A 288,358-nucleotide genomic window follows, 5' to 3' on the forward strand; every position below is an offset into this window, starting at 1 on the left:
AATTTCTGTTATATTAAAAAAAGTAAGAAAATGAAAATTACTTCGTTAAGATCTTTAAATAATAAAAAATTATATTTTAAACTTATTTTTCTTTTACAGTTAGCATATTGAAGTACTGCATGACAAAAAAAACGGCGTCCAGTTGGCTTGGAAATGAACATTGATGACATATTCCCTATACAGCCATCGCTGACGCGATCATACGGTATAAGTTTGAACCAAAAAAGGACATTTTATATATATTTTTTTCTATTTTTTTTATTTTAAGAAGAATATAATTATATTCTTCTTAAATATTATAGGTACACTTTATACATATAGCTCTGTATGAGACTCATATACGTATAGGGAGAAATCATAAGATTAAATATGTTAAAGTTGATTTCAAAAGTTTTTCTTTTTTTTTTTGATTTTCGGATAATAAAATATTTTCTACTGGCTAGATGTGTATCTTAAAATACCCAGAACGTAAGGGTTATTAATCTTCGTTAAAGACGATTTAAAGAAGAGATGTTCCACGATAACCACGTTGTATAATAGAATAATAAGCATTGGAAATATGACCACGCTTTCTAAAAATATTTAAAACAAAAAATTCTGTGATTTATTGTTTCTAATCTTAGTGTTCTTAACCTCCTTAATATATTTTGGTTAAGAAGTCGTGTAATACTATAGTTTAGTACTTTTTGAAATCGGTTTTTGAAATATATAAATAGAAATTGAGTCGTAAACTATACATACAGTAATTTAAACACCGGTTAAATGTTATTAGTGCGGCTTTCCATGAATGTAAACTGTTTATTGCATCTTAAACGACATATTAGTTACAAACGGTTCTTAGAATAACATAAAGCGATTATTTTAGCACGCATTAAAGAAAAAAAGTATGTGTAAAAATGCAAATAATTCAAACAATCTTCCAATTTAAGAATTGATATCTACAGGGTGTCCCACTTAAGATGGATATACCTATCGAGAAATGCGATAGGTATCGCATTTCTTACCCTGGGCAAAATGTACGTCTTATAGCCGTACAGCCTCCTGCCAAAAATGAAAAAGATCACTCAACAAACAATCAAGATATTGGCTTGTATCCATCTTAAGTGGGACACCCTGTATAAGAATGTTAGAGATGTAGATTTTAAGGTGTACCTTATTTCCCATTTAAACAAGATTAGCGTACAAAAGGGAGTTAAAAAAACAAACAGAAAAACCTATTTCCTTTTTGGATTGAGTAGTTGTTAAGAGACGAAAAAAGACGGTGGTGGATTTAAAACACCTGGACCATAATCTGTAAGCACGGGGCGGTATTTTGAAAGAAGATCGTGTGTGATTTCGTTGTAATCCCTAATGTTGTTTTAAGTAAGTTTGGTTTTGTCGGTAAACGTCTTAGGGAATTCGAGAAAATGTCTCTTGTTGTTTTGGCATCGGCTGACAGGAAAGATGGAAAACTAAATTAGACATGGCTTAGCTTGCCTTAAAACACTCTTGTATTGAATTTCTGCCTAGTATATATATTATCTTAAAAAGAAGAAAAAAGAGAAAAAGTAAATCATTATAAAAAAGCAACGAAAAATTTTATTCTGGGTTTATATATTAAAATTTATATTATATACAGGGTGTCCCAGATATAAGTGCAAATATTTTAACCCCAGAAACACGCTTATGAGTTTTTTTTCGCGAAATTTTTTTTTTCAAAATTCGGAATTTTTTGAAAATTTTTTTGGAAATTTTTTTAGTTTTTAGTTAAAAAAACATAATTTCTTGATAATATGGCAACATAGGTAGTAGATTAAATTTACAAGAAAGAAGATCCAGAAAAGATCCAGTAGTTCTCAAAATTTTTGCAAAATCATTTTTTTTGGAAATTTTCAAAGTAAAATAACTCCGCTATTTTGGACTTATGTGAAAAACGATAGAGAGAAAATATGTTTCTTTTATCGAGATCTATGTACCACCCCTTAAAATATTTGCACTTATTTCTGGGACACCCTGTATAATCGATTGGAAGCTGATGCTGATGAATGCGATATCCCCCAATTGATTATATAGAATGCAGAGAAAAAACATATATTAATATTATTTAAATTTAATAATTTTTTAAAGCTTAAAACATCATCAAGTATACAGAGGCCAAAATCAACGCACTAGCATGAAGTAAAGAAGGAAAAGGGCAGAAAACAAAACTCTATTCATATTCATGATGGGCTTTAACATCGTCCTTGTGGTTTCTCTTCATAAAGGGAAAGTTATTTATATTATTTTTTAGGGCTAACTTTTGAATATATAACCTCGACAATATTTTCCTGTTTATTCAGCATCTGTCAAAATAAATCACGTTTTTACTCCAACTATTAATATAAGGCACAATAAAACATAGTTTCCTCGCTCACAACACACACAAAAAAAATATACATTATATACAAGTTTTTCCTTTTATGAAAAATGTCAAGCCGGAAACTGGACAAAAAATTGTCTTGTTTTTTAGTCTTCTTTTGGACCATTTCAATATTCAAATCTTATTTTGCTCTATATACTACTATAAATAAACATAAAGGTAGCCATACACATACAGTCTTTTCTTAAGGTTTGAATTGTGCAGTCCAAGCCTTGAGATACTCCTCAACGTGTACGAGGGTTGTCTTTTAAGTTTTGCATATAGAAACATATCAAATGTCAAAATAAACGCCTGTTAATATATATCAAATGTCAAATAAGTCCTAACAACTCTTTTACCTTTCCAAAAATTAAGAATGTTTTCATCAAGAACCAAAGGTTTCAATCACCAGAAGATACACTAACCGCCTTCAAAAACGCAATTTTGAAGATACCAACAACAAACAAGCTTCCAACGAATGCAAAAATGCCTTTCTCTTCGTGGATAATACTTCGAAAAACACTAGTATTTAAAAGTTCTATCACTATATGCAACATTTAAAAGACACAATATACAAAATAAAAAATTCCCAAAAAAATTTGCAGGCTAAGGAAAGCCTCTTGGACATATATTATGACACAAAACAATGCAAATATTATAAGAGTTCTAAAAATAAAGCTCAAGATTTGTTTTTAATTAAAACGATACTTATTTGAAAGCAAGAAATTTGAAAGAACCAAAAACTTATTGATAATAAACTGCTGTAAAATGTAGAGAAGTTAAATTTTCACCGCTTACTATTAATGTAAATTTACGGAAACTGATATGTGCCCATTCCTTGGCTTGAGGAAAGAAAGTTTAAACTTTCCAAATAAAGTTTCCTTTGTTCTAAAGGGCCTTTTCCATTTATATTCAAGATCCCAAAGGTATATTATATTACATGAATAAAATTACTACCTTTTTTAATTCCATTCGGATAAATATTTTGTCTGTTTTGATACTATTTTTTTAAATAAAGCATCCCTGTGTCCTGTCCCATGCTCAAGGTAATGGTTAAAGTTTGGTATTAGAATTTAGAGCTAATAAATCAGCAAACCCTTTTGCTATCATAGTAAAACAGGGTGCCATCCTTCTTTACCTAGCTTGTAATTTATAGTTTTCCTTTCTGTATAGTCAACAGGTATAAAGAACAATAAGTAAGTATTTATTAATGATAAAAGCTTATTAAATACGCTGTAAGTATAATACGAAAGTTGTCTTTTATATTTTGCATATAGAAACATAAAATTAAAAAAAATCTTTAGATAAGTTAACGCCAAAGATTTAGACTGCTTCTGTTAAACCTGTACTTAAACTGAATGTTCTCGAAGTGTTTCCAAAAAGCTGGTGGCGACATATGTTTCAATGGCGGGTCAGGTAGCAACAATTCCTCTGCAAGATCAAAGAACTGTTACTGCTGATTGATACATATCTATTTGTTTGCCGGAACTAATTGCTAAGTTTCGAAAAAACAACCCTCAACGACAAATACTCCTCCACTAAGACAACGCAAGTTCCCACACAGCTCGAAAAACAATCGAGTTATTAATACAAGAAAACATTGAATTGTTGGACCGTCCTCCATACAGTCCCGATCTAAGTCCTAACGACTTTTTTACTTTTCCAGAAATTAAGAATGAACTGCGTGGTCATGGAAACCTCAGAATTGGTTCCAACCGATGCAAAAATGTATTTCTATTCGTCGAGAATACTTCTAAATAAAAAATAGTGTTTAAAATATATCTACTGTTTTTATCTACCTCTATATGCAAAAACATAATTAAAATAGATACGAAGTGCATTTAACTATTATTACCTTTATTATTAAGCAAAGTTTACTGTTAATCATAGCCCACTAAGACGCAGGGATAAGGGAAGAGACTTATAACTAAAGCAGCGTAAACAAGACTGTGTACTTAGGTGCGCCTTCCCAGAATTTTCCGAGGCTATTAATTCGCGGACAAAGAAAATTGCCTCGGCTGGCAAAAAACAACAAAATACTGAGAATAAAAACCGCACGGTAATTTATTTTTAATTCGTCTTTGAATTAATACAAGACCAATAGATAATATTCGTGAAAAAATCGAACATTGCTAATATTTTCGAGCTTTCCGAGCTGGCAAAGTATTTTAAAGTGAGTTAGTGGAAAAGTTTTTACGTAGCTCGTAAAATATAACATCCATAAGGTTTTTAACCTAATTATTTTTACCCCACACCTCATTATGCGGGAATAATCCCTCAACTTTACATGTAAATGAGCGCGGGAGTTTTAGTATTTTTATGATTAGTCCAGAAAGCTCGTAGCTAGACCGTTTTTATCACCCAATTACGAGAATTATAAAACAGTTTTATGTTGAAGTAACGACGCTAAATTCAATGAAATTGTAAAAATTTTTGGATTGTAGTTTTCGTAAATACAAACTTTTTTAAGCCTCGACTATATACAACGTTTTACCTGCCAGGCTTACCTGTTCAGACAAAACGTATAAAATAAATCCTTGAGTCTAAGTAAATTTACAAAAAAATTATTGATATACTGACTGTCTTTTATATTTTGCATATAGAGGTAGAAAAAAAAACAGTAGATAACTTTTAAACAATATTGTTTTTAGAAGTATTCTCCACGAAAAATAAATGCATTTTCGCATCCGTTGGAACCAATTCTGAAAGCAGTTATTCCACACGCTTGTTGGTACCTTTAAAATTGCCTTTTTGAAGGCGCCGAAACTTTGAGCACGCAGTTCATTCTTAATTTTTGAAAAAGTAAAAAAGTCGTTAGGTCTTAGGTCCAGACTGTATCGTAAAAAATTCCGTGTAGGTATAGGCTTTAAAAAGTGGTTTAAAACTTTGGCGTTAAGTTAACCAAACATGACAATTAATTATGACATTTTATATAAGTTGACAGGCGCCTACTATGTTTCTATATGCAATATATAAAAGACAACCCTCGTACTTTGTTTCTTTCTTTTGCTGATCCTAAACCTTTTTGAGAGAAGAAAATAAAACATAAATAAATAAAAATAAAATGCCGGGGATTAAATCCGAACATAAATACATTGCTTCTACACTAACACCCTCATATAAACCGGGCAAATTGGCTTAGCAGAAGCATGGGACAAAATTCTATCAGAGAGTTGAATCTCCAGAGTCCGTTTTTCCAGTTAAATTGGAAAAGTAAGGTCAGCAGGTCCAATATTCACCGAAAATTACCATATTTTATAAATCTTATAGTAGTTTTATTACTTTTACATACCCTATGAACATAATTATATTTCCAGAAAATCTTGCACGGAGTTTTAAAAATGGGATCTTATTAACTGTCTGGATAACGTAGTTATGCCGGAGAATTCTCGAAAATAATGGCGTGTCTTTGGGATTAGACTCGAAATGTGGATTGGAACGAATTAAAAACAGGGTTGGACTTCCGGAAATCCAATTTCTGACAAAACCAAAACACTTTAATTTGATAAATCATTATATATTCTAAATCTACATAAAATCTGCTATAAATACTGAAATTTTCATAATTTTATGACCATGTTTACTATTTTTCTAAAAGCCTTGGAAGAAAAAAGTCCTGAAAGGAGATTTTTGTCATGTCACCGATTTTATTAAAACTGCTGTGATTTAATATATAGGAATACGAAAATACCCCCAGAATACGAAAATATAGGCCATTGTAGTCTTATCAGAACAGTAATATATATGTAAGAAACGTTTTAACCATCATCAAAAAATAGCTCAAAACATGGATCCAAAAAATTAGTTTTCCCACAAAACCAAGATAAATAAGCCTTTAAAGGTGTATATGTCCTGAATAATTGTAATCTGTCCTCAAATCAAAGGTCCAAAAAATTAATTTTCTCTCAAAACCAAGGTATCTAAGCCTTTAAAGGTGTATATATTCTGAATCTACATAAAATTTCCTACAAATACTGAAATTTTCATGTGGTACAGGTGAATATAAACTTTTTTTATATACCTTTTTAATAGATCTTTTCAAGAGACGCTGCATAGTAAAACGAAATATAAAAAGGCAGTTTCAACCGAACTTTTTACACCGAATTCGTTATAATTGAGTATTTGTTTCTTACAGTTCTGTTATTTTTCCTGCTGGTAACAAGAATTCTATCCTCTTTTGTCTCGACCGATCTCTGTGTTTGTTCTTGGCGAGTAACTCAATTATTACTCGCTGCTAAGGTCTCACCTTTCTAGACGATACGACAAAACGCCTTGTTAGCGGTGAATATAGTTGGATGAAAACTTTTTCCCCTTTTTGCGGAAACTACGAAACATTTTTACCGTTATTAAATGAATTTTGGAAAAATACACCATCAAGAGTTTCATTTTCTTTGCTGCAATAATGCGGAGCAAAGTTCTTTTTTGGTGATTCGATTAAAAACAACGTTCTTATTTAGAAAAACAGAACATTCAGCGTTATTTCAACGATTTAGGCGTTTTATGCAAATCAGGATTCAGTTCAAGCAAATTGTGTTTATTCGCGTAATGAAGAAAATAAAGGAAAAAAAATGTATGTATACACAAACGTGAAAAAGTGGGGTTGTTTAGGACGAAAAAGTGACTTAATTGCGCTGTGGTGCTGTCAGTACCCGCTTTCCATCTCCATGCAGCGGGAAAGCTCAGACGAAATCGGGAAAGCGCGAGGAGAGGACCGAAGGAAATCTCTCTGTGCCGTGTAGCCGGATTCTGCGTGGCGCGTAGTTTCACTGTCATGTACACAGTTTCCGCATTTCCACTATGACATTTTCCTTGGCTTGTCTCGTGGTCACCTGTAGTTATTTCGGATTTCAAACTATCGTCGACGCGCAAGTGTATCAACGTCCAGATAATTTTGGTAAAACCATTTTCATTTAGTTTCACTTATTCAAACTGTCTAATAACTATTACCAAAACTTCCAAACGTCACTATTTCAAATGTATAACAATCTAGAAATAGCCTAATAAATATTTGTTTATTCATTAAACTCTTAAAGCACTCCGGCTTAAAAATTAAGGTAAACTCGAATTCAATCTTGCCTGATTTATTATTTTCCAGATAGTTCTAACAATAGACTAGGTATCTGGGCATAACGGCAGAAAAATATGATCTATCGCAAACCTGAAAGCTTTTAAAAATATATTAAGGGCTTCGAAAAGCCAGAAGCGGGAAATATTTTTAACAAAAACGAGCAAAAATCAACGTATGAATAATTTTGGAACCTCCTTTCTCTATTAAAAAGCCATTTCTGCAATAAATCTGACATTATATCAGAATTTGAAATATTTTTAAAATCATTTCATATATTTAATTCAATACTATATGTTTTATTTATTTTTCCTTTCATTACAGACTTGTATTTTATTAAATATAGCTTGTTTATTTTCCAAGTTTACATTAAATAAATACGTTCAAGCTTTAAATGTTTTATTGGAAATAACTACTGGTATAACTTTTAATATAGCAGAAGTGTAATAAAATATATATACGTATATAAACTTTTATTGACATTTTTTAAATATATTTTTTATAACATTAACAATAGGAAATATATATCTCAAATTTAGTTCTTTCTAACTCAGAAAATGACCCTAGATATTACGTAACGAGAATGATAGAGTAATAAGAGGGAAATACTTACTACAATCTGACATCAGAAGTAGGATAGACCTACTAAAAGTACCACAAAAGCTTTAAAAAGTGTCAATATACCATGATGTGGGTGAATAAAATAAATGATAGTACCTATATCTATAGAAGAATTTGTAAATTGGGCCTATTACGTAAAAATAATACACCTTCTACTTCAAAAATGGAAAAATTTACGGCTGTTATGATATGCAAAATGCAAAGTACAGCCATATTTGCTAAAATAGGTCGTTTTAGTGGCCATGTGGATGTAAAAACTAAAGCAGTGAGAAAGTAAAATTTCGGAGGTTAATTTTAAATAAGTAATCAAATAAAAATATAAGGTTGAGATCAATTAATGATAATGACATCATTATAGGATAGCCTGGTATTACATAATATCTATGGTCATTTTCTAAATTATAAAACTGTAAATCTCACATTTTTAATTATGTACTGTTATTTCGGTAGAATATTAAAACCCTTTCAAAATGTCAAAGAAATCAACTGTTCCTAAGAAGAAAATTGGAAGACTTTTTAAAAATTAAGGAAATATAACGTAATATTTAGTTATTTGCACTGTTATATTTTCAGAATTCTGAAGGAAAAAGAATGTGACGCTTTTATTTGAAACTTTAAACGAACTTTTCTTTTTTGATGTTGACTAGTTAGAATTTATAGCTGTTCCCTGTAAGATATTTTATTCAGCCTGAATGACAAATAGTGACAAAGAGGTGAATTATGTCGCGGTTTGATGATATTATTACTATTGAAGAAAGTATTTCAATAAAATTATTTGATAAAAAATATACAATACACGTGATCTATTCGGCTGACTAAATATTCTATAAAGAAATTTCAATATACATATGTACATATTGAGGAGAGGACCAAAAAAGGAAATTCGAATATTGGATTAGGTGCTTGAATATTTTAATAAAGACACAATATTGCCTTAGAAATTTCAATAAATAAGGTAGTATGTGAAAAAAATATTTAATAAACAAATGGCACCATTTTTAGAAACTTTACATTGTGTATTTTTAGATTAGAGATTAATAATAAAGATATAAGTATATTATATTAAAAAAAGAAGATTTAGTAAAACTTTTTCTTCTAAATTAAGCTTCTAAATTCAGTTAATTCATTTGACAGTCCATCTTGATATATCATTTCAGTTAATAGTTTCAGTTCATCTTCCCCCCCTGAAAGTATCACTACTATATATCAGTTTTCTTTTTTTTGTAAAAAAACTCTATTTGTCTTACTAACAAGTAATTATAATGAATCAAAAGGATATACAGGGTCCGGCAACAGTGCGTCGGGCATCTGTAGCTCCTAAAATAACAATCTTAGGAATTTTGTTTAAGTACATACCTAAAGTATGTAAATCAAGAAAAAATTTAACCTCTATAGGAGGGCTCAAAAAAGGGTGAGTGGATCGGGGATGATTTTTTTTTAAATGGTACACCCTGTATATTATTGCATTTTTGGTTTCCTTTCTGATCGCTTCATATAATCCTAAGATATTTTTAAATATGTTTTGATAGTTTCAGAGATATTAATAAATAAATAAAAAACATATCTTTTTCGGCCTTTTTAAAAAATTATTTAAAAACAAAAGAACCATTGTTTTTAAATGGAACACCCTATATATTATTTTTTTAATAGATGGAGAATTTTTTGTATTTAGAGCATTTTTTTAACAGGTTTGCATAAATTTTAACAGGTTTGCAATTAACAGCAAAATTTTTAAGTTTGCACATACTCGCGGTATTATTTCATATGGCTCTTTCAATGGTAAAATACGAGAGAAAAATCACTGGGTGGCTTTGACAGAAGTTTACCATGGAAAATGCTATATGAGATATAAAATCGCGAATATCTGCGAAACCGTTTTTGAAATACTCAGTATAAAAAATGTTCATTTTTTAATTATCCATCTAATAAAAAATAATATACAGGGTGTTTATAGGGGGTTTAAATAATACATAAAAGTTTGGCGTAGAATTTTGAACATCCTCAATTACTTAAGATTACAATATTTATAGCAAAGTAAGTACAGACTATCCAAAGTAAATTACTAATATAGTTCTGATTTCAAGACAGTTCTTGTATTTTTAATATATTTTTTAAGAAAGAATAAAAAAAATATATATTTTATATTTATTCCCTAATATCTCTGAAACTATCGAAATATATTTACTCATATCTTAAAATTACGTAAATTGGCCAATTTAAAAAAAAAATCATCCCAGTTCACTCACACTGTTCTGAGTCACCCTGTATAAGTTAAAATACTTTCCTGAAATACATCCTAGTACGTACTTAAATTCACAAGATTTTTAAGGAAATTAATTTTCCAGTGTCTTTTTTTTTCAAGAATTTTTTTTTTAAGAAATCAACATAAATTCATTATAAAATGACTTGACGCTGAATAATAATTATATTAGAAGAAAATATTTTAGAGGTTTCCAAAAGATTCCTGACAGTTAGAAATTGTTCGATTAAGGTAAAAAGTATGGCAAAAAATTAAGGGTGTTGAAAATTGGTACAAAATCAAAAAACCTTTTCGATAAAAGTGTATAAGAATTAATTCTTGAAGACTTGGGGGGCAGCAATGGTAGACCTATATGAAATAGGAAAATACTATTAAGTACCTGGCGAAGCAACATTAATCATTCTGTCGATTATGCTTTCTTCTGGCCCCTTCTAAGGGATATCTCGCCTTGCTGAATGAATTAGGTATAGAATATTAGTGGATTCATTATTCAAAAGCATCGTTTCATTGTAAAAAGTATAAAAGAATGTATTATTAACCAGTTAATATAAATGTTTTGAACTAATTGAAACTTTTTGCTGGAGAAATTGTACCGTCTTACGGTTCTGAACGTGACGTATAAATTTATTTTATATCCCTTTCTTACAGTCTCCTCTACTAATTTTCCTAATTCATAGGAGGGAATAGTCGTAAAAATGAACATTTCTCATCCATTTTTTTGTATTTTCTGGAAGCGAGACATTTAGTGCGAGAGATAGCATAATTCAAAAAATACAGTCGCAGATCTTTTACCAAAAAAAAAGAACTATTGTGCGATGCATGAGAATGGGAGCGAGAAAGCTCGAAAAAAGATCCCAGACTTTGGAAAAGACACTAATTAAAGTTCTTAATCTGAAGCCAGTGTCGAATCGATACCTCGTTGACTCCTTGCGAACAAAATAGATCGAAAAACTCCATAAATAATAAAACCTTGGCATATTCCGAACATCAAAAGCCGAAATAAATCAAAGGATTTTATTTAAATTGCAATTAAAATTAAATGAATATATAGTACTACGTTTTCTTGGCCTTTTTCCAAACTGATGTAATTAAAAATAATATATATGTGTGTTTTCCGAACTAACATTCGGAACTTGAAAACCTATTATTTTATATCTGCCTGTGCTCCCTCCGACCAAAACAATTTCATTTGTGTAAAGTAATTACAGTCTTTGTTTTAACTCCGGATTTAAATCATCGCTGGCGTTGGAAAAGTCCACGCGACATTTAGCTAATAAAGTAGATAATTAGGGAGTTATAAAGTTTAAATCCAGACAATTTGATGAACGGTCCCGAACGTTTATTGGCAAAGCACTAGACCGGCTGGGATATTCCAAAAGGCAACAAAAGACTTCAAACGACGCGTCAAAAAACCAAAACAGTCTTCAGCACGTCGTTAGTATTCTTGTACAAGCAAAGGTCAACGTTACAGCTCAAATAAACCTTGCTTTTTATTAAATTTTCTATTACGAGGGTTGTCTTTTAAATTTTTCATACAGAAACATTGTAAAGGTCAACATATATCAAAGGTCAAAATTAACTGTTATCTTTAGCTAAATTTCTCAGAACTTACGACCGACAAAAATCAAATGTTTTCCTTGATTTGAGTAAAAACAATTTTCGAATTGTCACGGTGTTTCTAACAGGACACTGTCTCCTCAACGAACACCTCAGTAAGCTGAAGCTGAGAAACAACGGCGAATGCAGATTCTGTGGGGAAAATGGGGAAACACCAGAATACCTTATCACTGAGTGCGTCGAGACGACGACCATTCGTGTCATGAACTTTGGTACGGTTGATGTCGAGGATGGAGCGCTGGCCTCTGTGGAGCCGTCTCAGATACTGGCTTTTGTTAAAGCCCTGAGACTGTATGATGTGTATGTGTATAACTCGTTATAACTCAAGAAAGGGGAACACACAATAGATCTGTAAGGTTGCGCTGATTAACTATCCCCTCCTAAACATTCTACATTCTAGCTAACTTTACGCCAAAATTTTAGACTGTTAGCTTTTTTCGTTTTCCTGTTATTGCCGATTCTGAACCGTCCTAGAACTGTGATGCGAATGCGCAGAAGGAAATATGAAGACATTATTTCATTTGCGCATGCGCTGCAGAGTTCTAGGACGGTTCAGAATCGGTAATAACAGGAAAACGAAAAAAGCTGTTGTCTCAACAAGCATGCCTTGCCTAGTTGGTTTTTGTTTTCGACAATGAAGTACCACATCAACCAAAAATTTCTTGTTGGTATGGAGAAATTAAACGTGGACGGATTTGTCTTAGGGACGCCGACCATTCGGCTGGAACAGGACAGCAACAACGGCAGTTATCCAGGAAATCTTCGATGATGTATGTAAGCTCAGTTAAAAATATTTTACATGAAGAATTATCTGCAATTTTGAAAGTACCGTAAAATGGGGTGAATAGAAACATAGGGGTGAATAGAAACAAAATTTCTGAAAAAAATCAAATCACGATTAAAAATATTCAAAGTAAAAAGAGTCGACATATCTAATTTTTCTATCATTGGTAATACACAATAAAATGTAAAAACTATATTTTTATCTGTGGCAGCACTGTTTCTGTCAATCAGCTGATCAATAAATGTGAGATCGATTTATCACCTATTTTGTATGGCGCGAAAACTTTATAAATAAAATATTTATTTTAAAGTAATACTTAAGCTGGTACATGTAAGTTGTTATATTATATGTATTGTTAATTATTGCTAAACCTACTTAAATATGTAATAATTATCTGTTTCTAATCACCTTGTTGGAAATAGAACAGATAAAAACCTTAACGTCAATGTGTGTTTCTATTCTCCCGAATAGCAGGTGAATAGAAACACAAAAGTTATTTTTATTTAATATTTATATGCATATTTTTCAAAAATCAAACTATATGTATACGCAAAGAACAAACAAAGACCCATGTTTTAAAATATTCGGGAAAATAATACCACATTTTTATCAACCGGTATATCGCTAATAGCCTACGAAACTGTTTCTATTCACCCCATTTTACGGTACCAACAAGCGGGTGGAAAAACTGCTTTCAGAATTGGTTTCAACGAATGCAAAAATGCATTTCTCTTTGTGAAGAATTCTTCGAAAAACAATAGTGGTTAAAAGTTATCTACTGTTTTTTTTTTCTATCTCTATATAATATATATAAAAGACAACCTTCGCATAATAATATATTCTTCAACTACCTACTTTATATTTTTTACAAGAAACTCTTTATAAAAAAAGGGATATAATATAAATTATCTACTTAAAAAAGGTCAGAAACATAAGCACGCTTAATGTTATGTTTCTTAAATTGAAGATCTTAATAAGGGTTTAACCAGCTCCAAAGATATTAAGCCAAACAATTTGAATAAAGTTAATTTAATTACCTTACTTAAGAACGGCTGAAAAGAATGACCGGGAGAAAAATAAGATCGTGAAATGTCTGGATATAATAGAGTATTATAGAGCGATGTCGCTATTTTCTGGAAAATCATTGAACAGAGTTCGAAAAGATGTCGCCTGGAAAATTTATCATTCGAAATTACCTTAACCGGAAGAAAAATGCGTTTTGTAAATTTCTAGTCTTGCTTTTAAAGTTTTTGTGACGTGTGTGCAATTTGTGGAACTGCCGGAAAATTCACTGGCGCAAACAACATATTTTTCTTTGTTCGTTTTCAATATACTTAGTTGAAATTAGTTTTATTGTGACTGAAAATGGATCCAGATTAATCTAATTTTAAGTCCCCTCTACACATAATGTTTGACCTGACCGGTGAAAACGTTATGTGTAGACAAGGCTTAACAGTTAAAAGTAAAATCAAAAAAGCGTTATGATCAAACAAAAATATAATGTTATTTCTCATAGTAATTGTGTATCTATTGCAATATAAAGCATAGTTTACCATAACTCTTTTTAACTATATTGTATTTCATTAAATAAATTTAAAATCTCGGAAAAAAGTTAGTAAATTAACCTAGCGAACTAATAGAGGGTTTAAAATAAAAATATAATTAATATAGTTTTAAAATAATATACTTACAAGATTAGATAAGTGTCTCCTAGGTATTATATCATACATTATTGCAAACTAGTAAATGAATTTATATGAAATTATAAATTAGGAGATTGGTATAATTCTTCCCTACAACCTTTTTCTATTTATTTTGTTTCATTTGTATTTGCTTATTTCTACCATTCGCCTTGTATGTTTCATGCTAGTGTAAGCCTGGAAGAAAAAAAAAATATCAACTATTCATAAAAAACTTACTTCTTCTTTTGTAATATGATGCTTCGTAGTTACCCTACATCTTCAAATTCTTGCAATAAGGGTATATCGTAGTACATCTGTAATAAAAAAATTAAATAGAAAATGATATTATTTACGAAAGACTGAATATCACTTACCTTGTATATTCTTAGGAAAACTAATAAATGATAACTGCTACTAGCTTCTCCAATAAATATCTTTTTAAAATCTTTATATATTTAATTTTTTTCTTGTGAACAATCCTGACTTGGTGGCATATTTTCAATGAATATCAATTAAAGCAATATTAGGAATCTATTTCAAGTGGTCTCTTTACAGTACGGTCTCTCAGGAGTACTAATCTACAGACATTAGATGTCCAAAATTGTATTTAAACTGATTATGAGTACTATAAAAAATAACCGTGGTTAAGATTGATTGCATTGAACAGAGAGCATTCTTGGCCTAAAAAAAATAAAATAAATTATTAAAACATGACGTAGGATCATTGTTCATTCCCTACCATTCTTACAATATATTTTACTTTTAATAGTCACTGGTTCTTGGGATCTCTTCTAGGAGCCCCCATCACTTCACTCCCGAAAATTCAACAAATAATTTTAATACAATTAGAAATTACCTTAGATAGCTTCATCTTCTTCATGAAGTTAGGAGGAGATGAATAGACATTGCAAAATTTTAAATAAATTTATAATCATTTAGAGAGGTCCTTTGGAATTGAATAATACTATAATCGTTTGGTAAATGTAATACCAGTGATATATTCTGTTTAAATTTAAAAATAAGACTTATTAGTTTTGATTAATTAGTTATTCATTTTATAATAGTTACATTAGAAAATGGCAAGAATATTGGATTTCAAAAAATAAAAATCGTGACTCAAGACATTTAATAAAAAGGTTTATGCCTACTGGTGAAAAATTATAGAAACTGAGAATTTAGGAAAAATTGTTAATGGTGATTATATTCTTACTTCCTTATTGTAATCTCAAAAAATTATAAAATTAAAAAACCCGTACAATTAAAAAAATTGCATTTCAAGTATCTGGTCAATTCACCCCCCCCCCCTCCATTGCTTCCTAGCTTCGTGGGGACTCACCAGGAGGACATTAGCCCCTTTAGAAGTGAAGTACACCTCTCGATTCGAAATCCTAACAAAACGACATCTTCCCTAAAAAACTTTCTAATAATCGCACAGCTTCAATACTATCTCCTATAGATGCCATCCCGGCAAATCTTGCTTTAATATCTATAAAATTCAACACGATCCTAACAAGATGACATTTCTCTAAAAATCTCCCTAATAATCGCGCAATTGCAATATTACCTCCTATAGAAGCCATCCCGGCAAATCTTGCCTAAATATTTATAAAATTTGCAAAGACCCTAACAAGATCATGTTGATATATCGGATATTGGCAAATTTTGCTTTAAAGATAACATTCAAAACGATCCTAAAAAGATGACATCTTCTCTAACAACCTTCCTAATGATCGCGCAGTTGCAATATTACCTCCTATAGAAGCCATCCCGACAAATCTTGCCTAAATATTTATAAAATTTGAAAAAATCCTAACAAGATGTTAGGATCATATTGATATATCGGATATTGGCAAATTTTGCTTTAAAGATAACATTCAAAACGATCCTAACAAGATGACATCTTCTCTAACAACCTTCCTAATAATCGCGCAGTTGCAATACTACCTCCTATAGAAGCCATCCCGGCAAATCTTGCCTAAATATCTATAAAATTTAAAAAGATCCTAACAAGATATTAGGATCATGATGCTATATCGGCAAATCTTGCCTTAAAGATAAAATTCAAAACGATCCTAACAAGATGACATCTTCTCTTAAAACCTTCCTAATAATCGCGCAGTTGCATTACTACCTCCTATAGCCATCCCGGCAAATCTTGCCTTAATATCTATAGAATTTAAAATGATCCTAAAAGATGTTAGGATCATGATGATATATTGGCAAATCTTGCCTTAAAGATAGAATTCAAAACGATCCTAACAAGATGGCATATTCTCTAAAAACCTTCCTAATAATCGCGCAGTTGCAATATTATTTCCTATAGACGGCACCCCGGTAAATCTTGCCTTAATATCTATAAAATTCGAACCGATCCTAACAAAAGAACATCTTCCCCTAACAATAGTCCCCTTAGAGCTCAATTACACCTCTTCCTTGCTTCCTGTACTCATAAGGGGGACATTAGCCTCCTTAGAGATCAGCTACACATTCTTTGCTTCAGTGAGGACTCATAAGGGGAACGTTAGTCCCCTTAAAGTTCGTCTCACACCTAGGGATAACTGAAAAATTAATAATGTATATAATAACCACCGGAAGAAATCATTCTTTAGTTTTGCGGATTGATTAAAGCGTTTAAAAGGGGGCTCCATATAGTTACCATCACTCGCGAAGACGGACTAAATCTAAGCTAGGCCTAGCACTAACCTGAAACAATAGAGAAAAGCCGTTAGTTGGAAATTAAAGAAATGAGGTAACCGTATAACATACCTGGTTAAATCTCGTTCAGGACCTCAATCCTGATGGCTAGTGTTTCCAAGATCTTCGTTCTAGGGCTGCATCAGTTGTAAAACCTCATTAGGAACCGCTTCAAGGCCTTTGAGCAAATGTTACTGAAAATAAATACAAAGAAAACTTAAATATCAATTATATTTTAGAAAAAAAAATGGAGGTGACATTATTGTGATAAAAATTAACTGATTGAAAAAATTAATTTTTCAACAAAATCTTGAAAAATGAGCACTGGGAGCACTGTCCTAAATAAATTAAAAAGTGAAAAACTCTAACATAGTAGATACCCTATGATTAAAAAGTGTTATGAACAAGAGAGTTAATATACAGGGTGTTTCAAAACAAATGCGAAAAACTTCAGGGAGTGATTCCTTGTCAAAATAAAGGGTAGTTTGCTTCATAAACGTTGGGTCAAAAGTCAACCATTAGGGAGATATCGCGGTACAAAGTTGGCGGAAAAATAATGTTTTTATTTTTTATCTTGAAAACGAAAAGAGATAGACTAATAAAATTTTATGGAAGCATTACTGTTATGAAAACACACTTTCTGGTAATTTTTTCACTTTTTTAAAACGAGTGGAAGGGGTTGAAATAAACTACCCCTATCATTCTTGTTAACGAAATTTAAAGAAAAATCTTATCAAACACAGCAAATGTCGTTTATTTGATAGTTTGTTTTCTTAGTCTTTTTTTTTCCTCTCGTGTTTTGAAAAAATGATTGAATTAAAAAATGTAGCATTACATGTCAGGACAAAACATATCCTGATAAAGAATCTAGTGGGCTGCTGTAATTTTTTAGGAAAAAATGACATTACTTACTGCAATACGTTATTATCTAGATGATTATTATTATCGTTATTATCACTCAGATTCTTAATCTAAAAATGTTTTTTGTCCTGACATGTAATGCTTTACATTTTATTTTTTAATTCCAATCGGTGAGTTTTTTCAAAAAACACAAGAGGTAAAAAGTTTCTAAACAAACTAAACTATCCAAATTAAAGCATTTGCATGTGTTTGATAAGATTTTCTTTAAATTTCGTTAACAAGAATGATAGGGGTAGTTTATTTCAACCCCTTCCACTCATTTTAAAAGTAAAAAATTACCTGAAAGTGTGTTTTCATAACAGTAATGCTTCCATAAAATCTCATTAGTCTATCTCTTTCGTTTTCAAGATAAAAAAATAAAAACATTATTTTTCCGCCATCTTGGTACCGCGATATCTCCCTAATGGTTGACTTTTGACCCAACGTTTATAAAGCAAACTACCCTTTATTTTGAAAAAGGAATCACCCCCTAAAGTTATTCGCATTTGTTTTGAAACACCCTGTATAAAAATTCATAGAAAAAATTACATCAGAGGGGTCGGATTAAGGGTCGGACTTTAAAACAGGCTCTTTCATAAACCTTTTTAACCATAAAATATATGTTATCAAGTTCACTTACATTTCAAACTAAGAGCTAAAAACACGTCCTATCCATATATTCCATGATTTTACTTCAGCCCGAATATGAGAAACGAATTTGCCATCACTCGCGACCAGATACACAGAATCTGCCAGGATGAATCGACCGCGTCCACATGAAGATCTCGAAAGACATCGACTTGGCTAGCACAGCTCAGGGTGTATATTCTTAGGTTATGATGAACTCATCCAAATACAACATGACCGAAAGAGCATGATGAATTCTTGATAAATACAACATAACTGGAAGGCCTTACCCTACCGTCCATCCTGGCCGCGACGCGTCCGCGTATATAGCGATACTCGAAATTCTGTGTATTACAAAAATGTCTAATAATTAACTGAAGCTTCTCAATCGAATTTATAATACTGCAATCGAAACTGAATGGTTCACGAATTAAAATCGACGCCTGCATATATATCCGAAACAGCATCAAGGCTTCACATGTGGCTCCAGCAGTCCTAAAAAATACTTGAATATTAAAACATGAAAAATAAAGAAAGAAATGCGTGTCAGACTTACCTCACTAAGATTTATATTGGAATAAGGCGTGCTGTCTCTTCAATTCAACATTACTAAGACCAAGGAACCAAAAGAAGCATTGTTAGTCTGAAAAATATAAAATATACATATTAGAAAGATAAATTAATAAAGGAAATTTTCTGGTTTACCCCATTTTTACAATTATCTAAATTTTCTGCAGTAGCATTTGTTCTTCTGACCTCTCTCCTTCTAGGCACCTCCATGGTTTCACTCATTCTACCTAATCGCGAAGTGTAATAATGTCCTTCTCCTTAATTAAGAATTCCATCATAGATTGAGTGGTGTGTTTGCTTCTATATATTGGCTTGATATATATCAACTTCTTCACTGACAGAGTGTTTTTCATCTGTAACCATGGAAGAACTAAATATATATAATATAAAAATATTACTTAGAAATTCACAAAAGATCATGATGAATTAATTAATTTTGAAGTACTGAAGATTTAAATTTACTTAATGTCGATTTATATTTAAAACACTGTACTATTTCTTTAATTATTATTATTAATATAATAAAAATAAAAAAGGGATTCTAAAAACAACAAACAAAAGACCTGAACTTTTTTACTATTTTTTTATTTTCTATTATTTTTTATATAATTATTAAAATAATTAAATATTTTTTATGAATTTTATGACAAAATCTTGCAAATTTTAAATAGGATTTACCATACAAAATAAATTTGAAAAAGAATAATCTAGGTATATGAACAACTTTATGATCCCTGTACTCTTTTGATCAACTTTTTTTTAATGAAATATACAGTGTGATCAAATAAAAAATATATGTAAAGGTGGTTTTGGATGGTCGCAGTTCAAGAAATTATTAAGTAACTTCTCATAAAAATTATTTATCTGTAATCATGCAAAGCTTCTTCGCAAATTTCTCATTATAGTATATTATAAACTATATATAAAAACAATAAATAAACATCACAAAATAATTCACAGTCCCTTAAGCTGTATACAAAGTTTAGTATAGTGTCAAGATTCTCCATATGATCAAAAAAGTTGATGATCGTTTGCAGTTAAACAAGTTAACTATCTATTATTGTCTAAATTCTGCTTGATCATAAACATTTTAGTCGCATTTTATAAGTTTATATTAACTTTTTCCTACCTTAATTATTAAATTCACATGAGCGCCATCTGCAATCCATCATGGCACATTCATATCCACCTACATTACACTCTTTTGGGGTTATATTACCCCCCAAAAAAAGCTTCTAACTTACTATAGGCTTTGCTATCGGTATAAAAAAACGACATTAAATTACTTTGAATTACTTTTTCATAGCGTCCTTTACAATAAACTACCGTTTTAAGCTAAAATCGCGAATATCGCGATGCGCCGCGCGACAAGCAGGGATCACTGATCTCCCCCCTAATAAGACAATACCTAGATTATGCTTGTTAGTAGCGAAACTCTGGATATTATTATAATAAATTACTCTATAATCATTGAAAAACCTGGTCCCTACCTTTATCTCTCGAAATCGCACTCCCGCACTACTCTCAATGAAAACGGTTTGGCTACGATTTGAATTTACGTCTACGTAACGGAAATATAGTTTAGAACAGTTTAGGCAGCTTTATATGTTTGGGTTAGATAAAATACAGTTAATATATTAAAAAAGAAATTTCCCAAACCGTATCGACGCTATGAAAAAGTAAAAGTAAAAGGGACGCTTTCAAAAAACAAAAGAAAATCAAAAATTCAATGGCGTCGTTATTGACATTTAGTGAATTTTATATTAGGCAACTCAATATACACAAATATAGATATTTATTTTTATAATTTGAAACTATTTGGAAAAATTAATGAAAATAAATCACACAATGTGAATACAAAATACCTAAAAATTAATAAGAATAATACAGGTTATATTGGATGCTAATAGTTTTAAAAGAGGAGTCATTAATACTAGTCAGAAAAATAGAGAAATTATATAAAATTTTATAAATCTTCAGAATGTTTTCATGTCTGATTTGTGGTCTTAATAGTTTTGTGGCAGAGGGTAGATTTAGGAACTATGAACCTAGTATTATCCAGCCAGATCTATGAACGACTTTTTGGAAATTAAGAATACACCTAAAATTTCTAAAAATTTTTTACAGTGCTATACATGTCTGGAAAGTATATAAAATTCTATACATTTTCTGTAAAATTCAGTTCTTTCGTACCGATATTAATATTTTTAACAGTAAATAGACAAACTCGAACAGTTCCTTTAACTTCAGACAAAATCTCCAGGAATAGGGTTGCTTCTCCCGGGTATTTCCTTAAAAATACTAACATTTGAGATCAAACTGAGACATATATTAAAAGAATATCAAATTTTACACACGACAAAGACAGTTTCACATGTTTGAGATGTTCAAGTTATTAATATTTAATATTTTTAACTTAAAAAAAAACGACGAAGAATTTATAAGACGCATTTTTCTTGGCTTGTGATGAGGCGTTCTGAAATATTTTAATAATAGTTGATAAAATATTATTAAATTTGATATTTCCAGTGAGGTGTTTTATAAGGAATAATAAAAATCGTTTTATACACATGTTGCTTTTAACAATGAAAACTATTTCTGAAAATGTAGGTGGTATATTAAATTTTCGAGCCACTGGAGCTATATTTGAAGTTCTTTATGAAATACATTTGATCGGTAAATCTAAAATGCAATTTCCCGTCGTTATAAATATAAATTTCAAGATTCCTGGCTTCCAACACTGTAGATTTGATATTTTTTTTGAATTCCAAGATTTCGATATAAAAGAAGAGATAACATTTTTTCTCCGTCACACTGTATTTTTGCCATTAAATGGATCTTTCATAATGTCACATTAATATACCATGCTTGTAAATATTTTAACGGTATAAAGCGGAGGACAAAGTTGCGACATTTTGTCATTTTAAAACATTTAAATTTCATACGTCCTCATAACTTGCGCGCTTTTATTGCAAAGTTAGTTAATGGCATTAGTTTTTGATCAAATATTAATTTAGTTTCAACCAAAATAACGAACACATTTTAGCTTAATGTGAGCTTTCTCTCTACCGCACTCCGGACATTCAAAAATCTGTTTAATTTGTTGCCTCTTTTCTTTTTGGTTTTTCTTTTTTCTCCATTGAGTTCTATTGTGCGTTGCTCCCTTCCACTCATTCTAAATGCTTATTCCCTTTAAGTTTTCATGGAAAATATTCTTGTACCTTTTGAGTTGTCCACCCGGTTTCCTCTTACCCGGTTAGCTCTCCGCAAAAAAGAGATTTCGGTAGGCGGTTTCCTTGCATCCGGCATCTTAAGCAAGATTTAATAATCATGACTGCAGCGCTCACGCAGCTAGTTTTTTCAAGGACCGATACGTTTGAGACATGGTGGTATAGTCTATAAAATGAATAACTTTGAATTTTGACCGTTATTTTTTACCAACATGGCAAATATAAAATCCCTCTGTCAAAAAAGTTACTGAAATTCTTTAAATTGAGTGCCTGAACGGATCAGATAGGTAACTCTTTTTACTTTCGTGGAATAGAAAAGGAAAATAATAAAACAAGTGACAGTTTTTCCTCTTCTTACAAAAATCAACACGAAATGTCATAATTGTCAAAAGTAAAATGTCATCAGCTTTTGACATTTATAAATATCAGACCAATGCCGTCTCTAATAGAACAGCCTCGGAGTGAGATTTATGACGTCACACTAGTTAGATACTACGGATTAAAAAATATGTTCTAGAATACATTGAAAACATAATTCTCCCTCGTATTTTTGGTTTGTATTTTAAAAATGATATAGTTTACATGAAATATACATAATATACAGTTAATAAATACAATGTATACACCTATTTATAGTAATAAATACTTTGGCAAATAAACTATAAACCATACAAATGCAGCAAATGTTTTACAATATACAAATAATGAATAGGTACATAGGATAATGGGTAAAATGTAAAATATATTTTAAATTTTGGGGTTTGAAAATCGATCTAATTTAACAAAAAACATTCAATATCTACTAATAGTGATATATTATTATTTGCATTCACAAAATTTATATGTATATTTTGCAAGTATCAATGTTCAAAAAATTATATTTGCAAATAATACAATATCATAGAAAAAAGGCTATGAAATAAATAATGATCGCTGTCATTTTATAATATGTAAAATTACTCTAAAATTTTTGATTTTCTTGGGATTTCGGGAAAAACGCTGAGTAAGTTTTCATTTGGTTTTTCATTATTTAAATTTGGTTTAAAAAAAACCTTTCGGCTAACATTATAGCCTTCATCAGTGTTGTGTCATATGAAAAAAATAGTGTCGAATATAATCCAAAGAATGACATATAAAATATTCAGACTACACACCACATAATGTTTACTGCAATTAATAAACTAATATAAACTTGTCAAAAGATAACCACATATTTTTTAAAATTATTATTCTTAACACTAAAACTATCTACATTGACTATGGAGTACGATTTCAGCAATAGTCAATGTACCTATTCATTATTTGTATATTGTAAAACATTTGCTGCATTTGTATGGTTCATAATTTATTTGCCAAAATATTTATTACTATAAATAGGTATATATATTGTATTTATTAACTGTATATTAAGTATATTTCATGTAAACTATATCATTTTTAAAATACAAACCAAAAATGCGGGGAATAATTATCTTTTCCATGTATTCTACAACATATTTATTAATCAGTAGTATCTAACTAGCGTGACGTAATAAATCTCGCTCCGAGGCTGTTCTATTAGAGACGGCATTGCGTCAGCATGGCCGCAAGTTGCTAACCTAATAAAATTAACACTCGAAAAGCCCGCGGAACTGTCAAATTCAAAGTTATTCGTTTCACAGACTATACCATTTGATTCTTTACAGTTGTCTAACAGCGCTTTCACATGCGACGGACCGTCCGCGACGGAGCGTCCGTGACCTCGAGTAAGTACCATGAGTTTATATGAACAATTTCACATGGGCATGTATGCTCCGTCCGACGGAGTTTCTTCGACGGCTATCTTGAAAAAACACGACGGACGGTCCGTCGCGGACGGTCCGTCGCATGTGAGAACGCTGTTGTGGTGCGTCCAGACCTGAGGAGTCGAGTGCGAGACGAGAGCAAGATAAGAGCGAGACAAGAGCGAGGCAAGAGCAAGACGAGTGCGAGACGAGAGCAAGACATTTTCTATCCATTTTTTGACGCAAGCCTGCCGCGAGACAAGCGAGTTGGATCATAGTGAAAGGTGACCGGTTTGTGTAAACATGCCAGATGAAAAATATTCAGCAAATAATAACGCATAAGTAATAAATTTTTGTATCTTTAACATGATATTTGGTTCGTCTTATTTTATTCATCGTCGATTTTTCCCCTTTTACCCTTCATTTGTTTCGAGACACACGGCGACTTTTACAAAATCCGTTTTTTAGAACAAAATATTAAATAGAAAAGTTATACGAAAGGTTGGGAAGCACATTTGAAAATTACTGTAGAGTATACAGGGTACTTCAAAAACTGTTACGGATATACCGGGTGCGTCTCAAAAATGGCTCACCCCTATAACTTTTTTATTTTTTCAGATAAAAAAACGAGATTTGGTATGCTAGTATATGACATAAATTAGGATTGATTGACATATTCAATTGTTTTTGGCCTCTTCCGGTGTCACCGGAAATGACTACAACATGTGATTTTTAAATGGCACCCTCTGTATTTTCTTACTTTATTCGAGAAAAAATAACACTCTGGCTCTCTCACACGCGGTATGTTTTAATGGGAATACCCTATTTTTTATTTTATTATTAGATTCTACGTACAATTCGGTAACTTTTTTTGCCTATCATAATATTATATATCTAATATAATCGATTTTGTAATAATTCAATTTGTTTAAAGAAATATTAGATTTCGGTACGGTAAGAAGTGTCAGTGACGCAAAATTTGTAAATTCTATTAATAGAATTTACAAATTCTATTTTAAATAGTCGAAATTCATAAATATATGTTGAACACGCTGTAGCATCTAACTCAAATATCTTTACCTATATCTTTTTCTTCGTCCCTATAAAACTATCCTAACAAATTTTAGCACTCGAACTTCAGAAACAATAGCATTAATGACAATTTTTTACGACTCTGAAATCTAACATTTTTTGTTTAACCAAATTGAAATATTACAAAAACTATTAGTTTTAGGTATATAACATTATACCTCGCATTATACATAAAAAAATTATAAAATTTTACACATTACATTTAGAAAACTATGTTATATCCGTAACACTATTTTGAACCACCCTGTATACTCTATACTAATTTTAAAATGTGTATCTTAACCTTCTCTACAGTTTTTCTATTTTTTTAATAATTCTAAAACACTTTAAATAATTCTCAAAACAAATAAAATAATGAACTTTATCGTTGGCTCACCCTGTATATTTAATTTACTAGGTAACAAGATTCAATAATAATTAATCTTCCTATAATAATCTCCTTCCTGTATGTTGCCAGTAGAGAAATATTTTTTTTTACATTTTTCCCAAGTTTTTTTCGCGTCTCTACTCACTCATCGTGTTTTTTTTTAATATTCTTTATCTTTTGGATTGCATAATATTGGTTTTTCTTTATATAAATTTATTAATTTCAGCTGATCTTCTTCCTGAAAGTCTCCATTTCCCCCCCAATATGCACTATAATAAGGTAGTTTTTTTTTCACCAATTAACCTAATAACCTTGCATTACGTTCAATAACCTATAGCCGGATATTTTTTAAAAAATCGTACTTGTTTAAAACAACTAACAATTAAATATTAGCTGTTTGAATCGTAAATTTCGAAGAAGCGAACGGCACGGATCTTCCCGATATTACGACCATAACGGGAGATCCCGCTCCCGCTCCCAAAACGAAAATATATGACATCAAATGTCAAATTAAATCAGGCATCAGGCGAACCACTGATGATAATAATCAAAACATCGGCCGAATGGCCCTGTCAAATCAGGGCCATAAAGCAAAGAAATGCTAATACTATAGACTACTACTAGCCACCAGCTAGCTGGGTGGATACAAACCTAACTTCAAATAGATTCTCTAAATTCTATATTTAAATTTTAACCGACTTTAACGGATTTCAACGGTTCTTCAAAAAGTTTTCCATGGATTTCGCCTAACGGGAATCCGCTCCCGCTCCCAAAACGAAAATATATGACATCAAATGTCGATTAAATCAGGCATCAGGCGAACCCACAGTGATAATAATCAAAACAACGGCCGAATGGCCCTGTCGGAGTCAGGGCCATAAACCGAAAGTACTAATACCATAGACTACTACTAGCCACCAGCTGGCCAAGTGATACAAACCTAACTTCAAATAGATTCTCTAAAATTCTATATTTAGAAGTTTTAACCGACTTTAACAGTTTTCAACCTTCAAAAGTTTCCATGGTTCGCCCCAGTTTCACCCACGTTTCACCGTAAATATATTTCATTTGTAGTTTGAAGTCTCTCTTGAAGCTTAGATTAAGAATACAAAATTGAAGTTCATCATAGAAGTTCAAGTAATGAATGAAGATAATCTCTCATTATTTATTCATTCAGTCTCCTTATTTTTCTTTTGGTCTATTTTTCTTGTGGTCTATTTTTCTCCGTATTTAATTAAAATAACTTGGTTGTAGATTGTAGAACTTGTGAGTTGTGTGGTTTATTTGAACGTTAAGTAATTACTAGTTTTAATATCATATCCATGTCTACTCAAAAAAGTGAGGTTAGCATTTTTTATTTAAATTCATTTTTGTACATATACATACTTTACATTTGCTGGGGAATCTCTATTTAATCATGCGATTTAACTAAGTTTATTATCTAAATTTGAAGTAGACGTATGGAGTGTAGAGGACACAATTAGATTTTATTACTAAATATTTAGTTTTGCTAGGTTAGGTTATTTGAATAACCGGTTATTTTGTGTCGGTTAATTTTGTCAAGTTATTATTTTTTAAAGATAATTCCGGTTAACCTATAACCGGTTTTTTACCAATAACCGCCCATCTCTAGTCTCTCTCTCTCTCGGCCGTTGAAAAACCGACAGGGAACGGATAGCAATGAGGCTCCGTAGGTTGTCTCGCGAGACGGTCGCGAGGCTCTTGCGAGACCCCTCCATCCTTTGAAAAACACCTCAAATTTGGAATGTCTCGCGCTCGTCTCGCACTCGACTCCTCAGGTCTGGACGCACCATTAACAATGGCGGGGATTATTTACAGCTCTTTCAGATGGAGCGGAGCGTCCGCGTGTTTTTTCAAGAAAGCCATCGGACGAATCATCCGGACGGAGCATACGTGACCCATGTGAAATTATTCATATAAACTCATGGTACTTGCTCGAAGTCGCGGACGGTCCGCTCCATCTGAAAACGCTTAAGCCGCGTATAAATATGCCGAGGCAAGTACGAGACAAACCCGAAACGAGTATGAAACGAGGCTATAGCAAATTCTTTACAAAAGGCGTACTAATATGCCGAGACGAGGACGAGACGAGTCAACCTCAAGCGGAATTCGTCATATTATAGCCTCGAGCCGAGCGATTTAGCCTCGAGCAGAGGCCCTGCCCAGTCGAACGGCGTTGTCTCGCGGCTATCCATTTTCAGTGGAGCCTTTGGCGAACCCACAAAATTCTTCATAGGGCTATGCGATACTGAGGCAGTATCGATATTTTGGTATCGGTTGTATTGAATATAAAGTATCGACACTTTAAAATATTGATAAATATATTAAAGTATTATTCGATACCATTCAATATTTTAAAAAAATAATTAATAAATTTAAGTATACTGTGTTTTTTAATTGGACTAGGATCGAAAAAAATCAACAGAAGTCCTTTGTTTTAAATTTGTCGACAGTTTCAAAATTTATTTGCATCTTCAAGACGCAACTTTGAAAATAAAAAATGGGGGCGAGAGGATAAAGAGGCACAGGCGAAACCTTTTGAAACGTCGTCGCTCAAATGTCGAGAATTTACCAAAAGTTATATAAACGGTATGCCATAAATATTTAAAACAAACAAAAAATATTTATACTCAAAACATATTAAAATAAAGCAAATCATTATCAACAAAACTTTTTTTCAAGACATAAACTAACAGTAAGTAAACATAAAATTGCATAAAAGACACAGATTAACAATTCTTTAAAGCATTGTGGCGATAAACGAATATTTTTTATATTTTGAAGTTGGTATGCAACAAAGTTTTCAATACGTGAGAGAAAAGAGGACAATCAGATCAAAAAGAGGACTGTTTCTGGAATAGATGACGGTTGGGAACCCTATTTTAACCCCCTGTAGCTACGAATCAAAGCAGAATTGGATTGGTTGATATAAAAAATGAATTTTATTTTTACGTGAGGAACTTCCCCACGAGAGATGGAACATGTTTTTTGAAACACCCTGTATATGTTTGTTTAATTTCAAAATAGGTAAAAAAAAAACAAGCCAGATAAATTAAAAGACTGTTTACATTAAAAAAACTGGAGAACGCCGACTGAGATACCTGGAGATAACGGCACGGCAGCGGCGGCGGCGGAGCCTTCTGCCAGTACCGTTTTTTTTTGAGTCTTTAATTATTTTATTCAATAATATATTTTGTATGTGGTTTGTATATCTATAAAAATTTTAAATAGAGCAACAGCGCTTTCAGATGGAGCGGACCGTACGCGCAGAGCATCCGCACGGATGTTTTTTTCAAGATTGCTCATCCGGACGGAGCATACGCGAGCCAGGTGAAATTGTTCATATAAGCTCATGGTACTTGCTCGAAGTCGCGGACGCTCCGTTCCATCTGAAAGCGCTGTAAGATAAGACCTAATTCGACTTTATTTATTTAAAAAATTTGAAATTTAAGTAATTAAGATTTAAATTATTAATTTAAATCTACATTTAAATGCCAATAACTAACCTGAAACATATATTGTAAATAATATATCTGCATTTCTTCATTTCTAAAGTTGTATATTTTTTCAAGGTATTCAATTCGCCACATTATTATTCTATGGCTTTCCATCATTGCAGCACGCTTATTAATAATTTTTAAATTATTAATATATATATAATTTTAAATCTAATTCCCAGTTTTTTAAACCTTCGCCGTAATGTGCTTTCTGAACAGGGTTTTTTTTAAACTCGGAGAGTTTTTTTTTAATTATTTGTATGGCGGGAACTTTATTATTTTCATATTTGCCATAAATTAAGTTTCTTAGTAGTCTGGATAGTTCAAATTTCTGGATTTTTCTATATCGAATCGTTCCTTTCTTTGTGGATTCCCTTTATTTATGAGAGTACCGTAAGAAACTTCTGAGAGCATGGCCACCTTTTTCAACAGACTCGATTTGCCTCTCTTATCTTCGATGTATCCTATATGTAAAGAAGCTTGTTTTACATCTTTAATTCCGTTCAGCAGAAATAGCGCATAATTTACGTTTGAGCCGTTAATAACTCGACGAAAAGTTCATTACGTTTATTCATTTTTCATAAAATTTTCATGTTTTTATAAAGGAAATCACTAATAAATCTTTGTATATGAGATTTACCTACTTTGGCGAACTTACCTATACTATTTTAGAGAAGACAAAATTGCATCTTTCTAGCTAGGATGCATTATTAACATTATTACAAATAAAGGAAAGAATATTTATTTTTATATAAAAATGGGATGTGGAAAGTGGAATCCGTGCCCCTTGAGACTCGAAGCAATTGTTCCGCGGAGCCGCGGTGTATACGCCACTGGTTAAATAGACGCCCCAATCCTTTTGATGGTTCGCCAAAGGCTCCGGAAAAACGGAGACAACGCCGTCCGGCTGGGCATAGGCTCGGCTCGAAGCTCAGACCCCGTCCCAATATGACGAGTCAACCTCAAATCCGCTTGAGGTTGACTCGTCTCGGGTGTCTCTCGCACTCGTCTCGACATATTTATACGCAGCTTTATATTGCTCGGTGTACTGCAAGTTTCGTTTTTGTGCTCAAGTCATGATTATAGAAAACCCTGTCTTTAATTTCCAGAATGCCCTTGAGGCGCTGCTAATTCTGTGCTTAATTTCAGAGTCGAATCAAACTGCCGAGAAAGTTGAATTCCGCTACATATTCCAATAGTTTTTCTTTGATTTTTATAGCTCTGTTATGATTTTCCGGGGAAGTGCACTTGATTTTATTTTTATCGATGTTCAACTTAAAGCTTCGTATTCCCAGATATATGTGTTCAGCATTTCTTGTTATTATTGTTGTAAAGTTTTTACAACTATAGCGCAGTCATCAGCGTATTGAAGTTCTGTATTGAATTCTAAACCCGTTTTTGCCCTGAGTCTTTTTATATTGAACAGACCGCCGCACAGTAGTTCACTCCCTTATAAAAATTTGGCCAAAACTCAATATATCGAAAAAAATTATTTTGATCATATATGATCAAATATTTTATAATATATATTTAAAAACATGAAAGGTTTGTTATAAAAATATATTTTGGAAAATCATGTACTTTAGAGCACTTATGTGATAACATTTTATATGCAATAAGAATTAGAATATATATAATAAATAGAACTTAGTGTTTTCAAAATAATATTAAATAGTGCATTTTATAATTAGACCATACTGCACGTATACTTTCCTCATATAATATCAGTTTTTGACAGATAAAATGAAAAAAAATAGTACTAACCATTTGAAAATATCAAAATTATATTGTACCTGTAAATATATTTTATATACATAACTAAATCAAGGATATCGCAGCTGAACTAAGTGATTGTTTTTAACTTAAAATGAAACTTCATAATGTCTTTTTTGAGAACCATGTCAAATTAGCTGCTAATATCTGCTATTCAGCATAAATTGTCTTGTAAACAAACACGTCTTATATAAATGTTGCATGGTTTATAAATGTGCATTTAAAAATTGAAATAGAGCATTTTAAATATTTCATTGTTAGCCACGCCATAAAAATGACCGGTATAAGATATGTGAGTTTCTCTTCACAAATTTATTCTATTTTCTTTTGGTGTTAAGAAAATATTGGTTTAAAAGTACAGGGTATTAACATAGTATAGCATTAGATATTAACAAATATAAATTAACCTCAGATTTTAACCAATTTTCGGATATACCTACTATTATTAACGAAAATTTTAATAAATAAGAAATAGCATGGCAACACCGCATAGTTTTTTCAAATAAAAATAGTATCCCTATATGCACAATTTTATGCTGAATCAAATTATGTACAGAAAAGGGAGTTATGATTTAAAAAGCCCAGGACTTTATCATTACTTTGGGACACCCTTTATACAACAAAATATTTTTAGTATATGCACCTTAATAAAACATGCAAATACCGTATGATCGAGAAAAAACGGCGTCAACGATGGCTATGAAATGAAGATCGCTGTCATTTTATATGTAAATTTGTATGGGAAATATCATCGATCGTCATTTCCCAGCCAACTGGACGCCGTTTTTTTTTCGATCATACTGTATTTATATAATACTTTTTTCATATTTTCGTCTACGCAACGACGATATTAAACTTTCTCACACTTATGGGCCACCCTGTATCTTTATTAGCTTATCAACCATTTACCGCATATCTTCTAACCGTTGTTCATTCTGTTTGTTGTTTTTTAATTTTTCCTAAATATCTTTATAAAGTAATACTTATTAATATTGGTAAATAAATTGCGCTTTTAAATTCTAATGAACCATCGTTACTTTACCTGTATAATTGAAAACGTCTAACGATAAAGAACTTTTTTTATAGGTTTGGCAACTCCAAACGCCTAAATTATTTATAGATTTGTTAAAAAAATTAATTGATACAGTAATTTTCCTCGATATAATAATATACAGGTTTTGGCCACGTACGTCCATAAGAGCGAACCAGTGTGCGCCGTCGTATCTGTATCTAATGCCCATTCCTCTTTTCTGCACTGCGCTGTCCACTATAATAGAGAGCGCTGCCATGAATATGTTGAATAGGAGAGGCGCTAAGACACACCCCTGCCTAACTCCTATTACTAAGATTGAGGAAAAAGTAATTACAAAGACATTTCTTTTGTTCGAGGTAAAAGTACGTAAAAAAGTGAGATGCTGGACGGCATAAAATGAGCAGTGTGATCATTTTAGTCACGAAAGATCCCTTATTTTATAGCTGATATATACTGCGCAGAATAATATTTTCCGCAGCTTAAATATAAATAGACACATCAAGAAAATTGTAAACCTAGTTTTATTTACACACCTTGACGTGCTGGTACAATCACGTATTATGTCCCCTCTGGAACGTGTTTGGTTTTGGAATAGATTGGCCTCTCCTTTATATCCTTCTTAGTAGATTGTTGCATCGAACATTGCTGCGACTCAAATATATGTGAATAAAACAGGAGCCGAGCCATCGCAAAGCAAAAGGCCCCAAGCTTTTAAATTTTGCGAGACACCTTTTCCATATAAAACTTAGCTGAAATTTTAATCTTACAAAGAGGGCTGTAATGATGATAAGTGTTATGCTAAATCCCAGCGTAAAGTTATAATATGTTTTATAGTTGTAGTCGTAAAAGGTGCTAAAAGTATACTGCAACCTGTGTGGAAGTGACCCAAGTACATTAAATTATTCAATTAAAAAAGGCACCTAAAATGAGATTTTGGGATTTTTTTATGTCTGCGGTTTAATTGTAACCTTGAGATATATGTTCGGCTCTGTATATGCTCGTAGAAAAATGGAAATGAGCTCCTAAAAGGGCAAATTCCTTTAGGGACCACTACCCAATCGCATATTCATATCTCATATATATCCCTCGTATTAAGTGGTACGTTATAAAAGAAATTCCTTAAATCTTTTTTTGTATACGTTTCCCGACAATATCTTTTTATATTTTTTATGTTAGTTTACAAATTTTTTTAGCTAATATCACTTTTATTAAAAGCCGATAATATGACCAAAATAACAATTTCATGATTATTTGAATGGAAAAATATTGAAAAATCCACGATTTTTTATAATTTTTTTGACCAACCTCAGAAGTAAACTTTGGTATAAAATTATGAATTTCATTAGTATTATTGTAGGAACTTTAATCCAGTTTTTAAGAATATAAATGAATTTTAAGCAGGACGAACAGGTTTTTCTAAAAACTTAATTTTTGAAGTGTTGTTTGGTTTGAGAGAAATACTAAACATAGGGATAAAATCATGAATTTCATAAATTTTGTAGCAAATTTTATGTAGTTTTTTATCATTTAAAAGCATAGATGTTTTGCTTTTATAAATAAATAAATTTATTGAAAACCTCGCAAAATCGGAGCGTATCGCACTTAAAACAATGATTTTTTCTAGAAACTAACTATGTTTCCTTTCAAGTCAGCCTTGTACAATACCTTAAATATGAACTACATAGGGTTATAATTTTCGAGACAACAGACTGCATTTTCCAGGTGATATAAAACAACATTTGCTGCTATTAAGCGCTAACCGTTGGAAATTAATAGTTCTAGTAGTTTCAGGACTAAAATATTACACCCCGTGATATACATTTAAGCAACAGAGAAAGCATTTATGAGGTCTGACATTAAGTTGATTTTCAAATAATGTTTCTCGACCTTTCGCAGTTTGTAGTTGAATCTGCAAAGTTTTAATATACGGAATTTATTAAAATGTTTAGTAATCAAGCGAATTCTGACCGAAGTTTATAAGAGGAGGAAAGAAATATTACAGTATAAAATATCAAAATTCCAAAAATAAAATGATTTCAACTCGTGGAGAAGCCCTATTAAAGTTCAATCTTTGGCTTAAGGTTTTCTTTCTTGTCGTGAACTTATTAATATGTATAGCAACAAGCAATTGAAACGAGAGATTTTAGAACAGTTATAAAAAATATAATAAACCTTTCATAAAATTTACTGAAACTAAGAGAATTTCACACTTCTATTTTCCATACTTATTTTGGACTAACACAAAGTTTCGTTCAGAAGGATCACTGACCGTTATCAAGTGTAAACTGAACTAATTCCTAAAATTACTGAGCTTTTACGAATATACTACAACCAGGCATTCACGCGTGAAGAAGTTAGAATGCCTGCATTGGTGCGTACTAGGATTGCTAAAAATGTTTGTTATTGTTTGCAACCTTTAAATTTACGCTTTTTCCAATGAAGTTCCCCGTGGACAACCCGAACTTCTAACCACTTTATATTGTGCAGTTTTGATCAAACTTGGTCCGCAATACCTCCTCACTTCATTGTTTCACCTTTTTGTACATGTTTTTTGTCCAAAGTCGTACATTTTGAGAACGTTTAAGTCGGAACTCCATTAGGCCACAAGCCATGCCACGCCATGCCATGCCACCCCAAGTCATTAAGATCTGTGCGTATGTTCTTCCATTTAATTACCTGTGTTGCGTACACACTAGGGCTCACGCCACTCCACGCCACCCCACGCCACCCCACCCAAGCTATCACACGTGTGATGGGCGATTCGTCTGTCCCAGATCTCATGTGTACACTCTTTCCCACGTCGCAACACTTGGGCTTACGTGGGATAGCGTGGCGTGCCGTGTGGCCTAATGGGGTTCTGACTCGCCGCCTTCACAAGGTACCTGGTAGATACGTACACTCTTTCTCTTGTTCCAATGACTCCGGTGTTGTCTTTGTTAGGATACTTCTTAAAGTCATTCCAGATTTAAAGACAGTTTTAATTTTATACTTTTTGGCTATTCTTCTGACCGAAATGTTGTGTTAACCAAAAATAAATAAAGATAAGTCCGAAATTCTTAGTAAAACAACAAGTCAAAGTAACGTTGATAAAATTTTATCGTTGATATTTTTTTAATTGTTTTAAAATTTAGTTAAAGATAATGAAATTATCCCGTAAATGTAGAAATTTTAATTGCTGGCATATTATTTTATTCATTATACGATTAAAAATAATTTCCTCGTACTAAAATATGCTGTGTACCAAATTGTTCGTTTAGTAAATAACATGCAGTTACCTCTGTGATTGATTTTATATTATTTTTCATAAATATTCGACCAAAAATATATATTTGCAAATGGCTTAATGCAACATGAGCGAACTTCACATATTTTAAACAGGAAAATCCTGCAGTTTTAAACAAATAGGAATAAAATGTATATTAATGCAACGTCGAAATAAAACTTGATTGTACCAATAAAGAAAAAAAAAACAAGTTATTTTACGAAGTCCTGTAATCAATTTTTAATTTTCTAAAGGAGGTTTGATTGGCCGTTTCATCAGCATTTTACGCGACTTTTATAGTTGGCATCTTAGTAACTTTTCAGCTTCTCTTTAAACTTTATCGAAAATGCTGTTTGAAAGTTCTGATGAGTTTGTAAGCGACGCAAATACGTATGTCTTCTTTAATTATACGGTTTTACACAGTCATCCAGGAAATATTAATATTCTTAGTGCATCATTTGGTCGTTTAGACGGCGAGAAAATAAAAGACCGCATTTTCAATCAGATTAGTACAGAGAAAAAAAAACGTAAAAATATTTTTTACATTAGTAATGATTAATGTTTTTCAAATAAAGGAGATGTAGCAAGAAGAGTTCTAAAGAATTACCTGATAAGGTTTCTGCCAATGGCAAAGAGAAGAAAAAATATTTGTTTTAGATTTAGTGCGGACCTACGGAGCAAGGTCTCTAAGGGTCGAATATCCAGAAAATGCAGATACTTTAATTCCCCTTTTTAAGTGATCCCACGAGGACGAAAGGATAATATAAGGATTCCTCCAAGGTTTCATTCAAACAAAATTTACAAATTCTTCCTACGCTTCTTTTTTATACGGATTAATTAATTTTTGGGCGATAAAAATTTCCTTTTTACACAAGGACACGAGTCAATAACAACGGTCTGGTTGTATAGAAAGAAACGGAGAAAAAACTAAGAGAAGATGATGTAATAGTTTAGATAGACTTAATGATGTTTTGGGGAAGATTCAACCCCTCGCTAAACTAGGGTGAGTTAATTCCGTAAGGCTTTGGTTTGAGAGCGTTTTCCCCCTTACACTGAAAAAGAGAATTTGATCGTCTTGACGTAATTATTGACGTTTTGTGTATATAGTATTGGCAGCTTGCTGATCTCATTTTAGGTAGAGATAATCATTTTCGACGTATACATTATGTTATTGGACTGATAATTGGTTTTACTTGTGCAGGTTTTTTTAAAAGAAATCACAAACGTGATTTCTTTTAAAGAGTACAGATACTAATATTGTCGATATAATTCGTTTATTTCATTAAAAAATAAAAAAACTGTTTAAATATTTGTTAAAGAGGACCAATTAATATGATTCCAGTATTCAAACTACATTAACTGACTGCGTTGATTAATAATAATTGCTCCAAATACTAAAAAACCGAATTTTGTATGGGCATTAGACAGTGTGATAAAAAGTAACACCTTAAAAATGATATTTCATTTTTTAATAAATGCTTATTTATAACAACAAAGGCTTTAATTTGATAACTTACTATTATATTGATTTCTGACTCAAAAATCCACATTTATTTATAATAATTTATTAACGAACACAATTAAGTATGTCATTAATTAGTATATGGGCGGAAATAATGGTGTTATATTTAATTAATGGTATACTCTTTTATAAAGATTTAAATAGTTTTCTTTTTGCATACAAATGGGCTAGTAATATTATCGTTTTACTAAAAACGATAATATTACTAGTCTGTACATTTTGTACATTTGTTGCTTTAAAAACATCTAAAATGTCAGTATTCCATGGGTATATTGATAAATGATGTCTAAATTATAAGAAAATGCATTTTCTACGAAAACTTGAAGGGATAGGTAAAAAATATAGGTATAATACAACTTGATAGACAATTTGATTGTGCATCTGATTCTCGTAAAATATACAGGGCATTCCATTTAAATTAAAGAAGTTATTGCCGTTTGAAGCTAATAATTATTTAAGATAAATTTTTAGGCACTCTGTATAAAGTAGTATTATTTTTATTATTGCAACACAATAACTGATCAATAAATAAACTTCATTAAATATTTAGTATTAAAAACATTGATACCCTTGGAGAAATGAAGATTTAAAATTTTTACTGCAATTTCACAAAATTGAAAATATTTCAAAAACGGTAAGGTTTAAGTATAATAAACCTTATCAAATTTACCTTTATTTTAATCGTAGAAACTAAAAATGTAATAAAAATACAACTTTGATATTTTTTATTTATTTGGGACACTCTGTATCTTGTAAAAATATTTTTAAATTGTAGCTCTAATAGTCCTTCAACGAACCCCAAACTTACAATTTGTAAAAATCTCATCGTTTAGCTACAATACTCCGTGTCGTATGTGGTGAAGACGTAAAAAGTGTTTTACAGTTCACAATATGTATACTCACTGGCACGAAAAACTTATTTTTAAATTCTTGGTTTTGTTATCGTACTCCACAGGGTGTTTCAAACTTTTACCAAAATATCAACGTTTTGTTTTTCCTCGTATAATTGACAAATGACAACTATCATTTTTAATTTAGACAGAGATATTAAAAAGCCAAATAATTTAGCTACAAATTGCTTAAAAGTTCATCAAAATCGCTCCTCTAGAACACAATATATAAAATTTTAAAATAATTGAAAATTTTAATCTGCCCGTTTTTCGTGCTGGTGAGTATATTTCTAACTTTATGTCGTTCTTTTAATATCAATAAACCTGATTTAATAATGTGATGCGTTAATTTATTGGAGAACAGTATTTTGTCTAATTTTTAATTATCTTTGTTAGACATTCTTAAAAATGTGACTGAAATAAAATTTTGTAGTAAAATTTATAGTCTCCTTTTATGTGAATTTAATAAAGAAACAGTGGGAGAATTTAAAGGTATGGAAGCTTAATAATGGGCACTTTGCAAAATTACCAATATCGATAGGCTTTGGATTTTAATATTTTCCTTTCATTAGTTATGAAAATTGGCTCGTAATTCTTGCTAAAGCTTAATAACTGGTAATTTACTACACGGAGCACAAGTTTATTAAGTATTTTTGAATAAAACAAAGCCCCTTGCTGTTCAAATAATTATCATTCTATTCTTTTTGTTGTTTATTAAAGGATTTTGGTGGGTCAAACTGAAAATATTGAGCAATCTATGTGGTATTTGGCTTTAAAGGCAAATTTGAATAATGTATTCAGTTCTTAGAAATTGGATATAAAAAAAACGGCTAAGATTAATGGTGGCAAAATATTGATTTTGCATCTGCTATGCTGATTTCCATTCATTTTGTCACAACTATTTAACATTATTTGAGACAGATAACATTAATAACTCGGAAACCTAATAAGATTTTGCCATTGGGCGAAAGAAGTTTTTTCCAACCCGCTATGCTAATTTTCTAATTAAAATGAAAATTTTCGGCTAAGTATTTTTTTCTTACAGATAAAACTTGCCCGAGCAAAATAAAACCATTTCGAAATAAAAGGGGATATATTTTTGTGTTTTTGTTCTATAAATTTCGAAAAACACTGCTTAATCGTGTACTTTTAACTTTTTCACAGCAAATTTATCGGATTTTATTAATTGAATCTGCTACGCCCAATTAAACTGGTTATTTTTGGGCTGGGTTATAAATACTTAACCCTATAAAATGTTATCAATTTTCTTTATGTCTTTAAACACTTGGCCAGTCAGGATTAATGTTTTATACATAATTTAGTCAGAAGGGCCTATAAAAAAGGGACATATACATGATGACCAAACTACAAGATTCTCAAATTATTCTATGATGAAGTATAACTAAAAATTCTTCCTCTAGGAGATGCGAGACCTTGTTGTTGTTGGGGAGGCTCCTAGTCAGGTGCTAGGGAGAATTCCCTCTAGCAAGGGGTGAAGGGTACGGAGTTTTAATAAAGGTATCCCCTCTAGTGGAGGGCACGGAGGGCTAAACCTCAACTGTGGAAGGGTGTATAACCTCGTAGGAGGTAGACGTCCATATCTCGAGGGATGAACAGTTGTTGTCACAGGAGGATGGGAAATACCCTATTCTCCCTACAACAGGGAGATCCCCATGTAGAAATAAACAACACTTCCACTCATTCTATATTCTACAAAACTAAAAATTAAATGGACTGCCCCTTTCAATCTAGTAATTCTAGTTCAGACATAGGGAGATTAGACTTTTATACAAGTACTATAAATTTGATTTTTATTTAAATTAAAAAGGCATACATAAATATGAGAGAATTCCATATATTAATACATATTTTATTGTGCCCATTCAATTTTAAGGCATAAGAAAATAACAAGGGTGACAAAGAAGGCCTTGGAAAACAACAAATAAAAAATTAAAATCTTTTCTTTGCGAAAATCCTTTTATAACAGACAAAGCTTCGATTTCTTAAAATTTCATTCAAAAAATAATAATTTGCGCAGCACACCATGAAAAGAAAAATTCGCAAATATACTTTCTATAAAAGATTCCATTTTTTTTCATATAACTGAAATAAATTGAATACAAAAAAACCTGCGAGATTGTACTATGTTCTCGCTCTTTAAAGCTTGATATCCGACAAGTTATTTTATACTCAAAGCAAGACTGGCCTTAAGGGCTTAGAGCTATAATCCTTATTCAAAACAATATGACACAGTTATAATACGAAATTCGCAAGCATCTGTAGTTACAGACTGTCTTCACTTTAAACAGAATATCGCGCTTACGTGTATATCACTTTCAAGCAGGTTCGTTACGTTGAAAACTTTCAAGATATTTATTTCGCAACTGGAGAGAAAAAAGATCTCAGAAATCGTTAATCGATCAATCCTTTCACCTTTTTTTATAACCTAAACTCAATCGTGTCTCGAAGTTTCCCCCCACATTTATCTCGCATTTATACTGTTTATCATAACAATAGAGGGTAGAGATACATTCTTCAGATTGATATATCATATTTTATCCTTTAAAAGAATATCCACTTTTTTCGTCTCTTTTCCACTTTCTTTTCGAATTACTTCGTCTATTCAAAAAAGAGTTAAATATCAAAACACTAACAGATCTCACTTTAGTTCCATATTTGATCCAGTATCAGCTCCTTAATAAGTTTTTTACTTATTACTTACTTACTTACTTACTTACTTACTTACTTACTTACTTACTTACTTACTTACTTACTTACTTACTTACTTACTTACTTACTTACTTACTTACTTACTTACTTACTTACTTACTTACTTACTTACTCACTTCACCTACTTACCACTCACCCACTTCCCACCTCACCCCACCCACCTCACCCACTCCACCACCCACCTCACTCCACTCCACCTCACCACCCACCCCACTCCACCCACCCCACTCACCCTCACCCACCCACTCCACTCACCACCCACCCACCTCACCCCACCTCACCCACCCACCTCCACCCACCCACCCTCCACCCCACCCCACCCACCTCACCCACCCCACCACCCACCCACCCCACCCCACTCCACTCCACCCCACCCCACCACACCCCACCCCCACTCCACCTCCACCCCACCCCACCCACCCCACCCACCCCACCCCACCTCACCCACCTCCACCCACCCACCTCCACCCACCCACCCCACCCCACCTCACCTCACCCACCCACCCACTCACCTCCACCCACCTCACCCACCTCACCCACCCACCCCACCTCCACCCACTCCACTCACTCCACACCTCACCCCACCCACCCTCACCCCACCTCACTCACCCACCCCACCCACTCCACTCACCCACCTCACCTCACCCACCCCACCCACCCCACCCACTCCCCACTCCACCTCACCTACCCACCCACCCACCCACTCACACTCACCTCACCTCACCCACCCCACTCCACCTCACCCACCCACCCACCTTACTTACTTACTTACTTACTTACTTACTTACTTACTTACTTACTTACTTACTTACTTACTTACTTACTTACTTACTTACTTACTTACTTACTTACTTACTTACTTACTTACTTACTTACTTACTAATGCGTTCATGTACGGCATACAGGTTTCACTTCCATATATCATGGTGGGGATTATTATTGCTCGGTATACTGCAAATTTTGTTTTTGGTCTCAAGTCATGATTATAGAAAATCCTGGGTTTTAATTTCCAGAATGCTCTTAAGATGCTGCTAGTTATGTGCTGAATTTCAGAGTCGACATTGGCCTTTTCCGAAATCAAACTGCCGAGAGATCCAGAGATTTTTTGTCTATAATACCAAACTTTTTCTTTGTCTATGAGACCAGTTAAAGTACTTTTATTGAATTATAATTATATAGAAAGCTGAACTGAACAAGATATTAATGTTAGATCCTTCAAACTAAATGCATCAGAGACTATTGAATTTACTGAATGAATAAATGAATATATATTTACTGTTTTTCCCCTGATTTGTATGAGACGTCCGGGAATCGTATCGCTTTTTCCATTGTAGGTAACTTTATAGCAATTCAATGGTCGGTGCATTTGAAAGAGACCAAATAAAGAACAGGTTTTATGGAGTGCTAAAGCTTAAAGTCCCTTTTGTCAGGCTCGAAAATAAAATAGGGTTTTGCAAAAGATTTAGGCGTGTTATCTATTAAATTTCGCGCGAGCCCGGGAAGTCTACGAGTCTGAATTATCTGGCGTAATTGATGAAAAGTCATATTTTAATTAAGGAATATTAAATTAAACGAGGGAAGGTATTGTAAAATAAAATGCAAGCTCGTAAATCATGGCCGCAAACAATTTTCTTTCCAATTTATATACGTAGCCACTCCATAACAAAATTTCATTTACAATTTCCCCTGCAAATAACACTTCTTAGTTTCTTTTTTTTTAGAATAAATATGTAGATGTATGAACTGTGTAGAGATGTTATATTTGATCGAGGAAAAATAAAGAAAAAAAAGTTTCTGTTGTAATAAAATTTGATGCTGGAGGTCCAAAAATTACGAGTGTTTGAGAACGACTAGTATGGGATCATCTTGTAAATCAGTGGAACAATAAAATAGGGTAATCTTACAAAAGTGCCGACGTATTGTTATATCAGTAAACTTGATGGCTTTCTTGTCTTATTTTCCGTTTTATTGCTGTCGCAATTAATTGGAAAACGTACAAATTGCTATTTGTTAAAGAAAACGCCGAACTGAAAAAGTTTTTCGATGACCTAAATCATATTTATAAGGAGATTACTTCAAAATCCCATTCATCGCTTCTTTTAGTTACAACAGCACTTAAGATTATTCTTTTTTACTTTATTCCACTATTCGCTCCACTTAGAATTTTAAAAGTTATTAAAACGGTCTTAAACTTGAGTTTACATAGAAAGAAATCTGTTGTAGTTTGCCGCTTCTAGGAAAATAGCCACTAAAAACACTTAAAAATCAAACGTCTATGTATTTAATTAAATTGAAAATGTCTCTCAAATTTAATTTTGGGGCAAACGCAAAATCGACTGGAATTAGTGGAATTTCTTTGTAACAGAATAATTTCACAAATTTTATTAATAATCTAAATAAATTTTCGAGTAGATTTGACCTAGCTAGAGGCGGTTAAACCACAGTCGTAAATTTAGAAATTTGTATTAATCGTGATTTATATATTAGAGCTTCGATTTAATTTTACAACCAATTTAATCAAACATTTCTCAGGTTAGAAAGTTAAACCGCCCAAAGAAGGAAACTCGTAAAATACCTTACACGTTCCTGCTGGTTCTTAAAAATATTAAAGTAGCCAATAAATCAATCAATTTGTCCGGCTGTTCGCTAGAAAAGGCCATATTTAAAGGGTTTCGTTTTGTTCGCAGTTAAAACAAACATGGGGGATTTAACTAAAACCGAGCAAAGCAAATCCCATAAATTCCATCAAGGGTAGAGGATACATGTATCCAAGCCAAGCACAGAGAGTTAGAATATATTACACTATTTGACGGCGACTGTACACACACTGACAAATATCACCGAAAAGTACGAATAACGTGAATAATATCGTTTTGAAACCGTGTCCAAGGATGCTCTGGATATTTCCTTGCTTAAGAATATCAGTTTTTGAAACTAAAAGAATTTCGAACCATTTGCTTCCACAACGTTTCGGTCAGAAGTAGAGAGGCTTTTGAGATGATGTCTGCATAATTCTTATTTTCAAGTTAAAGATAAGTTTTATGCTGAAAAGTATGCGGTTTGGAATGGTTTGGAACGGTTTGAGGCCAATGCCATTAGTACCGGAATCGTCAAACCCAAAATCTGACTTCGATATGTTGACGATACTTTTATAATCTGGAATGGAATCGATAGACAGTGGGATTGGCAATCATCTGAATTCACGAAGTAACTCAATCAGATTCACGATTGAGAAAGGGAAAACTTCCTTCTACCGTTTTTGAATGTTCTTGTCAGTAAAAGCGATGGATCCATTGTCGCTCCTGTATATAGAAAAGCCACACTTAAGGGACAATATTTAAATTCTCAGCCAAACTGATCAGAATGCTGAAGCAACCAAAGAAGGTATAGTTGAAACATTATGTCATCGAGCAATCACTATATGCAGTGACCAAGAATCTCTGGGTTCTGAACTAAGTAATATTAAAACCGATTTGCTTCTGAATGGTAACTCAGCAAAATTTCTCGACAATAAATTGCAAGTCTCACTCATTGGTGTGCCAGCCTGAAGAGGCTGCTTCCTCCCTCTTGACGATTTCATAATATATAAAAGAACATCGGAGATCAGACGAATAGCACAACTGTTTTTAAGCTTGGGACTACTCTAAGAAGTGTCCTAAGAAAAACAAAACCGGTGCGAGTGAATTGTATATTGGAAAGACAAAACGTCCTTAACATGAAAAAAATACGCAAAGAGATGAAACAATGAAGTTGGACATTGTAGATCATTTGTAGTCCAAGCACCACAACATATAATGGTCCGAAGTCCGGATTGTTCACGAAGACACGCATTGGAAAAAACGCAAATTTAAAGAGGCCGTATTCATGTCTAGCAATAATGAAATATTTAGCAATCCAAGTATGGAAATTTCAACAATATGGCAACCACTCATGAAACGCTCCAATGGAGGTATTCTCAGTGAACAACCTCATACTTGACTGCACCCAACTTTTAACGAGTGAATGCTCGGATTTAGTATATTAAGCTCAGTAGTTCTAGGATTTACATTAGTTCACACTTGATAACGCTCAGTGATACTTCTAACAGAAACGTTGTGTAAGCAAAATAAATAAAGACAATGTATGTCCGAAATTCTTTTAGTTTCATAGTAAGAATATCAGTTTTTAGTGAGGAAAGTGTTATTTTTTATTCATTGAAGATTTTGAAAGAGTAACTATCTAAAGTTTTGTTGTTTTTAGCTCTCCTTTCAGCGACGTTACGAACATATCAAACTGCCGGATGCGATAACGATATCGTTACTTTAAAATGTCCAGCCGGCACGAGCATCTCGGTGCAGATTGCCCAGTATGGAAAATCCTCATCTCACGGATTATGCAGTTCCAAACAAATGCCATCAAGTTTGGTGCCAGATGTTCCACAGCAAACTGTTTGTCTCTTACCTAACACCATACAGGTTAGTGTTTTCTAATTCACTTAATACAGTAAAAGATAACTTATTTATGTACAGTCATGTCATCAAAATACAATATATTTTTTTATGTTTGTCTATACGTTAGTTCGATTCTGTCTAGGTCCTAAGACATCTCCCTTTCCACTTGGAGAAAAATAAGAAGAAAGTTAAAAAAACGTAGAAAGTAAAACTTTGTTTACATTCATTCAATTTCAACGTTTTTGCTTTGACAAAAAGGAAAAGTATTTACTTAACTAAATTACTTTTACTTGTGCTTTCAAGTTTATACATTTTATCCAGGAAAGGATGATGTTAAATATTTAAATTTAATAAGGTCTCAGTTCAGGGATAAATTTGGAACTGAGACCCTATTAATTTCGCAAATTCTTCTGATAGTTTAACGCTTGTTTATATCGAGACTTCAGCAAAATAATACAAAATAATGGACTTATCCTTTAAACCTTGTAATAAATTTTCACGCATATTTTAAGTCACCAGATGACCGTTTAGAAAAAATATAAAATTTTTGGGTGATTTGACAATTTCAGTATTTTTTACCTGTCAGTTAAAACTCTTACCATTAGAGATCAAACTAAGACATATCCTAAAAGAATATAAAATTCTACGATAAGGGTAGTTTCACTTGTTTCAGACCTTTAGTAATATTTTTTTTTTAAAACGGTAGATATCGGAAATTTTATTAGCTTCTCTGAATCTATGAAAGAAATAAAACAGTAGACCGTCTATAATTTTACTTGCTATGTTTTGACAGAACAGGTAAAACTTTATGTGTGGACGGGACTTAATAGTATTTATTTATTTACTTCTATTATCTAAACAGCTCATGTTATAAAACGCTATGTATTTTCTGTACTTTTCAGAAAGAAAAATATATTTTTGCAGTTCAGATGCATTATTAAATGCGCTTGTCCTTTTGTGACTTAAATTTTCAAAGAAAAGTATGTTAGTACAGTTTAAATTAAAAAGTGAAATATTTATAGGGGGCCTGAAGGGGCGTTCACAATAAACCGTCGAATTCTTGAAAAACTTTCACACAGGATTACGTAGATATAAAGTTTTATCAATTTTTAAAATGTCTCCCAAGGGGCAAATGCTTTTTTCACGCACTCCTACAAGCCACTTGCCGTGTTAAAATTTTATGAAATCATACGGAGAATCCCGAACAGTTATACCCAAGACATGATGAGAAAGTTGCAAACAGATTCAATCCCATGCGGAATATGTTCTTCAGATAAATCGATATAAATATTTGCCTGAAAAATTGAAAAAACAAGGGGTTTTCGGATTTCCTGAGAAGCCAAACTTTATTTTATGTCGCTCTTTGAGGCAATGTAAGCCCGCTGTCATAATTGTCGTTTGTAATCGGTTAATTCCAAGTTTAATTCATCACACGGTGATGAAAGTCAACTTGCTAATCGCTCAATTTGAACGGGAGATGTGAAATTTTACGCCATCTTAAGTTATTTAATGTTTCTTGCAGAATATTCCGCAGACATTTAAATAAAATTTAAATGGTTCAAATTAGGCGACGAGTTTCTTTGCTCCCATGGCGGGTATTACCGCTCCGTTTTAGAACAATACCTATGCCCTAATTTACTTTGTTCTGACCTAGTTAATCCTAGTTAAGTAAGTTAGAGCGATATATTTTTAATGGGAATTAAGAATATATATTTAACGCGGACCGAAACGTTATTTATTCGACAGCCGGACAAATTCTGCGCATTCAAAATGGAATGTATTGCTTTAATTTAAGATTGAGTGGAAAGAGAAAAATAAACAAACAGTACATCAACAAGGCGATAAAAATAAATTAACGTTTTATCCACCGTTAGTAATATTATTAACAGTAAACAAAGAAACTTGAACTGACCTCTCTTAAAAGAATATAAAATTCTACACACGATAAGGATAGTTTCACTTGTTTCAGACCTTTACTAATATCCTTTAATATCTTTTAAAACGGTAGATATAAAAAAAATATTAGCCAACCTGAATCTACGAAAGGAATTTAGAAAATTAAAACTACACTTAATAATTCAAATATTTTCTTACAGTGTTATAGATATTCTAAAAGTTTATAAAATTCTATATATTTCCTGTAAAATTCAGTTGTTTCTTACTGATATTAATATTTTAATACACATAAATAACAGTAATAATAACATAACAGTAATATGGGTAACATAATAATAACAGTAAACAAAGAAACTTGAACTCTTTCTTCACCTTTAGACAAAATTGCTGAAAATAGAGGGTTGTCTCTCCCGGGCACTCCTTTCAAACTATTATCATTAGAGATCAAACTTAGATATATCCTAAAAGAATATAAAATTCTATACACGATAAGGATAGTTTCACTTGTTTCAGATTTTTACTAATATTTTTAAAACGGTCGATATCGAAAATTTTATTAGCCAGCCTGAATCTATGAAAGGAATTTTGAAAATTAAAACTACACTTATAAAATTTCAAGTATTTTCTTACAGTGCTATAGATATTCTAAAAGTTTATATAATTCCCTGCATTTCCTGTAAAATCGTACTGATATTAATATTTTTAACAATAAACAAAGAAACTTGAACTGTTTCTTTAACTTTAGACAAAAATGCTGGAAATAGGAGTTGTCTCTCCCGGGCACTACCTTAAAACTATTAGCATTAAAGATCAACCTAAGACATATCCTGAAAGAATATAAAATTCTACACACGATAAGGATAGTTTCACTTGTTTCAGACCTTTACTAATATTTTTAAAACGGTAGATATCGGAAATTTTATTTAACTTATATAATTTACAAAATATGAACATTATTCTCAATTAACTCACTACAAAATATTCCATAGGGTAAATACGTGTAGCCGCCTCAAATATTTTATCCGTATTATTGTATATTTGTATTCTATTCCTTTCTTAGCCCCCTACGAGTTAGAATATGTAAATATCCTAAAAAATGACGCGGAAAACAAATGCCGACTACCCCATAAAATTTACAGGATCCGCCTTTAAAAAGAAAAGCTTTATGTAATACCAGCGAAAGAAAAAAATAAATGCTGAGATACAAAAATACAGGTGTTACGTACAAATCAATATCTTCTTTAGGGATTTTACTTTATAATATTTAAAAATTATTTTTAAATACATTTTCGATTTTTTCGTTGTCAACCATATTTTGCTAGTCTTAGGCCACTCTATATATTTTTTACGTACTTCATCTTGCTCGACTGTTCAAATTACACCTCTTTAGGTCCCTTCTTATACTTAATTTATCTGGTATAGTTTTTTAACAGTCTCTATAGAACTACCCTTCGGGAAACCCTGATGGGGCAGAAAGTTACATTTTTTTGGGGGACATTAGGGAGTTTTAGGGTTAATACATTGATGGTTTTACAGAAAGGGAAAGCTAGAAACCCGAAAAGGATGAGGGTATTGTAACCATGTCAACTCGGGAAAAAAATAAAATACAGGGCTGGGTGTAATCTCGGATATTCTTCAGTTTTATCTTAACTCCAACAAAGTTCTTGTAGGATTATTTTTAAACTGTAATTTATTAAATATACAGGGTGGGGCTATTTTACTGACAGCACGTAGTACTCTTTGTTACAGACTGTCGTGGAAGCTTGTCAGCAAAAGCGCCAATGCAAATTTCAAACTTCCCCTACCACTTTCGGAGGAGATCCTTGCCCTGGATTACCCAAATATGTCGAAGTAGCGTACAAATGTCGCCCTGGTAAGATTACAGTCGATTATTAATTTTATTAAGTACCTGTAGGCGGTGGTGGCGCGCAGTTTAAAACTTTGAGGGTGCACAAAAATTGTGTATAATTGTTTAATAAAAGACTATTAAAAAAATATTGGGTTTGGATTGGTTTTTCATTCTTTCTTTGCCGTTAAAAACTTCCGGCAAAGTACTCCGTAAAGTACTTCCGGCTCTTTGCAAAATTACCAATATCCCTGATGTCTTCTGCTTCTTCCTCTAGTCCCTCCAAAAAGCCGCGCCCTAAAGTTTTAAAGCGTCGGTTTTCCACTGCCAGACAATGGCACAGCAGGTGTTTTATGGTTTCTTCTTCCTCTCTACATTCTCTGCAGTAATCGTCGCTGGAAATCTTATCCATATCACGAGGTTTACCCCCGTGTGCCAGTTTCCAGTGACGACACCTACAATTATGCGTACTAGGTTCCTCACGGTGTTGCCACGTCCCTTGCTGCTTGGCCTTGATGGTAGTTCCTATTCCTATAGCTTCCTTCAGTGTGTTGATCAGGTGGATGACACTTCTTATGGAAGAACTGGCAATGGTTGAAAACTTGACTACAAGCGATTTTCTAGGAATCTTCCTTACCGATAAATTATTGACAAGAGTGACAGATAAAGCCTTGACGTTCTTTCAGTATTCCAGTTCATCTCTTTTCCTTTCTAAAGTGTGCGTTGAAAGGAGACAAAAACAATTTTTGGTGACCCATAATTTGTTATTCGAACACCGCTTTTCTCCTTGTCGGGTCGTTGACGTTGACTTGTCGCCATTTTATTTCTTTTGTTTACACGCTGCATTTTGCTTTGCAAATTTAATACATAAATTATTTAGGCAAATATATAGGTTTTTATTAAAACTCCTCGGACTAACGTGTAGGTAAGTGTTGATAATTTTTTTTCATCTTAACATGCTCATTGTCGTTCTCCTGATTTTAGGTGACAGGAAAGGATCATCAAATCAAATTGAATTTTATATTTTCCTTCCTATTTATCCTTCCTAAATATCAAAAGATGATCTAAAATGAAAGGGAAAATAGTACAAAATGATGATCGAAGTGATCTTTTTTCTTCCAATTTTACTATTGAAAATTATTATATACTGTATTCGTAAATCGCCATCTATGACGCCATTTTTTCCAGTTTTGTTATAATTAATTTTGTCTCTTGATCTACACTTGTAACATTATTCTTTTTAATTTAATTAATTTATTGTGGTGAAATTAATTTCTGTTGTATATTGATATTGATATTAAACATATTTTTTTTTAAAAAATGGTGTATTTTTTGTGTTTTGTGTATGTCGTAATTAAAATAAATGAAGAAATAAATTTTTTATTTTTTAAACTTCCCGCCATGCGTGACAATTTAGTCCGTAGTTCCCACAAAGCGAAATGGGGGCGCTAGTAGCAGTAGACTTGTCAACAGTGTCAAATTTAAACGTCAATTTCACTTTCCAATATTTAGCAAGGCGCTCGCACTTCTTCTTGTGTATGTGTTTTGTGGTGTTGATAGTCACAAGTGGTGGGTCATCTGCCATGGCTTCTCCCCTGGCCCTCTCTTTAGCGAGTCTGTCCGTTTCTCGCAGCCAGGAAATTGCTTCTCGGCAGTCTCACAGTTCATCACAATTTTGGATTTTACTGATTGCATGGTGATGCTTTTTGAAACACCAAGCTGTCGGAAACAATGCGGGACCTAAAGGTCTGTTGTGTTTGTTATATTTATAAATTACTTATTGAAGGAACAAAGGAACCATGGGCGCCGGACAGGGGGGCAAGAGGGGCATTTGCCCCCTGGATCACACAGAAATTTATTATTCTTACATCCATCTAGATTTATCAGAGCACTATTATGACGAACTCAGCTGTTACCTTTGAAATAATCGTCCAGTTGGCTTTAAAAAAATGATATCGAAGATTTTTCCCAAAATATATTTTACTTTTTGAAAATCGTAGATTACGAATCTTTTATTTCTTGGCCATCTAATGACGCCATTTTTTTCAGTTTTGTTAAAATTAATTTCTCATTGATCTTTTTGTAACATTTCGGCCCCATTTTATTAATTTATTGTGGTGAAATTAATTTCTGTTGTATATTTGATATTGATATTAAAACATATTTGATTGGGGATGAAAAATTTTTGTGTTTTACTGTATGTCGCAATTTTCTTAACAAATAACAAAGAAAATTTTTTATTTTTTTGGAACTTCCCGCCATTTGACATATCCGTCTTTAGTTCTCTACAAGCGAAATTGGGGGCGCTAGTACCAGTAATTTAGAACAGTGTCAAATTTATAACGTTGCCATATCTTCTATTTTTTTTCTGGGTGATTAGGCATATTAAATAAATTACCTATTATGAGATCGACAATAATTAAATATATACACCTATATCCAATAAAGTTACGTGGAAGAGTTTGATTGCATTGGTTTAACTTCTTTGCGGAGGGTTAATCTTTTTGATATAATATAACAACAAAGATTAACACCCTCCACATGGAAGATGTAAATACACTCTCGTCTATCTCGTGGGTATAAATGGTCAGATCTCGTTGGTAAAATAGCAGTTATGGGAAGGAGCCGTTCTTCTGGCGACCGTCTTTCGTAATTCAGAATGAGCGAAAAAACACACGCTAAATTTAGGTTTAGCATTGCCAACGTTGCTTTAAAATGCCAGAAACAAATAAACACTTCGGGTTTCTCTTATTACCGATTCTGAACCGTCCTAGAACTGTGATGCGTATGCGCAGAAGGAAATATGAAGACATTATTTCATTTGCTCATGGCCTGCAGAGTTCTAGGACGGTTCAAAATCGGTAATAGAACGAACAAAGGTATAACCTAACATTTTCAGATTGTTTACAAATTTATTTTAGCAAATTTTCCTCTATTATGCATAGAATTGGTTGAAAAGTAACAGAAAATAGCAAAACATAATTGATTATTGAATACCTAACAAAATATGTGCTAGAAAACCTTAAAAATATGAGAAATTAAGAAAAATTCGATATTGAAATTATTTTCCCGTTTTCTGATAAGCTGTCAGAGTATATCACGATATCCCCTATTGGTAATCTACGATATCAAAATAGGGTGTATATTATCATTTTGGTGAAAATCGGACGATTTCAAATTTCCCAATCCAAACCTGTGCCAAAAATGTGTTTTCAATTTTTAAAGGTCTGTTTGTACCTTATATTTATTTCATTACTTCCGGGAAGGAACAAGGAACCCCTGCCTGTAGGTACACTTTTCTGATAGAATGTAATCTAATAACTGGTGCAGTCATTATTTACGGTACTCATCATCACCGGATGTAAAATAATTAAAGAAATATTTCGAATTTTGCCGGAATCCAGCCTGCCAGGCTATTAATTTCCATATTCTGTTGTTTTTGAGAGGTGTAGCAATTTCCTTTTTCGCACAAAGAACTTCGCTACCATTTAATTTATCAAACGCGGAACTTTCGTGTAATATTGTAACGACGTTATCGCTAGCTTTCGATAGAAGTTGAAAATAAAATTTTCCCTCTGTATTTCATAAATCTGACAATTACTGAATTTTGTATTTTTAAAACCAGAAAAGGCTTTAACATGACCATAACCACGCTTAATACCCCATATACAAAGGAGATTAATTTTCAATCATGTCAAATAATATACCGTAGAGGATTAATAGGCAATAATGAACTCTAATTCCTTTATATTCGAATGAAAACAAAGATTAATTTTTAGTCATGTTTTTTAAAACAATTCCGGATGTAGATTGTTATTAACGTGATTTTTTTAATAAACTTCTGTGCCGTAAGTAAAATTTTACGAAAAAAACAAATATATAAATCAAGTCTCAAAATGAAAATCTTTCGTCTGTCCGGGAACATAATTTTAAAAAGATAACAAGCATTTCATTAACTTTTATTTAGACCCGCTATAAATTTTAATCAGCGCTCTGTGTTTTTTTTCGCTGTAGACTTGCCTTTACTAGAAATTAACAATCTCCAAGGCCTGACCTCATTTTTATCTTAATCTCGTCTCTGTCTTCCCGAAGTTAAAACTGACTTTATAGTTGGGACGATATAATACTAATGCCTTTATTTATAAATCATATAGGATGTAGGTTTAATCGATTGTTTTCAGATGAATTTCGCAGCAAGATGGCTTGCGAAAATGACAAGATATTGTTACGATGCAATCCCAACTCCCGGATAGCCGTTTACAGTTCCAGCTATGGGAGAACGCCATATGAAAGTATACAATGTCCGCAACCACAAGGAGTACCAGAAGAGAGTACGGACTTACTTATTTATCTAGTTTTATCACGAAAAGTGCACTTTGCAACAAACCGTTTCCAGTAGTAATCCATTTAAATTCCTTTAAAACAAATTAGGTCATTGTATTTGAACTATTCAGCAACTCGTAAATATCGCAACCTCGATGAAGCGCGAATTTAACTTTCAGTAACTTATTAAATACCCTACACTAACTCGTTGCGAATAGGCTAATTCCCTACAAACTTAATGATGCTATTTATAAACAAACTTCCAACTCATTTAATCATAATATAATTACAAAAAAAATATCACAAAACGAATTACAGGATTCCCTCGTTTTGCGCGGGAATAAGTTCCTTGAAAACACCGCGTATATTGGAACAAACTTTACAGGGTGATTCTAAAAAAACAGCACATATTTTTGGGGGTAGTACATTTTGACCAGATTTTTTATTTCATTTTTATTGCTCCAATAATTTGAGTTCTTCGGTTAGTTCAATAATATATGATTCAGATAGAATGTAGAATGTACAGGAGGGGAGTTAATCACCGCGACCTTACAGATTTATTGTTTGTTCCCCTTTCTTGAGTTATAACGAGTTATAACTCATCATACAGTCTCAGGGCGTTAACAAAAGCCAGTATCTGAGACGGCTCCACAGAGGCCAGCTCTCCGTCCTCGACTTCAGCCGTACCAAAGTTCATGGCCCGAATGGTCGTCGTCTCGGCGCACACAGTGATAAGGTGTTCTGGTGTTTCCCCATTTTCCCCACAGAATCTGCATTCGCCGTTGTTTCTCAGCTTTAGCCTACTGAGGTGTTCGTTGAGGAGACAGTGTCCTGTTAGAAACACCGTGGACAATCCGAAGATTGTTTTTACTTAAATCAAGGAAAACCTTTGATTTTTCTCGGTCGTAAGTTCTGAGGAACTTTTTCGAGTGTCTTAGACCGTTGGAGGACACCCATTCCATGTTACGGATGGAGTCTTCCAGATTCTTCAGTTCCGCTTTCAGTTGGTTCCCGCTTGGAAAACAGAACGGTTCTGGTCCAGTTAGTGGAGTGTTTTTTCATTGCCTTCTATCCCTTGGTGAGCAGGCACCCAGAGTAGGAGGACTTTATTTTCTTTGCCTAATTTGTTGAGCTTCTCTAGGCATTCTTTGACAAACTTCGAGTTAATGGTTACTGAGATGATCGTGTTTAGTGCTGCTTGACTATCGGATAGGATTAACGACTTATAACTCATCATACAGTCTCAGGGCTTTGACAAAAGCCAGTATCTGAGACGGCTCCACAGAGGCCAGCTCTCCATCTCCGGCATCAGCCAAACTATCGTTTTGGCTCACTCAGAGATGATGTGTTCTGGTGTTTCCCTATTTTCCCTAAAGAATCTGCATTCGTCTTTGTAATTCTCAGCTTCAAACTACTGAAGTGTTTATTGAGGAGACAGTGTCCTGTTAGAAACCCCGTAACAATTTGAAGATTGTTCTTACTTAATTCAAGGAAAATCTTTCATTTTTCTCGGTCGTAAGTTCTGCGATTCAAGTAAATCACTTACATCTTTATAAGTCAGCAACTTCTCTAATTTGATCTCTGATACTAAAACCTTCGCGTGCGACAGTTTCTGACCATATGTGGCCAATATCTATGTAGCCGTTTCTCATCGTATGTTACAACTTGATAAAATGCAAAAGACATATAAATACGCCGGGTAAAACGAGCGACTCTTGTACTTCTTTGCTTTCGTAAGAAAAATAAATTATTTTTCGAACATTAAGCTCAATGTTCTTTTTGTACGGTGCAAAGTTCGATCAGAAATTATATTCTGCTAGGATTATTGGGCTCTGGTATAATTTAATATCCCATTCGAGTAACATTCAAAAGTCCGAACTGTATTAAATTAATAAGTTCTGCCCGTTAGAGTAAAGCCATTGCCATTACACTTTTATTAGTAAGTTTTAAACGACCCAACAGAACTTATGTGACGATAACTAGAATTCTAAATTCAAATAAAACCATAATTTTTATAATCTACTGATCACAGATCATAGTGTTGTAATTAGAGATGGGCAAAAATTCGTAAACTGCGATTCTATCGTAGCGATTTTAACTTGCTATTGTCTGTTGTTTTTCGTGTCTTCTCCTGGCCAGTTAAAAGATGGCCAAGTCGTATTTCTAATCATATCTAATTTTAAATGGTACGAGGCAATTTCAAAAGGTTCCTTGGCATATTTAGAAAAAGAATTCTTTACGAAGGGGCGATGGGTGAGCCATCTTGCATCACTTGCAGCATATATAAAGTTTTAATACCTATAATGTGTTGCAGATGTTAAAAAAACTTAAAAACTAAACTACTGATTATTATTAACTCTTTTGAACTGTTAAGCTATAGATACACTGACACTTATACAGGGTGGTCCGAACTGTATTCCGGAAACTTCTGCAGATAAAAATAATTAAAAAAGTTTGTAGGTATAAATGTATGTCCTAAAATGCTTAGTTTTGGACATACAGGGTGTAGAAGTTTTATTTTTACTAAAAAATTTTACAAAAAAACTCCTGATGGAACGTTAATATTCGGATGAAAATTGATGCCTGGTAGTTTTTTGAAATTTTGATGTCATTATGACTCCTATTTGTACTTGAGTACCTACATGTGTTTTAACTGTTTTGAAAAGTAATAACTTTTTGTCCGTACCTGTATAGAACTATTGAGTGAAAACACATATATTTCCGTAATTTTTTACGTAAAAAATATCTCTTGGTAAAAATCGTTACGATTAACCGTTCTCGAGGTATTTAGAACGGAAATAGCCAATACATGTTATTATTGACAAAAAATAATCGTGTTGAGTAGATAGTTATTATATTTGACTGAAATGATAAATTTGGGAAATTTTTATTTCTTTAAATTAATCATAAAATTTTCTTCGAAAAAATGATGATTGATGATGATTTGACACAAAAACATTTCAAATTTATGATTTCAGTCTAATAACTATTTAGTTTAATTTATGTCAATTATGACAGGTATTGATAATTTCGATTTCAAATATCTCGAGAACTATTACTCGTAGGGATTTTTATAAAGAGACCTTTTTTACGTTAAAAACCTCGTAAATGTTTATTATTTTACTTAGTAGTTTTATACAAGTACGATCGAAAAGTTATTACTCTTCAAACCAGTTAAAAATATGTAGGTGGCGTCCTCTACAAGTAGGAGCCATATTGACATCAAAATCAATTTTCTCATGTCAAACCACTCCCACATACCAATTTTCATCCAAATATTGACGTTACTTCAGAAATTATTTGGAAAATATCGAAATAAAAATGAAACTTCTACACCCTGTATCTGCGAAACTAAGCATTTTAGGACATACATTCATAAGAACTTTTTTACTTATTTTTATCTGCAGAATATGCTGCTGAAGTTTGCGGAATACAGTTCTAATCACCCTGTATACCTAGTACAATATTTAAATATTAAAATCGCAATCGCAGGTTACAATCGCTGCGACAGTGGCTGCTCGTCAGGGTAGGCAAGAATCTTGGCCGAATTTAAGCGGTTTATTACATTACATTATTTACTATTAATGTTGCCAATACATAAAAATACTGTTAATAAACGGAAGTGTGTTGAAATAATCAATATTATTTTAATATTTGTGGTCTTGTATATTAAAATATTCACTACGGCTTGGTGTACGCTGACTGTGCCGCTGCGTTAGAAAATAGATGCAACTAAAATTTTATCGCCTACCCAGTCACACGGGTCACGAGCCGCAACTGCCTGCGATTTAAAAATCGCAATCGCAGTTTTGCTCATCTCTGTTATAATTAAAATGTGTTTTCCAGCATGTTTAGCAAGTTATGCGACGGAAACTGTGATGCATCTGTGCCATGGGAAAAGAAATTGCGATATATCGGCCGACGTAAGTACGTTTGGCAGCCCTTGCAAGCCTCAATCCAGGATGTACCTGAGGGTTGCGTACACATGCGGTAAGTAAATTGCAAATTTTCCACTGCGCTCTATAAATAATTAGTCCGTTTCCTCGTAAAATGTAAATGGAGCAACTTGTTCAATTTCACCGGTATCAGGATTACTTAATATTACATCAAATAGTCAGAACTAACGTTTAGTAAGATAGTGTTTGAATAGGACGCGGTAACAATTGTAGTTGCAAGCAGCAGGAGTTGCTCCAATTAATTTTGCTGGTAATTAATGCCTATTGAATCCGCAGAAAACATTTGTCTCGATTTATTAATCTTATTCTGAAACAAGATTAATTGTGGCGTAGTAGGTTTTTTTTAAATAACTTCCTGGACGGAAGGAAATCAGCAATGCGTGAAATGATATATGGATTAACTTATGATTATTGTAGAAATGTCTGTCGAAATAAGCAAAAATATACGTTTTAGGTCTCGTACGAAGTGTAAAAAGACTTTGATGGGTAAAAAATGTGTAAATAGTGTTGTTCGGCGGGAAAAAAGCTAAGCGATTTTGGCAGTGATAAATGGAAAGTGTGCAAAGCCGGTAAACAACAAACGACGAAAAAAAACTGTTTGCGGCCGGTTATAACATGGCATAATCTGTTATTTTTAGTGAAAAAATATGGAGGCATAAACTTTAGCCTAAGACGAACGTTTCTGTATAAAATACAAGATCCTATCGGAGGTTAATAACTTTTCCTAAATTGAAAATATTAAATTCTATAGAGAGGCGGCACTTTGCTTAGAAATTTTTAAAAAATTCAGAATATTTAATAAACACGTTTCATAGATAGTCAACTAAAATTTTAGAACGTTATATTAAATTGGGCATTATTAAAAGTCAACTTTAAAAAGCACGGAAGAAAATACTTTTAATAATGAGGATATAACGAATAATTTATTTTCGAATACATAATTCTCTCAAATCTTGTGTGAAGTATTGTCCAAATAAATTTAAACTTTTGCAAATAAAAAAAATACTAAAACTGAATATACAGAGTGAGTCTTAAATAAGTGCAAGTCTCGACCCCAAAAAAAAGTCTATGAGATTTTTTTCGCGAAAAAAAATTTTGAAAATTCGGAATTTTTTGAAAAAAATTCGATTTTTTTAAAATTTTTAGTAAAAAAACATAATATCCTCATAATATGATAACATAAGTAGTAGACTAAATTCACAAGAAAGGAAACTCAGAAATGATCCAGCGGTTCTCAAAATGTAAAATGTCTCGGTTATTTTGGACTCATTTGAAAAACGGTAAAGAGAAAATATGTTTTTTTTATAGAAATTTACCAGTCCTGAACATATTTGCAGTTATTTAGGACTCACCCTGTACAGGGTGAGTCTTACATAAGTTCAAATATTTTCATGTGTAGTACATTTCGATTCAAGAAACCCGATTACGAGTTTTTTTCTCGCGAAAAAAAAATTGAAAATTTGGAATTTTTGAGGATTTTTTTTTGTAAATTTTTTTACTTTTTACTTAAAAGACATTATTTCTTGATAATATGGCAACATAGATAGTAGCCTAAATTTGTGGTAAATAAAAGTTGTTCTCAAAAATTAAGTAAAAATAATTAATTTTTTGAAATTTTCAAAATAAAACAACTCGATTATTTTGAATTTATTTGAAAAACGGTAAAGAGAAAATATGTTTCTATTATCGAGATCTACCAGCCCTGAAAATATTTGCACTTATTGTCTTACCTTGTATATTTTTTATTTTGTATTTGATTTGTTTTTCTGTCTTTGTAGTACCAAGGAGGGTACTTAAAGATCAGTACGATGCTCCTTTAGAACCAGACGAGTCACCTGAGGACGAAAGAGATAATGACGTTTATGATATAGAAAGGGAGAATATCCGTGAGTCAGCAGTATCACCGGCTAGTCCTAACTTAGTAGAAAACAGTTCAAATGACAATACTACTAACGTCGAAGCTGGATTTCTACCAACAAATTTCTATGGTCTCCAATTTGGTAATATACGATTAAAAAAACAACAAAAAAATAAGTAAAACAACTATTTTTTTTAGAAATCCACAAAAATTACGTTATATTTTTTGTTGTGAGCGTAGTGATCGCTACTGTTTTATTGTTGAGTTTTCTGGTGGGCCGATTCTTATTCCAGAAACACCGAAACCAAAGGGAAGCGAAATTCTACACGGCCAGTATATCTGATCATACTCTTGCCAATGGATTCACCGATGACATTAGTGAGGTGCGTATGTCCTTTACGTTTGCTCTTTGACCCTAACTAATATACTGTTATGATAGCATTGTCTTTACTCTGTACTACGCTAACCAGATAACATTTGTAGAACTCTCTATCGGCTAAATATATTGCCTATTCGATTCCCCTAACCTCAGATTAACTTAATCGATTTATTGTACGTATTATTCTCAGCTTTCGAATAAGTTAAATATTTTTTTTTGTTTGATTAAAGAAAAGAAATTTTCATAAAACATATTTTTATAGTGACGACGAAAAAATTGATTCATAAAAACCCTTCCGACGGTGTTTTTCGGTTGGGGTTTATAACATGATTTTCCCTTCTTATTATTTTAACGCATGTGGTATTCATGTTCCATGTGGACGACAGAATCAGCTTCCGTTTAATAAAGTACGTAGGGAAGAAGCCTGCTCAGCAAACGAAGGCCTTTATACCTCGATGAAAAATGAATATTGAAAAGGAGGTTTATTTATGTTTAAGACATTTCTTGAATTTTAATTTCGTATTCCCCCATAGAACACGCTGAAATCTTAATTATAACACGCATCTTTAATTTATTTATACAGGGTGTTTCAAAAAACATGTGCCATCTATTATGGGGCGATTCCTTACGTAAAAATAAGATTTATTTTTCATATCAACATATGTCCGATTCTGCTTTGTTTCGTAGCTACAGGATGTTTTAATTTTTTTCGATTTTTTTTTATTTTTTTCCTTTTAAAGTAAAGTACTTTTGGCCTTTCGAATTAAATTTTGAGGGTAAAAGTTACTATAAATGCAACTTATTTTAATCTAAAAAAGTGTACATATTCACCAGGGAAAAAAAGCATGCACGCCGCTGACTTTTTTTTTCTTGTTAGCAAAATAGTGTAAGCAGTTTAATGCCGATTAAAAGTTGTCTTTTGGTATTTTGTCGATTTTGGCCTCCTTGATGATATAAACGCAATTTTATTAATTTGCCTTGATCCAAGTCTAATAGCAATACATCCTTTAAAAATTTTTAATATTATTAACTTGCCAAAGTTTTAAATAAGTACTCATTGATTCCAGTTGAGGGTTGGAACCTTTGGTGTTACACAGCAAAATAAAAACACTAAATCACCACAATACACCAAAACACTTTTACTTTTACACTGGACGCGCGTTTCGCTAACCATGTTAGCATCATCAGCAGATGATTATAAACTGCTTAAAAAAGTTTATAATCATCTGCTGATGATGCTAACATGGTTAGCGAAACGCGCGTCCAGTGTAAAAGTAAAAGTGTTTTGGTGTATTGTGGTGATTTAGTGTTTTTATTTTGCTTTCATTGATTCCACATCAAAAATTGAAAAAACGTTCCTATAAACATGGGTATGGAAATGCATAGTTTTAGAGTTACAGCATGTTAAAACTTTTTAAAATTAGGATTTTTTTAATTAGGTATCTTAAATACCATTATTTTTTTATTTGAAATTGCTTGAAATATCAAGAGATAACTTTTAATTGGCATTAAACTGCTTACACTATTTTGCTAACAAGAAGCAATTTCAGTAGCGTACATGCTTTTTTTAGAAAAATATTCTAGTGATAACCCATATGCACGTCCCTGGTGAATATGTCGACACTTTTTTAGCTTTAAAATATGTCATATTTATAGTAACTTTTACCCTCAAAATTTTATTCGAAACGCTAAAAGTACTTGGAAGAAAATTAAAATAAATCGATAAAATATTAAGACTTTAATACCCTGTAGCTACGAAACAAAGCAGAATCGGACCTATGTTGATATGAAAAATAAATCTTATTTTTACGTGAGAAATCTCCCGACGAGAGATGGCACATGGTTATTTGAAACACCTTGTATAAAGCGATTTTTTATTGACCGCTTAATTACTTTAAATTTTTTTGCAAATTTCCAGGTTGATGTTGACATAGATCTTCAAACCACGCTTCCAATGACCACACCTTCTGTAACAATCCACCCAGTACCCATGGGTACCATAGCGGAAGTGGTCAGGTACCCAGAATATCCACGCCATATGCATCCTTACTCCCAGTCCTTCCCGGCAGATCCTAACACGATTTTGGAAGGAAATATTGTGCCAGCCAAGACGATGAGGGCCCCAGGTACCAGCCAGTACTACTACGGATGACCTGGGCTGTCGAGGGGCGAAATGGTTCCTCGAAACGTTCCGGAGACAAGGGACAAACGTCACAACACGTTCGGGTGCCAAGAACAGCGCACATATTGTTTTTGAATTTGTTAAAGATAAATATAAGATTGTTGTTGTGGTTTAGGAGATCTAAGAATATCATACGATTGAAATAAAATGAATATATTAGGGGAAAATATATATATCTATTTAATAATGCATCGCTGTTATTTGGTCGTGTGATATTTCGGAAGTTTGTAAATAATAATATTTAAAAGAATCGTTTGAGGGCATGTATTGATGTTTATATTTTTTTAATAAAATCGAAGGTAAAAAAATCGTTGTTTTCTTTCATTCTTATGTCAGGTGTGAGCAACGTCTTTTTTCCCTGAGTATGGTGGTGCAGAAAACAACAAAAGGTAAGTATTCTGAAACAAAATTAAATTTTTTACTTTTTTTAATGACACAAAATCTAAAAATATTCTCGTTGTCGACGTGATATAAGCCATACGGTAATTTTGATTAAAGGTCCAATTTTCTGGCCATATAACAGAAGGTAAGTTCTGTAGGAAATCAAATCAATATCAATTAACATTATTAGGTGGAAAATTATCTACGTGGTTAATAAACGTAGCTGAAATAATTGAAAATAAATTGCTTCGACCCTTTAACAAGAACGTGCTAATGTAGTATTTGTGATGACATATGTATAGTGTTTAGAATTCAGTAAAAATTAATAGAAGCTGTTCTATCTCTAGGGTAGATAGGCACATTAATTTAAAAACGACCTATTTAAATATACAGGGTGGTCCGAACTATATTCGGGAAACTTCGGCAGCTCAAAATATATAAAATAGTTTGTATAAATTAGTAGTGGGAACTATCGAATGAATACTATCGAAACATTCGATAGTTGCAATTCATTCGAATAATTCGATAGCTAGTAAGAAAACATTCGTCGAAAACTATTCGAATAAAAATTATCGAATAGATGCGTCATCTGCCTTGAAGTATTGTATTCTAGTAATTCGGCAGCAAAAACCATTCATTTATAAAATTCATTCTTTTATCAAATTCATTTATTGGTCAGGATCGATTTTAATAAAATATAAACTGGATTTTAGTTGTCGTCCGGCGACGTAGGTTTCTTTCCTAGAAACCCGACAGCGGTCGGTGGCCATGCTATGAAAGAAGCCGGCGTCTTTGATTTTTTGCGGAGTCAAATAATGATAAGGACACATTATTTTTTTTATTGAGGTGCTAGTATTTACACAGAAAATACATTATGAAGGGCGCTGTTGCCATATATTCGTATTAGTTGGTATTAACAAAGAATATTATTCTTTAGCATTAGTTAGTTAGGGATAGTATATCTATATATGTTTTGCATTTTTTTATTAATATTCTGTTGTTACACTGCAATAATACTTTTTATTTTGGATGTAGAAAAATGATTTTTAATGTTTTTAAGCAAAGACTGGTTTTATAAATAATAATAGCAGTAAAAATTTGTTATACCTATTAACAACAAAATTTAAAATCATTTAATAATATAAACATTTTTTTAAGTAGTAGCAAAATATAAACAACAAATAGAAGTCAAAAGTATTTATATTAGATCCTATTTAAAAATAATATAGTCTCTAAATGGCAACGTTGGTTTATTAAATAATAATAATTACAGAAATAATTTGTTATATTAACAACAAATTTTAAAATCATGAAATATAAACATTTATTAATTTTCTAAGCATGCAGTGTAATGGAAGGAAAATATAAATAAAAAATTAGAAATCAAAATTATTTATACTACTTTTTATTACTTTATATTACTATTTAAAAATAATATTTACTTTTACTGGTATTTACTTTAAAAAATAAATGAAATATTTCTTCGCAAAAAACTACATGTAAGTGAATTAGCATAAACAAAATACAAACATTGTTAACTTTTTTTTAAAATTGACACGTGTAAAACTTTCAATTTAATTTTATCACCCCAAAATTTGAGTTCGATAACCTTTTACTTAACCACATTACTTAAATATGATTATTAAGTTCAACTAATTCATATTATTAAAACATTTAAAATACAAATATGTATTTTTAAAGTTCATCTCATCTCTCTTAAAAATTGCTACTTCTCAAAATTTCCCATTAAAAAAATGCAATCTAACCTAACCATAATATACCATATATAATTAAATAATTGAAAGATCGGGCTACGGAAAATCACACAAATTTTCGGAAAAATTTTGACCACTTCGCACACAATCGTCAATTAAAAAAAAACTACTATTTTAGTATTTTAAATATTTTAATAAACGCAAAAATAGCATAGTATTTACAAGGCGAAGTTACAAAAATTTGGAAAAACTAATAATGCACTGACGCACACAAAAATCAAACGAATACTAAATATTAAATTTCATTTATCAAAAGCATTCGATAGTGGCTCGTGGCGCAACGATAACCATTTAGTCGCACGGCGAGGTTGTCACATATGCTTTAGTATACAAATGAATGAATGATTTTATTCGAATAAAACTATTCGATAGTAGAAATCATTCATTCAGGAACCATTCGATAGTCTAATTCATTCGATAGTTCTCATCGCTAGTATAAATGTCCTAAAATGCTTAGTTTTGAAAATAGGTGTGGAAATTTTATTTATTTCCAAATAACTTTAGACCTAACGTAGTAAATAATTGAATGAAAATTGGTCTGGTAGTTTTTTGACATAAGAAATTTGATTTTGATATCAATATAACTGCTACTTAATATACAGGGTGGTCCGAACTGTATTCCGGAAACTTCGGCAGCTTATTCTGCAGATAAAAATAAATAAAAAAGTTCGTATAAATGTATGTCCTAAAATCCTTAGTTTCGGAGGTACAGGGTGTAGAAGTTCATTTTTATTTCGATTTTTTCCAAATAATTTCTGAAGTAATATCAATATTTAGATGAAAATTGGTGTTTGAGAGTTTTTTGCCATGACAAATTTGATTTTGATGTCAATATGATTCCTGTTTGTAGGGGGCGCCACCTAAATGTGTTTTAACTGTTTTTAAGAGTAATAACTTTTCGTCCGTGCCTGTATAAAACCACCGGATGCAAAAATATTCATTTACGTGATTTTTAACGTCAAAAATATCTCTTAAGGACCTCCCTGTATATTAAAAAAAAATGTTTCATGGAAACAAAATACCGATATTGATTTTTTGGGTTATTTACATATCAATTAATAACGTATTTTAGATTGAATCCTGGAAAACAATTACTGTAGGCTTAAGAAGATGTTGGCGGTGTACCAGGCGAACTGGAGACTCGATTATGTAATACTATGGAAAACTTTTTAGCCGATAATTTACTATCATACTCCAGCTCATTAAAACCGGCGGATTAAGCTGGAGAGAGTTGAGAGAGTATTGATTACGGGGTGTTGTAGAATGCCGACAATTTATTTTAAGGAAGCGCCAACCAAATCCAAAGAATTAATTTACGAAAGTTACATCTCCTTGACCACGAAGAAAAAATATTTACCAATGAAGTCAGTAATAATATCCAATCTACAGGGTGGGCGGAATTGTATTCCGGAAACTTCGGCAGCATATTCTGCAGATAAATATAAGTTCGTATAAATGTATGTCTTAAAATGCTATGGTATGCTACTATGGTCGATATTTGGATAAAAATTGGTGTTTGGGTATTTTTTGATATGTAAATTTGATTTCGTCAATATGACTTCTTTTTGTAGGGGGGCGCCAACTACATATTGTGTTTTAACTGCTTTAGGAGTAAAAACTTTTCGTTCGTACCTGTATAAAACTACTGAGTGAAAAAATATACATTTCCGTCATTTTTTACGTAATAAACGGCTCTTGGTAAAAATAGTAAAAATTGCTATGGGCAACCGTTCCCAAGATATTTAGAATAAAAATAGTCGATACAAATAAACATGGTTGAGATATATATATTTTTTTAAATTACTAATAAATTTTTCTTGGAAAAAATTATTATAAAACAGTTTCTGTTAAACTTTTGGCACAAAAACATTTCAAATTTATTATTTCAGTCTAATAGTTATAATTTATCTAAAATATTTAATTTTTGTCAATAATTACGGGTATTGATAATTTCGATTCCAAATATCTCGAGAACCATTACTCGTAGCTATTTTTACCAAGAACACTTTTTTGCGTAATAAACGTCGTAAATGTATATTTTTTACTCAGTAGTTTTATACAGGCACGAACAAAAAGTTATTACTCTTCAAAACAGTTAAAATATATGTAGGTGGCGCTCCCTACGAATTCGAGTCATATTGGCATCAAAATCAAATTGCTCATGTCGAAAAACTCCTAGATCAATCTTCATCCAAATATTGACGTTACTGCAGAAATTATTTGGAAAAAATCGAAATAAAAATGAAACTTCTACACCCTGTATCTCCGAAACTAAGCATATAGGACATGCATTTATAGGAACTTTTTTACTTATATTTATTTGCAGAATACGGACCATCCTGTATACTCGCAAATCTATTCTTCAAATGCGTTAGAATTAGAGTCAGTGTGGTGCTAGTACCTAAAAAACGAATAAAAATGTATGTGAAAGAATAAAATAATAAATTTTAAAATATTTCCAGGTCGTAATAAATGAGTGTTTTACCTAAAATTAAAATTTAATTTTCGCAAACCTGCTTCAATTTATAATAAAGATTTTGGATGTTTGTCTTAGACAAATGTTGTGAACATCGACAGCTTTATCCTCGAATTGGTTCGGTTTAAACAAGAATTAATCCAGCTTAAAATTTCTCCTTTTGCGAAAATTGCTTGCTGGATTAGTCTGGATATGCAAAGATTTCATTTTTCAAGTGAATGTTTACGCAGCAAAATATTACCAAATGTTTGTATAAATATTTGTTTTCCTTTCATGAAAACGAGGTTTTCTTTTAAAATATTAATTATTTTCCTACTAACTTTTACAAAATTTTCTTATTCTTAGCCTTACAGTAAACTGTTAAAGTTTGATCTATAGAATTTTCGAGACCTTGCGTTTTGGTCTGCTTTTATACAATATTTCCCCGAGCTATTACTATTAATATTCTTCATTGAGCAACAACTTTTAAAAATGTACTGAAATATTTTAAATGCAAATAGCCTTATTTCTCATAGCCGCCTGAAATAAAATTACCGCCTCACAAAGGAGCAAGCAAGAGGAAAACCACTAAAGATTTTTTCATAAAAGATTGAATATCTAATGCATTTAAAAAACACCGATTTTAGCACTGGTTTCTATTAAAAAGCTTGAGGTCAAATCACTTTTTGGCCTTTTTTGTCCGTGTATTTCTCAATTTTATTAAGAGGGAGTACAAACGAATATACACTCTAGTTTCTTGAAACTTTATTTTTCACTCAGAACCATGACTCGTGAGCATGTTGTTTTTTGTTTGATATATACACATGCCTTGGCTAATTTTTAAGAGCGAAATGAAATTACCGCCAGCAATTTGCAATATTTTCAATTATCTTTGTTTTTTGATATTTTTTGGAATATGACGAGGTGGCTTGTTTAAAAAAAATACTCACGAAATTATTGCACAGGGTGTTAAGATAAAAAAACAACTTTTGATTAACCCTGTATAATAAGCCACATACAAAAGTTTAAAAAACTGAGTTTACCAATGAAATTAGATATACCGGGTGCATCTCAAAAGTGGCTCACCCATATAACTTTTTAATTTTTGACATAAATTAGGATTGATTGACGTAATCAATTGTTTATGGTCACTTCCTGTTTCACCGGAAATTACTACAACTTTTGATTTTTAAATAGCATCCTTGGTATATTTTTACTTTATTCGATAGAAAACGACATTCTAAATAGAATGACATATCATATGTCAACTTTTGACATTTTTGCTTAAAGAAATTGTATTTTAAAATTCAATCTAGAGTGCCATGACTGTGTTAAAAACACTAATTTTTAATCAAGGAGCCTTGGAAGAATAGGTTTGATCGTCTAATATTTTTCGTGCCTTGCTTGGTCGGTCAAAAGATGCCCAAATCGTATTTATAATCATATCTCAATTTTTTCAAGAGTGGCTCATTAGCATATTTGGAAAAAACATTTTTTTTTCGAATAATTTGGTACCACACACATGGTATTTCGAATTAAATTGTCGTTATGAACCGCATGTACCGCTACAACCAAACCAAACCAAAATAAACCATATGCGAAAATGTCAAAACTTGACATGTGATATGTCATTCTATTCAGAGTGTCATTTTTTATCGAACAAAGTAAAAAAATACCGGGGATATCATTCAAAAATCAAAAGTTGTAGTCATTTCCGGTGAAACAGGAAATGACCAAAAACAAGTGAAGACGTCAATCAATACTAATTTATGTCATATACTAACATAAAAATTTCGTTTTTTTATGTAAAAAAATAAAAAAGTTGTAGAGGTGAGCCACTTTTGAGGCGCATCCGTTATTCATATACAATTTGCAAAAAAGTTTATATAAATAGAAAAACTGACTAAAAACAGAAGAACAAACACTTTAAATTTAACGAAACTTTATTCCGTTGCGTTTTTTTTTGTGATGATCTCAGTGTATATCTCACATCTGAGTGCATATCGATATAGCGATATCTCAACGTGACCCTTGTATTGTCCGTTCAATGAAGTGGTTTGAAGCATTCTCTTGGAGAGTTAAATCGTAAAACTGAAATTATTTTCGGCTAAAATTCCCCGGGTTCTGTACTTTGCGAAATCTCAGTTTGAAACAAAAGCGAAGTTGCGGTTATCGAGGTTTTCGACTAGCGCCTGCCTCACGAGAATTCGTTTTAGTTTGCACAAGTGATAACATGATAAATGTCAAGCTGCAAATTTGTTTTGCAGGCGAAATACACAGGCATGATCTTTTTTCAGTCGGAGACGCACTTATCTCCTATCTATTAGTTTAGTTATTTATAGCTGTACTTCATCGAACGAACGCAATTTTAGAGAAATCTTCTCCCCACAACATATTCGTTCGATTTTATACAGGGTGTTTCAAAAAACTTGTGCCATCTCTCATGGGGAAATTCCTCACGTAAAAATAAGATTTATTTCTCATATAACAGGTTCGATTCTGCTTTGTTTCGTATCTACAGGGTGTTAGGTTGGAGCGAATTGAGGGTAAAAGTTACTATAAGTACTACATATTTTAATGGGGTCAAGTTTCGTTTAGCCGAAATCTGTTAAAAAAGAAAAAACAATTTTTTTGTCATTTAGGTACCTTAGGCAGTATATTACTGAAAAAATTTTGCCGCGGAAACGCGTCACCATTTTTTGAATGCGGTTTAAAAGTAACGAAATGACATACATGAAAAATTAATGTTATTTCATATTTTAGACGTCTTTGTAAATACTAATACGAAAATGAAATTCCGCGGAAATGCGCTGTTGCCATTTTTTTGAATATGGTTCACAAGTAACGAAATGAGATATATAAAAAACTAATATTATTTTATATTGTAGACTTATTTTTAAGCACCGATACAAAAATGAAAATCCGCGGAAATGCCTTGTTTCACCACTATGCAGTGATCTTCTTCCCGACCTTTGACACAGATCAATGAATATTATCTATTCTTATCAACTTAATATCGCTATGGTCAACAAATGCGAAAATTTAAAAACAATTGTCAATAAAGCATAAAAACGACAACTAAACCAAACCAACTAAAACCAAACCGAAAGTATGCAAAATAGTTGAGAATACTATGGAAAACTTAATATTGAAGATTTTCCATTACACCGCCCTTATGATAGATTTCCGCGGAAATAGTTATATAGAAAAGTTATAGCAAATTATTAATCAAACAAAAATATGTAGTTTTTATCTTCCTATCACATTTCGGCACTTCTAAACCCGGAAAAATCAATGAAAATTATTGTGATAAAAATATATTTTCGAATAAAAATTGATCACATCGTTATATTAAATGTTTTTACGTCATTCTATAATGAAAAAACTATTAAAAACACCGTAAAGTTTTAAATTTTAGTTAATAATAGAAAAATTAAAAATTCGAGTTTACTCAAAAACAAAGAATTTCCGCGGCAAAAATCAAATTATGTAGTGCTAGTTTTCTTGTGTAGAATCATCCTATAAACCGATATTCTATATAACTGATTTCGGCTAAACGAAACTTGAGCCTTTTAATGGTAAACATATTCACCAGGGACGTGCATATGGGTTATAACTGGAATATTTTTCAAAAAAAAAACGTGTGCGCCACTCCCTTTTTTCTTTTGATATCAAAATTGTGTAGGCCGTTTAATGCCAATTAAAAGTTATCTCTTGATATTTTGTCGAATTCAGCGTCCTTGATGAGACACAATTTTATTAATTACAATTAATAAAATTAAAATAAAAATAGAATTAATAAGTTACATATTTAACCTAATTTATTATTAAATATTATTACTATTAGTTATTGTTACTATTAGTCCAGCCTACCAATTTCAAATAAAAAAATAATGGTATTTCAGATAATTACAAAAAACCTAATTTGAAAAATTTTAACATCCTGTAACTCTAGAACTGTACATTTCTATATCCATGTTCATAGGAACAGTTTTTCATATTTTTTGATGAGAAATCAAAAAGTACTTATTTAAAACTTTTGCAAGTTAATTATATTAAATTTTTTTAAAGGTTGCAATAGACTTGGATCAAGGCAAATTAATAAAATTGCATTTATCTCATCAAGGAGGCCGAAATCGACAAAATATCAAGAGACATTTAATCGGCATTAAACTACTTACACTATTTCGAGTATAACAAGAGAAAAAAAGTCAGGGGCGTATATGCTTTTTTTAGAAAAATATTCCAATGATAACCCATATGTACGTCCCTGGTCGACACGTTTTTAGCTTTAAAATATGTCGCATATATAGTAACTTTTACCCTCAAAATTCCATTCGAATCAATAAAATTACTTGGAAGAAAATTATAATAAATCGAAAAAATATTAAGACTTTAACACCCTGTAGCTACGAAACAAAGCAGAATCGGACCTATGTTGATATGAAAAATAAATCGTATTTTCACATGAGGAATCTCTCTACGAAAGATGGCATATGTTTTTGTAACACCCTGTATAAAACGACATTAGAATGAAACAGCACATTTAGTGATGAGGTGGTTCCCCATTTTTCCTACAGAATCTCAATAGAATACTAGGATACTTCAAAGTGGATAGCATATGTCCATCATTCACACAAAAAATATACAGGGTGAGTTTCCTACGATGTTCTCTATGGGTATCTCGGAAACTACTGGAGATAGAGAGTCGGTTAAATGGGGAAAGAATTGCAGTTTTGTGGGGTCATAAATATGCGCCTTTCAGATTTTTGAAAAAGTTCATGCCTTACTAGATATTTCGAAAAATACAAATTTCGGCTAATTTAAAAATTGTCCCTAACTCCATTATAAGCTATTTTATACAAAAAGTTTTCAGATAAAAATTGTAGATAATTACATCCTTTATGAGACTGTGCCCTCCGTTTTCTTCCAAAGCCTGTCATTTTCGACATATGACACAAACATATGTTTCTTTAAATGGAAACCATAGTTGGCCATGACTTCATAAAAAGCGCCATTTTTTAAGCTTTTCAGCGATATAAGCTATAATATGTTTTCTTCGAAAAATTACAGAGTTATAGCCAATTCTTATCATTTTTAAACAATTTCACTTAGTTAGCCATGGAAACAAGTTTAATCGTCTTTGCTCTCGGAAATGTGAAGCTGTCACATTCAAACTTTGTAAACTAAAATAAACAAAAATTGTAAATATGAATTTTTCAAATGAAGAAAAGCGTGTAGATACTCACGCATCAATAGAGTGGTTCCAACATGACTTTTATTACGACCCCCCCCTCATAATAAAAGAAATGTTAAAAATTATTTACATCATAATTATGCAAACTCAGGAATAGAAAGAGGTGGACTAATTGCATGGGCCTCCTCGATCACCTGACTTATCCATTTTAGATTTTTTTTATACGGTATGGTTAACAATAAGGTTTACAAAAGAATTTGTGAATTAAGAGAGGCACTCGAAGTGGCGGTACGAGGTTCTATGAGAATAGTTAGTAATTCAGTTTTAAAAAGATGCAACTCAAAACAATGGCAGATTTTCTAAAATAACTTAAAGTGTATGCAGTGATATTATTTTTTAAGTTTTAGTTTATGTAATGTAAATTGTAAGAAACCGTTTAGTAATATATTCTAACTTTTTATAAGTTTTATAAATCATAATAGAATAAGAATACCATGCAATCCAATTGAAATTAATCAAGAAAGATCAGAATTGGCTATAACTAAATGTAACTTTTCTAACATGTCTTGAAAGCCGTTCTCTAAAAAACGTAACATTTACCGTTTAACGTATCCTCGAAAATGTATGGTCAAGAAAAGTTGAACCAATGATCCTACACGCTTTTCTACATTTGAAAAATTAATTTTTACAATTTTTGCTTATTTTAATTTACAAAGTTTGGATGTGACAGCTTCACATTTCCGAGAGCAAAGACGATTAAACTTGTTTCCATGGCTAACTAAGTGAAATTGTTTAAAAATTATAAGAATTGGCTATAACTCAGTAATTTTTCGAAGAAAATATATTTTAGCTTATATCGCTGAAAAACTTAAAAAATGGCGCTTTTTATGAAGTCATGGCTAAGTATGGTTTCCATTTAAAAGAATATATGTTTTTGTCATATGTCAAAAATGACAGGTTTTAGAAGAAAACGGAAGGCACAGTCTCATTAGGGATGTGATTATCTACAACTTTTATCTGAAAACTTTTTGTCTAAAACAGCTTATAATGGAGTTAGGGACAATTTTTAAAATAGCCGAAATTTGTTTTTTTCGAAATATCTAGTAAGCCATGAACTTTTTCAAAAATCTGAAAGGAGCATATTTATGACCCTATAAAACTGCAATTCTTTCCCCATTTAACCGACTCTCTATCTCCAGTAGTTTCCGAGATACCCATAGAGAACATCGTAGGAAATTCACCCTGTATAAACTATCAAAACCTAACTATAACACGTACACATAGTGTAGTTTTTAAATTTTCTTATATAATATTACAGAGATTTGATAAGATGAAAATGAAATTAATCAGGTATAAAAAGGATTTAGAAGTCCACAACTCACGCATGTCAAAATATTTTATCGACTATCTCTGTCATTAATAAGGAAATTTGAAAAGTTTTTACTCTACTTTTTCGGCACCGAAAAAAAATGTGACAGTCTAACGAAAAAGCGTTCCCTGCAAAAATATTTTCTGAAACTTTTAAGCTTCAATGAGAAATGGTCTACAGCAAACGTAAATTAAGGAAAAATCATTCGGAATATTTAACTTTGCCGTTTCTTAAAATCCCCAATTTAATGCTTTATTTACGCTTCTTAATTAAACAAATGACAGATGTCTTGGACCGTAAAAAGCATTGTTGCAAGTGCTTTACGACAATAAATTAAACATGAACCTTCAACCGGGAGTGATTCATCTGGCATTATTTATCAACAATGAATCAAACTTAAATTAATTTGTTTTAGCGCAAGAGAACTTCGATTGAAGTACAAGAATTCCATGGAATACATTTTCAAAACTACAGCCGCTATATCAGGGGCGCATATACGGGAGGGGTAATGGGGGTAATTACCCCTCCCGGAAAGAAATTAATTTATTTTAATTATTACTTTCGAAAATCGACAACTATGAAACTATGAACCCTTCCCGGACACAAACGGTACATTGTGAGACAGGAAATTGTAGAGAGAAACGAGCCCTATAACATAGGATACAACATTTTAATGAACAGTGCTTTCCATAAAATCAATAACATGAATAATATACGAAATAATATACATGTACTGATTTATTTCGAAAATCGACAACTATGAAACTATGATCCCGTCACCGACACAAACGGTACATTGTGAAACAGGAAATTGTAGAGAGAAACAATCCCTATAACGTAGGATACAACATTTTAATGAACAGTTCTTTCCATAAAATCAATAAAATGAAAAATATACGAAATAATATACATGTACTGATTTCTTTCGAAAATCGACAACGATGAAACTATGATCCCTTCCCGACACAAACGGTACATTGTGAAACAGGAAATTGTAGAGAGAAACAAGCCCTATAACATAGGATACAACATTTTAATGAACAGTGCTTTCCATAAAATCAATAAAATGAAAAATATACGAAATAATATACATGTATGGATTTCTTTCGAAAATCGACAACTACGAAACTATGAACCCTTCCCGGACACAAACGGTACATTGTGAAACAGGAAATTGTAGAGAGAAACAAGCCCTATAACATAGGATACAACATTTTAATGAACAGTGCTTTCCATAAAATCAATAAAATGAAAAATATACGAAATAATACACATGTACTGATTTCTTTCGAAAATCGACAACAATGAAACTATGATCCCTTCCCCGACACAAACGGTACATTGTGAAACAGGAAATTGTAGAGAGAAACAAGCCCTATAACATAGGATACAACATTTTAATGAACAGTGCTTTCCATAAAATCAATAAAATGAAAAATATACGAAATAATATACATGTACGGATTTCTTTCGAAAATCGACAACTATGAAACTATGAACCCTTCCCGGACACAAACGGTACATTGTGAAACAGGAAATTGTAGAGAGAAACAAGCCCTATACAATTACCCCTCCCAGAAAGAAATTAATTAATAAGATAAAATTTGGTATAAAATAAAATTGTTACAAAAAAGTTAATAATACAAATTAAAACAGAATATCCAAACCAATCCAAGTCGATTTTTTCCACAGTTACAATACCTTCCAGCAAAAATTTAATTGAAATTTAGTACTTTTTTGAATATTCACACTACCCCTCCCAGACTCAATCTCTAGATGCGCCACTGCGCTATATAATTTAACTATTTCTATTCTGCGGGACATAGAAACTTTTTTAAAATACAGTCTAGAGGGAAGTTGTCATATAAAAGTCTATTAGGGCAGAAACCAAAGGAAATCTGCCCTATAGACTATCGGCTTCGAATGGCATTTTGGCGGAAATTGTTATTATATAGGGACTCACGTTTCCCAAAAATAACAGGTTTTTCCTCTCATCTAATCCTCTCTTTTTGTTATTCTATACATACTACACATTTTCCTATCCCATTTCCGACAAATAATTCACGGAAAAATACAAATAGCTTTACTACAACCTTTATTAGCAATAATATTTGTTAGAAAGAATATATTTTTTTTTCATTAGGACATTGTAGTTAGAATACTTTTTTGATAGGTAATTTATCGAATATCTATCGAGTCTGTACAAGCGGAAACGGACTTCAGATTCAATTTTGCATTGCAGATAATTGCTTTATTGTACAATGAAGGCAAATTAGTTTACAACTAGAGTTAATTAAAGGAAAACGTTCTGTTATTCTGGTTTGAAAACATCAAGATTCAGAAATAATGGAGACGTTCTGATTGGCCAGATTACCAGAAATTTAATTATATACTCGCAACACGATACATCGATACAAAACCAATAGCGTTTTCACGAGTTTATTACGGAATAATCTATACTAATATATAAAATCCTTGTGACTCACTGATTAATCACGATCCTGCTCAAACCACTCAACGTAAGAAGCTCAATTTTGGCATACAGGTTGTTTAGGGCGTAGAGGTTCGATAAGAAGGGATTTTTCAAAATTCCAGTTCCAAGGGGGTGAAACCACCCCTCAAATATTACAATATTTTTTATTTAAAAAACGGTCAAGTTTCCGAAAAAACGCTTAAACACGTATATTTTATTTTGTTTTTTTACATATTTTAAGATTTTTTAAAAATGTATACAGGGTGTTTCGAAAAATCTGGTCATTGATTAATCACGATCCTGCTTAAAGCGCTTGACGTAAAAAGCTGATTTTTGGAAAACAGATTGACTTTAGGGTGTAGAGGTTCGATAAGAAGGGATTTTTCGAAACTCGAATTCTAAGGGGGTGAAACTATCCCTCAAATATTAAAATATTTTTTATTAAAAAACCGGTGAGTTTTTCGGAAAAACTCTTAAACACTTTAAGATCTTTTATAAATTTATACAGGGTGTTTCATAAAATATGACCATTGAGTAATCACGATTCTGCTTAAACTGCTTGACGTAAAAAGCTTATTTTTGGCAAACGGATTTTTCGAAAGTCAAATTCCAACGAGATGAAACTACCCCTCAAATATTACCAAATAATATCGCCATATTGTTTTTTCTCATGCTGACATAAACCTGAGAAAATTTTATCCAGTTTGTATATTAATGGAAATGCTTGCTTTGCTTTATCATCACCATTACAGATTACAATTCGACGCGAACGAAGTCGCGGGTACACGCTAGTATATCTATATAAAGTTTGCCAAAAATAAAAGAAATGTAGCATTTTAAACTTAATTAAAAAATTTTCTGTTGCGTTTTTTTGCATCTGAGTGTATTTATAAACTTTTCGAATTAGAATGCAGTAGATATAGGATCAATAGTTAGGAATGGGAAAAATTGCATAATTTTGATGGGATATTTCCCAGAGATCTGGCTGAAATTACTTCTGTGATTATATCATTTTTATCTGCCCAAGTTCCGCTTTAATAAAACTTTTATTTCGAAACTAAACATATCCATAAACGTATTTTAAATGAGCTTGAACGACTGAAACATAATACCTAAGTTGTCTGAATGTGGCAGATTTTTGGAACGAGTTTTGTGAATGTACATATTTCAGAATTAAAGTAAGGCCATAAAAGCCACACGGCATGGTCTACTGGACATTTTCGAGCTTGAAAAACTAACAAATTTAATTTGAAAGCACTTTCATTTTTTATTCTGTGCCGTTCTTATGTCCAACGTCAGAGACTTATCACGCTGTCTTGCTTGCCACATCATTAATTAAGAAAAACAATGCATTGCTGTTAAGACCGGCATAACTATCAGCTCATTATATCATTAACAGCGTAAAAATAGTAGCACTTTCAAATTGAGTCTAAAAATATGTTGGCACCCTATGAACTTGCAAGGGGAATATAATTGATGGCCTACTAAGAATACTTTAAGTATTTTCTTAATAGTTTTAAGGGGAATCATAATGTTTTATAAAACTCCTCCGCCCATCTAATCTCCCTTATTAATTCCCGTATTTTATTAATGTCATAATGTCCAAATTAGGGAATAAATGATTATGTCTGCGACCACAGAGAACATATTAAATATGAATTATTAATAGTAGTGGGAACTATCGAATGAATACTATCGAAACATTCGATAGTTGCAATTCATTCGAATAATTCGATAGCTAGTAAGAAAACATTCGTCGAAAACTATTCGAATAAAAATTATCGAATAGATGCGTCATCTGCCTTGAAGTATTGTATTCTAGTAATTCGGCAGCAAAAACCATTCATTTATAAAATTCATTCTTTTATCAAATTCATTTATCGGTCAGGATCGATTTTAATAAAATATAAACTGGATTTTAGTTGTCGTCCGGCGACGTAGGTTTCTTTCCTAGAAACCCGACAGCGGTCGGTGGCCATGCTATGAAAGAAGCCGGCGTCTTTGATTTTTTGCGGAGTCAAATAATGATAAGGACACATTATTTTTTTTATTGAGGTGCTAGTATTTACACAGAAAATACATTATGAAGGGCGCTGTTGCCATATATTCGTATTAGTTGGTATTAACAAAGAATATTATTCTTTAGCATTAGTTAGTTAGGGATAGTATATCTATATATGTTTTGCATTTTTTTATTAATATTCTGTTGTTACACTGCAATAATACTTTTTATTTTGGATGTAGAAAAATGATTTTTAATGTTTTTAAGCAAAGACTGGTTTTATAAATAATAATAGCAGTAAAAATTTGTTATACCTATTAACAACAAAATTTAAAATCATTTAATAATATAAACATTTTTTTAAGTAGTAGCAAAATATAAACAACAAATAGAAGTCAAAAGTATTTATATTAGATCCTATTTAAAAATAATATAGTCTCTAAATGGCAACGTTGGTTTATTAAATAATAATAACAGTAATAATTTGTTATACCTATTAACAACAAATTTTAAAATCATGAAATATAAACATTTATTAATTTTCTAAGCATGCAGTGTAATGGAAGGAAAATATAAATAAAAAATTAGAAATCAAAATTATTTATACTACCTTTTTATTACTTTAAATTACTATTTAAAAATAATATTTACTTTTACTGGCATTTACTTTAAAAAATAAATGAAATATTTCTTCGCAAAAAACTACATGTAAGTGAATTAGAATAAACAAAATACAAACATTGTTAACTTTTTTTTAAAATTGGCACGTGTAAAACTTTCAATTTAATTTTATCACCCCAAAATTTGAGTTCGATAACCTTTTTTACTTAACCACATTACTTAAATATCATTATTAAGTTCAACTAATTCATATTATTAAAACATCTAAAATACAAATATGTATTTTAAAATTAATTGTAAGTTCATCTCATCTCTCTTAAAAATTGCTACTTCTCAAAATTTCCCATTAAAAAATGCAATCTAACCTAACCATAATATACCATATAAAATTAAATAATTGAAAGATCGGGCTACAGAAAATCACACAAATTTTCGGAAAAATTTTGACCACTTCGCACACAATCGTCAATTAAAAAAAACTACTATTTTAGTATTTTAAATATTTTAATAAACGCAAAAATAGCATAGTATTTACAAGACGAAGTTATAAAAATTTGGAAAAACTAATAATGCACTGACGCACACAAAAATCAAACGAATACTAAATTTCATTTATCAAAAGCATTCGATAGTCGTGGCTCGTGGCGCAACGATAACCATTTAGTCGCACGGCGAGGTTGTCACATATGCTTTAGTATACAAATGAATGAATGATTTTATTCGAATAAAACTATTCGATAGTAGAAATCATTCATTCAGGAACCATTCGATAGTCTAATTCATTCGATAGTTCTCATCGCTAATTATTAATTACTGGTGTATATTATTTTTAGATATTTCATATCGTTGTTGATCTATTTAAACTCGCTTTAATAGAAAATTTTATAAAATTACTTCAAATTTCTTGCTTGAATTTTTTATTAATACTAATTTTCAAGTCATAAATACAAAAGTTCTCTTGCAAGTGAGAAGACTTTCTGGGTCCTATTGTAAAGCCATAGACATTCTAGCTCAGACGTGGTCGGTTTCTGAAAACATGTTAAATTTTATACTGTTTCCGTAATTTTCAGATTTTTGTGATCGTTAGTAATATTATTTTTAAAGTCATAAATACAAAAGTTCTTATTTTTGGTCAGTGAGGAGACTTACCTGGGCTCTATCCTAAAACCGTTGACATTCTTGCTCAGACGTGGTCGGTTTCTGAAAACATGTTAAATTTTATATTATTTCCGTAATTCTCAGATTTTTCTGATTGTTATTAACATCATTTTTAAAGTTATGAATACAAAAGTTCCTACTTTTGGCCAGTAAGAAGACTTTTCTAGATCCTATCGTAAAGCCATCATAGTCATTCTAGCTCAGACGTGGTCGGTTTCTGAAAACATGTTAAATTCTATACTGTTTCCGTAATTTTCAGATTTTTCTGATCGCTAATAATATTAAAGTCATAAATACAAAAGTTTTTTTGGCTAGTGAGGAGACTTGCCTGGGCTCTATCCTAAAACCGTTGAAATTCTTGCTCTGACGTGGTCGGTTTCTGAAAACATGTTAAATTTTATATTATTTTCGTAATTCTCAGATTTTTATGATTGTTATTAATATCATTTTTAAAGTGATGAATACAAAAGTTTCTACTTTTAGCCAGTAAGAAGACTTTTCTGGATCCTATCGTAAAGCCATCATAGTCATTCTAGCTCAGACGTGGTCGGTTTCTGAAAACATGTTAAATTCTATACTGTTTCCGTAATTTTCAGATTTTTCTGATCGTAAATAATATTATTTTTAAAGTCATAAATACAAAAGTTCTTATTTTTGGTCAGTGAGGAGACTTACCTGGGCTCTATCCTAAAACCGTTGACATTCTTGCTCAAACGTGGTCGGTTTCTGAAAACATGTTAAATTTTATACCATTTCCGTAATTTCCAGATTTTTCTGATAGTTATTAATATCATTTTTAAAGTGATGAATACAAAAGTTCCTACTTTTGGCCAGTGAGAAGACTTTTCTGGGTCCTATCGTAAAGCCATAGGCATTCTAGCTCAGACGTGGTCGGTTTCTGAAAACATGTTAAATTTTATACTGTTTCCGTAATTTTCAGATTTTTCTGATCGTTATTAATATTATTTTTAAAGTACTAAATACAAAAGTTTTTTTGGCCAGTGAGGAGACTTACCTGGGCTCTATCCTAAAACCGTTAACATTCTTGCTCAGACGTGGTCGGTTTCTCAAAACATGTTAAATTTTATACCATTTCCGTGGTTTTAAGATTTTTCTAATAGTTATTAATATCATTTTTAAAGTGATGAATACAAAAGTTCTTGCTTTTGGCCAGTGAGAAGACTTTTCTGGGTCCTATCGTAAAGCCATAGGCATTCTAGCTCAGACGTGGTCGGTTTCTGAAAACATGTTAAATTTTATACTGTTTCCGTAATTTTCAGATTTTTCTGATCGTTATTAATATTATTTTTAAAGTCATAAATACAAAAGTTTTTTTGGCCAGTGAGGAGACTTACCTGGGCTCTGTCCTAAAACCGTTGACATTCTTGCTCAGACGTGGTCGGTTTCTGAAAATTTTATACTGTTTCCGTAATTTTCAGATTTTTGTGATCGTTATAAATATTATTTTTATAATTATAGATACAAAAGTTCTTATTTTTGGAGATATCAGAAGACTTTTCTGAGCCCCATCCTAAAACCATAGACATTCTAGCTCAGATGTGGACGGGTTCTGAAAATATGTTAAATTTTATACATTTTCCGTAATTTTCAGATTTTTCTGACCACCGTTAATATCCTTTTAAAGCGGTTAATAAATAAGTCATACTATCTATGTAACGAAATTATTACATGTGTAACAATTTAATCTCTACAATCACAGCCGAAAAGCGAATGTTAACTTGCTTAAAGATCATTTCGGTTGACAAACTGTTTCGCCCCTGTCAAAGTCGTCTTTCATGTAAAGAGTATGTAAAATTCAAACCGAAAACGCCAGTCATAAAACAGCGCATTTGAGGAGAAACATCCAAACAGAGCGTATGAAAAAGCATAAATAATTAATGTAGAAGTTCGCACATATTAAACACACACGAAACAGATGGTTTCGATTCTTTATTCCGGTATTTTTAGTGCGGTGGTTATTTTCGACTAAGAATTTTTCATTTTTAACTGGCTTCCGTAAAAAAAACACAATTTTTTTTGTGTTAATTTGGTGTTCTCGTAAGCTAATTGCTTTAGGGATTCATATTTTTGCCCTCTATTCTTTCCTTCAAAATCCTCAAACATATTTTTCTAATATTAAATTAGCAGAGTTTTTTCAACTTAATCGAATTTTATTGAACTCTACCATGTTCAATATAAACAACAATATAGTTGTTACAACCACTGGACTTAAAACCATCAACTGAGTAACTGTCAACAAACCATAATAATATGACTTTTTAATAACAGTGATCTAACAAAGCGAATATCTTTTTAAAAGCGAATATCTCCAACAAAATTAAAGATATTGAGATGAATAAAAAAACAGAATATAGAGAAAAGGTGCATTAGAATCCATACTTTGTTAAACAATTCCACAGGATGTTCCAAGTTTTTGCTAAAATAAAATCATTTTGTTTTCTCTCATATTATAATCAGATGGGGACTAAATTTTTAATTTAGAATGAGGTTAAAAAGTCAAATAATTTAGCTACAAATTACTTAAAAAATCATCAAAGTCGGCCTACTAGAACAAAATATATTTGGCTTTAAAATACATGAAAATGTCAGTTCATATTTTGTTAACTAATTTTTTGAAGACATGTTTTTTATTAATTTATTAAGAAGTGCCTTTAATGTGAATAAAGGAAAGTTGCTAAAAAGGCTTGTGGAATGGTACCTGCCATAATAAATAGCTACATAAATTATCGCTGTTTATAGCTCGCGTGGAGAGATCTATTATTGTGGTGAAGTTTAAAGTAAATATTTCCAGCAAGTTGAAGTTTTAAAGACCGAGGAGTCGAGACGTTGCTTTAAAACAGTTCCAGTGGAAAAGAAGGCGACGGAGATATCTTAAAACAACATAACTGTGTTTTCAGTCAATGTGGCCTATCAACAACTCAACCTTCTCCATTTTATGGTTACTTCAGTCGCATGAATATTTCCTTTTAATGAACATTTGTATCTTAAATCGTGAAAATTTCCTTTCGTTTTATTTGAAAGCCTCTTTGAAAGATTTAAATGGCACCGTCGGCCACTTTAGAACATTAAAAAATCATTGTTACTTTCCAATTGATATTTTTAATTCGAATAATTTATTTTTAGCCAGCTTTAGCACCTTTTTTATATTCCAACTTGACTGACACATATTAATAGAGTTCTTCAAATATAAATTTATTGAGTTAGCCGTCTAAGTAATGAATTAAAAAGATTCTGGATATCCGGAAATAAACGCTTGCAATTTAAATAAATTATCTATATTTAATGCAGTTTGCACTGCAGCGCACCAAAATGGAAAGGCATTAAAATTTAACAGGCCATACCTCTGATGGTAGAGGCTCATTCCCTTGAGAAGCTCTATAATAAATTTATTGTAAATTAGGTTACAAAGACAATAGTCTATATTATTTGAGATTTTCATTATAACCCGTTCGAGCTGGCTGTTCCTAAATTAAAAAGCTTAAATCACTCTCTCATTACTATTCTTTCATTTGCATAACCATTGAGTCATTAACAATGATGTCCCTTTTTAGTCGGGCCGAGTTTATATTATATTTTTATTTTATTTTTTGAACAAAACCTAAGATTCAAGAAGCTTAGCAATCAATATTCTTAATCCGTAATTCTTTTCAGAAATTTAACGAGGAATTGATTGTATAATAAACTAGACGAGAGAAACAGCTTGTATTATTTCAGTTTTCTATTAAACTGAACTTGGAAACGGTCCATTTAAAATTAAAACTTTTCAATTAGCCATATTTTGTCATTACTACTCTTCTTATTTATTTGGTATTGAATTCCTGAATTTTTTATAAACTTCCTCTAAAACTTTCTCAAATTGTCAAAGTAAAAATAAATTGAGAAAAGCTAAAGCTAGAATGTAGAATGTGAGAGAGAGGGATTAACCATTGTATGATGAGTTATAACGAGTTAAAACTCATTAGACAATCTCAGGGCTTTGACAAAAGTCAGTATCTGAGACGGCTGCACAGAGGCTAGTTCTCAAGGAAGATCTTTGATTTTTCTCGGTCGTAAGTTCTGAGAAATTTCTTCGAATGTCTTAGACCGGGGGCCCGAATGGAGCCTTCCAGGTTCTGGAGTTCCACTTTAAGTTGATATCCACTTGGAAAGGAAAATGGTTCTGGTCCAGTTAGTAGAGTGTTCGCTCCTTTTCTAGCTAGATCGTTTGCTTGTTCTATCCCTTGGTGAACTGGTAACCCAGAGTAGGAGGACTTCATTTTCTTTGCCTAATTTGTTCAGCTGCTCTAGGCATTCTTTGACTAACTTCGAATTATTGCTAGCTAAAGTCTAATCAATTAGATTAAGTATAAATTTTATTTGTTGAACTGTCAGCCTCAAGAGAACTAAAAGATTTGTTGATAACACTTTGCCATATTCTGAACTCTTGTAATTAGAAAAAGTCATAGCGCTTTACCTCTGAAAAGGGAGGTATGCTAAAAAAGCCCCAGTCGTTTTAAAAATATATCAGAGTCAAAAGGATTGCTATTTCCTTTAGGATAAATGTTTACAAAGGAAATAATTCTCCGCTATGCGCTTTTTATTTTGTAAGTCGACATAAAGCATCCGGAGATGTTCCGCAAACCTTCGATTGCGAAGCACGAAAATAATTTTTAATATAAATTTCATTACCTTTGCGAATGTTTTCGGTAAAATATAAAAGGGCACTTAATTAAAACTAGTTTAAATCGTCGACGAATTATGATAACCATAAAAACCTAGCGAGATGGCTCTATTTTTAATAGTGGCTTGCCTTTATTGTCTCAGGTATGAACTTTAAATTTTATGACGGGCTCTAGATTACTTTTACATGTAATCTCTTTCTATAGAGTTTATTCGTTTTAACCCCAAAACTATGCTATTAAATTGATTCGGAATAGCAAACAGGGATATAATCAGATTAAAAAAAAAGAAGACAAGAGTTGTAACCTAACCTAACCTTAAAAAACGTAATTTTGAAGGTACCAACAGGCGAGTGGAATAACTGCTAAATTTCAGAATTGTTTCGGAACGGATCCGAAACTACATTTCGAAAAACAATAGAGTCTAAAAGTTAGCTACTGTTTTTTTCTCTACCTGTATATGCAAAATATAAGAAAAAACCTCGTTTTTATTTTTGCCTATTTGTTTTTATCTCCTATATCTATCATTATAATTTATAAGCATCGCATTGATGAGAGGTGTACAGGCTGAAAAATATTTGCTCAGAAAACCGATCTTATTCGGTTTGCTTGGTGCTATGCAAAATAATTCAGGAGTGTGCCGAGAGCAGCTTTATGTAACTTTCATTGCAAAAAGATATACGGTTCCTTGGTCCTGCTAACAGCCTGTCACACATCGAAAACTCAAGTCTTCAGCAGTCTCCTAACAAGGGAATATTTTATATTTTCTGAATATAAATATGGCGTTTATTTTTTAATCTGGCGAAATGAAATGAAAATACGGCTCGCCGAATATTTGTGGTAATTTTCGATGTTATTTTTGAAACATGATAAATTAGAACACCTGAAAGTTAATCTATGAAATACGCCAGGTGGAGGGTTTTAATCCCCCGTCGTGTTATTCCAGGAGAATTTCGTTTAATTTGGTCGAATTTCCAGCTTTGGTTTTCGTGACAATCCCAGGAAAATACGCGATGGAGCGGAGGAAAAAAATCACAACTTTCACGCTTATATCTAAATTTAAAGATAGACGGAATCCAATTTTCTGGGGTCGGTTTGTTTGTCGAATACATAACTACAGATGCACCGGGTTTTTTCAGGAAAATCGGTATTTTTAATCGATTGGTAATATTATTTTTTAAATCCGTTTGAAAGAAATAGAAAGACAACTATTATCTAAAATAGCTTTAGACAAGGGTCCAAAAAATTAATTTTCTCACAAAACCAAGATATCTATGCATTTCAAGGTGTTTATATTCTGAATCTACATAAAATTATCTACAAATGCTGAAATTTTCATAATTTTGTGGCTATGATTACTATTTTTCTAAGGTCTTTGAAAATGTGAAAAAATAGCCAAAAATGTACATTTTTTCGTATTTTTTCCATACATATGTATAGTCGTGAAAATTGGCAATTTTCTTCATGTCGCCGATTTTGTTAAAACTGCCGTTATTTACTAATTAAAATGCGTATAATTAGAAAATATGGGCCATTGTAGTTCTACGAAAACAGTAATGGATGTAGGAGACGTGTTAAACCGTCATCAAAAATAGCTCAAAAATAAGGGTTTAAAAAATTAATTTTCCCACAAAACCAAAACATTTAAGCCTTTAAAGGTTTATATACTCTGATTCTACATAACATTTCCTACAAATACTGAAATTTTCGTAATTTTATGGCTACAATTACTAGTTTTCTAAGGTCTTTGAAGATATGTAAAAATAGCTATTTTTTTTCGGATTTTTCCTACACCTTTTTGTAATGTTACCGTTTTAGTTAACTCTTATTAACTCCTGTTATTTACTAACTAAAAGGTGTAGAATAAAAAAAATATAGTCCATTGTAGTCATACTAGAAAAGTACTGGATGTAGGGAGAAAAAAACAATGTCATTTATATTTTTGTGGCCTATTGACCGAAAATACCATAGGATAGGACATATATGAATAGAATAACAAAAAACACAAGATTAGAGGAAAAACTTTTCTCTGAGGAAAGGGAAACACGAGTTCCTAAATCTGTAATAAAAATTTTCGTCAAAATGTCATTGGAAACCGATAGTCTATAGGCAACGTCCTTTCGCTTTTTGTCCCTATTTCCAGGTTCGGCTTTCTACGTATTGAATAATTTTGCAGAAAACAGTATCACTTTATTGAAAATTTAGTGAATATTTTAGGTAAAATATACTTAGACAGCTCTTAATGAATTAAATCATTACGTATTACCGCGGAATGTGAAGTATTCCACTGTATAGCGTAGAGAGAGATCAGAAGAAGAGATAAGTGATGTTTGGAACACCCCAAAATAGTTGTTTGCACGTGTTTGAATTCCAAAGAAAAACCTAGCATTTAAAACGTACTTTGGGGCAATATTTCTTTTAGGCCGGCAGCAGATTTATTGGCAAGGTGATATTTTGAATGGGATTCTTTTTCGGCTGTATAAAAACACGACGTTTTATTATTGTTGAAACAATAAGTGCTACAACAGCTGGAATTGCAGTTAGTGCATTGCAAAATAAAAACACTAAATCACCACAATACACCAAAACACTTTTACTTTTACACTGGACGCGCGTTTCGCTAACCATGTTAGCATCATCAGCAGATGATTATAAACTAAAGTACAATCTACAAGTTGAGCGTTTATATACACGCTCAGTGGGCAACGAGTGGGCGTGGCAAAATCTAGCCAACCAGTCAGAGCCAACTGAGCGTAACAGTTAGATTTCCGCCAGTAGTAGAACAAAGTGAAGGAATTGAACCGTTGACTCTGTTCATACTATCTTTACATTTATTATTCTGATGCTTTTTTTCATATGCATTCCTAATTGCCTGTAATTTGAGACTTGTTTAATTAATTTTTAAATTATTAAGATCTATACAATGTTCATTATCAACAATATGTTCGGCAGCAATCAAGTTATTTATCCGGTCTACCGTATCTTATCTGAGCTAAATGTTCTTTAAATCTAGTTAATATTGATCTTCTAGTTGTCCAACATATTTCTGATTACAATCTTTACAAGAAATTTCATAAATACCCGATCTTTCCAGTGAGGTGTTTTATCTTTGGATTACCTAATAATTGATGTAATTTATTATTAGCACTATACACAAGTTTATAATTGACATTCTTAAAAATTCCTTTTAGACCACGGGATAACTCTCTATCAAACGGTATCGAAAAATATTTAGACGTATCTTTCTCCACTTGAAAAGTCGAATTTTCAGAAATCATTAACCTATACCTACGTTTTCTAATTAATTTTAAAACTTGTGTATAGTGCTAATAATAAATTACATCAATTATTAGGTAATCCAAAAGATAAAACACCTCCACTGGAAAGATCGGGTATTTATGAAATTTCTTGTAAAGATTGTAATCAGAAATATGTTGGGCAAACTAGAAGATCAATATTAACTAGATTTAAAGAACATTTAGCTCAGATAAGATACGGTAGAACCGGATAAATCTTGCGTTGCCGAACATATTGTTGATAATGAACATTGTATAGATTTTAATAATTTAAAATTAATTAAACAAGTCTCAAATTACAGGCAATTAGATGCATATGAAAGCATCAGAATTAATAAATGTAAAGATAGTATGAACAGAGTCAACGGTCCAATTCCTTCAAGTTCTTTGTTCCTACTACTCTAGTGGCGGAAATCTGAACTGTTACGCTCAGTTGGCTCTGACTCGGTTGGCTAGATTTTGCCACGCCCACTCGTTGCCCACTGAGCGTGTATATAAACGCTCAACTTGTAGATTGTACTTTAGTTTATAATCATCTGCTGATGATGCTAACATGGTTAGCGAAACGCGCGTCCAGTGTAAAAGTAAAAGTGTTTTGGTGTATTGTGGTGATTTAGTGTTTTTATTTTGCTGTGTAACACCAAAGGTTCCAACCCTCAACTGTAAGTTAGTGCATTGCTATTCATATTTGTTTAATGTCTCTCTAACAAGTTTTTGGAATCACCGAAAATTATGAATTTATTTATTCGGGGTGTCCCAGAAATAAGTGCAAGTATTTTAACTGGTAGTATAGTTAAAATGTTGAAAAATTTTCATTTTTCTTGACATTTTCCAGAACATATTAAAAAACTTTTGAGTGCCGGTTAGTGTTCGGTTTCCGGAAATTTCTTTATAGTGCTTCCAGAGAATGCAATGTTGCCACCTCCTACGTTATCGACATTCTGTATATTTATATGTTATAGGTTCTACAAAAAACTACTTAAATTAATTTTATTCACTGTAGTTTAGTAAGATTTTTTGAAAAAACTGAGATTCTGGTAAGTGCTTGGTGTTTGGAGCTGATTACAGATTCTCTCAAAAAATTCGATCGTCTCTAAATGTAGCCATTAAGATACCTGCACTTATTTCTGGGATACCCTGTATAAAGTCTGTCCAACGGTTAAGTAGATATGTGACATCGTAACGATTAAAATATTCAACAAAGTTAAGTCGTTTTTACGGTCAGATCTCCCGGACACCTTAAAAACCCGGACGTGTCCGGATAAATCCGGACGCGTGCAAACCCTACTTACAACAATATCAAGCATACAAATTTTCCTGTTCATTTATTAACAAGGCAAAAGTGTTGTAAAATATACATGCATATCTTTTACGGGACGGCAATATTTTTTACAGCGTCATATAAAGGATTTTACGCGAAAATTGACCTAAAGGGACGAAGAAAGAAGGGTATCATATTGATTGAAAGGGCGTTAATTGAGGTAGACCCTATTTTCTTATCTTGGCCTTATTAAAACCCAAGAGCATGCCTCAAATCCGTGCTTTTTAAATGCATCAGGTTTTAAATCTTTTCACGAAAAAAATATCTAGCAGCTTTCTTACTCTTGTTTTTTCTTGCCCGGCGCTTTTGTACAAAAGTAATTTAATTTAAATGAGCTGAAAGAGAAAAAAGGCGAATTGAATCATGAATATTTCGTTTAGCGTTTTGAATCTAATAAGAAATTATACCGTATAATCATAAATAAATAAAAGATGGTTAGCTCTCAACTAAATTTTATTTAATTTCAGTGATATATTTAAGCAAAACGTTAGAATATAATAGGGTTTTTTGTGTTTGCGTGCAAACTTTAGATCGATACAAACATACATTTTTGGTATTAAGTTCTGTATCACGTTAACTTTAGGTGCAGTCCAATGTACAACGAGACTCCGATGTGCCTTGCCCATTTTCCATTGGTCAGTAACCCCTACTAGTTATAATTGCAATATCATCAAGAGCATAACCGCACTATTCCTTTTTTATACCCCTCTTTTACCTGTCATAGTCTTAAACTAGTATATTTTAGTGATGATATTCTCTCAAGGAATACGCTTATATTTGTCAAGAGAAAAAAGAGAACTCAGCGAACATACTCGTCCAAAAATTTTATATATATTTGCATATATTAAAGGTTATGCCACATCAGAGTGCAAGTACCTGATATTTATCTTACGCTGATGCAGTTTGTCTACGCCACTGAACATTATTAAGCAAATTTATCTCGGTCTGCAAGAATGTATTTATCCTAGACATCAGGAAACTCTAATAGAGCGAGCACACCTACAGCCATTTACCAGTAATAATATCTTTCACTTATACTTGTTTTGACTATACTATAAGTATAATTATAGAAGTATAAGTTGTTAGGTGATAATAAATAAGCAAACAAAAAAAGGAGAAAAAAAATCTAAACAAGCTTTCTGCCGGTTAAAAATTATTGCCATAGATTTTTTTTAAAATTCGAAAGCAAAAAATTGTAATTCTTTTTATTAGAGAGATACCCTTAGAGAACATCGTAGAAAACTCACCCTGTAGATAATGTTTCTATAAAGTGATAAATGTGATCTAATGTTTTTATATCGAAATGATGAAGATGAAATGAGAGTAATTTGCATGATTCCATTTGATCTCTGCGCTCGCTCCTAATGGAGCAGCCTTCCACTAACGAGAATGCTAGAAGCCTTATCGATGAATGTACAACTATTTGATTCGAAAATTCAATTACATCTAACAAATGATCTTCGCGCTAGCCTTTGACGCTTTTGCGGCTTCGATATTCCGACTAGAATAATCCATAATTCTTCCAATTTAATCGCTAAACAGAGCTGCTTTTTTTATCCACCAGTACAGGATGTCCCATTTTCATGTCCTTTACAAGGTTTCTCGTTTATGAGTAACGGTAAAAAGATGCGGCGTTTACATTATTGTGCTACGGTATGATCGAAAAAAAAACGGCGTCAGCGATGGCTATGAAATGAAGATCGCTGTCATTTTATACGTAAATTTATCTGGAAAACGTCATCGATCGTCATTTCCCAGCCAACTGACCGCCGTTTTTTTTTCGATCATATGGTACTTCCTCATGAATCTGATAATACGGTGATTAAATACCATACAATGGGGGTGATTAAATTCCATGCAATATATATCTACAATCTCTACAATCTACATGAAGACTACAGGGGAAAAACGATCTAAGTCACATTTTCTTACTTTTGAGATAAATTATTTTGAAACTTTAAAGACTAAAGGAAAAGAAATAATAAAATGTGGCGAATCGTAAAAAGTTTTTATCAATAGTTATATGTATAGACATTAACTGATTAACAGACAAAACAAAGAAAAATAATTTGTAGCAAATTTGTTAGATAAAATAAAACTCGTATTCGCTTGGTTCAATGGAAAAGTGATCCAAGTCCATATGGAATAATTCTGTATATGGTTACTCCGAGGATTACTCGTGCTGGAATAAAGAGAAAAATATTTTTTAAATAGTTTTTATTCTCATTTTTATAATTAATATTGTTATTATATTTTCTTAATATTTCTTAATTTATTTCTTATTTTTATTATTATTTTTTTTATTAATATTATTAGCATTAGATTATATTTTACTTAGGAATGGCGATTTGTTTCTGATAAAATGAAACTACACTACTAGACAGTTCCCTTATGGTTTCACTAGAACCATTTCCAGATTTAATTTCTTTGAATTTAAAACTAGTGACACAATAGACATAATCAGATTTCTTTTCTTAGGCAGAAATAAAAGCAATATAGTTTAATTGATATTACTCACCATATCTGCATCGTTTAGATGTGCAATGTTTGACGCACAAGGCAAATTTGTGTAGTAGTCTTGCAGATATTCATCTACGAACTTTTTTAAAAATTGTAACTGCTCATACTTGAGTTTGGGCAATGGAATTAGGTCAGCATAAAGTTATTGTGGTGCTGAATATATAGCTATTTATTCGTTTTGTATGCGTTGATATGTTTACAAACATGAACTATGGACTTGGATCGGTCTTCCGTGAATTCACGTGGATTTAGATCGTTTTTCCAAAGTATTAATATTTTAATCGCCGATTTTAGTAGACTTAGATCATTATTTCAGTGTTACATTATTCCTATTTTGGAACGGACACTTGATGGGTATAAGATGGCAGTGTTTTTCCCGTGTAGTCTTCATGGATTTATCTTAGCTCTCTTAGTTTTTTTAGGTTATCTTATAACTTATCGGAAGTGTAAAAATTGCCACCATCTCTAGTTTCATGAAAAAAGTAGCATAGTAATGTGAAAATTGCTTTGTATGGCAAATTATATATAGTTTTATACAATTTCTGGAGCTGTAAACTCCATTGTGAAATGATAACTTTTGATAAAATTACAGAGAGTTGCTAATAATTTAGATAGAACAATGACAAGGTTTGGTTTGAGAGACGCCGTGAGTGTTGTGTGGTTAATTTATTAGGAATTAGACAATTAGCTTTTAATTGACGGTTAAGCGTATTAGGAAATTTAGAAGCTTATGTTACAAGACAAAGCAAGGCCCTTAGCTATACGAGACTCCTTTGGGCTCATAATACACCGAAGAGAATTGAATTTTTATCATATCTTTTATAGTATGTATTTTTATTGGAATCTATGAATAAGTATTGATATAATGGAGTATATTATTAATGATTTATTGGAATCTATGAATAATTAATAATATAATGGAGGTATTAAGGAAGGAGTGTAATTCTACCCATGTATTGGTGCATGGTAGACGGATGAGGATCTAGGGTGGGGATTCTTGACAGTCCTGTATGACGGTTCATTTGACACATTTGAAATTTTATTTGTTTATTATAATTATTTATTATTTATTCTACAGCTGGTAAGAAGGAAATTGTGTGGCAGAACTTAAATTAAACAGTGACACTATTGCGATTTATCGAAAAAGAATATAAAATAGTTGGCTTGTGTCAAACATCGAGGGAAATAATGAAACAACTTTTCACTAGTAAGTGACTATACAGGGTGAGTCTTAAATATGTGCAAATATTTTTAGGGCTAGTGTATTTCGACCCCAGAAACACGATTATGAGGATGGAGGATTTTTTTTAGATTTTAGCTAAAAAACATAATTTGTTGATAATATGGCAACATAGGTAGGTAGTAGATTAAATTTAAAAGAAGGAAAATCCAGAAAAGATCCAATGATTCTCAACATTTTAGGAAAAAATCTTTTTTTTTAATTTTCAAAGTAAAATAACTGGGTTATTTTGGATTTTTTTGAAAAACGGTAAAGAGAAAATATGTTTCTTTTATCGAGATCTACCAGCCCTGAAAATATTTGCACTTATTTAAGTCTCACCCGGTATAATATACATATGTTTAGTAAATCGTTCATTTATGAAATTCACTTAAAATGAACTAATAATTATATATTTTTTCTTGCATTTTTGCTTTTATTTACTACTTATCAAAGATTAGATGTCAAAGAATTTAGATACGTCAATTTGACTTACCTGCTTCAGTAGGGTATCGGATGTTTGTTTTAATAAATAATTCTTATAACTTATCTATTTTTATTAGAATTATATATTTTTGGGACACTTATTGACAACGTAAAATAAAACAAATTATTGAGCCTACCCTACATCATAGTTTTACAAGTTTTGAATAAAATTATAACGGCACTGATACATATATCCTTTCTAAATCTTTTTATTCAAGAGTTTCTCAAGAGTCCTAGATGTTTTTGGTTTGGGAAAACCCGCAAAAGTCGTTTGTTATATCTTTAACAATATTTCTCTTAATAGACTATAAAAGCCATTAGGAGAGTCTGAAAAATGAAATGCGCGTATAAAAAGAGATATCCCCCATTATTAATGAAATAAATTTGTTCCGTTACATAGAGTGTTCAGTGAATTTGCGGAATGCCGAATATGCCCCGTCGCCCGTAGTAATGCGCCAAAATTATTTACACGGAACATAAGTTATAAGAGAGCAGAAAATTATAATCCGGCTGTATCGACACCCAGCCACTAATTTCTTCATGCCACTGAATTGAGGATCCGCTTTAATATTTTTGTCAAAGAGGAAATTATTTATGGCTTTTTAAATTTCATTAGAGGGATGCGTCCAAATTATATTACGGCGTTAGGGCTCAAGGGGAACAGAAAGCCTCGGGCTTGATAAATTAAATATGTTTCTCCTATATTAAATTTTGGCTGGCTAAGTTCAACCTCTGCTCAGGCATTTGCTTTAAGATTAACACCGTTTCTCAACCACTGGCTTTTTCCAAATTTAACCTTTCCGTATTTTATATTTTACCAGCTTTACAGAGACAACCTGATCATAATTACATATTTTGATTCGGACTATTAATAGTCTGAGTGTAGAGGTGGAGAGTAGTGTAGGAGGTGGAGAGTATTCGGGTGTTGAAGTCATGGTTACAAAATCTCGACTAAGATAGGCTGGTCATGTATGCAGAATGCAAGAAAACTGCATACCAAATTCTCTGCTTTACGGTGAGCTTGTAGACGGTAAGAGGAGGCCAGGTGGACAACTGAAAAGGTACAAGGACATTTTCCACGAAAACTTAAAGGGGATTAACATGCAGAATGAGTGGGAAGAGGCAACTCACAATAGATAGATAGATAACTCCTAATACGTAAACACGTATCAGCTTCTCAAGAAAGGTCATCTCACACTTATCCACTCAGGAACGCGGAGCAAGATCTTTATCTACCTACCCCACGCTCAGAGTTAGTTAAAAGTTCAATGTTATACAACTCGAAAAAAATGCACAATCACCTGCCATTTGAAATCAAATCCATAACATCATTTTTTTCATTTCGCAAAGCATTGAACTCTTATTTACTAGACAAGGCTTTCCACGCCGTAAATGAATTATATTTTGAAAATCAAATTTGATCTTGTAAACACTGGTTTAATGTTTGCTATTGCTATATTTACTAATGACATCGAAATGAATTTATTTAGAGGTCATTGATATTTTACTATAAACTATAGCTAAATATTTTTGAATATTATTTTTATTTTTTTGTTCTTTCACATTATAAACATTTATAAATGTTTATTTTAACAATAAGACTGACAATATTATTTGTATAATGTTTTGTATTATCTTTTGTTTGTTTGTTTGTGTACCTTGTTTTTCTACTTTGTTTGTTAGTTTACCTTTGTCTACAAATTGAAAAATTTTTTGACAATAAAAGCATTTATTTATTTATTTATTTATTTTATTTAGAACTCGACAACCAAAAGACAACCGAAAAGAGACAACAAAGCAATGAGATTTTTGAATGTCCGGAGTGCGGTAGACAGATAACATCACGTATCGGTCTTTTCAGTTACAGAAAAGCTCATGAAAGAAAACGCCTTGTTTGAAGGCGGTCACTTCTTCTGGTGCGTGTCAAATACTCGTCAGCGAGTAATGGCAGTGTGTAGTGTAGAGGTGGAAACCTTGGGCTAGATACGCCTCGTAGTTCTAGATCCAGAGGAATAGTTTCTTGAACTAGGTTTTTAAACATTTACATTAGTTCTCGACGAATATTGTCATCTCCGTTGCTTGCTCATGGGTCTCGTTATAAGTCAGAACTATTCATAGTGTGATCTGTATAATTTGTTTTTTTTTAATGCAATATTACGAGACGTTTAATTGCGTATATTAAAAACATATAGGTAAGTTTTATTGTAGATAAAAATCGAATAACATAAAAAAATAAGTATTTTTTCTTAGAAAAAAAGTTACTAAAGGTTGAAATTTGCCAACGAGGTCAAATCGTTAGAGATAGCTCATTTTGGGGAAAAAAATTCGCAGCATCAATTTGGTCTACCACTATTTGTCACTGTACATGTCATTGTACAGGGTGTCCCATTTTCGTGTGTTTTATGGGGTTTCTCATTTATGAGTATAGATAAAAAAATTCGATTTTCACATTACTGTGTTCCTTTTTTTACAAAACTAAAGAAACTACACACATATTTCTTTTAGACATTTTAGTTCATGATATACAGAGCGAATTTGAAATTGTAGCATTTTTTGATCCCTTTTGTATCTCGATTATCTAAACCAAACTTATCGAAAAGGTAAAAGCTGTGTCACGTAGGGTTAGCTTTTATTAAAGGGATAACCTGTACATTATTTTTTTATTTTATTTGCCATGTTATGAACTTTCTAAAAATATAATACACTCTATACTTATTTGCATAAATAAGATAAAAAATGTGTTATTTAACTGTTTTATATAAATCAACCTAGTTTAAGAAAGTATTATTATTTTATTTTATTTAAACAGATAATTTTGCTTTTCATAGTGGGCACCTTAATAAACTGCACTGAAAATGAGGGTGTGCTGATTTTAGCTGCTGTCTATCAGAGATATTGATATCTTTGATGTACTTGTGTAAGCATTTTCACCCCATAAATGGGACACCCTGTACATGGGTTTGAAGTGAAAACGTGAAATAAATTTATGATTATAAATGTTTCTCGACGTAGAAAAAAATATATTTCATTTTTTTGTATGGTTTTCCGCATTCTTGTTAGAAATTTAATTAAAACGTAATCATACCAACATTTAATTACATCTACGCACGTCGCATTTCAAAATCGAACTGTTGTTTTAGCATTTATTTTTTTTATTTTTACTAAATCTGCACCAACATGTTGCCCGAGTATGTTTGTTTATATCCCCTCTATACTATTTTCAATATCTCAAATTAATTGGAAACTAAAGCTATTTTGAAATATACCAGAATTATTTCTACCCACGCAACGTCCAAATATTTGTTGTTAATTGTATAGACTTTTTTGTACTAATTTAGCTCTAAATCTATCATGGGCGCCGGACAGGGGGGGCAAGAGGGGGCATTTGCCCCCCCCCTGGATCACTGAAACAATAAAAATAAAAGCTATCTTCTTACATCCATCTGTAAAAAAAATAATCATTATTATGAAATTGTTAGGTGTTATCTATAAAATAATAAAAAATGTGGTAATTATTGGGAAAACTGGAAATCGTCCGATTTTCACCAAAATTGGTATACACACTATTTTGAGGTCGTAGATTACGAATCTATTTTTTTCTTGGCGGTCTCTTACCGTTTTTCAGAAAAACGGAAAATTATTTCAACATTGAATTTTTCTTAATTTCGGCCCTATAAAGTAATAATTCACTATATTTTCATTATATTATAGTTTATCTAAAAGCCACACTTGATTGGGGATAGAAAAGTGTCCAACATTTTACTGAAAAACACTTTTCTTAACAAAATAGCAAAGAAAATTGAGACCAGATGGAAGTTTGACATTTGATATATCCTTCTTTCTCTCTCCTATGTAATAAGAGAGACAAATATATTCTAGACCTAATCTAGAAATTTGAAAATTTACAACGTTGCCATATCTTCTATTTTTTCGGGTGATTAGGGATTTTAAATAAATTACCTATTATGAGATCGACAATAATTAAATATACACCTATATCCACAAAATTACGCGGAAGAGTTTTGATTGCATTGGTTTTAACTTCTTTGCGGAGGGGGTTAATCTTTTTTTAGTTAATCTAATAATATAACAACAAAAGATTAACACCCTCTGCATGGAAGTTGTAACCAATGCAATCAAAACTCTTTCGTGCAACTTCGTGGGTATAAATAGTCAGATCTCGTTGGTAAAATAGCAGTTATGGGAAGGAGCCGTTCTTCTGGCGACCGCCTTTCGTAATTCCAGAATGAGCGAAAAAAACACGCTAAATTTAGGTTTAGCATTGGCAACGTTGCTTTAAATGCCAGAAACACATAAACTTACTTCGGGTTTCTCTTATTACCGATTCTGAACCGTCCTAGAACTGTGATGCGTATGCGCAGAAGGAAATATGAAGACATTATTTCATTTGCGCATGCGCTGCAGAGTTCTTGGACGGTTCAGAATCGGTAATAACAAGAACCCGAACAAAGCTATAATCTAACATTTTCAGATTGTTTACAAATTTATTTTAGCAAATTTTCCTCTATTATGCATAGAATTGGTTAAAAAAGTAACAGAAAATAGCAAAAACATTATTGATTATTGAATACCTAACAAAATATGTGCTAGAAAACCTTAAAAATATCAAAAATTAAGAAAAACTCGGTATTGAAATTATTTTCCGTTTTTCTGAAAAACGGTAAGAGACCGCCAAGAAAAAAGTTCAGATTCGTAATCTACGACTTCAAAATAGGGTGTATACCAATTTTGATGAAAATCGGACGATTTCCAGTTTTCCCAATAATTACCAAAAATGTCAATTTTTTATTCATTTTTACCTTGCCCCCCCCTAAATTTCATTCTTCCGGCGCCCATGAAATCTATCAATAATGTAGTTCTACATTTTTTAATTGGTCAAACGCAAATGAAATGACCCTGTTTGCAATTTTATGTACAGCCAAAGAAGGATTTATATTGTTTTTTAAATATTCAGACTAAACAAATGGAGAGTGCCTGTTAAGAACAACGCCGAATATATTCTAAATTGTAAGTGAAGAGAGACAGCGTAAAAAAACCCATATTGAAAACGTTTGGTGGCAATAAATCCAGAGATTATATATTAAGCCACTTCTCGTCTGGAGCCTGGATTTCTCCAAGTCGAAGAATAAAAAGTGCGGCCTTATGGTTTATTTAGAATATGGTTTAGGGCCATCAGATTTATAAGAGCCAGAGATTAAAAATTCATTTATTATGTACGGTTGATTTCTAGGGTGGTTATTCGTAGGAAAATTCGTAGGAAAATAATAACTGACCTCACCACAACGCAGGTTTAACCTTTGCACTACTCTGCTTAATTATTCAAAATTTGAGCATACCCTTAATCAAGACTCTATTTAATAATTGGTTCTCATCTCTGAACGATTAAATTTCTTGCTAGAAAAATATTACGCCGACGGGCAAAAATAACCATTATTCATTATCAATATCCGACGATAAACAAGGCAATAAGGTGGTTTAAGTATTGGATTAAATAAAGTTTTATATCGTACTGAGTTTGTTGGCTTCGAATATATCGCAGAACAAAACGAAGAATCCATAAAACGGTTTACAATAATTTAATATCGTTCGACGAAAACATGAAAACAATTTTATTTGTTGAGATATGTATGTGTTTTTCTTGAAAACTCTTAATACATATAAAAACTGCGCAACGTTCTATCGTCTTAAAATAAAACCGTAACTCCGAATAGGCTTGACAGAAAATTGTGGTTGAAGATTGACACGCAGATGTTTTATGTGGCATCTCGAAAATAATAATGAAAAAAGATATGTGACACGTCAGCAAATATTCAAACTAAGGGACGAAAATAATATATTCTTTCCAGAAGTAAAGGAAGAGAAAGTTTGATCACAAAAAATCTATCTAGAATTAAAGCTCCACCTACACATAACATTTTATCTTTAAGAATTAGATGTTTAGCCAAAACCGTAAACATTGATAATATGTATATGTTTTTAGCAAAATAAAAACACTAAATCACCACAATACACCAAAACACTTTTACTTTTACACTGGACGCGCGTTTCGCTAACTATGTTAGCATCATCAGCAGATGATTATAAACTAAAGTGCAATCTACAAGTTGAGCGTTTATATACTCGCTCAGTGGGCACCGAGTGGGCGTGGCAAAATCTAGCCAACCGAGTCAGAGCCAACTGAGCGTAACAGTTAGATTTCCGCCACTAGAATAGTAGGAACAAAGAACTTGAAGGAATTGGACCGTTGACTCTGTTCATACTATCTTTACATTTATTAATTCTGATGCTTTCATATGCATCTAATATATATTTTTAGTTTCCTGCGTTAAACCGATGTAGAGTTTTTTTTATCACTAATTGACTCCAAATGCTTTCTGTTCTTCCGTCAACAGATACGGTATCCAACGAGAAACGATAATTCTTCTAAAAAAAAGATAATTCTTCATGTAAAATTTTTTGAACTGAAGTCTTTAAAATGCCCAATGATCACGATATGTGACATGGGTGACATGACTGACATGTCAATCTTCTTGGATCAGCTTACATACATCATCGATGTTTTCCTAGGTGAACATTTTTAGGTTAGTTAGGTACCTAATTATTTTTCAGACTAAAATTAGCATGCTGAAAATTTGGGATACGTTCAGCTCATTCGCTGACGCAAAGAAAGCGATTGAGGAACTTGGTGAAAATACGTACACAACATTTTGGAAAAGAGATGCCCGTACGATTGCAAGCAGTAAAATTGTGAGACCAATAGAAAGCTCTTTGATTTATTATCAACTTCTATATGCATGTAATCCCGGTGGAAAGAAGTTTAAGGGCAGTGAGAAAAAATTCGACAGTCTTGGACATTTAAAGAAGATTGCCCAGTACATGTAAGATTCAAAGCATCGTCTGATGGAAAAGCACTCGAGGTAACATCGGTTCAAATTATGCTTCAAATGAAGCACAATCATGTCACTTCGAAGGTAAGTTTACAGATTAGTTGACATATAGTATGCTTTTAGAATTCTTGCTTGAACAGTATTTTATTCATAAAAGATATATTTTGTAGGTTCTACATGCATATAACCCTAGCCAAAGAAAACTTTCCAGTAACATGAAGGAAAGCGTCAAGGATTATTTGAATATGAAGGCCAATAGAAAAATGATACAGCAAAAAGTTCAAGAAAGTACTGGTAGAATTGTTACTTTACAAGATTTAACAAATATGAAGATATCCGATCAATCAAGAAAAGAAAACTTAGATGGCTGCTTAAATATATTTAAAGCTAAATATGGTAAACTAAAATATTCTATTATCGTCTTATTAGTCCCAATAACTACTCTGTTTTCAAGTGCCAATGTAGCTGTTTTGCGAGACGAAGACAATAATTTCAGAGGACTTTTCATTCAAAGTCCAACCATGAAAAGTACAATGAAGGCTTTTCCAGAATTTCTTGCAGTAGATGCTACATATAAATTATGATGATGCAGTTGTATTTGAAAGTAAAAATCAGTCTTCTGTGGAACACTCTGAGGGTTGTGACGAGACGGACCTTCAAGACAGAAACAATATGAGTGAAGCGCTCATATTAGATAATAGAAATACATCAACTCTTGGTCAGTCACCTGTGGAAGCACCTGAGTTTTGTAACGAGCTGGTTATAGAGGAGGAAATGACACGAGATGAAGCGCATCAACTTTCTTATATTAGTGATTAAGTTTTAAATGACGTCAACAACCAGTCCCATCAAATAGTTGAAGTCAATGATTTCGCTTTGACAACAATTAAAATGCCTGTTTCAATAAAAAAACGAGGACGAAACCAAAAGGACAGGACTTAACAGTCATAGGACTACCAAAGAAAAAGAAAAGATGTACTGTAGCATTTGATAAACAATCCTATCATGAAAAACAAAATGTAATCCTGAATTGCTTCGTTAAGGATCGTAATATCGTTAGAGACATCACAAATGGGACATTTTTTGAAACTGTAGACCTTAAAATGCTCCCCGAAGTAATATCACATGCCGTTCTTGATGAGGCTGTTGATATCCACATGATTAGGTAAGCTAATAATTACCAAATTAATAACTAATAATGTAAATTACGATTTTCAGAAGTTTTTGCACCGAGAAAGCCTTTGAAAAAATAACCAATCTAGTTGAGCAGAAACGACTTCAACAAAGTTGGTTTTGTTCTGTGTGCAGTGAAGACACGCAGAAAAATCATATGTCACTTTGTTGCAGTAGATGCCTTCCTTCCTATATGCAACATTTAAAAAACAACTCTATATGTAATGCTAAGAAAATTATTTTTTCCACCCAGTTCCCTAAATTTCCGTTTTAACTGACAGTCCAAACTGTTATGTGTAGGCGGAGCTTTATTCTATCAAAATTCCGCTGTTTATTTTTGAGCTAATTTTAATTGTGATAGAAAATGATAAATGGTGTTAAAATATTCCGTTATAAAAACGTAATAATAAAGTTGTGAGTGTAATGAAAAATTACGAAAGTTGAGAAACTAAAAGTTAAAAAGCACAACTCGTAGTTTAAATACCTTTCTCGGATTATTACCGGTAAAACATACAGTGAAAAATTCAAACTACATGCCCTTTTAGAGTACATTGTTCGGGATAAAATAGCAGAGATAAAAAATGCGAAAATTGAAAAACGCGCTCGATCTTTCCAGAAAAAAAAGGAAAGTGTGCAGCTTGTCGGCACATCCGAACAAAAGATAAGGACATGTCCCTACTTGATATATCATTCCGTAGCAGGAAAGAAGAAAATAAGCCTCATTGTTAATTGCGCTGGTGCTGTGTAACAGAAACTACTCGGGCCTATCGTTCGGTAGCAGGATTCAGGCCCTCAAGCCAGACAATTTCGGGATAGCAGGGAGTACGGTCGACAGCTCCTGCAGCGCGGTTTTGCATTGACGCGCGCCTCGACTGTCATGTTCAGTGCTTTTGTGCTTTTACTATGTCATTTTTCTTGTTTTTGCCGCTAATTCTTTACAGCTGTTTTGGATTAGGAGCCAAAGCCAACCCGCACGACTATCAGCGGCTGGACATTTTCGGTAAATTAACTCTTCTCAATAAGAATAAAAAGCCTTTTTTAAACTTTTTTCCGTCGCAGCCTTTATATTTCGAGAGCAAACTTAAATATGAACTTCAAAAGGGTCGTTACATTAAAAATAAAGCCTTATCAATGCATTTCAATGTATCAACGCTTGATTTGTTTCTCACGAAACCTTTTATATATTTCTTTAGGTCAGAATAAGTATAATTAATTGTTTTAAATAAGAAAAAAAGTATTGTTCCTTAAAAGTCACGGTTTCAAATACAAAACAGGACAGTTAATAGTTGTAATGTAAAGTTCTAAAATGAAATTAGAGCTTTAGATGAATTTCCGCGTCAAGTACAAACATCTAAAGAAAGAAGTGTGTTTTGATGTTCCATCTGTCACACATGGATATCGAAGGGTCAAAAAATTCGTACTGTTTGAAAAGCCGGTGAACTCTTTTGGGCCCTGTCCTAATACTACGAAGTTTCTAGCTCAGGGGAGGACAGTTTATATATAAAACATATATAATTTTATACAATTACCGTAATTTTCAGATTTTTCTGAGCTTTATTAACATTATTTTAAAGCGTCTATTCAAAAAATGCTTACCTTTTGAAGAACTGGTGAACACTCACGGGTCCTGTCTTAAAACTACAGATATTCTGGCTCAGCTGTGGACAGTTTCTGAAAATATATAAAATTTTATACAATTTCTGTAATTTTCAAATTTTTCTCAGCTGTATTAAAATTTTTTTACAGCAGCTATTCAAAAAATTCGTACTTTTTTGAAGAGCCGGTGAACTCTACCGGGTCCTGTCCTAATACTACAAACATTCTAGCTCAGCGTTGGACAATTTACGAAAATATATAAAATTTTATACAATTTCTGTAATTTACAGATTTTTTTCAGCTTTATTAATATTAATTTAAAGCGTCTAGTCTAAAAATTCTTACCTTTTGAAGAACTGGTGAACACTCACGGGTCCTATCTTAAAACTACAGACATTCTGGCTCAGCTGTGGAGAGTTTCTGAAAATATGTAAAATTTTATACAATTTCTGTAATTTTCAAATTTTTCTCAGCTGTATTAATAGTTTTTTAAAGCTGCTATTCAAAAAATTCGTACTTTTTGAAGAACCGGTGACTACTCCTGGGTCCTATCCTAAAATTACAGATATTCTAGCTCAGCAGTGGACAGTTTTTGAAAACATATAAAATTTGATACAATTTACGTAATTCACAGACTTTTCTAAGCTTAATTAATATTTTTTTAAATTTTAAAAAAAATCGGAAACTTTTTGAAGAGCCGATGAATATATTTCTCTAGATCAGAATAAGACATGACTAAAACCAAAACTAAAACTTAATTGTTTTAAATAAGAAAAAAAGTGTTATTCTTTAAAAGTAGAATTTCAAGTACAAAACAGGAGAAGTAAAAAGTTTTAATGTAAAGTTCTAAAATAAAATTAGAGCTTTAGATGACACAGCAATTTGTTCTGAATTTCCGCGTCAAGCACAAACATCTAAAGAAAGAAGAGTAATTCATGTTCTATCTGTCACACATGGATATCGAAGGATTTTACAAATTTCGGACCGTTCTTCAGTTGAAAATAAATTCACAAATAAAGGATTTAATTTGAAGTTTATGTGCACACGGAAATATTTCAATTTTTGTTAAAAAATGTATTATGCGTCCCCACCGCCATCATGGAATGACCCAAAACGAAATAGAAGCGATAAATTTGGAAATATGTTAAGTCCAAGTTGGAGAATTGGCTTTTGTTCGCTTCAGATATAAATTGTCTTCTATTATAGCAAACCGGCGTTGCATATTGGCAGTTTGAGAGAGCTAGAAAAAAAAACAAAATCAAATTTAAAAGAGTTTAAGAGAATAATACACCTAGCGTTTCATTTCGTGGTTTTTACAATTCTATATTTGTTTTCTAGAATTTGTTAGTCAAATTAAACGAAAAAAGAGTAAAAGTACTATTTATTACCAAAAAAATTTTGGTAATAAATTACCAAAAATTATTACTTATTACCAAAAAAATTTGGTAATAAATTACACAAAAATGTTTTATAGAAATTGTAAGTTAAATTAAACCGAAAAAGAGTAAAAGTACTATTTACTACCAAAAAAATTTTTGGTAACACCAAAAAATTAATATTTATTACCAAAAAAAAATTGGTAATAAATTACCAGAAAAAAAATTGGTAATAAATTACACAAAAAATAATTACTTATCACCAAAAAAAATTTTGGTAATAAATCAAACAATCATTATTTATAACCAAAAAAAATTTTTGGTAACAAGTAGTGCAAGAAAAATTCCAATTTGCTTTGAATTGCAAATTGCAACTCTATGTGTGACGCCCTATTTGTTATTTTACATTAGTGTGATATTGGAAACGGGTTAAAATAATTTGAAACGTATTTAATATTGTAAAATTACTGTAAATAATTGCTCGGTTATATAATAGAACAAAAACAAACAGGTCGGTGGAAAATTAATTTAAAATATTTTCCTCGTTTACGTTTGAAATCGATCATCTATACATAAATTGGGCTGGTGCCTTTATTTAACAGCCAAATCATGTCGACAATTGAAGAAAAATTGTACTGCCTCACTTCTGCTTATTAATTAAAAGAAATTGCGATGGAATTTTGTTCTACTTATACCAGACTGCAATGCAAGTATACATTATCTAAGCATTTGTATTGCTAATGGATTTTATTCCCCGTAAAATACCCAGTGAGTTTAGAAAGATATTTTAAGGTTTAAGTGATATTTTTAATTGTCTTATCTTAAATTTTTCTGAGATTTATTAATATTAGTTTAAAGCGGCTATTCAAAAAAATTCATACTTTTTGAAGAGCCCGTGAAGTCTTCCGGGTCCTGTCCTAAAACTACAAATATTCTAGCTCAGCAGTGGACAGTTTCTGAAAATGTATAAAATTTTATATAACTTCTGAAATTTTCAGATTTTTCTCAGCTTTATTAATATATTTTTAAAGCGGCTATTCAAAAAATTCGTACTTTTCGAAGAGCCGGTGAACTCTCCCGAGTCCTGTCCTAAAACTACAAATATTCTAGATTAGCAGTGGACAGTTTCTGAAAATATATAAAATTTTAAACAATTTCTGAAGTTTTCAGATTTTTCTCGGCTTTATTAATGTATTTTTAAAGCGGCTATTCAAAAAATTCGTAGTTCTTGAAGAGCCGGTGAACTCTCCCGGGTCCTGTCCTAAAACTACAAATATTCTAGGTCAGCAGTGGACAGTTTCTGAAAATATATAAAATTTTATACAATTTCTGAAATTTTCAGATTTTTCTCAGCTTTATTAATATTTTTTAAAGTGGCTATTCAAAAAAATCGTACTGTTTGAAGAGCCGGTGAACTCTCCCGGGTCCTGTCCTAAAACTACGAATATTCTAGGTCAACAGTGGACAGTTTCTGAAAATATATAAAATTTTATACAATTTCTGAAATTTTCAGATTTTTCTGAGCTTTATGAATATTTTTTTAAAGCGGATATTCAAACAATTCGTACTTTTTGAAGACCCCGTGAACACTCCTAGGCCCTGCCCTAAAACTACAGACATTCTAGCTCAGCAGTGAACAGTTTCTGAAAATATATACAATTTTATACAATTTCCGCAATTTCCAAAATTTTCTCACCTTTATTTATATTAATTTTAAAGTGATAAATAGAAAAATTCAAATTTTTGATCAATTAGATGACCCTCCCGGGCTTTATCAATATTCTAGCTCTAAGGTAGACAGTTTCTGAAATTATATAACATTATATACAATCCTTATTAAAATATATTATAATTTATTAGGCTCTTTTGTTCTCAGAACTAAACTAACTACATGTTAAGCATAAATAATCAAACAATGCTACTGTGGATAAATCACTGATACTTTTGTTTATTGTTTGAAAAAAACAATGAGGTTTTGTATCGAAAAAAAGAATAATTATCGGAAAAATCCTTCCTATTAAGTCAAAATATGAAAATGATAGTTAAATGTGTTTTTGGAAAAATGAGGTGCCCGAATTATGCGTTTTACGTATTTACTGCCAGCGGAAAACGTTTACAAATGTAAATGGTATGACTGAAATACGAAGCAAATTGAATTTTACACTGGACTAATTGAGAGAGGAGCGAAAAATGTTGATGTCCCATTGTTTATTTTGCAGCATTTTTCCAAAAAAAAATCCTCGCCAGATAGCATTATTGAAAATACATTTTTGCACTAACTGCTAAGAAATGTTAAAACAGTTGGTTCATACACTGGGGGAAATATTCTGTATAAGTTCCAAACAAATAAAAAAAAGTCTTGTAAGATAAAACTAACTTTATTTGACCCATTTTATTCTTTGTTAACAACTACAGTTAAGAAAGGCATTTCTAAACTTTATTTGCTTTTTAATTTTCGGAGCAGGGAATAATTTTCATTTAGACCTCCACAAGAAATAAAAGGACATTAAATGAAGTTGTATTGTTAATTTATTTATTAAAATTACTATAAACGATGCAGTGGTTAGAATAGCTTCATTTTACAAAAAAAATTAGTCAGGTTTAAATGAAGAAATTTAAAATAAATGTAGGTATGGCAAAATGTGAATAAAATATTTCAGATTCAGTTCCAGCAACGAACAAAAAACGGGCTGGGAAACATTATGTTTTATGTGGAAAATACTGTTTTAAAATAAGCTGTTAACTCACGTACTCTTTGCTAATGTAATAATTATTTTAATATACATAATGTCTACACAATTCCATTATTTAGCACGTGTTAATCCATTTTTAGATGAAATTAAAATAACCTGTGTTATGCTTAAGCATCCATATTATTATTATAATTTAATAGAGAATTGTATTTTGTTGTCAGGGCAAATAAATAAAGAATAAAAAATATTTTTAAGCCTTTTTTATTAAATATTAAAAATGCAAGAAATGTTCTGAAATCAAAACTATACTTAGTATTTACTACAGCTGGTCTGTACTTACTTTGCTATATTTATCGTAATCTTAAACCATACAGGGTGTACATAAAATAAATTTTCTTCTTTTTTTTAATGGAACCGCTAAAAATTCTAAAATGTTTTATTACAAAAAAAATAATATACAGAGTGTTCCATTAAAAAAAAATAAAGAAAAACTATTTTATGTTTTAGAAAGTTTGGCATAGAATTTTGAACACCCTGTTTGGTTTAAGATTACGATTATTTATAGCAAAGTAAGTACAAACTAACTATAGTAAATACCTAGTATAGTTTTGATTTCAGGACATATCTTGTATTTTTAATTTTTTTTAAACTGAAAAAAATATTTTCTTTATTTATTAAAATTTCTGAAACTATCAAAACATTTTTTATAATATCTTAGGATTATGTAAAAGTGATCAGAAATAAACCCAAAAATAGAATAATATACAGAGTGTTCCATTTAACAAAAGTCATCCCTAGCCACTCACACTTTTTTGAGCTACCCTGTAGAAATTAAAATATTATCCTTAAATTCATCCCAACATATACTTTAGGTTGGCACTTCATAATTTCTAAGTTTTTTTTATTGTAGGAGCTACAGATGCACGGCGCATTGTTGCCGGACCCATATAAAGTAGCAGGAAAAACTTTGAACCGTGGCAACATCTATATGCGGCAACTTTTTGATTAAAAATGTATTCCCCTATTGATAAATATACATAAAAATTAGGTTTTATCTTAGACTATTATAAAAGGCTCCTCAAGTTATAATTTGTTTATTAATACTGCGGCTCTAGCGAATTCGTGTTTATTGACCTAGGAGAGGAAAATCATTTGTCGAAAATGAATTTTACATCGGCCTGCCTCTCATACATTGAGAGCTAAACTAATAAATACGCAATCGAATTGTGTGTTATATTGGTCTAATTAGGGTATTTAATCTAGCACCTATGCAATTATTGAATCAGAAATGGCGAATCGATTAGATTTAATGGTGGCCGTGCGTAATGGATTGGGAAAAATAAATGCTATGCGTTGGAAATAAATATTTGAAGCCGTCAGTCCAGGATCGTTTTTTTTCATTTCTGCCAACTCGAACAAAAAAAATTAAAATGGTAAATATCCGAATACTTTTCCCCCCCTTTAAGATATTTTATAATAGTTTATTAAATAAAAATCCGTAAAGAATTATTTTATTAGGTTTATTATTTAACTTTCAGGCTATTCTGACCTTTATTAATATTTTTCATATAAAAGTTAATAGAAAAATTCGTACTTTATGGCCTGTCTTAGGTATCTCCTGGGTACAGTCTTAAAACTATCAAGATTCTAGCTCAGAGATGAACAGTTTCTGAAAACATATATAATTTTCTACGTTTTCCGTAATTTTCAGAATTTTCTGAGCTTGATTAATATTTTTTTAGAGCTGCTAATAGAAAAATTCGTACTTTCTGACCTGTCAGTGGTCTCTCCCTGGACCTGTCCTAAGTATATCAATATTCTAGCTCAGAAGTGGACAGTTTCTAAAAATATATAAAATTTAATACATTTTCTGTAATTTTAAGAATTTTCTGAGCTTGATTAATATTTTTTTTAGAGCTACTAATAGAAAAATTCGTACTTTCTGACTTGCCAGAGATCTCTCCCGGCGCCTGTCTTAAAACTCTCAATATTTGAGCTCAGAAGTGGACAGTTCCTGAAAATATATAAAATTTAATACATTTTCTGTGATTTTCAAAATTTTCTGAGCTTGATTAATATTTTTTTAGAGCTGCTAATAGAAAAATTCGTACTTTCTGGCCTGTCAGTGGTCTCTCCCTGGACCTGTCCTAAAACTAATCAACATTCTAGCTCAGAAGTGGACAGTTTCTAAAAATATATAAAATTTAATACATTTTCTGTAAATTTAAGAATTTTTTGAGCTTGATTAATATTTTTTTAGAGCTACTAATACAAAAATTCGTACTTTCTGACTTGCCAGAGATCTCTCCCGGCGCCTGTCTTAAAACTCTCAATATTTGAGCTCAGAAGTGGACAGTTTCTGAAAATATATAAAATTTAATACATTTTCTGTGATTTTCAAAATTTTCTGAGCTTGATTAATATTTTTTTAGAGCTGCTAATAGAAAAATTCGTACTTTCTGGCCTGTCAGTGGTCTCTCCCTGGACCTGTCCTAAAACTATCAACATTCTAGCTCAGAAGTAGACAGTTTCTGAAAATATATAAAATTTAATACATTTTCTGTAAATTTAAGAATTTTTTGAGCTTGATTAATCTTTTTCTTAGAGCTACTATTAGAAAAATTCGTACTTTCTGGCCTGTCAGAGGTCTCTTCCAGTATCTGTCTTAAAACAATTAACATGCCAGCTCAGAGATGAACAGTTTCTGAAAATATATAAAATTTTATGGTCTTTCCAGGTGCCTGTCTTAAATCTATCAATATTTCAGCTCAGAAGTGGACAGTTTCTGAAAATATATAAAATTTAATACATTTCCTGTATTTTTAAAAAAATTTTGAGCTTGAATAATATTTTTTCTTAGTACTACTAATAGAAAAATTCGTACTTTCTGGCCTGTCAGTGGTCTCTCCCTGGACCTGTCCTAAAACTATCAAAATTCTAGCTCAGAAGTGGACAGTTTCTGAAAATATATAAAATTTAATACATTTCCTGTATTTTTAAGAATTTTCTGCTTGAATAATATTTTTTCTTAGTACTACTAATAGAAAAATTCGTACATTCTGGCCTGTCAGTGGTCCCTCCCTGGACCTGTCCTAAAACTATCAAAATTCTAGCTCAGAAGTGGACAGTTTCTGAAAATATATAAAATTTAATACATTTTCTGTGATTTTCAAAATTTTCTGAGCTTGATTAATATTTTTTTAGAGCTGCTAATAGAAAAATTCGTACTTTCTGACTTGCCAGAGGTCTCTCCCTGGACCTGTCCTAAAACTATCAACATTCTAGCTCAGAAGTGGACAGTTTCTGAAAATATATAAAATATAATACATTTTCTGTAAATTTAAGAATTTTTTGAGCTTGATTAATATTTTTCTTATAGCTACTAGTAGAAAAATTCGTACTTTCTGGCCTGTCAGAGGTCTCTTCCGGTATCTGTCTTAAAACAATTAACATGCCAGCTCAGAGATGAACAGTTTCTGAAAATATATAAAATTTTATACCTTTTCTGTAATTTTCAGAATTTTCTGAGCTTGATTAATACTTTTCTTAGAGCTGCTAATTGAAAAATTCGTACTTTCTGGTCTGTTAGAGGTCTTTCCAGGTGCCTGTCTTAAATCTATCAATATTTCAGCTCAGAAGTGGACAGTTTCTGAAAATATATAAAATTTAATACATTTCCTGTATTTTTAAAAAAATTTTGAGCTTGAATAATATTTTTTCTTAGTACTACTAATAGAAAAATTCGTACTTTCTGGCCTGTCAGTGGTCTCTCCCTGGACCTGTCCTAAAACTATCAAAATTCTAGCTCAGAAGTGGACAGTTTCTGAAAATATATAAAATTTAATACATTTTCTGTAATTTTAAGAATTTTCTGAACTTGATTAATATTTTTTTAGAGCTACTAATAGAAAAATTCGTACTTTCTGACTTGCCAGAGGTCTCTCCCGGTGCCTGTCCTAAAACTATCAACATTCTAACTCAGAAGTGGACAGTTTCTGAAAATATATAAAATTTAATACATTTTCTGTGATTTTCAAAATTTTCTGAGCTTGATTAATATTTTTTTAGAGCTGCTAATAGAAAAATTCGTACTTTCTGGCCTGTCAGTGGTCTCTCCCTGGACCTGTCCTAAAACTATCATCATTCTAACTCAGAAGTGGACAGTTTCTGAAAATATATAAAATTTAATACATTTTCTGTAATTTTAAGAATTTTCTGAGCTTGATTAATATTTTTCTTAGAGCTGCTAATTGAAAAATTCGTACTTTCTGGTCTGTTAGAGGTCTTTTCAGGTGCCTGTCTTAAATCTATCAATATTTCAGCTCAGAAGTGGACAGTTTCTGAAAATATATAAAATTTAATACATTTCCTGAATTTTTAAGAATTTTCTGAGCTTGAATAATATTTTTTCTTAGTACTACTAATAGAAAAATTCGTACTTTCTGACTTGCCAGAGGTCTCTCCCGGTGCCTGTCACAAAAGTATAAACATGCTAGCTCAGAGATGAACAATTTCTGAAAATATATAAAATTTTATACATTTTCTGTAATTTTCAGAATTTTCTGAGCTTGATTAATATTTTCCTTAGAGCTGCTAATAGAAGAATTCGTAGTTTCTTTTCTGTCAGAGGTCTCTCCCAGGACCTGTCCTGAAACTATCAATATTCTAGCTCAGAGATGAACAGTCTATGAAAATATATACAATTTTTGTACTTTCCAGATTTTTCTGGCTGTAGTTCTTTTTAAAAAGAGACCTGTAATGAACTACCTCTCTTGTCGAGATGGAAATTTAGACGGTTCTTATTTCAAAAACGTATACACCATAAAACCAAGTAAAAGATAAATCTACCGAAACGTAATTATGTTTATAATTTAAATTTTTAAATTATTGCTCTTTCTGCGATCCTATCAAGGGCCATGTATTTTCATAATATAAAGAAGGGCATGCACTCCGTGTATTTTTATCGGGTCTCGGAAATTATATAGGTAACGAAGAAGAGCGAAGTGATCTTAACGTTTTTATAGTATTTTCGGACAAGTTTACAAAATATTCCCGTCTCCAGTGGCGTAATCCAGAAATAAAATCGGGTAATTAAAAGTTCGGAAGAGTTCAGCTGGACAGAAGGATCAAAAGAAAACATCCAGTTTAGAAGTTCGGGGACAAAAGTTTTAACGTCCTTCTTCTTGGAACTTGTTCCCTTCAAATGTAGATACTTATTGGTTTCGTGTCATTTCATACAAATTGTACATCTTTTACGGGGTCATGGAAACATACAAATCTCAAAGAACCCTACTATAAAAACTTCATGACTTGTTTAAATCATACATTGTCGTGAAACAGTTTTTGTAACAAACTTCACTTAACAAAAACAGTCTTTACTTATTTTGCTTACACAACGTTTCGGTCAGATGTATCACTGACCGTTATCGAATGTTATTTATATGGAATGTTTCCATATCTATACTAACATATATATCCAAATCCTTAAGAGACTGACATACTGATTAATCACGATCCTGCTCAAACCACTCAACGTAAGAAGCTCAATTTTGGCATACAGGTTGATTCTAGGGTGTAGAGGTTCGATAAGAAGGGATTTTTCGAAATTCCAGTTCTAAGAGGGTGAAACAACCCCTCAAATATTACAATATTTTTATTTAAAAAACGGTCAAGTTTCCGAAAAAACGCTTAAACACGTATATTTTATTTTGTTTTTTTACATATTTTAAGATTTTTTAAAAATGTATACAGGGTGTTTCGAAAAATCTGGTCATTGATTAATCACGATCCTGCTTAAAGCGCTTGACGTAAAAAGCTGATTTTTGGAAAACAGATTGACTTTTGGGTGTAGAGGTTCGATAAGAAGGGATTTTTCGAAACTCGAATTCTAAAGGGGTGAAACTATCCCTCAAATATTAAAATATTTTTTATTTAAAAACCGGTGAGTTTTTCGGAAAAACTCTTAAACACGTATATTTTATTTTGTTGTTTTACATATTAAGATTTTTTATAAATTTATACAGGGTATTTCATAAAATACGACCATTGAGTAATCACGATTCTGCTTAAACTGCTTGACGTTTAAAGCTGATTTTTGGTAAACGGATTGACTGTGGGGTGTAGAGGTTCGATAAGGAGGAGTTTCTCGAATCTCAAATTCCAAGGGGGTGAAAACGCCCCTCAAGTATTACAATAATTGTTATTTACAAAACGGTTAGTCTTTCGGGAAAACGCTTGGACAAGCATAATTTATTTAGTTTTTTTACATATTTTGAAATTTTTTAAAAAATCATACAGGGTGTTCCAAAAAGTTGGGTAATTTCTTAACCACGATTCTGCTTAAACTGCTTGACGTAAAACGCTTATTTTTGGCAAACGGATTTTTCGAAAGTCAAATTCCAACGAGATGAAACTACCCCTCAAATATTACCAAGTTATATAATAATATCGCCATATTGCTTTTCCTCATGCTGACATAAATGTGAGAAGATTTTATCCAGTTTTTATGTTAATGGAAATTCTTGCTTTGCTTTATCATCACCATTACAAATGATTAATTCGACGCGAACGAAGTCGCTGGTATACGCTAGTATGTATATAATATGAGTCCAATGGGGGCTTGGAAAAAGAGCAAATTTAAAGTGGCTGTATTCATATTTAGCAATAATAAAATCTTTATCAATGAAAGTATGGAAATTTTAACAATATCACAATCACTAATAAGACGCTCCAATGCAGGCATTCTCAGTGGACAACCTCATGTGTAAACTTCTTCACGGGTGAATGCTCAGTAGTTTTAGGAATTATATTAGTCCACACTGAATAAAGGTCAGTGATATTTCTGAACAAAACGTTGTGTAAGCAAAATAAATAAAGACAATGGAAAAGTAGTTTCATTTTTTTAATCCTATGTTTCTAGTAGGTAAATTTAATTGAAATCAATACAAAATGTATTTTCCAGATCCGCTACACGCGGTAGTTTTGAAAAACATATAGTACAAAGTAAAATGCTGAAGTAAAAAAGTAAATGTAGCTGTATTAGAGAAAACGAGTTTTTTTGCCATCTTTGGTTATTATTTTCAAACGGCAATTTATGCCCGAGTGAAGAGAGTGTTTCGCTAAATGTGAGTAGTTGTCGTTTCTCCATTTTTCCACTTTAATTCCCGTTCAAAAAAATACACAGGAATTCGTTTTTACAGCTGGCGAAGATAAATTCGCTAAAATTTGTGTAATGCGTTATACGGTTTCGCAGATTTTTTATTTTTACTACTCCCTTTTTGAGTTGCTCTAGAACGTTTACTACATCTGTTTACTTTTTCACGCTTACCTAAGCGAGTAATTTATCTCTGCTCTTCAATTATCGAAAGGAAATATATGTCCATATATATGCTTCGCTGGGAATTTATAATTACTTTACACTTTTTTTGGCTTCTTCCTTTTTCATTGTCTTTATTAAAACTACGACTTTTACCAAAAGGGATACCTACTAAAAATTTAAATAATTTAGCTACGTATTGCTTAAAAACTCATCAAAATCGGCCAACTAGAACAAAGTATATTAAACATTAAAATACATCAAAATTTTAAGGTGCCCTTTTTTCATGCCGTTGAGTGTATAATCACGATTTTAATTTCACCTTCCAGACTATTTTCCTCACAAAAATTACACATATTTCATAAAACAAGTACCAAAGTCAATTAAATTCTTTATATTCATTTAAAATTAGGCCCTATTACGAAAACTATAAAAGTAATTATAATGGGGGAGAATCTAAAAATAGAAGGGCTGCTTTAGAAAACTATTTGAGAGACCCGAACTAAAATTGAAGGCATTATTAGATTAATTAACCTAAAATGAGCTGGGAAAGAAATTAGCGACTCAATGGGGAAATTGAAAATAAAACTCAAAGAAAATCAGCTACTGAGTATGTTGATTAAATGCTTTGTCCGATTTATATGTAACAATGTAAGACAATAAATAATGAGTATATAGTTAAGTTTTTTTATGATTGTGAATACAATGGCTAAACAACGATCAAACTTCAGCCGTTATCATTTCAACATCAACAATAGAACGAAAGTTTCGGTCACGTCACAAGCAACAGTAAAGACAGACTCGCTATTACAGGCTGTTAGATATTGGGTTATTTATTAGTCAAGTTGTTAAATGGTGGGATTATAAGGAATTAAACCTAAAGATAAACATTTTTAATATATTTATAATATTGCGTCAGCACGAAGTTTCAACTAAACTTTATACATCTAAAAATGTATGTTTTCTTATTTATAACTTCACATCGGGACCATTAGTGTTCGAACTTTAAGTATACATAAATACATAAAATTTTCTACCTCTACTTCTGGTCAACTTTTAATAAATTGGGTTGTATATACTTCGCAAATTAATCGAGGCTTTAAAAACTTATTCACTTTAACAAATGTACTAGTTTCAATCTTAATCTACTTCTACGGTTTATTTAAAATTATTAAGTAGTTTTTAGCTATCTGGATTTAGTCTTATTCTGCTGAAGTTTTGGAAAGAATTTTAATAATCTACGTTCAACCGAAGAAATTTTAAATTGAAATCAATTATTTATAATAGACAGGGTGGTTCAAAAAACATGTACCGTCTCTCGTAGGGAGGTTCCTCACGTAGAAGAATGTAGAATGTTTAGGAGGGGAGTTAATCATCGCGACCTTATTGATCTATTGTGTGTTCCCTTTCTTGAGTTATAACGAGTTATAACTCATCATACAGTCTCATGGCTTTAACAAAAGCCAGTATCTGAAACGGCTCCACAGAGGCCAGCTCTCTATCCTCGACATCAGACGTACCAAGGTTCATGGCACGAATGGTCGTCGCACAGTGCTTCGAACATATGGCTCTAGAGGACAAAAATGCAAAACTTCTCTTTTATTGTAGGCAATTTATTCAAACTAGGTTAATTTGACACAAACGATGAGTACTCTCATTGTACTAAATGATGATGTTCTTAGTCCCACGTTTATGAAAAAAAATCTTATAAATAATAAAAATGTTGGAGCTGTGTTCCATCTAAGGAAATAATAATTTATAGTATGAAAACGGTGTAAGTATTAAATAAATCCCTGTGATAAAAAAGAATTGGAATAACATTAGAACATGATTCCTACAATATAAACCTAATATATGATAAACATGTTTTTCTTTAATGAAAAAGAAACATTAATGCTATATTTAATTAAAAAAAACTTAAGATACTATAAATTTACTTTAGGACAACAAAATGCATAGATCGTAACTACTCTGATTCAGAAGAATCACTGCTGATAGAATCTTCCAAATTTATAGTATCCAAATCACAGGTAGATGAAATATCTTCACATATAAGATATTTCTGTACATCATTTTCTAATATGGTACTTTTTCGCGTTGTTACTGTTCTTTTTGTTGGTATGAGGGGTTCAGATGTTAATAGTTATCTCTTTAATAGACCATATCCATATATTATTTTTTCGTTTTCTTGGGTATTAGGTTTTATAATAAATTGAAAGATGGAAACTTTTTTTATGCCACGTTTCGCTCCAACATAGTGGGATTTTTCAGGCACAAATGGTTGTCTCATTGGACTGGAAGGTTCATCAATATCTAATAAAGGACACATTTTTTGAAATACAAATAATTTTGAGTTCTTGTCCTTATGATCATGCCAAGTATTAACCAGATCGGCATTGCTTATCAATTTTACTCCATCTGAAAAGTATTATAAAATAAAGTTCGTCGCAACCAGACGCAGGTGAACTATACAAAAATTAAAAGTGTATGAATATGTCAACAAAAATATTCAATAAATACGATATGTTTTGATATGTTTTTTTGTAATACCTTTTTGAAGTTTGAAAACTTAAAATTTTTATACCCATTTAAGAATCATCTTAAAAAATAAATAAAAACTAAACAATGACGAACTTGTTTAGAAATAAATTTAAAGTACATACCTTGTTTAACAATATCCATAGTGGCTTTCAATTAAGTACGTACCGTTTAACTCCATATACAGAACTACTATGAATGTTATTCTTTTCACTGATATAAGATAACAATCGCAAAATTTATTTTTAGTGAAAATATTTGCTAACAAAAAACGCTGTTTATGAAAAATAATATACAGGATGGTTGAACATTGTTATAAGTATAAAATTACATATTGAGATATTGGTAAATTTTAACTTTTTTTTCGATTTTTGTCCATTGGACGAAGCACTGTGCGTCGTCTCGGTGCACTCAGTGATAAGGTGTTTTGGTGTTTCCCCATTTTCCCCACAAAATCTGCATTCGCCGTTGTTTCTCAGTGTCAGCCTACTGAGATGTTCGTTGAGGAGACAGTGTCCTGTTAGAAACCCCGTGACAATCCGAAGATTGTTTTTACTTAAATCAAGGAAAACCTTTGATTTTTCTCGGTCGTAAGTTCTGAGAAACTTTTTCGAGTGTCTTAGACCGGTTGGAGGACACCCATTCCAAGTTACGAATGGAGTCTTCCAGATTCTTCAGTTTCGCTTCCCGTTTCCTCACGTAAAAATATGATTTATTTTTTGTATCAACATAGGGTCCAATTCTGCTTTGTTTCGTAGATACAGGGGATTGAAGTCTTCATTTATTTTCATTTATTATAATTTTCTTCCAAGTGTTTTTATCGATTCGAATGAAACTTTGAGGGTAAAAATTACTTTAGATGCGACATATTTTAATGCTAAAAAAGTGTCGACATTTTCACAAGGAACATATGGGTTTTCTCTGGAATATTTTTCTAAAAAAAAATATTTGCGCCACTGACTTTTTTCTCTTTTTAGCAAAATTATGTAGGCCATTTAATGCCAATTAAAAGTTGTATTTTGATATTTTGTCGATTTCGATCTCCTTGATGAGATAAACGCAATTTTATTAATCACAATTAATAAAATTAAAAAAATTAAAATAAAAATAAAATTAATAAATTATTTATTTAATATAATCTATTATTAAAGTTTATTAACATTTATAACAATAATGTTTAGTGCTACCTACAGCAAATGCCAATAAAAAATAATGTCATTTATGACAATTACAAAAGGCTTATTTTTTAAAAGTTTTAACATCCTGTAACTTTAAAACTATGCATTTCGGCACTCATGTTTATAGGAACTTTTTTCATATTTTTTGATGAGGAATCAATGAGTACTTATTTAATACTTTGGCCAGTTAATGATATTAAAATTATATATTAGACCTATGTTAATATAAAAAATAAAAAAGTCAGAAAGATGTCACGTGTTACACCCTGTATAATATCAATTTTCACTTGGGAAGAACTTTTCTGATGTTATTTTCAATAGAAGTTTTTAAAATAAAGTGTGGTGTCCAAAAAAATACATAAACAAACTGGACAGAATCTATTTTTCCTTTTTTGAGGCTCTATTTCTATCGAAACTTTCAGAAAAACAAAAGATTACAGATATTAAATCGGCCAAAGTTTTTATAATGGACAATAATCTTTGTTGGAGCTATAATTATTATCCCTTAAAGTATCCTGGCCTAGAAATTATTTTAAGAAGTTTCATTATAAGATATCTCATGCCTAAAGAGTTTCTTAATCAGAAAAACATCCCAATTCAAATTTTTGACAAGGAAAATAATATATTCACATAAATTCTGAAACAAGGTGTTTTCTTAAGCCACTTATCCAGATTTCGCATTATAATACATTTCTTCCTGGAATCACCAAAAAAGTTTCTTCCTTTTAAAAAGTTTTAATTGGATTTTAACACAATTTTTCCTCCTGGTTTATATAGTACAATTTCCTCTTAAAATTGCTTTTAGTCATTTAATTATCGATCAATCTCTTATGTCTAATCGGTTCAAATCGGAATATTCAGCCTGGAGTTATTTAGCTAATTAAGTACTTACTTTTAGTTGGAAAACAATCAACATTGCAACAACAAGAAAAAAGATCTTGTCCAATTTATATAAAATCCATTAGATATAAAGTCGAACAAATTTAAGCTAATTTCGTTCTAGCTGGAATGTTTTCATATTCAACACAAACATGTTGTTTGTTTATTTATGTGCTAAATGGCTTTGGAAAGTGTGTTTGTAAATGTTAGGGTTAACTTAAAAGCAAAAATATTATATAAAATAAATTAGAGGACTTATTTTCTTAGTTGTCGATTTCGGATTATAAGGATTGTTTACGGAAAGTCTTTGGTCTTTTTCGACTTTTCTTATTTTATTGTTCTCCAGATCTTCTCCAGACTTCACACTTTAGTTAAAACTTTATTTGTGGCTATAAAAAACCTTTGAAATAAAATGAACCAACCGTTTTTATTATTGTAGGTATTCTGTTAACTATAAAACTCTGGTTGGTTCTTTACTCCTTTTACTATCTGATAAAATATTTAAATATCTACTCAGGAATTTAAATACCCTACTAGGTATATATTTTAGAAACAACAATATTCTGTTTTATTCCATCACCGTCGGATGGAACGAACAAATGTAAACATGTAATTAATGTAAAAATGCAATCCTACTTATCGTCGCAACGTTGACAAAGTTTCGAGGACTTGATAAAATATTTCCTGAGAAATATATAGATTCTTGACTTAGCTAGCGAATACAATTTGACCTTTCTTCATGTACTCAATGATATAAGAGCTAACAAATAGGTTTTATGGTCCCCGATTCCCAGAAGACGTACATTCTTCAGCTTTAAGTTCATTTGTCATTTGATTTCTAGTATTACTCGTGTTAAAATCCATCCAAGCTCGATTGATGAAAAAGATTTCCTTCATTTTACGGTAAAATCTTACAAAGCTTGCACATTAACAGTTTGTCATGTGACCATTGGTTTTAATTTACTCGGAATACTATTTAAATAGATAAAATTCAATTTCTGCTCCGTTCATTAAGTGATCGAGTTTCTTTCAAAGGCTGCAATAGTTACAACAATTTAAATTAAAACTATATACTGGGTGGTCGCACTGTATTCCGGAAACTTCGGCAGCATATTCTGCACATAAAAATAAGTAAAATAGTTCGTATAAATGTATGTCCTAAAATGTTTAGTTTTGGAGATACAGGGTGTGGAAGTTTCATTTTTATTTCGATTTTTTCCTAATAATTTTTGAAGTAACGTCAATTTTTGGATGAAAATTGGTGTCTGGAAGTTTTTTGATATGAGAAATTTGATTTTGATGTCAATATGACTCCTATTTGTAGGGGGCGCCACCTACATGTGTTTTAACTGTTTTGAAGAGTAATAACTTACTAAAACAACTGAGTGAAAAAATATACATTTCTGTGATTTTTTACCTAAAAAATATCTCTTGGTAAAAATCGCTACGAGCAACCGTTCTCAAGACATTTAGAATGGAAATAGGCAATACATGTCATTTTTGACAAAAAATTAGCATGTTTAGTAGATAGTTATTTGACTGAAATGATAAATTTGGAAACTTTTTGTTTCTTTTAATTAATCATAAATTTTTCTTCGAAAAAATTATTATAAAACAGTTTCTGTTGAACTTTTGGCGCAAAAACATTTCAAATTTATGATTTCAGTCTAATAATTATTTAGTCAACATGTTTAATTTATGTCAATGATGACAGCCAGAATGACAGCTATTGATAACTTAGATTCCAAATATCTTGCGAACCATTATTACTTGTAGCGATTTTTACAAAGGCACCTTGTTTACGTAAAAAACATCGTAAATGTATATTTTTTTACTCATTAGTTTTATACAGGGACGGACGAAAAGTTATTACTGTTCAAACCAGTTATAAAATATGTAGGTGGCGCCTCCTAAAAGTATGAATCATATAGAGATCAAAATCAAATTTATCATGTCAAAAAATTCCCAGACACCAATTTTCATCCAAATATTGACGTTACTTCAGAAATGATTTAGGAGAAATAGAAATAAAAATTAAATTTCTACACCCTGTATCTCGGAAACTAAGGATTTTAGGACATACATTTATACGAAGTTTTTTACTTATTTTTATCTACAGAATATGCTGCCGAAGTTTCCGGAATACATTTCGGTCCACCCTGTAAATAAAAATGGTATTGGTTATCAATCTTTAGTAATCTGAGTAGTAGTATTGAAAATAATATAATAATAACTGCAATAGATTTTCTAAAGAATTTATTTGAGATTTATTCTACTAAAACAACCCCGGTCCCAAAGCGTCCTCATATAACGAAGAGATATCACGCTCTAATTAATGGGGTCAATCAATTTAATTAAATCACAATAAGTATCAGGCACGATGTTTAAAGAGCTCGTTTTCTGCCTTTATACCTGAGCGTCAGAATTTTCATTTAATAGTCCTGTAGGGCCAAATATGAAGGTTTCACCCCAAAATAATATTTCGAATTTACTTCATATGATCTTAGGATGGGCGAGATAACTTTTTTGGCCATTTGATAAGGGAACAGTTTAGGGTTTTCGGTATTTTATTAGTACAAAAAGGGAATTTCGCCCTTCGCTAACCGCTAACTAGCACCTCTCAGGAGCCGTCCTTCAAATAAATTGGAAAATAAATGAAAAATAAATTAAAACGTTTCCAGAGACACGCGTTTGCCAATATAAACCGTTTTTCTATTGTTCAGAGGGATAATTATTTTATATATTGTATATATTTTGAGAGAAAAGATAATATAAATGTCATTTTTAACTTTAATGGGCAATTAAGACAAATAGTTTTACACAAGTTTGGCTTCAATATCTGTAAAACCTAAAATAGAACGGCCAGATAGAGTGTTTTTTATCTAGAATTTATGCTTGGCTAGAGAAAATCACCTTTAAATGGGAACAAAAGACCCCTGATATCTTGAGTGCATAAAAATGTGAAAAATGCTCCAACTGAAAAATGTCCTGTATCCTAACTTAGATAGTAGATAATTCTACATTCTTTCACTCATAATAAATTAAAAAAAAAACATTTTTATGAAAACCGTGGTGTCCTTAGTTGCTTAAATAAAAACATTCCATGTTTAACGTAAGACCTTATAGCTGACCAGCTACCTTAAGTAAATTCCATCAGATTGTGACTCTTAATTTAGTTAATAAAAGTTTTTCGTTTATTTAAGCAGTTCTATGAGTTTTTTCTACTTATTTATATAGGCCTCCAAAAATAATTATAACAAACTCGTTATCAATTGGCGCCCAACGTGGGGCTATAAATCGCAGTTTTTAAGCATCTGAGCTTTTAAAAAACGAAATTTAAGAAGATATAGTTCTAGGAGAATGTTGTACTATGAATAAAATGTAAATAATTCATGGCCTTCTCACCGAACAAATTCTAATGCTTTTCCGTAGCATCGAATTCGAAAAAATAAACCAAAATCGGGAAAGCTTGCTGAAAACTTATAAATTATTTTCCATAACAAGTTCAAAGTATGTTTAAGAATAATCCTTTAATTAAATACGTTAAAGTTTCGAACTGGGCAAGAAAAAGGATAATTTCTTATTATAACATAAAATCCGTCAGTTTGTTAATTATTGCGTTAAAGCCGTTGAAAATAAGCACAGTGTTTTTATAGAAACTCATTTAAGATAATCTGTTTTCTGCAAATTAATTGTGTACAATGCCGCTGGCTTTACTTTATTTAGTATTTTAAAATCGTGTTGAATTCGAGTGTCCGTGACTTAGAAGAGACTTTTTTAACATCCATGGACAATAAGTTTTGATGTCAAAGCTCTGAGACTATGATGAGTTATAACTCAAGAAAGGCAGATACAGAATAGAACTGTAAGGTCGCGGTGATTAACTCCTCTCTCAAACATTCTACAAGTAATGATTTGTATTTAGTTAGTGCATCTGAAATGCTGATGATATAGAGCCCATGTTGCCGGTTGAACAGGGGCCAAGTAATATAAATTTAAATAAAACCTAGCGGTCCGTTTGAAAATAAAATATGTGCGTTTCCAAATCTGCTGGAAGTGATACACCTTATTTGCATATGGTAATTTTAATGGTTACCTAGACATATATAAAGTAATAGGGCCCAGTATAATGCATATATATGAGCTAAATCAGGGTGGGCCATTAGTTTCATTTAATGCAATTAGGAACAGTGCTTAATTAAATCACAAACGGCTCTATTTAAAATTCTTGGGCTAGTCGACTGCCTGCTGTTTTAGCAGACGTTGCTGCAAGCCCTTTAACTTTTGTTTTAATTAAAACAAACACCGCAAATTATTTGGCTCCTTAAAATATATTTTTTAAACGCGTAAAAGTCTTATCTGTACATAACGTATGTGTGTCTGTAAGTAAAACTGGATGTGTACACGAGGCTTTAGTGTGTCTATAAAATAAAATGAGATTGTTCCCTGAGAGATTTTTTTTTATTTCCTATAAAAGCTTGCAGAATGGAAATTTAATTTTCATATTTAGTAAGGAAGTTAGGAAGAAAAGACGTAAGGCCTGTAACGTTAATAAAGACGAAATTGAGAAATTTAGAGCTAAGGGATTCTTTCAGACTTACTGGCAATTCAAATATCAAAGAAAAAATTAAAACAGCATGAAAAATACATAATGTTTTATGGCATCCAGTAGCAGCTTCTTTGCAGTAAAGAATATTTTTTATAAATAAATTTTAGTCTCTAGAAGTACCATTTTTATTGTCAAACTTATGCTTTATTTAATGAAACAAAATTGATGTTGTTTAAATTTCCGAATATTAATTAATAATTCGACCGTTTTTACTATATGTTAATCTAATATTTTTTCCGTTCAGGGCATTTAATTCAAATATTGCCATTGTTAAATATATTAATCCGAAAGTCAATAATAATGAAAAACCGTTATATTCGTGCATATTAAATTGTTATTAGCATGTATAACGATTTAAGTTTTTATTTGTTCGTAATTAATATAACATTTATTAATTTTACGCTCAAAATATTTTTTATTGCTTCATCTAAAACTTTTTAAGCTCTGTTGTGTAAAGTAATTATTAAACTTGACAAGAAAATCGTTTAATTTTTCTTTGGAACAAAATTAAACAAAGCAAAGTTTGCAGGATATCGAGAACACAACGAACTTTTAAAAATTCGCAACCTTTATTTACCAAAAATTGAAAATCGTCTTTAACCACAGAATCATAGTTTGAAAATTATAATTTTCAAGCTGAAAACAAATTCTTTTTAAAGTCTTTTAGCTTAAAGTGCCGCGAATAAAACGACATTTAAATACATTTAAATTTGAAGATGAAAAATAAGATTCTTTGAATAATCAAAAAAGTGAGACTGGGAATTTTATTCGGAATAATATTTAAATAGAAAGTAGCTGGCTAACTTATGTGATTGTTATATCCCAAAACGGGGATAAACAATTCCCAAAGGGGAACAAGATTTTCCTTTTAATATTCAATTATTTCGGCATAGATATAAAAAGAAATTTTAACGCGTAGGCACTTCGAAAAAATACAATTCTGTTTGCTTTGGGCTAAAGAAAAGTTATTTTGTCTTTTTATCCAGAAAATCATAGACGTCCCTCTGAAATTTTCGGCCAAAAAGGTTTAACGAAGATCACGTAGATTCTGTATTTGATATCCTGACATTTTGTATCCCCGTTTCGTCGATAAATTTGGCTATTTTTTACGTTTAGTTTTGCCGATAGAGCTATTTGTATCCCGAAATCTTCAATACAGCCATTTTTCCTCACAATTTCGACAAGGATTTTCATTTTAGAGATAGTCCGAGAGAATATATCATTTATTTAAATTACACTCGGTGTAATCATTTTAAAAAATGTGATACTGTGATAGGGATTAGTTATGAAATCCAGTTATTTACCATAAAGTCCGTTTAGGTATTTGAGAGATTTATATTTAAAGGCGAAGCAAGGCAGTAAAAAGGGAAGACAATGTATAGTTTATTTATCTTAAAAGGTCGAAGCCAGGCTCCGTTTGAGAATTTCTAGCTGCATTTTAATGAATTACGCCCTTTGCCCTTTTTTTACGATGCCCAAAGCCTCGGCTTCGTCTTTTCCGGATTTAACGCTATTGCATCCAGAGCTCCCGACACTATCCACTTATGCTGTTGTAATTTAACGACCAAAATTCTATCAAATCCTTCATTATTTTCCCTGGAACAGAATAAAAACTGAATTTTTACCACCACACCACCATAAATAAATAACGAAAACAATCACATTTAAATTCCAGCCTTGTTCCAGATCGAAATTCAAATGCTCCTCAGATTTAATCGCGAACAAAAATAGGGTTCTTTCAAGTCGAAAACAAAATGCAGTTTTACAGCATACTTAATTAAACCGATGTTGGATCATACGGTATAGAGGTTTATCTCACTTGAGTAGGAATAAGTAGAAAAAGTCTAAAACCAGGAGAGCGCTTAAGGGAATTAGCTCGAAACGATTTTTATTCTCAATAAAAATGTACAAAAGGAATTAACAAAAAACCTCAGCGAAACAACCCCTATAAATTCTTGTTAAAGCAGGGTACATGTGTCCCAACCCAAAGCTCGAGGAGACGTATATTATACTATTTGACATCTTAGTTTAGGCATATCAGTAAAGAAAAATACAGAAAGCATCAAAAAGTGTTCGGAACTGATTAAGGATAAAAACTAAACAAGTCTAGAAATATCTAAAAATCAGAGCTGCAACAAGTCAGTTTTAAAAAGACTCAAGTCTTAAATTTATTATTTCTAAAATCAAAATGATTTAAGTTTCAAGTCAAATTCAACATAAAGTTCAAATGGTTTAAGTCTCAAGTCTTTGACTTAAATCATTTTATTTCAAGTCAAGTCATTTTGGTAAAGACTTAAATCAATATAACGTTATTTAAGTCGTTTTTATGACTTAAATCTTTATTTTTAACTTAAATCATGATGATCTGCAGGTTAAGTCAGTAAAATGACTTAAATTAGTATAATTACCCTCAAGTCAAGACAATCAGAATTCAATTTAAGTACCTTTTTTTAAATGTTAATATAAATTTTTTTTGTAGTACCAATTAACGATTTTTTTATTAAGTATTATATTATTAATTTATTGTAGATACAAATGAGACTAAAACCGTATAAAATAAAACGGTTAATTTTCAGAACAACTACAAACATAAAAGTATGTTTTTATATAAAATGAAACCGTTTTTGTAGTACTTTATATGTATCCATTACAGATAGATGTCATCGAATACATATATTTATTAAAAAGTGGTGATGTGTTTTGATCACTAATAATATAGAGAGTAATAATAGATGGCATAAGCTAAGGTCTGGAGAATTTTAAGGTGCTCTTCAATATATATTCAAGACAAATTTTTTTCGTTCGTTTTTCGGGCTACATAACGCGGAGTTTCCCTGGAAAGAAAACAGACTCACTACGCACGCGTAACACTACAAACAAAGCCGGTTCCGAAAAACAAACATTTTATTTACTAGTGGTATTGAGCATTGTTTTTTTATTCTGCTACTTTAACAGTTCAAAAAGAAATGCTGATGTTAAAAATGTATCATAAAAATATATAAAAATCTGACTTAAGTTTTTATAAAAAGACTTAAATCTTTTTCTATTTCAGAATAAAGATTTAGATCACAAATCGTTTTCAAAAAGACTTATGTTTTAAGTTTGAGGTCAGCTTTCGAAAAGTGACTTAAAACCAAATGAATTCAGTCATTAAAATGATTTAAATCAAAAAAAGGCTTAAGTTTTCCGTGAGCTTGCAGCTCTGCTAAAAATATGTATAATTCGAATAATTTACACAAACTAAGGCTTCTGGATACAATAACTAAAGCAAAAACAGTAGATTAAGTTAAGTGACTGACATACTGATTAATCATGATCCTGCTCAAACCACTCAACGTAAGAAGCTCAATTTTGGCATACAGGTTGATTCTAGGGTGTAGAGGTTCGATAAGAAGGGATTTTTCAAAATTCCAATTCCAAGAGGGTGAAACCACCCCTCAAATATTACAATATTTTTTATTTCAAAAACGGTCAAGTTTCCGAAAAAACGCTTAAACACGTATATTTTATTTTGTTTTTTTACATATTTTAAGATTTTTTAAAAATGTATACAGGGTGTTTCGAAAAATCTGGTCATTGATTAATCACGTTCCTGCTTAAAGCGCTTGACGTAAAAAGCTGATTTTTGGAAAACAGATTGACATTAGGGTGTAGAGGTTCGATAAGAAGGGATTTTTCGAAACTTGAATTCTAAGGGGGTGAAACTATCCCTCAAATATTAAAATGTTTTTTTATTTTACCGGTGATTTTTTCGGAAAAACACTTAAACACGTATATTTTATTTTATTGTTTTACATATTTTAAGATTTTTTATAAATTTATACAGGGTGTTTCATAAAATATGACCATTGAGTAATCACGATTCTGCATAAACTGCTTGACGTTTAAAGCTGATTTTTGGTAAACGGATTGACTGTGGGGTGTAGAGGTTCGATAAGGAGGGGTTTCTCGAATCTCAAATTCCAAGAGGGTGAAAACGCCCCTCAAATATTACAATATTTTTTATTTAAAAAACGGTTAGTCTTTCAGGAAAACGCTTGGACAAGCATAATTTATTTGGTTTTTTTACATATTTTGAAATTTTTTAAAAATTCATACAGAGTGTTCCAAAAAGTCAGGTAATTTCTTAACCACGATTTTTTTTAAACTGCTTGACGTAAAAAGCTTATTTTTGGCAAACGGACTTTTCGTCAAAAAAATCAAATTCCAACGAGAGGAAACTACCCTTCAAATATTACCAAGTTATATAATAATATCGCCATATTGTTTTTTCTCATGCTTACATAAATGTGAGAAAATTGTATCCAGTTTGTATGTTAATGGAAATTTTTGCATGCATCACCATTAGAAATGATTAATTCGACACAAACGAAGTCGCTGGTACATGCTAGTTAATAGTTTCCCTTGGACATTTTTTTCGCTATGTTTTCTTACAATTACAAGATTATTACATTTGCGCTCAATCGTAAATTAATTAAAAACGTAAAGTTGACCGAGCCGGAGCTGGGAGATAAAAGATGTTTTGTGGCAAATATAAAATGCAGCAGGATTTTTTAACCGTAGCTCTCACGTTACACACAAAAGCTCGTATCTCGTAATGAAAACGTTTATCTTTATCTCAAAACCACCAGCGACTTTTATATGTGACGAAGATGTGTAGAAATATATCGAGATTGTTTTTTGTGTCGAAGTTGCGGTTAATTTGGTAAAGCTGGTTTCGTCGACTCCCTGGAGATAACGGGTTTTTCTTTTTAGCTCTACTTTCTGGCACTCTGAGGACGTATCAAAGGGCAGGCTGCGACAACGATATAGTTACCTTAAAATGCCCTTCGGGGACCAGTATTTCGGTCCAGATAGCTCAATACGGCAAGTCCGCATCTTCCCATAGCCTGTGCAACTCCAAATCGACATCTCCCACCTTGAGGACAGACATCGAAGACGACACAGTGTGTTTACTGCCTAGCACTATACAGGTCAGTTCTATATAATGTTCCTTCTACTCTTTTCACACTACACTTACCTGTTTTACACATTTAAATATTTTTTTTCAATTATTAAATCTGTCTTTAGTCAAACTTTAACATCTCCGTAAATTACAGTTGGGGGTTGTAACCTTTGGTGTTAAAACTAGCTAGTTTTTAATCATCTGCGAAACACGCTTCCAGTGTAAAAGTAAAAGTGTTTTATTTTTATCTCCGTAAAAACTGATGTATAGGTCCAAAGATCCTGTATGCGTATACATTAATTATATATGAAAGCTTCGAACTTCATTGTTTTTATTTATTTTGCTTACACAACGTTTCGGTCAGAAATATCACTGACCGTTATCAAGTGTCAACTAATCTAAATCCTAGAACTACTGAGCTTATTGGTTGTAGAAGTTTCACTTATATTTCGATTTTTTCCAAATAATTTCTGAAATAACGTCAATATTTAGATGAAACTTGATGCCTGGGAGTTTGTTGACATGAGAAATTCGATTTTGATGTCAGTATGACTCCTATTCGCAGGGACGCCATCTACATGTATTTTAACTGTTATGAAGAGTAATAACTTTTCGTCCGTACCTGTATAAAACTATTGAGTAAAAAAATATACATTCACGACAATTTTTACGTAAAAAAGATCTCTTGGTAAAAATCGCTACGGGTAATGGTTCTCAAGATATTTAGAATGGAAATAGTCAATACATATCATTATTGACAAAAAATCATCAAAAAATACACACCTTGAGTAGATTTATTTGAATGAAATAATAAATTCGGGAAATTTTTATTTTTTTAAATTAATCATAAATTTTCTGCGAAAAAATTATGGAAAAGCAGTTTTTGTTGAACTTTTGGCACAAAAACCCTTCAAATTTAAGATTTGAGTATTAGACTGTTTAGTCAACATGTTTAATTTATGTCAATGATGACAGGTATTGACAATTTCGATTCCAAATATCTCAAAGACCATTACTCGTAGCGATATTTCCCAAGAGACCTATTTTACGTAATAAACGTCGTAAATGTATATTTTTTTACACAGTAGTACAGGTACGAACGAAAAATTATCACTCTTCAAACCAGTTAAAAATATGTATATGGCGCCCTCTACAAGTAGGAGTCATATTGACATAAAAATCAAATTTCTCATGTCAAAAAACTCCCAAATACCAATTTTCATCCAAATATTGACGTTACTTCAGAAATTATCTGGAAAAAATCAAAATAAATATGAAACTTCCACACCCTGTATCTCCGAAACTAAGCATTTTAGGACATACATTTATACGAACTTTTTTACTTATTTTTATACTGTATATTAGGCAGATTGCCTGTTCATTCTTCACATTTGCCTACAGTTTCAATCGATGGTAAGGTTATCACATCTTTTTCTTCGCCTTCCCGTACTTCTTCTTCCCAGTGATGATTTGGCGAATGGTGAATAGGCAATTCTTCTCTCGTCCATTCGGCTTATATGGTCATTCCATTCGCGTCTTCTGCCTAATACCCATTCATTAATGCTATCCACCTTGCACGTTTGGTTTGGTTTGGGGATTGTCGAGTCGAAGTAAATCGGTTTTAATAGCTTTGTTCGCGGTAGCGATCCCTGACTAACCCCTAACAAATCCGCGACAAATAACTGATTTATCAACTACGCATGCGCGGTTCAAAACAGGTTTGGGATTGACATTTCTCCGCGAACGCGTTTTGTACATTTGTTTTGAACTTTTATCATATAGACAAAATACATTGATTAATAATGAGCAGTGATATAGAACGTGGGAAACCTTTATATTTTTTAAAATATTAAATTATTTGTTTATATTCCTAACCGATGTTTTTTTTTGATACAGAGATAAGCGAATTTTTGGAATTTAATTCCAGTACTGTCGAAGAAAAATTTTATAGATGGACTCATGGTGATACGTTACTTTTTTTGGATCTCTATAAACACACAGAACTAAAAAAATGCCCCTAACAGAGAAGTGCTTTTGTCAACAAACGCAATAGTCCGCAATACGCATGCACCTGACAAGAAGTACAGGCATCTATCCGCTGACTATTCTGATCGATCCCGTACCAGTCCCCGATTCGATTAAGCGCTTCCGCGAACAACTGATTGTTTGTCAGAATCCGGAACTTATTGTACCGCGAACGCTCATATTCAAAGCGCGCCGGCGCGCCAGTCAGGGATTAGTCAGGGATCGCCTCCGCGAACAAAGCTAATATTACTTAGTTCAGAATTCAGAGATTCTTGGTCACTGCATATAGTGATTGCTTGATGACATAATGTTTTAAATCTATGTCTTTTTTATTAATCACGGGTGAAGGCTCGGCTCTAGTAATTATAAGTTTTGGATTAGTCCACACTTGATAACGGTCTATGAAAATATATAAAAAATATATAGACAATGGTTGTAATCTCAATAAGTACTCAAAAATTGTCTACCACACTCCAATTAACGATAATTATATACATATATTTATATAATTTAATTTTCAACACTAAACCAACTCGTTAAAATAAAGTTTATTGAATAAATAAATTGCGTTAAGGGTCTAAAGATCAAAAATACCAAGAAAATGATGCTGTGAAAGACAAGAAGAGGGAGAATCTAATTCAATTTTCATATATTTTATTCGTTTTTAACAAAGGCTATTTTTCCGCTGGCCCTTTTATTTTCTCAGACCCTCGATTTTTTTCCTCTCTTCAGCCAGAAGCTAAATTTCAGTTCGACTTAATGTTTTGTATCAAATGGAAGCTGCTGCAGGCTAAGTACACCCCTTTTCTTGAATAAATACGCTTGTATCGGATTTGAATGTCGCTTTAGTCGCTTGAAAAGGAACAGGACCACGGCATAAAAACGCTACTGAAGAGGTACCTTTTATTTCAACGGTTATTGGTCTGTTTGCCTCCTAAAAACCTTTTCAAATTCTCCTTGAAGGAATATGAATAATTTTATGTCGCCTCATTACCATTTTTTGATTGTTTGACGATGTGCCTCATTGAAACCTGTCGATGGCATCTAAAGTTATTGCTTGTACAAGCTAATTAAACATCTGCACTAATTTGAATAATACCGGATGTACAGGGTGGCGCCTCTCATACGACGCGCAGGCACCAAGGTGAACGACAGTTTGTATTTGTTATTAGAACTTTTTAAAAATAAAGAGAGTTTTACAGGGTGTCCCAAAAAAAGTTACATATCAAAGTTGTGTTTTTTGTAATGGAACTCCCTATATATTAATTGATTTTCCGATTCTGGGAGAAAAATAAAGGTTAGTTTTATAAGAGAAGTATATGACAAAAATGTAAGGTTTTTGACATATTTACTTTTTCTCTTTGCAAAAATAAAGAACAATTGTTTTTAAATCACGATAAAAGCTACCTAAATTGGAACTTACCCGGCATAGCCTAATATGTTGTTAAATTAACTATTGTACTTTTTAATTCAAATTAAAACTTGATCCAAAAAGTTATACAGAGTGAGACAAAATTAATATTGAACATTGGTCACCTTTATATTCTTTAATAAAACTTTGTTTTTTCCTAGAATCTGTTATCAATTAATATATAGGGTGTTCCATTGATGACACCCTGTATAATTCAATATATTGTTATAAAATGCTTCCAATTTATCTACATATGCTGCCAAAATTTAATTTTGATATAAACTACCGTTCTCCTTGGAGCTTCCGCGGCGTATGAGAGGCGCCACCCTGTATTAATTAATACTATGTCTAAAAAATAAATTTATAAATAAATAAATTCAAGAAAAACTGAAATATTAAAGTATTAAACTGAATTCATTATCTGCCATATTGCAGATCGAATATTTAGCGTGTTTCTCCAATTAAGCAGCAATTGTGTTATTATTTCTGTTGTTCCATGGAAATTGCTCAATTGCGAGGGAAGGAATTACAATCGTTATGATTAAAATAATTACTTGCGTTTTGCATAAATCGTTTTTTATTTTTCTCAAACAAATCTTATTTTTTCCATTAACAAAACAGCATAAAATAAATTCAGATAAATTGAAATTAGAGGCGAACGAAGGTATTTTTGGAGGTACGTTAAGTTTCGATAAAGGAAAAAGAAAAGTTGTCTAAAAAAACAGAAAGCTGCGTCATTTAAGTAGGGAAAAGGTAATCTCATTGGACCTTTGGTTCCCCGAGGGCCTGTTAAGCTAGATTCATCTAAAATAAACAATGGAACGAAAATGATAAAACAAAACCTCTTGGCCAGGAATGTAATTTAACGCCTGTAACTAGCAATTTGTCTCTAAAATAAAATTTGTTTCGTTAATTCCTGATGCGTCGTTCTTCGTTACAAGGAATGGCGTTTTTCTAACAATATTATATAGACTCGCTTTACGAAATCAGATATTTTCTCTTTGTATTGTTTCTTTCTGTTCTTCGATTTCGTCTTTTCCAATAGGCAATTCAAAATTGGGAAAGTTTCTTAAAGTAGTAAAATCTAATATCAAGTAAAGTGTTTTCCCTTCATTTTTATTATTATTTTTTAAACAAAACTGTCAAATGACATGATAGAGAGTAATGTATCACTTTCTATTTAATCAGAAAAAAGTCTGTATTTACAAAAGTACCTATCGGTAAAATTTAATACACTTACTGTCAATAATAAAGATGAAAAAGCTAAAAGAGATGAAATATTTTTAATATATCATATTTTCAAAGTTAAAAAGCCTTCAGAGATGTATGAACCGTCTAGTATTAGTAATAAAGTAAAATATTCTTGTTAATTAGGACTGAGGTGATATATTAATATTAGGAGCATTAGTCTAAAAATAGATCTTAATCAAATTGAAGTGCATTGTAGGAAATCCTTTGGAAAAGCATTAACTGCCAATAGTAAAACGTAAAAAAGCAATATCCTGTCCGAGAAAAAGTCAGGCGAAATGCTTTCAGCCAGGAGATTTATTTTTAAGGAAAAAGAGAGCATAGTTCTAAAAGCTATTAATCAAATTCATCCTGATGCGACAACACATCAAGATTCTCTCTGAGTGTATGTGTTTTTTTAAACAGAATAAATTGTTTTATTTACGGATATATCAAGAAAAATCATCGCGCGTCTTCGGTTTGCATTCCTCGCAACTTATAAAATCTTCAGAATATTATGAAATTCACGATTATATTACTGATTACCTTGTACAGGGTGGCACCTCTCATACAACGCGGAGGCTCAAAGGAGAACGGTAGTTTATAGACTTCGTGCATATCAGTTGATATCAACAAATTCCGACCGCAGCGCTGTATATGGCAGAAATAAAAGATTTTCACTATGTATTTCACGCAGTCCCGGTTACAGTTCATGTTGATCGCATTAAAATAATATAGAAATCGTGGCTTTGTCATAATATTTAAGTAGTTTAGTTTTTTGCTGGTGCAATTATTGAAAATATAAAACACTCAGGTAGGAGGTTTGTGTGATGTAACGCTGTTTCGGGTAGTAAAAAAATAAGAAAAAAAAATCCGAACTAGGCGTCGTGTTGTGTTGTGACAATTTTATATGTTAATATAATAGCCGAAAAAATGTTAACGCGTAAAGAGAGCGTGATTAGGGCGTTGTTGGGTGCTATAACATTCAATAACTCAAATTTCCCGGATATTTAAATGTCCCGAAACAACACTTTATAGCTTCATAGTTTACCACACCGATTTGATCGAAAGCAAAAATGTATTCAAGCAGTTCGACGAAACAAGTGAGTAAACAAAGTGCTCGTTACTTAGCAAAAAAGTTAAATAGACATATACTATGAGAGGATAACATATAATTTGCAATATTGATGGTATACTTTTTTAAATCAATTAATGATTAAATGTTTTATGAACATCTTCTAAAATTATAATTATGTACCTTTAAAAAATTTCGTTATAGCCGAAATAGCCCCAATTATGACCCAACTAGCAAAACCGGTGCCTAAAACTATGCTCGCTACCGTATATATATACTATACCTCATCTAAAAAGTTTTTTTACCTGGAATAATAAATTACAATACAAGTTAGACCTTCTGAAGATATTAAAATATTTACTTTTTATTTTAATTTTTAAAATTTTCACAAATTATACTTTTAGAATCATTATTATATAATAAATTTTTCGTATACTTGCTATTTAAACCCGTTTTTTTGTATATACTAGTTGTTTACGATATTCTCCGATGGTGGCAGCTCCGGCGGAGAATGCACAGAACATATATCGAAATGAAATTTTGGGTTACAATACAGGGTGTCCCCAAAAAAAAGTTATGCATCAAAGTTGGGTCTTTTGTAATAAAACACCCTAATTATATTAATTGATTTTCCGATTCTAGGAAAAAAATAAAGGTGTGTACCATTAAAGAAGCCTATGTCTAAAATATAAGGTTTTTGACATACTTCACATTTTGTGAAAATGAAAAATATACTTTAAGTTTCACTAACAGCTAAATAAATTGTAATTTATCATGTATGTAGCCTGATGTTTAGTTAAAATAACCATTGTATGTTAAACCCAATTAAAAATTATACAGGGGGAGACAAAATTAATATTGAACATTGGTCACAAGAGGCGCCACCCTGTATATTGATTTAGTTAGAATCACAAATCTTACAATGTTGCTGCTTTCCGATTAGTGAATATAATTTCGTCCTACATTAATATTGATATTGAGGGGATTTAACAGAAGATTATCCTTCTGGAGATTCCAGAACTATGTCCAGCCGGATTAGACTTATTGCGCAATAATTTTAGATAAATGACTTAAAACTGTATCCAGCCAAAGTGTCTGCGGAGTTTCGGTTTTAAGAAAAACATATGAAGACCGCCTCGAAAAATATTCTAAGCAGATATAGGACACGGTATCGAGTTTCCGACAAATTTTAAACTTAATTTGACTGACTCTTCTTCAGCCGAAGATAGAATATTCTTTAATAGAAAATAAATTGGCAATAGACAAGCTCTATGCGGGAATAAACCATTTAGATATAGCTTTAGTATCTCTCTTCTTGAATACTAATCGCACAGTTGATTTAAATTCCCTTCTAAATAAAGAGGTTACAGTAATGTTTTCAGAGTAGGAAACTTTACCATCTAATAAGAAAAGGAAATTACAATTCAATCAATCTCAAAAGGGATATTGTTTAGTTTCTACTACTTTATTTTTGAGGTAACACAGTTATTCTCCTGGCAATTTTGCTACTGAAAAATGTATTATCTTATCTTCTATATTCCAAAGTCAATCGAGTTACCAGTAAATACTTGATCGAAGTGGATTTTTAATTAGGAAATAAGAACAAAACTCTATAGAGCGTGTCTCTATATTCCCGAATATAATCTTTGAAGAAAAGTTTCAAGACTGTTTTTGAAAAGATGACTGCTTATAAAGTTTAAAGTAGTATCTTTGAAACACTAAAGTTAAAAGCTGCTTATGAAAATTCCAAAACAAGCGAGATTACGTACAATTAAGTAGTCTTTTTCGATTTTCATAAACGTTTCTATTAAATACAAGGTTGAGATGAGTTTATTAATGCAGGAGTCACATTCTGTACGGTTGTAAAACTCAAATAAATTACTTTAAACGAGCGATGCCTAGAATTGGTTTAAATAAGCCTGTGTCTAGTTCCTTTTACAGCAAAATCGTCATTAAAAGTCTTACAGATTGTTTATTGTTACGCTTAATAAACTAGTGAAAGAGAAAAACTACATTAAAACACAATAAATTTAAATAATGTGTATTTTATTATAAATATATAAATAAATTTTTAAACCTGCTAAAAGTATGGGTATTTTTATTTGTACATTTGAGTTCTATATTTTAATATAACAGCAAAATTTCGTAATATTGAAACGTTTCATGTATAAACGCTAACACCAAAATATGGATTCGACATAAATGAAAAAAAAAATTCCGAACATTTTAATTGATTTCATTTTTTCAGCATCCGCAACAAAATTTTTACGAAATTACCGAAAAAACACACAGACAAATGAAACAATGAAAAATCGCAAAGTAAAAAGTTCAGCCGATCTAACTGACGGTATAGTATTCTCTATTACAGACCGTTATCGAGGCATGCCAGAAAAAGAGACAGTGCAAGTTCCAAACATCTCCGACAACGTTTGGTGGAGACCCTTGTCCAGGCATACCGAAATATGTTGAGGTCGCATACAAATGTAGACCCTGTAAGTAATATACACCCTTTTTAGTTGTCATAGCCTAAAGGTTTACTTTTAACCACCCATGCTTTCATTTCATTAAAAAAAACATAATTATGCATGAATAAATTGACGTCCTTTCAAGTCGACTAATGTATTTGCATTGGAACGTATTCATCTACAGGGTGGTCCGAATTGTATTCCGGAAACTTCGGCAGCATATTCTGCAGATAAAAATAAGTAAAAAAGTTCATATAAATGTATGTCCTAAAATGCTTATTTTCGGAGATACAGGGTGTATAAGTTTTATTCATATTACGGTTTTTTCTGAACTAACATGTCTGAGAGTTTTTTGACATGAAAAATTTGATTTTGATGTTAATTTGACTCTTACATTGTATTTCCATTCTAAATATCTTGAGAACGGTTGCAGCTTGGTCGTAGCGATTTTTAACAAAAGATGTTTTCACTAAAAAATGTCGGAAATGCATATTTTTTACAAATGTAGTTTTATATGTAGAAATTTAGTTTTATACAGGTACGGATGAAAAGTTATTACTCTTCAAAACAGTTAAAACACATGTAGCTGGCGCCCCCTACAAGTAGGAATCATATTGACGTCGAAAGCAAATTTCTCATGTCAAAAACACAAAGACTCCAATTTTTATCCAAATATCGACTATAGATCAGACATTATTTGGAAAAAACCGAAATAAAAATAAAACTTCTACACCCTGTATCTCCGAAACGAAGCATTTTAGGACGCACATTTATACGAAGTTTTTTACTTATTTTTATCTGCTGAATATGCTGCCGTGGTTTCCCGAGTAAATTTGGACCACCCTGTATAGGGTGTTCCTTAATGACATGCTAGTATTTAAGGGGAATATTCTAAGGGAAAAACTTCATATGCATGTATGTCCTAAACATCTTAATTTCTGAGATACAGGTATATGGTAAATTTTTTTAAAATTTTTTTTTTGATAATAACTCTGATTTTATTATAGATCTCTTTATGAAACTTGATATACGTCTTTTATGTATCAAAATACCTTTTTTGGTGTACAAAGAAAATTATTTATTTCAACCAGTGCCGTCCATACGGGTTTTACATTGAATATTTTTGGAGGAAAAACTGATGGTACACCACTGACTTCTTTTTCAATATTTCCATTAATTTCTAAATAGTTTTTATCTCCTGAGTTTTTGCTTAAAAAAATAAAGTCAGTTTACTTCAGGGTCAAATCGCTGAAAATCTGATGAAGAAAATTAAGAAATAAAACAATTTTTTTTGGTATATCAAAATAAGCATTTTGATGCATGGAAGACGCGTATCGAATATAACATCAGAGATATTTTGAAAAAAATATTAGAACATTTTACCACCCTGTATCTAAAAAGGTAAGATGTTCAGATGACATATCTTCATATAAAGGTTGTTTTTCTTAGAATAGGTCCAAGAATCACCACCTTAAATATTAGCATGTCGTTAAGGAACACCCGGTATATTGTGTATTTGATGAGTAAAATATTATAAATTAGCGATATCGATATTCTCGATAGACTAATAGGTAGAGTAAATCGATATTTTGATTCTAGAAAACTACATCCCTAGGCCGAAATGAAGGCATCTGTTTAAAACATAAGCCGTTTGAACCTGCACAACATCTGCGGAATTTTTTAATAACCATTCCAATATACTTCATTTCGGAGCTTTGCCGTTTTTTATGCCCTGTTCGAAATTAAATTTTAATAGAGTCTCGATTTCCATGAAAACTAGCTTTTCCTTTGCCGTTTTATCACTTTTATACCAGCAAGCCAAACATTTGATTAGTTATATTTAAAATATCAGAGCGGCATGGCAGTCAAATTTTCACGTAGGCTTTCCGATGTTTAGTTAACATTTTCAATTAATTTTAGGGACATTACATTTTCTGGTTACTATTAAAATACTGTTTATGGTAGAAAATCCGTTGCTCTATCTTCTGGTAGGATAAAGGAATTAAACAGACATACACTAACTGTGGAAACTGAACCTAAATCCTGGGGAGAAATTGGTCCGTGACTTAAAATTCCTTATTCTGGTAATGTAATTCGATGGGAGAACCTAAGTCTTACACAGGATCGCTAAATTTATTCAAACCAATTGCAGTTAGTTCTTAATGGCCTTGTCAATCAGTCGTAACGATCGATTTCTTGATTTATTTCAGGTCTGAAAGAATATTAAATGCAGATTCTGTTAAGTAAATTCTGCAAAGTAAATTACCACATCTACACTCACCGGCACGAAAAACGGGCACCTTAAATTTTTTATGCATTTTAAAGTTTAATATATTTTGAAACTAAACGTTCTCTAACCCAGTGTGAGTACATATTATCAAAGTAAAACCATAGTTTAAGGAAAAGAGTAGTTGCACTCTCGCAAATATTTTCTGCCAGTTTTTGCAAGCTGTCGAATATCGGCAGCTTGCAATGGTCCGGAAACTTCGGCAGCATATTCTGCAGATAAAAATAAGTAAAAAAGTTCGTATAAATGTATGTCCGAAAATGCTTAATTTCGGAGATACAGGGTGTAGAAGTTTCATTTTTATTTTCATTTTTGACAAATAATTTCTAAAGTAACGTCAATATTTGGATGAAAAATGGTATTTGGGAGTTTTTTGACATAAGAAATTTGATTTTGATGTCAATATGACTCCTACTTGTAGAGCGCGCCACCTACATATTTTTTAACTTGTTTGAAGAGTAATAAATTTTCGTCCGTACCTGTATAAAACTACTGGATAAAAAAATATACATTTACGACGCCTTTTACGTAAAAAAGATCTCTTAGTAAAAATCGCTACGAGTAATGGTTCTCGAGATATTTGGAATCGAAATTATCAATACCTGTCATCATTGACGTAAATTAAACATAACATATGTTAACTAAATAGTTATTAAACTGAAATCATAAAATTGAAATGTTTTTGTCTAAAGTTCAACAGAAACTTTTTTATCATCATTTTTTCAAAGAAACATTTATAATTCATTTAAAAAAAATAAAAAGTTCTTCGAGTCATATTGACATGAAAATCAAATTTCTCATGTCAAAAAACTCCCAGACACCAATTTTCATTTAAATATTGACGTTACTTCAGAAATTATTTGGAAAAAATCGAAATAAAAATGAAACTTCTACACCCTATATCTCCGAAACTAAACATTTTAAAAGATACATTTATAGGAACTTTCTTACTTATTTTTATCTGCAGAATATGCTGCCGAAGTTTCCGGAATACAGTTCGGACCTCCCTGTATAAAACCTTAAAATACATAAAAATTTTAAGGTGCCCGCTTTTCATGCCTTTGAGTGTATTTACCTTTCATAGATTCTAGATAATTCTATACTGAAATAAAACTAACCAGCATAAGGCCAGTATATATCCTTTATCTTACGTGAGGAATCATTCATTGTTAAATTTATTATCAGTTAGGTGTCATTTGTCACGTCTTATAATATACCGTATCTCGCATCGAATCTATTATATATCTCTACTCTATGACACACTCCAGGATGTTATCGATTTTCTCATCCTGCAAAACAATGGGGCGAAAGAAAGTTTTAAATTTAATAAAAACATAGAGGAATTTCATTAAAACGTATGCCTTTTTTAATGCCGAACAATTACTGGATTTAAAAAATGGAATCGATAAATTCAATTTCGACCAATCTCCAGATAAAAATTCTCATTAAATGTAAATTTTCAGATGAGTTCCGTAGCAAAGTGGCCTGCGAAAATGAACGGGTCACACTCAAGTGCAATCCCAACTCCAGAGTGGCTGTATACAGTGCCAGTTATGGAAGAACTCAATATGAGAGTATACAGTGTCCTCAGCCACAAGGTGTACCGGAGGAGAGTATGTAGATTTATTTATAGCACACATTTAGATATATAAAAAAAAACAATAAACACTTTTTTGACCACATACAACACCCTCAAAATATGAATTACTAAATAATTTTTCAAGCTGTGAAACTGTCTATCCCGGAACCTATATGCAAACTAATAACATTCTTGCTTAGAAGTAAACATTTTCTAAAATTATACAAAATTTTATACAATTTTGTATTTTCAAAATTTTCTGAGCCCTATTAACATTTTTCTTAGAACTGTTAATAGAAAATAACACTTTCTGGCCTGTCAGAGGTCTCTTCCGGTACCTGTCTTAAAACAATTAACATTCTAGCTCAGAGATGAACATTTTCTGAAAATCTATAAAATTTTGTACGTTCTCTGTAATTTTCAACATTTTCTGAGCTCTATTATTATATTTTTTTAGAGCTGCAAATAGAAAAATTCCTACTCTCTGGCCCGTCACTGGTCTCTCCTTGAACTTGTCCTAAAGCTATCAACATTCTAGCTCAGAGATGAACAGTTTCTGAAAATATATAAAATTTTATACATTTTCTGAAATTTTCAGAATTTTCTGAGCTTTATTAATATTTTTCTTAGAGCTGCTAATAGAAAAATTCGTACTTTCTGGCCTGTTAGTAGGCTCTCCCTGGACCTGTCCTAAAACTATCAACATTCTAGCCCAGAAATGAACAGTTTTTAAAAATATATTAAATTCTATATAATTTCGGTAATTTTCAGAATTTTCTGAGCTCTATTAATATTTTTCTTAGAGCTGCTAATAGAAAAATTTGTACTTTCTGGCCTCTCAGTGGTCTCTCCTTGAACCTAGAACCTGTCCTAAAGCTATCCACGTTCTAGCTCAGAGATGAACAGTTTCTGAAAATATATAAAATTTTATACATTTTCTGTAATTTTCAGAATTTTCTAAGCTTTATTAATATTTTTCTTAGAGCTGCTAATAGAAAAATTCGTACTTTTTGGCCTGTTAGTAGACTCTCCCTGGACCTGTTCTAAAACTATCAACATTCTAGCCCAGAAATGAACAGTTTCTAAAAATATATAAAATTTTATACAATTTCGGTAGTTTTCAGAATTTTCTGAGCTCTATTAATATTTTTCTTAGAGCTGCTAATAGAAAAATTCGTACTTTCTGGCCTGTCAGTGGTCTCTCCTTGAACCTGTCCTAAAGCTATCAACATTCTAGCTCAGAGATGAACAATTTCTGAAAATATATAAAATTTTATACATTTTCTGAAATTTTCAGAATTTTCTGAGCTTTATTAATATTTTTCTTAGAGCTGCTAATAGAAAAATTCGTACTTTCTGGCCTGTTAGTAGACTCTCCCTGGACCTGTCCTAAAACTATCAACATTCTAGCCCAGAAATGAACAGTTTCTAAAAATATATAAAATTTTATACAATTTCGGTAATTTTCAGAATTTTCTGGGCTCTATTAATATTTTTCTTAGAGCTGCTAATAGAAAAATTCGTACTTTCTGGCCTCTGAGTGGTCTCTCCTTGAACCTGTCCTAAAGCTATCAACGTTGAAGCTCAGAGATGAACAGTTTCTGAAAATATATAAAATTTTACACAATTTCTGTAATTTTCATAATTTTCTGAGCTTTATTAATATTTTTTTGGAGCTGTAATTTAAAAATATAATAGTTTCTGGCCTGTTAGTGGCCTCTCCCTGGACTTGTCTTAAAACTATCAACATTCTAGTCCAGAAATGAACAGTTTCTGAAAATATAGAAATTTTTATCCGTTCTCTGTAATTTTCAGAATTTTCTGAGCTCTATTAATATTTTTCTTGAGCTCTTAATAGAAAAATTAGTTTTTTTTGGCCTGTCAGAGAACTCTCCCTGGACCTGTCCTAAAACTATCAACATTCTAGCTCAGAGATGAACAGTTTCTGAAAATATATAAAATTTTATACATTTTCTGAGTTCTATTAGTATATTTCTATGGCTAGAGATGCTAATAAAAAACTCGTATTTTCTGGTCTGTCAGAGGTTAGAGGTCTCTCCCAGAATCTGTATTAAAACTATTAACATTTTAGCTCAGAAATGGTCAGTTTCTGAAAACGTATTAAATTTTATATAACTTCTGTAATTTTCAGATTGTTCTGATCATTATTAATATTGTTTTAAGTACTTAATCAATGTTGGACAAGAAATAAACAGGTGGATTTATTTCAAACGCACCTTTAATACTACCAAAAATAGCAATAAAGACTTTTTGAACACTCGGAATATGAATTACCAAATAGTTTTTCAAGCTGTCAAATTTATATCTAACCATTTGTGATAGAATATCTAATGGGATCCAACTTATCAAATATTGTGTACTTAACCCTTCTCAGTGAACCTTAATCTAATGGACCGGAGATATTCGATGGGTGCTAGAAGGTTCATGACCTTAAAACATAAATTATTTTCCTTTTTAGATCGACTGAATTTAAACTTGCTCTCCTTAATCCGCAGGGTTGTTATTTTTGGATACTATATATTATAATATATTACATCCATTACAAGAACATATAATTTTAATATTGATTTTTAACACTTTGGTACTATTTTTATACATTTTAATGATGTGAAAAATTTGAGAGAACAAGTAACTATAAATTAAACTACGTATATTATATTTCTTTGCAAAAGGCATAAGTTCGTAATAAGTTGTAAGACGTAAAGCTTACGTAGGAGGCTTGTTTATGTTTGCTCTGCAATAGTCAGTGAGGATTTGAAAGATTTCGACTGTGCCAGTCGAAATCTGGCTTGTTAAAACTTGTAAATTATTCAAGAAAACACCCCCGACAGAAAAGAACCATTTGCTTTGAAGTAAAAACTATTTTTGCAATGCGCTCCAGGCGAAGACAAAATAAACTTTGGAATATTTTATTTTGGACGATTTCCACGGCTGCAAACTTTTTCAACAGCAACGATTTTAAAGTCATATTACCGAACTTAACTGCAGAAAAGTTTTTTTTAATAACGTTTGCCGCAAATGGAAATTCGTGTCGGTTAGTAGGTGTAAAGGATTTTTTTGGGTCTCCCTCAGGACTCTAACTCGTATTCATTGCCATTTTTAATAAAATGCTGTGTTTACACATGCTTATTTATATTATTTTGTCGACGGTGAGCTTTTTGCCCTGAAATGTCAAACTTTTTTGTTTGCTGGGCAACTTTCTGTTGAAGTTAAGAACTGCTGAAAAATTGGGGTCCGTGACCCACTCTTTTTTACTTAGAACAGGCAAATTTCTTTTTTCTGTGTTTTCTAGTCGTTTTTACAAAGTTTGGTAAACTTTGACTCATTGAAAAGGCATTTTATTTATCATTAAAGAAAATTAAATTAGAAGAAGACCCGGTCCTGGGTACGTATAGGGATTATTATATAAATAATTTTGGAGGGAACTTTAGCAAAAGTTCCTTCCTTACCCAAATTACTAATAATAACGGCAAGATTAATATAAACTGTATCAGTGGTGCATTGTCTCACTGTCGTAAAAGGATGTGGAACTAGATATTCTAGACGGAAACAAAGATATCTTCATAGTTAAGTTAATCATTTGTGATACATGGAGAATATCTAGATTTTATCTCGTCTTTGCTTATGTTAGAACATGATAGTGATGTGCGAAGTCCCAGTAAATTTAATTTTCGTGCAGTTCTCCCTACATTCTCAAACTGTCTGTTTTCATTTGTATCCGAAAATTAATAACATACACTATTCCTATTTATAATATTTCAAACTAAATTAAAAAAAATACTATTTCTTTATTTAGCAGCTGAAAAAAAACAGGAAATTCCACTAAAGTATAAAATAATTAAAGTGTAATTAAAGTTTTGAATTAACTGACTCAATTAAAAGTTTTAAAATAAAATTGCTGAAAAAAGTTTCCTTATTTATGCATTTTCATTTTTCTGTATGATGTGGATAGAATATTTCGTTCTCTGAACAGTTCAAATTTAAGCGTGTGTGTTTAAAAATTGATTTGAAGGTAATCTCCTTTCTAGTGGTCAAAAATACGAATAGTATTAGTTTTTGTTATAGTAATTTGGGAAGTTTTTACTTGCTGACTTGCATTATCCTTAAACCCTGATTATGTTCCAGCAAGAACATTTTCAAGACGATCGTTTCACTGATAAGGAATCTCGTTATCATTACGCCGTACTTAAGGACGCAATCGTAGCATTTTTTAAACTTATAGGACTTTGCTTAATATTTTAGGGTCTTAAGTCGCTTTTAACGATGTTGTAATCACACCAAACTTTTATGAACAATGTACTTTCTTTCTTCTCAGTATACTCTCTTAAAACTATCAATAATCTAGCTCATAAAGGGATAATTTCTAAAAATATATAAAATTTTATACTAATTTCTGTAATTTTCAGGTTTTTCTGACCTGTATTAATAGAAAAATTCGTACTTTCTGGCCTGTTGAAAACCTCTCCCGGTCCCTGTCTTAAAACTATCAACATTATATCTCAGTGATGAACAGTTTCTGAAAATATATAAAATTTCTGTAATTTTCAGGCGTTTTTGAGCTCTATTAATATTTTTCTTAGAGCGGCTAATAAAATAATTCATACTATCTAGCCTGTAAGAGGTCTCTTTCAGGACCTCTCTCAAAACCATCAAGGTTCTGTCTAAAAGATTGATTACTTTGGTTGATATTACATATTTTTTAATTCTCATACCTAGCTCTAGTTAGTATTGCAGTCGATATTGCTTGGTGGGTAAACAAAATTGATTTAACCTTTCAATTAAAACTTGTTTCATATTTGTATTTCATCTATTAAATTTTTAAAAGTTTCGTTTTATACGAAAAAATATCAAATAAATTTTTGTCTGTTATAGCGTTGCTTTTTTTAAATAAATATTCGAATTAAAATTCTATTTTTAGTATAGCCAGTGAATAAACAAATTTTCTTAGCAATAATGTAATGTAATCAAGTAGAGTATTGAGAGAAGAATCCCGTGTTCTTCTTTAAATCGATTAAAGATTGTCAAGGGAGGTTTAATGAGGGTTTGGCGTGAGTGACTGGTGAAAGAACACGAAAAAAGTCTTTATTCCTAAAAAATATTGTTTCAAATTAAGAAAAAAAGGCGACAAAAGACAGATTAATTTAATTTCAGCTTGTCTTGCAAGTTATGCCACTGAGACTGTTATGAATCTTTGCCATGGAAAGAGGACTTGCGAACTGGCAGCCGACATCAGCACTTTCGGCAGTCCCTGTAAACCTCAATCTAGGATGTATTTGAAAGTAGTGTATACTTGCGGTAAGTCTAAATATGTTTCTTATTCCGTACACTTATTTATCCGAACAAAATCGCGAAACCCCATTCGAATATCAAACTTCCCCAATAGTTTGACCTGATTTATTCAAAATATGATCCATTTTTCGCAAAAATTGAAATTCAAAATAGATATTCTACACATAAATTGCGTCATTTTAACGTTTGTATACGTAAATATTTCATGTACGCCATTGAAAAAAAAAACATATACCAGTATAATACGCAAGTTAAGATTGTAGTAAAATTCAATATTTATCGTTGTTGAATAACAATACCCAGAAATTATTATTTTATCATTCCCAGCAACATTTGTTGTTAGCTTGATTTGCTTTCCTGGTTTTTCCAACGATTTAATAAAAATAAATGTGTTTTTATTATTTTAACAACTATATAATAATACTTATAGGTATAAAATAAAAACATGATACAGTATACATCACCAATAAACTAAGCATATAGCAAGGTTAATTAAATTTTAATTGATACGTTACAATGAGTGAAATCGATAGGCAGAACTTTATAGTTAATATGTAACTAAACTTAGTGCGGTCGGTGAAGGAGAATTCGAATACAAAAATCGATATTCGAAAACAATGGGGAACCTATAGTTCCTGATACGATATAAATTCGTACTCAAATATCGTTATCTGAACGAATATTCCTTTCAGCTATTATTGGGTTACAGATGTAACTAGTATTAAAACCATTGTTTATAATTGCTTGAGAAACATTCGGCTCACACTGGCATTTAAAGCGGTCTCGAAAACAAAAATATTAATTAGCCAAACTTAGTTTAATTAATAACTATACTTTTGCCAATACTTTTGTAATTAAGTCATTTTTATCATCTTTCAAGGAAATAAAGCATAAAAAACTGTTGGCAAAATGATCCAGCCTCATTAAGGGGCGGGTAGAGGTGTGTAGTTCGTGAACGAACTAGTTCCAATGAACTATTCCGAGGAATGAAAGGAACTATCCCGGAATGAAAGGAACTAGTTCCTGGTTTCCCAAAGAACTAGTTCCTCAGGACCTGTTCCGGAATCGAGACTGTGACCGATATAGAATAATATGCGACGGCGACGGATCGGCTAGCGCGCGTAGCTCGATGGTAGGCAGGAGTGGGGAGTGCCAGCCGTATGCCGTATGTTATCGGATCCGGACCTAAAGGAACTCGAGGAACTAAATAAAAGACTAGTTTACCTATGGATCAGCCAGCGCGGTTGATGCTAGGCAGGCGTGGGGAGTGCCAGCTGTATGTTATCGGATCCGGACATAGAGGAACTATTAAAAGACTAGTTCACGGGAATCTATCAGTCGGCAGATCCGAGATATAATACAAGGCGACGACGATGGATTCGGCCTTGTCTATTGCCACAGCCGCAGCCGGCGCGTCGTAATTACCACAGAAAATTGTCGTGGATACTGTTTTTGATTTTTAGTTTGTTTTTTAAATATTTTATGGGAATGGTTCACTTTAGGTCCCTAAAATTAAGAAATATCTTATAAAACGAAGTAGATATTCTGAATTTTTAGACAAAAACAAAAAGCTTGAGGAAAAAAGATGTGAGGAAAAACGCAATTTTTTGTAAAATTTGCTCCAATTGATTTGTGATATAGTTTTTTAAATTCTTATTTGAGTTTTTTTTTATTTTCTTTTATCTGCTATAAAACTTACCTATATGTTTTTAACATACACAATTACACGTCTCGTTATATCTCCGTACATTATAAAAATTATACAGATCATACTGTGAATAGTTTTGACTGACAACGAAACGCATTAGCAAGCAAGGGGGATGTCAATGTTAGTCGGGAACTATTGTGAACTAAAGACCTAGTTCAAGGAACTATTCCTCTGGAGGAACTAGAACTAAGGAACTAGTTCCTCCCAAGGAACTAGAATTCCCACCTCTATTAAGGGGTGGTTTTTTGTTTTTGTGTAAATATTTGAGCGCGTCCCGCTTAAAGCAGTTGAAAAATTCGCCGTTTCCGCCAAATTCCAGCTTTTTTCTAAAATCTATCAAGTCCTAGTAATCTCCAACTGAGCAAAATCGAACGAATCCATCACACTCGATGGTAATATAGCAATTCCCTATTTCGAAACACCACGGCATGCCAATGAATTTGCAATAAGTAAGTGGATAAGGTATCTAGTTCTGGCAAATTCAAAATCGATAGATTTCTTTATCTTTAATATGCATAAAGTAAACTCTGCTCCCCTAACTGCGATAAATATTAACAACCCTAATCAAATAAATACATGGTGGTCCAAACTGTATTCCGGAAACTTTGGCAGCATATTCTACAAATAAAAATAAGTAAAAAACTTTGTATAAATGTATATCCTAAAATGCTTAGTTTCGGAGATACAGGGTGTAGAAGTTTCATTTTTATTTCGATATTTTCCAAATAATTTATGAAGTAACGTCCATATTTGGATGAAAATTGGTTTTGGAAGTTTTTTGACATGAGAAATTTGATTTTAATATCAATATGACTACTACTTGTAGAGGGCGCCACCTACATATTCTTTAACTGGTTTGAAGACCAATAACCCATACAGCACATCAAATCACATTTACGATGTGTTTACATTATTAGATGTAGACACAGGGTGACACAATTACCCCGATGTAAATATGCTACGTTTACACATTGTAGTTCAACACGTATGCACAAAGGTTAAACGTCCGCCTCACAATATAGCCACAGTATAGCATTTACGTATATACAAAGTAAGGGATACACAGTGTGCCGTAGGATACACAGTACTTGTGTATTACGTTTAAACTATGTTTATACATTGCAGTTGTGACTACCGCGTGTATACGTATGTATTTTGCTTCGTATATATCTACATCTTGTGCTAGATAAAACTTCTTCTTATGAACGAATTTAGGAAATAATACAAGTTTTGATGCCTAACTTTTCGTTCTTTTTAAGAAATATTTATTCAATGATACCAATTATATCTTTTTAGAACGAAAATTAGGAAGGCAAAACTTTGTATTTTCCAAAAGTATCTCGATCGTAAGTTCAAGAGAAGTAGCCTTAAAATTGTTCCATTTTTGTTTTGTATTAAATGTACCATTTTTCTTCCATAAAATGGATTAACGTTCATTGGGACAATGAACGCGTTCATTATATTAATGAAAATCTTACATTACTTTAATAACCAGATTTTCATTATATTGATGAAATTAGATTCATAGTATTAATAAATCGGACATCGATCTATGATTAACAAATCATTATATTAATGAAAAAAATTATTGTCCCAATGAAACAACAGTTAATAATCAATGTTCATTAATATTATGAACAATATTTTTTTCAGTGTTAAACTGGCGTTTGTTACATTTTAATTAAAACTCGTTTTTGTTTGTCATTTGCGATCGTTGTCTAATTAAACAAACTGACAGGGCGTTGACACATTTTTTTTTACTTTTATAAACTTATTTAAGAAAGTTCTTTATCTGTCTAGACCGGAGAGCTCTTGAAACAACCCGATGTCTTAACAGCGCGCAATAAATCTCTCATATTTCAGAAAGTTGCGTTTAATTTTATGAAAGTTTACGCCTTGTGTAGCTCGAACGATTTGTCCATTCGAACTTCGCGTCTTAAGGATCTCCAGTAATTGGAAAACAAATTCGATGACAAAGAAAACAGAAAAAACTTATTCGGTAAAGGATATACTGCCAGAAACCTATCGACCCCAATAAAAAAATGAAAGCTCGCATAGAAATTTCAGTATTTGTTAAAAATTTGCCAAATTGTCTTTAAGGGATGAACCTTATTCAGGAAACACATGAAAAAAAAACATAAATGTTTACGTCGGCACATATATCGGTCGTTCTCCGATATAAAGCGCAATTTGGCAAAAATCGCTTAATTCCACCGTCTCCCCGTTCTAATATTACAGAGAATCTGGCGAAATAAATCTTCACGGACCCTAAACAGAAGTAAAAGAATATTCGAAGCGCTCTTTGTAATCAATAGCCCTGATTTTTTTCAGTGCCGAGGCGTGTGCTCAAAGACCAATATGAAGGACCACTGGAACCGGACGAGGTGGGCCATAGCCAGAAGGACAGCGATGAATTCGACACTTACGACTCCGAAAATGAATATATTCGAGAGTCTGCAGCCTCACCTCCTGGGCCCAGTTTTAACGACGCTTCCAAAAACAACTTAACAGAAGAGAACAGCCTCGTGCCAGGAAATAGCTCCACGGAATTGCACTTTGGTAAGTTCAAATCAAGCCATTTTTGAAATCCTCTATAAAATCAAACTGGAAATACTCTCAAAAGATGAAAAAAAAAAGGTAGAGTTGACACCAAGCTGCTATTCCCTAGCCAAAATTCAAATAGAACATTTGTTTTCCATTAATTTGTCCATTTAACTAAAACTTTCCGTATAATAATGCTGCGTATAAAGTTTATATTACTTGAAACATGCAATTTTGACCTGACCAAAGTTATTCTTGACTTTAAATTAGTAAAATATATTCATAGTGCGAACCCGAAAATAATCAATATGAAATGATAAAAGAATGTTATGTTAACATGGAAACTTCTCCCACTTAGTATAGAGAAAGTAGGTCTCGGATCTCTGAAAGGGTCACTTTTTTCAGGAATAGGAACAGAAAAGTTGGGGTGAATAGGATTATCTACTTACATAAAAGGTGGTTGGGACTAACACAAAAGAAGAAAGAAAAAGCCAAAGACACTAATTAAATTAATTTATGCTAATTCTTGTAAATAACAGGGTAACACAGTTAAAAGTCCAAGCATTTTAACTGAAATAAAAATCATGTTTTTTTTATACAGGGTGGTCCGATCTGTATTCCGGAAACTTCGGCAGCATATTCTGCAGATAAAAGAAAAGTAAAAAAAGTTCGTATAAATGTATGTCATAAAATACTCAGTTTCGGAGATACAGGGTGTAGAAGTTTCATTTTTATTTCGATTTTTTCCAAATAATTTCTGAAATAACCTCAATAGTTGGATGAAAATTAGTATCGGGAGGTTTGTTGACATGAAAAATTTGATTTTGATGTCAATATAACTCCTATTTGTAGGGGGCGCCACCTACATGTGTTTTAACTGTTTTGAAGAGTAATAACTTTTCGTATACCTGTATAAAACTACTGGGTAAAAAATGTACATTTCCGTGACTTTTTACGTAAAAAATGTCTCTTGGTAAAAATCGCTACGAACAACCGTTCTCAAGATATTTGGAACGGAAATAATCAATACATGTTGTTATTGACAAAAAAATAAACACGTTGAATAGATAGTTATTTGACTGAAATAATAAGTTTGGAAAATGTTTATTTTTTTAAATTAATCATAAAATGATTAATGAAAAAATGATGATAAAACAGTTTCTTTTGAACTTTTGGCACAAAAACATTTCAATTTTATGATTTTAGTTTAATAACTGTTAGTCAACATGTTTAATTTATGTCAATGATGATAGGTCTTGATAATTTTGATTCTAAATATCTCGAGAACCATTCCTTGTAGCGATTTTTACCAAGAGATCTTTTTTATGTGAAAAATGTCGTAAATTTATATTTTTTTACTCACTAATTTTATATAGATACAGACGAAAAGTTATTACTCTTTTAACCAGTTAAAAATATGTAGGTGGCGCCCTCTACAAGTAGGAGTCATATTGACATCAAAATCATATTTCTCATGTCAAAAAATTCCTTACCACCAATTTTCATCCAAAAATTGACGTTAATTCATAAATTATTTAGAAAAAATCGAGATTAATATGAAACTTTTACACCCTGTATCTCCGAACCTAAGCATTTTGGGGCATACATTTATAAGGACTCTTTTACCTATTTTTATCTGCAGAATATGCTGACGAAGTTTCCGGAATACAGTTCGGACCACCCTGTATATACTTAAAGAGTTTGGTTACTTTGCAAAGCCACGTTAGTTTTTCTTGAGCGCTATTAAATAGAATATGCAGAGTATTTGGCGAGAAAATTTTGTTAGGAAATGTTTTTAGTCGTCAAATAAAAGAAGGGAAATCAATATTCATACGTGGGAAAAATAACGTCACCGAATTTTCACCTTTTTCTACTTTAAGGGCTTTAAAAAACATCATAAAATATTTTCTCTTACCCTCACACACTATTTTTTTATATATTTCTAGAAACGAAATATGTATAATTTGATTAAAATAGCGTCTGATTTTTGATTATATAATAGGGAATCTTTATTTTAATAATTTTAAATGGATAATTCGAGGCCAAAGCTAAAATTTAAACTATGCAATTAAATAACCTGGTCTAGCAAATTGCAGCTCGATAGACAATAACACCCAGATGACAATTACGTGTTTTCGATTAAAGACAAGTGTGGAGTTGGAAAATTTGATTACGTTGTTATAACCCTTGCCATAACCCTTTTATTATATCGGGATTTATAAACTTTCCAATTACAAGTTCACCGTAATAGGTTTTACACGCGCTGTCCCATCGAATTTAAATACATTGACAAATAATTTTTAATTAACCAGGGAAGATTATGTCTTAACGGTTTTTGACCCCCGAAAAATGGATTATATTTTTTCCGGAGGATTTAAATCGGTTTTAAATCAAAATCATAATTTTTTCACCAATAATGCTATTGTGTAAAGTCGCATCTACACATAAAGTCTTACCGTACGATTTGCCTGTCACTTAGAACGGAAGACTATCTAGAAAACTGATAATAGTTCTCTTTTTCTCAATATTCAGGGGTATGTTCTCCTGTGTTTGTTCCCTTGTCTGCGCTTTCTATTATAGTTGACAGGAAACTGAAGGAAAGAGAAATGGGCATTAGATACAGATACGACGGCGGTCTGTTCAATATAAAAAGACTCAATACGCTCAATACGCTGATGTCTGCGCTCTAGTTGCAAAAACGTTACAGCAATTACAAGAAATGCTGAATACATATACCTAGGCATGCGAGGCTTTGGACCTTAAGCTGAACATCGATAAACCTAAAATAATGTGCACTCCCCCGGAAAATCACAACAAAGCTATAAAAATCGGAGAAGAACTATTGGAATATGTAGCGGAATTTAATTAGCTCGGCAGTTTGATTCCGGAAAATATCGACTCTGAAATTCAGCACAGAATTAGCAGCGCCTCTAGAGCATTCTGGAAATTAAAGGACAGGGTTTTCTACAGACATGACTTGAGCACAAAAACGAAACTTGCAGTGTATGGAAGCGAAACCTGGATGCCGTACAGAGATACCTTAAGCGGCCCATACATTATCAAACAAATTGCGCAACGAAGCGATGCGCAACGTTGCGTTGCACAACTGATTCAGCGGTCCATACACTATCAAACAAGTTGCGCAACAAAGCGATGCGCAACGTTCCGTTGCACAACTGCCTCACCCATGCACTTAGTAAAATTTTGATCAAACTTTTTATTAAAAGTTGTGCATTGTTTGAGAAACAATCATGTCCTCAATTGCCATTGCGTCAATTATTATCCTATATACCCTAGATGATGTCGATGATACCAAAAAACAAAAAAGAAAACAAAGAATTTGGATGAAAGAACTAAAATATTGCACACCAAAGCGCATACACACATACACTACAAAACGCGTTGCGCAAACAGTCCTGTTGCACAAAAGAATTCAAATATTCTTGAAACTCATCAAACAATTTGCGCAACGCATCAAACACTATCATACATTGGCAACTCGTTGCGCAACAGCCTGCGTTGCGCAATTTGTTTGATAATGTATGGGCCGCTTTAAGGACGGTCCACACTTGCTATATAAACCTGCTATATAGCAAAGTTATATAACATGTTACATATTTTTTAGTCATATTTAGCAAATTTCGATGCTGTATAACTTGCTAGATGTTATCCATTTGTAGTCGGTAAAGATCAAAAGATGTTGTGCAACACTGCTATTGTAACATGAAACAACGCGTCCACACTTGCTAAATTTCTAGTTTAGCCGCTCATATTTTCAGGGACGTGCGCGCCAGAATCTTGTGAGTGTGGTTTGGTTGCGAATCTTGAAGTGTGGTGAGCTGATATTGGTTTGTTTATTTACGGGTCAATAATACCGTATGATCGAAAAAAAAACTGCGTCCAGTCGGCCTCCCGTCCAGTTTGCTTGGACATGACAATCGATGACATTCCCCATATAATTTTCCATATAAAATGACAGCGACCTTCATTTCATAGTATGTATTTGGAAAGAGAAAAAGTTGAGAAAAAAATGCGTTATCTAATAGGTCTGTTCCAGAGGGAACAAAAGAAATGCAAATCAGGTACTGGCTTAGGTGAAGGGGATAATTCAAAATGGTTTGCTTTTAAGTTATTAATGTTTTTAAAAGACAGAAACACACCATGAGAAACAGCCGAGGCAAGTATTGAAAAGATAAGCTATTTGAGTTCAACTATATCTAGATCTTGCTGGTAGGTTATGGCGGACTCAAAACCGCTTTTTTTTCTCGACTTTCTTTCTCATTGTTCAAAAATAATTACACACGCCGCTGCTGCGAGCTGAACCTCTTTCTCACCAAAACGATTCATGATTACGAAAACTATAATGTGGACGGCTCCCGGTTTTTTAACATGTGATATGTAGCTTGTTAAATAGCAATGTTATATAACATGTTATTAAATGTGGACCCTCCTTTAGACAACTGTTAAGAATCAAATGGTACCACAATGTCTCAAACGTATCGGTCCTTGAAAAAAGCTAGCTGCGAGAGGGCTGAAGTCATGATTACTAAATCCCGCTTAAGATGGGTTGGTTACGTATGCAGGATGTAAAAAAACCGCCAGTGAGCTTGTGAACGGTAAGAGGAAACCGGGTGGACAACTCAAAAGGTACTAGGATATTTCCATGAAAACTTAAAGGGGATAAACATACAGAATCCGTAAGCAGCGCACTATAGAACGCAATGAAGAAGAATTGTAATCTCATTTAACAACGACAACCAAAAAGTAAAGAGGCAACAAAGTAACGAGATTCTTGAATCAACTATCAGGCTTCTCGGTCACAGAAAAAATCAGTCGACGATGCCTTTGAGCTTTTAAGCACCAACTTAAGAGTCTATTACGCTCGGGTAAACCGGGTGTGAGGCCAAAGGAAATATATATTATATTTCAGAAATCTGCCTAAAGCTTCCCATATAACACAACACAATCCTATATACCAAGGATATAGTAAATATCTTAGGAATTTCCCACCAAAAACCAGAGGAGGATATTTATGGGATATCCAGATGGGACAAAAAAAGCCATCTTCAAGACATCCCTAGGCAAGCCTTTTACGATTATTTGGGATATTTCTAGGATAATACAAGGATGATGTTGGGAGCATTATAGAATATTTTTAGGACATTATATGAGGACTGTTACTTGACAATACTTACTTCATCCTTAGTTTATATAATTTCTAACACCACACATTCCAGAAACTCAAAATTTAAACACAAAAATAGGATTTCCGTTTGAATAGATCAAACACGAAAATGCGTTTAGGGATAAAGAACAAGCGCTTTTCAACAAATTTTCACCAACAAAATTTCATTCAGACCCTGAGTCGTTCGTCGTTTTTCGACATTAGTTGAGGTTAGGAGAGAATTTCTGCTAGAACAAGGCTAGAACTATGAGTATAAGAAAAAACTAAGTCAAACTCAACCAGTTTTGTTAGTTTCAGTCATTTTTAAGCCCATTCAACATCGACAAACGACCGAATTCACCTCGAATTTCACTAATTTCACAAACAACTGTCGAGATGGATTGTGGGAAATTTTTTGCGCGGGCGTTTTAAATTCTCGGTATTACTGGGAGTGGCCAAGCTCATAAATATCCAGATTATCCAGAAGATACCAACAGGATATTTTGTTGCCTTGACGTAATATTATATCTATCTGTATGGTTTATTGCATTTTATGTAATATAAAAAGTAGGTAGTACATTATTTATTTTTCCTAAATATCTAGACGATATTGTTAGGATATTTTATTATCATGAGCATGTTTGGATATCTCAGCTGGATGTACATTAGATATACGACAAAGATATCCATAGGATATTCTATTCTGAGACATCTACAGGATTTCAGGATGTCTGGAGGATATCCTATAGATGTCTGTATAAGATGATCTTATAATGGGACATTCCGACATTCTATGAATATCCTGCGGATATTGTGTGTTATATGGGTTAGCCCAATCCTGTCGTATTAAGCCACATCCAAAGTTCCAAACACCCGTGCTTTGATTAAGGCTTGATTAAGGTTTGCAGAGCTTCAGCATTTGCCATAAAATAGCGAGCAATTTGTCACAAAACCATATAAATTATATATCACCGTAATCACAAAACTTCAATCTATTTCCGTATTGTAACGGAATTTTAAAATTGTGTCTTTATTTTTGAGAAAATTTAGTCCAAACATAAGGAATATTTTGTTGATGTTTGACCATCAAAATCTTAACAATAAAGAAGTCGTCTAAAAATGTGCTTCAATACGGATATAGTATAATCCTTTATCTTTAGTTTCCTTCCAGTTTTCCATAAAACGTTAAATGCCGAACGTTTATTTTGCTACTTTTTCGGACTAGTGAAATTGACTCTTAAGTACCCCCTGACTGAGCATATATTGATGAGCTTATATGAGTATTATATACATATTTCTATAACCAAATTAAATTATAATGAGAAAAAGAACGTACATTACATGCGTAGGATGATTCGATTTGCGAAAATTTAAAATTAACCGTTAGCACTTTAAAACAAATTTTCCATCTTAAAATATTCATTCAGCTCGCTAATAATTGATTGGGTCGTTTAAAACTCGATTTTCCACGTTATTCGCTCATAAAATATTATTATACCGGCTTTTATAATTTAGGCGACGAAACATTTTCCATGTTTTTAATTGTTTTTAAAGAAAGAAAAAACATTTACTTTTTCCTACAAACGCTAAAATTTTCATAAATTTATAACTATGTTTACTATGTCTCTAAGGCCTTTCAAAATTAGCCAAAAATTTTAATTTTTCGGCTTTTACCCATACATATAGTCGGGAAAATTGGTCATTTTCGCCGTGTCTCCGAATTTATAAAAACTGCTCTTATTTATTAATTAAAAAGCTTACGAGAACAGTAATATACGTGGGAGACGTTTCAAGCAAGGGTCCAAAAAAAAATTTTTATCTCAGAACCAAGATATCCAAGCTTCTAATAGTGTATGCATTCTGAATCTACATAAAATTTCCTACAAATGCTGAAATTTTCATAATTTTATGCCTTTGATTACTCTTTTTCAAAGACCTTTGAAAATGAGTAAAAAATAACCAAAAATGGACATTTTTTCGACTTTTTCCCATACAGATAATCGTGAAAATTGAGGATTTTCGTCATGTCAACGATTTCGTTAAAACTGCCGTTATTTCCTAATTAAAAGGCGTAGAATAACAAAATATAGGTCAATATAGTCGTAAACGAACAATAATGGATGTTGGAGACGTTTTAAATATCATCAAAAATAGCTCAAAACAAGGGACCAAAAAATTAATTTTCTCACAAAACCAAGATATTTAAACTTTTAAAGGTGTATATTGTATATATTCTAAATCTACATAAAATTTACTAAAAATACTGAAATTTTCATAAATTTACGACTATATTATATTGATATTGCTATTTACCTGTAAATAAAAAAAAGTCCAGACCAATAAGAACAGGTTGTCATATAGTAAAATATTATTAATTTTAATTTGAAATTACAAGAACTTCAGGAATTTGAAAAGGACTTATTGATTTATTGGAAATCTTCAATCAATTCGACAACACGCAGTTAATGGTAATGTTGTGTGCGAGCTGAGGAAATTTCAGCTCATCAAAATCTCCTCTTACATATGTATGTAAACACTTGTCTTAGTGGTGTTGACTATAAAATTAAACCCACAAGCCCCCCTCAAACTAGGCAGGGTATAAAATTTCAGTAACAGTAATTAATAATGTATCAAGGGAGCAGAGCGTAGGAGTTGCGAAGGAAATGTTTGTCTAATAATATTTTATTTCTAGGCTATAATATTTTTGTTTATGTTAAAAATACTACCTTAAAAGTTTAAAAATTCGAAATAATTTATTATTATATGAAAAAAATTGATAATTAATATTGAATTGAAAGCTTTGTTTACCGTTTTGTAAGGACGCTTTAATAAATATAATCAACTCTTGCATACTTGATTGCCTATATCCAGATATCTGGAAAAAATCTATTATTAGACCTCTAGCCAAGGTATCTGTTCCAAAAACTTTTAATGATTTACGACCAATCAGTGTTCTATCGGTGGTCTCTAAGATTATTGAGAAACATATTCATAAGCAGTTATTTTCATTTTTTACCGAAAATAAAATAATGCCAGAGTGTCAATCCGGTTTCAGAAAAAAATTTAGTACAACCACATGTCTTGTAAAACTGGTGAATGACATTCGAGTAAATATGGAAGACAAAAAAATCACCTGTCTTGCTTTGCTTGATTTTAGCAAGGCATTTGATACTATAAATTATGATATGTTACTAGCTAAACTCCATTACTTCGGATTATCAGAAAACTCTATAACGTTTTTTAAAAATTATCTTTCTAATCGTCTGCATTGCGTTCAAGTAAGACAGGGGAATCATCAATTAAAGTCAAATTACGTTTCTATGACATGTGGAATTCCTCAAGGATCCATATTAGGGCCATTGCTATTTTCATTATATGTTGCCGATATGAATAAAGAAATTGAGTTTTCTACATTACAACAGTATGCAGATGATTCACAAATTTACTGTGCTTTTGCATCTGATAATTTAAAACAAGCTGAAGAAAATTTTAAAACAGATATTAATAACATATACAAATATTCAATGGAACATAATCTAAAATTAAATGCATCCAAATCGTTTATTATGCTGTTTGGAAATAATCAGACTATTCTCAATTATCTATCAGACAATCTTGATATATGTGTTAATAATACTAAAATACCAATAGTTAAGGACGCTAGAAATCTCGGCATATATTTTGACTCTAATTTAAAATTTGATATACATGTAAGAAATAAATTGAAAATTGCATATATGCGACTAAAAGGTTTGGTTTATTTTAAGAAACATCTTCCTCAGAATACAAAATATGATCTTTGCAATTCGCTAATTTTGTCCTTGTTTGATTATGGAGATGTGGTATACGGCTCTTCATTGACTCAAATGGTTGCCATATCCATTCAAAAACTTCAAAATTCCTGCATGAGATTTTCGTATAATATCTCATTTCATACACATATTACGCCATATTTAAATCAATTTAATATTCTGTCTATGGTAAATAGGCGAAAACTTCATATGTTAACATTTATCTACCGTATCTTACAAACTGGCCAACCGCCTTATTTAAAATCATTGTTTATTCCTTTTAACCACACTCATGTAACAAGAAACTTACATCGTTTCAGAATACCTCAACATAGGACGGCTGGCTTTCAGAAATCGTTTTCTTTTCTTGCGCCTCAATTATGGAATTCTCTTTCAATCAGTGTTAAATGCTTTAAATCACATTATTTTAATAAATATGTTAAGAATAATTTGCTGGTTTTACAATCGAATATAATATAGAACTTATTTCTAAATTTATCTTTTATCTTTTGTTATTTTGGCAAACTGTGGTGAACGGGCCTTTAATTTGATATGGTTTTGACTGGCCACTGATCAGCTTTACAATTTTGGAAAATATTTGTGTATGTGTTGAAATTGTATTTATATATTTTTAACATTGCTAAATTGTCTTGCAAACGCTTTGTTCTGTGCGCTCGGGGTTTTTTTTTTGCTTTGCCGGTGGTCCCTCTGTTTTTCTTACGGGTTTGTTTGTTGTTGGTATATTATTGTATTGAAAATGAAATTCTGTTTAGTTATTTTTTACAGGGAGTGTGCCACACTGATGCCTTTGGCAATCAGTGAATCGGTTTTGTAATCGCGGTGCACTCCTTATTAGGCTATTAGGCTATTAGTCAGCCAAAGTATGGTTTATATTTTATATATTTTTTATATTGGGGCCTAATAAAAAGATTTGATTTGATTTGATTTGAATAAAAAAAAACTTTCTGTTACAGAAATTCAGAAAGAGTATATAATATACATGGGCATCAGTTTGGCGATAATATTGGTACTTTCAGCGAGCATCATTGCAGGTCGATTGCTTCTGATCCGCCACAGATCGCAAAAAGAAGCAAAATTTTACTCTACCAGCATATCCGATCATACCCTGGCCAACGGATTTACGGACGACATCAGCGAGGTTTGTAAACAGGGCCCTTAACAGTTACCCTTTGGCCCTAATAGCGCCACTTCGCGATAGCATTGTCTTTATTTCATCGGGGAACCATTCCAGCCAGATAACATTTACGGCATTTATCTATTTAGGGACAGCAAAGCGAATTCAAAAACGATCCTTGCTATATTAGCTAGGACGAGACGGAAAGACGAACAAAAAAGCACCCTTTGCTCTCTCATTTAAAAATCGATCCTTTTTACTACGCGATCAGAAAAAAATCACTTTGAAAAAAAAGGGTACTATACATGATCTTCTATTGTGTAGGCATGTCAGACTATCAGTATACAGGGTGGCCCGAACTGTATTCCGGAAACTTCGGCAGCATATTCTGATATCTATCTTCGATAAAAATAAGTAAAAAAGTTCGTATAAATGTATGTCCTAAAATGCTTAGTTTCGGAGATACAGAGTGTAGAAGTTTCATTTTTATTTCGATTTTTTCCAAATAATTTCTGCAGTAACGTCAATACCAGGATGAAAATTGGTGTCTGGGAGTTTTTTTGACATGAGAAATGTGATTTTGATGTCGTCAAAATGTCTCCTACTAATAGAGGGCACCACCTACATATTTTTAAATGTTTTGAAGAGTAATAACTTTTCGTCCGTACCTGTATAAAACTACTGAGTAAAAAAATATACATTTACGACGTTTTTTACGTAAAAAATGTCTCTTGGTCAAAATCGCTGCGAGTACTGGTTTTCGAGATATTTGGAATCGAAATTATCAATACCTGTCATCATTGACATAAATTAAACATGTTGACTAAATAGTTATTAGACTGAGATCATAAAGTGTCAAAAGTTCAAAAGAAACTGTTTTATCATCATTTTTTTGCAGAAAAAATTATGATTAATTTAAAAACATAAAAATTTCCCAGATTTATTATTTCAGTTAAATAACTATACATGAATCATGGGCGCCGGACAGGGGGGGCAAGAGGGGGCATTTGCCCCCCCCTGGATTACTGAAACAATAAAAATAAAAGCTGTCTTCTTACATCCATCTGTAAAAAAATAATCATTATTATAAAATTGTTAGTTGTTACCTGTAAAATAATAAAAAATGTGGTAATTATTGGGAAAATTGGAAATCGTCCGATTTTCACCAAAATTGGTATACACACTATTTTGTGGTCGTAGATTACGAATCTACTTTTTTCTTGGCTTTTCAGAAAAACGGAAAATTATTTCAACATTGAATTTTTCTTTATTTCGGCACTATAAAGTAATAATTTCACTATATTTTCATTATATTATAGTTTATCTAAAAGCCACACTTGATTGGGGATAAAAAAGTGTCCAACATTTTACTGAAAAACACTTTTCTTAACAAAATAGCAAAGAAAATTGAGATGGAAGTTTGACATTTGATATATACTTCTTTCTCTCTCCTATGTAATAAGAGAGACAAATATATTCTAGACCTAATCTAGAAATTTGAAAAATTACAACGTTGCCATATCTTCTATTTTTTCGGGTGATTAGGGATTTTAAATAAATTACCTATTATGAGATCGACAATAATTAAATATACACCTATATCGACAAAATTACGCGGAAGAGTTTTGATTGCATTGGTTTTAACTTCTTTGCGGAGGGGTTAATCTTTGCAATCAAAATTCTTTCGTGCAACTTCGTGGGTATAAATAGTCAGATCTCGTTGGTAAAATAGCAGTTATGGGAAGGACTGCTTCTGGCGACCGCCTTTCGTAATTCCAGAATGAGCGAAAAAAATACGCGAAATTTAGGTTTAGAATTGGCAACGTTGCTTTAAATGCCTGAAACACATAAGCTTACTTCGGGTTTCTCTTATTACCGATTCTGAACCGTCCTAGAACTGTGATACGTATGCGCAGAAGGAAATATGAAGACATTATTTCATTTGCGCATGCGCTGCAGAGTTCTTGGACGGTTCAGAATCGGTAATAACAAGAACCCGAACAAAGCTATAATCTAACATTTTCAGATTGTTTACAAATTTATTTTAGCAAATTTTCCTCTATTATGCATAGAATTGGTTAAAAAAGTAACAGAAAATAGCAAAAACATTATTGATTACTGAATACCTAACAAAATATATGCTAGAAAACCTTAAAAATATGAGAAATTAAGAAAAATTCGATATTGAATTATTTTCCGTTTTTCTGAAAAACGGTAAGAGACCACCAAGAAAAAAGTTCAGATTCGTAATCTACGACTTCAAAATAGGGTGTATACCAATTTTGGTGAAAATCGGACGATTTCCAGTTTTCCCAATAATTACCAAAAATGTCAATTTTTTATTCATTTTTACCTTGCCCCCCCCTAAATTTCATTCTTCCGGCGCCCATGACATGAATATTCTACCGCAGTTTCCGGAATACAGTTCGGACTACCCTGTATATATATTATTAAATAAACCTACTATTAAGGTATACAGGGTGATAATTTGAAAACGAACAGTATTTAATAATACCTCTACCGATGATAGTATGAAAATTTGGCGAAATACGTCAATTTACATATCAAGGGGGACTATTCTTGAGGCATTTGTTGTCGTGTTACTTTCAACCCTTTGACCTCCAGGGCATCTACCCGTAAAATTTTAAATGGCAACCTCAAAATTTCTTTTACCATTTTTGTGTTACTTATAAAATTCTCAAAAAATAATGCAGTTTATGTAAAATTCAAAAAGAAACACAAAAATGGTAAAAGAAATAGGGGTTGCTTTTTAAAATTTTAGGCGTAGGTGCCCTGAGGCAATATTAAAATACTGTTCGTTTTCAAATTATCACCCTATATATCTACTCAACGGGTTTATTTTTTGTCAATAATGATCCGATAACTATCATCACCCTTTCCCGTTCCTTAAAACAACAAAAAATATTAATATTAATTAAAATTCTATGAATAACAATCTATCAAAGAATCAAAACGAAGTTATATTACCATAGAAACACGCCTTTTGATTTTTAGGATTTTCAACCATAGGATGAATATTAAAAAAAATTCAACCATATTTTCATGTTTTTCTTAATTCTCTAAAACGTTATGGAAATTTGGAAAAGTATAAACGGAATTAGCCATTATAGAACAAGCAAAAAGTTTTATGAAGAATGCATATTTTTCTCAAAACGTGGAAAATAAAAAAGTTTTCCCTCTTGTAAAGACAATCCAGAGACAGTGTATGTTAAAAAATATCTATACTTACTTTAGATAATTTAAAAGTAGTTTTTTGATTTGTTTTTTGTTTTTTTTTTTGCTTCCGACGACGGGAAGAGATATACTTCCCGAAACGTTAAACATTTCTTGTCCGTTAAGCCGGTCCCAGACACTACGTGCATTTAGCGAATATTCGGTATTCGAGCTTATTCGCGTAGCGTGTGGGAGGTTACCTTCGACGAAGATTCGTCTTGGTCATTTTCCCGGCGGTTGTCGGTAAACTGGCACGAATCAAAGGAGCTCGTAGTCCGGCGTAGTCAACTTCGGAATTACTCCCAAACGCTACAGCTATTTGTTTACGTGTTTTTTCTTGTTTTAGCGGCGCGCTCCCCTACGCGTTGCTCTACTACGGCAAATATTTGTTATTGGACGTATTTTTACAAATAACGTAGCGTGTGGGAAGGTGGCCGAAGCCGCAGTACATAATTCGAATGTTCGCACATTCGCCAAATGCACGTAGTGTCTGGGACCGGCTTTAGGCAAATTTCTTTATTAGTAAATCACTGCTGACAAGTTGGTCTCCGTTGGATTAACGCCAGCAGTGTTTACAAAAAATAACCCAAGTAGCATTTTCACGACTTGCGACCACATGTTTACTAAACACAACGTTGGATTAGTTACAAAAAATAGTTAGCTCCGTACCTTGGGTATTAAAATAAATGTAAACGTTGTTGTAACGTTGTGCCGACGTTGAACTAGTACTACAACAAAGTAAACGCTTCTGCGACGTCGAATAAACGTTGTCTTGTAACCTTTTTGCTTAAGTGATCTTTAGGTGATTCGGACAACGTAGTTACAATGTTGGGCAATAAAGAGTTTTCCGACGTCACTTTCAGGACCTATTCCAACGTTATGCAAACGTCGTCTGTTTTACTAATTCCAACGTTGTTTAGATTTCCTTATTCTTACGTTGGTAGGACGTCAGGCCAGTACCTTTTTGCAACTGTATTGAACCATAGCCTTAAATCTTAAATTTTCACTTCATTGTTCTGTTCAGTCAGACAGTTCAGTGCTGTTTTTATTTTTATAAAAAAAAACTTAATTAAAATGGGACGGAAGAAAGGCACATATAAAACTAAATTTAAATATACTTCGACATATTACCAATACTTTATCCACTCCCTCATTTATTTAGAATATAGAGGGCGGCACAAGCTAGACTCTAGGATGACTATATTAGGCAATCTTGCGACTAGTATACTACCTGTTAAGGCTGAACTCCGACTTTATTAGTCCAGTATGCGACTACTCGAACTATTCCATCTTAATCTTCAAAACAACAAAGTGAAAGCCGCCATGTTGTTGAATAAGAAAATGTTTCGTTCCTAAAATAGCTATTCCTGCTTTTTGAATACTTGAAATATTTGACCCTAAACAATACGCGGAAACAATTTTTTTTCGACTGCGAATAAATTATTCTCATTTTACTAAAAAAAAATCAAGAATTTTTTAAAACTTCTTTAATTTTAAGTCCTATTTGCGTTTAACTTTTTTGCCTCGGGTAACGAGTTACAGAGTTGGTTAAAGTGTTTCAATAATTATGATCTTCAAACATCCTCTACACTTAAATACTTTTGTTTTGTTTCCCTTTACTGCCATCTGACATATGTCTCTAACTAAATCATAAAAATAATATTTTTACTATAATGATCCCAATTTAGGATAAAACGCGACTTAGACGCCATATTATTATAGTTTTGTATTTCTGTGAATTAGGATTTTAAACAACGTTGCAGTTTGTACTAAACTAGGCTGCTAGCCAACGTCGGTATCCAACGTCGCGTTTCGACCCAAAAATTATTCTCCAAACTAGTGCAGACTAGGGTTGGCACGAGGTTGTGCCGACGTTGCGCCCCGACGTTTGGTCGCGTGACACAACGTTGTCCCGACGTCCAAATGCTGCTTGGGAACTATTTTATTTTGTAGATTTTCTTAAAAGTGCAAGTGGCGAAATACCCATAGGACTTTTTTGAAGAGATCAGTATGTGTTATTTGATAAAAAAGACACATGCATTGTTTCCATTGAAAGCCAATTCTTTTTCGATTTATTTAGAAAATATGATCCGCCTTTGAGAATTTGAAATACATAAATATAAACATTGAAAAAGATGAATATATTTTCACATAACTTTTCAAGCAACGCGTAAATCTACTACCGATATTTCATCTCCGCCCTGGCGGTACAGTTTCTGTTTTCACCTATAAGTCTTACATCCGCCGAAAATTAAATGCCTTAAGCGAAGAATTTGCCGCCGTTTTCTACAGATACGACAAAATACAAATAGCATATTCGGAAAACAATAAACCGCAAAATTCGGGAGACTCAGATGTGGAAAATTAGTAGATCGCATCTACGTCAAAACTGAAGTAATTAATAAACCTCACACCCTCACACCGTCTTAAGTGGGGTCCACACGCAACGACTTTTCGTACGCAAAACGCCGCAGATAAAGATTGTGTCCATTATACAACGACTTGTTCAGACTTTTGTATTCTCTATATATTATATCTATATTCTCTAGGAGATAGACGAAAACTATATTGGTGTCTGGAGCTCAATTTTTATCAAAAACATGATGATGAAAACCGTACATCGATATCTGTTACCGTTTCGGAGTTACGGGGTGTTTTTCAAAAATTTGCATTTTTAAAAAATCGCTGTAATTTTTTTTTACTATATAAAATATTGTATTTTTGTGAAAACATTTCCAAAGCACCTTTTTACGTAGAATTTAATTGTTTAATTATTTTTCTTTAATTAATAATTTAAGAGTTATTAACAGAAAATTTGATTTTTATTTGGGACACACTGTATATTTTTAATTAAGTAAAAAGAACTTAGAATTACCTTTCCAAAAATATAGCACACTTGATATTTTGTTATAATAATCTTTGAAATACAGAATTTTTAAAAGTTCGCCACTTTTAACTAGTAGGCTTTGGACCCCTTATTGATGATCTGTCCCTAATGGAACTCGAAAACACATTTTTCCAGCAAGACAAGGCACCGCCTCAGAACGCTGAAGTTATCAGCAAATTTTTGCGGCCAATTTCGAGAATAATTAATTAGCTAACCAAGATTCTAAGGTTAAGTAAAATAATACAAGTATCTTTTATCATGTTGTGTAACTTTATCTTAAAAAAAAAATTATCTATAATTATATTTGATTGATCTGTGATATAGATGTAATGAAAGGATGAGCCTGTATGAATATTTTTTCTGCATTCCTAGGTTTTGTTCAATAAAGTGCTATTTGTATATTAAGATCCTAGCAAAATCTCATGTCTTGGTTGCTTTATTGTTATTAGATATAGTTTAAATGTGTTAATGTTGGTAAATATAGTTTAAATTGTTATAAAATTCTGCATCTCTCATTGCAAATGTTGTTTTCGTTTTAATTGCAGCTCACAGCTACAATTTTTTTGCATTACAGCCGGCGCGTTTCAAAGCCTACTTGTTCAAAGTGTGCTAATTTTTAAAATCAAGTATGTTATATTTTTGGAAAGGTAATTTTAAATTATTTTAAATGAATTAAAAATGTACAGGGTGTCCCATATAAAAAATCAAATTTTCTGTTGATAATTCTTAAATTATAAATTTAAAAAAATTATACTTAAACCATTAAATTCTACGTAAAAAGATGCTTTGGAAATGTTTTCATAAAAATACAAAATTTTCCACAGCAAAAAGTTACAGCGATTTGTTAAAAATGCACATTTTTGAAAAACACCCGGTAACTCCGAAACGGTAACAGATATCAACGTGCGGTTTTCACCATCATATTTTTAATAAAAATTGAGCTCCAGACACCGATATTAGTTTTTGTCTATCTCCTATAGAAAATAGGGCGTTTCCGGTTAAAAGCGTCCAATTTGACCCACCCTGTACAGACAGATGGTTCAGAACTTGGTTACTAAAAACGCTCAAACTTGCTTAGGGTATATTTATATGTTCATAAGATTCTTAGTTTAAGTTAGGTATACCAACTTATTCCTACTAATATTTTACAGGTTGATGCAGATATCGACCTTCAAACGACACTCCCGATGTCAATTCCATCAATACCATCCGTCACCGTCCATGCAGTACCGATAAGTACTATGGGTACAATAGCCGAAGTCGTGAGATACCCACAGTGTGCAGATTACCTCCACATGCATTCTCACTCACATACGTTTAGGGGACCAGCAGGTCCAGTGCTGGACAGTCACGTGACCCCTAACAGGAACATGAAAGACGCAAGTACTAGCCAGTACTACTACGGATGACCAGAGCTTTCGGGGAACGATACTGTTCCTCGTTCGGTACAAAATCCAAGGGAAGAAAAAAGAAACAGTACCTTCAGTTGCCAAGAACAGCGTACTTATTGTTTTTAAGTGGCGAATGAAATGAATTACAGGGTTGACTTTATTTATTTTGTAAAATAAGATGATGAAAGTAACATGATGTAGTAGTGTAAATAAAATTATAATAAACAATACTTCTAGAATCGCGTGTAAAGATAAATGAGAAAATATGTAGCTGAAAATGGTGCAAAACTTGTATACCTACCCAATAGGAATTCTTTTGTATTTCCATTAAGCGTCTCTATCAAATAAATTTGATAATTATCTTGTTAATTAATTAAACTTTTCATTACTCTGTGTCCGAACAACAGTTTGATGTTGGAAGCATTTAATTTTTGTAAGGCAAACAGGGAATTCGAATGAGAGTACAGTTTTTGCTTGTTGTATTAACAAACTGATGCAAAATGTTAACTCTTTTTTCCAGCTAAAATTAACAAATATGTTGCCTTTCATTAACCCGATGCCAATCTCTGTAACAAAAAAACAATTGTATAAAAAAAATCGTAATCACAATCTTTCAACCTTGAATTTATAGATGCTCCTCGATTAATTATCGATTAACGACATAGAAAATGTTTGATTAATAAAACCTTGAGTTTCAAATTTGTAATACAAACAGCCTTAAAGTCATTGTACTGTATTTGAAATGGTTTAACTTCTGATTTTATTTCATCAGCAAAAAATATACGTGATACTTATAACAGAAAATAATTGTGTAAACTTAGAAATATACAGAGAAATAAAATGTTATTTAAAATATTTCTTGGTGTTTTAATTGTTAATTCAAAGTATAGCTATATAATTTAATTTAAAACCATTTTTAACAGGCTTTATCAAATTCCTAAGACATATCTTAAATAAGAAGAAATAAAAGATAACGATAAGACGTGATTTATTTAATCTTCTCTTCATAAAAAATTAATTAAACAAATACAAAATATCTCCTTCTGGTTAACAATCGTTCAGACAGGGATGTAACAATTAAAATATTTTTTTATACATTAAAATTTATGATTTACAATATACATATAAACATTTTAAAATTAATCTCCCACATCGCTATCTCCATCGCCAATAAGATAAAGGAATTGAAAGGCGATTCCGAGAAGCATAGTCCCTAATAAGTCACCTAAAGCCGTTAAGTAAGGAATGGCAGAATTATCGGGATCAACACCAGCCCGCCACATGCTCAAAGTCAGTACTTGAGCGATATAAAGTAATAAAAATACTTGTAACAGCGCCGCCGATAAGTAAACAGCCATAAAAATTATAGTAAATGAAGTATGGCCAGCTTGCAAGTAACTAATCATATATGAGAAAATTAAATGACCAGGAACAACCATGAGCATGAGCATCTTTGCTGTACCTGTATGGCTGGTTTTTTTCTCATCACAGAACGCGGAACATGGACTAATGCACACTTGCATCGTTTCAGGGAGGTAACCAGGCTCACCTTGACTATGCAACTCAGTTGATATGCGACTAGCTTGAACAGCCACTAAATTACCACCTACCCCATTAATAATTAATTGAAATACTGCAACCCCCTTGAACTGTGACACAGTAAAATCTAAAATAAGTCCACCAGCACTGCTTATTATCATGGCTGATATAACTGGACTCCACCCAGAAAACAATACTTCACGCGTATATTTATTTTCACTAGCTATATAAGCCCATAAAGGAACCAAACCTAAACCTAAAACAATTAATGTTGGGGTTAACCAGGGATGACTATCAATAGTTCTATAAAACAATGAGGCAAAGTATGATAAAACTGCGAGAGTTGTTAGGTCACCCAAACCGGCTGCTATAGGAGTAGCTACATTGTCAGGATTGATATGAAAATGCCGAGAGAAAATTATTACACCCACCATCACCAATCCGAGCACAAAACTAGCCGCAAAGGCTGTGACTATACTACTGGCACTTAAAAGTAGGGCATGTTGAATGTTAACAATTCCTTTTGGAATCCACCCAAACACTACAGCGGCAAGTGAGGCCAAAAACCCAACAACAATTGCTTGACATAATATTAAAGCTATGTTCCCTACAATTAAACTAGTCTTTTGCTTTTTACTATCTAAATGTCCTAAATTAGCGTGAGTAGACAGCCTTGAACACAAAGTCATCTCCAAATTGCCTTTTAAGCCTAGCAATGCAGGTACTAAAATATAAACTTCAGACACATTTTGATACACTGGCCAATGTTGTACTTTATCTAACAGTAGACTTGCTGCAACCATTCCAAATCCAGCAAGGAGGAAAGGTATGAACATTTGTATTGCTGTCGCCCATACTGATTCTTTTTGAAATAAAACCACAGTTTCTTTGGTTGATCCCCTGTTGAGCAGTATTGAAGTATCAGATGGGTATTCACTGCCATCCTCTTCCTACAATAAAGGTAATATTAACGTGACGAACCAACATAACAACCTGTAGAGATTTTACAACTTCATTTTCATTTCCCACCATCATAGAGTTTAAAAATTGACGATCCTTATTGAATTTTCTTTTTTTTAATGTGGAATCCATGGTGTTTATTTAAACTTTTTTGCGGATTTGTCAACATTGCGAACAGAATAAAGGTGGATGCTTCGACGAAAACGAACCGCGACAAACTGACATTCTCGGCTAGTCTTTAAACGTTTAAGATAACAAAAATATGCATAAAATCCTAGAACCAAATACTTATATTTAAACACGAAACTATGGAGCGTAGAGGTAGTACCTCTACACTCCATACACGAAACGTCAAACACAATTTTCAAATTCTGACAATCAGCTGATCTAAATTTCCTTCTATATTTTATTTTATATTCTCTATGGATAGCACTTGCATTTATTTAGTTGTCTTCATTATGCAGCCAGATATACAACGTTATTTTCTGAATTTATTTAAATTTTATATTATTATATTATCGAATACAGTCTAAATTTATTTAAAAAATATATTTTATTACAAATTTTATTTAGTACAAAATCATATTCTATTCTAAATCTAATCATAATATATTCTAAACCTTAGTACTAAATTAATACCATTGATATGAAACTAGAACACTAAACAGAAGTAATATATGTTTTTAAATATTAAATTTGAATTTAATAATATAATTAAACTTATTATAAGATTATTATTATCAATTTGTATAGCCATAAAAATTAAAAATGCTGGCAAAATTTTTTTCTTGGCAAAATGGTGAAGGTGCCTTTAATTTTTTTTAAATTTCAAAAATAAATTAAAAAATTGTTCTTAGCTGCTGACGGATGAAAAAAATGCTACTTCTTTTAAAAATATTATATGTGTTTCCCATATTAAACAAAGCTGAATAGCACTTGAAATGTGTTGGATATAAAATTGTTGAAATTTTTTTTATATAGTATTTAGTTTTTTAATTTTATTTTTTTTAATAATTTTTATTAAAAAATTAGACAAGTAAAGGGTTTAATGCAAATAATATTTATTCTTTTCGTTAGTTGTGGCTGTTTGAAATAACAAAAGGAGAATATTATTTGCACACTGATATGATTGAAGAGTATACCTCCACTTATAATGATTTAAAGCCACCACTTGTCAGCTATTATGTAATAAAACTATGGTCACCTAATTTTCCTAACTGACCCAAATCCGTTTCTAATGATAACTTAAGTCAAATTAACTTCTATTGTTCTATAAATATTTCAAAGCTTTATTTATTATAACAAAATGCAAGTAATTTGAGTGTTCTCCTCTCAAATGTATTAATTATTCTTGTTGTACAAGACATTAGTAAGAAGCTCGTCTAAGATTCGGATAGCCAAAGTTACATAAATAATATCTCAAGGCCTATGGCTCATAGCAAATTCATGGGCCATTTTTACGCATTTAAAGCATTTGAGGGCGTAATAACATAATGGGCCATAATAACTTGTAGGCTATTGCAGGACAATTGCGCACTAACTAGTCTAAAATAAGACATTCAATTGAAAGGTGTAAAAATCTTCGCAAACTGAACAAACTTCTTACAATTCGACATATCTAGATATATTTTTTTGCAAATCAACAGGTGTGTGCTCTTGTGCGTCCTTTTTTACTACGTCAGGTGCTGTGCCCATTTTTAAATGTATAGCCACGAAAGCTCAGCAGCTTTTCTAACATGATTCCTCCACCAAGGATTGAAGATATGCTCAGATGGACACAGGGTAGGACTAGGTTTTTAAGACTCAGAAACTAAACTAAAAACATCTTACATTTAATATTATCTACACAAGATACAGGCATGTGATCTGAATCTTCCCTGAATAGATAATCATTTAAATTTTAACCGCCCTAAGGTTGAAACTGAGTTTTTTTTTAAATCATTAACCCCTTAGACGTGGATTAATTTGTTTTAATAATAATATATGTAAATATTTTCGTAATTGTTTGTGTATCATTTTAATTGTTTTTGCAGTGTTGATAAAATATTTTAAATCGCGAGAGTTGTTATTTTTTTATTACATCTATTGGTATAAATGAATAGCAAAAATTTTACGCACCAAAGTTGTCTGTAAATGTCTATAAGAAAGTCTAAACTAAGGTATGTAATTACAAACTGTGAAAATAAAAAAATAATTTTTATAAAGTGGGCAGAGAAAAATTTCGGTGCCAAAACTCGCTCCAAAGGAAATAGAACATTTCCTAAAATGATCTTATAATACTAATTTAGAACTGCCAAAACCTTGAATTTTTCTGAAAGAAGGCAGGACATGACTATAGAAACACCACAAAAAATAATCGTTCAAATTCGTAGTAATCATCAATTAGGATGATTTTCGTAATTTAAACATCTCAACTGAAAATTGTTCCTTTGCATTAACAGTTTTTTCCTCATTATAAAGCCGTATATCAAAGAAAATTATTAAACAGCGCTTCTACACGTATTATAACGTCTATACAGTAATATCATATAATTTGTAATTGTTTAATAAAAAAAATTCCGTTCTGCTGAAGGGTCTCTAAAGCACATGTCTGTAAAAATTGATCGATTCAGGGCGATGAAAAGTCTAGACAGTTTTTAGTATAATAAATGATGTAGTTCAGCAAACAACGTTTGAAAGCCTTTATGGCTAAATAGCCCTATTTTTTATTTAGTGCACTTAACAGGCACAAGATCCAAATTTAAACATTTTTTTTAAAGGTATGTTTATATAATTCTATTTATGCGTTTACAATATTTATCTGAAATGTTTTGTACCATTGTACCTGTACCTTACTTTATAATACCCTTCAAACATATTTCTGTTATCTTTGTGAATATGATTTTGTTATATTTTGTTTTATATTACTAACAAAGTCTTAGATGATTAAGTGATCATTAAATTTAAGTTATTGCCTAAGTTGAAATATTTTACTGTGCTATACCTATCGAAACAAACACAGTTTCATCGATGTTAATTTTAAATAAACATATAATAATATTGTAAATATTGCCTTATTCAGTCTTTCGAGTTTGTTATTTTATATTTCAACAAAATTGTAAACGTTTAGATTAAGTGTAGCAGGTATAAATATATAATAAAAAAATTTAACATTGAAATGTAGTAGAAAATAAAATTTAATTTCTTGCTGACAGTTTGCTGTTGTATTTTTTAGCAAGGAAAGCAATGGAGAAAAAATGGAGGGTTCCAATCACCTACAGGCACCAGAAAAAGACGCGGAACTTAACGCCACCCACACTGCAATAGAAATGTTAAATGCCATCACAACTGTGGTATCAGAAGACAATAACGAAAATGACAATGGCAAGCTTCCTGATATTGTGGCACAAGCAAAAGTATGCAACGACGATGAAATCAAGGAAACTTACTTTTCTATCACTATTCAAGTCTTTATACCATTCCTGATTGCAGGATTTGGTATGGTAATGGCTGGCTTGGTTTTAGACAAAATCCAAGTAAGTATTCGTATACAGGGTGGTCCGAATTGTATTCCGGAAACTTCGGTAGCATATTCTGCAGATTAAATTAAGTAAAAAAGTTCGTATAAATGTATGTCCTAAAATGCTTAGTTTCGGAGATACAGGGTGTAGAAATTTCATTAACGTGTAATATTGGGTCCCAAGTAGCATTTTCACGACTTGCGACCACATGTTTACTAAACACAACGTTGGATTAGTTACAAAAAATAGTTAGCTCCCTACCTTAGATATTAAAATAAATTTAAACGTTTTTATAACGTTGTGCCGACGTTGGACTAGTACTACAGCAAAGTAGAAGCTTCTGCGACGTCGAATAAACGTTGTCTTGTAACCATTTTTGCTTAAGTGATCTTTAGGTGATTCGGACAACGTAGTTACAACGTTGGACAATATAGAGTTTTCCGACGTCAGTTTCAGGACCTATTCCAACGTTATGCAAACGTCGTCTGTTTTACTAATTCCAACGTTGTTTAGATTTCCTTATTCTTACGTTGGTAGGACGTCGAGTCACTACCTTTTTGCAAATGTTTTTGTTTTTATAAAAAAACCTTAATTAAAATGGGACATAAGAAAGGTACATATAAAACTAAATTTAAATATACATCGACATATATTACCGATAGTTTATCCACTCCCTCGTTTATTTAGATTATAGAGGGCGGCACAAGCTAGACTCTAGGATGACTAAATTAGGCAATCTTGCGACTAGTATACTACCTGTTAAGGCCGAACTGCGACTTTATTAGTCCAGTATGCGACTACTCGAACTACTCCATCTTAATCTCCAAAACAACAAAGTGAAAGCCGCCATGTTGTTAAATAAGAAAATGTTTCGTTCCTAAAATATCAATTCCTGCTTTTTGAATACGTTTACTTGAAATATTTGACCCTAAAAACACGCGGAAACAATTTTTCGACTGCGAATAAATTATTCTCATTTTACTAAAAAAAAATTCAAGAAAAATTTTAAAACTTCTTTAATTTTAAGGCCCATTGGTATTTTTCAAAAGTAGGAACAATACATTTATCAATAAAGTTGTTTGCGTTTAACTTTTTGCCTTGGGTAACGAGTTACAGAGTCGGTTAAAGTGTTTCAATAATTATGATCTTCAAACATCCTCCACACTTAAATACTTTTGTTTTGTTTTCCTTCACTGCCATCTGACATATGTCTCTAACTAAATCATAAAAATAATATTTTTACTATAATGATCCCAATTTAGGATAAAACGCGACTTAGACGCCATATTATTATAGTTTTGTATTTCTGTGAATTAGGATTTTAAACAAAGTTGCAGTTTGTACTAAATTAGGCTGCTAGCCAACGTCGGTATCCAACGTCGTTTCGACCTAAAAATTATTCTCCAAACTAGTGCAGACTAGGGTTGGCACGAGGTTGTGCCGACGTCGCGCCCCGACGTTTGGTCGCGTGACACAACGTTGTCCCGACGTCCAAATGCTGCTTGGGATAACGTCAATATTGGGATGAAAATTGGTGTCTGGGAGTTTTTGGACATGAGAAATTTGATTTTCATGTCAATATGACTCCTACTTGTAGAGGGCGCCACCTACATATGCTTTAACCCTTGATTATGTTATAAACAAGGGCTTTAACTGGTTTGAAGAGTAATAACTTTTCATCCATACCTGTATAAAACTACGGAGTAGAAAAATATACATTTACAACTTTTTTTTACATAAAAAAGGTCTCTTGGTAAAAATCGCTACGAGTAATGGTTCTCGAGGTATTTGAAATTGAAATTATCAATACCTGTCATCATTGACAAATTAAACATGTTGACCAAATAGTTATTAGACTGAATTCTTAAATTTGAAATCTTTTTGTGCCAAAAGTTCAACAGAAACTGTTTAGTCATCATTTTTTCACAGAAAAAATTATGATTAATTTAAAAAAATAAAAATTTATTATTTCAGTCAAATAACTCTACACTCGTGTACTTATTTTTTGTCAATAATGACGTGTATTGACTACTTCCATTTTAAATATCTTGAGAACGGTTGCCTGTAGCTATTTTTACCAAGAGACATTTTTTACGTAAAAAGTCATGGAAATGGATATTTTTTTAGTCAGTAGTTTTATACAGGTACCGTCGAAAAGTTATTACTCTTCAAAACAGTCAAAACGCATGTAGGTGGCGCCCCCTACAAATAGGAGTCATTTTGACATCAAAATCAAATTTCTCGTATCATAAAACTCCCAGATACCAATTTTCATACAGATATTGACGTTATTTCAGAAATTATTTAGAAAAAATCGAAATAAAAATGAAGCTTCTACACCCTGTATCTCCGAAAGTAAGCATTTTAGGACATACATTTATATGAACTATTTTACTTATTTTTATCTGCAGAATATGCTGCCGCAGTTTCCGGAATACAGTTCGGACCACCCTGTATATATATATATTATTAAATAAACCTACTATTAAGGTATACAGGGTGACAATTTGAAAACGAACAGTATTTAATATTGCCTCTACCGATGATAGTATGAAACACGTCAATTTATATATCAAGGGCGACAATTTTTGAGGCATTTGTTGTCGTATTACTTTCAACCCCTTGACCCCCAGGGCACCTACCCCTAAAATTTTAAATAGCAACCCCTATTTCTTTTACCATTTTTGTGTTTCTTATAGAATTCTACATAAACTGCATTATTTTTTTGAGAATTTTATAAGGAACACAAAAATGGTAAAAGAAATAGGGGTTGCCATTTAAAATTTTAGGGATAGGTGCCCTGAGGGTCAAAAGGTTGAAAGTAACACGACAACAAATGCCTCAAAAATTGTCCCCCTTGATATGTAAATTGAGGTAATTCGCCAAATTTTCATACTATCATCGGTAGAGGTAATACTAAGTACTGTTCGTTTTCAAGTTGTCACCCCAGATGCAAAAAAAACGCAACGGAGAAATTTTTGGTCAAATTTTTAAGGCTGTACTTAAACTACCGTTAAACGGCAGCTTACTAAAATGCCGTTAATAGATATGACGTCGTTGATGTGACGCACTTGACGGGCTTTATGAAATATAGGAATTTTATAAGAACTAACGTTATCCACCCCACCAAATAACCAACTTAACCAACGCAACTAACCTCGACACTGATAAAAATATATAAAAAACAAATATAAATTAGTAAAAACCAACCAACCCCACCAAATAACCAACTAACCAATGAATTAACACCCTCCAAATAACCACGCTAACCAACCCGCCAAATAACTAAACCAATCCAACCAAAAAGTGTGAAACCAATGCAATAAGATCACGCTATAAGCAAAAAAAATATAAAAAATCTTGGTCGGCGTGAGAATTGAACCACGGACCATGCGCTCACGAAGCGATAGCCTCAGCCAAGGAGCCACAGGTGCTCTTGCAAAATGCTTATAGGTAGGCATTACTTTCCGCCGACATGAACGACGTCACAATATCTATTAACGGCATTTTAGTAGGCTACCGTTTAACGGCTGTTTAAGTACATCGAATTTTTAAAGTGTTATATTTTTGTTATTTGTAAAAAACTGAGTTTACGAATTAAAGTTGATATAATTATATACAGCTTGCTAAAAAATTCATGAAAATAGGGCTAAAAATATCAAAAATATAACACTTTAAGAAATTTGACCAAAAATGTCTCCGTTGCGTTTTCTTTGCATCTGAGTGTATTTTACTTATGATAACGTGTCTTTTAGCATTGGCCAGTTTTTGAAGAAATAACAGAATTAGTGATTCTTATACCAGCTCTCCTAGGATTAAAAGGCAATATAGAAATGACCCTATCGTCCAGGTTGTCTACGCAAGCCAATCTAGGCCATATGGACACAACCAAACAAAAAATCAGTATTATCGTTGGCAATTTGACTCTTATTCAGTGTCAGGCCATCGTTGTAGGCTTCCTTGGAGCTTTGGTTGCGATTGTGATGGGTGGCATTAAAAGCAACGAAGTAGAACTAGACCATGCTTATATTCTATGCGCCAGCAGTTTAGTGACAGTGTCAATTGCCAGTTTTATCCTAGGACTCATTACAGCAGGCGTAATAATATGTTCCAGATATTGCCATATCAATCCAGATAATGTTGCCACGCCTATTGCAGCTAGTCTGGGCGACTTGACTTCATTGACCTTACTTTCCTTGGCATCCACGTTTTTATACGAATCAATTGGTAAGTAATACTCAGTTATTTAACTAATATGTCCTATATTATGGATTCTTTTAAGGTGAGCAAGACTGGCTAGCACCCCTAATAATTGCTATGTATATCATGCTCATCCCGCTATGGGTTTGGATAGCCAAACGAAATCCTTTGACAAGAGAAGTTCTTTTTCACGGTTGGACTCCCGTAGTGGGAGCAATGTTCATCAGCTCGATGGGAGGGTTGATTCTGGACTTCATGGTTTCCAGATTTGAAGGGATAGCCGTATTTTCACCGGTAATAAACGGTGTGGGAGGTAATTTAGTAGCCGTGCAAGCCAGCAGAATATCAACAGCCCTTCACAAAGAAGCCGAATTAGGCGAATTAAATTCGGAAAACGACGATGAAGATGACAGGAAAATTTTCATTTCCCCCATGACGGGCTTTTGTGGAAAGGACGGTCACGCTCGCACCACTAGGATTTTGATGGCGATGGTCATTCCTGGACACCTCATATTCATCTACACAATTGACTATTTAAAGGACGGAGATACCTCGCTCAGTTCCTTGTTTGTCGTCGTGTATCTGTTGGCAGCCATCATACAAGTAGCTACGTTACTCTATGTGGCTTACATTCTAATTCACTGGATGTGGAAAAAGAAGATAGATCCAGACAACTCAGCTATACCGTATCTGACTTCCGTCGGGGATTTACTTGGAATTACCTTATTAGCAATTGCCTTCCAGTTCTTGTACCTCGTGTCTGATCACGACGTACAGTCTGATTAATATAGTTTATTTCTTCTTTTTGTGATATAGAATTTGCAGAATTGTATGTTTTATACATAGACACACTAAGCCTATCATGTTGAGAATGCATTAATAATTTATTTTTAATAGAAAAAAGTTATCTATGAAAATAGTCAAGTGTTTTATTTTTGGGTGGAGCTAAAGACAAAAGAGAGCATTTCTGGAGAGGTGAGGTGTAGTTAATTGTTTTTTAAGGCAATCAGGGTTAAACCAACTTTCGAGGCACTATAAATCGAAGAATTTAAACCGCCGGTCGGTTACTTCATTGGGCGGGCACCTACCAATCCAGTTCTTGTGTTGTTCTCTTTGCTGTACCATCAAACTCTATTTCATTCAAGATTATTTCACGTAATTTAAATATGAAAGGCTTCATCCTGGTAAGTTATCAGTATATTTATAAATAACTGTTTTTTAATCTCACATTTTATTATTAAAATAATCAATGTATGAAATAATTGCTAAAAAAATTGTTTAAAAGTGTTTAAATCTGAAATAATTCGACATCAATAAAGTGAATAAAATTTTACACAGTTTCTATAATTTTTCAGATTTTTTTTGGTCTTTTTTAATATTTGTTTCTAGCCATTCTGATGTCTCTTCCGGACCCTCTGTCTTTAAACTATTAACATTACATGTTTCAGTAAAAATATATAAAATTAAATAATCTCCGTAATTTTCAGCTTTTTCTCATCAATTTATAATATTTTAAAGTGTTATAATCACATTCAACATTCATACATTAACAGATATAAAACATAATTTAATTCATATATTTTTACAAACGCGCGGTTTACTGAATTTTTTTTTAATTATAAAATAATTCACTGTTCATGACTTATTGGGTTTAGCCCAAAGTCCTGCAGTAAGTACTACATTAACGTAACGCTCAATAAAATAATGCATCAAGAAACAAGATGAACTAATAACAAAAGTCGATGACCGCGAAATTTTTGGTAAAGCACCTTGGCATATGAAAATGTCAAGCTACCAGAATTTCATGTCTTATTTTCTGATCACTTACATTAACAAAACTAGAGCATACGCCTTGGTACTTCTTTAATAAACTTTTACGAGCATCGTGGGTGTAATGGATTTCTTTTTACAATAGAGACGAAATATGCATTTTAATGTTTTTAAAAATAATTCAGCATTTTTTATATAATCGCTTTTTTTTAGGTAGTATGCGTTTACTGGGTCCATCAAGTAGGCGCACAACACCCCATTCAAGAGTTTTACACTTCTTTGCCTCAAACATATATCCCTCAAAGTTATTCATTTCCTACAACTTTTCCTAATGTTATACCGTACAATTTTTATCAGCCCCCATTGTTGGCTTACGATATTCCACAACAAATTAGTAGTCTTCAAAATATAGTCAAATTAAATGGAAATGAAGCTGATCATTCGAATCTAAGTGATTCTGTACCTCATTTTACTAGAAATGAAGTAAATTTAAACTTAGTTGAGAAGACTTTTCAGTTACCAAAATCTTTATCAATTCCCACTGATACATATAGAGGCTATGGGTATCATACGAAATTTGATGATGGTGCTAGTTCTGCTGTAGTATTTTTCAGCGGTATTTAAAATAACAAAAATGTAAAATTAATTAAAAATTAATTGTTAAATATATTTCAGGTCCTCCATTACTTCAAGAAAGCCCCCAGAATTCTAAAGAATATATAACTGTAGCTTCAGATAGCATAAGTTCAGAAGTTCCTCAAATAGAACAAAGACTGAACGGCATTTTAAATGATCCAACAGAAAATAACCACAAAAAACAAGGAGATATTTATTCTTCTTTAGCTCCACTAATAAAATCACTCATAGAAAATCCTCAGCCATTATCTAACGTAAGTTTTTAATATAAGAAAGTTATTTAGATAGATATTCACTCATGTGGTTATGTGTTTTGTATTTTTAGGTATTTCGTTTTTACGCAGAACCTCGAATAACTGATACTAAACAATCAAGAAGTCTAAATTTAGAAACCACCACGACAAAAAACAATACAATTATGATAAAGGCAGGAACTACGGAATCTACAACTATTCAGTCGAATATTGAATTAGAAAACTCAACTACTGTAGCTTCTTCATTATCAACATCCACTTCTGACTCAGTCCAAACGACAACATTTGGAAATACAACTGTAAAGAAATAACAGGAACTAAATCTAACTAACATTTTATAAAATTTGTTTATTAAAATCTATAAAATTCAACATCGTTTTCTTATTAATCACTTAAAAATATAAATTGTAAAACAAACATCAAAATGTAAAATGCTACTACCCTATTTTAGTCTGTAATTTTATACGGTATGGTTTTTTATTAGTTTTTTTTTTGTTTAAATTAATATAAAATAAAATTCAACCAGTTTTAGCTACTCTATATCTCTGAGCTTTAGTTTAAGAAAAAACATATCCTATGGAACAGCCTATACCTATAAAAATAAAAATTTATTGTGGTGGATATGCAACTAAACATACTCATTATTTATTTTTGAATACAAAACAGCAAAATCATTGAGCAAAATCAAAATACATTTTTAACCTTTAAAATCTTTAAATTATGCTTTATTGATATGTAATTCTAAATTACTAAAATTAATTAAATAAAATATATAATTCTAAACGCTGTTTAGAATTATAATTTAGAAGTTTATTAAAACTATGGCAGAATTTAACCAGCACGATGAAACAATTAATTTTGTAGGTAGGCTAACAGATAGAGATCAAATCTTCTCTCAAAGGAGTCTTGCAACCAATCTTGCAACAATTAAATCTGAAAATATTTGTGACACTTCGGTAAGTCTTCCATTATATATTTTTCTTGTGTTTGTAAGATAATATTACTTTAATATATATTATTTACTTTAGGTAACTGAAGCTCTAGATATTTTCTCTTATGTTTATGTAGGCAGGATTTTCTTTAGCATCAATAATGTGTTAAGAATAATGAAAGATATGGAAGTCGAAAGAACTAGCTTTCTGGAAATTCAGACATCATATTGATGGTTTTTGTGTCTGTAAATCATATTATAAGTGTGACTTGTGATCATATGTGATGCCTTCTCGTTGGGGGTGAACAGTTCAAAATCTAAAGCCAGAAAGCAAAATGAAAGATTCACATATAAAGCAATCAGATTGCTTCAGGTAAAGTTTTTTATTATTAATTTTGGTGTTACTTATTATTGTTTCTTTATTTTCAGACTTGTCCTGTGCTATATACTTCGGATTGTAGCGTTCACATTAAATGTACCTGATAAATATTGAACAAATTGCTTCATTATCTGCCTAAGAACAAACTAGAGAAGTAAGGACAATTACCTAAGTTTACTTTGTATTAATTTCAAAATGAATTATTTCAGAATATACCACACAGGCCATCATTTGAGGAACTGAAACCATTAAAGAACAATGGCATATAGTTGGTATTGATTTAGTTATAGGTATACTTAAATAAAAAGTTTATTTTTGCTTTTTAGAAGTTTTTATTTCAATTCCATTTTCTACATTTATAGATTAATCTTTTAAGTTTTACATATGTAACTTATATAATTCGTACCTAAGCACGCCTTCTTAATGTTAAGACGTAGAGCAACCATCAATATAAAACAACTGATTATCCAATTCACAACTTTGGGTATTTACGATGGTGGAATAGGAAATCACCTTTCTAACTATGGGCTCCGAAGAAAAATTGTTAAACATAAAAGTTAGAATGTTCTGAAAACATGAAGAATTGATATGGGCATTCTTAAATATGCAAAGGGCTAAATCACAGTTACAAAGGTTATTTCTGAAATCTTCTGTATATTAATATTGCACTATGCAATATATATTGCAATATGAACGCATATTATGTATTACTAGAGTTCTTATTAGTTCTGACTCATTAAATAAAAATTGTAAGGAAATAAAATAATTATACCTTAAAAATTAATCGGCCTGGCAAAATAAAACTACTATTCTTTTTATGCTAGATGAGGTAATCTATAGATAATTAATTTTTAAATTACTAGTTGAAGCATTTTGAAGTAACCACTATTTAAAATACGGCCACTAATTGGTAAATACATACATATAATCAAACTGACTAAACTTGAACTAATGATTATAAAATTAGCACCATCATATTTTGGTAGCTATATCTTGCTTTCTGTTTATCTAAAATATAAATAAATATACAAAATACATAAAATACTAATAAACTAACTCTAACTAACTTAACAGTGTGTTCTAGTTTGTTAAAAAATCTATTAGAGCTATCATAAGTCTTAGGTACATATATGTATAGAGTAAATATTTCATATAAAATTTACAAAATCATTCATAAAAAACCAACAGAGTTTTAAAAACAGTAAAATATTTTTAGAAAGATATATGCAAATATTTTCAAAGTTTATAGGTAGGTAGCTGGCTTACCTTCTTGAAACTCTAATTACACAGTTCAATTAATACTTTATATCACCGTGTGGAAGATGTAGCTGACCTATTTTACTGTGTGTATTAGAAAAATACCCTTTAAAGTAAGTCCATTATAGTACTAAGACAACCTACAATAATAATTATTAAATGTCTCGATTTTCGACGATGATATATATTATCTAAAAAAAATATTTTTTTTTATAAATAAATTATATATATGTAAATTCCTATTAAATTAAATTAATTACAAAGTTAATCAGGTATTATTGTCGAAAAAAATAATCCGTTAATCTGTAACCCTTTCGCGTATGTCTGGTTGCCGATCCATCTAGGGTATCTGTCAATCTAATTAAGAGCCAATCAAATGTCTTAAAAGACTACCCTTCAAATAATTAACCGTTTTTCATTTGTTTATCGGCACCATATTTTTTTTTGATAGCGTCTACTGAAAAATTAAGTTTTTTATCGTAGAAAATCCGTTTAGAGCCTTCTAAAGTATTTAAATTAGTGAATCCGATGTCGTTCCACGTTTGTGCGTACGTAACGCACCGCAACTTTTTCGGAATTCAAATTTGCCTCTAATCCTTTTCGGGTAAAGGTTGTAGGACAAGGGTTTTCGAGTTCTATCGGGGGTTTTCACTGGTTTAGAGTAGATGAGAGAGTAGAAATGGAAGTAAAGTCCGAGTCGGGAGCGCCTCCAAGCGCTTTTCGTCTCGCAGTTGCTCTTGGGGGGCTCGATTTTGGGGTCTGCTTGAATCTGGTTAAGGCCTACAGTTTCGCGACATAAAATGGCGGTTGTGACGGTCTCGGGAGTGAACTTTATTAATTTGATAGAAAAATAATGAGAGGCAACTGCTATCTTTTCCGTTAAAATAAGTCGTCCACTATGGTAAGTTGCCACAAATATTCCTTCATACATTTTCATTCATTATTTTTAATTAATTTGATACACTAATTATATTTCCTCTTTTATATTTCAGAATACTAATGGCTGCATATTGGCTACTATTAAGTATCTCAGAAGATGACGAAGATCTCCCCGCTACGCGCTTGCTGGCTGTTGGTAAGTGTATATTGTACGAATTTATATTATCTATTATTTTTACATGAATTATCGAAATACTTCCATATTGACTAGTTTATATTATGGAGCTTGACAGAATCAATCACATTTATGAAGAATAAAAATTTCTGAGAAACTTGAACTTTTTTTACAGTGTGTCCAAGAATACTGGACACTTAAAATTTAATCTTAATAAAAGTTTTTGATATTGAAGTATTTCATTGGTATAAAAGTATGAAATTCGCCCTAGAGTAATCTAATTTTATTTTAAAAGCTGGTAAAAATATTTGCATATATTAGTTGAAGAACAATTTATATTACAAATAATACTTAAACAAACTGTTTAATACTATAGGTAAATATGAAAGGAAAAACTTAATATAAAAGTTTCGTAAACAACAACGATATGTTAAATAAAACTAATACTTTGGTTCCTTCAGCTTTATTTCTTCTAAGATCAGGAAGTACGAGGGACAACAAAAAAGTTATGTTGTACTTGGATGATGCAAAAAGAACTTTTTTTTTGACCATCGTATTTTAGAATGTTTTTTGTTTGTTTTCATTTCATATCTCACTTGCCTTATCTAAATGGCCTAACGATTGGTCGCATAAGTTTTTTTTATGTTTGTCATCACATTTAGAAGATATAATCACAGGGTATGAAATGACCCAAATAGTTTTTTGAAACAATCATGTAAAAAAGCTATTTTAAACGTAATCTATATCATATATAAACGGTATCATATCACTTTAGCTTTGGTTGATTTTTTTAAAAACTTTTTATGAAGAAAAATGAAGTTGCTCTTATATTTTTTTATTCTTGTTTTATTTGACTAACATAAATAGTAGCCCTAAAATTATTAGTTTCTTAAATTAAAACAACTAGATGTGATATATTTTTGTTCACATTTAGTGACAGTTCCACAAACATTTATACAGTCGTTATATATAATTGTGCTGTTTGGGTAAGCGTGCATAATACAATTTTTTTTCTTCTTAAGTATCAACTTACACAGCTAAATTTTTGGCGCAACCATACCATTCTGTACAGACCTTAAATTATTTATTGAAAACGGGAAGGTGTCCTTCATATTCTTTTCTGATAATTTTTACGTTGATAATAACTAAGCTAATTGACAGAGTTGCCATTTTTTTCGGGTTCTGCCCTTCCACGTTTCCTTTGTCGCTATTTTACCAGCCAATTTTTAAAATAATAATTAATTGTTCTAATTTGTTTTCGGTATTAATTTCTATCTGGTATCAAAACTTTTCTCGTGATCAACTAAATACTTCATATAAAATTGCTAAATATCACGTTAGATAATAATATTTCTTTTATCACTGCCTCTCCATTTTCAAAGCTCTCTATCTACGAAGACACACTTACAAAAACTAAATTTCTGATAGCTTTGAGTACTTGCATCCGATTTATGAGTCTATGTACAGTTTCTTCTTTTAGATTATCTGTACAATATTATCCTTCGGGCAAGAGAGGTTGAGTGTTTTATTTGTTACACAACCCGCTGTAACCCCAGGGCATGTATATAATAATATATTTTTTGTTTTATTTATATATAATATGTATATATGTATAATATATATTTATTTACCCTATCTACTTGACATTTATGCTACTAGTGTTTTGTACATCTCAGAAATTAAACTTAAATTCTCACTTTAGTCGTTTACAAATATAAACTCTTATACTAAACTATCAAATATGATGTCCCAGCGAAGGTTTGGGAACGTTTGTCAAATTTGACCCATTAAACATAGAACATATAAACTGGAAATTTGAGGCCTAAAGGTATTCAAACACAGAAGATGACACATATCAATTAATGATTCCCTGGTCTTTTTGATGAATTGCCTGTATGTTTATATTCATACTAGAAGACTTGGTGTCAACCACTCGTTGTCTTCCGTCAGCTGTCAAAAAGACCCGAAATTACCACACTTATTTACAATTAACTAAGCGCCATTTTGGTGTACAGAGAAAATTTCAGCTTGGTTGCAAAAGCAATTGTGGTTTTATTGTTTGGAACTTTTATAACATTAGTACACATGTATTAAACGTGTTGCACACTTGAGCTCAAATCTGCCTTGTAACGATATATGTACATTTTTCATTTTGTTTTAATTCATTCATTGGACAAGCGGTTAATAAAAAGGGCTCGATGATATTCGTTGCAGATTTCAGCACAATTTCGTCTACACAAACATCCAGCCTATCACACAGACTTTTACCTAATTTCAGCTATTTATAAAATAAATCTCCTGCATTGCTTGGTAAGAAAAATAAAATGAACAGACGTTGCTTAAACGTTTTTAACTATTCTGATTGTAGTACGGCAGCTAAATATTATAAACATTTTACAAAAATATATGCTTAAAATTTTTAGATTGTATGTGTGTTGTAAAGAGGGCTTTTTATGTATAAATTCAAACCTTTAGTCCTCATTTTTCCTGTTCGAGAAATCGATAGTGTATAATAGAGAGACACCAACTTTTTTGGCACATATTACAAGTCGATAATAAACTTGAAGAAATATATTTTTTTCAATCTCTCGGCTCATTTAGTATTGTATGTTTCATTGGGCCTGAAATACAAAAAATCAGATTTAAGCAACTTGCCAAAAGAATTCAAAAATTTGATACACAAGCATTCTACAGGAGTTGAAAAAATTATCATGCTCGAGTCAACTTTAAGTAACGTCACTTTTAAATTAATTATTATTTAGTAGATATCTTTATAATTTTATTTTAATATCATTCATACTATGCTTTAAGCGAGGACATGCTGTAGCTGAAGAATTAAAGAGGAAAACACAGTTCTTACCTTAACACTTAATAATTAGTCTGGTTGTCAAAAATTCGAAAAATACTATTTTCCTTCTGAAGCTTTTAATAGAAGTAGGGTCGAGCGGTGTAACCATATTTAGGTAAAAAATGAGATTTAAATAAAACTACTGAAAGCTTATATTCAGTCAGTTTGTTTGTTAGGAACATTTAACAATAATTGTTGACATATTATCATCCCCATAATTTGTTTAATCTTTGTGTGAGGCTTTAATTTAAGTCCTGTTGGCATGCGAAGCTATTTTTTTTGGAGGGGTAAATAATGAGACAATGTAGGGGTAAATATGAGACAACTTAATAACATGTCTATTTTTAAATTTGATTCACGACTCAAGAATAATTAAAAAAATGTAAAGAAACCAAACAAAAGTATATAGAAAAATATCTTAAAAAGGCTTATTAAGTACATATTTTTCTTCTTTTTTAATAAGTTTAGATTTTTTTATTTGAGTTCTACTAATAAAAAAGTTACATTTCTATGTCTAATTTCTATCCTTCTACCCTCATATTTACTTCAGCATTTAATATAAACGATAGCAGATCCTTTAAACGTGCCTGTTGCGACTATGTCATTTTTAGACTTGTTATGGGTTAAATACGAAACACACTTTTCCGCATACTGACTTTTTAGGGGTATTTTTACTTCTGAAACAGTTTAATTAGCACCAAATACCTTTTTATAGAAGAAATAATAAAATTTTGTATTTAAATGGTTGGAACGTTGGAACTAACATTTTTTTTAAATGTCTCATTTTTACACCACTTGCCTGTATCTATTGTTTTCAATTTTGACAACCATACTCAATTAACAAAATTAAAAATCTCTCTGTATATACAACTACTTAGCTTGAAAATATAGAGTTCCCATGTCAAACTATAATTTGTCTTACTTGATATTGTTGAATCGGAAAAACTATGCCAGGCTGTTGCAGTGTTGTGGCTGGGGCAGCCATTTGTTGTGGAGTTGTGGGTATCTGGGATGGAGCCGGAATGCTTTGCCATGATGTGGCGGCTGTGGGGACCTGAATACCCATGCTGCACACAAATAATCATTTGTCAGTAATTATTTTTGAACTTTAAAAAAATAATTTAAATTTTGCATCCACACTTCATTTTTTTTTGTAATCTCTAGGATTTCCTAACTATAGCTTAGGTATTAAACTATTAGATGATATATTAGATAAGTAGATCTCTAGCTAATCCATTTACTGTCACCATTTTAAATCAACTAGCAGAAGCTTTTGATCTGAAATGTGTAAGCTAGTTTGTCGTATTGTTTTTAGCCGAAGCAAATATTTTTGATATATTTTATTTTTCCTGGACGACGAGTAATGTATTCATAAAAAGGAGTAAGGTCAGCTTTATTAGGGTTTATCAAAACGTTTGGCTTGTCCCCAATAGGGCTCTACTTTCCCTTCCTTTTAACCCTATTTCCATTGATGCCATTTTTATTAAAAGGGTGTTAAATTAATGCAAATTTTCATCAGTCTAAGTTTCCTATGAACTGGATTTTACCAGTGTAAAATATACACTTAGATGCAAAAAAAACGCAACCGTAATTTTTAACCCTATTTTCATGACTTTTTTTTAGCAAACTGTATATAAATCTATTAATTTTAATACGTAAAATAAGTTTTTTACAAACTTTAATATTTGGCTTATTATACAAATTTAATCGAAGTGTTGTTTTTCATCTTATCTTTAAAACATCCTGTGAAATAATTTCGTGAGAAAATGTTTCTAAAACATTATATTATACTGTTTGCTAAAAAGATCATGAAAATTGTGCTAAAAAAATAAGTACAGATCTTTTAACTGGTAGTATATTTCGACCCCAGAGACACGCCTATGAGTTTTTTTGCGCGAAAAAATAAATAAATTTGGAATTTTTTGAAAAAAAAATTGGAACCTTTTTTTAGTTTTTAGTTACAAAACATGATTTCTTGATAATATGGCAACATAAGTAGTAGATTAAATTTACAAGAAAGAAAACCCTGAAAAGTTCTCAAAATTTAACCAAAAAATCTTTTTTTTTGGAAATTTTCAAAGTAAAATAACTCGGTTATTTTGGACTTACTTGAAAAAAATTAAAGAGAAAATATGTTTGTTTTATCGAGATCTACCACTTCTTAAAATATCTGTACTTATTTCTGGGACACCCTGTATATTACTTTAAATTTGAAAAAAATTGCAGTTGCTTTTTTTGTATCTGAGTGTAGTAACTTACCCCATAGTGTAAGATGGTGATTGGTAACCTCCTATAGGTCCATAAGCGTATCCTTGCATTCCTCCAATGAATTGTCCAGCTTGCATTTGGGAGGTGCTTGCTGTGGGATAGCTCTGAGGGTACCAATAACCCAGCTGTTGTCCATAGGTTCCATAGGGGAAGCTGGTACTTGATATAGTCTAAAAAGTCGAAGGATTTGTTATTATTTCTGAAAAGAGATGTCTTTGCAAGTTGAATTTACTTGTCCAGTAACTGGAGCGTTATTTGGGTCACCCGATTCTTTACCCCAAGAACATTTCACTATTTGTCCATTAATGTCAGTGTTGTGTACTGCTACTATAGCGTGCGTGGCAGATTCCTTGGTTGAAAATCTGTTGACAGTTAGTTGGTTAGTTTATTTAGGTGCCTAATAGGCCAGTCAAATAAGATCTCTATGAGAGGGATGACTTGGAAAAAAGTGTTGAAAATGTTCGCCTATAGTTCCGTAACGTTGCGTTCTAGCAGAGTACGAGCAAACCTAGGAAATTAGGAATCTTTCAACGCTTTTTTTCTCTAAGTGATCCATCTAATTTGATTGGTTTATAAATCTAATCAGTTTTAAGTGTCCAGGTCAAATAATATCACTTAAACTGAGAAAAAAAGTGAGAAATAATGAAATACCTAACAAAAGCATAGCCTTTCTCTTTGAAAACCCTGATCTCTTGGATGGTCCCAAACGGGGCGAATGTTTTCTGCATTAGTTCTTCAGTTAACCCATTCGTAATTCCCCCACAATATACAGTGCAATTTGTTGGACTACTTTGATTATAAACTTCGTCAAACGTCAACGGTTTGGCTGCTGCTAAAACAAAGATCATTCAAGAAAATCAATATACTCTTAAAGAAATCGGAAAATTGTATGTAAACTATTTGGTAAAATTAAATTAAATAATATTAGGCGAATCAATTTCACGGCATTCGAACTGATCGAATAAAAAAGGACTGAAATTTGTGTTCGTTTGAAATGCGATTTGGATGATGTACAAGGATTATCCGGGAAATATCTGGATTAGTATCAGGAATTTGAGGCATCGCTTTGGAATTGAATTTAAGTGCAAGTTTTGCTGGTAGTATTGGAAAACGGTTACACGGCACAGGTGGATTACTAATTAGAACAGGCCGGCTTTTTCATTGTTTGGGAAGAGAGAATTCGTAATTTTTGTAAAAACTGCTCGTTCAATAGCATTTTATATCAACTCATATCCTAGTTAATGGTATAATTATATATTATTCACGGAGAATTAACCTTGCATTTTTCTATATGATGGTTCAAACGTCTCCTACATTCATTAGTGTTCTTGTAAGACTACAATGGTCTATATTTTCTTATTCTATGCATTTTAATTAATAAATAATAGCAGTTTTAATAAAATCGGTGACATGACGAATATCGCCAATTTTCACGACTATATGTATGGAAAACATTCAAAAATGCCCATTTTTCCTATTTTTTGACACACTTTCAAAGGCCTTTCAATATTATGAAAATATCAGTTTTTGTAGGAAATCTTATGTAGATTCAGAATATGTACACGCTTAAAGGCTTACATATCTTGGTTTTACAAGAAAATTATTTTTTTTTGACTCTTGTTTTGAGCTATGTTTATAATGGTTAAACGTCTCTTACTTTCATTAGCGTTCTCGAAAGACTACAATGGCCTATATTTTATTATTCTACGCCTTTTAATTAGTAAATATCAACAGTTTTAAGAAAATCGGTGAAATGGAGAAAATTTTCACGACTATGTGTATGGAAAAATGTCGAAAAAATGTCCATTTTTGGCTATTTTTTACACACTTTCAAAGGCCTTGGAAACATAGCAAACATAGTCATAAAATTATGAAAATTTCAGCTTTTTAGACAATTTTATGTAAATTCACGATATCTTGGTCTCGTGAAAATTCTTTTTGAACTTTGGTTTGCTATTTCTTACGATGATGGTTAAAACCTATCTATAATGGACTATATTTTCATATTTTACGCCTTTTAATTTGCAAATAACAACTTTTTTAACAAAATCGGTGACATGACGAAAATCGCCAATTTTCACTGAAAAAAAGTCGAAAAAATTCCCATTTTTGGCTATTTTTTACCCATTTTCAAAGGCCTTACAAAAATAATAATCATAGTCATAAAATTATGAAAATTTCAGCATTTTTAGAAATCCTAGAAATTTTTAAGATATCATAATGCTTATATTTAATGCCAGTTTTTAAATTGTCACCCTGTATATTGTTGTATATATAAAGACATAAGCAGAAGAAAAAATAAATTATAAATTATGCAATTAAATATTAAACTCACAATTAGAATTCCCAACCCATATTAATAATAAATATTATGTATGTATGTTCGTATTTTCTATCCTTTGAAATCCAGAAGGGATGGGGCTCCCCTACAAAGGGATTTTTTTTTAATTTGTCTGGAATTACTCTACGGTTTGTAGCCATGTTGATTCAGTAACGTTAAAATTTAATATAGGTGTATGTAGTTCGCTTCAGTACATCCTGTATATTTTTCACGTTTATAATTAATTGGTGGTTCATGGTGAAAATTGGAAAATTGCCTTTGGGCCAAACAAGGCCTGCTCTGTACGTTAACAAAGGGAAAGGGGTAATACAATATTAAAGTGATGTTTGAGTAAACTTGCTTAAGGACTTGTCCAGGTAAAAGCAACCATATACAATGGGTTTACCCTATGTTGGTCATCTTCATCTACAACGGTTATTTTCTCCCCGTCAAAAGTTTTCCATCTAGATTTTCCAACAATTGTATAAGCGTCAGTTTGAAACTTTAGTTTCACAGACGAAAGCGTTTCCGGGATATGTTGTATCTTTATCGATCTATGATGGGAGGTAGGAACTTACTCTGCTAGATGTCGCCTATTGTGTTGTATCTGTATTTATATTTTTTTTAGTTGTTTCTTGTTTCGTCCAAACAAAAAAGTCTCGCATCGCAGTTTGCGCACCCTTAATTACAAAAGAATAATCTACTGTAAAGTAAACCTAAACAGGGTAATTATAAAAATAAAGTATTTTAATTAGTATAATAAAAAATAAATAACATAACACTGGAAATAGTAGAACAATATATACAGGGAGAGTCTTAAATAAGTGCAATTGCAATTATTTTCAGGGCTAGCAGATCTCGAAAAAAGAAACAAACAAATTTTACCTTGAAAATTTCCAAATAAAATATTTTTTGCTTAAATTTTGAAAAGCACTTGATCTTTTCTGGATTTTATTCCTTGTGAATTTAGTCTACTACCTATGTTGCCATATTATCAAGAAATTATATTTTTTAACTAAAAAGTAAAAAAAAAATTTTTTTAAATTTCAAATATTCTAAAAAATGTTTCGTGAAAAAAAAATCATAATCGTGTGTTTGGGGTCAAAATATACTACCCCCAAAAATATTTGCACTTATTTAAGACTCATCTTGTATATTTCGGACAACTAATCACATCTCTACTACCAGAAATCAACAGAAGAATTAAGTTAGCATTAAGAATGAATCATGAACCATTATGAATCTACAGAATCAAATCCCTCAAGTGGCAATGTAGCCCAGAGCCTATACAGGCCGAGGTTCAACAAATTAGAGACAAGCTGAAATTTGGCATGGAGCTTCATTTTGTAGATCTTTAAACATCCTGAAACCCCAGCGATGAAGCGTTGAGCCCGTCACCCCAAAACCACCCCTACAAGGGGTAAAAATGGCCCTTTTTTTACTTTTTCTTCAATAACTCTAAAACTACGAATTTTAGGAAAAAAGTCACGAGTAAAAAATTGAAGAGAAGAAAATTTCCTACCACATAGGTAAAGAACCAAAATTTTTAGAATTTCAGTGGCGCAGGTGCGAATTCTTTAATTTAGAAGGATTGTTTTAATAACCCACCATTCTCTGTTTAACTTCAAATGAAAGCATTTTTGATGTAAATCTCAAGACCAAAAAATTTATTAGGATACAAGTTCCTATAAAAACGATCTTTTTAATAAAGGTAAGTTACCAGTGGCGGAGATAATTTTTTTAAATGTGCGTTTTTTACATTTTAAAAACATTGAATAAGAAAAATTGCAGTTTTACAAATAATTTCCCATGAAATAGGTATATTGAAAAATTACACGTTTAATAACAAAATAAGAAAAACCTTAGCTCAAAAATAGGATAACTTATCTTAAGGATAGTCCTCATTCACTTCCACATTTGTTGGGTTCATACAAGGTAGGCCCCACCTACCTTGCCTACCCTGACGAGCCGCCACTGGAATCTCGGAATTTTTCATATTTTCCTTCCATTATAGGATAACTAAAATTCAAATCTTGATTTTAAATTCTTACTTTATGCACAACGAAGTTACAGGGGTGCTCGAGTCTGTCAAAGTTATGATCAAAAATTTAACATACTAAATCTAGTACATACTTTTAAAGTGCTTGTCAAGTAATAAAACTAAGAACGAAAACGATGAGGCTTTGTTTTTTCCACCAAGCTTTCCATAAATCTTTTTTAGAGAAGAAAATTAATGATAGCAAAAAGCATGTAATTATTTCGTCAGAAATTTATTATTATCATGACCTATTTTGTAAGATATTCTTCATAGTTTGCCAACCGGCCTGTAGGGGACTTTCATAAACTCCACTATATTTTAAGCCAATAAAAAAACAACGTATTTTCAGGCTAAGCTCTGTAAAGTCCTATGAAAGGAAAGTTTTTCGGATATTCCTAAACATAAGATGATTTAACATTAAAAAGATTCTTTATAATAATCAATTTTTTAATAAAAAAATACATTTTTTGTTTATATTCATATATTACTTTAGAGAATGTGACAGATTATTAATTAGTCTTTCTGGTGTTAATATCATTTGTTATATAAGTGGGTCGTGTTTTGCGTTCATTAAAATTTATCCTGCAATAATATAATTTTGTTAGCTAGAATTAACACTTTGGAACAACAAAAACTATTAATACGCTAAACTAATTTAAATGCAAAGTGAGAGAGAACTATTAAGTGATGAGTATAAGGGTAATTAGGGGATTAAAAACGCAGTGAAATTTGTTGTACTGATGATAATTAATAGGAAAATTCAAACATGCATGGCGATATACAGGGTGGTCCGAACTGTATTCCGGAAACTTCGACAGCATATTCTGCAGATTAAAATAAGTAAAAAGTCTGTATAAATGCATGTCTTAAAATGCTTATTTTCGAAGATACCGGGTGTAGAAATTTCAGTTCTATTTAGAGAGAGATTTTTTCCCAATAATTTCTGAAGTAGTTCTGTACTTTCTGTAGTAGTTCTGTAAGTTCTGTAGTAAAAAACTCCCAGACACCAATTTTCATCCAAATATTGATATTACATCAGAAATTATTTGAAAAAAATCGAAATAAATATGAAACTTCTACACCCTGTATTTCCGAAACTAAGCATTTTAGAAAATACATTTTTTTGCTTATTTTTATCTGCAGAATATGCTTCCAGAGTTACCGGAATACAGTTATACCACCCTGTATACAACTCAAAGAATTATTTATTAAAGACGCTACTAAATAGTTTAAGTTGGTACATACGGCAAATAAGTATTTTTGTTAGGGCAATTTTTAATTTAGCATAATTTTACACCTTGTCAAGAAGTGTGCTAGTTAAAAAGACGTTTTTTTTCAACATTTCTTTCTAAAACGACTTCAAGCCTTTCACTAGGATTTACTCTCAATTATTCGCATCTACCCTAACGAACATATTGTATCTGTTACGTCAGATCATTACTACGTATTTTCCTTAAAGTCTCGTCCACACGTACCGTTTTACCTGTCAGTCATATATGTTCAGTCACAACGAATTAAGTAAAACCTTGGGTGTAGACGAAAATACGGTCTGTTTCACTTGGACTAATTTAAAATGAATTACCGTCTAGGGAACCAACGGATCATACAGTTTTAAATGTAAAAATTACAAAAAAATAATATAGATTTACACTCCCCACACGAAAATATACTCATCTGTTCTAGTGGACCGATTTTGATGATCTTTTAAGCAATTTGTAGCTAAATTATTTGAATTATTAGTATTTTTTTAATTAAAAATGAATGTTCCCGTCTGTCAATTATACGAGGGGAAATGAAATGTTGTTATTTTGCTGAACGTTTGGAATACCCTGTGGATTATGTTAATAAAGCTAGTATTTTGATCATCTTTTCTCGATAGTATGTTTTTCGTTCATCTCAATAGCTTTTTTTTTGGATATATTCGCATTTGAAGAGGACACTAACAATTTTCGTAATTTTTACATTAAAACCATGCCTTTGCTTTTGGTCCCAGTTAACAGACTTATGAAATAGTACAGACGATCGACTTATTATAAGTTTATTGCTAAGAAACCGCCGTTTGTCAGCTTTTCAAATTTATAATGAATGGCACCTAAGGAACGTAGTACATCTAAGTGAATGGACTGTCTTCTTCAAAAGCGAATATATCCATTAAAAGGATGTACCTAGACGACATTATAAGATATTCCACAGGGTGTTTCAAACTTTAACCAAAATCGACATTTTGTTTTCTCGTATAATTGACAAAGGGGAACTTTCATGTTTAATTGAGAAAGAGATACTAAATTGTAACATGTAAAACGTTATGTGTAGACAAAGCTTTAATGCTTTATTCGTGATATGTAATGGAAACCAAGTATTTAGCTCTATAATTAATTGGTTTGGAGGCAATGTGAAACCTATAAAATATACAGTGTGACCCACTCAAGACCGGGCACCCTCCATAAAATCTGTGTTTATAGTCCGATTTTGATGATTTTTTTTCAAATATAAAGTTTCAAAAAATGTACTTTAGGGCTCAATGTCATGTTATTTCACAAAAAACAAGGCCTACTTAATAAAGTTTTTGTGGTAAAAAATTTGCAAAATCATATTAGCGATTTTTTTTTCAAAAAATTTGAGTACACCCCTACATTCGGCATCCCCCAAAACAGTTCTGTACCAAATTTCGTTTAAAAATATTAATTATTAATAATTCTGCAGTTAAATTAAATAATTCCCTATTTTTGCCAATTTAACGATGAGTTATCACGTAACCCTTGAAAAAAACAATCCACAACAATGGGTTTTATTAGCTGTCAATTCTTGCAGCGTAGAATTGAATATTAATTTAATAGCACGCAGAAAAGTGTTGTATCAAGAAATATTATTTGCATTATGGAACAATTAAATATTAGGGATAAAATTGAAATTATTCGTTTAGTGGGTGATAACTATCTTCAAGCAGGAGAAGCTGCCAGAGAATTTAACAACAGACATCCCGACAGACCTGCAGTAAGTAGAAGCACGGTTCAACGAATAAATAGAGTTTTTAATGAAACTGGTTGTGTGTCAAAATACTTACTAAAAAACAGAAGGCCGGAACATCGAATAAATAGGCGGAATGAGGAAATATTAGAATATTTTCGTAACAATCCTCGTGCAAGCATTAGAGGCGCCAGTGTTGATTTGGATATACCAAGGGAAAATATTAGGAGATGTTTGCGAACTAATAAAGTTAAACCCTTTAAACCAAAGATTTTACACACTTTGGAAAACGGAGATGATGTTAGACGATTAGAATTCTGCTTATGGGCTCAAGCAGAGTATTTAAATAATAGAAATTTCTTAAAAGAAATTTTATTTAGTGATGAGGCAACATTTAGTACAAACGGAGTAGTATCCTCTCAAAATTCGCGATTCTGGGCAGTCGAAAACCCTGAATGGGTGATCAATACAAGAAGACAGTATTCTCAGAAATTAAATGTGTGGTGTGGCATACTTGATGATAGAATCATTGGTCCATATTTTTTTGAGAGAAATTTGAATAGTCCAACGTTTTTGAATTTTCTGATTAATGACTTTTGGGATGCAATACATAATTTACCATGCCAAACCCGTTTGAATTTAAAATTTCAATTGGACGGATCACCTGTGCATAACGCGGCAGTTGTCAGGGAATGGTTAAATGAAAATTTTGAAAATAAGTGGATAGGTCGAAATAGCCCGCTAATTGGTGGCCACCGAGATCCCCGGACCTAACACCCCTTAATTTCTTTCTTTGGGGTTTCTAAAGCAACAAGTTTACAAGTCTAGACCTCAATCTGTAGATGAATTACGTATTAGAATTACAGAGGCTTCTCAAATATTACACCACAGCAGCTTAGGAATGTAACTGTTAATCTAAGAAAAAGATGCGACAAATGTATTGAACTGAATGGAGGGCTGGTAGAAGCAACTAGAATTATTTGAATATGTTTAACTTATTATTCGGTTATTGTGTTGTTTGTAGTATTTTTATCATTGTTTGTAATAAAACTCGTTGTCGTGGATTGTTTTTTCAAGGGTTACGTGATAACTCATCGTTAAATTGGCAAAAATAGGAATTATTTAATTTAACTGCAGAATTATTAATAATTAATATTTTTAAACGAAATTTGGTACAAGAACTGTTTTGGGGATGCCGAATGGGGTGTACTCAAATTTTTGAAAAAATCGCTAATATGATTTTTGCAAATTTTCACCACAAAAAACTTTATTAAGCAGGCCTTGTTTTTTGTGAAATAACATGACATTGAGCCCTAAAGTACATTTTTTGAAACTTTATATTTGAAAAAAAAATCATCAAAATCGGACTATAAACACAGATTTTATGGAGGTTGCCCGGTCTTGAATGGGTCACACTGTATAAATTTTTATGATATAACACTCAGTAAAATCTAGGAAATAGCATCCGGTAAATTTTATCTGGTATATGCGACATACGCAGAAAAATCTCTGTATAGCAATTATAAACCCCTGTTCATTCCTAGGTCTCTTTACCTTGGTTACACACGAGATTAAAATTTAGTACCGAGAGTACTTTTTGCACTAAATTTCCATTATGAGAATAATGAAAAGAAGGCCGTTCGGGCAAACCAGAAATTATTTCTGGTTAATGTAAAGTAATCAAGTTGGAAAAAATTCGGAGGGAGATTTTTTCCATTCAGCTTTCGCTTTAACTGATAATAAAAGATAAAACCTTCCGCAGAACCTTTTTGCAAGTCCCTTATTTAATATTTACCATAATTATTACAAAACTAACTAAATTAAGGCCAGGAATTTGTTTTTATACAGACATTCCTACAAGATATTTTCGTTTTCATTTAATTATATTTCTGGTCGCAGACAATAAATTCAATTACAGTACAGTTTGCCAAATTCTGCGTTGAATAATTCAGTCGTTTTAATTGTTATTTTTTTTAAACGAATCTAGTTTGAAATTAACGCCGTATTTCACTTGGATGAACCTTACTTTAACCGCTATTTCTAGTTGAGCAGTTTTAAACTAATGTAATCTAGAGTTGGACATTTGAAAGTTTCCTTGTCAATAAAATAACAAACACACCTGGTTGCCAGAAGCAATGCTCCTTTAGAAATCTTCAACAAATTTAAACAAATATTGCGTCTCTACAATACTATTGTTTGTTTCTACTTTATAACAGAGAAAAACGCAAAAACCTCCAGAAAATCTGTAATATTAACTGACTTAGTTGAAACGTTACAGTGAGAGTTGTCTGTAATTTTAATTCACAGGTAAATTGCATGTTTTGTCATTTTTTGGATATCATCTGACGATATTTTCCCTGGCTTTATTGAACATACCGACAAACTTTTCTTTAAAGGGGAAATCAAAGGCATTTGAGAAAATGTTAAGTATATTATTTTGCTAATATTATTTAATATTGAACTATACAGGGTGAATCACGGCCATGGCACGGTAGGCGTTTATGGAGAACCGATAATTTTCTTGAAAATTTGGATTTTTGCATAAAGGCACCTGCTCCATCTGTCAAATTATTTTCAACATTACAGTGTTGCCACTTCATACTAAAAGTAGTAGCATCTTCTAGATCGACATATTCGATCTGTCTAAATCAACTGATTGGATATCAAACAGGGAGGCCAGAAAAAATTATTATTTCCGTGTGTTATAAAATCGTTCAAATTATTGTTATTTTAAATTCATTCGATTTAGCTGAAATTTTGAATGCGCGTATAAGTAATTAAAAAAAATGAAGAAACACATTACTAAAAATTGTATTAATCAATAATAAATATGTAAAAGGTAAAAATAAATATGTAAAAATATGTTAAAATTAAAAAAAAAAGATTAAAAAAAGTCGCCTTGACTAGGATTCGAACCTGCCTTACTACGGCTCCAACGTCATAGCAGTGTAAAGTCCTAACGCCTTTAGCCACGCGGCCACCGCGGACTTGAAAGATTCTATGTAAAATTCTTGCTTAAAAGATAATGTTTAATGAAAGTACTTTTTTATTTATAAACATTTATTTAATTCTTTTTTTAGTATTTGTTCTTATAGTGGCAACATAGATACATTATCTGTAAAAATTTCAACTGTCTAGCTATAACGGTTCATAAGATAGACCTTTGTGACAGACAGACGGACGGACGGACGGACGGATAGCGAAATCTTAGTAATAGGGTTCCCGTTTTTACCCTTTGGGTACGGAAACAGAACCCTAAAAATTATGAGATAGGAAAGTAGTTTTCAAAAATGTAATAATATACTGGGTGTTCCGTTTAAAATAAGAAAGATGCTACCATTTTTCAAATGATGCGGCATTACTGTAATGCTGAAAATATTTTAGAAAGATGGAGCAGGTTCTCCATAAACGTCTAAGGTGCCATCGCCGTGTATCACCTTAAACTAATTAATTATAATATTATTATTTAATATTGGAACTGTACTAGGTTTTACCTATACTGAATTCATTAGATGTGACATCAGAATTGGATTATCCTTTTTTAATAGAAAAAGAAAATTTTGTGAATTTTATTTTATTAGTTACACACTTTAATTAGGAAACCCTAATTAGAATATCGAAAAAAGTTAAGTTTTTTTAGGGTTAGAGATTTCCCAGATTTTTTTAAATTCTGGCTGGACCAGCCCGGACACCTTAAAAACCCGGATAAATCCGGACGTATGGAAACCCAACTTCCAAAGTCACATATCCATTATTTTTGCCAGCAACTTCTTCATTATACAAATGGGAGGGCTGCGTTTACCAACACTCTAACTGGCGCTTAGTTATTATATATAATATAGGCAGGGTTATATAACTGACGTGTGTTCTCCCTCGGGGCCTCGCTTACCCAATTTACGTGCTCCCTTAGACCAGACTAGCTGCTCCCATCGGTTACTACCTCGCCCTTGTTCCCATTTGCGCAACTTTTAATACTCCCAGAATATATAATTCGCAGAATATAATTATCAGCCGGTGTAATTTTCCCATTAATTAATAAACCGGTGCTTTGATTAGACCTTCGGAGGTTGTTCCGATGCAGTTTTCTTCCAACTTCGAAAATGGTACGTTGGCAAACATGGAACGCCGCGTTAGGGGGTTATTCATATTAAAATAGTGAACTTAGTTTTGGAACTTTTCCATTTTTTCTTTTAATAAATCGCTCTAAGCCAGAACATTCGAATATTTTCTTGTTCTACGTTTTCCAATTGTCTAATAAAAGTAGTCTTGTCATAAGTTTTATATGTTTAGAAAAAAGTACCAATTTTTTTGGCCATTTCTTTAGACATTTTTAAAGGCCTTAGAAACATGGTAAACAGAATCATATAAAATTACGAAAATACGAAGATTTGTAGGAAATTTTATGTAGATTCGGAATATATGTAGGTATACACATTTAAAGGATTATTTATTTTAATTTTTTGGACCCTTGTTTTGAGCTATTTTTAATGATGTCTAAAACATCTCCTACATCCATTATTGTTCTCGTAACACTACAATGGCCTATATTTTATTATTTTACGCCTTTTAATTAGTAAATAACAGCTGTTTTAACAAAATCGGTGACATGACGAAAATCGCCAATTTTTGCCTATTTTTTACCCATTTTCAAAGGCCTTAGAAAGATAGTAATCGTAGCATTAAAATTATGAAAATTCCAGCATTTGTAGTAAATTTTATGTAGATTCAGAATCTATACGCACCTTTAAAGGCTTGAATATCTCGGTTTTGTGAGAAAATTAATTTTTTGGGCCCTTGTTTTTGAACTATTTTTGATGATGGATAAAACGCGCGTCTCCTACATCCATTACTGTCCTTGTAAGACTATAATGGCCTATATTTTCTAATTCTACGCCTTTTAGTTAGTAAATAACAGCAATTTTAATAAAATTAGTAGGCAGCATGAAGAAAATCACCAAATTTTATGATTAAAGTCTTCAAAATAGAAAACATAAACATAAAATTATGAAAATTTCAGTGTTAGCATTCTGCGGTTTAAGTAATTGGTTTTTTAAGAAAATACAACATATTTCGCACCCTTGGTTTATAAATTAATAGTTAAAATTTAGCCTGCATTTCATAAATTTTCTTTGTAATTTTGTCTCCTAGTTGTGGCCAATATGTTTACAGCGAATAGTAAATTAAAATTTTCTAAATATAAACGCGATGGTTACTATCGGTAAGATGTCAATTTTTGTAATGACATAAACTAAATACGTTAACACTTTAAATGCAATAAGCAGAGCAATATTCGAAAGCGGGAGTTTACCACCACAGCCGTCTAGAACGAAAATATTAATTAAAATTGCAGCATAGCTTAGAAGGACCAGAGCGTCTAACCGAGGGCTCAGCTCGGCTGAGATTTTGTCATTTGTACCTGGCAACTCAATTAGAATGAGCAAACCTTCTATATAGGGCTGGAAATTTATGGTCGCTAGTAAACACGGGGGCTAGTGAACGTAGAATTACCCTAAGGAATCTGCTGATGTAGGCAATGTTGTAAAATTCATGTCTCGCAGGCTTTTGCAACGTATATACCCGTACGCAATCAAGGATGGGCTCTAAACCTGTCAAAAGTCGCTTTTGTTACAGTTTATATCCCTACACTCCTTGTTCCATTATTTTTCGACTATGCTACAATAGGAATTACCTCTTTCATATACCGTATGATCGAAAAAAATTACGATCTATGACATTCCTCATATAATTTTATATACAAAATGACAGCGATCTTCATTTTATATTTTATAACCATCGCTGGCGCCGTTTTTTTTTGACGTTCAACGGCAACATATATATTGGCTGTGAATTGTCTCATGCGCAGGTGCTTGGTATCAGAGACGTCGTTTTTTTGCTAAAAGTGGTTTTTATTGAGTTTCATCTCTAATTTTCTTTATAGTATACGAAGCTGAGGCACGAGGTCTTGTAAAATTGTTTCTATTGCTTTTCTTCGGGGAATTTTTATTCTAATTTGTTTATCTGATGTTAATTATCAAGAAACACATGTCGTTTTTTGCTAAAAGTGGTTTTTATTGAGTTTCATCTCTAATTTTCTTTATAGTATACGAAGCTGAGGCACCAGGTCTTGTAAAATTGTTTCTATTGCTTTTCTTCGGGGAATTTTTATTCTAATTTGTTTATCTGATGTTAATTATCAAGAAACACATGTCGTTTTTTGCCAAAAGTGGTTTTTATTGAGTTTCATCTCTAATTTTCTTTATAGTATACGAAGCTGAGGCACCAGGTCTTGTAAAATTGTTTCTATTGCTTTTCTTCGGGAATTTTTATTCTAATTTGTTTATCTGATGTTAATTATCAAGAAACACATGTCGTTTTTTGCTAAAAGTGGTTTTTATTGAGTTTCATCTCTAATTTTCTTTATAGTATACGAAGCTGAGGCACCAGGTCTTGTAAAATTGTTTCTATTGCTTTTCTTCGGGGAATTTTTATTCTAATTTGTTTATCTGATGTTAATTATCAAGAAACACATGTCGTTTTTTTCTAAAAATGGTTTTTATTGAGTTTTATTTCCAATTTTCTTTATAGTATACGAAGCTGATGCACCAGGTCTTGTAAAATTGTTTCTATCACTTTTCTTCGGGGAATTTTTATTCTAATATGTTTATCTGATGTTAATTATCAAGAAACGCATGTCATTTTTTGCTAAAAGTGGTTTTTATTGAGTTTTATTTCCAATTTTCTTTATAGTATACGAAGCTGATGCACCAGGTCTTGTAAAATTGTTTCTCTATCACTTTTCTTCGGGGAATTTTTATTCTAATATGTTTATCTGATGTTAATTATCAAGAAACACGTGTCTTTTTTTGTTAAAAGTGGTTTTTATTGGGTATTAAAATATTCTTTGCTACAGCTTTAAACGAAGAGCTCGTATACGAAACTTCGTATACAGTTAACACTGAATACTCTACGCAAATATTTTACTATAGCACATGATCTTCCTAAATAGAAGAAAGAAGTTTGAAAATTAATAAGGGGTTTTTGTGGCAATTTTTTTTGTGTCGGTGTTTTTAACTTATTTATGACTCCTGTATTTAAAAATTCTTTAAATATTGATTATCGTAACCAAAGAGAAAGTTTCTTTCTTTTTTCATCATGTAGTTTTTTTTATTGTGTGAATCACGATGGATAGTATTAATGAGCGATGTATAGGCAGGTCTGTTTTGTCTCAAATGGTAGACAAAATCTCTGCGTGACTGCCTTCCTTCTAATCTAACACGCTAACAGTTGCTCATTTTGATTGCTATTAAAGACGGACATTAACTTTTGAATTAAAAGGGTGTTGTTGCCTATAAAAACATTCTTTTTACAAACCTTATTGTTATTTCTATGATTTTTGTTGGATTTTTCTTTGATTGTCCTCTGGAAATGTCCTTTTTTTTCGTTTACATTTTTTTTTCTTTTTCACTTTGTATTATGACAAACCCATGGCTTTTTGTTCATTTTGCTGTAAAAATGTTTTGTCAATAGGGTTTCAAAATTCTCATTACAAAAAAACCTTTTTTGGATGTTGTTTTTCCCCGGTTTCGGCTGCCACGTTATGCCGAGACCCATATTGTTTAAAGGTTTATTTTTTTCCGATGAAATTATCAGGTGTTTTTTTAGGGGATACGCGTATAACGGGACAAAATTATACCGCGTTCCCGTTTGAAAAACTAGCCCTTTAAAAAAAGTCTTCTTTAATTCATAGACACCCACAAAAAATATAATATATAATTTTTTATTGCTTTTATCAGTAGATTAGATACCTTGGCTTTGCGAGAAATTTTTTTGGAATTTTGTTTTTCAGCTGTTTTTGATGATGGTTAAAACGTCTCCTACATCCATTACTAATCCCGTAACACTATAATAGCCTATATTTTCTTTCTCTACGCCTTTTAGTTAGTAAATAGAACAGTTTTAACAAAATCGGTGACAAGACGAAAATGGTCAATTGTTATGAGTATATGTATAGATAAAAGTCGAAAAAATGTCTAGTTTTGGCTATTTTTAAACATTTTCAAAGGTCATAGTCCGTATGAAAGTGTTACGATTTGTAAGAAATTTTATGTAGATTCAGAATAAGAACTTTTGATGGCTTAGGTACGGTGGCTTTGTGAGAAAATGAAATTTTTGAACCCATGTTTTTAACCTATTTTTGACGAAGGTTAAAACGTTCCCATTCCAGAAGTCCATTACCATTATCGTAATACTAAAATGGCCTATATTTTCTTATTCTACACCTTTCTGTTAATAAATAACAGCACTTTTCATTGGAGCAATTCATAGACACCCAGGAAAAAAGAATATTTTTCTATTGCATTTATCAGGAGATTTTCTGTTCGATAAAAAACTAAAATAATAAAGAAATACTTAAGTTTGATGGTAAAAATTTATTGTCTGAAGTACAGGTCTGAAGTGATTAATTTTATTTATTCTTTTATAACTCACTTAAAAGGTTCTATTAAAGTTTTACTATCGGAAAAACATTAATTTAATTCCGAAGTTCCGAACGGTTGCTAACTTTAATAGAGGTGTTTCCAATCAGTTTTCGATTGTGGACAATACGCCGCAAACTTCACAAATACTGTTCGGTTACTGGCCCAAAAATGAAGTCGTATAAATAAACTAACTCCCGGAAAAATATGTCAACTCCTTTTCGTTTCCTTGTCCGTCGAAAGTTTGACCGAAAAAGTCAAACAATAATAACTACACGGATAAAAACGATTTCCACTCAAACATTGCTTGTCCTTGCTTAAGAGTCCATTTAACTAATCCGAAAAAGTAGCAAAATAAGGGTTCGGCATTTAACGTTTTACGTAAAACTGGCTAGGTATTTTTACACAAACGAAGAAGGAAATTAAAGATAAAGGATTATACTATATTTGTACTGTAGCACATTTTTAGACAACTTCTTTATTTTTAAGATTTTGATGGTCAAACATCAACAGAATATTCCTTATGTTTGGACCAAATTTTCTCGAAAATAAAGACATAATTTAAAATTCTGCTACAATACGGAAATAGATTGAAGTTTTGTGATTACAGTGATATATAATTTATATGGTTTTGTAACAAATTGCTGAGATCTAAATGCTAGAGTGGGAAGGAGGACAAATAGTCAAGTAGGCAGATATGGAGAAGAAACACTTAATGATAATGGCATAAAACTAATAGAGACCTGTGAACAACATAAAATGAAAATACTGAATGGTTTTTCAAACTACAAAAATATCCATAAATACACATGGCACCAGGATACCAGACGCCTTAAATCTATAATAGATTATATTATTATAAAACAAGACACCAAATGGAACATTAAAGATACGAGAGTATATAGAGGGATTGAATGTGGCTCCGACCACTATTTGCTAATTTCGAAAATTTGGATTAAATTCAACATAAGTACATATACAACGAATGACTCCGTCCCAGACTACCATCTTGAGAAGAAAGATAAGTACAATCTTGATAGCTTATATGAATCTAGTACCAGAATCCTCTTCCAGAGTCGTCTAGATCAAAAACTAAATGATCAGTATCTGAAAATGCCAACAACCCAACTCTACCAACATATATATTGGAATCTCTGCACATGGCTGCACGTGAAGCTCTTGGTATTAAACACGAATTTACACAAAAAAATAACAGTCTGACGTGGAATACCGAGTTAGATAAACAGAAGACCCATAAACAACACGCATATAATAAATGGCTGAGCACAAAGAATAATGATGACCACCTAGCCTACAAACTAGAACAAAATATATATAAAAACATGATCGCTAACAACAAAAACGAGACATGGGATAAGAAATGCAAAGAAGTTGACTGCTATATAGGTGGAACGAGGTCGTCTGAAGCCTGGAATCTGATCCGAACGCTAAGAAAAGAAACATCTCACAACACAAATATACATCCGATACCTATAGAACAATGGAAAGAACACTACGCAAAAGAACTAAAAGAAGACAGAGAAAAATACATTTTATACTCCCCTAAACATTGCACTATACAAGGAGAATGCATAACCATCGACGAGGATGACATACAAAAAGCACTAAAATCCATGAAAAATAAAAAAAGCGTCAGGACCAGAAGGATTATCAGAATTATTAAAAAACGGATCATATAAATTAATACTGCACCTGAAAGAACTAATGACAAGATAGCCGGTGAGCCAATACCACTAACTTGGAAAGAAGCGTGGATAACACCAATCCACAAAAAGGGAAAAAGAGATGAATGCTCTAATTATAGATGCATCTCGGTCACAAGTCCTATGAGTAGACTATATGGAAAGATACTGCGAAATATAATTGAAAGGGATATGCACCGTATGAGGTAGAAGAACAGGCAGGGTTCCGTACGTGACGATCGTGTATGGACAATATATTCACTCTGGTCCATATAAATGAAAAAAAAGTGGCAACCAATAGAGATGTACATCTGCTCTTTGTTGACCTCACAAAAGCGTATGACACCGTTCCGATCCAAAAGCTCTGGAAAGTCCTCGAAAAATCAAACAAACAAACAAACAACGCTTTATTGTGCAAAAAGCCAAAACAGCTTCATCGACAAAGCACTCACAAACAACAAAATCACAAAAAAATACAAACAACAAAAAATACACAATACAAATAATACAATTCAAAAAAATTTAAGTCTTTAAAATTACAAAAAGATCCTCTATAAATAATAATCCTCTATAAATAAAACAGCGATAGAAGCAGTTAAACAGCTATATAATGAGGCAACATCAAGAATAAAACTTGGTACGGCGCTATCTGTAGGTTTTCCTGTAACTAAAAAAAAAGGGCCTACGACAAGGTTGCTGCCCATCCCCGATGTTATTTAAGATCTATCTGAATGAAACCCTAGAAAATGGAGAAGATCGTGCAGAGGAATGGGAATACCACTTAACGACGAAACAACTCTATACAACCTTCATTTTGCAGATGATCAAGTGGTAGTGGCTCAAGATAAGGAAGACCTACAATTTATGACAACAAGACTTTTAAGCGAGTATGAAAAAGTGGGGTTGTCGGTAAATACGTCGAAGACTAAGTACTTATGTTTAGGCCAAGCAGCAGAAACTTTTACATCTGGATGGAAATATAGAGATAGGGTCATGCAGTAAATACACCTATCTTGGAACTCAGATAGATTATACCGGGCGAACAGAGAGCGAGATCGAGGAAAGAATACTCAAAGGCAAAAAAGTCATCGGGTGCCTAAACTCAGTATTATGGTCCAAATACATAATAGCTATCTTTATAATATGGCAACATAGAGAGTAGATTAAATTTACAACAAATAAAACGCAACTAATACACAGCTCAGGAACTCTACTACCAGAATCAGTCATCTGAAGATTTGCCTGGAGGAAAAACTGTATATGTGCTGCTGCCTTTAATATTTATAGAATGAAATTTTTGTTCTAAGCAGATTAAACATTTTTATGTTGAAATACTGAACTGGTGATTTATCCAAAAGAACTTTTTTAACGGTGTACACAACGCTGAAAACTAGGTAGTTATTAAAGTTAAATAAGTCTCTAACTATTCGAAATAAACTGAGACAAAAGTGATTCTGAACAATTTCATAGTTTGTTTCAATTAGTTTGCCTCGTAAAACTTTCTTTGAAAGCAACTGCATAATTTATTACGCATTTATTTTGTCTCTTGGTTGGTTAACTTCTCCTTTGGAACTGGACAAATTATTCCAGAAGACAATCCCGAATTTTCCAGAGTAAATGACAACAAATTACAACATGCATTATTAAGTTTTCTAATATAATAATTTTTATAAATCGACTTCTGGTTTGTTGATAAATTCGGATTCGCATCATTTCGGTAGACAATGTCGAATTTCCTGGACAAATGACAACAATTTCGGGCACATTTCATCGACTTTTTGATTCCGGTCGTTGGAAAATATTCCGGTTTTTATGCGCCAGGAATTTTTTGTAAAATGGCTTTGCCAATTCCGAGGAATTACGACATATGGGCATAACCAAGAGATATATGGCCTTGGTCGATTTCCTACTTTGTCTTATTTATCGTAAAAATGGGACGTCTAAAATATTTCCATCTGGGAAAAGGGGACAGAATTATGTTTTGTTGAGATATGGCAATGTTTCCCTAAACTTTCGTCTGGCTCTATCTATTGAGTGGAATTTTTGTGTTTTGGCTTAAGGGCGCAACGGTCTTCGTAAGGAGCGTCGCTCTCACTTACGTTCTCCTTAAACTATTTTAGTGTTTTCTCGGAAATATCTTTATTGGTCTTTCTTTATTTTAAATTCTTTAATGTTTAAGACTAAGACAAGGTTTTGGTACCTTGGTTTTGTGAGAAAATTAATTTTCTGAACCTTTGTTTCTCATCCATACATTTTTTAATTTATATATTTTTAATATAGTCACAAAATTATGAAAATTTCAGAATTTGTAGGAAATTATATGTTAATTCCGAGTATATACACTTTCGAATGCTTAGATACCTTGGCTTTGTGAGAAAATTAATTTTTTGACCTTTGTTCTTAACCTATTTTTGATGATGGTTAAAACATTTCTTGTGTCCATTAATGTTCTCGTAAGACCACAATGATCTATATATTCCTATTCTACGCCTTTTAATTAGTAAATAACAGCAGTTTTAAGAAAATTGGTTAAATCGCTAATTTTCATGGCTATATGCATGGAAAAATGCCCAGTTTTGGCTATTTTTTACACATCTTTAAAGGCCTTAGAAAAATGATAAACATAGTCATAAAATTATGAAAACTTCAGTATTTGTAGAAAATTTTATGTAGATTTAGAGTATATAAACCTTTAAAGGCTTAACTGTTTTGATTTTGTGAGAAAATTAATTTTATGAACCCTTGTTTTTGAGGTATTTTTGATGACGGTTAACACGTCTCCTACATCCATTACTGTTCTTATAAGACTACAATGGCCTATATTTTCTTATTCTACGCCTTTTAATCAGTAAATAGCAGCATTTTTAACAAAATAAGTGACATGACCGAAAATCGCCAATTTTAACGATATGTATGGAAAGAAAAACGAAAAAATGGTCATTTTTACAGGTCTTAGAAAGATAGTAATCATAGCCATAAAATTATGAAAATCTCAGCATTCGTAGGAAATTTTATGTAGATTCAGAATAAATAAACGCTTAAACGCTTAAACGCTTTGGTTTTGTTAGAAAATTGATTTTTTGAACCCTTGTTTTTGAACTATTTTGATGACTATTTTCAAATACCTACTTGACTCGTACTTGCTACAATGGTCTCCATTTTCTTGTTTTACGCCTATTAGTTATTTAATGACAGCAGTTTTATCAGAATCAATGACATTCTACATAGAAAATTCCTTTTGAAAATTTTATTCTATAGTATTCATTCAGAAAATTCTATTTTTTGTTCAAGCCTGTTTTTCAATTATCTCTAAAATTTATTTTTATACGCACGCCAAGACCTAAATTTTATTGTTTTAATCCGACTGGCGGCGTACTTCTTTTTCGTAAAAGTAAACTTTTTCTCTGTCGTGATTTTTTATCGCCCAACAAAGAAATGAAAAAAGACGCGGAGACAGACCAGAGCATAAACTGTTTAAACTGTTTGTTTTCAAAGTGATTTTCGCGATGAAATGTCGCCGTTCTTCTTCCGCAAACAAACTTTTTTTGGCGCACCGTTAAAAAAAATGTGCGCGCTTCCATCAAGTTCGGTGAAAGAACTCGATTAAAAAATGACCGGATGAAAGGCATTTTCGCCATACAATTTTTCGGTGGAGTAGGACTCACCGGCTACACAATTTTCGGTATTAAAAAACTTCCTCCCTAATTCATCACCCTAAAAATACTTCCGTTTTCGATATAGCGTTAAAAATAATCCACTAACAAGCCTCAACTTTTAACCCCATTTTTATAAAAAAAAACCTTAGACCTCTATATGCTTAATATACAGGGTAGTCCGAACTGTATTCCGGAAAGTTCGGCAGCATATTCTGCAGATAAAAATAGGTAAAAAAGTTCGTATAAATGTATATCCTAAAATGCTTATTTTCGGAGATACAGGGTGTAGAAGTTTCATTTTTATTTCGATTTTTTCCAAATCATTTCTGAAGTAACCTCGATATTTGGATGAAAATTGGTGTCTGGGCAGGGGCGGATACAGAAATTTATTTTAGGGGGGGGGGGCCCAAATAAAAAATAATGCTAAATATGCCTTTTAGGGCGCCATTTTTAACCAAAAAAACTAATATTTAACCCAATTTACAGATTTTAGGGCCCCCCTCTCTGTATCCGCCACTGTGTCTGGGCGTTTTTTGACATGACAAACTTGATTTTGATGTCAATATGACTCCTATTTGTATAGGTGGCGCTACCTACATGTGTTTTAACTGGTTTGAAGAGTAATAACTTTTCATCCGTACCTGTATAAAACTACTGAGTGAAAAAATATACATTTCCGTGACTTTTTACGTAATAAATGTCTCTTGGTAAAAATCGCTACGAGCAAAATAATTTTTTAAGTTAATTATAAATTTTTCTACGAAAAAATATGACGATATAACAGTTGGTTTGGTGAACTGTAACTGTTTGTGGTTCAACTATAAAAAAGATATTTAAAATATAGAAGACTTTATAAGAATTTATACTGAACAGTAATAATTTACAATGATTAATTAATCTACAGCAAATAAAATTAATTTAAGTATTGATTACCGAAAAATATTATATATGTATACCGACAGGTATGGTAGGTTATTAAGATCGGCAAAAAACAGTTTTTTTAATTTCACTCAAAATGATTTATTTGGGTCATAAATGACCTAAATAAAAAATATTTTCATGGTGTCTATCTGTCTGTCTGTCCGTCTGTCTGTCCGTCTGTAACACGATAACTCAAAAACCGCTAAACCGATTTTAACCAAATTTGGCACAAAAATACTGTGGCACCCGAGAATCTGGCCATTAGTTTTTGATGGGGGTGGGGGTTGGTAAGGGCGTATGGGAGTGGATTAAAAATTTAAAAAAATCGTAACTCCAAAATTACAGCAGCTAGCGAAATGCGGTTTTTAATTTAAGATTAGTAATAATATTTGCAACAAAATTTGTAATAACATCAAAATCAGTCAAAGTCGCCGTTTTTGAGATAAAAAAATCAATTATGGGCGGTTATACCTGCCTCCCGGCGCACGGTGGGGTATTAGCATGAAAAAGGTGATCGAAATTCGAAAAAGCAAATGTGTTTAAGATTTTCCAAAAAAAGATAAATCATGTCTGCCATGAATGGCGTTGCTATGGGTGTGTTTAGTTGCATTCATTTGTTTCAACGAAACGTCAAAGTTGTTACTTCTCACAGATAAGAGGTAAATGGCTAAATTTTATGTTTAAAATTATAAATTGTTGTTGTTCTTGTTCTCTTTTTAGGTTTATATTATTGTTTTGATTGAAAATGGCTCAGCAAGCTGCAGGTATCTATTCTACAAAAACGTATTATTTATTTTGATATTCTCTATACTAACGATTTTTTTGCAACTAAAAGTTAGACGTTCAGAAAATTTGATTAAATTTGTGACATTTTTATTATACTTAGAGCTTTAGTTGCGCATTTCGAAGAATTCAGCATATTGTCTATATACGTTTTACTTAGTAAACATTGGACTTTCATACAGTAAAATAAAATACTGCGATTTTTGCGACTTTGCTGATAAAATGAGAAAAACATTCTTGGTTTCCTCTAATTTGCCAATCAGTGATATACTAATGCGAGGTGTAAACTGCGATGGCATTGTTGTGTACAAGCAGTGCGTGGTGCCATTGCAGTAAGCGTAGTAGCGACTTTAGTGGTATGGGCATTGCTCGCGGATCAGTCGTAGCATTAGTAGTATTAGTTGCGATATTACTACTGGCATTAGTGGCATTGACCGTGGAAACACTGGAACAGTGATTTTTCTTTCTTTTTTTTAGAATCGACGAATTATCCTTTATATTGTTCATATTATTTCCTCTTTAATTAAAAATAGCAATAATTTATATAAGGTCTACATAAAAAAAATTCGATCAACTATCTGTGTCAAATACCCCACTGTGCGGCGCCAATTTTTTTGCAGAAGTTTAAAAATGTGAACTTGTAAACTTACATATATACATTTTTAGAATGTAGGAGGATGTATACCGGATATATACGGTACCCAAAAGTTTTTCAATATTTTCCGGAAAATGTCAAGAAAAATATAAAATTTTCAACATTTTTTTTCGCAAAAAAACTTCACGGGCGTGTTTCTAGAGTGGAACTATCCTACCAGATAAAACACTTGTACTTATTTCTGCGACACCCTGAATAGGTGTTCTCGTTTTTTGTCCCTCTAGACACATTCTATCATCTAGCGAAGCTTATGGATTAGAGATATATATTAAATAACTGGGTGCTCTAATCAAAATTAGAAATATTCTCGAAAATGAGGAAACTTCAATAGAGGCGTTGCTTTATCGGAATATGGTTTTGAAAAGGTCCATTCCTGAAACTCCCACAAACAAACACAATGCACTCCTGGACTCGCACGTGCACATTGCATATGCATATGCGTTATATTTTATGAAACTATGCTCCCAGGGCCTTCCTTGCTTATGCAAATACGAAGTTTAAGAGCCGTAAATATTTTTCTTGCAACAGTGTTTCAATGTTGATCCAGTCGGAAATTTTCCCCAACTTCTTTATTCCTTTTTTGAAAACTACTTTATCAATAATACAGAAAAGGCGAACTTTCGTTTAAACTTTCTGTAAAGATTGCAGCGGTAAATGGTCCTTAAACCATCTTCATCTTTCGAATAATAATTCTTTTCGTAGTTTTTATGTAAATTATTTATACAGGGTGTTTCAGAAAACATGTGCCATCTCTCGTCGGGAAATTCCTCACGTAAAAATAAGATTTATTTTTCATATTAACATAGGTCCGATTCAGGTTTGTTTCGTAGCTACAGGGTGTTTTCGATTTATTATAATTTTCTTCCAAGTACTTTTAGTGATTCGAATGAAATTTTGAGGGTAAAAGTTACTATAAGTGCTACATATAATGCTAAAAAAGTGTCGATAAATTCATCAGGGACGTGCATATGGGTTATCACAGGAATATTTTTCAACAAAAAACATGTGCGTCACTGACTTTTTTTCTTTTGATATCAAAATTGTGTAGGCCTTATAATGCCAATTAAAAGTTATCTCTTGATATTTTGTGGAATTTAGATGAGATAAACGTAGTTTTATTAATCACAATTAATAAAATTAAAATTAAAATAAAATAAATAACTTATATATTTTACCTAATTTATTATTAAATATTATTACCATTAGTTATTATTACTATTAGTCCAACCTACAGCAATTTCAAATAAAAAAATAATGGTATTTAAGATAATTACAAAAAACTAGTTTTAAAAAGTTTTAACAACTTGTAACTCTAAAACTATGCTTTTCATACTCATGTTTATATGAACTTTTTTTCATATTTTTTGATGAGGAATCAATAAGTACTTATTTAAAACTTTCGCAAGTTAATGATATTAATTTTTTTTAAATGTTGCTATTAGACTTGGATCAATGCAAATTAATAAAATTTTTCGTTTATCTCATCAAGGAGGCCGAAATCGACAAAATATCAAGAGGCAACTTTTAATCGGAATTAACTGAGAGAAAAAAGTCAGTGGCATATATGCTTTTTTAGAGAACTATTCCAGTGATAACCCATATACATGTCCCTGGTGAATATGTCAACACTTTTTTAGCGGATAAAAATATGTCACATTTATAGTAACTTTTACCTTCAAAATTTTAACAGAACGTTAAAGTACTTTGGAAGAAAATTATAATAAATCGAAAAAATATATAGCTACGAAACGAAGCAAAATCGAAACGAAGCAATCGGTGTTTTGGTGTATTGTGGTGATTTAGTGTTTTTATTTTGCTGTGTAACACCAAAGGTTCCAACCCTCAACTGTAATCTTCGATGGCTTCACGGTCAACGGAACTGAATCTTTATCGTAAGTTTAGTACTAAGATTAGGTTATTAGGAGCAGATATTTGGTTTCTTAAATCATGCAAAGCCAATTCAGTTTATCCCTAGTTTTATTAAAGTTGATATTCTAAAAAGTAACGTTAGTGATAAGGTAGAGAAAATTGCAAAACAAAAATGGCTTGATTTAAAAATCAAATTTCTGTATAGTAAACGTAAAGTATGCTTGAAATTGAAGCCTATGGACTTTACAAAAAACTTACTTATCGGCTAACTAATGTAGAGTATGAATGTTGGTGTCTCTCTCAGAGAAATATGTTTGTGGTTATCAATTCAAAATTTGTTAAGAAAATGTCCATTTTGAATAATAAGTTTAAAAAATTAAAAAGCTCTAAAAACAAACATGTTTTCCAAAGAGACATAAACATAGTAGAGAATCTTTCTTCGCAGACTTTTGATAAACAAGAGCTCAGTATATTAAACAAAGGTTTAAAGTTTGCATTGCCCAACTCTGGTAGTGCTTTGGAGGAAATCGTCGTTGGTGTTGAAACTACTATTCAGCACTTGCCCGAGGCTTCTAAAGTATTTACAAGAGAGACTTGTAGAAATCAGTTATCAAAAAATATCGTTTCAAGTAAATTAATAAAATGGAACAAGGAACACAATATTGTCAAGAGTTTGCGTAACAAAGATTGTTTCTACCTAAAAGCTGATAAGGGAAATAAGGTTGTTATATTAGATAAAAAAAAGACTATTACGATAAGGTTAACAACTTAATCGATAATGGCCCCTACATAAATTTGAAAAAGAATCATTTGTCTAGGATGGTAGCAGACGTTAAAAAACTCTAAAAGAATGTAACACCCTTATTGATCTTTCTTTAAAGAGGAAATTGTAAGTATCCAATCCCTCATTACCAAAATTGTATGCTTTGCCAAAAATTCATAAACCGGACAAGTCTATGCGCCCAATTGTTTCGGCTGTAGGTTCTCCGACTTATAATTTGGCAAAATGGTTATCAAGGGAGTTCGAAAATTTACCTGATCATGAACCTTCTTTCTCAGAAATCTAACTGTTACGCTCAGTTGGCTCTGACTCGGTTGGCTAGATTTTGCCACGCCCACACGGTGCCCACTGAGCGAGTATATAAACGCTCAACTTGTAGATTGTACTTTAGTTTATAATCATCTGCTGATGATGCTAACATGGTTAGCGAAACGCGCGTCCAGTGTAAAAGTAAAAGTGTTTTGGTGTATTGTAGTGATTTAGTGTTTTTATTTTGCTGTGTAACACCAAAGGTTCCAACCCTCAACTGTAATCTATGCTGATATGAAAAATAAATTTTTACGTGAGGAATCTCCCCACGAGAGATGGCACATGTTTTTTGAAACACCCTGTAGATCGTCTGTGGGAGTATTAAAAATCTTAGACCATCTTGTTTTAAAGGAAATTACTGAAGAAATTAAGCGAAAGAAAGCTTTTAGCAAATAAAATTGAAAGGTGTAAATCTAGCTAACGAGGTAAATCAGCTTGTAGGAAATTATACGAAATTCCTAGTTGCGCCTTAGCTATAGCGAAGCTTGCTAAGAAAATCGTAATTCTTTTTTGTTAATTATGCTGCCAGTTTGCCGGTAGAAGCTATATTTCTCACACGTGATTCTGAACCGTATTTTCCGAATGCATTCTTCATCGTTTAGATTTTCCTCTCCTTTATTAACAAATAACGAACGGCAAGGCGGGGATATTTCTGTTGTCGGAGCCATTTCCAGCGAAAGCTTCCTGAAAGGAAAACTTCGAATACACTCCTTAGCAGCACTTTTCACGACTTTCGAGTGTTAATTTCAATTAGTTTTCCTGTTTCAGTTCTTGTTAATTGAGCGAAGCAATTGGATATTATCGATGAGCTTCCATTCAATATACGAACAGAATAATATAATATAAAAGGCTATTAATTAAATACAGCTCAACTTAATAAATTTCTGCTTGATTAACTCCATATAATATTCAGTTTCCCTCGATTTAATTAACATCTTTCTTCTTGTTTTTTCTTATTTTAAATCAACCTTAAATAATAAAAAATGTCTATATCTCTGTGGCGGAATTATCTCTTCAAGTCCTATACCCTTCCTATAGGTAGTTCGCCACTTGCACTCTAATGCCGGGTCCAGATGACCAAGGCGTCAAAAAGTAAACATGATTTTGAAACAAAAAAAAAAGACAAACTTGCGACAAAAAATGGGGAATTCTGAAACTTGAGACAAATTGTCCACACCAGGGTTGCATAAAGTACGTCCAAAAATTTAGGCGGGAGTTGTCCCGATTCAATTTATTAACCATGTATGTCCACTGGCCCGAGACTGTTGGATTTGTCGCGCATCCACACTCTCTGCCGACAACTTGTCGTAAAATCTACCTTCAAAACTATAGTAGGAGACAGTATGACAATGGCATCAAGCGTAAACTCTGTTATCGCCTCGTGTGTCCGCCTCCCACCGTTTCAAGTATCGACGGTTTAAATACATGACATATCGATGCATCACTGCCATTCCTACTGATTCTTTCTTCTCTGTCTTGTTGTTTTGTCTGCTTGGTCTGGACCCGGCACACAGTGCTTCGAACATATGGTTCTAGAGGACAAAAATCCAAAACTTCTCTTTTATTGTAAGCAATTTATTCAAACTAGGTTTATTTGACACAAATAATGAGTACTCTCATTGTACTAAATGATGATGTTCTTAGTCCCACGTTTATGAAAAAAAAATCTTATAAATAATAATAATGTTGGGCTGTGTTCCATCTAAGCAAATAATAAGTTATATAACTATGAAAACGGTGTAAGTATTAAATAAATTCCTGTGATAAAAAGAATTGAAATAACATTAGAACATGATTCCTACAATATAAGCCTAATATAAGATAAAAATGTTCTTTAATTCAGAAAAAGAAACATTAATGTTATATTTAATTAAAAAAAACTTAAGATACTATAAATTTACTTTAGGACAACAAAATGCATAGATCGTAACTACTCTGAGTTCAGGAGAATCACTGCTGACAGAATCTTCCAAATTTCTTAGCAATCATGTTAACTTTATAGTATCCAAATCACAGGTAGATGAAGTATCCTCACATATAAGATATTTCTGTACATCATTTTCTAATATGTTACTTTTTTCGCGGTGTTACTGTTCATTTTGTCAGTATGAGGGTTCGGATGTTAATAGTTAACTCTTTAATAGAACCATATCCATATATTATTTTTTCCTTTCTTGGGTATGAGATTTTATAATAAATTGAAAGGTGGACACTTTTTTATGACGTTTCGCTCCAACATAGTGGACTTTTTTTTTAGTCACAAGTGGTGTCTCATTTGACTGGAAGGTTCATCAATATTTAATAAGACACATATTTTTGAAATACAAATAATTTTGAGTTCTTGTCCTTATGATCAAGCCAAGTATTAGCCAGATCGGCATTGCTTATCAATTTTACTCCATCTGAAAAAGTATTATAAAAATAAAGTTCGTCGCAAGCAGACGCAGGTGAACTATACAAAAATTAAAAATGTATGAATATGGCAACAAAAATATTTGTGGCAATTTGTCGTAAAACAGCAGACTCATTTCTGTCTTGTTGTTTTGTCACCCTTGGTCTGGACCCGGCAGCAAGAAAATCTACAAAATTAACATAACATAAATAAACATAGTAAAACATTAAAAATAAAATTAACAGTAGTTGGCAAAAGTTAATAAAAAGTTAGATTAAAAGTTTAGCATTATAATGTCATTTTAACAGAACGTCAACGGTTTTTGATAGACGTATCTGTTGAAATAAACCTAAAGAGATGTTCTTGAATAGTTGTATTTAAGAAAACAACCTATGGCAACAAAAATATTCAATAAATACGATATGTTTTGATATGTTTTTTTTAAATACCTTTTTGAAGTTTGAAAACTTAAAATTTTTATACCCATTTAAGAATCATCTTAAAAAATAAATAAAAACTAAACAATCACGAACTTGTTTAGCAATAAATTTAAAGTACATACCTTGTTTAACAATATCCATAGTGGCTTTCAATTAAGTACGTACCCGTTTAACTCCATAATATACAGAACTACTATGAATGTTATTCTTTTCACTGATGAGATACTGATCGCAAAATTTATTTTTAGTGAAAATATTTGCTGACAAAAACGCTCTTTATGAAAAATAATATACAGGATGGTTGAACATTGCTATAAGTATAAAATTATATATTTAGATATTAGTAAATTTTAACTTATTTTTTGATTTTTGTCCATGGGACGAAGCACTGTGCGGCATAAGAAAATCTACAAAATTAACATAACATAAATACACATAAGTAAAACATTAAAAATAAATTAACAGTTGTAAAAGTTAATAAAAAGTTGAAGTTTAACTTGATATAATGTCTTTTTAACAGAACGTCAACGGTTTTGATAGACGTATCTGTTGAAATAAACCTAAGTGTTCTTGAATAGTTGTATTTAAAGATTTTAAATAGTTTTTTATTTGTTTCTTTGTGTTTTTTTGCTTCCGACAACCGGGGAGAGATATACTTCCCGAAGCGTTAAGCATTTTTTTGTCCGTTAGGTAAATTTGTTTATTAGTAAACCACGGCTGACAAGTTGGTCTTCGTTGGATTACCGCAGCAGTGTTTACAAAAAATAACTATTTTATTTTGTAAACTTTCTTAGAGTGCAAGTGGCGAAATACCCGCAGAACATTTCTGAAACTTAAATAATGTTGTATTTATTAAATCGAATTGTATGTTTGCAAGGTCAATAACGCACAAAAGATTTGTGTAATTGACTTCGAGATCCATCAACTATTGTTTGCCGTAAATTAGCTTCTATAGCTCTGTGGTCTTAATTGCGTATTGTAGTTTAAATATATAATACCAGTAACTTCAGTAAAACAATAGTAGATTATATTACGTACTATTTTGTGTAAACTAAAATACAAAAATTTAATTGACGTTCCTTTGATTTATCTTTATCTTTTTGGAGCTTGACGTTTTTTTAGACCTTTAAAGACAAACTCGATAAAAAATTCTGCTTAAAAGCTTGTCAAGCACTTTCATTAATTGACTTGTGAGTTATACAGCTTTAAAGTATTCCTCCCCTGAAATCCTGATGTCTCCATGAATTTTCAATGAAAGTTTTCTCACTTACGTGTCAAAGATTTCCCAACTTTCCTTTAAGCTATCTGTTGCAATTCATCTGTTACATTTCTAAAAGCGGAAAAATCCACCTCTTAAATTTTATTTAAAACGTTCTCACGTTGTTTACCTGACGGGGGAGAATTTTCTGTTTCTATAAAAAATGAATCAAAGTAAGTTTTGTTATTCGGTATAAAGGTTTAGCAGTCCTCGGGAAAAAAAACTATCTATGCTAATATACAACTTTGGCTGGAATAACAACGAGTTCTTGTTTGGGGTTTCTCCACATATTCCAAACCCTAGTGGCCATTTATTCTCGATGTCTTTTATGGAGAATCAGTCTCAATTACATATCCAGTAATTTCCTCTTTTATCTATAAAAACTCCATTATTACACCATTACTGTTATTAAAGCAATTTGCTCATAATGTATTAAAAAAATACTAATAAATCGAACTACACGATTCTCTAATTAAAAACATTTTGTATCCGGTGCTGTAGTTAAATCGTTCGTAACTTCACAATTTCATTAATGGAAAAAACAATACTATTCCGTCGGGGCACTTCCATTTTTTTGTTACATTATTTAATAATTGAACTTTGCAATATCTCTGATTCAATAAAGTTTATATAATATTAATATTAGTTTAATGAAATTTTATTACCAACAGCGAAAAAGACATAATATATGAATTCTATTAAATAGAAAAAAAAATAGAACCAAAGCTCCCAGGAAAATTATGTTGGACTTGGATATTTGCAATTTTTTAGTAACATACAGGGGAAACTGCAGGTCGCACAACGCTCAATGGAACGAAATATGCTGAGAATAACCAAGAAAGACATTAAAAGAATAGAGTGGATACGACAAAAGTCCCAGGTAATAGGTCTGCATCCACAGAATCAAATCCCTCAAGTGGCGATGGGCAGGACACCTGGCAAGATGGACCACAAACATTACAGCATGGTACCCAAGGGGAATTAAGAGACCTAGAAGAAGACCAAACCTGAAGTGGGACCATGATATTAGGAAATTAACAGGGATAACTTGGGCATAGCCAACGATGGACAACAATAGGCCCAACTACAAAGAGAATATCTAAATATCTGAGGGAGGCTACACCATAATTGGAAATGGTTGAATAAGCTGAAAATGATGATGATGATGATACAGGGGAAATGATGCATCTATATTATCATCATTATTTTCAGCTTATTCGACCATTTACAAGTCCCAAATATTCTTCTATTTTTAGTGTTATGTTATATATTAGAATCTCTGTACTGGTAGTCGTTGAACATTTTTTTTTGCTAAATTCATTCAATTTGAGATTTACTTTATTGCTGTGCTATATTTAGTTCGTTAATTTGTGCTTTTAGTTCTTCAGGCCTGTATATATTTTACTTATATGTAAAAAAATAGAGCCTGGAAACAAATACATATCTAAATTACCTTCGTTTTTGGCAGTTGGAGGTTTTCGAGTGGCCCAGTTAGTCCTAATGCTTCTGCTACCGAGCCACTGTCCATTCATTGCAGCTATAGCACTCTCAGCTTCCTAAAAAGCACACAAAGAGAAAAGGATAGAAAAAGACGTATTATTGGATGGCAACACAAATTTTAACTCACCCCTTTCTTGATAAACGAAACGAATCCATATCCTTTTGATTTTAATGTTTGAGGATCCCTCACTACCCGACAATCTCTGAAAAAAAAAATACAGCGTGATACGGAGATCTAAAATCACTTATTTTATTTATTTACAGCCTCATATATTTTTTTTTAAATTAGATATTAATCTTTATTTCTAGAAAAACGAGATACAAAACAATGACCAAACGTTTCAAACATTTGCTAAAACAGTTTTTGCATATTATCCTGAAATAATGTTTTTGGGATAAGGTTTTTCCAATTTGACGCCTCATATTTTTTTAAATCCAAACAAAAGTAAAGAATTGTGGTGGCAAAAGTCACTTTAGCTTAAAAACAAAGAATAACTTCTGCATCCAAGAGCCTCATAGTAAACCCGTACGAATATCGTGCGTTTTGATTGCACTTAACGCGTTATATATGCGATATATATTTAAAATATGTTTTTTCTGCCGTAACAATCTACAAGTAAATGCAAATATAACCTTATTTATTACGGTTGACGTTCATACTGCGGTGAATATTTCATCACCCAACCTCTCCGATAAAATTGCAGCCAAATAAGAATTTACCCTCGAGAGTCACGTCACTTTTATTAGAAATAATTTTTATTTTTAATGGGGACGTTCTTTCCCTCTTACTAATTAAATTTTGTTTTGAAATTGCCGCCAAACGATCATTTACAGGGCCTATTTTTAAACGTTAGGCGCGAAATAATTTATTTAAAAGTCTCAACGACTCACCTTTGAGTGAAAACCTTCGATATTATAATTAAAAATAGGTGCTAATTATTTCAAAGCGGAAAAAAAAACGTCTCGATTTTTTCCTTTGAACGAACGAACAGATTCTTGTTTTCTTAATTTTTTTGTGGCGCAATTGCTATGGAAAATAAGAAAATAGATTTTTTACAGAATTTTGCCTAGATAATGGGTACTATAAATAATAGCTTCATAATTTTCAGTAAATTTTGGATTTTTTTTGTTAGAACCATTTTCCCCTATCTGCTAAAATAAAGTGGTGGGTGAAGGTTAGATCTATCTATATTTAAATGTTAATAACTCCAGACGGGATGATCAGAATCAAACAAACGAAGACTCGTTTAAAAGAGCGTTTCTTACTCTATATTATACCATAAAAATAATAATAATAAGGATTTGAACGTAGACGCTAGGGTGCGCTTTCTTACAATTTAACAAACATAGCGCGTTTTTTCAAAAAATTTAAATACGATAGTATGTGCTATTTTAGCTGATAGTAAAGAGTAGTAAAAGCTTAAAAAGTCAGCGGAAACCGCATCTTGATGTCTTCTTTCAAACCGAAGATATTAGCAAAATTATAATAAATACCAAAAAATAAGCCCTTAATTACCTTATTTTTACAATACAGTATCAGTAGCCCTTTTGATTAGGCCAATTCTAACAAAAAATATGATGGAAAAAGTTAGTGTATTTTAAAATCAACGAAATACCAGAATACCATAGTACCAGATGTATTAATATCTAATAATTGAGATATTAATAATAGTGAACAAGAGACGATGATTCAGTGAAGCCATGGTAGGCTCTGGAAAAAAGTTGCTTTTCGCGTAATAGTATAAACGTCAAATTGTTATTAGATCAACATTTTGACAGTCTTAGAAGCGTTTTTTATCTTTTAAATGCTTTTTCAAAATGCCTTTATTATTTGAAGTAGTTGAAGTTGTTGGCATTTTGAAAAAGCAATCAAAAGATAAAAGACTATCAAAATGTTGATCTAATAACAATTTGACGTTTATACTATTACGTCAAAAACAACTTTTTTCCAAAGTCTACCATGACTTCACTGAATCATCGTTTCTTGTTCACTATTATTAATATCTTAATTAGACATCTGGTGTTCACACATTCTGGTACATCGTCGATTTTAAAATTCGGTATATCGTCGATTTTAAAATAAACTAACTGTTTCTATCGTATTTTTAGGTTAGAATGGGCATAATCAAGAGGGCTACTGATACCGTGTTGTAAAAATAAGGTAATTAAGGGCTTATTTTTTGGTATTTATTATAATTTTGCTAATATCTTTGGTTTGAAAGAAGATATCAAGATGCGGTTTACGTTGAATTTTTAAGCTTTTGCTACTCTTTACTGTCAGTTAAAATTACATATACTATTGCATTTAATTTTTTTGTAAAAACGCGCAATGCTTGTTAAATTGTAAGACAACGCCCCCTAGCATCTACGTTCAAAAGCTTATTATTATTGTTTATATGGTACAATATAGAGTAAGAAACGCTCTTTTAAACGAGCCGTCGCTTGTTGGATTCCGGTCATCCAGTTCAGAGTTATTAATATTCAAATAAAAACAGATCTAACCTTCCCCCACCACTTTATTTTGGTAGATAGGAGAAAATGGCTCTGACAAAAAATATTCAAAATTTACTGAAGATTATGAAGCTGTTACTTATAATACACCTAATCTAGGCAAAATTGTGTAAAAACTTCATTTTCTTATTTTTTGTTGCAGTTGCGCCTCCTAGCGGTCGTTCTACAAACTTGAAAATAATTTCCAGCAATTTCCCAAAGCCTCTTTAGTTAAAAATATTTTTTTCCGCAGCCGCTACGTCTAATACTTTCCGAGATACAGCCGAGAGCTATTCTTAGTGGGACACCCTGTATTTTGAATTAAATGTTTCTAAACTAAACATAATTACAAAGGAAATTTACATCTTATTAATAAATATAGTAAACAATCCTTGCGAAATAGTTAGTTTAAGATACTGGCACGAAAAGATCTTTCAAAGGCGAGCTTCTGTTAATAAGTTTTAAAGCCGTGCATCGGGTTGTTCGAAACAAAATGCTTTTGGGGCTCGTGATCAAAAGTTGTCAAGTTAATATATGCAAAGGCATTTAGCTTTAGAATTGGACTGGCATTCTGAATGATCGCTTGAAAATCAACAATTGGTCTCGACTCGAAACTAAATATACATATAAATTCACCCATTTTCTGCCAAAATCTATCGAATCAGAACATAATTTGAATAATTTCAGTAAAATTAACTTAGATTTATTGCAGTTTAATGCTTCCTCCTTTTGGTTTGTTTTAGTTTGTTTAGTTTAAAGGGGTTATTAGAGGATTTTTTTTATTCAAAAGAGAAATTACAGTTTAAAAGTTTGTAAAAAAGCGCAGCGCTTTTAAAAAACGTTTAGCTAAAATAAAAGCCGCGCACAATTTAACTTTAAATTATTTTTCAACTGCTAAATAATTAAACAAAAAAAATCCGTACGTGTTTATTATCTCCATTATTCTTTTATTAATTTATTGAACAATAAGCGGATTTAGTATAAAATATTTCGAAGATATAAATGTTTTTTTTTAATATAAATTAAATATATAGACTTTATGATTTTAATGTTTGAGGAAAGCACACACACAATTTTTTTTGACATTGACATCGTATCTGGCCATTGTTGTAGCTGGTCACGTAATCCGAAAGAAATTATTATCATTTGCTTTTGTTTTAATGTCTTAACACACATCTCTGCTGTAATAAACACGTAATAGCCCAGGCAGAGTGTTAAATTCAAATTAGGAATAACGCTAAGTCGACTTTGTCATTTACAGAAAGAACATTGCGAAGTTTCGAGTACTTAATCATGTCGCAATAAATGCCTAATTTGAAACTGTTGTACACCAAGGTTGTATTATTCCTTAGAGATTTACCTTTACTTTGCTAATGATTTTCTATCATATATGCAGAAATTATGAAGTTTTTTTCTTATAAAGGTAATTAGAAGCTTACAGAATTAATTAGGTAATAAAGATTAATAACCATATATAATAGTACATGAGGCAGTGAAGATTTTTGGTACTCATTTTCGATTTCGTAAATCAGCCAGATTTGAGTTTGACTGAAGTTATCAAATGATACGTTACATTTCAAGAATGAAAAAATAAGTGTTACGGATTTCAAAAATCTGTAAAATTTTTGCATCCTCAAATTTTCAGCCAGACTGACTTTCCTCCACTTGGCATGTGCCAGACTGTTATTTCCATTAATAAAATGATTCGCTTTAATAAATGTCAAATATTTATGACTGGGAAAAAAAGTGGACCTTTTTAGTTTTTTATCTGGTGAATCCATTCGAAAATTTTAACCAGACTTACAAATTGTCATTTAATGTCACAACATACTTTTATATATTCACCGTTCAAGTACAAAAAAATCACTGACTATAAGTAACACCGGCTATAAGTAAGTCGGTCTGAAATTTTTCTATAAATTTTACTGTAAAATTTATCAAATTCGCCATTTATTTGATATAACTCTCTTTGGCATAGGCAAGTTTCCTGGTACATAATCGTTTTCCCATTGCCGTGCATGCCTATAAAAATCTAAAAGAAAATTGCCATTTTTCACGCTCCTGCTATACAAAACGGAACCGTTGAAAGAAAACAGTTGACCGCCAATTAACGAACTGTTCATTCGATTCAAGGAAATTTAAATTTCTTCCTATTATTTCCAACATGCTATCCTAGAGAAAGATGATAAGTATTTTTGCTTTAGTAACTCGAAAATAGAACTTAAATCTTTGAGAGAAAGAAAGAAAAATAGATGTACAATAATTTTTCCAACTCAGATGCTCAAATGTACGTATTTGTTGCAGCTTTACATTATAGAAACGGAAAATAAGCTTCTCGAATGGGAATGAGCATTATATAAACATGCTCTTTTCCTGGATAACCGTTTTAAAATATTTATACGGCGCAATTTTGAATGTGAACAAACCCAATTAAAATGAAACTAAAGAGACCCAAAGGAGAGAAATACTTACGAAATTTCTCCAAAAGCTGCGAAAGCGTCGCGGAGTGTCTGCGTTTCGATCTCAGGACTCAGGTCTCCTACAAATATATGATGATGTTCTGCAAAACAATAGAAAATGTCAGAATTAATGTTGATTAAGAAATTCTTTATGAATCTTTGTCATTGAGCAAATTGCTTAAACAATAATATTTTAACTTGTTGAGATTCCGGTAGACAAAATATTCAGAACCGCGGAATCCCGCACTGAAAAAAAGGATCTCTCCGTCGACATGAATATGACTTTGACCCAAAAGATTGGCGCTTTTCAATAGGGCCAAGAACGACATTTCTTTACCCAAAGCATTAACTATCTTTTCATAAGCTTTAAAAAATTACTTTAGAGAATAGAAGAATCTATCTGTCCAAAGTATTTCACTCTTGACCCAAAATGAATATGCAAAGAAGTTCTTGCTACAAGAACAATAGTCTCTTTGATTTATGCAAAAATTCTTGTTCAAAAGGGACATTTCTTGATTAAACAGACACTTTTCTTAAACCAATAGCGAATACTATTAACTCAACTAAAATTTATTTTGATCTAAGAGAAGTCTATACATCATATACAAGCATATTACGAGGTATATTATTTTCTGATAAATTTAGGTTTTCGTGGTCTGTAGTAAGTAAAGTGATTATTTTCCTCGATAGTAGTTATTTCTGCTTCTTCACTCCTTGGTATTTTTTGGGGTGGTTCATCACTCTACAAATTACAAAAAATGTTACATCACGATTAATCAAAGTAAAGCAAATAAATTATTAAAATTATAAGCTTTGGTCACATTTTGAATTTTTTAATACGACGACTTGAAATTCTAAAATTTTTGTAATTATTTGCATAAAAAATCGATACCTATATTCTTATTCTCTCTATATGTAGTCATGCATGCATTATCTAAACAGGTGCATTAGGTAAATGTCTCTTACCTTCAAATATAGCAAATAAATGCTGTAATTTCCATTTTTCAGAAACTCCTTTAAATAATCCATATATCCTAAAATTTGTCCATAAAAATGACAAATGCATGTTAATAACGATCACTAATTTGCTATACGATATGCGTTTAAAAAGCAAATTATGCAAAATTCCAAGTGAAGTGATTCCAAGCAACAAAACCCGTGCGTACTATGATGTGCGACCTATGAAATGCGACGTACGACTGATTGGAAATATACTGACTGATTGTATATACCGTCCTTCGTCATCGTCTTTGCGTGTCGATATTATTTTTCATCAAAAGAGTATTTAGCTATTGGAAAAATGGCCATGTTTCTTGAATGAAGTACTTCCTGGCGTATTTTTCTTATTATCTTAAAACAAAGTAACTTGCACTTGGGCGAATGAAAATAGATTTAAGAGAAATTTTCGAATTTTTCAAGAGAACCAGTTTTCTTGAGTTAATAGAGTTTTTCTTCAGGCAAAATATTTTCTTTTACGCTAAAATAAATTCTCTTGCCACTAATTTTTTTTTTCAAGAACGATGACGACTTGAATACACGCTCAGCCTGGGACACCCTGTATATATACATCACCTATCTAGGTAGGTCTCAAGAATGTAATAGGTTATTCATTATACTTCTGTAAACATTTTATAGGTATTTGACGAAATGTATCGAACTATACTATATTATTCATTGGATTTGGCTGATCGAAAATATAATTATTATCAAATAAACGATGGCTGATTATTTTCTGGCTAAAATTATTTGTTTCGTTTCTATTTGACCTTAGTGGCGTGGCACCATTCTCCTTCCAAAAACTCTTTTGTAAAATTTTTGCAACGGAAAATTCTAAAGTGATTTTGATCACATCGGCCAACAGGCTTTCTATATAATAAAGCTTTTATATAGATTATTTTGCAGGTCCTGTTTTGTAATCTATTGTTGACGTTGCACAATAAAAAGGTTAGCGTTTTATTTTTCTATGATGTTTTATTTTATAATGCCGGATGTAACATGGGCTTAATTAGATTAATACTGACTCAATTTGCTGGATAACTTTTATTTTTGAATAATACCTCAAACAATGCAGTTTGTAACAAATTATTTTTATAAAAATTTGTTTAATTCAGTAAGCTTTGTCTGTGATAAACTTTTGTATAAGGATAAGGTATTAAATTAACTAGTAGTGGGAACTATCGAATGAATACTATCGAAACATTCGATAGTTGCAATTCATTCGAATAATTCGATAGCTAGTAAGAAAACATTCGTCGAAAACTGTTCGAATAAAAATTATCGAATAGAGGCGTCATCTGCCTTGAAATATTATATTCTAGTAATTCGGCAGCAAAAACCATTCATTTATTCGTCAGGATCGATTTTAATAAAATATAAACTGGATTTTAGTTGTCGTCCGGCGACGTAGGTTTCTTTCCTAGAAACCCGACAGGCGTTCGGTGGCAAAGCTATGAAAGAAGCCGGCATCTTTGATTTTTTGCCAGTCAAATAAAGATAAGGACACATTATTTTTTTTATTGAGGTGCTAGTATTTACACAGAAAATATATTATGAAGGGCGCTTTTGCCATATATTCGTATTAGTTGGTATTAGCAAAGAATATTATTCTTTAGCATTAGTTAGTTAGGGATAGTATGTCTATATGTTTTGCATTTTTTTATTAATATTCTGTTGTTACACTGCAATAATACTTTTTATTTTGGATGTGGGAAAATTATTTTTAATGTTTTTAAGCCAAGACTGGTTTAGTAAATAATAATAACAGTAATAATTTGTTATACCTATTAACAACAAAATTTACAATCATTTAATAATATAAACATTTTTTTTAAGTAGTAGCAAAATATAAACAACAAATAGAAGTCAAAAGTATTTATATTAGATCCTATTTAAAAATAATATAGTCTCTAAATAGCAACGTTGGTTTATTAAATAATAATAGTTACAGAACTAATTTGTTATATTAACAACAAATTTTAAAATCATGAAATATAAACATTTATTAATTTTCTAAGCATGCAGTGTAATGGAAGGAAAATATAAATAAAAAATTAGAAATCAAAATTATTTATATTACTTTTTATTACTTTATATTACAATTTAAAAATAATATTTACTTTTGCTGGCATTTACTTTAAAAAATAAATGAAATATTTCTTCGCAAAAAACTACATGTAAGAGAATTATCATAAACAAAATACAAACATTGTTAACTTTTTTTTAAATTGGCACGTGAAAAACTTTCAATTTAATTTTCTCACCCCAAAATTTGAGTTCGATAACCATTTACTTAACCACATTACTTAAATATGATTATTAAGTTCAACTAATTCATGTTATTCAAATATCTAAAATACAAATATGTATTTTTAAAATTAATTGTAAGTTCATCTCATCTCTCTTAAAAATTGCTACTTCTCAAAATTTCCCATTAAAAAAATGCAATCTAACCTAACCATAATATACCATATAAAATTAAATAATTGAAAGATCGGGCTACGGAAAATCACACAAATTGTCGGAAAAATTTTGACCACTTCGCACACAATCGTCAATTAAAAAAAACTACTATTTTAGTATTTTAAATATTTTAATAAACGCAAAAATAGCATAGTATTTACAAGGCGAAGTTATAAAAATTTGGAAGAACTAATAATGCACTGATGCACACAAAAATCAAACGAATACTAAATTTCATTTATCAAAAGCATTCGATAGTCGTGGCGCAACGATAACCATTTAGTCGCACGGCGAGGCTGTCACATATGCTTTAGTATACAAATGAATGAATGATTTTATCCGAATAAAACCATTCGATAGTTGAAATCATTCATTCAGTAACCATTCGATAGTCTAATTCATTCGATAGTTCCCATCGCTAAAATTAACTGTAGCTCCGTGCTATAATTCTCGAGTTAGCCTAATTTGATTATGGGATGCTTGTACATTAGGCATTCCAGTTTATTCAATGATTTAGGATCAAAATTTCTGCATTGTGGCATATTTGCTGGTTTGGACATTCATTGGGCATTTTGTTAGAGCTAAATAAATATAAACTGTTTTGAATGGTGTTTTATAAGCAAGTAATCTTCGGTAAATGTTTGCTTTGTCCAGAATAAACTATTATCTTCGGTTAATCAGGCAGGGCTTGCCTGACTGAAGCGAAAAAGTTGTTGCATGTCTGAGTAAATCAATATAGACGCAGTAATTGTGATAACCGCAAACTGTATAGGTAGAAAACAACTACATCGCGTTAGAAGAATATGTATATATATATATAATAAACAATATAAAATAATAGTTTTAAAAAGCAGCAACCAACACATTTTACTTTTCAACAAAATCATTTTTCTGCACGACAGCGTTTTTATTCTTTTCGAAACACAATTTAAAAAGAGCTATTTCCAGTATGAAACTATTTCTATTTTACTTTCGGCTTAATCTGACATAGTACGAAAGAATATTTTTTATTATTATAAGTTGTGTTGTTGACATAGATTGACAAATTGAATCTTAGAATACGAAAATAAAAAAAATAGAATGTACATAACAGGTAAATATTATGCTAGAAACAGTTTGCTTATCTTAAAATTTAATTTAACCAAAGATATATTATATATATTCTTCTCTGAGCTTTCTTCCCGTAATTATTGTGACTGGAATGTACAGGGTAAGTCAACGATAGAGTAAAGTCCATTATCTCATTTGTTTCGAGGTTTACAAAAAAATGTTGAATACAAAAGTTATAGGGAAGGTTGCGAATGAAAGTTCTATAGAGATTAAAAAGAAAATATATGTTAAGATATTTTAGTTAAATGCTACAGGGTGTTTAAAATATATTTATGAATTTCAACTACTTAAAATTAAAAAATCTCAAATTTTTTAAATGGTACACCCTATATATTTTCATTTTTCTGATAGATTTTGCAAAGCTCTTCAACTTTTATTAAGTATGTCATATACCTATTTTTAATAGTTTGCGATTTATTCCAATTTTTTCTATTTTTACCCTAATTTTTAATACAATTACGCTATAACATGATAATTGCCGTGACAAAACAAACATATTTATTACTTATTTTTAACAAGTAGTTTAATAATTAGTTACAATTGTTATTATTAGTCAAAATTAACTAACTTTACTCAAATAAACTAAAATCGTAGTCGTGAATTTCTTGGTGTATTTCTATATTATGAAAGATGACATTTAGATTTTCCGTCGGGCCGAATAGCCGCAGATTAGGGTAATACTAACTAGATTACCTAATTATTGACGAAATTTTCTCCGACATACAGTAGTTTTTTTTTCTCGTAGTAATTCTGGTTTATAATTCATTTCGTAAAGCCAATATTACTACTGCCACAAAACCGTCCCATTACACAGTGAAAATATTATAATATAATATAATATGAAAATGTTTTCTAGATAATCTACATCTATATTCTTATAGTACTTAACAAAGTACTATATAATATATAGTACTGAACAAAAAAATATGTTTACTTTGGCTTGTTCGTGTATATCAGTCACATTGACTAATCCATTTTTAGGAAAATCTGAAACTATTACCTCTACCTCTACCATTTATACAAATTAAACTAAAATTCACTTTTTGTTCTTAACTTGCTTAACAGACATATGAAATTTTGATAATAATTATTTTTTTTGTCATGGTAACTATGATGTTATAGCGTAATTGTATTAAAGATATGGGTAAAAATTGGAATAAATCGCAAATTATTAAAAATAGGTATATGACATACTTAATAAAAGTTGAGAGGTTTGCAAAATCTATCAGAAAAAATCAAAATATATAGGGTGTACCATTTAAAAAATTTTAGATTTTTTAATTTTAAGTAGTTGAAATTTATAAATATATTTTAAATACCCTGTAGCATTTAACTAAAATATCTTAACATATATCTTCTTTTTAATCTCTATAGAATTCTCATACCAAATTTTGGTATTCCAACTTCAGAAACAATGGTACCACTAACAATTTGTTGCCACAATGCAATTTAACATTTGTATAAACAAATTTAAATATATTATTATATCCGCCACACTTTTTTGAACCACCCTATATACTCTGTAATAATTTTAAAATGTGTATCTTAATCTTCCCTATAACTTTTGTATGTAACATTTTTTTGTAAACCTCGAAACAAATGAGATAATGGACTTTACTCTATCGTTGACTCACCCTATACAATGTGTGGGAGGGGGGTTTATCGCCTCGAGTTTACAGGTCTATCGTGTGTCCCATTTCTTTAGTTATAACAAGTTATAACTCATCATACAGTTTCAAGGCTTTGAAAAAAAAGCCAGTATCTGAAATGGCTTCACAAAAGCTAGTTCTCCATCTCCGATATCAGTCGTACCAAAGTGTATCGTACGAATGGTTGTCGTCTCTGCGCATTTAGTGATGAGGTGTTCTAGTGTTTCCCCATTTTCCCCACGGAATCTGCATTAGCCGTTATTTCTTAGCTTCAATCTACTCAGGTGTTCGTTGAGGAGACAGTGTCCTGTGAAAAACCCAGTGACAATCCGAAGATTGTTCTCACTTAAATCTAGGAAAATCTTAAAAATTATTTTTGATCGTAACTTCTGAAAAATTTCTACGAATGTTTAGACCATTCCAGGTTGCGGATGGTGTCTTCCAGGTCCTTGAGTTCCGCTTTAAGTTGGTTTCCACTTGGAATGCAGAACGGTTCTGGTCCAGTTAGTGGAGTGTTCGCTACTTTACTAGCTAGATGGTTTGCTTTTTCATTGCCTTCTATCCCTTGGTGAGCTTATAGAAGGACGACTTTATTTTCGTTGCCTAATATGTTCAGCTTCTCCATGCATTCTTTGACCAGCTTCGAATTGATGGTTACTGAGTTTAATTGTAACTAAAAAACTTTATTTATTTTAAATTAAAGTAATTTTGGATAAAGGTCATTAAGAAAATGAAAGGCTGGATATAGAAACTTGAAAATATAATGGGATTTGTAAAATTTCAACTTTTTGTAGAAATACCATATTGAAAAACTTGTTTGAATACTTCTCCAGTTATTTATTTCAGTTTAGAATAAAATCGTTACAAGAGGAAAAGAAAAAAATGCGATTTTCAGAGACATATGAGTACGTACTCAAGATTTCCCTCTTTTTTAGAATGCTCAACAAGTTTTTCCTCATGTAAGTGTCTCTGTTCTGTATAAATTATTTTAAAAATATACAAGGTGAGTGGTTCCGTGTGAAATCCCGTGGTTCTCAAAATTTAAGCGAAAAATCAGTTTAGTTCATTAGGATTAAAGGCCTAATATGCGAATTGGATTGATTATCTATCAGCAAATTAAAGCGAAAGAAGGAACGAATGAAAAAAATCCTTTGAGCTGGCATAACGGTTACAGATTCAGCAGATATACCGTCCCTTACCCTGTTTGGGGCTTCGGTTTGGGCAAAGACGGGCTCAGATAAGATTTCTCTCCCTATCCTGTATAAAACGAGATAAGAGTAAAGAGGAAAACACTGGGCCAGACATATTTCCTTAACATTTCAATTAACTTTGGTTAATATAAATATTAGTAGGTCGAGAATCTTGCGCGACGAGAAACAATGGCGCGAAAAAAGGGGCTTAATTAGACGAATTTGTTCCGGCTGCCCTTATTTTTAGAGAATTTTATTAAACAAAGGGCGGCGTTTGATGTTTTTAGCTTTTTAATCCAAATTACACGACGTCTTATTAAATTAATATAAAAGACAATAGCCGGGGCCAACATTAAATGAAGGTATCTCGTAATTATTAATTTAAAACACCGACTAAATTAAATTTAGTCAACATTTATGAACGAACTCTAAAGGAATTAACAAAAAACCTACCCAGAAGCAAAAAAGAAACTTCCTGGGTAATTAAAATTAATACCGGGTGCGTCTCAAAAGTGGCTCACCCCCTATAAATTTTTTATTTTTTCAGATAAAAAAACGAGATTTGGTATGTTAGTACATGATATAAATTAGGACTGATTGACATATTTAATTGCATTTGGTCACTTCCTGTTTCACCGGAAATGACTACAACTTTTGATTTTTAAATGGCACCATCGGTATATTTTTACTTTATTTGATAGAAAATGACACTCTGGAATGAAAAACCGATGGTAGGCTTTTTTTGAAACTTTGGATTTTATATAAAGGCACCCTTCAGCGCGTTAGAATGTTACCGCATCATTTGAAAAGTGGGAGCATCTGTCTTATTTTAAATGGAACGCCCAGTATATTATTACATTTTTGGAAACCACTTTCATATCTCATAATTTTTCAATTTTTTTAAAAAATAAAACTTGTAAAATTGAAAAAAACATGATCTTTTTGTGTCGATAATAAAATTGATTTTCAACGATATATCATGTTCATATAGCTAAACCTTCTGATTCAATAAAGCTTTCTATTAAAAAATAATAATTCTGTTATAGTTGTTTTGTTTAAAGAAAATCGTTACTATGATAAATATTCAAACATTTTAAGTATAAATTAGACTTTACTTGTTAAATTTATAAAATTGTCACGGTAACGATATTTTTGAAATGAGAATTCTATATTAATAATGGAATTATTAATGTTTAAATAGCTCTATTAATTAGCCACTTAAATACCTTAAAAGTCCATATTATGTGTCTGGTCTTATCTTATTTTCTTGTAGTTAAGTTTCAGGACGTAGTCCTTTATGTTGAAGTGTTTTGTTAGAAAAAAGATCGATAAAGTAGCACTTATCTCGAATAAAATATTTATATTGGGGTTTACAATAAAGTTATATTTTCCTTTTTACTACCTCATTGAAAAGTCAAGGAAGGGAAACAGATATTCCGTTTCGGGACAACTAATATAAAAATTCTTGTTTATCCATGAGGAAAGGAAAGAATTTCGCATTGACACCCATTCCATACAAGTTGGCAACTTGCCCAAATAAATTTACTATCGCCAAACGGTTTGGTTTATGAATCTATAGCTCGGAGACGTCAGAAGTTTTGCCAAAAAAGCGAACGAAAAAAATGGAGGGGGGCGGGGGGTCAACTTCAATTCCCATCACAAATTCATAATTCTTTTTTTTATCTTGGTCTAACAGGTGTTTTTAAAATATAAGAAATATTGTATATATTTTTATTTTTGAAGTAAAACTTCATTACGCACTTTTAAAAATTCAAGGTCGTGACACACATGCGCGAGACGAAAAGTAGTAAGGAAAGCATACCGCTTTGGAAATGTGAAATTTTGTGAAAGAGAATAAAATTATTTATTAATTTTTAATTTATTAACTTTTTCAAATATGTCCTTCAAATTTTTTTATTTCTTCTGAAATTCACACTTTTTTTATGAAATTAATGATATTTGTTTGTATACAAAATAATTAAATATAATGGTTTATAACGTAAAATGTTTGGCTTGTTGCTTTGTTTGCCCAGTTCACAACGTTTAAGTTATTTAATTCCTCGCGAGGTATATGAAAAAAAAAACGAAAAAAAAACGAGTTAAATATTCCTTCCCCTATATTGTGGACAGGTGTAATTAGGCCTAAGCTCATGGAGATCATCTTAATTGTGACGAATAGAGAATTAGAGTTGGTTAATTTAAATTCTGTTTGAGGCGTATTACGACAATAGACATGGTATTATCCGCTTATCATACATTCCTAATTGCGATTAAATGAAGGATAAAGGAGGTTTGGGAATAATAATTAGGGAACTCAACTAAAGTGATAACACTTCTTGTTATATTGTTTATTAATATCAAACACCGCCAGAGTCGATAAACAAACCTATAGGATCTTAATTATCTTTGATGTCGACAACAAATATTTGACGGGGACCATCATTTTCTACTCGAAGAAGCATTCAGCCATTTATAATGATTCAGTTAGGGGAACGTCTGAAACGAACTTTTGTCTCTATAATTAACCACCATCGTAACTTTATTAACACCAAACTACAGACTATACCGTGTGGTGTAAAATGTCAAATATTATTTAATTTTATGCAAAAGTTGTATTAGACTTTTTTGCAGAGGCGTTAAAGTTGTATTTTCATTCAAATTTTATAATACGGCCCAGAAAAAGCTACAATTATCAGCAAAAATATAATTTTGTCATTGTCAAATTCGATGTCACATTTTGCTTACAAGAATTTGAAAGTACCAAATAGAGTAATTTTCATTTTCAATACTTCCGAAAAAGTTACGATGGTTAAATGGCATTTTGCTGGAAATAGTGTTCCTGGTAATCACATTACCGAATAATCAACAGTCCAAAGAATAATCCAGAGATTTGAACAAAGGAACGGAATTAAGAAAATGTAAGTGTGAAGAAAAAAATAGTGAACAGGAGGGAACTAATGATTTGAATATCCTTCTTCATGTTGAAGAAAATTCAAATCAATTCAAATCAATTCAATCAAAAAACAAAAAGACAAAAAAAAACATTAGGTCGTGTCTGCTGGGGGAGGCAGCAGGAAAAGACCTCATCACGTTTCAGGCTTTAGAAGAAGTCCTCCATGAAGATCAGGATCTCCAGTGCGTGGATTCTGGTGGATGGTTGTCAACTAATTCTTTTGTAGATGATCATTCCAATTTAGAGAAAAATAACCAGCCTTTTTAAATTACACAATTGTAAACAAAATGTGACATCGAATTTGACAATGACAAAATAACATCAAAATCAATCAAAGTCGCAGTTTTTGAGATAAAAAAAATTGGAAAAATTCCTTTACTTTGAAACTAAAAGAACTGCCTACCAACATATTTTAGTATAGGCTACACGTGCCTCCCGGTGCCAATTTTTTTAACTATTATTGGCCTGGGTTGTAGTTCATTTTGCATCTTGTAATTTTGAATTTTGGACAAGTATTATTTTGATATTTTGGTGACTCTCCCCTTAGCATTTCATCGAAGGAAGATCATTTCTTTCTCAAAATATTTAGAATTCCTAATGTTTGTATTAAATTTAAATCCATCTTCAACTTTAAGCGTATGTGACTGGAATAGAAAATAGCTAGCTTTTCTTCGCAACTGGCATACAATACTTACTAACTACACTGTATTATAACAATTGTTTTGATTAAGATATCTTTTACAAAAAACAATTTGCAAGCAGACCATATTACCATCTGTTACGCTTCTTCAAACATCGAAGTCGAAATAGTTTTTCCTGGAATTGCATTTCGAGCGGTTTTGCTCTCACGGCATTTCAGTAATATTTCATTTTCGACAAATCCATGTATTTTTCATAAACTGTTTTCAAAAATGTCTCAAATTTTAGACAGCTGTAATATTAAAAATGCATTCTTCATCGTTACCGAATAATATACGTGTATATTTATTTAGGAAGGGTAGTCTTTGTACTTTTTAGGGTTGCTTGAAAGTTCGTTTTTTTACCATGCCACACCTGATACCACTTATAATAAAATGTTAATTATGCCGAAACTCCATTACATAATGGAAATAAAGTGATTCCCACATAATTAACGTGACTTTGCATAAATAATATATTAAATTAAATAACATTGTAACATAAAACTATCTGGAATATTAAATACACGCGAATTTAATTTTCGTGATATTTCCTTCTACGTAAGGCAATATCGTGATAGATAGACACGTTTTTAAATGTTTGTTTCCAAACAAATTTAAATAGAAATAATAACCATTTAAGTTAATTAACAACAAGTTTATATTTTATTTCTCTCTTTGAAGCTGCATTGAGCTGGCGCTTTTTCACACTTAAAATTATCTTTATATTAATTTAGCGAAGTTTAGAAAAATATGAAAGGACTTTATAAACTATTCCGAGTTGTATTAATTAAAATTAAAAAGAATATCCTTTTCATAAAAATCTCAAAGAAAATATCCTTTTCATTTTCTGCAATAATTAAGTTACCTTGTTTCAACATTAATTGCTTGTTTTACTATGAGTTGCTGTAATATATGTTGCTAACTAAAATAAAACCTTATTATTTAGCAAAAAAAAAAATTAGTATCTAAAATAATTTTTAATTTTTAAATAACTAACTCCATTACTTTATTAGGCTGTAACAGTAATATACTCGTAAAATTCGGATAAATTATAATTTAATGGTCGTTTTTTAGAATATTATACAACATTTTCGGATATAAAAAGGGATAATAAAATGGTTCATAATTTATTGGTTTATGGAAGTCATTTTCTTTTTTTGATATATTTTTTATAATAATTTGAGTGAAGCAAAGAGTTGAATGAATACCTTTATGGGGACTTTCACTTTCGTTTCGAGAACATCGATAACTGTAGAGACATGTTTACACTATAGCAGAACTAAAAGCACTATTTTCTAAGATAGTGTGATGGAAGAAAATACGTAACAACGTAAAATACTCAACTGACGTGTATTTTTAGAATTTCTGCAAGCTTCTCATAAATTTTTCAGTCCGTTTCTTTTATATATTTTTCTTTTCTTCAGTTACTTTAAGTAAAAATTGATAATCATTTGGTGGGGGGATCTAAATTAATCACTTTATAATGGGAGTTTTAAACTGAGGTGATGCATTGTTAACGAAATATCTAAACAATTAAGTAGAAAAATCGGGATGGTGTTTTAAAAGTTAATTTTGTACTAAAAAGAGATTAATCATTTTTGAAAGCTCAGGGGATGTATATATTTAAAAATTACGGCAAAGTTTTTTGATTAAAATTTTAACACAGTCATAATTTCTTTTCGTTGCCAAAAAAATACTGTTTAGGGTTTAGATTTTTTTTGGTGAATTTTATGAAACTGCAATATGCATTGTGGATCGAAACCCTTTGTTTTTGGATATTCTTTATAGGCACCTTTACGATAAAATATAATGTTATATGGCACATAAACATGATGCCAATTGGGGTGGGATTTTATAGTCACTCCTCCACGAAAAAAATATTAGTCTATTAGCAATTTCTCCGCATTGCGGACAGAATAAAACCCTCTATCCTGCAAGTGTGGACCGGAGGTTATAGTAATTAAATTTTCTTAATTAAGCGTTATGGTACACTAAACCTGAGTGACATCCCTCGCGAGAGTAAAATTTTAATTTTAATTCCGCGCTCGCAGAGAATAGGCGCAACTAAAACAGGATACTGTTTCAAAATTTTAAACCTAATGAAGTACAGAACAACTTGAAAAAGTTTCGAAGAACTTAACGTGTTGCGTTCGGCGGCGCGTCTAAAAAAATCTTTTCGCGCCGCAAACTGCACGAACACGAAAAAAAACAAAAAACTACCTGATTTTGCGGCGTTTGGTGTCGTTGGTGCAGTTGCGGCTATGCTGGTGTTCGGCGGAGTGTGGTTCAGCCTGATCGCGTCCAGCTTTGGTACCGGCAGTAGGCCTGGAGCGGCCATGCCCGCCGGTACCGCCGATGCGGGCATCATCAACGTCGACATGGTCAACATGTTCCCTCGGAAAAAAATCTGCCTGCGGCCCTGGCTCCCTCTTCTTTGTCTCCGTCACGAGACTGTTTATCTTTCGTAAACAAGACGCGGCCCAGAGGATGGAGTGTGGTACACTAGACACACGGCAGGCAACTCGAAGACTGCATAACGCGGGTTGTTGTGTCGTGTTCGTTGCGCGGGGGGGTGGTGGTCGCGGGGGTTGGAACAGTTATAGTGGCCGTGCTGGTGCGAACGGTGGCTTATTTCAACTGCGGCAAACTGGAATCAGCTTCGGCGCTCTTCGCGCACTGTTTGTGGGCCTCCCTTAATGGGGCTGCAGGAACGGAATAGATCATAAACTACACTATCCGAAGGATTATTTCATTTGTTCGACGCGTTTGTTTTTCTTTCGGCCTTTTCCTTAACGCGCGCCCGCCGTCTTCCCTTCGCGCCCTTTCTTCGCTCTTTGCCGCTATTTTTAATAATTCGGCGCGCTACGATCCGCACTATACCGGGCGTCTCACTCGTCTCGTCTCCTCTATCTCGCTGTCATGTACTATCTTCACTACAATGGCCTATATTTTCTTATTCCAAGCCTTATCATTAGTAAATAACGGCAGTTTTAACAAAATCTGTGACATGACGAAAATAGCTAATTTTCACGACTATATGTATGGAAAAAAGTCGAAAAAATACCAATTTTTGGTTATTTCTTACGCTTATTCAAAGGCTTTAGAAAAATAGTGATCATAGTCATAAAAATCAGGATTGATTGACGGATTCAATTAGTTTCAGTCACTTCCTTTTCAAACGGAAATGACTACAACTTTTGATTTTTTAATTGTACTCACGCAATTTTTTTTACTTTATTTGATGGAAAATGACATTCTAAACAGAATGTCACTTTTGACACGTTTAACACACTTAAAAAAAAGTATACCAAGTATATGATACCAAACTATTGGTAAAAAATGTTTTTTCCAAATATACCATCCACCCTCGTTCCACTTGAAAAAAATGAGTTATGATTAAAAATACGATTTGAACATCTTTTAAGCTGCCAGGAAAAGACATGAAAAACATTAGACGATCAAAATTTCTTTTAGGCTTCTTGACTAAAAATTAGTAGTTTTAACTTTTAACAAAGCCATGCTACTCTAGATTAACACTTAAAATACTATTTTTTTGTGTGTGAAGTGAATTTGGTAGTTTGTTTTTTAAACAATTTTTGAGATTTAGCAACAATGTGGTAACTCTACTGTGGTACCAAATTATTCGTAAAGAAATGTTTTTTCCAAATGTACTAAAAAGCCACCCTCGTTACATTTGAAAGAATTAAGTTATGATTAAAAACACGATTTGGGCATCTTTTGACCGGCCAGGACAAGACATTATACGAATTTTAAGCAAGAATCTTAAAAGTTCACATATTATTATGATATGTAATTCTATTCAGAGCGTCATTTTCTATGGACTAAAGTAAAAAAATAACGAAGGGGTCATTTAGTCAGTTCCGGTGAAAAAGGAAGTAACCGAAAACAATTGAATAAGTCAATCAATCCTGATATATGTCATATACTAACGTACTAAATTGCGTTTATTTATCTGAAAAATAAAAAAAAGGGGTGAGCTACTTTTGAGAAACTCCCGGTATAATGAGTTCCACCTTTCGGTGGTATATCTTATTTTACCAAATTCTATGAGTTAAGATTGACTCTCACTATACCTTCCGTTTCCATTCCATATCCGTTCCGTATTTTTGATTGTATTCACGCTATACGTCAGCTTCCGTTCCGTATCAACTCCATACTTTTTATTGTAGAATTTATAACATTACGAAATTACTAATTTTAAATTTTGTATCTTTTGAAAAAGGTAATAGATTTAATTAATACAAATGTAAGAACTTGACAACACTGTTTCCGATACGCTTCAGTCCTTATCGCAAAAAAAATGTGTGGAAGGAAAGGATATGATTAAAGGCTTATTCTCACTATACTTTCCATATCAGCTCCCTTCCGTTTACATAAAATATTATATCATTTAAATGAATAGGAAAATGCACACTATCTGTTCCGTTTCCCTTCTGTTCCATATCCTTTCCTTCTGTTCATTTTTTTGGCGGACGGACTGAAAAGTATCGGAAACAACGTTGTCAAGTTCTTACATTTGGACCAGCTCTTTTAAAATTTTGCTGATATCTACTTATTCTTTCACCTGTTAATTAAATCTATTACCTTTTTCCAAAGATACAAATTTTTAAAATAAAACTTTCTTAATGATATAGATTGCACAATCAAAAGTATGGAACTGATATGGAACGGAACCTTAAGTATAGCGTCAATACAATAAAAATACGGAACGAATATGGAATGGAAACGGAAGGTATAGTAAGAATCAACCTTAAAGATTGATTTTCACTATACCTTCTACATCAGCTCCTTTCCGTATCCCTTTCGTTTACATAAAATATTATATCATGTAAATGAATAGGACAATGCACACTATCCGTTCCGTTTTCCTTCCGTTCCATATCCTTTCCTTCCACATATTTTTTTGACGGATGGACTGAAGCATATCGGAAACAGCCTTGTTAAGTTCTTACATTTGTACTAGCTCTGTTAAAATTTTGCTTATAATTATTTATTTTTTCACCTCTTAATTAAATATATTACCTTTTTCAAAAGATACAATTTTTTAAAATAAAACTGTCGTAATGATATAAATTGTACAATAAAAAATATGGAACTGATACGGAACGGAAGCTTACGTATAGCGTCAATACAATAAAAAATACGGAACGGATATGGAATGGATATGGAATGGAAAAGAAAGGTATAGTGAGAATCAACCTTAATACGGAAGGGAAACGGAACGGATAGTGTGCATTTTCCTGTTCATTTACGTGATATAATATTTAATGTAAAGGGAAGGGAAACCGAAGGTGAGAATCAACTTTTATTGATTTTCTGCTTTTTTTTGTTGTACTGCTGTCAAAATAAAACTACACTTTATTGCATACAAAATAAACATTTTTGATATGTTGGATGCAAAGTAACCAAGCAACGAATACTAAACTTTCTATCACCTAATCGTCACAGGTTGCGGTGTTTCCGGTTCCTTATTCTTGAAAAAAATCACCCAAACGAAATGCAAAAATAAAGGTTAGGTTATCATTTCAAAATTAGTTCGTCAGAATGGAAGGACTCAAAACAGTAATGATTTGGCAGTCGGTGGGCCTTAACCTTTGTGGGCCAGACCCCCCAACTGGCGTGGTGGAGTCTAGCGGACCCCAAGCACATTTAAACTTGTGTAAAATATTTACGTTTAATATATAGGCCTCGGCGCGCCATATATCTTTAAATTAGGGTACCCAAATGCAACTATTAAACGCGCACTGGTTTTTATCAAGTATTGTTCCTATCAGCGAGGGGTAAAGTTGCATTGGGATCCGTGTGGCACCACCACGCCAAAAATATTTCATTATTAGAAAGGTGGGTAGTTCAAAAAGTGTGCGTCACGGGAACGCTAATTTTGAGATTGAAATACTAACCGAGTGGTTTAATGAACTTAAAGAGACTTAACTGATATGAATATCATGGAGGCAATGTTTTTTCTTCAAACAGTAACCATAAATCCGATTCGGAATCTCTTACCTGTAAAAGAGAGATAATTGAATAATCAATATCAGAAACGAAAGAGATGTGGTATATGTCAACGGAGAAATGACAAAAAACAAAAATCTCATGAATCAAATGTACACTATCCATGTGCGACGACTTTAGACCATATGTCAGCAAGAACTGTATTTGAAAAAGTCATATACATTCACGGTTTGCAGTTTTGTTGAAAATAATGTATGTTTATTACTTTAGTTTCGTATTTCAATTGTTTGTACTTTCAATAATACGAGAAAATCATAAAATATATACTATGTTCTTAATGTTTATGGGTTTCTTAGCCAACTTACATTTCTGTTGCCAAAAACTCATAAAAAATGCGTTTTATTTTATTTTTGTATCCGTTCTTATTAATTTATTGAAAATGAATGAAATTGTTAATTCACAAGTTCGAATATATTGTACACAGTGTTAAAATAACAAACTTTTTATAAGAGTTCTTCAGCATTTATAATTAACTGAAAAAAAAATTGGGCCCAGAATGCCATAAGAGTTATAAAAATTCACCAGCCCAGTTGAGGGTTAAGTTAGGTTAATGTCTAGCTATAGCATTAGCAATCAAAAAATTTGGTTCGATTTCCTCTGGGAGATCTCTCCATCATATCAGAGGATGACGATATTTTTTTGTATACACTAACACTACCGCTGGCTGTTGTTTAGCCTGTGTGTATTTTTATTAGTCTATAACCACTGATCGTCACTATACTTACCTAAATAATTAAATAAAAGATTGTAACGTTTTTAGTTCGTTACATGTTTTTTTTATATATAATATATGATGTCTGGCCTATCATCACCGGATTCCCTCTCGTTCAGGCCGGATAGTTTATTTGACGCGTAATTTTTACGTTGCCTAGTCGCCAACCCTGTGATCGTTCGACACAACCCTGTTACTATTTTGTGAAGGCGCGCGCTGTCAACATCGCTTCTGTCAACTCTCCGTGCTTAACCTCACTTTGTTTTGACGCTCTGTTTTATCCCAGCTTTTAGAAATGGTGATTATTTAAATCTTGCTGTATAATCTGAATCAGCTGCTATTTCAAAGCAACAGGTAAAGATGAGATATTATCCTTTTAGATTCGATATTATTATTGAATATTTTTAGGGTAGAGTTACGGATGTCCCAACTTGTATTTGTGTTTTGCTGGCACGTTGGCGTCCCTTTTCTTTTTTGTCCTCCAGAATGTCACATGGAAGAAAGGACATGTTGTTTATTATTTATTGAGCCCTCGGAAGTATTTCGAGGTAGGTTTATTTTGTTTATTAGACCTTGTTTGGTTTTAAACAAGAGTTTCATATTTTTAGGGTCCAAGGTACGGACTATTTCCAAGGTACGGACTGTGTCCAAGGTACGGACTATTTCCAAGGTACGGACTGTATCCAAGGTACGGACTGTGTCCAAGGTACGGGTAGTGCCTTATGTACAGACATTATCTTATGTACAGATGTCCTGTGGACGAGTGTCCCCAATAAGAACGATTTTTTCTTATATCTAATTGCCACAGCGTGGATGTAGCTTGAGTCCCATGCTGCTCCACCCCATTTCTAAGCCTTGTCAGTAGCTACGGCTGTAAGGATTCGTGGTGTCCTCAAGCTGGCCCCTTTTGTTGTTTTGACCAACAGGATCGCCGACAGACAGTACAGAGATGCTAGACCACCTCACGCTGCTACTGTTTGAAGCAAGATTACATAAAGAACAGCTAAGTGTAGATTTACGTTCTAGTTTTTATGTTTTAGATTTTCTATATTTTCAGTCTTAAACAGTAACGTATATTTTAAATAATATCGTACAGACTATATTTAGTGGTTAGATTATTAAGAACATTTATGTCGATGCAGTAGTTACAATGTGATTTAGATTTTAGGTTTCATTATATTACGCCTTGTAATAGTATTACTTTCTATAGATATTATTATTGCGCTATATTAACACATGAATAACGAGACATAGATTCTAGAATCTACAGGTTGCAACATATCAGATTTAACACTGCATAAAATTTAACAATTTAAATAAAGTAATGCTATTTTTCTTATATTTTCTATAACGTTACACGCATTGTATTTTTTCATAGTCTTTTCATAGAACATATTTAATATTATTTACATACATAGTTTTACTCAACAAATAACCACTATAATAATTATTAAAATTGTGCAATGCTATTTACCATCAGAATTCATCATGAATAAATATAGTCATTAGTTTTAAGTATTATACAACTGTGTTTTCTTTCTCTGTACATGCCTGGCGCCCAATATCTATATATCTTTTGTTAATTATTACTGATTAATTTTCTCTCTAGTGAAATACCTTATCCACGACTGCTCTCCGATGAAAAGCTGCCGTTCGCAGTGGTAGTTGTTTAAAAAACGCTACAAGATATAAACTCTACTAATCAATCCTTTGTTTTTACATGGAATAACCAACTTCCTCTCCCATCATACCTACGTGCACAACCGCTCATTAAAAGCGACAAAAAATGAATACATCTATCCAATCTAATAATAATCAGGAAAAGCGTCTGATCGTCGCGTCTAGCTCTATTTTTAGCGCCACTTTTATCGCTTTACCCCACATACGTCACTTCCGGCTTCGTCTGGAAGGTGAGTTATATATAGAAAGATTTTAGTAAGCCCCTAATTCATTACACCGCGACTTAAGTGAAGTACGGCCGTGTACGGGCGCCTTAGCATTGACATTGAATAGTTGCCGTACACGATTTTTAGTTATTTTTGTTTTGCTTCGGTAATTGCACGGTATTACCTATTCGGAAATCGTCGTTTTGATTTATGTTATTCTGTGTATAGTCCCGTTTTAGGTTTTAAAAATATATAAAATAGATAGAAGTTCTAAAATACGAATAATTAAAAAAAGGAAAAAATCTCAATGAAATAGTGTCAACAAAATAGTCCGTGAGGTTACTTTATGAGTATAAAAATATTATGTTTGGAAGAGAAGCAAATTTGTTAATTTTAATCAATATTAATCAATGTATTTCCTAATATAAAACATACAGGGTGAGTTTCCTACGATGTTATCTATGGGCATCTCCGAATCTACTGGAGATAGAGAGTCGGTTAAATGGGGAAAGAATTGCAGTTTTGTGGGGTCATAAATATGCGCCTTTCAGATTTTTGAAAAAGTTCATGGCTTACTAGATATTTCGAAAAAAACAAATTTCGGCTATTTTAAAAATTGTTCCTAATTCCATTATAAGCTATTTTAGACAAAAAGTTTTCAGATAAAAGTTGTAGATAATCACATTCCTAATGAGTTTGTGTTCTCCGATTTTTTATAAAACCTGTCATTTTTGACATATGACACAAACATATGTTTTTTTAAATGGAAACCATAGTTGGCTATGACTTCCTAAAAAGCGCCATTTTTTAAGCTTTTCAGCAATATAAGCTATAATATGTTTCTTTCACAAAATTACTGAGTTATAGCCAATTCTTATCTTTCTTGACTTATTTCACTTAGTTAGCCATGGAAACAAGTTCAATCGTCGTTGCTCTCAGAAATGTGAAATTGTGTCACATCCAATCTTTGTAAATTAAAATTAACAAAAATTGTAAATAAAAATTTTTCAAATGAAGAAAAGCGTGTAGGATTGGTTCAACTTTTCTTGGCCATACAGGATACGTTGACCGGTGAAAGTTACTTACGTTTTTTAGAGAACGGTTTTCAATGGTGTTCAAATTTTGTTGTGATTTATAACTTATAAAAAGACAAAATATGTTATTAAACGGCTCTTTATAATTTAGATTACACAAACTAAAACTCAAAAAAATAATATCACTACGTACACTTTAAGTTATTTTAGAAAATGTTCAAAAAATCCGCAATTATTTTGAGTAGGTACATAAATGCATCTTTTTAAAACTGAATTTCTAGCTATTGTCACAGAACGACCGGTCGACTTAATTAAACTTCTCCTGTTCCGCCTCTTCGAGTGCCTCTCTTAATTCATAAGTTTTTTTGTAAACCTTGTTGTTAACCATACCGCATAAAAAAATCTAAAATGGATAGGTCAGGTGACCGAGGAGACCCATGCAATTGGTCCACCTCCCTGAGTCTACATAATTATGATATAAATAATTTTTTAAATAACATTTCTTTCATTGTGGGGGGTTGGTGCGTCATAATGAAAGTCATGTTGGAACCACTGTATTAATGCGCGAGTATCTAAATTTATCTTTTCTAACATGTCTTGAAAACCGTTTTCTAAAAAACGTAACGTTCACCGGTCAACATATCCTCGAAACTGTATGGCCAAGAAAAGTTGAACCAATAATTCTACACGCTGTTCTTCATTTAAAAAACTCTTTACAATTTTTGTTTATGTTAATTTACAAAGATTGGATGTGACAATTTCACATTTCTGAGAGCAACGACGATTGAACTTGTTTCCATGGCTAACTAAGTGAAATTAGTCAAGAAAGATAAGAATTGGTTATAACTCAGTAATTTTGTGAAAGAAACATATTATAGCTTATATCGTTGAAAAGCTTAAAAAACGGCGCTTTTTATGAAGTCATGGCCAACTATGGTTTCTATTTAAAAAAACATATGTTTGTGTCATATGTCAAAAATGACAGGCTTTAAAAAAAATCGGAGAACACAATCTTATTAGGGATGTGATTATCTACAACTTTTATCTGAAAACTTTTTGTCTAAAATATAATGGAATTAGGGACAATTTTTAAAATAGCCAAAATTTGTTTTTTTCGAAATATCTAGTAAGCCATGAACTTTTTCGAAAATCTGAAAAGCGCATATTTATGACCCCACAAAAGTGCAATTCTTTCCCCATTTAACTGACTCTCTATCTCCAGTAGTTTCTGAGATACCCATAGAGAACATCGTAGGAAACTCACCCTGTATATACAACACAGAGTTTATGTATAGCATATACACATTATACAAAGATGTCTGTGTCGTCCTTCGTCATCTGTTGGAGCATCAGTGACCTGTTGGTACCAGATGCTGGTTAGATGGTAGTGAAGGCATTCTGCTCAATTATTGTTGTCGTCGATTCCTTGATTCAGTGTATGGTTCTATTTGATATTAACCATTTGACCTTCTTTATGAATTATTTATAAATTTCAATTTTTTTACCTGTTCTGTTAAACTATTAAATATTTGAAGTGTTTTTGTGGTTAATCTTTGTGTTAATGTCTTATTTTTTACTCTATGGCTTTTGATATGTGACTTTACCCTTATTTGGTAATCGTAAAATTCCAGTTTTCTACCTTTTTCTCGACTGGAAAGTCGGTAACCGGTATTGGCTAGACAATCAACTTCTAATCCATAAGGATATTTCGATATTTTCATTTTTCCCTTTGATTATAAGCTTAAACTACCTAAAATTCAAAATTTGAAGTTTGTAACTCTTCTAGAAGTACCTTAGAATTTTGATGATGTGTCAGTGAGTCAATGTCGAAATTAATGAAATTTGACAAACGATAATTAATAAACTATGAGGTATAATTGCTAGATATTTTGGTAATCTAGTCAGCTATCGTATATCCTCATGTGTAGTGAAAATTAATATTCTTGCTATATCTACAACTAAGTTACAGGGTGGTGAAAAGTGCCGTTAATACCTTCGTGAAATGGATGGTACGGCTGTAGATTATGAACAACTTTTTGTTATTGAGCAGATTGAATTGATTCTAAATAAATACATTTTCAACAACTCTATAATATTATTATCCCACTTGTTGCAAATTTTTGACCTCATCGTAAAAGATTCTATATTTATCTTAAACTTGAATCTTGGCTACATTCAGTTGCTGTAAAGAGTTTATTTACAAACATTTTGAATATCATGTAATCACCTAATATATCCATAATTGACTTCTAAGAAGATTTTTTTTTGTTTATCGACTGCCCACTATTATCTAAAACCTTCAAGCCAGATAGTAGCTAGTAGCTGGTGTATTGACTTTACTAGAATTAAATGTAAATAACAGCACGTGGGAATTTAAACAGGGTCATATTTAAATGTATATCTTTGTAAATAATTTAAATTCTTAATATCATTTGATCAGACATACTCGTATTTACATGGAAAATACATATTTTCTTTAAATAGAAAACATATTACCCCGGGACACCATGAACGAAAACGATATCACCGTAGGCGTTAAAACAATATTTCAGTTTTTTGTTTATGTCTCACACCAACAGTTGTCGGTGATTATTTGTAAGTTCTTATCGAATGTTAAAACTGCAATACATTTTAGTTTCAAACGATTGGTGTTATAAGAGAAAATTATACAAATTACTTGACGTATTGTGGCATAAATACCTAATTTATGCCACAATACGCTAAGACAATTTGGTATATTGTAGTAAACATAAATTAGTATTTTTGTGTACTATTAAAAAATTTCCCAGAGTCTAGTCAAAATTATATTCTTCGCTGGAGTTGCGGTCTTCAAAGCTAAATATTTATCGTATGTTTAGTAATAAGGTAAGGCACACGCAGAATGATTCCTTAACCTAGCTTTTTTTCCCTAACCTAGCTTTATCCTAACTATAATAAAATGTGATGCTTGGTTAGTGTTGTTTTGTTTAGTATTTTTCTTTTTCATGTCATCAGCGAATCTTAGATGGTTAACATATTTTCCATCTATTTTTAATCCTTTGTTGGTCCAGTCCAGTTGACGGAAGATTTCTTCTAATGTTGCCGTAAACAGCTTTGGGGATATCGCGTCTCCATGTCGTACTCCTTTGCCAGTTGGGAACTTTGGGATTGTTTTATATATCATTATTCTTAGTTTGGTTTCTTTGTATATATATAATCTGCAACCTTGTTTCGTTAGGGCTTCTATCATTGCCTTAGGATATATCGAGTCGAAAGCCTTCTCAAAAAATAAAGGTTATGGCGTGTGTGGAAGTTCGTATCCTTTTGTTAGGCTGATAGTTTCTGTTAGTATATGTATGTGATCAATCGTGCTGAAGCCGCTTCTAAAGCCTGCTTGTTCTCGTGGTTGTGCAGCTTCTAGCGTGTTTTGTGTTCTGTTGGTTATTTTTGTAAATATCTTGTATGTTACTTAAATTTTTTTGTTGACGTAATATTATATTATCTATACTAATATATAAGATCCTAAAAAATAAGATCCTTAAAAAATAAGATCCTTAAAGCGGCCCATACATTATTAAACAAATTGCGCAACGCAGGCCGTTGCGCAACGAGTTGCCAATGTATGGTAGTGTTTGATGCGTTGCGCAATTGTTTGATGAGTTTCAAGAATGTTTGAATTCTTTTGTGCAACAGGACTGTTTGCGCAACGCGTTGTGTAGTGTATGTGTGTGTTGCGCTTCGTTGTGCAATATTTTAGTTCTTTCATCCAAATTCTTTGTTTTCTTTTTCGTTTTTTGGTATCATTGACATCATCTAGGGTATATACGATAATAATTGACGCAATGGCAATTGAGGACATGATTGTTTTCACAACTTTTAATAAACAGTTTGATCAAAATTTTACTAAGTGCATGGGTGAGGCAGTTGTGCAACGGAACGTTGCGCATCGCTTTGTTGCGCAACTTGTTTGAGAGTGTATGGACCGCTGAATCAGTTGTGCAACCCAACGTTGCGCATCGCTTCGTTGCGCAATTTTATAATGTATGGGCCGCTTAAGTGACTGACTCACTGATTAATCACGATCCTGTTCAAACCACTCAACGTAAGAAGCTCAATTTTGGCATATAGGTTGATACTAGGATGTAGAGGTTCGATAAGAAGGGATTTTTCGAAATTCCAGTTCCAAGGGGGTGAAACCACCCCTCAAATATTACAATATTTTTTATTTAAAAAAGGTTTAAAAAGTTACTTAGACACGTATATTTTATTTTTTTACATATTTTAAGATTTTTTAAAAATGTATACGGGGTGTTTTGAAAAATCTGGTCATTGATTAATCACGATCGTGCTTAAAACGCTTGACGTAAAAAGCTGATTTTTGGAAAATGGATTGACTTTATGGTGTAGAGGTTCGATAAGAAGGGATTTTTCGAAGCTCGAATTCTAAGGGGGTGAAACCACCCCTCAAATATTAGAATATTTTTTATTTAAAAACCGGTAAGTTTTTCGGAAAAACTCTTAAACATGTATATTTTATTTTATTGTTTTACATATTTTAAGATTTTTTAAAAATTTATACAGGGTGTTTCATAAAATATGACCATTGAGTAATCACGATTCTGCTTAAACTGCTTGACGTTTAAAACTGATTTTTGGCAAACGGATTGACTGTGGGGTGTAGAGGTTCGATAAGGAGGGGTTTCTCGAATTTCAAATTCCAAGAGGGTGAAAACGCCCCTCAAATATTACAATATTTGTTATTTAAAAAACGGTTAGTCTTTCGGGAAAACGCGTGGACACGCATCATTTATTTTGTTTTTTACATATTTTGATTTTTTTTAAATCAAACAGGGTGTTCCAAAAAGTTGGGTAATTGATTAACCACGATTTTGCTTAAACTGCTTGACGTAAAAGGCGTATTTTTGGCAAACTGATTTTTCTAAAGTCAAATTCCAACGCTATCAAACTACCCCTCAAATATTACCAAGTTATATAATAATATCGCCGCCATATTGTTTTTCCTCATGCTGATATAAATGTGAGAAAATTTTTTCCACTTTGTATGTTAATGGAAATTCTTGCTTTGCTTTATTATCACCATTACAAATGATTAATTCGACGCGAACGAAGTTGCGGGTACACGCTAGTTCAATAATAAAATCTAAAATTATATTTCTTTGACCTCTCAATATATATTTTATTTAATTTTTTAAGTGTTGTAAAATCCATTAAATGTGTATGTGTCTTTACAAAAATTGTGACGACTGTATTGATATGTTTATGTTATGTGTGTGGAAACCAATGTTGATATTAGATTATTTTCTTCGCTAAGATTTCAGAATGAAAATGATAAAATTGTAATAAGAAAACAATAAAAATTAAAATAACAACTAAAACAAAACGACCGAAATCTACGTTCAAGTAATAAATTTTGATAAAGACCCTACCAGGTCGAAACGTCAATGAAATTTGTAATATAAAAAAACCGTTTTTTTCATTTTTATCTGACCTAAAGCCAAGGAAAAATTAAATAAAAAAAATTATACTTATATTTATATTATATTAAATATTCCAAAAAATCAATAATACATTTTGTAATTAACAATAATAATAATAATAATAATAATAAAGACTTTATTGCGAAATTTAAAAAAAATCACAAAAGGCGAAGTTGAAGCTTAGCTTCCTAACTTAACCCTAATTAGTAGACATAATTAATATATATTATATAAAAATATTATAATAAATCAATAATAATTATAATAGAAAACTAAAGGGTAGAATAACATAGTTAGAATATACCGAAAATCAATTAATTAAATATTTATACATGAAACATGAAATAATTAAGTATTTATATATGATAGATACACAAAGAGAATAATTCTATGAGTAAAAAAAAGGCAACCAATAATTAATCCCGTATTATAGATAATTATACAGAAAGTAATTAACAAGTAAGTACATTAAGTAGATAAATAAATAAATCAAAACAAACTAAAATGGAGGCATGACGGGAGATTATAAGATCTGAACATTTAAATTGAAGAATTAAATATTAACTGTCGTATAGAACTTTTAAATTTCAAATAAGAGTTAATTTTAAGATTTACAGAAATTCTATTATAAAGAATACATGCCTGATAACTGAATGATCTCTCATACAGAGTTGTGCGATGTATAGGGGGAGCGATATTAAACTTGTGACGCAAGTCCAGTGAATGTTCATCATACCTAAATTTAATTTTATCAAACAAATAACATGGACTTTTATTATTGATTATCTTATAAATTAGTAAGTATGAATGAAATTTTCTTCTCCCAGCCATGTTGAGCCAACCAATTTCCGCCATTTTATTTGTGATACCTGTATCATATTTTTTTATACTGCCTATCAAACGGATACAACAGTTCTGTAGTCGTTGAATGCGTTTAGCATCATGATCTAAAATACACGGTCCATATAGTGAGTCACAATAGGTAAATTGTGAAAGAACTAAGGTGTCACATAATTTCTTTTTGAGATTAGGATTTAAGATGTAACGTTGATTGTAGATCAGTTTTAAATTTATGAAGGCCTTTTTTATACATTTGTTAATATGTTCAGTAAACCTTAAGTGAGTATCCATAATCACACCAAGGTTCCTTGCAGATTTACAGCTATTCAACCTCTTTCCGTCCAAAGACACAGAAAACAATTTTTCATATTGGTCTCTAGCCTGTATTCTACCAAATAAAAGACCGTAACATTTATTGGGATTAATGTCTAAACAATGATTAGATGATGTCTTTAGAAGTATACTAAGTTCACTAGAGAGGATGGCATTGGCTTCCAATATTTTTCCTGGTTGGAAAGACATATACACTTGCGTGTCGTCTGCATATAAGCGAAGCGACGTTGAATCTCTCAAACCCGAATCGAGCTGTGATGTGTAGAGGATAAAGAATAATGGACCCAGAATTGATCCTTGTGGGACACCACAATTAATATGTCGAACACTAGACAGCGTGCCATTTAATCTTACAGATTGTGTCCTATCTGAGAGATAACTCTCGACAAGTTTCAATGCGCGACACTCAAGCCCAAGAAACTTTAATATTGCTAATAAGAGTTGATGATTCAACTTATCAAAAGCCCTCGAGTAATCCAAGAGAACCAAACCAGTGAGGTCACCCCGATCAGCAGCCTCCAGAATATCATCCGTTACCTTGAGTAATGCTGTTGTACAACTGTGGTTTTTCCGAAATCCCGATGAATCGGAGGCAAGAGACTATGTTTATTTATGTATTCTCTCAGCTGGGATTCAAGAACCCTCTCAAATATCTTAGAGAGGGTTGGAAGGATACTTATTGGTCTTAGATCACTCATACTGGTGATACTGGATACTTTAGGCACAGGAAGTAGAAATGAATACTTCCAACCCAAAGGGAATGTGGAAGTTTCAATGCAGGAATTGATAATATGCGCAATGTACGGAAGAATAACTGGATAACAATAAAGGAGCATGGTCAATCCAATACCATCGGTACCCACTGCTTCGGATTCGATCGATAAAAAAGCGAACAACGTATCGAATATTAACATAAATTTACTTTACTAATATTTTTCATTTCATTACCAGTAATAGTAATTTCCATATTCGGTTCTCTCCTGACCTAATAGCCCATTAAGAACCCCCCTCGCTACAGAACAGCTAAAACAATTAACACGTCATAAAAACGACGCTTTATTTACCGAAATCGACGTTCAATCTGCCGGTTTCAGAAAGCTATGTTTACATCTAATCGTCTATTTATGTAAATAATCTTTTCAATGATGTGATTATATCACCCCAAAGCTGTGTTCGTTTTTTAAACCTTTAGAACTATTATAATTGTTTCTATTGTTTTATTTTTGCTTTCTACATACAAATATGAAATTAAAAGAAATCTAATGCTTAGCTTTTAGAATCTCTTTCCTATTTAAATTTTATTATTTGTTCGCTTTTTTCGTCATATTAAAGTATTGTTGTTTGTCATATTTTATTCTGCCGCAGTTAGTTCCTTTCTTTTAAGTTGTGAATATAAAATATAAAGTTTTTAAACCCCATTTCTTTATACACTCACAGGTACGAAAAACGGGCACACCCTGTGGAATATGTTAAAAAAGCAAGGGCTTTAATAATCATAATTCTCTCGAAAGTTTGTTTTTTGGTTCAACTCAATAGCTTTATTATTTTTGGAGATTTCCCCTTTTGAAGAAGACACTAATATTTTTTCATATTTTTTTACATTAAAACCATGTCTTTGCTTTTGGTCCTAGTCAACACACCTATAAAATAGTGTTTATGATTTATGTAATGTCACTGTCTTTGAAAAATCATATTATTATTTTCTGTTGGGCAGTTACTCTAGCAGGTATGGTTTTATTGCAGTTACTCTAGCAGGTATATATGTTTATTTAATCTACATGATTGATCTCGTGTGCATAAAAGTGTGTGCACTGGTGCGTGGTTTAATCATTGGTCTATGTTAAAATGCTGAGTCCTATATCAGTTGAATTGAATTTTGTGCCGGAAGTTCTGATGTCCATGATGTTCTTGTAGACTCAAAGAATATCAGAAAAATGCAGAACAGAGAAGGACTACAAAATCAGGAATAGTATTTAGACCAAGGATCAGCATCATTAAGGCGACTAAATAATTTTAGAAAAATAAACTGATTGTAGGAATATAGGTCTATATTTTAATTGATATTTTTGTCCAGAACAGAGAGACTCTCAATATTTGGCGCTGTTTTATAACACGGGAAAAGCCAACCCAATAAGTATTCTGCCAAAAGAGACTCAATATTTTAACATCCCAAGTACAATTAATTATCTTAGTATTTATTTAAGACAGTAGTTTAGGAAAATAATGTTAGTAGCTTGATAGCGATCAGAGTTTCAACTTCTGTTTTATGTATGCATTTTTTTTCAGATGATCTTTAAATGAATGTGCAGCAACTTAACCTTGTTTAGATTGAGGAACTTCATAGCTTTTCGAAGTAAAAGTTTTTGTGTTATCATATCTAAATTTGATAACACAAAAAGCTAACTGAAGCTCTATCAATAGGACTATTTCTTCAGATATTTACTGTAATGACATCCAATAAAATGTATCTAAATAATAGAAACATATGTTTACTATTAAATACAGTGGTCGTTTTGAACAAAAAATCGTACCTGTGACATATTACAGACAACAAAATTGGAGCATTAAAAATGGGACAAGTAACAGCTGCAAAGTGATAAACATAAAAGTCAGATCTAGATATCAATTTAGATTGATTTCTAGATTTTATCTGTAGATATTTGCAATGTGCCAGTATCGTTACTTTAGTTAATTAATAGTCAAACACGTAACCCATAAATAGTTATTGAACGTGCATTATTCCAAAAAGTAGCTTTTTATGTTAAAAAAATAAAACCGATTTGTGCTAGTTAATTTTGTGTATCTGTATATATTGAGAAAATATTATAATAATTGTTGTTTTGCTAGATAACTATCAAACTAATATTTTGTTTCTACAGTTATATACCGGGTGCGTCTCAAAAGTGGCTCACCCCTATAACTTTTTTATTTTTACAGTTAAAAAACGAGATTTGGTTTTGTTTAGTATATGACATAAATTAGGATTGATTGCCGTATTCAATTGTTTTCGGTCACTTCCAGTTTCAACGGAAATGACTAAAACTTTTGATTTTTAAATGGCACCCTCGGTATTTTTTTACTTTATTCGATAGAAAATGACATTCTGAATAGAATGACATAGCATATGTCAACTTTTGACATTTTTGCATATGGTTTATTTGAAATTATAACTTCGGTTCGTAACGAAAATTTGACTCGAAATACCAAGTGTGTGGTATAAAATTATTCGTAAAAAAATGCTTTTTCCAAATATGCTAATCAGCCACCCTCATTCCATTTGAAAAAATTGAGATATGATAAAAAATACGATTTGGGCATTTTTTAACTGGCCAGGACAAGACACTAAAAACATTAGACGACCAAATTTATTATTCCAAGGCTCCTTGATTAAGAATTAGTGTTTTTAACATAACCATGGTACTTTAGATTGAATTTTAAAATACAATTTTTTATTAAGCGAGAATGTCAAAAATGTGACATATGATTCATAATGTCATTTTCTATCGAATAAAGTACTCGTTATCAAAATATATATATATATATATATATATATATATATATATATATATATATATATATATATATATATATATATATATATATATATATATATATATATATATATATATATATATATATATATATATATATATATATATATATATATATATATATATATATATATATATATATATATATATATATATATATATATATATCATATATATATATATATATATACTATATATATATATATATATATATATATATATATATATATATATATATATATATATATATATATATATATATATATATATATATATATAATAAAATATCATATCTCGTAAATCAAAAACTCGTTAAAACGGGACTTGCACATAGAAGCTTTATCAAAGAAACTAAGCGCTGCCTGGTTTGCGCTAAGATCAGTTTCTAAGGAACTTAACTTATCAACCTCTAGAATAGCCTATTATGCCCTTCCATTCTGGGGTACTTGCTGCGCAACAAAATTTGATCGTATTTTCAAACTTCAAAAGAGTTCGATATTTATTGGGACTGAACAGTAGAACTCACTGCCAGAATTTCTTTAACAATTTCAAAATACTGACTCTTCCTTCTTTTTTTTTGAATCCGTTTGCTTAATCCACAAGCACATATCTGCTATTTCCGAAATTCCATCTCACAACTATCCACTTAGGAATGCGGAGCACGATCTTTATGTGCTAACCCCGAACTCAGAACTACTTCAAGGCTCAATACTGTACAATGCCAAAAAAATGTACAATCATCTGCCTTTGAATATCAAGCCGCTTTTGTTCTTTCCCGCATTTCGCAAAGCTCTGAAATCATACTTACTGGAGAGAGCCCTATATGCGGTAAACGACTTTTTTGTTGATGTGTAATCATGAACAATTTTGAATTTTAAAATTTTGATCATCTCAAACACTGGTCAAAGGTCGAGTATTTAATATTTTATAACTCCATTTACAATTTTCTTATTGTAAAATTTTATTGATATGCCTTTTGTTTGTGTTCTGCAATTGTCCAAGTATGTTCTATTTTTAATTTTAATGACTTAAATTTCTTTGAATTGTATGATTTGTATTAAATATTTTTTAATATTTGTATATTTTTGTGCTTTTGTTTGTTTTGTAAAAGCTTTGTCGATGAAACTATTTTGGCTTTTTGCACAATAAAGCGTTATTTATTATTTAGACTCATAATAAAAAACTTAAGTGTCAAAACGAATGACAATGTCAGGAAATAAATAAATAAATGCGGCAACTTGACATTTTTTTAGAGCAGAGCTACCACCTGAATATTCCACTTAGTCAGCACCGCGCAAAATATGTCCATGGTTGACAACAATTAATTTAAAAATCGCGCCCTCGATGACGTAACTAAAAGTTTATTTGATAGGAACCGTACATGATCCTATCATAAGAGAAGAACAATAAAAATAGGAAGATGTCAAAGATACAAACATTTAACGATAATAATAGAACGCAGCTCATCCATAACTAATACCCGAACAACGTCGCCGTTCAATATAATCTTTTCAAGCACAATTTGTCAGCGGTACAACCGTGTCGACCTCATGCGGTACGCGTTAAATAAACGCCGGTATTAGATGCGTATTATTACGTTTAATAGCCGGCTTGTCTCACCTATGAGACAGGTGTGAACGTGGGCGGTACTGCCACGCGTAGGAGTACGAGGTCCGGCGTAGGCGCTGGCTGCCGTGTACCGTCGTTCTCTAATTGTGGTACCGGTTTTGGTGCGACAACGATTTCGTTCGTGGATTTTTGCAATTTTACATAATTAAGTACCACCAGGGAGAGAAGGAAGTCCGAGACTGTGTTGACTTATGGTTATTGAATACATTAGGTGTTATAACAGAAAATTAACAGTTTACCTCACTACACTAGAATACTCTCTCTTTTGGTGTTAAATTCATATTGGTATTATTTTTTTCCAAATGATTTTTTTTGTTGATTCTTACTTTACTTCATCATCATCATTTTCAGCTTATTTAACCATTTCCAATTATGATGTAGCCTCCACCACATATTTAGAATACTCCCTTTATAGTTGGGCCCGTTGTTGTCTATTGTTGGCTATGCGGGCTCAAGTTTTATCCCTTCTAATTTCCTAATATCCTGGTCCCATCTCAGGTTTGGTCTTCCTCTAGGTCTCTTAATTCTTCGTGGGTCCATGCTGTAATTTTTTGGTCCATCTGTTGCCTATCCTTCTTGCCAGGTGTCCTGTTCATTGCCACTTGAGGGATTTGATTCTGTAGATGACATTTATTCCCTGGATCTTTTGTCGTATCCACTCTATTCTTTTATGGCCTTTCTTGGTTATTCCCAGCATATTTCCTTACATTGAGTTTGCACCAAAAACCTGTTAAAATCGTTTAAAGGTTGATTTAAAAGTTGATTCTGACTATACCTTCCATATCAGCTCCCTTCCGTTTACATAAAATATTATATCATGTAAATGAATAGGATAATGCACAATATCCGTTCCGTTTCCATTCTGTTCCATATCCTTTCCTTCCATACATTTTTGTGGCCCACGGACTGAAGCGTATCGGAAACAGCGTGGTCAAGTTTTGACGTTTGTACGCGCTCTGTTAACATTTTGCTGATATTTATTTATTCTTTCACCTCTTGATTAAATCTATTACCTTTTTTAAAAGATATACATTTTTAAAATAAAACTTTCGTAGTGATATAAATTGTACAATAAAAAGAATGGAACTGATACGGAACGGAAGCTTACGAATAGCGTCAATACAATAAAAAATACGGAACGGATATGGAATGGAAACGGAAGGTATAGTGAGAATCAACCCTAAGTGTCCAGGTTTCGCATGCATAGGTCATGACTGGTAGTACACTTAATCTACTTCTCTTCTCGTCCGTTAACTCTCGAAAGAATATGGAGACATCATGTCTCAATTACTCGGATGGTTGCCCTCCGCCCCTCTCTATCTTGAGCGGCTATAGATTGGTTAGGTTAGGTTAGAAGAAGCTATAGTAGTTAGCTATAGAAGCCTCTTGCAGGCCGTAACCAATAATTTCTTTGGTTTGGTCTACCCAGCGCGTCGGAGATCTTTCTCTTGGTCGTTTGCCATTAATCTTCCCTTCGATGATGATTTTTTCCAGTCCATCTGTTTTTATCGAAATGTGCCCGAAGTACCTAAGGTATGACTGGATTATTTTGGTTGAAAGTCTTGTGTTAACTTTCAACTACCTTAGGTTGGTCCGATGTTCTGTGTATGAAAATCGCAGCATTTTTCTGTAGACCCACATTTCGAAAGCATCTATTTTTTGTCTGTTTGTAGTATGCATAAGTAGCGATAAAAAAGATCAATGTGTTTACTAATTTTAATTTGTTGCGCTGGTATATTGCAAAGTCTTTCCATATTCGTGTCAGTTTTATAGTTAACGGTACTTAGTAGTTACTCTACTTAACGGTAAATAAATATGACATAACCAATATTTGTTTCATTTGCCTAATTTATATTTACTACCGTGAAATAAAAATTTTTAGTTAAATATAAATTAGGCAAAGAAAATGAAGTCCTCCTACTCTGGGTGCTAACTCACCAAGAACTAGAAGGTAATTAAGAAGCAAACGATCTAGCTAGCCAAAAATATCCAACAAAACGAACTAGCTAGAAAGCAAACACAGTGGAGTGTTAGCTAAGGAGCAAACACTCCTAGGGACCAGACCAGTTTTGGTTTTGATTCCCAAGTGGAAACCAACATAAATCGCAACCCAAGAATCTGGACAACTCCATTCGTAACCTAGAATAAGAATCCTCCAACGGTCCCAAATCCAACGGTCCCCAATCCCACAAATACACTCGAAGAAATTTCTCAGCACATACGACCGAGAATCAAAAAAAAATTCCTTGATTAAAGTAAAAACAATCTTAGGATTGTCACGACCTTTTTAACAGGACACTGTCTCCTCAATGATGACCTCGCTATTATCAAAATATGGCGGAAAAAACACAGCATCTTCTGTTTGAGTATTTGACATAGTTCTGCTACATTTTGGAATGAGATAATTTAGACCCAGTGAGAGCAGCTCCCAAAATATAATTAGATCGATAAGAACCATGGGATCCCTGGACAATTTATAGACCAGAGTCCTTTAGGAAAGATCTAAATAGGTCAAAGTGAAAAGAGGTAACTGTGTATACAACTCAATTTTACATCTACAACCTAATTTCCAATAACCATTGTCGATAAAAGAAGTACTGAAAAAGACAAACAACTCGAAATTAAATATTTCTCGAGCATACAGTTATTCTAAGTTGTATGTATTCTCTTCAGTCAGTCGTCTTGTCTAATTAAAATTAGAAAAAAATATTAACCAACGAATTAGGATAACAAACGAGAATTAGTGGTACATTTTTGATCCTACAGGACTAAAATTTTCTACAAAAAAATTAGCAGACATTATTCAAAAAACTTTACTGTAAAACTATAAAGCTATATTTACATATAAAACACTTTAAACATTTGGGTAATAAAAGCTAAATGAATTTGAAATTTAAATTAGCAAATCCTGTTAATAGATGGTAATTTTTAAAAGTAAAAAGGCAACATGCGAAAGGTCGGTCTCAGGTGTACTTTGTTAATACCAGAAGTCATGAAAAAAACATAAATGTCAAGTAGTTCTTTTTACAACCTTTCTAAAACAAACACATAAACGTATTTGCAACACAAAACTATGTCAAGTCGAAACAATTAACAAAGCAGACAAACGTTACCAAAAGATTCATTATATTTAAACTATTAAATTAATAATGATTGTGATTTTTTTAATGCAACAGACATTATTAACAAGAATAGCTTTTTTTAAGAAACTAATGTAAATATATATGTTACAGTAAAAATTGGAAATCAGTGATTTTTAACAATTACTAGTAAAAACTCACATTCACAGATTTGCTAACATTACGCCAGTAAAAGTTCAACAGCTATTTTTGAAACCAACTTTTACTAGTGAATGTACAGGGACATCATTTTAAGTGTCTCACTCGATTTATAATTTTCCTGTTTGGTATTTAAAGATAATAGAAAGATTTCCTAATGTAATTTTTCGCGAGGATGCCGATTCTCTACATCAACATTTTTTAAAACGTCAATTTTGACAGATACGACGCCATCTTGATTTTTTTTAAATGGAAACCCCCACATATTTTAGCATGGTCCGGTAGACATATTTTAGCTAATTTCAAAAATATATAATTTAGTATACTTTGCACTTGCCGTTTTCGATATACAGTGGATTTTAAAATGAATTGTTCCAGAATCATTTTAAGTGTCTCACCCAATTTAAAATTTTCCTCTTTTCTATTTTAAGATAGTAAAAAGATTCTGTTGAACTTTTGGCAAAAAAACATTTGAAATTTATGATTTCAGTCTAGTAACTCCACATGTTTAATATATGCAATGATGACAGGTATTGATAATTTCGATTCCCAATATCTCGAGAACCCTTACTCGTAACAATTTTTACCAACAGACCTTTTTTACGTAAAAATCGTTATAAATGAACAATTTTTCACTCAGTAGTTTTATAGTACGTATACTCAGTAGTACGGACGAAAAGTTGTTACTCTTCAAAACATTTAAAACACGTGTATGTGGCGCCCCCTAGAAATTGGATTTATATTGACATCAAAATCAAATTTCTCATATCAAAAATCTCCCAGACACCAATTTTCATCACAGTATTTACGTTACTTCACAAATTATTTGGAAAAAATCGAAATAAAAAAGATACTTCTACACCCTGTATCTCCGAAACTAAGCATGTTAGGACATTTATACGAACTTTTTTACTTATTTTTATCTGCAAAATATGCTGCCAAAGTTTCCGGAATCACCCCGTATGTAAAGGTCATATTGAAGAAGAATCAAAGTATAAAAAAATAAAAAAATTTAAGCGTAGTAATTGTCAAATTTGACATTTTCAAGAATTTTAAAATTCGAAAATTGTAAACTGGATGAGTCACTTAAAATAATTCTAAAGATTTCATTTTTAAATACACTGTATATCGAAAACGGTAAGTGCAAGGTATACTAAACTATATATTTTTGAAATTAGCTAAAATATGTCTACCGGACCATGCTAAAATATGTGGGGATTTCCATTTAAAAAAAATCAAGATGGCGTCGTATCTGTCAAAATTGACGTTGTAAAAAATTTTAATGTAGAAAATCGGCATCCTCGCGAAAAATTACATTAAAATATATTTTTACTATCTTAAAATAGAAAAGAGGAAAATTTTAAATTGGGTGAGACACTTAAAATGATTCTGGAACAATTCATTTTTAAATCCACTGTATATCGAAAACGGTAAGAGCAAAGTATACCAAACTATATATTTTTGAAATTAGCTAAAATATGTCTACCGGACCATGCTAAAATATGTAGGGGTTTACATTTTAAAAAAATCAAGATGGCGTCGTATCTGTCAAAATTGACGTTGTAAAAAATTTTAATGTAGAAAATCGGCATCCTCGCGAAAAATTACATTAAAATATCTTTTTACTATCTTAAAATAGAAAAGAGGTAAATTTTAAATTGGGTGAGACACTTAAAATGATTCTGGAACAATTCATTTTTAAATCCACTGTATATCGAAAACGGTAAGAGCAAAGTATACTAAACTATATATTTTTGAAATTAGCTAAAATATGTCTACCGGACCATGCTAAAATATGTAGGGGTTTACATTTAAAAAAAATCAAGATGGCGTCGTATCTGTCAAAATTGACGTTGTAAAAAATTTTAATGTAGAAAATCGGCATCCTCGCGAAAAATTACATTAAATAACCTTTTTACTATCTTAAAATAGAAAAGAAGAAAATTTTAAATTGGGTGAGACACTTAAAATGATTCTGGGACAATTCATTTTTAAATCCACTGTATATCGAAAACGGTAAGTGCAAAGTATACTAAACTATATATTTTTGAAATTAGCTAAAATTTGTCTACCGGGCGGTGTTAAAATTTGATATGGTTTCTATTTGAAAAAAATCAAGATGGCGTCGTATCTGTCAAAATTGTCGATTTAAAAAATTTTGGTGTAGAAAAGCAGCATCCTCGCGAAAAATTACATTAAAATATCTTTTTACTATCTTAAAATAGGAAAGAGGAAAATTTTAAATTGGGTGAGACACTTAAAATGATTCTGGAACAATTCATTTTTAAATCCACTGTATATCGAAAACGGTATGTGCAAAGTATACTAAACTATATATTTTTGAAATTAGCTAAAATATGTCTACCGGACCATGCTAAAATATGTGGGGGTTTCCATTTAAAAAAAATCAAGATGGCGTCGTATCTGTCAAAATTGACGTTTTAAAAATTTTGGTGTAGAGAATCGGCATCCTCGCGAAAAATTACATTAGGAAATCTTTCTATTATCTTTAAATACCAAACAGGAAAATTATAAATCGAGTGAGACACTTAAAATGATGTCCCTGTACATTCCCCGGACGATAGCAGTAAGTTTGAAAGATTCAGTTAGCGAGGTTGCTACCTGTTGTCCAAAGTATGGATAAATAAGGATAAGTTGAATAATAGGCAATATAAGGATAACGTTAAATTGCTAAACATTGGCAACGTTGACAAACATCTGGCTTAAATTCGCTTTGTTTTTTTTGTGGTTATGTATCGCAAAATAAAAACACTAAATCACCACAATACACCAAAACACTTTTACTTTTACACTGGACGCGCGTTTCGCTAACCATGTCCAGCATCATCAGCAGATGATTATAAACTGGATGGATGATTATAAATTCAGTTTATAATAATCTGCTGATGATGCTAACATGGTTAGCGAAACGCGCGTCTAGTGTAAAAGTAAAAGTGTTTTGGTGTATTGTGGTGGTTTAGTGTTTTTATTTTGCTTTGTAACACCAAAGGTTCCAACCCTCAACTGTAATTGTTATGTATAATTGTTTTGTTATCGTTGTAAACCAAACCAATATGGAATTTGATGAAATATGAAACGATTTTAAACAGGTAGCCAATTCTCGTCAGGTCTTTATAGAGAAAGAATTCTAGAAACCCGTAAGGTCTCTAAGTAAATTACTTAACCAATTTGTTATCCTAGATGCAGGTGTATTTCGATATGAAACTACCGGTCTATCTTTATGTATTTTTGATAGTCCATACAGTAAAAGAGTTGATGGATTCATAGGAAATAAGTTAAAGTAGTTAGCATACATTCCTTTAAAAAATCCTTACGTTCTCTTAAAAACCTTCTGAAACTTTCAAAATATTGGTGGGATTGATTGAAAGCCTAGGTAAATGACCCATTCACTAAAATTGTTTCAACTTTGTTTACACAAATACAGAATTTTTTTGAATGACAAGAACAGTGGTTTGGACTTTGTTAAAGTTTTTTACCATGGGTCACCACTTTTAGAAAATGAACAAACTCTATAAGATATTAGTAATGTCTCAAATATTCATATTTCTTCTAAAAATGTACTTTTTGTTACACCAATAGAAGTAATTAGTTCCGTATGCTAAGACATCCTGCATGTATATCACCATCAAGTAACTAACCGGTTCCATCCATTAGAATAGTGATGAAAACGTTCATTCTATACTTTTTTTTCTTCTTCGTTAGCATGACCCGACACTGCAGATGGATACAATGACTCGGGACGGGTTGTTTATGAGCCGCGAAGTCCACCTGTTGCTGCTCTGCGTGTTTACAGACGCGGAAAATCATTTGTCCCGAGTTTATTTTCTACTGTTTAAAATGCGCGGCACGACGGCTTGGAATTATTTTACCAATTAAAATCTTCGTTTGAGAGTTTTTTCTGAGAAAAAGAACTTATCCGGGTAGTGGAGTGTTGAACTTTGATTTCCGGTTATGGTTTCTGATTAATTTGCACCTGTAAAAGTAACAAGTTCGCTATTTAACTAGTTTTTTGTTAGTGAAAATTCTACAGCGTGATCCACTTGACTTATAGGCCAGTCAATCTGGAGGTTGAGGTGGAAAAAAATTGGAGGTGGAAATGGTTAAATAAGCTGAAAATGTTGTTGTTGATGATGATGAAAGGCTTTAAAACAATTAACCTAAAAATGTTTATATTTCAACGCAGTATATGATGGTATATCAATACTATCAATGGCATTTTCAAAGTTCAAAAAACCAAAAGCCGAAAATGTATAGCCCTTTTATTAAAACAAAATCTATAATTTTGATATAAAATAAGTTACCAATAAGTCACTATGTACATAAATAATAGTATGCTAAGCTTCTTTCTTATCGCTAATTGTGCGATAACTATATGTAGCTCAAATATGTGTATGTGTAACGATAACAAAAGAAATTATTTATTTTGTCTCAAATATTGGTTAAAATGGCATTTCTCCTTCTATTGCACAATACTATTGCTCTAATCATTGTGTGTCAGTATTATTCATGCATTTTAATTTTAGTATCATTAAAATATAACATATTTATATCAAGAAGATACGTCGAATTCAAATACTAGCACTGTTTTGATACCGTGATAGATCTGTATCTTAGCGGTAGTCTGTATCTTAGTGGTAGTCTGTATCTTAGTCTGTATCTCGTAGTTAGTAGTCTTAGGGTGGCTGCAACGACGTCTCGTAATCCTGCTGTTAAAACATAATAGCTGGTTTATATATACAGGGTGGTCCGAATTGTATTCCGGAAACTTCGGCAGCACATTCTGCAGATAAAAATAAGTAAAAAAGTTCGTATAAATGTATGTCCTAAAATGCTTAGTTTCGGAGATACAGGGTATAGAAGTTTCATTTTTATTTCGATTTTTTCCAAATGGGTGGTCCGAATACAGGGTGGTCCGAACTGTATTCGGGAAACTTCGGCACCATATACTGCATATAAAAATAACTAAAAAGGGTCGTATAAATGTATGTCGTAAAATTCGTTCATTTCGTAGATATAGGGTGTAGAAGTTTCATTTTTATTTCGATTTTTTCCAAATAATTTCTGAAGTAACGTCAATATTTGGATGAAAATTAGTGTCTGGCAGTTTTTTGACATGAGAAATTTGATTTTGATGTCAATATCACTCCGACTAGTAGAGGGCGCCACCTGCATATTTTTTAACGGGTTTGAAGAGTAATAACTTTTCGTCCGTACCTGTATAAAACTAATAAGTAAAGAAATATACATTTACGACGTGATTTTTACGTGAAAATGGTCTCTTGGTGAAAATCGCTACGAGTAATGGTTTTCGAGATATTTGGAATCGAAATTATCAATACCTGTCATCATTGACATAAATAAAACGTGTTGACTAAATAGTTATTAGACTGAAATCTTCAGTTTGAAATGTTTTTGTGTCAAAAGTTCAACAGAAACTGTTTTAACATCATTTTTTGCAGAAAAATTTATGATTAATTTAAAAAAAAATCTACTCAACGTGTTTATTTTTCATCAATAATGACGTGTATTGACTATTTCCATTCTAAATATCTTAAGAACGGTTACTCGTAGCGATTTTTACAAAGAGATATTTTTTACGTAAAAAGTCACAGAGATGTATATTTTTTCGCTCGGTAGTTTTATACAGGTATGGACAAAAAGTTATTACACTTCAAAACAGTTAAAACCTTTGAATAAGAAGACTAAGGAAGGAGCATATCAAAAATCTTAGGTACACCGCGATGGGTCTCAAATATGGCCGACTTAAATTCCGATTTATCAGTGCCGTTTTAATTTTATTTAAAAAATGTAAAACTATGATGTAGAGTAGCCGTGGGGTAGACTCAATAATTTGTTATTTTATTTTACGTTGTGAATAAATGTTGGTAGTTATTAAAATTGTAATAAAAATATATAATTCTAATAAAAATGGATAAGTTATAATAAGTATTTATTAACACAAACATCCGATTTTTCGCTACTGAAGCAGGTAAGTCAAATTAACGTATCAAAATTCTTTGACATCTGATCTTTGACAAGTAGTAAATAAAAGCTAAAATGCAAGAAAATATAATAATTTAGTTAATTTAAGTGAATTTCATAAACGATCGGTTTACTACACGTATGTATATTATATAGTCACTTACTAGCGAAAAGTTGTTCCATTATTTCACTCAATTTTTGCCGAGATCTACCGCACGCTACACAACCAACTATTTTAGAGTCTTTTTCGATAAATCGCGATAATGGCACTCTTAATTTAAGTTCTGCCGCAATTTCCATCTAGATTTACTACCTTAATACAACTATCAGTAGTAGAATAAATAATAAATAACATAAAATAAGCTCCGTAAAGACTGACAAATCCACAAAATTTCAAATCAAATTCAAATGTGTCAAATGAATCGTCAAACAGAACTGTCAAGGATCCCCACCCTAGAGAGCTTTTTCCGTCCACCATGCATGAATACATGGATAGCATTATGCTCCTTCCTTAGTCTTATTCAAAGGTTAAAATACATGTAGGTGGCGCCCTCTACTAGTAGGAGTCATATTGATATCAAGATCAAATTTCTCATGTCAAAAAACTTCCACACACCAATTTTTATCCAAATATTGTCTTTACTTCAGAAATTATTTGGAAAAAATCGAAATAAAAATGAAACTTCTACACCCTGTATCTCTGAAACTAAGCATTTTAGGACATATATTTATACGAACTTTTTTACTTACTTCTATCTGCAGAATATGTTGCCGAAGTTTCCGGAATACAGTTCGGACCACCCTGTATATAAACCAATTGCTATGTTTTAACAGCAGGATTACGGAAATATGGTGAGGGGAATACGATTGATACGATTTTCTTCTATAAGTACCCCATGCTAACTTAATTCTTCTGTTGATTTCTGGTAGTAGAGATCCCGAGCTGTGTATTAGTCCAATACACATCAATCTCCACATCAATCATCCCAGTTATCCCAAACAATCCCAATTACAGACAATAATATATCCGAGAATATACCATAGAAATATATACTTATTTTTAGAAAATATTTGCCATTTTATAGCATAGCATTTTTTATAAATTACTAATTATCATAAAAAACAAAAGAGTGAAGGTTAACATTAAATAATTACACATCAAGATTCTTTTTAATATATTGACGAATGTCCATTACCTTCAGTTCTTTTTATATAACCATTAATCTCTGGGTATTTAAAACATATTCTTTAGTTAAAATTCTATAAATCATTAAAAAACAATTAACTCCACTGAAAATAAAACAAATTAATTGGAAATATTCTCCAGTATACTGTACATTCATGTATTAATTGCCATCTCAACCGAGTAACAGCTTGATTTTTCTATCTCTACCGGAAGAGAACCTTAACCTTTGTCGATCTGCTGCTTGGAATCGTTTCATAATAACGGCAATAGAGAGTTCTAGTCTTCAATAGAACAGGTTACTTCAGTTAACAATTTAACGTTAACAGTATTGTTGTAGTCAAAGATTTTTTTTTAGAATTTAGAATGAGTGGGAGGGGGATTAATCACTTCGACCTTACAGATCCATTGTGTCCCCCTTTCTTGAATCATAACTCATCATACAGTCCCAGGGCTTTGACAAAAGCCAGTATCTGGGACGGTTTTATAGAGGGTAGTTCTCCATCTCCAATATCAGTCGTACCAAAATTCATGGCACGAATGGTTGTCGTCTCGGCGCACTCAGTGATGAGGTGTACTGGTGTTTCACCATCTTCCCCACAGAATCTGCATTCGCCGTTTCTTTCGTTCTTAGTTTCAATCTACTGAGGTGTTCATTGAGGAGACAGTGTCCTGTTAAAACCCCGTGACAATCCGAAGATTGTTCTTACTCAGACCCAGGAAGATCTGTGATTTTTCTTGATCATAAGCCCTCAGAAACTTCTTGAGGTGTTTATTGAGGAGACAGTGTCCTGTTAAAAACCCCGTGACAATCCGAAGATTGTTCTTACTCAGACCCAGGAAGATCTGTGATTTTTCTTGATCATAAGCCCTCAGAAACTTCTTCGAGTGTCTTAGACCATTGCAAGATTTCCAATTTCATTGTTTTTTAGTTTTATACAGAAAAATGAAGGGTGAGTCAAGAACATTTATTTAGTTAATGATACTTAATTCCTCAGTAAAATTAATGCTTATGAAGATGTAAAATATACCGAGTTCCTTTCAAACGCAGTTCACAGCTGTAACTTTTTTTTCATAACGGGCTGCTATGAGTATACCTAAATAGTCTGTAGACGTCGGTTCATAACGTTGATGAGGCTGCAAATATATTCTGTTATGTTTTCCAATTCTTCTTCAAGAACCAAGCGAATATTCATAATTTCGGCCATATTCAACAAGATCAATGACTTTTGCATAATCTTCGAGATTAAAAACCATATTCAAACGTACACAACAATAATCACCAAAGCCACCTCGTCATTATGAAGAATGATATCAAAAAGTAACGATAATTGAAAAAATTGCAAAATGTTTGTGGCAAGTTCATTTTGCTCTTAAAAAATACCTAAAACATGTGTTGACGTGAGTCAAAAAACAAAATATTCAGGAGACATGGTTCTGACCGAAAAATAATGTTTTAAGAAAATTTGCTCACGAAATTTTTGCACAGGGTGTTTTCAAGATAGGGAAAAAATCAACTCTTCGATTAACCCTGTATAATAAGTCAAATATTAAAGTTTATAATAAACTGTGTTTACGAATTGAAGTTCAAAACGAAGGAAATAGAGCTAATAAAGTTAATAATATTTATGATGCAGTCACGAATATCGACTAAAAGCAATATTCCTTATTCTGCAAAAACTAAATAGTTTACTTATGAGTATCTAAAACTCAATATAAATTTAAAAATGATCGTAAAAACAAAATGCGTGAAGAAAATAAATTAAAATTCAGAATTTTATAAATTTCTATTAAAGATGATTTTAAGAGTCATTGAGTAGATGCGTATATTATTCGCTGATGTAATAGCTCTTAAAATGAATGTTGAATAAAAATTTTGGGTTAGGCAAATATATGTAAAAGATGCAAAAACTTAAAACTAAAAGCAAACTTACAATGCTAATATTTGTGTTTCTGTTGTACGAATTGAATTCAAATCAAACCATTTCCTTTAGAGAAAGACACCTAGTTTTGGACTGTTGCTATTTATTTATAAATTTTGATCGTATATGAATCAAAAGATTTATCTAGTTTATCAAAATAGAGACTGGTATGGTACCATTAACAAAATAATGCTGGTGATAAAAAGGTGCTGATTTTAGAAAAGTTATACAATTTAAAATAGCTAAGGTAATGAAAAATTGTTAATTATATGTTTCACCAAGGGTGCATTTCTTGATTTTTTTTGGGGAATTAAGCCACTGTAACAAAAGTCTACAAAATAACTCTTTATTTTTAGATTTCTGTTTCAGTGGCGAAATACCCAGGCTTTTGTTAAGAGATCCAAAAAAGTTTCCTCTGTATTTCGTCACTAAAAGAAAATCTACAAAATAAAATAGTTATTTTTTGTAAACACCACTGGGGGCGTTCATCCAACAGAGACCAATTTGTTAGCGCTATTTTACTACTATTTTTAATTTGATTTTTTGCCATAAAAAGTTTAATTTTAATTGTAGGAAAATTATTTTTTATTTTAATTTTTAGCAGAAAACAAAACAATAATATACCTTTAAAAAAGGGTTTCTTATAAACGGTATTCCAATAAGAAGTTTCGGATGTTGATAACGAATAAAATAAAAGTTTCATAACATACCTAAAAGTTATTTATGGCAGTGCTTAGCTGAACAGTGTACAATTATACGTGGAACATAATATCTGCCAAATGGCCACCACGACTTCTTTGGCAGCACACAATTCTTTTGTTGAAACTTTCAATTACTGCGGAACATACTTCTGAAGTTATATCACGAATTATTTGCCTAATTTCTTCTTTCAATTGTTGAATGGTTTGCGGATTGTTTTCGTAAGCTTTGCTTCTCACATAGCCCCAAATAAAAAATAATCTAGCGGCATCAAGTCGCATGATCTTGGTGGCCAATTTACGTCCCCATTCTTGAAGATAAGCCTCCCTCCAAACTGTGTACGCAATAAATTCAATATTTCACCTGCTCTGTGACATGTAGCACCATCTTGTTTGAACCACACATTCTCTATATCCATGTCCGGCTATGTGAAAAGCTTATGAAAACAATCCGCAAACCATTCAACATTTGAAAGAATAAATTAGTTGAATAAATCGTGACATAACTCCAGAAATGTGTTCAGCATTAATGGAGAATTTCAACAAAAGAATTGTGTGCTGCCAGAGAAGTCCTGATGGCCATTTGATAGATATTGTGTTCTACGTACACTATCCAGCTACGCACTGCAATAAATAACTTTTATGTATGTTATGAAACTATTATGTTATGTTATGAAACTTTTATGTTATTCGTTATTACCATCCGAAACCTCTTATTGGAATACCCTTTAGAATTATCAAAAATACAATTATAACAGAATCAACATTTGATCACAAAATAAGAACTTATTTTGTGTTTTTATTGTGTCTGCTTTTATTATTACGTATATGTTTTTAAATATTATAATAAATTTCCCTAACATCATGAAACAACGCTAAATCGTCTCGGCCGTAACATTATTTAGAATGCCAATTAACCGTTCAGCGCTTTGAGATCTTTGCTGATACTTTCAGAGCCGTTAAATTACGATTTGCTAATAACGAAGCCGTTCTGGATGGCCGGATTCGGGCCTATTTATGACGAAGAGTAACAGTTTAGCCGTTTAGTGTTCGATAGGCGTATTATTTTCAATATTGGCAATTTGTTGAAGCGATATACATATTATATATGTTTCATTTAAGGTTGCAGGTAATAAATTTATCAAAAATATGTGCATATAGAGTGACACAATTATGTAGTACAAGTTTAGTACGTCAGTAAAACATTTTAGCATAATATGTATATGTTAAAAGTTGACACTGGATACCAAAATCGCTATTTAGCATAGCATCTCATTATTTATTATTAGCGAAACAGAACACGTTATTTTTATAGAAAGTCGAACCTACTTGACCTAGTCAAGAATTTTTACATTTGCCTTTCATTAAATTAGTTGACCGTCAGTCTAAAGGTACGTCCATAGTGCAGCGGCTTTCCGCTTTCCGGTGCCCGACTTATCTCGTGGCAGGGCTTCTCTTCTGTGAACCTGTGCAATTGAAGCAGGTAGTGGCCATTAACAACCGCTTGCGGGAAGCGGGAATGTCTCATTTCGCACCCTAGAACTATTTCGCACTATTTTCGCACCCTAGAGCTGTTTTTTCTGTTTAAATATATCTTCCAATTAGTAAAATTTATAATACAGTACAGAGAAAGCTACAATTAAAATACAAGCAAAAATGTGATTGTGTCATTGTCAAATTTGATGTCACATTTTATTTACAAAAATTTGAAAGTACCTGTTCACGCATCTCATTATTCTTTTTTTTCAGTTTTCTTTGATTGGGTTTGGGTTTACAATATTTAATCATTTGTACACATCACTTATATGTGCAAAAATAAGTAGTTTAATTATTTGTTTATTTTTCTTTACATTATTCGATTATTAATTGTTTGGTTGAGAATGATCACATAAATCATTAAATTAAATTCAATTTCGTTTCAAAATTCAAACTCAGATGATTTCTCTATTGCCCAGTGCGCGCGATCCAAGTGCGCGTACTACCAGAAGACATTCGCAATTCGGCCGGTGTGTAGAGACCAAGTCGCAAACACTAGTGGAGAGATCCGACACTGTTTCTATTTTTCTGGTACTATTTTTTCGCAACAACGTTACGTGCATCCGAAGAGCGTGGGTAAAAAAAAGGGTAAGTCATTTGAGTGCCCTGGCATATTTATTTCTCAGTATTTTATTTTTTTCAATTCTCTTTTCGTTCAATTTCGCAATAGTACCAAACAGAGTAATTTTGTAAAAATAATTATGAATTTTGCAACTGAAAAATTTACGATGGTTAAACGATATTTTGCTGGAAATAGTATTGCAGTTCGCAGTTCAGTCTCCGGAAAGCCTATACCGAATAAGTCAACAGTTTAAAAAATAAACCGGAGGTTTGAAACTAAAGGCACTATACAGGGTGCTACAAATTCGAGGTACGAGTATTGGTATCTCGGTAACCGTAACAGATTCGAATATGGTTAAATTGGGGCAAAGTTGCGTATTGGGATGTTCACCAAGATGCCATCAAAAAAGTTTTAAAAATTTCAAGGATCGCTGTATTTTTTGGAAAAACTGATTTTTAGAAAATCAAAAAACTAATTGCACATTCTCATAGCCACTTTATTAGGGCTATCTGCTGGTATTTTTAAACGGTTTTATTTAGCTCGACCCGTACGGTATTTATTTATTTGTTTGTTTGTTTGGGTCAAAATTAGAAATTGAAATTTAAGTACCTTCCTGTTGTCAGATTGATCTGAAATTTGGTACACACCTTTAGTTCCGATGACAATACAATATAGTAATATCAATAACATTGTAAATCTAAGATGGCCGCCGGTACAAAATGGCGGATTTCATATTTTTCCACAACCCCCTCAATATGGGTATCAAATGAAAGGGCTACACTAGTAGAATACAGTGATTATGACAAAATTTAAAATCCAAGATGGACGTCGTTACAAAATGGCGTATTAGGTGAGGGCATGAGTAGTCGTGTCCAGAACAGTTGTGTCCAAGATTGTGTGACGTTAGAAGGACAGATAAAAAAATAGGTGATTAGATGTACCTACGTAGTTAGCGGTAGCTTTACCACCCAAGTTAAGGTAATAGGTTAAAACGTGCTGAGGACTGTATGACATTAGGGTGGCTAAAAATGTAATGTCGCAAGCGTTTTCCCTCAAGATTGGGCGCCTCTTGTTGTATATTATAGCCTTGCCCCTCTACTGAACCTCTGGGGGTCGACCGTTAAAATGTCCATTACTCATGGGAACAACATGGAAACAATAAATAAAAAACAAACAAAATAAAAATCGGTAAAAAACTTTTAAGTTAAACGGTTTTATCTTATGTGCACTGAAAACTAGAAAATAATAATAACAATTAGGTATTTTGAACTTCTAGTTCAGAAATATTTTAGTACTAGGCAGAATAGCTTTTAGGCATATTAAACTAAAATAAAAACGTGGGGCCCCTCTGAAATCCTACCTATGGCAAAGCATATCTTTATACTTTGGAGGATCATGAGCTCGGCGTTCGCTGGTGAAGCCGCCACGGCTGGTTATTGATTGTCAAAATCTCCAGTTACGATTATAGTAAGTCGATGCAATCCACACTTAGTATAGAAGAAAGTATTACAGCAATAGTTAATGGGCCCCACGTTTTTATTTTAGTCTAATATGCCTAAAAGCTATTCTGCCTAGTACTAAGATATTTCTGAACTAGAAGTTCAAACCTAATTGTTATTATTATTTTCTAGTTTTCAGGGCACATAAGATAAAACCATTTAACTTAAAAGTTTTTTTACCGATTTTTTAGATTTTCAAATTAGCTGATAATTTGTGAGATACAGAGGCGAACTTAATTTTTTTAATACGGACCTGTATTTTATATTTCATGTTTTGAAAAAACTCAGTCTCCTGAATACAATGATATGCCACACTTTATACTTTTTTTTGTTTTGGATACCTTAACAGCAACAAAACTATTTAATTATTATTTAAAATAATTTCAAGTCCGACTCTGGTTTCTTAAATTATTTAATCTGATTATATTCATCGTAACAATATTGATCAACGCTAATTAACATTGAATAAGGAAGATCGAGCCAATTGGAAGATTCAAATAAACAATATTCAGGTCAGAAATTTAAAGATATTATTTTTAACTTTTTTTTATTGTGAATTTGAAATCTCAGTGTGCGATCTAATAATATGCATAATATTAATCGTAGGTATTATAAATAGATTAACTTCTACAAACTAATGTATAATGTTCTGCATTTTTGAAAGGATAACCACCCTCCCTATTGCACAAATTTATTTTTCGCTCAATTTTATTTATAGCTCTTTGAACTTTCTTCTTATACTTTTGAATGCATTTTGTACTCTTTATTGGAAATGTTGAGATGAATTGATTTCACTTTTACAAATGACATCAAATAATGTAGCCCCTTGGCGATAGGTCCAGGAACTTCGCTGGACATTATACTGCTCTACCATTTCCAATCCATCTTCCGAGAAAATGATTTGATTGTTTATATTATATTATATTTATATTAATTATTTTATTGCATTTGATTTTCTGTATTCAATGTTTTACCCCACGTCATTGTTAAGTTTGAAAGCTTATCAATATTATAACGATGAATAGATTAAATATTAAAAAAAACAGAGCCGGACTTGATATTAGTTTAAATAAATTGTGTTCAAATGTCAAAACAAAAAAAATATATTAAGTGTGGCATATCATTGTACTCACGAGACCGAGTTCTTTCAAAATATGAAATAAAAAATGCAGGTCCGGATTTAAAAAAATTAAGTTCGTCTCTGTATCTCAAAAATCATGCGCTAATTTGAAAATCTAAAAATACTATCAGATAGCCCTAATAAAGTGGCTATGAGAATGTGCAATTAGTTTTTTGGTTTTCTAAAAAGTAACGACAGGAAAAAATAAAATTGATTTTCAAAAAAATAAGTTTTTTCTAAAACTCAGCAATCCTTGAATTTTTTAAAACTTTTTTGATGACATTTTGGTGAACATCCCAAAGCGCAACTTTACCCCTATTTCACCATGTTCGTATCTATTACTGTTACCGAGATACCAATGCTCGTACCTCGAATTTGTAGCATCCTGTATAAGGTATTATGCACATGGAAGTGTAAAGACAAAATTAATTGAATAGGAAGAAAATCATAATGACTTGAATAGTCTTCATGTTAAAGAAAAGAAAAATTTTGACTCCCGTTTATTGGGGATAGAGTAGGAAAAGACCACAGGATCTTTCGCCGAACGACTTCTTCCTGCGGAGTACACTCAAAACCGTTTTTATGGGTATATTAAATACATAAATTTAGATGGACTGAACACGACACCTCTGTGGAATGCTAAAGATTCTCCCCTTAAAAGTTTTGTAATGTGAGACGTGAATTTCACAATCATTTGGCTGTGAACGATGAATTATGTAAACATTTTATTAATTAGTATAATTTAATAATGTTTCTTTAGTTACAGATATTTATTTTGCCTGTCATCATAGATAAATGCAACAAGTTTAGATTGGAGAGCCCGTAAAAATTTTAGGTCGCGAAATTATTTTGGGTCGCGACCGTTATACGCGATCTGGCGCTGCTATAGCGGTCGCTAAGAACAACAGCAAACAAAAACTGAAATCATAGATAAAAGAAAATAATCTTCTATTAAGATAGATATGAAACTTAATAGTAAAATTTTGGGTCAAAGCGCCCCTCCGTGTTCTTAGTAGAGACTACGTTTAACCCAGCGCCTTCGCCTTTTCTGCTGTAAATATTTTTTTATGTTTATATTTGGTTTCAAAGGATTTAGTTTTAAAGTTACACTGATATATTAGTATATCAGAGTAACTTTAATAAAACATAAGAATATATAAATTTTACAGTTTATTAAAAATAAATTTTGACTACAAGGTAGAAAGTAAATCACAATATTTGATAAAACTTATAAGTATACCATTTTTACAGTTAATAAATAATAAAACTATTTCTGACTATGATATTTAAAATTTAAATAGATAGAATATTAAAAAACATACCGGTATTTGCAGACGCAGGCCCAAATTCAATAAAAACCAAAATTTTTCCTGCGAAAATCGGGCTTTTTTCACAGAAAAGGTATTTTTGATTTATCAACAATCATTGTCAAGTTGACAATATACAGGGTGTTTTCTAATTAGTCTAAACAATTGTGGTGTGATTCCTCATGTGTTCTTAAAACAATTTTTATATAACCATTAGGTCTAAAGTACTTCCTTTCTGATCTTTTTTGTTAAAAATTTAAAAAATCGATATTTTACTTAACATAAATGGTACACTACTGTTTTTTTAAAGAAAATATATTTTTTTCTTGACTGGCCATCCTTTTTCAACAAAATTGATCTTCTGAGTTTTTCTTGTTCATCAAACGGTTGCCGAGAAAAAAATAAATATACTTATTAAGAGCCCGCCTTAAGCCGTTTTCTAACGATTTTTTATTTTTAGATTAATTAGGAAACACCCTGTATATGCATATCACAGGCAACCAAATAAACTAGTAACCTCTAAAAATTATTTTTCCTACCACTAGCGACATACCGTGTTTTTAGTGAGTACTAAATTATTTTATCAAAATTTCATCATATAAGTTTCCAGGCAATGACTGAAATAATTTTCTCTTGTCAAAGTCAGAATCTTCAAAAATCATAATAATCTTTCAAAATCTAAACCGCTCTCATTAAAGAAATTCCGAAATGTGTTTATAGCGTCCATTTTCAAAGTAATTACTGCTATGTTGTGAGTTTAATTCAAGTTTTATTTACTCCAACCGGTGATAATTGTGAAAAAGTGGCATTAAAAACTTAAAAAGCTGTGCTGTGAACTGCAAAAACCATCGTGGATCGTGGCATAACATCGGTTTCCAATGTTTCATAGGTATTTCATACATGCGTCCTTATAGAAAATAAACTTTCTTGTATGCAACACACTGTATTTTATTTATACCAAACCAAACCAAACCAAACAATATTTGGCGATATAATTCCGCAAAAAGCCGAACCGCTCCGAAATTTTCAAAAGTTTTGGGTCGCGACCGTTGCAAGAATAGCGCCAAATAGTGTTACATTGTCCTTATGGGCACTTTCCAATCTAAACTTGTTTCATTTATCTATGCCTGTCATATGCTGCGAATACTATTCTCAGTTCAACTAATTTTTTTGTAGATACTCATTCCAATTCAGAAAAAAGTTAAATACCTTTTTGAAACCACATAAATTCTTGTAACCCATAGATAAATGAAACAAGTTTAGATTGGATTGGATTTCCATAAGGACAATGTAAACACTATTTGACGCTATTCTTGCAACGGTCGGGACCCAAAGCTTTTGATAATTTCGGATCGATTCGGCTTTTTCCGGAATTATGCCGCCAAATATTGTTTATTCAAATTTATTTTTATTTTCTTCTTTTAATTTTATAAATAAAATACAGTGTGTTGCATACAAGAAACTTTATTTTATATAAGGACATGTATATGTGAAATACCTATGAAACATTGGAAACCGACGTTATGCCACGATCCACGATGCTTTTTGTAGTTCACAACACAGTTTTTTAGTTTTTAATGCCACTTTTTCACAATTATCACGGTTTTGAGTAAGTAAAATTTAAAATAAACTCATAAGATAGCAATAATTACATTGAGAATGGATGCTTAAACACTTTTCGGTATTTTTTCAATGAGGGTGGTTTAAATATTGAAAGAATTTATAATTTTTGAAGATTCTGACTTTGACAAGAGAAAATTATTTCTGTTATTGTTTGAGGTTGTTCTTAGCAACCGCTATAGCAGCGCCAGATCGCGTACAACGGCCGCGACCCAAAACAATTATATATTTTGACGGACTTTCCAATCTAAATTTATTTCCTTTATCTATGTTGTAAAAAAAATATTTATATTGTATTGTATTTTTTATATATTTTGGCTGGTATTTTAATTGTAGCTTTCTCTATTCCGAATAAAACGAAATTCTAGACGATAGTACAATTCTAACGCCTTTTCAAAAAAGTCTAATACAATTTTTGCATAAAATTATCTGGGGAGATAATATTTGACCTTTTCAAAATTTACATGGGATTTCCTCCCGCGTTCCGAGTACAATGATATACCGTATGTTATCCAATGTTAAGTTATATAAAAATAATCAAATAGTCGCAGAATGATCACCGGACAAAATCGTTTTCCAAAACTTTTTTGTTTTTTTCTTTGTACCTCCTGTCACAACGATTTTAAAACAGTTTATAACAATCAACTTACCACATTCATTTCTGAATGGACTTAAATTTTTTGAACACTGTGCCTTACCTGCAAAAGAAAAGATATTGTTAGTATACTCATAAGTATATTATGCTATTAATTATGCTATACTATATAAAATATTTGGTATGGTTTCATTTTAATTAATACAAGTAGACCATACTATGTTCTCATTATTTACTGATTTTTATACAAGACGGTTTATATTTTAGCATGATTAATTGATTTTAAGATGATTAATTGAAAAGATATTCGTGTTTTATTATTTATATATCCGCATTTCGACTGATTGATTGCCTCTGTCCTGAAGCAATCATGTCCATATATATAATTGTCATCGATTTAACATATCCGAATATATCTTCCTCTTTTTTTCTCTGAACAGGTATGTTTCCTTTTGAACGTCTGGTAGAGTGTAGTAAATTTTATTATTAGACATTTTCCTACGAATGGGACAAATATCTTATATGAATAGGCCAGAAGACCGTGTTTTTCATAGACAAGTCAAATACTGAGCTAAATAACTTACGTAATACTTTACTTTAGCGTTACTTTGAATGCGGTAGACAATGATTCAGTATTAAAACTAAAGGAATATTGAACATCCACTGTCCATCTTTAGATTTGCAAATTAGCTGATAATTTATGACATACAGAGGCCAACTTACTTTTTTTAAATATGGACTTGCATTTTTTATTTCAGGTTTTGAAAGAACTCGTTCTCCTGAGTACAATGATATGCCTCACTTAATTTTCTTTTCTCGGACATTTGAACACAATTTATTTAAACTAATTTCAAGTCCGGCCCTGTTTTTTTTTAATATTTAATCTATTCTTCGTTACGATATTGATAAGCTTTCAAACATAACAATGACGTGGGGTAAAACATTGATTACGGAAAATCAAATGCAATAAAGTAATATAAAATAAATAATATAAATATAATATAAACAATCAAATCATTTCTCCGGAAGATAGATTGGAAATGGTAGAGCAGTATAATGGCCAGCGAGGTTCCTGGACCTCTCACTAAGGGGCGGAGAGGATTATTGATTGACGTCATTTGTAAAAGTAAAATCAATACATTTCAACACTTACAATAAAGAGTACAAAATGTATTCGGAAGTATAAGAAGAAGATATGTTCAAAGCGCCACAAATAAGATTGAACGAAAAATAAATTTGTGCATTAAGGATGTAACCCTTTTGAACATGTAGAGCATTAGAAAGTAAAACTTTGTACATTTGTTTAATGCTCTATGAATGAAACTGTTTTTTGTAGTACACGGAGATTTCAATTTTCAATTTTTAAAAAACCAGAGTCGGACTTGAACTTAGTTTAAATAATAAATAAATAATTTTGTTATTGTTAAGGTACCCAAAACAAAAAGACTATCAAGTGTGGCATATCATTATACTCAGGAAACCGAGTTCTTCCAAACTTCAAATAAAAAATGCAGGTCCGTATTAAAAAAAATAAGTTAGCCTATGTATCTCACAAATTATCAGCTAATTTGAAAATGTAAAAATACTATCATATAGCCCCAATAAAGTGGCTAAGAGAATATGCAATTAGTTTTTAGATTTTCTAAAAAGTAACGACAGGAAAAGATAAAACTGATTTTCAAGAAAATCCGTTTTTTCCAAAAAACTTAGCAATCCTTGAAATTTTTAAAAGTTTTTTGATGGCATCTTGGTGAACATCCTAAGGAGCAACTTTGCCCCAATTTGATCATCTTCGTATCTATTACGGTTTCCGAGATACCAATGTTCGTACCTCGAATATATAGCACCCTGTATACAGCTTGCTAAAAATCATGAAAATAGGGCTACAAATAACAAAAATATAATACTTTAAATTTAACCAAAAATTTTTCCGTTGGTTTTTCTGCATCTCAGTGTATTTGACAAATTGTCGCGTTATCTTTGATAAGTGCTTTTTATGTTAAGATAAATTTGTTCAAAAATTAAGAGCTAGTAAAAAGCGTACTTTCTATTGGATTCTAACCCAAGGATATTTTGTGGTAAAATACCCAAACATGTTCAAGAAATGCACCTGCCACTAAAGTATGAACGTTATTTTAATTGAATAGTAATAAAATTATATAGTAGAACTATTATAAACAGACCAGGGGCACAATAACACGTACAAAAGAAGTAGCGACCCACACAGATATTCACTTTTTAAAAAGTCAAAAAGGTGGTCCCTGCGGCTATAGTCCTTCATGCAGAGATGATTACATTTTACATTTATCATTGCTGCATGTCTTATTACCCTTCTGTTCTTTTTATAATAATTATCTCTGCTATATTAAAGATTTTAGGATCTCTAAAAATGATACTAGAGACCGTTACTTGTACTTTTTCTGTCTCCTTTCTTCTCTTTGGAGTCTCGACGGGATAGATCTGCTAGAGGAAGTAGTTTCACGAGCTCTAACAATCTCTAATGTGTTTTTAATTGTGCGACATAATGTGATTCGTGGAAACGAACCGGGAAGATGAGAATGACTTTTTTATCGGTTGAATATTATGACTGGTTTAAAACAAAAGAAAGAAGATTCTGAGTTCAATTTTGTTAAAACTTTGATTATCTACATATGGGATATTTCTAATCTTTTAACTGTGAATATATTTACAATTATTTATTTAATTGTTATATTTGAACCAAGGGTGTTGCCAGCCACCAACTCTATTCAAAATATGGGGTCAATAAATATTTAAAACAGTGGAAAAGCCAGTGTAGAGGCATGGGCATACCAATAAGATTCTTGATTATATACTTGTTCCATCTATAGGTTATCTGTGCAGAAGACAAAGCTGACATGTTATATAATTTAAAAAAAATATATATTTATGCTAATTTTTTTGATAGCTCAATTCCATGACAGCTACGGCCAATATTAAATGACATTCGAACAATTCAACTTTTGAAATAGATAGCCACATGTCTTCCCTTTATATCACAGTGTGGTTGTGGGAATTAATTAATAATTAATAATAATTATTATTACAAATACTAATAAATAATAAATAAAGTAAACGCCACGAATGTTTGGGAGTGATTCATCGGTCGCTACCCTGTGAACTAATCTGTTCAAGGTCACATAAAACTTAATTCCAGTGCCGTGGTGTTTCAAGTCATATAATAATCAATATAAAATCTGTTGTAATTTGTTGTTTTAACTGTCAAAGTTTTAACTGCTGTTTTAACTGTCAAAACAAATATTTTGTTATAAATATAAAATGGAATGCCCCATTGGTCGCACTACAAGCACACCAACGGACTGACGCACAAAAACGAATCAATCAAAGAAACGCGATATAGCATCGTCTTTGTCAATCACGCTAACATTTTAGAATAAGAAGGAGGAGCGCAGGCAGATGATTAGACCAGGCCTTTAAAAACCTACGTCTGCGGTAAAAATTTACATTTTTAATGTAAAAATGATAGCGCGCGTGTCTATTCTAACTTCATCAAGCGATGAATCACTCCCAAACATTCGTGGCGTTTACTATAGTAATAATTATTACAAATACACACTAAATACTTCATAATATATGAACGAAATGGCAATAACTAAAAAAATATAATAAAAGTTGATAAGGGTATTACATATGCAGCTTATAAAATTTACCAATAATAAATAATGATGATTCTAACATTCTAAATAGGAAACATCATACGGCTTTCGCTACCTATAATGCATTTATTTCACTTCAGTACCAGTTCCCCTATCCTCGATATCAACTGTCCAAACTAGGAATTCCAAAAAATATACATAACAAATAATACTGAGAAGGCCTTTTGCCTTCCTTATGTTATGGATTTATGAACTTTCACTGCTTAAGAAGGGCGGTGAAAGTACTATCATTTTTAAAACATATAGGTACTCAAGCTCATTAAAATAATTCATTTAAAATATTTTGACGTCTTAAAAATAATGGCAGAAAAAATCAGGAATCTGAATAAAAAAACAAAAAAACTGGCCCAATAAGTATTATAAAGTTAGAAAAACCGATTTTTATGAATTAATTTTAAGAAATGAATTGAATAACTCACTTTACGTAGTACTTTTCTTGTAAAACAACGATTACTTACAACTTTTGTAATGTTTTTTTTTTTCGTTTTCTAATTTCCCAATAGCATGGTCCCATCTCAGGTTCGGTCTTCCTCTAGGTCTTAAGACCTCGTGGGTACCATGCTGTAATTCTTGTGGTCCGTCTATTGGCCGTTCTTCTTGCCAAGTGTCCTGCCCATTGCCATTTGAGGCATTTGACTGAGGTGGATGACATCTATTAGGTGCCTGGGTCTTTTGTCGTATCCACTCTATCATTTTACGATCTCTCATTGCTATTCCCAGCATATATTTCGTTCCATTATGTTTCCTTACGATGTCCAGGTTTCGCATGCATAGGTCATGCCTGGTAATACACATTGGTCAAATGTGTTCTCCTTTAGATAGAGTGGCATTCTAGATTTGAATATGATTGAATTTCTTCCATAAGTACTCCATGCTAACTTAATTCTTCTGTTGATTTCTGGTAGTGGAGATCCCGAGCTGTGTATTAGTTGTCCCAAATATATATATTCTTCGCTATCTCTAGTGTTGTGTTATTTAGTAGAAAGTCTTTTCTATCCACCAGTTCGTTGTACTAAATTCAGTTTGAGCCCACTTTAGTGCTGGCTGTATTTAGTTCATTAATTTGTGCTTGTAGTTCTTCAGGACTATAGGCAATTAGGACTACGTCATCAGCGAACTTTAGATGGCTAAGATTTCTCCATCTATTTTTAATCCTTTTTTGGTCCAGTCCAGTTGACGGAAGATTTCTTCTAATGCTGCTGTAAACAGCTTTGGGGATATCGCGTCTCCCTGTCGTACTCCTTTGCCAGTTCGGAACTCTCGGGTTGTTTTATATATCATTACTCTTGCTTTGGCTTCTTTATATATATATTGGTGAGAGTTTCTATATAAGGTCTGCCAATACCTTGTTTCGCTAGGGCTTCTATCATTGCCTTACTGTAATCTAATATCTGTACTATTAATTAAGACAAAAAAGTAAAAAAAAATATTTTGTAAACCCGTATCTATATTACTACATTTTTTTACATCTGTAATATTTCTGAATCGTAGTTTTAAGCGTCAAGATTAATAATGTTACACAATTTTATGTCACAACATGTGGTACAATCCTGAAATATATAACCAAGGTCACGGTCGTGTACTAAATATTTAGGAAACAAAGCCCCCATAAAATTTATTCCCACAGTAAAATTCAAGACACATGTCAAAACAAGTCGAAGTCAGGCTTAGTCATAAAACGCAGAAAAAATAATGTGTGTATTTTTAACATTTACAGTATAGTGTCATATAATGTCAATGAAATTTGGTTGGCTCACACTTCTTGTGGTTCCCTTGGTCTCCATAGTATGACTTTTGGTGGTTATCGGTCTGGATTCTGTCTCGTCACATGTCCGATCCATTGTTACTTTAGGCTTGCCACAAGTATATCGGTGTTCAAAAAACATACTTTCGTCATTCAATGATTATTAACTTGATTACTATTGATTACCTAATAAAGGTCAGCACATAAATAATATAATTAATTATCATGTTGTTAAATTAGACGACAAACTGATTATTCTTTTTAGTAACGGAATCCTTAACTTGATCAGCGACTTCTAACGTACACGTAATCGATCTTCGATTGAACGGTAGAAAAGTAATCGAATTTGTGAGATGCAGCAGGCGACTTCTAGTCTTAAATTGCACCGTCCGTTGTCTGGCCGCATTTGGCAGTCAGGGTTGGATCTATATTAAAACTACTTACTATACAAAGTATTATAACATACCTACTATGGAGTTCTAATGGAAGTTAGAGATGAATAATACAACAATATTAACAACATATAACTAAATTATGAAGATATGGATGTAGAAGATACCTGGAGCAAAATTAAAAATGTCTGCAACCTTGTAGTAGATAATATACCTACTTTAAACTGAAAAAGGAACAAAAAAAAACAGCAATGGACGACAGAAGAAATATTGGATCTTATAGAGGAACAACGAAAACACAGGAATAAAAATGAAAGAACGTACAAGGAAATAAACAACGCAATTAACAAAAAGATCAAAGAAGCAAAGGAACAATGGTTACAGATCGAATGTAGGAAGATTGAAGCCATGGAACAAAAACATGACACCTTCAACCTGAACAAGAAAATCAAGACCATTGGGCAGGAAGGACTAGCTCACGCAGCAGTAACTTGGTATTGAACAAACAAGGTGGTCATATAACTGACAATGAAGGAATATTGGAAAGGCGGAGAGAATACATGGGAGAGCTGTTCGAGGAGGAGGAACAGGCGGAAACCATTATCCATTCTAATTACAGAAATAACACTAGATTAAGTATGGCACACTGCTAAAAAATAACAAAGCAACCGGACCAGACAATGTTCAAGCAGAAATACTGAAGCTGTTGGACGACACCCAACTTAAACTGCTGACAAAGCTAATACTCAATAAAATATACGAAAGGGAGAATTGTCTAGAGACTGGCTGGTTTTCACGTATATTCCCCTTCCTAAGAGCGCAAATGCGAAGAGGTGCTCTGACTATCGAATTATAAGCTTGACGAGCCATGCATTGAAAATATTACTTAACATCATCCACTCCCGCATATATAGAAAGCTTGAAGAAAACATGAGCAAAGTTCAGTTCGGATTCAGAAGTGGAATGGGAACGCGGGAAGCCCTAGTTTCTATACACGTCCAGATATAGAGCGCCAGAAACGTAAACTGCGATATCTACGCTTGTTTTATCGACTTCGAGATTTGACATCGAAAGGCGTTGATCGACATCGAAAGGCGTTTGATAGGGTGTAACACCACAAATTATTTGAAATATTAATGGAATATGGTATCGACGACAAAGACCTAATTTGCCTAATTTGTATTTGCACCAGAGAGCGACCGTGCGTGTAGACAACGAAACTTCTCAAGAATTTACAGTGAGTCGGGGAGTGCGTCAGGGATGCATACTGTCACCAATTCTGTTTAACACGTATTCCGAAATACTGTTTAGACAAACGCTCAGTGAAACAGAAGAAGGCATTAAGATCAATGGAGAAACCATCAATAATTTAAGGTACGCGGACGATACAGTTCTCATAGCAGATAGTGCTGAGGGATTGCAGAAATTAATAGCCCGAGTAGTAGAGGCATATAATATGTATGGTATGAGCAGGGGTGGATAAAGGAATTTACTTTAGGGGGAGGAGGCAAATAAAAAGTAATGTATATTATGCTTTTTAGGGCGTCATTTTTGACCCAAAAGCCTAATATTTAACCCAATTTATAGATTTTATGGGGACCTTGGCTCCATGGGCCCCCCTCTGTATCCGCCACTGGGTATGAGGCTTAACTGCAAGAAGACCAATATTCTAAAAGTTAGTAAAAATTATGAGACGCAGTACCACCAGTTTAGGGCCAATCACGAAACCTTAAAAACAGCAGATACATATCACGTATTTGGGCTGCCAGGAATGGAATCACTCACGAGAGATCATAGGCCTCATAGCAAAAGCCAGAACCGTTCTTAACCGTCTTAGAAAGATCGTATGCAATATGCACCTGAATATTGATATAAGAACACAGGTCCTAAGGTGCTACGTATTCTCCACGCTCCTATATGGAGTGGAAGCTTGGACCTTGACAGATGCTACATCTAAACGCCTTTGAAATGTGGTGCTATCGCCCCATGCTCAGGATTTCATACACTTACCGTGTCACAAACAACACCGTGATCCAACGAATGCAAAAGGAACTAGAAATTATACATAGTCCGAAAGTGAGAAAAATTGCATACCTTGGGCATGTGATGCGTAATGATAAATACCAACTTATCCAACTAATACTGCAAGGTAAAATAGATAGTAGAAGAGGTCAGGGACGCCGACGAACAACATGGCTGAAAAATATTAGACAGTCGACGGGAATGACGATCGTACATTTATTCAGGGCGGCTGTCAATAGGATTATATGGACCAACATGATTGCCAATATTCATAGAGGATAGGCACTGAAAGAAAGAAAAAGATGGAATTCTAAAGTTAACTACATGTAACTATCGTAAAAAATTATGACACTTATAAGTTATCTCGTGAAAAATAGTGAAATCATAACACAATTTGTATACCATTTTACAGGGTAAGAGCAAAGAACAAAAAACTAGTTCAGCTCAGCTTGAATGGATACACCATTTAATCATTCCTCCCTGTCTGGTGTATTAGTTGCTAAAGCTATAGTTTGTGTTTGTTGTAGCTGTTAGTATTCCCGATACCTTTTCTGCTTTTAACTCACAATGTTAAAGAAGAATTTTTTTTTATTACCTCAACAATGAGATTCGTTCTTCGAAATTTAGAATTTATAAGGCGGTTCATACTGGGGCAATAAGCAGTCAACTGGTAAATATCGATAAGCAATACGCAACTCTCTTTTAGCTCATCTCACATTGAACCAACCAATTGTGTTTCATGATTTATCTTCAAGTTTATACACCTATTTATTTTAATTTAATTACCAAAAAATGATTTATACAAACGTATAGCTTCATTTTATTTATGAAATGTGATACCCATCCCTGACAAGAACAAAAAAAGACCGCCTTAATATCGACGCTTCCACTTATAACTCGATAGCAGTAATAAGCAATAATATGCTGTAATTACCGTCTGAACTAGAGTGGTTTAACGACGCAGCATCCTGTATAATAGCGTTGCCATAAAAAGAGTATTATAATAGAAAGATAACCATCCGGTAGGTTTATGAAATCGGCTGTGTGCCATTGAGAAATGCCTACAGAGTGAAGTGCAAAATATGTTAAAGTTTTTAACTAAAATTTTCGGCTTCAATACGCTTAAGATTATAATGTATATCAGAAAAATTGCCTTCATAATTTCGCTAAAAATATTTCATAACAGAACGATTGCCAACGTTTTATATAGACTTGAAAAGCATGGAGAAAGAAAATTTCAAATGTATATAGTGGGTGTACTAACTTTTAGAGTTGGTTGAGATGGTGATGGTATCAAGTAAAGTAAAGTAAAATAAAGTTTATTTATCAAAAAAGGTACAATGTAAGTAAAAAAAATAAAACTAAAGTTCCTGAAAAATAAGAATAGGATAGGAAA

At 31.9% G+C, this 288,358-nt stretch overlaps 6 protein-coding genes and 3 long non-coding RNA genes across 24 annotated transcripts; 5 read left to right on the forward strand and 4 right to left on the reverse strand.

Moving 5' to 3' along the window:
* The first annotated feature begins 7,043 nt into the window (after positions 1-7,043).
* Positions 7,044-61,539, forward strand: LOC115876903 (protein eva-1 homolog C-like). Of its 2 annotated transcripts, none has more exons than XM_030892946.1 (8): positions 7,044-7,271; positions 44,617-44,831; positions 48,438-48,576; positions 52,731-52,880; positions 56,719-56,862; positions 58,607-58,828; positions 58,885-59,069; positions 60,984-61,539. In XM_030892946.1, exons 1-8 carry the CDS (start codon positions 7,175-7,177, stop codon positions 61,215-61,217), a joined length of 1,386 nt encoding a protein of 461 aa, XP_030748806.1. In that variant the 5' UTR covers positions 7,044-7,174; the 3' UTR covers positions 61,218-61,539. The 2 variants fall into 2 exon arrangements, with proteins under 2 accessions (XP_030748806.1, XP_030748807.1); XM_030892947.1 differs by having other exon boundaries at positions 48,453-48,576.
* LOC115876905 lies at positions 17,192-19,498 on the reverse strand. The gene is made up of 4 exons (XR_004049220.1): positions 19,333-19,498; positions 19,184-19,270; positions 18,641-19,122; positions 17,192-17,294 (listed from the first exon to the last, which is right to left on the reverse strand). It is a non-coding gene; the product is annotated as an uncharacterized LOC115876905 (long non-coding RNA).
* A 17,473-nt stretch (positions 61,540-79,012) lies between the features above and the next one.
* LOC115876907 lies at positions 79,013-102,297 on the reverse strand. Its single transcript, XR_004049221.1, has 4 exons — positions 102,222-102,297; positions 101,877-101,951; positions 79,354-79,404; positions 79,013-79,232 (listed from the first exon to the last, which is right to left on the reverse strand). It is a non-coding gene; the product is annotated as an uncharacterized LOC115876907 (long non-coding RNA).
* Positions 100,858-167,494, forward strand: LOC115876906 (protein eva-1-like). Of its 2 annotated transcripts, none has more exons than XM_030892949.1 (8): positions 100,858-101,280; positions 127,220-127,437; positions 135,516-135,639; positions 139,363-139,512; positions 144,651-144,794; positions 148,828-149,055; positions 158,967-159,151; positions 166,400-167,494. In XM_030892949.1, exons 1-8 carry the CDS (start codon positions 101,184-101,186, stop codon positions 166,655-166,657), a joined length of 1,404 nt encoding a protein of 467 aa, XP_030748809.1. In that variant the 5' UTR covers positions 100,858-101,183; the 3' UTR covers positions 166,658-167,494. The 2 variants fall into 2 exon arrangements, with proteins under 2 accessions (XP_030748809.1, XP_030748808.1); XM_030892948.1 differs by having other exon boundaries at positions 100,860-101,280; positions 135,501-135,639.
* A 116-nt stretch (positions 167,495-167,610) lies between these two features.
* Positions 167,611-169,497, reverse strand: LOC115876908 (solute carrier family 41 member 1-like). 2 transcript variants are annotated; one of them, XM_030892952.1, is made up of 2 exons: positions 169,190-169,497; positions 167,611-169,128 (listed from the first exon to the last, which is right to left on the reverse strand). In XM_030892952.1, the coding sequence occupies exons 1-2, from the start codon at positions 169,268-169,270 to the stop codon at positions 167,779-167,781; spliced, it is 1,431 nt and encodes a 476-aa protein (XP_030748812.1). In that variant the 5' UTR covers positions 169,271-169,497; the 3' UTR covers positions 167,611-167,778. The 2 variants fall into 2 exon arrangements, with proteins under 2 accessions (XP_030748812.1, XP_030748811.1); XM_030892951.1 differs by having other exon boundaries at positions 169,187-169,497.
* A 1,183-nt stretch (positions 169,498-170,680) lies between these two features.
* On the forward strand, positions 170,681-177,755 carry LOC115876909 (solute carrier family 41 member 1-like). 5 transcript variants are annotated; one of them, XM_030892954.1, is made up of 4 exons: positions 170,681-170,920; positions 172,353-172,653; positions 176,394-176,865; positions 176,921-177,755. In XM_030892954.1, exons 1-4 carry the CDS (start codon positions 170,910-170,912, stop codon positions 177,622-177,624), a joined length of 1,488 nt encoding a protein of 495 aa, XP_030748814.1. In that variant the 5' UTR covers positions 170,681-170,909; the 3' UTR covers positions 177,625-177,755. The 5 variants fall into 5 exon arrangements, with proteins under 5 accessions (XP_030748814.1, XP_030748813.1, XP_030748815.1 ...); XM_030892953.1 differs by lacking the exon at positions 170,681-170,920 and adding an exon at positions 171,235-171,297; XM_030892955.1 differs by lacking the exon at positions 170,681-170,920 and adding an exon at positions 171,749-171,897.
* A 123-nt stretch (positions 177,756-177,878) lies between these two features.
* LOC115876910 lies at positions 177,879-179,869 on the forward strand. The gene is made up of 4 exons (XM_030892958.1): positions 177,879-178,022; positions 178,822-179,224; positions 179,284-179,498; positions 179,570-179,869. The coding sequence occupies exons 1-4, from the start codon at positions 178,005-178,007 to the stop codon at positions 179,807-179,809; spliced, it is 876 nt and encodes a 291-aa protein (XP_030748818.1). The 5' UTR covers positions 177,879-178,004; the 3' UTR covers positions 179,810-179,869.
* Positions 179,870-180,197: 328 nt separating this feature from the next.
* On the forward strand, positions 180,198-181,129 carry LOC115876913. 2 transcript variants are annotated; one of them, XR_004049227.1, is made up of 4 exons: positions 180,198-180,454; positions 180,527-180,802; positions 180,859-180,962; positions 181,018-181,129. It is a non-coding gene; the product is annotated as an uncharacterized LOC115876913 (long non-coding RNA). The 2 variants fall into 2 exon arrangements; XR_004049228.1 differs by having other exon boundaries at positions 180,567-180,802.
* On the reverse strand, positions 181,127-238,898 carry LOC115876912 (nucleolysin TIA-1). Of its 8 annotated transcripts, XR_004049225.1 has the most exons (11): positions 238,512-238,898; positions 225,264-225,351; positions 220,429-220,504; positions 220,255-220,357; positions 188,887-189,067; positions 188,468-188,597; positions 188,227-188,405; positions 186,890-187,034; positions 182,326-185,069; positions 182,075-182,205; positions 181,127-181,816 (listed from the first exon to the last, which is right to left on the reverse strand). XR_004049225.1 is itself a non-coding variant. In XM_030892961.1 (9 exons), the coding sequence occupies exons 1-9, from the start codon at positions 238,678-238,680 to the stop codon at positions 185,025-185,027; spliced, it is 1,113 nt and encodes a 370-aa protein (XP_030748821.1). In that variant the 5' UTR covers positions 238,681-238,898; the 3' UTR covers positions 181,127-185,024. The 8 variants fall into 8 exon arrangements, 3 of the variants coding, with proteins under 3 accessions (XP_030748821.1, XP_030748819.1, XP_030748822.1); XR_004049222.1 differs by having other exon boundaries at positions 181,127-182,205; XR_004049223.1 differs by having other exon boundaries at positions 182,075-185,069.
* Positions 238,899-288,358: the final 49,460 nt, after the last annotated feature.

This window comes from Sitophilus oryzae, unplaced genomic scaffold, assembly GCF_002938485.1.
Source record: "Sitophilus oryzae breed Bouriz unplaced genomic scaffold, Soryzae_2.0 scaffold_1440_pilon_pilon, whole genome shotgun sequence".
NCBI lineage: Eukaryota > Metazoa > Arthropoda > Insecta > Coleoptera > Curculionidae > Sitophilus > Sitophilus oryzae.

Bases quoted from the DNA above. Each gene is read 5' to 3' on its own strand.
- LOC115876903 (XM_030892946.1), top strand. From the start codon at position 7,175: ATGACATTTTCCTTGGCTTGTCTCGTGGTCACCTGTAGTTATTTCGGA. The intron at 44,832-48,437 runs GTTAGTGTTTTC...GACAGCACGTAG, and splicing joins TCTTACCTAACACCATACAG to TACTCTTTGTTACAGACTGT. The intron at 52,881-56,718 runs GTACGGACTTAC...TGTGTTTTCCAG, and splicing joins ACAAGGAGTACCAGAAGAGA to CATGTTTAGCAAGTTATGCG.
- LOC115876906 (XM_030892948.1), top strand. From the start codon at position 101,184: ATGTCATTTTTCTTGTTTTTGCCGCTAATTCTTTACAGCTGTTTTGGA. The intron at 135,640-139,362 runs GTAAGTAATATA...GTAAATTTTCAG, and splicing joins CGCATACAAATGTAGACCCT to ATGAGTTCCGTAGCAAAGTG. The intron at 144,795-148,827 runs GTAAGTCTAAAT...GATTTTTTTCAG, and splicing joins GAAAGTAGTGTATACTTGCG to TGCCGAGGCGTGTGCTCAAA.
- LOC115876908 (XM_030892951.1), bottom strand. From the start codon at position 169,270: ATGGATTCCACATTAAAAAAAAGAAAATTCAATAAGGATCGTCAATTT. The intron at 169,129-169,186 runs GTAAAATCTCTA...CCTTTATTGTAG, and splicing joins TGGGAAATGAAAATGAAGTT to GAAGAGGATGGCAGTGAATA.
- LOC115876909 (XM_030892953.1), top strand. From the start codon at position 171,272: ATGTCTATAAGAAAGTCTAAACTAAG. The intron at 172,654-176,393 runs GTAAGTATTCGT...CGTGTCTTTTAG, and splicing joins TGGTTTTAGACAAAATCCAA to CATTGGCCAGTTTTTGAAGA. The intron at 176,866-176,920 runs GTAAGTAATACT...GATTCTTTTAAG, and splicing joins GTTTTTATACGAATCAATTG to GTGAGCAAGACTGGCTAGCA.
- LOC115876910 (XM_030892958.1), top strand. The intron at 179,225-179,283 runs GTATTTAAAATA...AATATATTTCAG, and splicing joins TGCTGTAGTATTTTTCAGCG to GTCCTCCATTACTTCAAGAA. The intron at 179,499-179,569 runs GTAAGTTTTTAA...TTGTATTTTTAG, and splicing joins ATCCTCAGCCATTATCTAAC to GTATTTCGTTTTTACGCAGA.
- LOC115876912 (XM_030892959.1), bottom strand. From the start codon at position 238,680: ATGTTGACCATGTCGACGTTGATGATGCCCGCATCGGCGGTACCGGCG. The intron at 188,406-188,467 runs GTAAATTCAACT...TCGACTTTTTAG, and splicing joins ACGCTCCAGTTACTGGACAA to ACTATATCAAGTACCAGCTT. The intron at 185,070-186,889 runs GTAAGACAAATT...TCTTTTTGACAG, and splicing joins TTCCGATTCAACAATATCAA to CTGACGGAAGACAACGAGTG.